The sequence below is a fragment of the Geotrypetes seraphini genome, chromosome 1 (assembly GCF_902459505.1).
Source record: "Geotrypetes seraphini chromosome 1, aGeoSer1.1, whole genome shotgun sequence".
In the NCBI taxonomy this organism is placed as follows: domain Eukaryota; kingdom Metazoa; phylum Chordata; class Amphibia; order Gymnophiona; family Dermophiidae; genus Geotrypetes; species Geotrypetes seraphini.
The window spans coordinates 270,915,878-271,159,670 of NC_047084.1; the positions used below are offsets into that span (position 1 = coordinate 270,915,878).

Consider the following 243,793-nt stretch of genomic DNA (forward strand, 5'->3'; position numbering starts at 1 on the left):
CTATTATCTGCTAGACATACCTAGGACTGACCCAGATTTTTGCATGTGGTGATTCCAGGTAAAGGTCTGAAAATTTACCCATGGGCATTGCAAGAGATGGACAAGGGGTGCCAGATTGAGGGGGGCACTATGTAACCGCAGTGGAAATAAATTTATTTATTTGTTCAGTTTTTTATACCGTTCCCCCCAGGGAGCTCAGAACGGTTTACATGAATTTATTTAGGTACTCAAAGCATTTTCCCCTGTCTGTCCCTGTCCTGGTGGGCGTACAATATGCCTGGGGCAATGGTGGGATTAAGTGACTTGCCTGGGGTTACAAGGCGCAGCATGGGATTGAACCCACAACCTCAGGGTGCTGAGGCTGAGCTTTAACCACTGTGCCACACTTATCAGAGAGGATGCTCTGATTGGCTGCATCATCATAGGAAGACCTCCCCTAGAAACTCAGGGCATAATTTAGTCAAGCAATGATCCCAAATTCACCCGTAAGTGATACAGGGATTCCTCCTTGCTCTCAAATAGCATCTAAATGGGAACTTGTGAAGAGTGGTGAATCTCTAATAAAAGGCATTGATTTTTTTTTCATTGTTTGGCTGCTGCCTCCTACAAAACATGACACATTCACTCATGTATACTGCCCACAATGTGTCCTGCATGTCAATGAATCTTATTTGAAGCATCTATAATCTCTATGAAAGGCAAAATTCTGGAATTGCAAAAATGAGAATATTTGGTTAATGATATTTCTTTGCCAGTCTATCAAAACAACTGGCTATTTCTGGGGATATTTTTGGAGGTTGCAGAAATTTATTTATGCTACCTAAAGGAGATAGCCAACATAAAGATTTTATTCACACCACCAAAATCAACTTTTGACTGTACATATACATGAAATTGTACAAAGCTATCTTTCCTGCCAATGCCTAGAATTTGAATGAACCCATTTTAAACTCCAATAAGAGTAATTTGGTCAACATCTACAGCCACATAGCTCCAAAAATAGGAACTTCTTTTCATGCATTTACAATTTCTAATTTCTTTACCTCAGAAGTGTACAAGTTCAATCCTCAAGGGCCTCAAACAAATCAGGTTTGCAAGCCATCCTATAGGGAAGAGAAAGGAAGTATGAAAACCTTCAGCTATTCTTTCTAAATCACCAAGGCTTCAAAACCAAATGAATAATCATGATAGGCACATGGTATCTCAGAGAAAGAAAGAGATAATGGTTACTGTGGATGGGCAGACTAGATGAGCCATTTGGCCTTTATCTGTCGTCATGTTGCTATGTTTCTAGGAGTGTTCTCCAGGCTCCATAGGTAAGGAATTTGTCTTTTGTTTCTCCTGTTTCATTATCTTCAGACGGAAAAACTCAACCTTCTGTAGCTTCTAAGTACAGGACTCCAGATTCTTTGAGTTTGTGGAGCTCCTTTCAGTTGTTTTACCTGCTTCATGTACTGTGATGTCTGTGTCTGACCCTATTCATCTCCCTAAAGTTAGAGGTAGGGGGTTGTTTTTTTGAGTGGCTCTGGACAAGGGAAATCATAGGACATTTTGCTTGCTAATATATGAGTGATAGTAACCAGAACTGAAGCAATGTTTGGTACCTTGGTAGATCAAGTTTCTGGGTTGTTTTTTGGGTTAAAAAAAAAAAATAAAGATAGTTGCAAAGCTACAAGACATGATAAACTATTTTCTATTATTGCAGCTCACTTGAAAAAGGATGAATATGAATTTTCTTTGATTCAAATAGTTAATGTTGCCATTGCTAAAGAGAACTTAGTTATCCACCAATAACCAGAAGTTAGTGATAATGTTGCTAGATCAAAACATTTGAGGTTTTTGAATTTTCCAGTTTTCAGGTTATCGTCTCCTCTGGAACTATTGCATACATATTTTCAAAATGTATTGAAAATGATTTATAATACAAATTTCAAAGTTGTATTATAGTCCATCTACTTCTCAAGTTATACATTCTAGTGATGGTGACTTGGATCTAATAGTTCCTGTGGATAGTATAGAGTTTTTTGCATTTCTGGAGACTCCCAATGATACATCACCTCCTCCCCTCGGTTCTGATGCTCCTGGACCCTTACCTACCTCTAGGACTTGCCCAAAGGTGATCCCTGGTAGTATAGTTGGGATGAGGCAGAAGCAGTTCTCAGTTTGAAATGATGGCGTCAATCCCTAGAGGTAGTACCACACTACTACTACTAGGAGTTAGTGCTGTCATTTTGAGCCTGTAGTAGGAGACCACTCCTGCTCCATCCCACTAGACTACCAGGGATCATATCTGGGTAAACCCCAGAGATGATTAGAGGTTCTGGGGGCTACAGGAGATAACAACCAGGAAGAGGGTAATCAGGGGAGATCAGAATGTGGATGGGGTGGGGAGGTGAAGTAAATAAAGGATCCCTTTATGCAAGTCTTGGCACTAGAATCCTCCCAAAGTGTTTTATGCATGTCTTGGCTACATATCAGTGCCCAGATAGACCAGGATTGTAAATGCTGATACCAAGACAAGGCCCAGCATTGAATATCCTAGACCAGTGGTTCTTAAACTTATCCTGGGGGACCCCCAACCAGTTAGGTTTTCAAGATATTCTTAATGAATATACATGAGGCAGATTTGCATATAATACAGGTGATAGGTATGCAAATATGCCTCATGCATATTCATTAGGGATAGCTTGAAAACCCAACTGGCTGGGGGTCTCCCAGAACAGGTTTAGAACCACAGTCCCATTCTAACATCAGCATTAAAAAATCCTTTATAGAATAATTGAAATATGCAAATGCTAAGTATGCTTTTTGTTTATGTTTAAAACCTCAACAAAAGAAGAACTTCAAAAATCAAGTAAACATAAGCAACCAGACCTTATGTTTCCCAAGGCATCACTTTTAATTAAATATTTACTCTTTTGAGATAAACAATTCTCTAATGGTCATTTGGTCAAGTGACATGTGCTGTGCAAACATTTAACCAATGAAGTGCATGAAGTGCATAAAGGGCCTGATTCTCCAAAGTGCGTCCCGATTTTAGGCAGCTGTAGGTGTCCTACAGCTGTCTAATCAGCCAATCGGGATGCACGTTTTTTAAACAAATGCTCCCCAGGCAGGCCGCCTATATTGAAGGTGAGGCCCGCAAGACACCTAAGCTCGCCTAAGGGCCTTAGGCGAACCTAGGCGGCCAAACATGTCTCCTTAGTAGAGGAAGAGACGCTTACAATGTAGGCCAACAAAATGCTGGTCTACATTGTAAGTAGACGTGGCCGCTATACTTATTGGGCAAGGGATCTCTCTGCTGCTATAAGTATGGCGGGCCGCGGCCGCCTGTCCAATTGCTGGCAGGAGGGTGCCCAAACCCTCCTGCCAGAAGATGCCCCCCTGACACTACCGACCGCCCCCCCCAACACTACCGATCGCTGGCAGGAGGGTGCCCAATCCCTCCTGCCGAAAGATGCACCCCTTCCGCACCCCCCCCCCCCCCGCGCTAACAGCCCTCAAACCTCCCCCCAACCAAACTAACCTTTCCTTGTTGGCCAGATGGGACTTGCCCGTCCAGCCGGCAGGCCCCTCTCATCGAAATGAGGCAGGCCCGCCCCTTCCCGGCCCATCCTTCCGAAGCCTAAGGCCTGATTGGCCCAGGCTCTAGAAGCCTGGACCAATCAGGCCTTAGGCATAGCGGGTCCGCCCATCCCCACTTAATCTAAGGTCTGATTGGCCCAGGCTCTAGGCGCCTGGGCCAATCAGGCCTTAGGCTTTGGAAGGATGGGCCGGGAAGGGGCGGGCCTGCCTCATTTCGACGAGAGGGGCCTGCCGGCTAGACGGGCAAGTCCCGTCTGGCCAACAAGGAAAGGTTAGTTTGGTTGGGGGGAGGTTTGAGGGCTGTTAGCGCGGGGGGGGGGGGGTGCGGAGGGGGTGCGTCTTCCGGCAGGAGGGATTGGGCACCCTCCTGCCAGCGATAGGTAGTGTCGGGGGGGGGGGGGCGGTCGGGCCTCGCTTTCAATATAGGCGGCCTGCCTGGGGAGCATTTTTTTAAAAAACATGCATTCCGATTGGCTGATTAGACAGCTGTAGGACGCCTACAGCTGCCTAAAATCGGGACGCACTTTGGAGAATCAGGGCCAAAAATGGAAAGCACTCATCATACTCGCCCGACGGCTGCCCAACCGTTTCACATTTTTCATCAGGGGCTGTGCTTCCATAAGCTATTGCACATAAATCTAGAAAATATATACAATCAATGATTACTTGACAGAAAACAAAGTGCAAAACCAAGCCAAACAGTACATTAATAGAAAATATTCTAAACCTCTAAGATTAATAAATACTTAAAAAATTTTTAAAGATTTTTAAAGATACATATTATTCATTACTCTAAAGATGGGAAATACTTGTATATGTCTATATACGCATTACTCATGATATACAGACAGAAAAGTGCTAATTGAAAACTGAACCTGTACCTAAAAATAGATACAGAGCCCTCTTTATCTCACATTATAAACCGGAGCAAACATAGCTCTGATTTATTGCTAAAATAACATACTGTTTGTAAATATTCACCACAAGTAAAACTCAATCAGAATAGATGACATTAGAAATCAAAACGTTCTCTCAGTGAAATGTACAATACCAATCGCAAACTGCACGAGTGTATCAAAATGGCATCGTCGTTTTAAACATTAAGTGATCCTGCCGCATTTGCTAATAAAACCCGATGGAAAACAAAAGTCACAATCGCTCAAATTATTCAAACATTGCCAACGTTGATATAAATTACTTTGTCAGGTAATGTTCGTATGCACCTCATAATTTGTGCTCGCACAGCATAATGTTGTGTCGGGCACCCTAAAGGCGGGGATTTTTAAACCCATAAACAAGTGTGCATGACAAATCAGCATACTTACAATGTGATGATGACATCACGTTGTCACGTCGGATCGAATTTCAATTAAACATAAATTTGTATAATTCAATATTACTGTTGGCAAAAAACACAAAACTTACCGCATAATGTGTCAATTGTGATAAAACCAGGCACATAATACAGTGCCCTTCAAGAAAAATTGCAACATCAATTGATCAAAATAATATGAACGAATGGTAGTGACATACACCGAGAGACCCAATCAATGTATACTAAACGGAAAAAGAAGAAGGAAGACAAAGGAAAAGAAAACAAAACAGAAGGGACAAAGAAGCTTCACAGAAGAAATTCAAAAAAAGGCTTTCCATTCTATATTAATGTTAAGTCCCCTGGGTTCCAACGACTTCAGTCGGTGGATCCAACGTTGTTCTCATTGCACTAAAAGTCTGTCTCTATTGCCTCCTCTTGGATTATCAATTTCAGAATCAATAACCATGTCTTTGGACACACTTGAGTGAACCACAGGTCCAACTTAAAACGCAGCAAGTTGGATGCTCCCATTGTGCAACATTGTCTTGATCATCAACATGACTTTTCATAATTAATATGCATGGTTATTGATTCTGAAATTGTCTTCCTTTGTCTTCCTTCTTCTTTTTCCTTTGTCTTCCTTCCTTCAAACCATGAACTGAATGACTATTGGCTTTTTCTCATGATCTTGTAAATACCAGAAATAGCCGGTCAGTAGTCTATCTCTCTCTACTTATTTTATCTATATTTTAAGACAATTTTATTAAAAAATATTCCAGCCCCAAAAACTCCTCTTCCCGAAACAACTCTTAATTGCTACCATTCTGCTAGAAGTCTTAAAAATTGACATGCTTATCTGGTGATGATAATTTAATTTATTATCAATGAAGACACCCAGAATTTTGGTGGAATGAACCTCTTCGATTGGGCAGTTGTCGATAAGAAGAACTGTGGATAAATGGAAACTTTCTTTCCACAGGAATAAGAGACGGTTGGTCTTTGATATGCTAAGGGAAAGCATGTTGTCTCTGAACCAATTATGAATGTTCGTTAGCTTTGCATTGATATCCTGAATCTCGTTCAAATTAGTAGGGTCAATCAGATGAATGAGCTGGATATCATCTGTGTAGGCGAAAGATGTAAAGCCTATTGATTGGCAAAGCGTCGAGAAAGGTAGATGTTAAACAACAAAGGTGAGAATATTGACCCTTGAGGAATGCCAAAAACATTGGAGTAGGATTCGATATAGAGTTATTGTAGGTCACAGTAGAGGTGCGATTTGTAAAGTAGGAATGAAACCAGTCTAGTACCTGTTTTTTTATCCCAATTGAAGATAGTCTGTTCAGGAGAAGTGCGTGGTTGACAGTATCAAAAGCTGCAGATAGATCCAAAGAGATTAGGATAATAGATTTATGATGATCTAAGAAGTACTGGATTGAGGTGGTCAGGCCTAAAAGGAATGTTCTGTGGAATGATGCTGTCGAAAGCCAGTTTGATTGGGGTGTAAAATATTGGTTTTTTCCATGAAATTTGATAGTTGATTGTAGACCACTTTTTCTGTCAATATGGTCAATTTGGCCAAAAATGGAAGGTTAACAATAGGACGGAAATTATTACAGTCTTGTAATGGTAATTTATGATTTTTTATTATTGGGTGAATGATAGATTGTTTCCAAGACATAGGTATGGCAGATGTATTTAGGCTTTGGATGACAAATTTAGAAATAAAGGGAACAAAACTATTGAAGAATTTTTAAAGAATGAACGGAGAAACTGAATCAGTATTTGACCCTGTGGGGTTGAGGGAATGAATGAGTCATTCTAGTTCATTGTCAGAAGGAATGGAGAAATTTGCAAAGGTGGAGTTGAGAGGGCTCGAGTCTTTGTCCTGAAAGCTATCATTGGTATGATCATGTTTTAACATTTTTGATCTAATAAGATAGATTTTATCCTGGAAAAAAATCAGCAAGCTGCTGAGCAGTGGGTGAGTCCTTGTGCGGTGTAGGACATTTTGGTATATTGCTCACAGTATTTAACTTGCTAATTTAAACATTAAAATATCTACTCCTCCCCTTTGAGATGCACAGTAACCTCACTCACTGTATCTTCATCTGTCAGTTAGATGTGGTTTATAGAATCAAATGTAGAGCCTATGCATGTAATTAACTTTTAGGTGAAGGTATTTATGCCAATGAAAACCAGGCCCAAATGCCGTTCCTAACTTGTGCATTGATTCTATAATAGTGTGCCTAACTTTTAAGAATACAAAACAAGGAAGTTGACCCAGTGATTTCACAGTAGAATAGTCAATCCAAAACAAAGAACACTGTGGAACTTTTTGATGTTCCTGGTATAGACTTTATTATAGATACAACTTGAGCATCCACAAGAGAAGCGAGTAGGACCCAACACGGTCCATGTTTCGACAACAATGTCTTCCTCAGGGGTCATTAAGAGTCCACTCAGAAACTTGTGGATAATCATAAAAACTGTGTTGCTGTAGCTCTGCATGAAAAATACCCCGCTTCTCTTGTGGATTATCAAGTTATATCTATAATAAAGTCTACACCAGGAACATCAAGTCTCCACAGTGTTCTTTGTTTTGGATTAATTTTTAAGAATGCCCAAGACCTGCTCATTCTTCTCCCTGTGCCCCCTTTTGAAATCCACGCACAATATTTTACATGTACCACTTTATAGTTTACACTTACCCCCTCCTTTAACAAAGCCGTGCTGTTTTTAGTGACCTACGGTGCATTCTGGAAAGCAATTAAAACCGTATTATTTGACAAATTCATCTCCTCAACAGAAGCCTCACCACTTACTAAGTCATACTTTCCCTCTGTCAATCTCAATGTAATATGCTGTCCTTTTATCTATTTCTTGTGTAATAAGTTGTACCCTCACTTCTTGCATTCTGTAATTCGTTGATTGTCCAGCCTTCTTCGATGTGAACCGCCTAGAAGTCTTTTGACTGTGGCGGTATAGAAGAATAGTTATTATAATATTATTATTATAAAGTCAGTGATCGTCTAATGATCGTCGTTAACCAGTTTTGACTAGTTTAGTGACAATCGCATTTGCCGACCCAATGCAGAAAACAGCTCACCGCTTAGTTTTATGCATGATTGCTCATTCTACATTCCAATCATGCAAATAAGCACATTAATATTGAAATGCCATGTAAACTAGCAGAGTGGTTGATGCTCTACCATGACTTCCTGATGCACAAAAAAAGTGATTGTTTTTAGCAATTCGAAAAAAGCGACTGGTCTTGCTTGACTAGTCGCTTACCTGTCCCACTGATACAAAGATATTTATAACATGCCAAATTTTTTTAAATGGGCACAGATGCTATGTGTGTGCTACACATGCACAATATCTGCCCCATTAAAAAAAAGACCCCCCAACATGCCGGTGATGGCCCTCTTGACATCCCCTGATAAACCAGCACTGGGGACCAACACCCCCCCCCCCCCCCAAACGCAGCCGCGAAAACAGAAGGAGAGTGCCCACTCCCTCCTGTTATTGCAATCTCCCCCCCCCCACACAAGAAAAAATTGGCAGGAGGAATGCCCACTTCCTTCTGTCAACAGAGGACCCCCCCCCCCCGCACCATCCACAAACCATCCCCTAACCTCCTTCCCAAAAGGCAGGAGGGATGCCCATTACTTCCTGACACCAGATGCTCCCCCAAACCTTTCCCACCCCCTCCCCAGTATCTTTGTCTGAAGAGAGCAGGAAGGAGGCTCAATCCCTCCAGCTCTGAGGCCTAACAATCCAAAATGGTGAGCCTTCCCCTCCGCGGTGCATCATATGATGCACAGGGAGGGGCTGAAGACCCTGATTGGCTCAGACACCTAAGGCCCTTCCCAAGGGGAGGGGCCTTTGGCGTATCAGCCAATCAGGGCCTTAGGCTCCTCCATAGACTCATTTGATCTTTGGTGCTAGAAAAGGATTTTAGGCATGCCATGGACCGCCAGAAGAACAAATAAATTCTAGAAGAGATTAAACTGGCTATGCCACTCGAAACCCAAATAATGAAGTTATGACTGACTTATTTTGGTCACACCATCAGAAGAGAGAGATCACTGGAGAAGAACATCATGTTTGGGAAGATGGAAGGAACCAGAAGAGGAGGGCAACCTGCAATCAGATGGCTGGAATGTTGAAAACAACCATGGGGATGACACTGGTTTTCTGGACTAGCACAAAACCGATTTCTTTTTAGATCTGCAATTCATCAAGTCACTAGCACTCAAGAATGAGTCAATGGCACCTAACAAGAAAGGAAAGGAAGGACAGGGGAGATATGATTCAGACGTTCAAATGCTGGAAAGGTATTAACATAGAACAAAATCTTTTCCAGAGAAAGGAAAATGGTAAAACCAGAGGCATAATTTGAGGTTGAGGGGAGGTAGACTCAAGAGTAATGTTAGGAAATTCTTCTTTATGGAGAGGGGTGGTTGATGCCTGGAATGCGCTCCCGGGGGAGGTGGTAGAGAGGAAAACTGTGAGAGTTCAAAAAAAGCATGGGAAGAAAACAGAGAATCTCTAATCAGAAAATAATGGTATATATTGAAGAACTAAGGCCAGTATTGGACAGACTTGCACGGTCTGTGTTACATATAAGGCCATTCAGTTGAGGATTGGCTGGGAGGGCTTTGATGGCTGGAATGGTTTAGACGGGCTGGAGTGAGCTTTGACAGAGATGGAACCTAAACACTGGAAATTGTAGGGAAACAATATTTTATATATGTGACTTGGAAACCACATAGTTGTATGCAGTATATAAATTTTTAAATAAATAAATGAATGAAATCATTAATTTATAGAGTATGTACAATTGGGCAGAATGGATGGACCATTCGAGTCTTTATCTGCTGTCATTTAATGGGCTAAGCTGCAAAAACAAAAAACAACCCCCAAAACAAAGCACATCACAAAGTTGATTATATACACATTTACTATTTTATTAATTTATTGGATAAACTCATTAAGAAAATTTTTTATTAAATATCAGAATATTTTACAAACATTGTAGTTAACTACAAAAGAATATCGGATAAAAATATCCATTTGTTTTTATTAGTTCAGTTACAGTAACTGTAAAACTTTAAAATATGCATATTTACATATATAAATAGATTATACAAACTAAGCAGAGATTATCCAGATGTGCACTTTACTTTCACTACATAAAGATACAAATCATTAAGAACTGGAAGGATGACTAAACAGAAAGCTTAAGGCTTATTATACTCATGTAAGATACTCCTTACAATGCTATGCTTATTGTTCAATTAAACCAGGGGTAGGGAACGTATTCCAGTTGGGTTTTCAGGATTTCCCCAATGAATATGCTTGAGACCTATTTGCATGCACTGCTTTCAATGCATATTCATTGGGGAAATCCTGAAAATCCAACTGGAATACGGCTCTCGAGGACTGGAGTTCCCTACCCCTGAATTAAACAGATCCTATTGCCATAGGGAATGGTCACATATAAAGCAGCAATTGCCAATATATACTGGGAGGAGTGCACGAAAGACCTCAAGGTTGTATTGAAAAATTATATATAGTGCAGTATATCCTTCCTCAGGAACCCTTCCATTGTCGGCTAAGTACAGTGTTGAGCAGTAGTGCTTGAAAAGTTTTGTTTTGAATTTGTGGCAGCTCTTTCTTTGAATTATTTTCAGAAGGGTTCCTGAGGCGGTGGTCCCTGAAACCAAGCCTGGTCGAACCTTAAATAATTTGAGGGAGTTTCAGAAAAAGATTTTTGCTCCCAGTGATGCTGCAGAAGCCCTAACGACGGGATTTGGACGCAAGATTTGATACAAGCTAAGTACAGTTCTCTCTGTAACTTTGTCCATTTGTTCCATTTCGTCAGGCTGAAAATATCGGGAGGAACGCAGTATTACTTCATTGTCACTACATATATTATCATATTACACTGGTATTTATTAATATTATTTGCACTATTAAGAACACAAAGTGTATTCCGATAATGGTGTGCAGCTAAATTGTGATCTTTTCCTCACCTCCGAAAAGCCTGGGTTCTGTAAAGCATTGAAGCCGTGGTTCTTTATTGTACCTGGCTTCTCAGAGCTTACCACCTAACACTGAGGATACACAGCACTATATATAATTTCTCTATACAACTTTGAGGTCTTTTATGCGCTCCTCCCAGAATACCAGGCATATTGGTAATTGCTCCTTTATATGTGACTTAAGTATCAACGGCAGCTTGTTGGGTTGCTTCTTCTGTTTAATTTTGACAGGTATAGAATGGGACAAGATAACTGGTCAAGTGAGACCTAGGAAATCGGGCACAATTCACATAGTAGTTGCCTCTCATATAGACATGGTTGCAGTATCTTGGGAGGAAAAGTTGACTTCAGCAAAAAATAAAATAAAAATGGAAATACTGTTAGACCAAAACCAAGAGCAAATGTATCCGCCCTGCAGAACCATATTGCTGCTTGCAACACCAACTAATATCAGTTTTAAGTTATTATTGGTTTGCAAAAATATATAATTATTTCCATCAGAGTTATAGTAAAGTCTTCATTGTAGCCATGGTCTCTGATATTAGTTCAAGAATCACAAGGAATACACCATGTCATGCTAATGCTCCCTCTTTTTTCTTTCATCAGAGGCAGCAGCACATGGGAATGTCAGAATTGTGATCACCTTTACATGCAGTAACAGTGTATGTCCCTTCTGTGTGCTAGGCTCCAAATCTGCCTGAAGCTGCTCGCAGACATGCTTGATGGTCTCCTATTAAACCTGTGCTTGGCTAAACGCTGGTTAACAGTTTTGTCCATGAACCTTGTTCTGGGCCTATATAAACGCTGCAACTGCCCTCTCCTTCTCCTATCTTGCCTCTGCCATGCCAGCAGGCAGGAAGGCAGAACAGAAATCCACACCACGCAAATCTTCTCCCTGCAGCCATACAGTGACACACAATCACAGATGCACACCCAGGACAAACAACACTGTAGAGCAGGGGTGTTAAAATCCCTCAGGAATTCCCCAATGAATATGTATGAGATCTATTAGCATACCATGAAAGCAGTGCATGCAAATAGATCTCATGCATATTCATTGGGGAAATCCTGAAAACCAGACTGGATTGCGGCCCTCGAGGACGGACTTTGACACCCCTGCTGTAGAGGCACATATCCACTCAAAATACTCACAAACCACAGTGGCACCAGATGCAAACAAACATACCTAACATACCTTGAACACTGGGATGGGTTTATCAGGTCAGGGAAGGGACTGGAGATAGGAGGAAGAGAGGGCAGGTGTGTAGAGAAGGATAGAGAATCACAGTAGAAATAGGTATCATTAGACAGGAATAGGACAGACAGGAGTGGGAGAGACAGATAAATAGTAATTTGAATATAGGATAGGGTTTGAGCACACACTAATATCATAAGAGTTGCAAGATAAACTGACTAGCACACCAATACAGTCTGTGTCCTAAAAGACAAGAGCATCCATATATTTATTTTATTTACTTGTCTTCACCAATAACTTCCAAAATATTTTCCAGAAACTATTCTTTGCAACAAAGAAATTGATAAATCTTACATTTCAACCAAGTAAGTTACGTAAGGGTTGTCATACTGGGACAGCCCAAAGGTCCATCAAGCCAAATTCCTATTTCCTACAGTAGCCAACCCAGGTCTCAAGTACCTAACTTCAAATCACTGTCCCTTTCTACAATTACTTTCCAAACCCAGTCACCAGTTTAACCCCCACAAAATATGCTTCTTCAGGGAAAAATTAATTTCACATTTAGTTAGCACTTCAATGGTCCCACAACCTTTAAAGATAGTAATAAGTGCACTACAACTCTCACAGTCTATAGTAATTTCAAGTTGCTGGAAAATTACTGCCTGATATTCAGTGGTTTTTAGCTGGCTGGGAATGGCTCCTGGCCAGCTAAATACCACCAATATTCAGCAGGAGAGAGCCAGCCATCACCTGCTGAATATCCAGGGCACTGGCTATGTCATGCAACATAGCCAGTCAGCAGCAATATTCATGACTGACGAAGTTTAGCGGCCAGATAGTCATGCCTAAATACTGGGTCTATCTTTGGCCATAATGACTTAATCAGCCATACAATTAATATCGGCTTGGTCGGCTATGTCTACAGCAGCTGACCTTAGACTGCAAATTCAATATTGGTGGCTGGATATGGCCCCGGCATTGAATTTCTGGGTTCACTGCTGACCATGTGGGATAGCTAGGCAGGCTCCTGTGGTCTGAACATTGATCCCCTAACTCTGCTGTACTGGGCTCATATGTTTCTCTGTCCCTTCTCCCCCTTTAATATTTGAAAGAGATTGATAAGGACAAATTAACATAAAATATAGGATGGGTGGTGATAGAAGGTTAGGGACCATATTTTTGGTTAGGTATTAAAAATTGTCAAATTATTTATTGTGCCCATTGATGTGGACTATGTATTTCATTTACTTTATTTCATCTGAAATACGTAATAATAATTTTAAAAAATATTCTAGATTGGTCATGAAAGAGTGCAGATATGAATCCTGTCGAGAACGTCTAAAACAGGGGTCTCAAAGTCCCTCCTTGAGGGCCGCAATCCAGTTGGGTTTTCAGGATTTCCTCAATGAATATGCATGAGATCTATGTGCAGGCACTGCTTTCAATGCATATTCATTGGGGAAATCCTGAAAACCCGACTGGATTGCGGCCCTCAAGGAGGGACTTTGAGACCCCTGGTCTAGAAGATCTTGAAGGATAAGATGCATGACTAAATGATCACAAACAAGTAGCAGTTAATAGAAGACTGATAGAAGAATGGTTCCACAACTAGAATCTCAAAAACTGTGCGAGGAATATGACTGAAGGCGTACCAGATAATATACATTCATATGATGGATGGACAAAGTATTGACTGATATCCAAATTTTAGAGAAGATTTGAGAAATGTTCTAATTGTAAAAGTTTCATTTTAATGTACTAAATATGTTTTTTTCTGTTACATTTTAACACTTTTCTATGTTTTCCAATGAAATATCAGTTATTTTGAATAAAAACAACTTACGTTATACTGTAAAATCCATAAAAAATTGGCCAGCACTTTTAATCAATCTGCCTGTGCTAAAAATGTGGCTTGCCATGCAATCCCAAAATTATCAGGACTCTCCAAACGGGGATCCTGTTCCAAGCTCCCCTCTCTGGTATTCACAGGAGGGGAGCTCACCGTCTTCCGATAGCTCCTCCTCCCGTGGGGAGCTGGCGGTCCAAGGAAGAGGGGGAGGTGCTCTAGCATCAGGGCTGAGCGAGATCTACAGTCCCGGGGAAACCACCTCCGTCTCGCCACCAAGTGCCTCCAACGGGGATGCCGATACGGATACTGCCTGCATCCAGCGAAGAAGTTCGTCGATACTGCCAACTCTAACAGGGTCGGGGCGCCGCAAGGCTACAGCGGTGCTTTGGCCCCTTCTTTTCAGCATTGGTAAAAGGAAAAAAATTTGTCGTAGAAAACAGGTAAAGCAAGCACTCGCTCGAAGATCTAAGCCAGGACGCTCAGCTAACCGTCCCTTCGGCCATCTTGGATCAGATCTTTCAGCTGATTGAATTCCCTGTTTTCCTCTCTTTATATTCCAATGATTTATATTAATGCTCGCTGTTAATACTTCTTGGATCTATGATTTGAGGACTTGAGCTGGAGTTAAGTTTTATTTTTATTTTTTATTGTGGTTATCTTAATTGAAATTTTGTGATCTTTTGTTCTTTAGATAACTCCATCTTTCTGTACAAGTGGATACTTGATATGTTTATGGAAAATATGATAAATAAATAAAATAAAAAAGAAAGAGATTGATAAGATACAGAGTATCTTCCCAGCACTTCTTTTGGCCATATCATTTGAGTCTTCGCCACATCTGCACTGCACATTCTGCAGAGAATAATTTTCTACACATTTTGTTAATATAGGTACAGTGGTGCCTCACACAACGAACTTAATTCGTTCCAGGAGCAAGTTTGTTATGCGAAAAGTTCGTTATGTGAAACGCGTTTTCCCATAACAATACATGTAAAAAAAAATAATTCGTTCTGTAGCATAAAATATGCTAAGATGACATAAAAAAAGATAAATTTATCTTGTTAGAGCTGTTAGCATGATATAGAGGGGATATATGTGAAGGGGAGGGGAGACAGGGGTTTTGTTGATCCTTGCTGTGTATTATAATCACCCCCCACATACTCCCCAGTACCTTTTTTAATTCCTCCCATCTTTCCCAGCCAGTGGCGTACAGGCCAGAAGCGCAGAGATCAGGAGCAATTCCTCTGCACGCCTGTGTGGGCCCATGCCGATCTCCGAATGGCTGCAGTTAGTTCTTGTGAGTCCCGCGAGAGCTGGCTGCAGTTAGTTCTTGTGAGTCCCGCGAGAGCTGACTGCAGCCATTCAGAGATCAGCGCAGGCCCAGGCAGTAGCACAGAAGGCTTGCTCTTGATCTCTGTCTGCGCTTCTGGCTGCTAGACCACCAGTTCGAGTGAGCGGGTGAGATTAAAGTTGCAGCAGTGGTGGCTTTTTTAAAAAAATATGTGGCGGCGGGGGGAGGTTTAAAAATATGCGGTGGCGGGGGGAGGTTTAAAAATATGCAGCAGCGGCGGCAGGGGGGTTTAAAATATGCAGCAGCGGCGGCAGGGGGTTTAAAAATATGCAGCAGCGGCGGCAGGGGGTTTAAAAATATGCAGCAGCGGCGGCAGGGGGGTTTAAAATATGCAGCAGCGGCGGCACAGGGAGCCAGGCGGAGAGAGGGCAGTTAAGCGATGCAGCTCGGGCGACTTCGTTGTGTGAAACGAAGTTCGTTGTGGGAAGCAAGACCTGAAGTTCGTTGTGCGCAGCGTTCGCTGTGCGAGGCATCCGTTATGCGAGGCACCACTGTATATCTTAATAAGTTACTGAAGAATTTGTAGGTCTTGTTTTCATACGTGTTGATATTATTTTGAAGAATGATTTGTATTGTTTTTGATCTATATATGTTTATTTAGAAACCGCTGTGACTCCAGGCGGTATATTGTTTTTAAATAAATAAAATCCTTAGACCTAAAATTTTGTGATAGCTTGCTGTATTCCACATTTCCTATGATTACCTCTGCTGTACCAGTCACACCTCCATTTCCAACCTACAATGCATTGTGTGACATGAACCCTATAATAGAGGCCAACTGAAATCCATCCTACAAATGTTCTTACATTTGCATTATCTATTAACAGTTTGATTAAATTAATGTTTACTGTAACTCAGATGGAAATCCATGTTCAGTCTTCTTTTCAAATCTAGTTGCTCCTGTCCATGCCAGTTCCAATATCAAGAAGTCTGTTGTGGGACCCACAAAGTCGGATGCCACTGGGGAGTGATTTGAGGGGGGGGGGTATGCTGTTGTGGGTTGCACTCAAGAAAGGGACTGCCACCAGTAAGTGGGCAGGGGGGGGATACATTTTGTTCCAGTTTCCTTTTTAGGTTTGGATTCTACCTAATTTAAGTGGTCACTTTTCGGTCGCAGATTCACTTTCAGTCAGGCTCTATCCTATAAATAACATATGTGTTTAAAAATTTAACCCGGTAGGAAGTACTGTAGGTGATCAAATTCTAGACCTGAGAGACAGCTGAATGGTAAAAGAGGAGACCATACCATGTTAACCCAGTGCTTGCTAAAGCCTCATTTGCCTATGATATACAGTGGAACCTCGGTTTGCGAGTAACCCGGTTTGCGAGAGTTTTGCAAGACGAGCAAAACACTCGGCAAACTTTTGACTCGCAAACCGAGCACTGCCCCGATAAACAAGCACTTACAGTCCAGGAAGCGCCACTTCGGGGGATTCCTCTTCCGTCTTCTGGCCAGCCTTCCATGTCGGGTGCCTTCCGCAGATTGGAGGACCTCTGTCTGGGCCTGCGCGGCCGGGTGCCGTCCAGCCTGCACGTTGCGTGTGATGCGCACAGCGTCAATCATCGGCGTTGTGCGTGTCGTGGGCGGCGTGCGGGTGGGGCGGCGCTCGGCTGCGTGGGGGCTCTCCAGCATGCAGGGGGCATCCGATGTGGAGGGCTGGCTGGCGGATGGAGGAGGCATCCCTTTGAAATGGCACTGTGGGGTTCTTCTTCGGATGGCGGATGGAGGAGACAGTGCTGCAGCACCCGGCACCCGACAGGTACAGACCCCGGATTCTGGAACGAATCTTCGGTGTTGCCACTCTTTTCTATGGGGAACTTTGCTTTGATAAACGAGCATTTTGGATAACGAGCATGCTCCTGGAACGGATTATGCTCGTAATCCAAGGTACCACTGAACTTCATTCATGTAAGTGCTAATGTCTTGCCACATTCAGTATGCACAGCATGCTGTTGTGAATGCACTTAAAAGTCTTAGAATGCACACTGTAATTTTGTGTATATATTCCTGAGGATTTTTTTTTTTTTTTAATTACAGCTTAAAAATAACTTTCACACAGTTGCCCTTTTTGCTGATGTTCATATCATCTTCCATGTTGCTTTTTAATTCAGTGCATAGTTGAACTGGTTTGCAAACTTTTCATGTTTCTTCTGGTCCACGCGGTTCATCGCACTCACTACTCGTTTCACGGCAGCTCTGCAAAGAAAGTAACAGTGGGCAGAATAAAGAGAGTGCAAGCTTATTTTACATACTCAGAGTAGTAAAGCTCAAATATTTACGATTATGTTAGCATATACAATGAGTGAGGTATGATTAATTAGTAATCAACCTTTCCGACACTGCATTGATGAGGCGTAACAAATTTGTTATGTTAATCAAATAAGCTGCTCCTCTACAAACAGTTTTGATCCAGAAAGGTTTTATTAACAGAAGTAAACAAATTAAAATCCCTCATGTTAATGGGTGTACACTCCACCTTCATTACATTGCCACTTATAGCAGACAAGCATCTTGAGTACAATTAGGGAAAATCTATAGCAAAAAATGAGATAATACTAGCATTTAAAGCTGAATACAGAGCCCGGTTACCATTTTGTTGCATCAAGGAATATTACAGATTGTGACGAAATTTTCAGTAAGTCAGAGTGCAAGAGTAGCCTAGAAGCTATTGCAGTGGCCTGGGAACTTGGGTTCAGTTCACATTGCAGTACCTTGTGGTTCTAAGCAAGTCACTTAGCTATAGAATGACCTGGGGACAGGTACCTGCAGGGCAGGGAAGGGGATAGAGCCTGCGGGATGGGCAGAACCACGAATTGGACGTGCCGCCCAAGCACGTGGAATCTCAGAAACCTCCTGTATTCCAGAAAGATCAGTATGTGGAAGTACGCTTCCAAAATCCAAGAAGACATGAACTCCCCGGGCGCCACTGCTGCCACAACTGAACGCAATGTTTCCATCCAGAAACGCAGAACTTGCAGTTATCTTGTCACATTCTATACCTGTAGGTCAAGAATAGGTCTCCACACTTCGGAGCCTCTCTTTGGCAAGATGAAGTATATCGAGTATCTCCCTGAGCCCACATCATCTTTTGGAACCAAGTATATTGCTGTAAGATCTAGCAATATGTGAACCGTGGCCCACATGCGTGGGCTCTTACCGGATTTCCCATCAGCGAAATCAGGAATAAATCTGACAAGGGTCGGAAAAAACTGCAGTTGGAGACCCTCTCTGAGCACCTTGAGGACTCATTGGTCCAAAGTCACCCACTGCCACTCTGGTCGGTAGGCCAAAAGTCGCTCCCCTCCTGCCCTGATCCAAAGGAGAGGTATCAGAATCCTGGCATCAGAATTGCTTCTAACAGGGGGTAGGTGTCATGCCGGACTTTCAAAGCGAGGTCTGGATGGGCACCGAATCATTAGCCTGTACTGATGAGGGCGCCGAAAGGGACGTAAATTCTGCAGTCCCGAACTCCATGCCAGACGAGGCTTAGAACCAGTCAGCACCCTTGGCTTGCGGTTCTGAACATTGGTCATGTCATGAGGTCATCCAGACCCTGGCCAAACAAGAGCAAACCTTTGCAAGGCAACCTGTTCAGTGTAGCCTTGGAGGAAAATCGCGGGACCACTGACTGATCCACAGTATTCACCGTGCTGACACTGAATAAGCTCCAAGCTTATTAAAAAAAACTTTCATCATGTCATAGAGGGCAACCGCCCACTAATCCACCCCAGAAACCAGGAGACTCGGTCCCAAAGGACAACCTCCTTGGGATCTTGGTGCAGTATGATGTAACACACACGGGCAACAAAGATGTTGGCTGCTGTATATCTCATTCCTGCCACTGCGGAAAAGAAAATGGCGCTTCAGTATGAAATCTACTCGCCTGTCCTGAAAATCCTTCAGGACAACCCCTTCAACTGAGGGTAAGGAAGTGCGCTTAGTGACCTGAGCTACAGCCAAAACTACTGTCAGCGTAGCCAGCGAGGTGAATTCCATGCCCATGGGAAACAAATGTGCCATGTTCCTAGCACCTGTAAGGCAGAGGTCTCAAACGCAAACCATTTGCAGGGACACATTTTAGATTTGTAGGTACTTGGAGGCCTCAGAAAAAAATAGTTAATGTCTTATTAAAGAAATGACAATTTTGCATGAGGTAAAACCCTTTATAGTTTATAAATATTTCCTTTTGACTAAGTCTTAGTAATAATATTGTAACTTATAGTTAGAGACATATGATCAAGAAACTGTTTTATTTTACTTTTGTGATTATGATAAATATACCGAGGGCCTCAAAATAGTACCTGGCAGGCTGCATGTGGACCCCGGGCTGCGAGTTTGAGACCACTGTTGTAAGGGGACCCTCTGGAGACTCCTAGCCAAATCTGGATTATCCAGAAAGGAAGTGGACAGTGGACGCTGATCACTCAGGAAGGAACATGCAGCCTGTTCCTGGTGGTCTGAAATCAGGTTCAGCAACCATAGAACTCAGAAACAAGGTCAGGCAAACGGCCAGACTTAAGCCTGCGCACAGCCAGGTCAGCACCAAGAACTGGGGACCCATCAGCAGGGGGATCCCGAAGATCCGCTAGTTAGCCACATCGGTTGACGTTTCAGAAAAAAAACAGCAACAGCAAAGGGACAGAAACCGAGGCAGAAGTGATGGCGGAGACTGCTCTTCTGCTCTCCAGTGTCTCTGAAAAACAACACAGAGACAGGCAGGAATCCAGAGGAAGGGGGAGGGGGGAGGAGCAGACCCCCATCTGCTGCACTGGATTTTGAGTGAAAGAAGCAGGCACAGCTGTTTTAACCAGAAAAGCCTGACACATACAAATTCAGGTGGGAAATAAATGTCGCCGGCAAGGGCCGCTCTGCGTGGCTCAGGTTTAGAGCACTTAGCAGAAGTATGAGACTGTCTCCTGGAACTGCGCTTGCGATTCTTCTCAGTGCCATTCGCACCCTTTTTGAGATGTACCGGACGTGCCAAACGCGTCTCTGGTAGAATAGGAGACAAGGGGCTTCTCCAGAAGAGGGAAGCACAGAATCCGTGCACGTCTCGCCCCCCCCCCTTTGTGGGCAGCGACGCACGCAATATACAACTGCGAAACCGCCAGCCATCTGCCACAAACGAGGCAAGAATTCATGCCATCATGGGGAGGTCATCTGAGAAGTTTGGAGCAAAAACAAAGCTCTTAAGCGCATAAAAAAATATACTTTTAAACAGTTTGAAGAAAATCCAAGATGGCCGCCCCGGGTGCCGATTTTGCCCTAAAACAGCCCGGGAAAAACACAAGGTAGCCAGGAAAACTGTGATTTTGCATTTGTAGATGTGAGGGGTGGGGGTGGGGGATTAGGGCATGCAAGGAAAATACCCCAAACCCACTTTTGGAGACGCCCCCAAATCGTCAATACAAACATGCATACAGTGTACTCACTGTGGCTGTGCTGCAATTAATAATAATAATAATAATAATTAATTTTCTATACCGCTAACACCCAAAAAGTTCTAGGTGGTTCACAGAATAAGAGGACTGGACATTCCAGTGATGATACAAAGCACACAGAAAAGCAGTACAATATTTCAATACTAAAAAATACAGTAAGAAACTATGACATAGTCATCAATCAAGTAACAAATATTTTGAACAAATATGTCTTAACCAATTTTCTAAAGGTGCAATAAGATGCAGATTGTTGAATCAGGTCATCTAACCATACTTGAACTTTACCTGCTTGATAAACCAAAGATCGATCAAAATATTTTTTTACAACGATAATTTTTAAGATTACAAAAAGTAAATAAACCAGTACGCCGAGTAGGCCTAGTCGAACAGTACCATTCAAAATGAGAGAACTGGCAGGCAAGCTAACAAGCAAGCATGGAGATTACCACAGGAAGCTTGGAAAATTGGATTTCAAACCTTTTGACTGCCTCACCTGTCCGGTTCACCCCAGTCAGTGACTACCCGTACCTCCAGAATAATTCAGGGAAGGTACACAGTCTGGTCCCGATCCCAGTCACACCTCCACGGAACCTTGCAGCCTGCACTCTACCCTATAGTGGACGAACCCGGGGTGAGTTAGCTCCTGATCCCGGAGCCCCAATATGTCCTGCAGGCTGTCCAGGGGGCTTACTGCAGTTTTACTAACAGATAACCCCCTAGAAGCAGACAATTTAAATATGAGTCTGCTATCTCCCACCAAAGGATGTCCCCATAGTGAATCCACAGCACAAGGGCAAGACCCGTGCAAAAACCAAATTAAAGTGACTAAAAATTGAAAATTAATCACGAGCAGAAGAGACAAGACTCTGCAGCTAGGCTGCAGGAAACTAGATTGGAAGTCCAGGGGAGTGTACAGGGATATGACCTCAGAGGGAGGAGCTGGAATTTTATTGTGAGTTCCCTGCAGTCAAGGGCTGAAAGAGTTACACAACCCTCTCGTGAAGCTTCCAGAGGTTATTGTACAAGAAGTAACATTAGGACAAAACAATGGACACCTAAAAACAGAAGTCACATAGAAAAAGCAATAAAGCCAAAAGAGAGGCACTCTGATAAAGTTACACTTCTCCCTCCGAATCCATGGTTTCAGCATCCGCGGATTCAGTTATTTGCGATTTTTTTTTGGGGGGGGGCCGAGTTAAATTTTTTGGGCTATTTTTAAGCCTTACCTGGTGGTCTAGCGGGTTTTCGGGACAGGAGCGATCTTCCTACGCTTCTGCCCCGTGTAGATCACTCATAGGAAATGGCTCCCGTAGTCTCTCCCCGCAGCCATGAGTGATTTGCACGAGGCAGGAGCGTAGGAAGATCGCTCTTTCCCCGAAAGCCCACTAGACCACCAGGTTTAGGTTCGGGATGGGAGGCGGAGGTGGGTCAGAGCCAGCCAAGAAGTTATTCGCGGTTTTTCACACTTCGCAGTCCGGCTCTGAACCTAACCCCCGTGGATACAGAGGGAGAAGTGTATACACAGTTCTGCTGCTTTAAATGTACTAATTATCAAAAGAAAAATTCAGCCGCTATCAGAATAAAACACTAGAAATATTATGGTTTGTTTTCCCAGACTGAAAAGTGACTTGGGGTTTGTGTTTCAGTTATAACTAAATTTGTTGGAGAAAAGTGAGTCTTTCTTATGACAACATGGCCTTGACACTTTCATGACTTGTAAGTTCCACATTAGCACTCCAGAGCAGCACGACAGTGCAAATGAAAGAAGATCCCACTTGGATGATCTGTGTGCATCCTCACTTAACTTTATTGGCAGAGTAGCCTTGCTTTATCACCTATACATCACAAGTAATTTGGGGCTGTTGCAAAAAGAGCCAAGGTTATCAGTGTGTTTAGTGGTTGCAAACCAGGAAACCTATTAAAACATGACAGGTTTGAATATTCCTTTCACATACATGCAATCATTAGCACAAACCAGAATAAATGAAAAAGGCAGTAAGACAATCTCTCCCCTGGTTTTATATTTTTAGACATTTAAACAACTTGGAAAAAAATCTGATTAGTTTGTCATAGCTGGCTGGCTGGCTTTTGTGAACTTTCAGAAATAGTTATATGGAACCCAATATTCAAACTGATTTGAATGGCCAAGAGTGGCTTCCTGGCCACATAAATCGCTTCTGTGGAGCTAATCAGGCATTTTCAGCATCAGTTAAAACAGCTGAAAATGCCTGGTTAGCACCCAAGCCCAAAACTGGCTATTTTGCAGGCGTTCCAGGGCATAAAATGCAGTCCTATCGTTACGCAGTTAAATAAATTTGCCCCCCACCAATATCAACTCCCCCTATGTTTTGCCAGCTCTATTTATCCAAAAATTCAATGTTGGAGCCCAGATATGGACAAACATTGAGTTTCTAGGTATAGTGCGTGCCAGTGGCAGTCAGCAAAACACTGATCGGCACTTGTTGAATATCAGGCCCATCTACTATAATAAAACCCTAAGCGCGCATGTGCACTCCTACTTGCGTGTTCCGTGATCAATAGGTCTCTGGCAGGTAGGAGTGCGCATGCGCGCTTAGGGTTCTGTTTTCCGTGCTGTTGTTCGGTCTGGCTTGCTCCCTGCTCGCCTTGCCGTAGTGTATTTTTAAGTTGAAAGACGTGGCGGTGGCTCCTCTCACGATCCCCACCTGCGTCGGAAGAACAATGCAAGTGGGGATCGTGAGAGGAGCCGCCGCCGTGTCTTTCAACTTAAAAATACACTATGGCAAGGCATGCAGGGAGCAGGCCATACCGAAACTTCAAAAATCCCAAGGCTTTACAAAGGTGAGCAAATCCACTGTCTGACAGAGGGCTCTGTTTTAAAGCTGTGGCTCTCATTGAACTGCCAGTTAGCCGGCTCTCTTGCCGGAGTTATTTTTCAGTTTACAGGTGCCACCGTGGCTCCTCTCACAAGCCGCACCTGCGTCGAAGTACACTTCCGATGCAGGCGGGGATCGTTAGAGGAGCCGCCGCAGCACCTTTAAACTTAAAAATAACTCCGGCAAGGGAGCCGGCCAGACCGCGGGAAGAAAAGGGGGGATGGAGAAATCCTGCTGCTGCACAGGGAAATGGAGGGGGAGGGAATGCTGCGTCTGCTGCACAAGGAAGTGGGGGGGGAGGAGGAAAAAAAATGCTGCTGCACAGGGAAATGGAGGGGGAGGGAATACTGCGGCTGCTGCACAGGGAAGTGGGGGAAGGGGAAAAAATGCTGCTGCACAGAGAAATGTAGGGGAAGGGAATGCTGCTTCGGCTTCTGCACAGGGAAGTGGGGGAGGGAAAAAATGCTGCTGCACAGGGAAATGGAGGGAGAGGGAATGCTACGGCTGCTGCACAGGGAAGTGGGGAGGGAGACAGAAAGATAGCGAACGTCACGCCAATTTTCAGAAAAGGATCGAGAGGAGAACCGGGCAACTACAGACCTGTGAGCCTTATGCCTGTCCCTGGAAAGATGGTTGAAGCACTGATCAAGGATAGCATAGTCCGGCACTTAGATACACACGACTTGCTGAAACCCAGTCAACATGGGTTCAGGAAAGGGAAATCATGTTTAACGAATTTACTTCAATTTTATGAGACCGTGAACAAGCAAATTGATAGTGGAATGCCGGTGGACATAATATATTTGGACTTCCAGAAAGCATTCGACAAAGTTCCACATGAAAGACTTCTCAGGAAACTACAAAGCCATGGAATTGAGAGAGATATACAAAGGTGGATAGGCAAATGGCTGGAAAACAGAAAGCAGAGAGTGGGCATAAATGGGAAGTACTCAGACTGGGAGGAAGTGACTAGTGGTGTGCTCCAGGGCTCGGTACTTGCGCCGATCCTATTTAATATTTATATCAATGACCTGGAAGACGGAATATCCAGTGAGATCATTAAGTTTGCAGACGACACAAAGCTATGCCAGGCAATCAGATCGCAGGAGGATAGCGAGAACATAAGAACATAAGAAGTTGCCTCCGCTGAGGCAGACCAGAGGTCCATCTTGCCCAGCGGTCCGCACCCACGGCAGCCCATCAGGCCTAATTGCCTGAACAGTGCCCCTGTCTAATTTTTCTACTGCCTCTAATCCTCTCCCTATAACTTACCTCTACTCCTATCCCTATAACTTACCTCTACTCCTATCCCTATAACTTACCTCTACTCCTATCTGTACCCCTCAATCCCTTTGTCCTCCAGGTACCTATCCAAACCTTCTTTGAAGCCCTGTAGCGTGCTCCTGCTTATCACATCCTCCTGTAGCGTGTTCCATGTATCCACCACCCTCTGGGTGAAAAAGAACTTCCTGGCGTTTGTTCTAAACCTTCCCCCTTTCAATTTCTCTGAGCGACTTGTATCAGTTAGAGAAATGGGCAGAGCAATGGCAGATGAAGTTCAACGTGGAGAAATGCAAAGTAATGCATTTAGGTAATAAGAATAAGGAACACGAGTATAGACTGTCAGGTGCAACTCTGGGTAAGAGCGAACAAGAAAAGGACCTGGGTGTACTGATAGATAGGACCCTGAAGCCATCGGCACAATGCGCGGCAGCGGCAAAGAAAGCAAACAGAATGTTAGGCATGATAAAGAAAGGAATCACGAGTAGATCGAAGAAAGTCATAATGCCGCTTTATAGAGCAATGGTCAGACCACACTTGGAATACTGTGTCCAACATTGGTCTCCCAACCTAAAGAAGGATATAAAACTGCTGGAGAGGGTGCAGAGACGAGCAACGAAGTTAATAAGAGGTATGGAGAACTTGGAATATGAGGAATGACTCAAGAAACTGGGACTGTTCTCCCTTGAGAAGAGGAGGCTGCGAGGGGACATGATCGAGACGTTCCATCGATAAAATAGAGCAGGAAAATAAATTATTTACATTGTCCAACGTGACACGGACAAGAGGACATGGTTTGAAGCTAAGGGGGGACAAGTCCAGGACAAATGACAGGAAGTTCTGCTTCACGCAGCGAGTGGTGGACGCCTGGAATGCTCTCCCAGAGGAGGTTATTGAGGAATCCACTGTGCTAGGATTCAAGGGCAAATTAGATGCACATCTCCTTACGAGAGGCATAGAGGGTTATGGGTGACTGGGACTACATCAGGTGTATACCTGACAGGGCCTCCGCGTGTGCGGATCGCCAGACTCGATGGACCATGGGTCTGATCCGGAGATGGCAGTTCTTATGTTCTTAAGTCAGTGGGAGGGAGAGAGACAGAAATAAAAAGACAGGGGTAGGGAAAGAGACAGAAAAAAAGACAGACAGACATATATTATAGACAGAGAGGGTAGGTTAGGAGGTGGGGTAGCACTTTACATCAAAGAGAACATCAAGACAACCAGGATCACGGATGTCAAGTATACTGGGGAATCCATCTGGGTAAACCTGGCCAGAGGCGGAGAAAAATGCCTATACCTTGGTGTGGTATACAGACCCCCAAGACAATCGGAGGACAAAGACACAGAATTAATTGAAGACATGGAGAATATCACCTTACGGGGGGACGTAGTTCTGTTAGGAGACTTCAACATGTCTGATGTAGACTGGAACACACTCTCAGCAACAACTTGTGATAGCAGAAGGATATTAACGTCCATGAAGGGAGTATGGCTCAAACAACTGGTACTAGAGACCACAAGGGCCCAGGCCATCCTGGACCTGGTACTTACGAACGGGGAAAGCGTCTCGGAGGTCTCGGTGGGAGAAACGCTAGCCACCAGTGACCATAACATGGTATGGTTTAACCTTAAGAAAGGCTTCCCTAGATCACAAACAAAAACAAGGGTACTCAATTTCCGGGGCACCGACTTCACACGCATGGGAGATTTCATCTATCAGACACTGCAGGTTCAAAAAGTGACTGATAATGTGGAAGCTATGTGGTCAACCTTGAAATCGATCCTTCATGAGGCAACTATCCGCTACATAAAATCGGTAACCAAACAACAAAGGAAAAAGAAACCCCAATGGTTCACAGATGAGGTCTCGTACCTAGTCAAGGAGAAAAAAAAAGCATTTCTCTCATACAAACGCACAGGGGAAAAAGAAGCTACCATTGAATACAGGACAAAGTCTGCAGCGGTCAAAACAGCAGTCAGGGAGGCCAAACTTCGAACGGAAGAAACTCTAGCGAAGAACATTAAGAAAGGGGACAAATCTTTCTTCAGATACATTAGCGACAGGAAAAAGAACGCAAACGGGATAGTACGCCTTAGAACGCCAAATGGGAATTATGCGGAAACAGATTCCGATAAAGCCAAAATACTGAATGATTACTTCTGTTCAGTCTTTACATGCGAGGCGCCGGGACAAGGGCCACAGCTGGAAGCAAAGCAAAGCATGGAAGACCCATTTCAGAATTTTGAGTTCACACCAGCTGATGTTTACAGAGAATTGTCAGGACTCAAGGTGAACAAAGCCATGGGACCGGACAATTTGCACCCAAGAGTGCTCAGAGAGCTATGCGATATTTTGGCGGAACCGTTAGCCGTACTCTTCAATCTCTCCCTGAGAACGGGGAGAGTCCCCCTAGACTGGAAAACTGCCAACGTTGTTCCTCTACACAAGAAGGGTTGCAGAGCAGAGGCTGCGAATTACAGACCAGTGAGCCTCACATCAATAGTGTGTAAACTCATGGAAACCCTACTTAAAGGCAAACTAGACACAATACTGGATGAGGGGAATCTGAGGGATCCCTGCCAACATGGATTCACTAGGGGCAGGTCATGCCAGTCCAATCTTATCAGCTTCTTTGACTGGGTGACAGGAAAGCTGGACTTGGGAGAGTCTCTGGACATAGTGTACTTGGATTTCAGTAAAGCCTTTGACAGTGTCCCACACCGTAGACTATTAAACAAGATGAAATCAATGGGGTTAGGTGAGAAACTAACTACATGGGTCAAGGAGTGGCTGAGTGGAAGACTTCAGAGGGTGGTGGTCAATGGCACCCTCTCTGAGACATCGGAAGTGACTAGCGGAGTGCCGCAGGGCTCAGTCCTGGGACCATCCCTTTTCAACATATTCATAAGGGACTTGACCCGAGGACTACAGGGTAAAGTAGCACTGTTTGCCGACGACGCCAAACTGTGTAATATAGTAGGTGAAAGCAATCTCAAAGATAGTATGATGCAGGATCTGATCACATTGGAAAACTGGTCCTCAACATGGCAGCTGGGCTTCAACGCTAAGAAGTGTAAAGTCATGCATCTCGGTAGCAGAACATACACCTTGAATGGAGAAACACTAGCTAAGACTTCAGAAGAACGGGACTTGGGAGTGATCATCAGCGCAGACATGAAGGCTGCCAAACAAGTAGAGAAGGCCTCATCCAAGGCAAGACAAATGATGGGATGTATCAATAGAAGCTTCGTCAGCCGCAAACCTGAAGTCATAATGCCACTCTACAGAACCATGGTGAGACCTCATCTGGAATACTGTGTGCAATTCTGGAGGCCACATTACCGGAAAGATGTGCTTCGAGCTGAGTCGGTCCAACGGATGGCCACTAGGAAGGTCGCTGGACTCAAGGGTCTCTCATACGAAGAAAGACTGGGCAAGCTGCAACTCTATACCCTAGAGGAGCGCAGGGAAAGGGGTGACATGATCGAGACATTCAAGTACGTCACAGGTCGTGTAGAGGTAGAAAACGATATATTCTTTCCCAAGGGACCCTCGGTCACAAGGGGGCACCCGCTCAAACTCAGAGGAGGGAAATTTAGAGGTGACATCAGGAAGTATTTCTTCACAGAAAGGGTGATAGATCACTGGAACAAACTTCCGGTGCAGGTGATCAAGGCCACCAGTGTGCTCGACTTTAAGAATAAATGGGACATCCACGTGGGATCCCTGCGACGGTCGAGTTAAGGAACTAAGTCATTAGCACTCAGACTTAATAGGGTGGGTAAATGGAGTGGGCAGACTTGATGGGCAGTGGCCCTTTTCTGCCGTCATCTTTCTATGTTTCTATAGCACCCGTTAATGTAACGGGCTTAAAGACTAGTATAATATAATATAATCCATGATATGACAAATATGAAGAATACTAGTATCACACAATCTGAATTGACATCATTGTGTAAAACAAGTTCAAAAAAGGTAGGTACATTGCATAGTGTGTTGGCATTTATCCAACTGGTTTTTCAAAGTCTCCCCTATTTACCATATTTTTCGGTCTATAAGATGCACCTGACCATAAGACGCACCTATGCGAATCGCGAGAACTGACAGCAGCCATTCAGGGAGCAGTGCGGGACCAGGCAGGAATGCAAAAAAATTGCTCTCTTCCTTATGTGACGCTCTGCAGCAAGAAGGAGGAGCACAGAAAGCTCCTGGTGAGACCGCGCTGGACCACCAGCATTTTAAAAAAGGTACCAGTGGGGGGAGGTGTTTAAAAAAAAATTGTATTCGCTCCATAAGAAGCACCCACTTTTTGGGGGGCAAAAGTGCATCTTATGGAGCGAAAAATATGGTAAATAACTTAGGTCACATATGCTTGGAGTATGTAAGAAAAGACCAGGCCACAGTGCAATTAAAAGGATTTAATTAAAGGCAAATGTCCAAGGACTATGAACTCCATTAGAAGTTCTCATGACATCTTAAACCAGGAAGTTAAGTCATCAATTTCCTTAGATCACCAAGATCTAGCACTCATTTTATGAAATCTTTCTTCTAATAGTACCATCCATGGTCCTTCCTTGTCTAGCTACTCTTGAGTTAGACAACATCACAACTGTATCTAAGTTTTTTAATCCTCTTTTCCCACAAATCAATGCTTAATTTCTCAAACAGTATTTCTTTCATTAAAAATTAAGCAAAACCTAAAATGTTAAACACGTAGGAACCCCTATTATTCAAAGTGCTTTCCCGCTCTGTTCTGAAAATGTAGCCTATATGTCCTCATGAGAAAACTTTGACAGTTACATGCCTTTAGCAACCAAGACAAAATCTTACTTGTTGAATACTTTCTTCTGCAGCCTTGTACGTGATGTATTAGTATGCTGTTTCAGGTCAGTTAGATTTGGGTACTTCTTTTTCTTCCCTTTGCCCTTCCCAGTAATCTTCGAGGATCCAAGATCTACTCCTGTGGCTGCTTCAATTTCTCTCATGAATTCAGTGTCTCGCCAATCTATTAAGAAAACAAACATTTAAGATTCAGGAAAATGGAAGGTGCTCATTTTCGAAGCACTTAGCCACCACGTTTCTACCTGCTTACAGAGTAGAAACTGAGTAGAAACACTTTAAAGCATCTCACCCTCTCGGAAACAGAAAATGTTCCTCGTCAGATACATTTCAGGTTTTTATGTGTTCTTTTAGAAATGCAGAGTGCCAAGTAAGAAAATAGTGCATAAAGGGTTGTCATGTATATCTGTGACCCTATTTAAATGCTCAAACAGAAACTTTTCTTTGCATCATATGGTCTTCTTGGTGTGTACACACAAATGCAGAGAGTTTTGAGGGTAAAAAAACCCACTAACAACAACAACAAAGATACAGAGCTACTGCAAACACATGTATGAAGATGCTGAAACAGGTCAGTTGAAAAATAGACAAGCACAAAGAAACCTAGGGGCTCATTTTCAAAACACAAAAGTATCCCAAATATTTGGCACAAAGCGGCAGATGATTTTTTTTTTTTTTTTTTCAAAAACATCTAAATCTCTATTTTTGAAGCTCATTTATTAGATGTCTAAATCTCAAGGGAGCATTTGAGGGGCATGTTTTGGGTGGTACTAGGACAGGATTATGATTTGGACATTTTTCTGCAATAATGTAATATTATTCAAGAATTCAAGAAAGTGTGGGAGAAGCATGTGGGATCTCTAAAGGAGAGGAGGATATAGTGGATGCTATGGATGGGCAGACTGGATGGGCCATTTGGCCTTTATGTGCCATCATTTTTCTATATTATAAAATATTCAAGGCAATAAAAGGACTTTTTGGCCAGATCTGTCTTAATAATGTCCCAAACCGACCACATGACCACTACAGGGATAAAGGCATGACCCCCCCTTAATCCCTCATTGATCACTGACTCCCTCCCTCCCAGCCTCCTAAGAGGTGAAAGAGCACAGTTACTTACTGTAACAGGTGTTATCCAGGGACACCAGGCAGATATTTTCAACAAACGGATGACATCAACCATGGAGCCCCGATGCGGACAGCTTCACAAGAAGACTTGCTTGAAGAACTTTTGGAAAGTTCGCGACTGCCGCACTGCACATGTGCGAGTGCCTTCCCGCCCGACGTAGGGTGCGCATCTCCTCAGCGTCTCCTCAGTTCAGATAGCTAGCTAAGAAGCCAACCAAGGGAGGTGGGTGGGTTGTGAGAATATTTGCCTGCTGTCTCTGGATAATACCTGATACGGTAAGTAACTGTGCTTTATCCCAGGACAAGCAGGCAGCATATTCTCAACATATGGGTGACCTCCAAGCTAACCAGAATGTGATGGGGGGGGGGGGGAGTGTTGGCAATTTAGGAGAATAAATTTTGTAATATTGCCTGGCCAAAGTGGCCCTCCCATCTGGAAAAAGAATTCAGACATTAATGAGAGGTGAATGTATGAACCGAGGACCAAGTGGCAGCTTTGCAGATTTCCTCAATAGGAGTAGATCTAAGGAAAGCTACAGATGCAGCCATGGCTCTAACTTTATGGGCTGTGACTCGAACCTCTAGATCAGTGGTCTCAAACTCAAACCCTTTGCAGGGCCACATTTTGGATTTGTAGGTACTTGGAGGGCTTCAGAAAAAAATAGTTAATGTCTTATTTAAAAAATGACAATTTTGCATGAGGTAAAACTCTTTATAGTTTATAAATCTTTCCTTTTGGCTAAGTCTTAATAATAATAATATTGTCATTATAGCTAAAGAGCCATATTATCTAGAAACTGTTTTATTTTACTTTAGTGATTATGATAAACATACTGAGGGCCTCAAAATAGTACCTGGCGGGCCGTATGTGGCCCCTGGGCCGCGAGTTTGAGACCACTACTCTAGATGCAGTCCAGCCTGAGCATAGCAGAAAGAGATGCAAGCAGCCAACCAGTTGGAGATGGTTCTCTTGGAAACTGGATGTCCTAACTTGTTTGGATCGAAGGAAACAAAAAGTTGAGGAGAAGATCGTTGTGGCTTAGTCCTTTGTAAGTAGAAAGCCAAAGCACGGTTGCAGTCCAAAGTATGAAGAGCTGTTTCTTCCGGGTGAGAATGAGGCTTTGGTAAAAACACTGGAAGTACAATGGATTGATTGAGATGAAATTCTGAAACAACTTTTGGTAAGAATTTAGGATGAGTATGGAGGACCACCTTGTCGTGATGGAATACTGTGAAAGGTGGGTCCGCTACTAAAGCTTGTAGCTCACTGACTCTGCAAGCAGACTTGAGAGCAATGAGGAAGACCACTTTCTAAGTGAGATATTTCAGATGAGCCAAAGATATTGGTTCAAATGGAGGCTTCATCAACGTAGCAAGAACCACATTGAGATCCCAAACCACTGGAGGCAGTTTGAGAGGTGGTTTGACATTGAAAAGTCCTTTCATAAATCTGGAAACCACAGGATGAGCAGATAAAGGTTCCCCCTCCAACGGCTGATGAAAAGCCGTAATTGCACTGAGATGGACTATAATTGATATTGATTTGAGGCCTGATTGAGATAAATGAAACAGGTAATCCAAAACTGAAGACAAGGAGACAGAGTGATGCTCCTTGTGATGAAGAGCACACCAAGCAGAAACCCTAGTCCATTTCTGGTTGTAACATTGCCTAGTGGTAGGCTTCCTGGAAGCCTCTAAAATGTCCTGGACAGATTGAGAGAACTGTAGGTTGGTAGTTACGTTGAAAGATAGCAAGCTGTCATGTGCAGAGACCGCAGGTTGGGATGAAGTAGAGAACCCTGATTCTGTGTAAGCAGAGATGGAAAAACTGGTAGAAGTAGTGGTTCCCTGCTGCTCAGTTGAAGTAGAAGCGAGAACCAAATATGTCTGGGCCACCGAGGAGTATCAAAATCATGGTGGCATGTTCGTGTATGAGTTTGACGAGTGTCTTGAGGATGAGAGGGAATGGAGGAAACACATACAGGAATTTGCGCGTCCATTCCAGGAGAAAAGCATCTGCCTCCAGTCGGTGAGGAGAGTAGATCCTGGAGCAAAACTGAGGTAGCTTGTTGTTGTGGGGAACCGCAAAGAGATCTATTTGAGGGGTTCTCCACTGAGAAAATATGTGATGGAACGGCGACAAATTGAGTGTCCATTCATGAGGTTGTAGAATGCGACTAAGTTTGTCCACCAGAGAAGTTTTTCTCTCCTTGAATGTAGACCGCTTTCAGCAAAGTGTTGTGAATTGCCCAATTCCAAACCTTTTGAGCTTCCTTGCAAAGGGGAAGGGATCCGGTTCCTCCCTGATTGTTGACATTGTACATGGCCACTTGATTGTACAAATGAGAACTACTTCATCTTGAAGATGTTGAAAAGCTTTGAGAGCATTGAAAATCGCTCTGAGTTCCAACAGATATATGTGACTCCAACAATCTGTACTGGACTAATGCCCTTGAGTATGGAGACCATCAAGATGAGCCCCCCCAAGCGTAGGATGAGGAATGTGTCATGAGTACCTTCTGATGAGGGGGCGTTTGAAACAGTAAACCTCTGGAAAGATTGGAAGAGAGCATCCACCAATGGAGAGACTGTCTCAATGAAGGAGTGACTGTAATGTGCTGAGAGAGTGGATCGGAAGCTTGCACCCACTGAGATGCCAGGGTCTACTGAGGAATTCTGAGTTGAAGTCTGGCAAAAGGAATCATATAAACTGTAAAGGCCATGTGACCTAGGAGAACCATCATGTGTCTCGCTGAAAGTGAAGTGAGGGATGACACCTTGAGACAAAGCTGTATGAGAGTATCCTGACACTGTTGATGAAGGAATGCTCTGAGTTGCACAGTGTCCAGTACAGCTCCAATGAACTGTAGGTTTTGAGAGGGCTGTAGCTGGGATTTTGGAAAGTTTATTTTGATCCCCAAATGTTGCAGGAACCAAATAGTCTGTTGGATCGCTACAATAAACACGGTCCCCAAAGTCATTTACATCAATACAAAAATCCAGTACAGATGTTTTGACTTGGCTCATATCATTGCCTCCTTTGTCAAATGCAACTTAATTATTTACTTCTGTATTATTTCTTCAGAAATAAAAACTAACAGACAGCATAGTTTCTTTTTTACTTATCGTTTTTTTAATGCAGGGAGGAGCCCGAGGCACCTCAGCCAATCAGTGCCTTAGGCCCATCCCCATGCATCAGATGATACGCCGGGGCGGGGCCTAAGGCCATGATTGCGTAGCGGTGGCCCAGGGAACAAGAGCAGGAGGACTTTACTCCTGCTCCTGAAGATCATTGTAGTAGCAGGAGGGTCCGGGCACCCCTCCTGCTCCCAAAGATGGGAGGATTGTCGAAGAAGCAGGAGGGACCGGGTAACCCTCCTGCTCCCAACTACTTTCAAGATACCGTGGGGGGGGGGGAGGGGCGGCCCAACCACCTGGGCCGACTAGGGGTGGGAGGACTGAGCATCCCTCCTGCTCCCAACTTTAACGTGGTTGGGCCGTTCATGTGTGGGTGGGCCATGCCGTGTTGGGCTGTGCGAGGGGGAGGGGGAATTAGTTGGTGGAAGGAGGAAGTTGGCATCCCTCCTACTATATGTGGTCACTAGGGGGGCCCTCGGTCTTTTTTTGACAGGTCTGCCTGTCTTTTCATTTTTTTTATGGGACAGATATTTTGCGTGTGTAACACACGCAAAATATCTGTGCCATGGAAAAAAATGAATAAAAAAAGACAGGCAGGCCTGTCAAAATACCTGCAGACCTGACGGTCTCAGTTACCTCAAAAACCTACTCTGACAGAATAACTTAGATACTAGGGAGAGTAGGCATCACCTGAATTAAGCAATCCTTTTAACCAAATGAGCCTCAGAGCTACAGGCACGGCCTAGAACGCCAGAACCTCTGTATTCAGCTACATAGCTGACCTGCTATAATCATCGGTTCCTCTTACAGCCAGCAGTTACCCAGGAAAAACTCCACCCATGGGAGAAAAAACCCTGGGTAAGTGCTGGCTGTAAGAGGAGCCGATGATTATAGCAGGTCAGCTGTGTAGCTGAATACAGAGGTTCTGGTGTTCTAGGCCATGCCTGTAGCTCTGAGGCTCGTTTGGTTAAAAGGATTGCTTAATTCAGGTGATGCCTACTCTCCCTAGTATCTGAGTTATTCTGTCAGAGTAGGTTTTTGATGTAGTTTATTTAGCTGACATAAATTACCTTGTGTGTTGTGCAGGTAACTCAGTTACTGACAGGTCTGCAGCAGTCGGGTTTGCTAATAGTAAAATCCGACTCAAAATAGCCAAGCAATTGTTAGTGAATCAATCGCTTGGCTATTTTGCATGGGGTTTTACTAATTTGCATGGGACGATTGGGATCGGATCACTACAGGCGTTAGGGAATAGTGCAGGATGGAAATCTGGTCGTAAAGGACTCGCAAACCGATTGGTACATGATCAGTTTGCTTCGTGAATCTAGCCCTAAGTCCCTATTCAAAGCATAAGGTATACAGTAGCATACTAAATGACAGCAGATGTCTCATCCAGTCTGCCCACAAGGCGGCCAGAGTTGTACCTGCCAGTCTATGCAGGTATTCCCCTCTATGTCCTGTTTAAAGCATGGTAGTCATTTAAATTTAGCTTTGCTCCATTCTCTTTCTATACAGTTATCCTCTGTGTTTATCCCATGTGGTTTTTGAATTGAGTCACTGTTTTTATTCCCAGCATCCATACCCTAAATAAAGTTGGAAGCAGGAGAGATACCCACTTACCCCCATTTCTAAGGCTGCCGTCTTGAAAATGGCCAAAAAACGGCACTGATGTAAATGTTAGTACTACGATTAAAATTTCTCCACCAGTCACATTAGAAAGTTACTAATGTTCCTCAGATTGCCACACCAATCAGCAGTGTGGTAGCATACAGCTTTACAGCCTTGGACTTCTATCATGGATTAGCGTTATGCTGTGTTCCGGATAAGTCTGTGATTCATGTCCCCGACCCTGAGGAAACATCTGAAACGCGTCGGTGGGGAATGAAACAGACCCGGTGCAAAAAAGATAAGTCATTCTTTACAGCACGTATTAGCTTTAATAAGTTATAAAAAAGTATCACTATATGAAAAATATAAAGCTCACACAAAGTTACAAAAAAATTGTTCGGGTGAGGATATGCTACCACACTGCTGATTGGTGTGGCAATCTGAGGAACGTTAGTAACTTTCTAATGTGACTGGTGGAGAAATTTTAATTGTAGTCTTGAAAATGGCAGCACCCTGCCCAGTGCAGTGCATCCTAGGACATACAAGACAAGGCCTAGCTGCCATATAAGGGGGAAACTAGACTGAGGGCGTGGGTCACTGAAGGGGGGTCAGATAACCTCCAGGGCCTTTTTATAGTGTTGGGGAGAGGGGGGTTTCAGGTGGGTCATTAGAACACTGGTGCTTTTTTTTTGAGGGGGGGAGGGGGGAAGCCTGAACATGGCAGAGTGGTTGGGTTGGTGGGAGAGAAGGTGTGCTGTTAGGCACCTCTCAACCAACCTGAGAGCTTTTTTATTGAGCATTCATGCAGGGTGCTTAATGACTGTATTTAAATGTGGTCTTCGCAGGGCCAACTCAAAGGACTGTGGTACCCTGAGCCAACTTTTGCACTGGCGTTTCCCCCCTCCCCCGATGATCTAGTAGCTCCACTGCTATCTCAAGTCTCCTTTCCTAATGCTGGTGATAAAGGGCACCAAAATCCTGAATCCCAATCCCGCATCTCTCCCTCCCCACCTCCAGAGGGGAGAGAAGAAGTGCAGGACTGGGATTTTTGAAATCCTTTATCACTGGTACCCTGGGCCGAAGCCTCACCTGGTTCACCTGCGTTGGGTCTGCACTGAAACCATTATTCAGAGCATACTAATGCCAGAGCTAATCAGATTTAGTGCTGAAGTTATTTTACATTTTAGTTTTAAATGTTGATTAGAGATTAGCATTTGTTGTTATTATTTATGTTATGTGCTGTGATGTTATGTACGTGATTTGTAACTCACCTTGGTAGCAGGCAGGAGATAAATTTTTAAAATAAATAAATATTTATTGGGATTCATTAACTACCTTGTTGAAGAGATTCATGTTAGGTTTTGAGCTTTGAGGCTTTGGATAGGTATCTTGAAATAGTAATTACAAAGAAACGCATGCAATTCCCATATTGGACATCAGAATTTCAAAAGGTTTAAATGTTTACTTTTTCTTCAATTTGTAGAAAAAAACAATGACAACTTCAGGAAATACAATATGATATGGGCAGGATTCATATACTGCTGAGACAGCAGCTGTTGCCCAGTTCAATACCAACTGTTTTCCTGAAATCCCCCACTTCTGAAGTGTTTATGGAAAAGAACACCAAGAGAGATATGAGAACACATTTAAGCATAGCAAACAAAAAGAGGCACTGGAGATGTCAGAACCAACTTACAGTCACAAATGGTTTACTGATGGTTTTGTACCAAAGTGCAATGAAGAACACTTAAAATGATAAACTCATATAGTCCCGACTAGGATCCAAGTTTCGGCGACTCCATCGCCTTCCTCAGGGGACAAATGAAAACTTGTAAAGCGCTGAAATCAGTGCGAGGAAACGCTACGGCGTCTCAGTCGCCGAAAGAAGCGCCAAAAGTGGCACCTTTTCTCTTTCCTAACACATTTAAGCATAAAATATGTCAATTACTTGGAAAGGGATGCTATGAGAGCAGCCCCTGGGACTGTTCAACACTGACACCTACTAGCTGCATATAAAGTTCATCATTCTAGAGATTAGGAAGGGACATTGCTGCTTGGCCACCTTCTGAAGGCTGTCATATTGCAATGTCTGGGCCAGGTGATTTAGCAGGGAATGCTTCCTCCTATGGAGCTGCAAATGAAGGCACAATGTTGAGGGATCTCAACCCTATCTTCAATTGAGCTGGAAAGCCCCAAAAAGCAAGAGAAAATAGCCAGATCCCGAAAGAAAAGCAACCACTACAAAACATGGCAGCAATACAGCCTTGTACAAACCATACTGGAATAAGCTATAAGAGGAATGTGTGCCTAGAGAAAAGTGAACAGAATAATACAGATTGATATATCTTCTGATCCAAATTAGCTTTCAGGCCTGCCACCCCCGAATAAAGAAAGAGCAGTCAGGTGAGAAAGCTGAAGGAAGAGAAGTGTACATAATACTGTGGAAAGAGGGGGACAAAAACATCACAAACACACGTAACTGATAAGACTACTTCACCGAGTTTATTTTTTTGAAGTGAAAAAATACGGAGCTGCACCATTCAGATAGAAGAACAATTAATCCAAGATTAAGGAAAACTGTCTGAACAGTTTATCTGCCAGTAATAAGAAGACGTCACAGTTTAGGAACCCAGTGAATGGTGCCATTGTTTAAACACAACGAAAAAAATGCTGGTATCCAGTAGAGATGAAATGAGCATTTGAGAAAAATGAAGGAGCAATTTAAAAGCCTTTGAGGAAAATCAATAGGATGCCAGGGAAGAGCAGCTTTTTGAGCACTGATGGTCCCCTAAAGCTCTTCATACATTGTTACTGAGTTTAGCAGCAGGGAAAAGAAAATTGCACAGTTTGCGAGGGTAGGTGGGAATCAATACCATAGTTAGTAAAGAAATGCTATTTCACAACTGACTGGCCAGAGGTCTGCATTCGCCAGCTTGTCCTTATACCTGTTTGTTAACAAGTCACTAAGGGCTGAAAAACCAGATACTCTTCAGGGTTGACACAAAAAATAGGCACTTAATTTGCTCCTGTGTGTGAACTATTGGAAAAGGAGGAACACTGCAGATTAGTGGGTCAGTGTAATCCCTCATGATTCATTGTCTCTGGGGCCATAAAGCCTCAAGCACCACTCTGCGGACATTTAGCTCAATTGCTATTTATTTTTTTCAGTCAGGAACAGATTATTCTTCAAATTATTACAAGTACTGTATAAAATCAGATAACTGAAGCGCTATGATCAATGTGCCCTGCTGACACTATCATGCAAAGCTTTTGCTTGCCCTGTACTAGTTACATTGGATTCTTAAAATATACTGGGGCTTCTAGAAAACACTCTTTTGAGAAAACAGGACAGAGCATGCTGACTGAAAGTTGCTCTTAAGTGACTAGAAAAATGTTACCATAAATTCACATTTGGTGAAGTATGCAAACAGAAAGACCAAATGCTAAAAATATAATACACAGATGACTGAATTTTGTCATTGCTCAGATCAGGGGTAGAGAACTCCGGTCCTTGAGAGCCGAATTCCAGTCGGGTTTTCAGGATTTCCCCAACGAATATGCATTGAAAGCAGTGCATGCAAATAGATCTCATGTATATTCATTGGGGAAATCCTGAAAACCCGACTGGAATACGGCTCTCGAGGACCGGAGTTCCCTACCCCTGGCTCAGATGCTGATCAAACCCCTACATAATTTCTACGTACATAATACAGTAACTGGTGTGTAGATATTTTATCACTGGATCCTTCTGAAAAAACATCTGTTTTTAAAAAGGGACCTTACAACTGGTCTAACATATCAATAGCATTATTGCTACCTAGATGACAGCAGTGGTACAAATATTTTCTTGTCTATTTTTTAAAAATTATTATTATGGCTATCTTACATGATTCCACAAATCTCGTTAATGTCACATCAGCTATTTATGACACTTTCATATGTTAGATTAAGTACTAGAGCTGAGTGGAATTTTGCTTTGCTTCAATCCAAATGGTGGAAGATCTCAAGAGGAATTTTCAGAAGACTAAAACTACCTAATTCTTCACAGAAACTGGATCAAAATTAGAAAGAAAAAAGTGGATTGTCTTAAGAAAAATAAGGTTATGCTAGCTTTAAATCATCATGCTGAGGGCTTTAAATTATAATAAAGCAGAAAAATCTAAAAGAATTATAGTATTTTAAAACTTGACTGGCTCAACAGAAATAACTACCGTAGTTGAAGTAAGTCTACACCCCTTTACATTTTCACATTTTGTAGCAAACAGTGTATCAGACTTGCCAAAGGCCCCAGTTGATTTCAATGAGAAACATCCCTACAACATGATGCTGCAATCATTACACCTCACAATAAGGTTGGTGTTTTCTGAGTGATATGCTGTGATGGGTTGGTGCTAAATGTACCACTTTGTATTTAGGACAAACAGCTCTATTTTAGTCAGATTGCAAAACCTTTTGCCAAATGGCGACAGTATTTTCTGAGTGTTCTTTTGCATACCTTATATACTCTAATATAAACCGAGATTTTGGGGCCAAAAAAATAGCCCAAAAATGAGGTTCTCGGTTTATATTCGAGCCTCCTTTGGATGATGGTGCTTTTTTTTCCTCCCCTCACGATGAGCAACAATGCTATTTCCCCCCCCCCCCCCCCCCGTCCAGATGCCTGGCACTGCTATCCTTCACCTCCCACCAATGACTGGCACTTCAATCTCCCTCCTCCTTGTTGACTGGCACTTCTATCTTTCCACAAACCTGCCCCAGACCAACATCACATTTACAGTCCCGATGCTTCGGAAGCCGATGCCGATGCTCTGTGCTGGGCTGAAGGGCCTTGAGTGTCTGCACATGCTCAAGGCCTGCTGGCTCCTGCCCTCTCTGGGAATCTCGAAGGAAGTCCAGCAAACCTTGCTCATGTACAGACGCTCAAGGCCCTTCACCAGCCCAGCACAGAGCGTCGGCTTCCAGAGCATCGGACTGTAAGTGTGATGTCTGTACAAAACTGTCAAAAAGAAAGTTGCCCAAATTTACCCCTCTTCACTTTTATAGCCTTTATCTTATCTTTGCTATCTGTAACCTCACTTTTGGTATCTTTTCACTCAGCGGATCACATTTGTCTAAATTTGAAATGTAAAATCAACATAAGTCTGTAAAACAAACCTTGTTCTTCTGCTTGTTTCTCAAATTTCTGTTTTTCTTCTCTAGCTTTATCCTCAGGGTTTGTGGGATTCCCAAGTTCATCTCGAGGAATTACCTTCCCATGGAAAGGACACTAGCAGGAATTAAAAAAAAAAAAAAAAAAAAAAAGGCATTTCAATTTGAATAGGCATCAAAAGACATATTCTTTTAATTTTAATACAATATGTTTTTAATTAAAATAGATAATCAGATAATTAAAAATTCCAAAGGCAATGAAAAAAAAATCTCACATACATATTGTAATACAGTCCACATCATGAGAGGTAAGGAGAACATAAATCCACAATAGAAATAATATAAAATGATAATACAATCCTAATTATTAGTGCCTCTTATCTATTCAACCTTTAATAAACCCACCCATCCCTTTGCTGAGAAGATTATATATTTTTTCCTCACGATAGAAGATTCTCCAATTAATTAGGTTCAAAGGAATATATTGGATCCTCCCCAAGCTCATGGAGCATCTCCCAGATTGGTTGTACCTAGAATGGAAAATTATATCCCCATGCGACTATCTCATGCATTAAGTATCAGAATACCTAGATATGCTAAGGACATTATAATATTGGACACATGGAAAACAATTAAATTTATTGATAAATTAACAGATATTCCTATAATGAAATATACTTTTCAGTTCTTATGGTTAAACGTCAAGATTCAAGTAGGTAGTGCTGGGATCTCCTGGAAGCATTGGATGCAGGCAGGCATTTGGACATTGAATGATGTTATATTAAATGGAAAACTGCTTGATTTTTCATGGCTGCAACAATCATTTGGCATTTTAAAGTCTCAACAGTATAGGTGGTTGCAGTTGAAGCAGGCTATTCAGAGTGGGTTCCCTTAATGGAAAACCTTAAAACACTTATTATAGCTTGCAGATCCTTTGCTACCAGACAGATTTAATAAGACATCAGGCCGCCCAGTGGTACAAATTAATTTCTGAATTTTTAAATTTTTAAATAAGAAGCCAAAAAATAGTCTTAAAGATAAAACAGAATATGTCTGTATCTCGTTGGCCACGAATTTGGACTTGGAGGTTGAAATGTACAGTATCAGCATCTATGAGACAAACATGGTTATTTTTATTACATAGGATATTTTGGACCCCAGTACGTTTACAAAAACTAGACAGTTCTAAGTCTAATAGATGCTGGCATTGTCATATTAATATAGGGACTCTGGATCATCTGTTATATTTTTGTCCATTGATACTTAATTTCTGGAGTTCAATTTGGGGACAAATAAATCTTATTCTTGAGTCATCTATTCCCTTAACTTATGAAGCCATAATTTGTGGTACGTTACTACACATTAAACCAGGGGTCTCAAAGTCCCTTTTTGAGGGCCGCAATCCAGTCGGATTTTCAGGATTTCCCCAATGAATATGCATGAGATCTATGTGCATGCACTGCTTTCAATGCATATTCATTGGGGAAATCCTGAAAACCCGACTGGATTGCGGCCCTCAAGAAGGGACTTTGTGGACCATAACATTCTACTACAAATCCTGGATACAATAGGTATCACAGATAAAGTATACACATGGTTTGAAGAATTCCTTAAATCAAGAACTTAGAGAGTAAAATCAGACAAACAAAAATCTGAACCTTGATCAAACCCCTGCGGAGTTCCCCAAGGATCCCCTCTATCCCTGACTCTCTTCAATCTCTATACAGCCTCCCTCAGCTCTCACCTGGACAAACAAGGCATAACCTCCTACAGCTATGCCGATGGCATTACCATTCTCATACCCTTTGATCAACCTGAACTCTCCATGACGAACACAATATTCCAAACACTAAAATCAATAACAACCTGGATGAAAGATCACAAACTGAAATTGAACCCAGATAAAACAAAATTCATCCTCCTAGAAAACAACAAAATACCAACCAAAACCAACATTGAAATCAACGCAATCAACTACAAACCACCCTAAAACTGCTAGGAATAACTATCGACAGATGCTGCACCATGCAACCGCAAATCAATAAAACAATACAAAAATCATTCTTAGTCATGAGAAACTTAAGACAAGTTCAGAAATTCTTCGAGAAAACTCAATTCCAGCTCATAGTTCAGTCCTTAATACTAGGTCTACTTGACTACTGTAATATCCTCTACCTCCCATGCCCTACAACCATAACAAAACAACTACAAACTATCCAAAACACAGCACTAAGACTCATCTACTCATTAAAGAAACATGATCACATTACAGAAGCATATCTCCAATCGCACTGGCTTCCGATCCCAGCAAGAATACAATTTAAATTCTACTGCCTACTATTTAAGACTTTATACGGAGACAGTCCAAACTACCTGAATAACCGCCTCATCTACAACACCGTAACCAGACATAGGAAAACTCACACTCCATTTTCATACCCCCCAATTAAGGAGGTCAAACGGAAAAAACTATATGATGGCCTCCTGGCCTCTCAAGCAGCCAAACTAGACAACCAAATTGCCAATCTACTGACGGCATCCCTCGACTACAAGACTTTTAGAAAAGAAATAAAGACCATACTCTTCAAGAAAACTCTGAAAAAAGAAATAATACTGCAAGTCTCAAACTCCACCTCTCACTAAAGCCAACTACCCCAAACAAATAACCTTACCCATTTCTTACTCTTTTTGAAAATGACCAATTTTTTTTTTGTAAGTTCTTGTTGTAATACATCTTGGATAATTTTGTAATCCGCCTTGAACTACAAGGTAATGGCGGAATAGAAATCCTTAATGTAATGTAATGTAATGTAATAACCACTTCAATAATGGGAGAAGAAACTAATGGATGGGGGCAGTTGGTCTTCCTCCCATAGTAGAGGAGGGGCCTGATTCTAAAGAGGAGACATTAGATAATCGAGTGTTCTTAGACGTTTATCCATCAGGCCTGTTATCTTTTGGGAAGAAGTTTGAACATAATATAACTTAGCTTTACGCTTTCCCATTGTAGATCAGACAATTCCTCCATAAACCACCTTGATCAATGACTAGATCCACCACCACTCACCCATCAGTAACTGTCAGAAGCACTGCAGTCTGCATGGCCTAGATACCTCTAAGCAACCATCCAGCATCTTATTGAGTTACTACCATAGCATCTGGCTGCTGTCTGTGCTGCCAGAAGGCAGTTATTCTAGATGTGAGCAGATGGTAATAATATGACTAAATTGTGTATAATCAAGGTAAATTTTATATAGATTTTCACACATAAAATGGCTTTAATGAAATTAGCCCAGGGTTATGTACACAAAAGTATATGCAATGCACAAGATGACATACACTTTTATATGTTTTGGGGTGGAGTCTGGATGGAGTACAGGTGGAGGCATAATTTATGCTTAATGTTTAAAAAATAAATGCCATTATTTAACACTTGTTGTCAAGTGGCTTCAGTCTAGCCACAATTTCTGCCATATTATATAGTAACACCAAAGCAGCTGTGGGACCTTATAAAATAGATTAAATACACACCTGCATGCCCCCCCAAAAAATCAAATGGACAACCTATTACAAAGTTACCCTCATATAATATAATTTATTGCTCCCAGGTTTGTCCTAAGAAAAATATGAACACAGGAAATTAAAAAGTAAAATAACTTGCCTGTAATATTTGTTCTCTGATAGCAGCTCACATTTGTCTTTGGAAAATGGTCAAGAGCTTTCTGCATGAAATTCTGAACGTGTGTGACAAAAATATCGAAATAACGGTTTACAAGCTACCACTCAGTTTATATTTGGTAAAAGACAGATGGTAGAGCATACAGTAATTCTTAAGAGGGGAAGGGAAAACCGATTCCAGCTACTGTCAGAAAACTTATCATAGTTTGCTTTCTCTACATACAAGCAATCTGAACAGAGTCCATGCATGAAACTGGCCTGCTGTTCCAGGTCTCCTTTAGTTTACACCTAATTCTTGCTCCAGCAGTAGTTCTCCTTAAGAACTAAACCTCAATTAGACATTCTACTAATCTATCTACCCCCACCTATAAACATTGATAATCTTCATATATTAGAAACTTTGTTATTCGATTTTGGTTCATCTTCTAATAACTCCTTGATTCTGGGGGACTTTAATATACATTTTGATGACCTAAACAATAATTACACTAAAGATATTTCTACTCTCCTTAAGCAAATTGATTTTTGTACACTTATTTCTCAACCTACACATCAATCAGGTCATACTATTGATATGGCCATTACATCAGCTGTCTCTACAGAAAATTTTTCAATAGGTTCTTCCTTATCAGTCCCATGGTCGGACCATCACTTAATTCCAATAACCTATTTTTCTCCTACCATTAAAAATTTGACTGTTAGTAAAATCATTAAATTTAGAGACTTCAATAAGCTATCGGTTGATCAACTTGCAGTCAACTTTCAATTTACTCCTTCAAACTCTAAATCTAGCAATTTAGATGATCACTTATCATTATGGAATGACACTATCCAACTTTTACTAGACAAAGTAGCTCCATTTCAAACTAAATATATTTCAGCTAGAAAATGCTCTAATCCTTGGTTTACTGCAGAACTTACATTAATTAAAAAACAAATGAGATCCCTTGAGCGCTGTTGGAGGAAAAACAAAAATCAATCCAATTTAGAAAAATTTAAAATCCACTCCAATATGTACAAGGAAAAAATAAATCAAGCTAAAAGGAAATATTATTCTGATCAAATTTTAAAATCTAGAAATGTTTCTACTCTATACAAAATTTTAAAAGCAGTTACTCCATCCTCTAAAAAACTGGACCATTCTTCCAGCCAATTACCAACAGCACAAGAACTTGCAACCTATTTTGTTGAAAAAGTCAAGAATATTAGAGAAAAGTTCAGGAAAAACGATGAGTCGCTGCCCGAACAAGTTGATACAGAGACTTCTTCACTGCTATCTGCAAAATGCACACAATTCCATCTTCCCTCTTTTGAAGAACTTAAATCCTTAATCAAAACAATTAACACTAAGGGTACGCAAAATGAGTCTATCCCACCGTTTATCCTTAAACAGCATTTTGATTTTTTCGGACCATTAATACTTTTTCTGATTAATGAAAGTCTACAGCACAGTATTATGCCATTGGTTTGGAAAACCTCCATTATCCACCCCATAGTTAAAGACCACAAAATAAGTAACGAAGAGAAGTCAAATTATAGGCCAATTGCAAATATCCCGTTTCTTGCAAAAACAACAGAGAAAATTGTTTTTAATCAAATATCAAACTTTATAGAACAAACAAATATTCTACACCCTAACCAAACAGGTTTCCGGCAACACCATTCCACCGAACATTCCCTGATAGGTATGACATCTTCAATACTCTACCATTTGGATCACCATTCTTCCGTTCTTCTGATTTCACTTGACCTTTCTGCAGCTTTTGACACAGTTGATCATAATCTTTTATTGAATAGATTACAATCCATAGGCATCTCTGAGCAGGTCCTTCTTTGGTTTAGATCCTACTTTGACAATCGTACCTCTATAGTTTCCTTTAATGATTCCACTTCTTCGAGTTTTTCCGTCTCCTATGACATTCCACAAGGTTCTATTCTGTCTCCTCTCCTGTTTAATATTTTTCTTTCCCCTCTTATGACTCTTTGTCAATCTATTGGCTTCTCAGTATTTGCTTATGCTGATGACATACAACTTTTACATCCTCTCGACCCTAACAGTCCATCAGAAATTGCTGCTATCAATGAGAAACTTAATCAGATTCATATATGGCTTGACAATAATAGATTGTCTTTAAACATTAATAAAACTAACACTTTACTTTTCCCCTGGAAAGATAATCATAAAATTGCGGTTCCCATTAATATCCAAGGGATTGCGCTCAAACAAATAAATAGGATTCGGATTTTAGGTGTCATCCTAGATGAAAATCTAACCTATCATGACCACGTCAGTCACGTGGTTAAGGCCACTTTTTATAGATTACGTCAAATACGATCTATCTCAAAATTCCTTTGTCCTAAATCTTTAAATATACTAATTCATTCAATGATTATCTCTAAAATTGACTATTGTAATGCTTTATTCAAGGGAATGGCTCAAAAAGAAATTAGAAGATTGCAGATTATCCAAAATGCTTCCATCAAATTAATTATGGGAGCCAAGAAGTTCGATCATGTCTCTCCATTACTCCAAAAGGCACATTGGCTCCCAGTTGCACACCGAATTTTATATAAATTATCCTTACTCACTTTTAAATCGTTACTATACAAAACCCCAGCTTTTATTTACAAAGTTTTAATTCCATATACTTCTTCTAAAATTTTAAGATCCAATGAACAGCTTTTATTAGTCATTCCCACTCTTAAAATCATAAATACTCGAAGACAATACATTTTTACTGTTACGGCACCACAGATATGGAATTCACTTCCACTTTATTTGAGAGAGGAGAAGAATCTGGATAAATTCAAGAGCCAACTTAAGAGCTTTCTTTTTAAAGATGCTTTCAATATCTAATTGAAATGCTAATTGCTCTTTTAATCTGCTCTCTATTTTACCTTTTTGTGTATTTTATTTCCAATAATTTTATGTTTTTCCCACTCCTTTTGCATTTTACCTTAATTGTTCTCTCTTTCCTATCATAAATTGTATTTCTTTCCCTTCTACCCCATTGTTTCCTTGTTATAGTTTTAATTACCTTGTTTTAATTTGTCTGTTTTTAATGATTTTTATATTGTTGTTTTTGTTTACCTCGTATTTTTTGTATATTTTAGAAATTTATGTTATTATTTGTATATCGCTTAGTAATTGTGATAGGCGATTAATCAAATAACTAATAAACTTGAAACTTGATTCACTGCAAGTCCTTAGTCTAGCTCCCACTCCAGCTCCTCCTATTTACAAGTTCAAGATCTAGACATCTTTCTATGTCTTTTGAATTATTTGCCCTCCAGAACGGTAACAGCTTGCTTCTCATAGGTCTTCCACTAAGCCATCTCTCTCCCCTTCAATCTGTTCAGAATGCTGCTGCATGCTTCTTATTCCACCAGGGTCGCTATGCTCACATTACCCCTCTCACATCATTTCACTGGCTCCCTGTCCATTCAACCTCCTCTTACTGACCTACAAGTGTATTCATTTTGCAGCTCCTCAGTATCTCTCCCGATACGCCGCCCCAGGAACCCCGTTCAGCAGGTAAGCCTCTCTCATCTGTGGCCTTCTCCTCTACTGCCAACTCCCTACTTCATCTCTTCTGCTTTGCTGCGCTGTATGCCAGGAAAAAAAACTGCTTGTCCCAGTTCATCAGGCTCCGTCCAGTATTCAAATCCATGCCGAGAGCCTACTTTTTAAAGCTGCGTTTAAGTCCTAACCCCAACCCACTTGTAAAGCACCTATATCTGTTTATCATTCCCTCTATAGTCCCCTACCCTATCTACCTCATCAATCCCTTTGCAATTCCCTACCTGAGCAGCATGCATAGATTCACCCTTTTTGTCCTGTTTGTCTGTCATAATGAGATTGTAAGCTCTTTTGAGCAGGAACTGTCTTTTGCGTGTTTTATGTACAGCACTGCAGAAATAATAAATAGTAGTCGTAGCAAATATATCCTCCTTCACTTTAAATTCTGAAGCTGTGGAGAATTCTTAACAGTTTTAGCTAAACAAACCTTCTCTTGTTTATAGATAACAACTATATACAGAGTCAGTTTTGAACTTGGCTAGTTTTACCACCTCTACCAGTAAGACACAAGTAAATGGCAAATATTTTGCTGAGGTCTTAAATACTAAGGTATAAAGAAATGTTATCCTCTTGTAAATCAGGTTAAACATTCTTCTTGCATTTTTATTGTCAAAACAAAGGCACTTTTGTTGGTGTGATAATATACATAGTGGCATAGTAAGTGGGGGCGGTCTGCTATGAGGGGTGCTGGCACCTCTATGCCCCAAATGTGAAAGGACAATGGAGTAGAGCTCCTTTAGAACCCTTGAGAAAGTCTTTATGTGGCAAAACGGGTCCCATCGGGGCAGGCTAGAGATTCTGCATATTAAAAGATAAGTGAAAATACTTTCTGTTTTGGCTATATTTCAAAGGTTTTATAAAACTGGAAAACATTAAGCGATAAGCTACATTATAATAAGGAGGTGATCATAAGGGCCAAAGCTTGAAATTATCACCCAGTATACTATGGAAATACACAGTCGGTGTTGATTTAAGTGGGTTTGAAGACCCTTTAGCCCTCCTCCTTTTACTGGATCCTGGGAAGTGGGGTGTTTTGCTACTGTGGATGTTTCCAATTTACCTCACTTCATCATCTTCTATATCTTTTTAGTACCTCTCTGCCCCCCCACTTTCACACGTTCGTGCTCCCTCCCCCAGTACCTCTTTAAATTGTCTCCACACGAGCAGCTTCTCAGGCCTGTTACTCACACCAGCCTGGCTCCCCTCTGAAATCATTCCTGGGTCATGGGGCCAGGAAGTGATGTCACAGGGAAAGCCAATATCGGCGCAAGCAGCAGGCAGGAGAAGTTGCTCAAGCTGGTGAAGATTTAAAGAGGTTTGGGGGAGGGAGGGCATGAGTGTGGCGTGGGGAGCGGGGAAAAAGCGGGGGTGCAGAGGAGAGCGTGGGGAGGGCACCACCATCCTGGGCGCCTCCTACCCTTGCACCATTGAATATACACAACTCAATATCCCCTTTTAACTGGATATTTTTGGCTTTTGCTTCATTACTACCCTTTTTGCTTGGCTCAGATTGCATCATATTTTCATACATACACACCTTAAATCTATCCTGCCTTTCACAAAGGCTCCCATTTGGCATTGGTGCACGGCACTTGTGCTTCACAGGCTCAAACTTGCCAGGGAATGTTATATACCGGGTTTTTAACATTGCTGCCATTTCTTTATTCTCCACTTCTTCCTCCAACTCATTGGGGGTCCAAAAACGATGCTGAGAACTAAACCTAGAAAAGTGAAAAATAATTAAGAACCACCATTTAGATATTTTGGGAAAAATCACAAAAGCAAATGCAGCAGAGTTTCTGAACATCTGTCACATAGTTATTCTGCTACAGTGAAAAGAAATTCAACACTATGCCAATGAGGGAGAAAATCCAGGCAAATCTAGGCAAATACAAACTTCTCCAAAATGAATATAGAACACCCTCCCCCCAAACTATGCAAACCAATAGTGCACCAGCACTCTATTAAATACAGCAAAATAGACCCGATGCCAGTGTTTTTCTCCTCTTAGTACAGAACGGTTTATGTTTGCTCGTTAAGCACCCCCTGCAAACTATGAAATCTTATGACATTTCCTTGTTTTAAAAAATTTCTGATTAAAATGACCACCAAATATTCAAAGGACCCTTTTTCTTCCAATGGATTTTACTAAAAAAGATTAGTGAAATAATGTACCTTGAATTCAAAATTTTAGTGTATGAAATTACTTGTCACATTACGTGTACAACTGTATTAAATAGTTTGGGAAGATGGCGATGAACAGCAGAAGTACATATTTACTCTCTCTATTTTGTCGTTTTAATCTGAACAATATTCATGTCACATTCCCCCCCTTTTACTAAACCGCGATAGTGGTTATTAGCACAGGGAGCCGCGCTGAATGCTTCACACTGCTCCCAGCGCTCAGACTTCCTATGAATGTCGGGAGCAGCACGGAGCATTCAGCGTGGCTCCCTGCGCTAATAACTTCTATCATGGTTTAGTAAAAGGGGGGGGGGGGGATTGTTGTGGATGCGATTTATGTTCAATTGACCATTTGTTTCAAGCTCCAGGTATGTCCAAAAATATATGCATTTATACGATTGCTTTGGGTGTACATTCAACAATTTAACATGTATTTAATTTAATAACCATATGTCAATTTTCTTGCGAACGTTGATAAATGTTTGATTTATTTATTTCAGATTTAATTTTAAATATAAACATTTTTATATATGTATTTTCAATTTATTTAATTCTAATTTGCATGTCATTTTTATATTCTGTATTTGTATTTATGTTTTTGATTTTGGTATTAACGTAGAACAAAATCTTTTCCAGAGAAATGAAAATGGTAACACCAGAGGACATAATTTGAGGTTGAGGGGTGGTAGATTCAAGAGCAATGTTACGAAATTCTATTTTAAGGAGAGGGTGGTGGATGCCTGGAATGTGCTCCTGAGAGAGGTGGTGGAGAGGAAAACGGTGATGGAGTTCAAAGAAGTGTGGGATGAACACAGAGGATCTAGAATCAGAAAATAATATTAAATATTGAACTAAGGCCAGAACTGGGCAGACTTGCATGGTCTGTGTCTGTATATGGCCGTTTGGAGGAGGATGGGCTGGAGAGGGCTTCAATGGCTGGGAGGGTGTAGATGGGGCTGGAGTAGGTTTTGATGGAGATTTCAGCAGTTGGAACCCAAGCACAGAACCAGGTAGAGCTTTGGATTCTTGCCCAGAAATAGCTAACAAGAAAAAATTTAAATTGAATCAGATTGGGCAGACTGGATGGACCATTCAGGTCTTTATCTGCCGTCATCTACTATGTTAGTTTCCCCTGAGGAAGGCATTCTTATATGCTGAAACTAGGATCCTCGTTGGGAAATTATACCTATACAATAAAACTTGTACTGTTGGTTTGGACATTAAGCGCATCTTTTCTTGTGCTTTGTACTTTTGTTAAGGCAAGTCTTCTCTCTCTTTCTTTTTTTTTTGAGCGTCCATCATGAAGCCATGAACTGGCTCCCCATATTGCAATGTGCAAAGTACAAGGCATACTTTCTCATTTTTCATGTCCTCTCTGGTGAGGGTCCATTTCTTTTGACAGATTTATCCAATCTGACTCAATGTTTACTCTTAAATTCCTTTGGGACCAACAAATTAGTTACCCATCTGCCTTTTCAGTACTTTAGTTCCAAACTCAAGAGGAAGTATATACCAAAGTAATTATTTTGCATTTTGGAAGAGGTCATTATGCAGGCTTTTGATGCCTTGAGGTCATAGCTGAGATTAGTATGTGTATGTTTAGTTTTGAGATGTATTTGTGTGCTTTCGTTTTGGATGATTTTTATTTTGTTTTTTTAAATTAGTTAGTACTTTATTCATTAATCTGAAAATTTCTTTTGTTAATTGAGAGTAGACTGGGCGCCTGAAAGTCTGGCGAACTGGGTTTGATTCCTACTGCAGCTCCTTGTGACCCTGGGCAAGACACCTTATCCTCCACTGCCCCAGGTACAAAATAAGTGCCTGTATATAATATATAAATTGCTTTGACTATAAAACCACAGAAAGGCAGTACACTTCTCCCTCGTTATTCGCGGGGGATACGGGCAGAGCCGGACCGCGAATGGTGAAAAACCGCAATTATCCGGCTCTGACCCACCCCCACCTCACTGCCGCCTTCCCGGCCTTACCTGGTGGTCTAGAGGGCTTTCGGGGCAGGAGCAATCTTCCTATGCTCCTGCCCCGTGCAGATCGCCATGAGGAAATGGCTGCTGTGAGTTCCCGTAGTCTCTCGAGACTACGATGGAAACTCCCTACAGCCATTTCCTCATGGCGATCTGAACGGGGCAGGAGCGTAGGAAGATCGCTCCTGCCCCGAAAGCCCGCTAGACCACCAGGTAAGGCCGGGAAGGCGGCAGGGAGGTAAAAAATATGTTTTTTTTAATTTTCCCCCTCCCCAGAAAAAAACACGATTATGTGAAATCGCGAGTGCAGAAATCGCGAATGGGGAGGGGGAAGTGTATACCAAACTCCATCCCCTTTCTTAAACTGTTTACATTTTATGTATACTTTAGCTGTACACTGCCTAGGATATTACTAAGGGCTCCTTTTACAAAGGTGCGGTAGCGTTTTTAGTGCAAGCACCAGATTAGCGTGCGCTACCTGAGAAATTACCGCCTGCTCAAGAGGTGATAGCGGCTAGCGCACGCTATTCCATGCGTTAAGGCCCTAACACACTTTTGTAAAAGGAGCCCTAAAATAAATATTCTAAATATTTAAAAATAAACAGATTCAAATGAGATGAGTAGTTTCAGTGTCCATCACTACATAATACAGATAACAAGTAGTCTGTAGCAAGTACCTTAGTACCTCCAGTACAATAAAAAAACATATACATCAAACTGCTTTTTTCACATATCAAACCAAAAAAATAAAAGTACAAATATGAAGCATAAAGACAGAGCAAGAGCATAGGGAAGAGACAGCGGGAACAGAGAGAAATAATGGGAGAGAGTATGAGCAGCAATACATGTAGAAAGAAAGAATAAGGTACACCATGATCTCAAAAACTAACAAGCCCAGTTGGAGTTTGCTAGCCAATCATTAATGTCTCAGAGAATTACAGAGCAATGAGAACTGTCTTTAGAGATTTGGCATGTCGAGTTCTGAACCCAATGAGGAATAAGTATCTTGGGTGGTGCTTCTCAACCCTCTCTCAAGTCATTTATAATAATAAAAATAAATCTCCTGCAGCTGATTGCTATTTGTGATGGGGCAGTTCTGCAGGTGAGGGGTAGATTTTTTTTCAGAGAGATTAAGATTTGTTTTACAAATTTGTAAACAGCAGCCTACGAGATATTTAATAACATGCTAGAGCCATCATCATGTTGACCCTCAGCATTTTAATGAATATCTCATTGAAAAAAATCTACCCCTCAACTGCAGAATTGCCCCATCACAAATCACAATCAGCTGCAAGAGATATTTTTTAAAATATTATTATAAATGCATTTTGTTTGCACTTTATTGGGTGTTAGGTTTACCAAGGTTCTCCAAACTCAGCTCTCACAACCTTCTCCAAATCTTAATAAATTTTTGGAACCCCCTACTACATCCAATTAATATGGAACAAGTGAGGGCCCACTCAACACAACAGTATAATTAAAAACTTCCAAAATCAAGGAAAGCCAAAAGCAGCAAGTAAATTTTCTGGTATTGGAGCTAAGATGTACAGATGGAAAGAGACAGAAAGATGGGTGGTTGATTTTCCACATTTTGGATGGCTGCAGACTGAGAAGGAAAGGCCATTTTTAATAACATGAAGTTGCCAATTGGCTTGCACATCAGTTATGTATGTTATATCTGTTTTTAAAGGAGACATTACTTTAAAAAAAAAAAAAAAGTAAAATATATCAAAAACAATTTTAAAGGGAGGAAGCCACAAAAACAGTAATACTTATCCTCCATATGCGCCGCTGACAGCAGGAGCTGCCACAGTCTTCCGCATCCCTGCTCTGAAGAGGCTCAATGTAGCTGTAATAGAAGTGAATGAGAGAACCAGGAGCACACATCCCTGTTCATCAGAGTGGGGATGCGGAAGCCTGTGCCTGCTCCTGCTGTTGGCGGTGCATGTGGAGGATCACTCAGTCAGGGTAGTACAGTTTTTTGAGGGTTCCTCTCCACAGTGTCCCTTTAATAAAGGTTTATTATTAGATACGTACATCTTCTATATTAGTGATTGCAAATTTGGGACCTGCTCGACCTTTTTTTTTGCTCATCAGCTAGCATTAGTGTTTGGGCAGCCCCAGACAATTTTTTTTTCCTTCCATTGCGGCCCAGGGAAGCCAAAAGGTTGGACTCCCATGGATTAGACAATGCAAATCCATCTAACACCTTTCTTTTATTGCCCGATATCAACAACTATGAAAAGCCAAACTAACTTGCTCTGAAGGCTACAAAGTAAAAGAGCTTTTTCAAAAGTGTTTTGGAATCCTGATCTGCATTTCAACATTAATTCTTCACATCAATTACCGCTTCTCTATAGTTATCTGACACAAATGTAATTTTACTTTTGTCTTGGACTTACCAAAAACAATCTAAGTATAGAGCTCTGTGGTCAATGGTACCTGAACCTCAATAGTCATTCTGTGCAATGCATGAGAAACAAAGCAAAGCAGTAAAGCTGGTGATCAATGTATGGACTTAACTTATTTGTTCCACTCCACTGGGCTGTAGCAGAACGTGCAATACTTGCATGTAAATACTTAGAGCATCCTACTGAAATGAGGTAAAGCTGCTGCTAGTCTCTACCGTATGCAGTATTACAAACATACCTCTCTGTCCATGACTTTCAACAAAATCAAAACTGACATTTTTCTCACTACTCTGGCCTCTCCGTGAGTGCTCACCTTTAGGCACTTGAAAGGTTGGTAGAAAAACTAGTCTTTCTGTTTATTCTACAGATTTGAAGTGTTCAATTACAGTTCTTTTAACAGTGAAGGAATGTAAATTAGAATCTTCTTCACAATTCAACAGAGTTACCTGCTTGCAAAGTGTACTTTGCATTAAAAGGAAAAAAACCCAAAAAAACCCCATCACAAATTATACAGTTTCTGAATTTCTGATATGAAGAAAGGTTACCATCGAAAGCTCATAAAAAAATGTATTAAGTTCAACCCATAAAAAAGATTATCTATCGTTTATCTCTAAACCTGAGTCATGAATGTTAAATCTGATTATCTCTAAACCTTAAGTCATTAATGTAAAATCTTCTGCTGTGAGCCACATTGATTCCATGTAAAAAATTGTGGGATACAAGTTGTTGTATTGTATTGTATCATCTTCTTTTCTTTGGTTTTATTTCTATCTGTTACCTTTAAAAATGAACTTAAATGGCTACCATACCACTTTAACAAAATCTCAAATGCCTTGTACTTATGAGCCGTTTCTGCTGGATCAATGTGGGCAGCTGTTGCTTAGTGGTTAAAGCAGCAAGCTACAAACCAAGGAAGCTAGGGTTCAGGTCTCACTTCTTCCATAAATACTCTTTGCGACCTTGGACAAATCACATCACCCTTAATTCTATTGACCCTAGGATAGATCTCTGAGGCACTTTCTTCTCAGTAAATTCCATTTGTCATCTTCCTCTGTAGCCTGCCAGTGAACTTATTTTGATCAAGTTTACCACTTTTGACCCATCCTCAAGCTGCTCAGTCTATTCATGAACCTCCTATGCAACACAATATCAAAGGTTTTGCAAAAATCTAAGTAGGCCACATCCAGCATATGTCCTTGATCTCATTCTTTGGTCACCCAGTTAAAAAAATCTATCAAATTTGTCTAATATACTCTACCTTTTGTGAAGCCATGCTGCCTTAATATTGCATTCCATTGGATTTTTTTTGAAGTTCACTATCCTTTCCCCAGTAGTGTCTCCATTATTTTTCCTACCAACGAGGTCAGATTTACATTCTTTAGTTTCTCACCTCTTCTCTGGTCTGGGTTCTGTGAAGAGAGGCCAATCCCACAGACCACCCATTGTTTCCAAGAATCTATTAAACAAATCCTAAGAGAATTTACCAATACGTCTCTGAACTCCATCAGCATCCTGGGATGTTATCTCATCAAGTCCTATGGCTTTGTTTTCTCTCAGCTTTGCAAGCTATTCATGAATACTTTCTTCCATGAATGGTGTGGTATCTATGCCATCCCCATATACATTTTTGTCAATTACCTGGGGACCTTCTTCAGGCTTTTCTTCTTTGAATATTGAGCAGAAACATTGAGTATCTCTACTTTTTCCTCATCACTTTCCACAAGAGTGACATTCATCGCCTGGGTTTTGTAATCCTGCTTTTTTTTCCCCAATAAGCCAGACAAATGTCATCAACTCACTTTACCTCTATTTTTACTTCTACCTATGCTTTTGCCATCCTTTCTTTAGCTCTTTCATCTTTAAGTGTTGTCCTTGTTTGTGTTCCTCCTTTTGTGACCTTCTATATTTTGAGAATGCTACCTTTTTTACCTCGATTCTTGTAGCCACTTTTTAAAGAACCACATCAGTTTTTTTCTCCTTGTTTTTATTTACCTTCCTTGGATAAATGATGGGTAGCCCTTTTCATAGTCCCTTTCACATTGTCCTACCTTTTGGGTACTTCCCCATTTTATTGAAGTCAGCACTTTTGAAATCCATAACTTTGAATTTGGTGTGTCTGGACTCCATCTTAGCTTTATATCAAATTACACTGTATGTGATCACTGCCACAAGGATGGGTGCCCATCATGACATTAGACAGACTTTTTCCATATGAAAATGCCAAAATCTAGCATCAACGCTTCCCCTGTAGGTTCCCATCACCATGTGTCAGAACAAGCCACTTGTAAGGCATTCAGTCATTTCAGATTTGCAGATGGGATACTCCAATCCACATCTGGTAGTGTCATAACTTGTTTCATTCCCACCTTTGAAATATCATTGCTGAGATCTGTCCAGTTCTATTTGAGTGGAGGTCTGTAGACTACATTTCGGTTGAAGAAAGTGCTATCTACTCTTTCCAACAAAATCTACAGGGATTTCTCTTCTCTCCATACCCCATGTACTGCAACTACTTTAATGTTGCTTTTGATAAAGGGCTACTCCTCTCTCTTTTTTGCCACCTCTCTCTCCGTTAAAGTTTAGACGAGTATGATAATGTCCTATTTATGGGACTCAGTTAACCATGTCTCTGCAGTGGCCACAATTCCATGTTCACTTCCACCATTAAGGCTTCAAGATGAGGAATTTTATTGCCTATAGGATAAGCATCTATGCCTTATTCATTTAAAAAAACAATCTGACTAGGGGTGCCAAAAGTTTGGAAAACAACTGTACATACTGGAACCAAAGAAAAGTAAAAAAACAGACCTAGATAAACTACCACCACAGCCCTGCCTAGAATGATTGCTGCACCCAGCACTCTTCCCTCCCTCCCTCCCCTGTTAGGCTCTGTACCCAGCAGCTTCCTGAATGGCTCCTGCAAATTCTCACGAGATTCGCTGCAGCCATTCAGGAAGCTGCTCAGCACCGAGCAGCAGCGCAGGAAGTGCGCTCCTGCTCGGTACAGCTGAACCACTAAAACTCGCAGCAGTGACCATTTCAGCAGTGCATGCTCCTGCCCGCTACAACTCTGGACTAGAGAGCTGCACGGGAACGGAGACGACAGGGATCCCGCGGGTTCCTTCAGGTCACGGAAATCCCATGGGGACGCCCCTCTTGGTCGTGGGGATCCCGGGGGGTTGGAGGCAGCTTGAGCCGAGTGGCTCATCTTCTTTTCCGGCCTTCCTGTAGCGTACAGCGCTCCCAGCACTCTGAGGCCACACTAGCCGACCCGGAAGTCTTCCCTCGACGTCAGAGCTAACGTCGGAGGAATGCTTCTCGTCAGCTATGTGCAGCGTGCAGGGCCCGCTGCCCTGTGATTGTGAAGAAGTGCTGCTCTGACTAATGTCAGGAGAGGTGGTGAGATGGTTCTGTCATGCACCTCGCATGCCACAGAGGAGTGGAAAGAAGGAAGCAGTGAGTCTTGCGGGAGGGGGGGCAGAACGGGAGGGAGCAAGCAAGCGGGCACGCATGCATTGTAATTAGGAGGAAGCAGTTGGGAGGTGAGAGGGGCCCAAATGCGGGACACAGGATGGAGTGCATTTTTGAACACAGAATGCAGAGAGGAGCAACATTAATGGAAAAAGGACAGATTGGCTGCTTGAGTTGGGTTGTTTTTTTTTTGTTGTTGGGTTTATTTTTTGGGGGGAGGGTGCGTGTTCCTGTACATTATACAACAAGGCAAGGAAGGAAGGGAGACTGTCTTCAGGCCTTTGCTTTTTATAGAAAGCTAGTTAGCTAGTTTTGACGTCTATAACCTTGTTGAATGGCATAAACTTGGAAGAGAGGACGGAAGAAGGTAGGGAAAGTGATGCTGAGGTGGGGGAGAGAATAGAAAAGGGAGAATTGGACGTGAGTGTGTCAGTTAGAGGGAAAGAGATGGTGTACCCAGGGAATGGAAGAAAGAGGGAGGGAGTGAGGTACAGATGAGAGGGAGAAATATTGTGGTGGAATGGACAGATTGAAATGGATGCAAGAGGGAGGAACATAATTACATAAGAAGTTGCCTCCGCTGAGGCAGACCATAGGTCCATCCTGCTCAGCGGTCCGCACCCGCGGTGGCCCATCAGGCCCATTGCCTGAGCAATGGTCTATACCTATCTATACCCCCCAATCCCTTTTTCTTCTAGGAATCTATCCAAACCTTCTTTGAAACTATTTAATGTTTTATTGTCTACAACAGCCTCTGGAAGCGCGTTCCATGTGTCCACCACCCTCTGAGTGAAAAAGAACTTCCTAGCGTTTGTTCTGAACCTGTCCCCCTTCAATTTCTCCCAATGCCCCCTTGTGCTTGTGGTGCCCCTTAATTTGAAAAATCTGTCCCTGTCTACTTTTTCTATGCCCTTCAGGATCTTGAAGGTTTCTATCATGTCTCCTCTAAGTCTTCGCTTTTCCAGGGAGAAAAGTCCCAACTGCTTCAATCTGTTGGTATATGGGAGATTTTCCATTCCCTTTATCAGTTTGGTTGCTCTTCTTTGTACTCCCTCAAGTACCGCCATGTCTTTCTTGAGGTACGGCGACCAGTACTGGACACAGTACTCCAGATGCGGCCGTACCATTGCACGATACAGCGGCATGATGACTTCCTTCGTCCTGGTCGTAATACCCTTCTTAATGATACCCAGCATTCTGTTTGCTTTCCTAGAGGCTGTGGCGCATTGCGCCGATGCCTTCAGTGTTGCGTCTACCATCACTCCCAGGTCTCTCTCCAGGTTACTAACCCCTAGTGGTGTTCCCCCCATTTTGTATGTGAACATCGGGTTCTTTTTCCCCACGTGCATGACCTTGCATTTCCCCACGTTGAAGCTCATCTGCCACTTTTCGGCCCACTTTTCCAGCTGCGTTAGATCCTTTTGGAGATCCTCGCAGTCTTCCTTGGTTTGAGCCCTGCTGTATAGTTTGGTGTCATCTGCAAATTTAATGACTTCACACTTAGTTCCCGCCTCTAGATCATTTATGTAGATATTGAACAAGAGCGGTACCAGCACCGACCCCTGCGGAACTCCGCTCGTGACCCCTTTCCAGTCTGAGTAGTGGCCCTTTACGCCAACCCTCTGCTTCCTGTTTGCCAGCCAGTTTTTGATCCATCGGTGGACCTCCCCTTGTACCCCGTGGTTCCATATCTTTTTAAGCAGTCTCTCGTGTGGCACCTTGTCGAAGGCTTTTTGGAAGTCAAGGTAAATGATGTCTATAGATTCCCCTTTATCCACCTGGCTGTTCACTCCCTCAAAGAAGTACAATAAGTTTGTGAGGCATGACCTACCCTTACAGAAGCCATGTTGACTCGGTTTTAGCTGCCCATTTTTTTCGATGTGTTCACAGATGCTGTCTTTAATCAGTGCCTCCATCATCTTTCCCGGGACTGAGGTCAGGCTCACCGGCCTGTAGTTTCCCGGGTCCCCCCTTGCGCCCTTCTTGAAGATGGGCGTGACATTTGCTATTTTCCAATCCTCCGGAGAGATCCCGGAGGATTGGAAAATAGCAAATGTCACGCCCATCTTCAAGAGGGCGCAAGGGGGGACCCGGGAAACTACAGGCCGGTGAGCCTGACCTCAGTCCCGGGAAAGATGATGGAGGCACTGATTAAAGACAGCATCTGTGAACACATCGAAAAAAATGGGCAGCTAAAACCGAGTCAACATGGCTTCTGTAAGGGTAGGTCATGCCTCACAAACTTATTGTACTTCTTTGAGGGAGTGAACAGCCAGGTGGATAAAGGGGAATCTATAGACATCATTTACCTTGACTTCCAAAAAGCCTTCGACAAGGTGCCACACGAGAGACTGCTTAAAAAGATATGGAACCACGGGGTACAAGGGGAGGTCCACCGATGGATCAAAAACTGGCTGGCAAACAGGAAGCAGAGGGTTGGCGTAAAGGGCCACTACTCAGACTGGAAAGGGGTCACGAGCGGAGTTCCGCAGGGGTCGGTGCTGGGACCGCTCTTGTTCAATATCTACATAAATGATCTAGAGGCGGGAACTAAGTGTGAAGTCATTAAATTTGCAGATGACACCAAACTATACAGCAGGGCTCAAACCAAGGAAGACTGCGAGGATCTCCAAAAGGATCTAACGCAGCTGGAAAAGTGGGCCAAAAAGTGGCAGATGAGCTTCAACGTGGGGAAATGCAAGGAATGTTGGACATGGTGGTGAAGCGAATGGAGGGAGAGATGTGGCATGATGCTGGAGAGGGGTGATAGAAGGAGAAATGTTGGGCATGAGCCTGGTGGGCAGGGGCGAAAGACGAGAAAGGGATAAATGCTGGACCATGGTAGGAGGAACCAATGGACAGCAACAGAAGAATTTACAGAAGATTGGAAAGCGGAAAAAGAAACTTTTTGGAAAAATAAGTCTCCAGACACCAAAGGTAAAAAAACAGAATTTATTAACTAAAATATGATAGCTTTGGGAAATGTATATAGTAGATGTCTTTGCATTGTGTTTAAAAGAAAAGGAAATGTATTTCCGGTTTTATTTCTACAGTATTGAAGTATTTGCTGATCCTTGCTGTGGCTGATGGGGATCCCCAAGCACCACCAGCAGAGAACCTCCTCTAGAGATGGCCAGAACTCCCCTCCACCAAGCACCTCAGTCGTTGGCAGCATCCTTGAGCCACTAAGGTGCCAGCATCTGTGACTCAGGGATGCTACTGCTTCCTGCCAAGCTTGGCAAAAGGGACCCCTGGCCAACTGCAAAGGAAGTCCTCAGCTGACAGCTTGGGGGGTTCTCATCAGCTGAGATTTTATATTTACATTAGAGGCTCTGGTAGAAACCCGTTTACAAAGTAAGTATTCTTCCCAATTAATATTTCCAAATTAATAAAGTGTCTTTGCTTATTTGTAAATGGGTCTCTACCAGAGCCTTTAATTCAGTAACATAATTAAATGAAATAACTATTTCTGAAGTTTATAGGGACGGGCGGGGATGGAGGGGATTCTTCGCGGGGTCGGGTGGGGACAGAGGGATTCTTCGCAGGGACGGGTGGGATTCCTCGCAGGGACGGGTGGGATTCCTGTCCCTGTGCAACTCTCTACTCTGGACCACCAGGGATTCCAGGTACGTGCATCATATGGAAGGCGTGGCAGCATTCAGGATATTGGTAGAGAGGAGGTACAATGGAAAGGGGACAGAGTACAGGAGCCTGATGACCCAGTGGAGGCCTGCAACAAGTCTGGGAGGGGGGTGCTGACCTGAATATAAACCAAGACCCCTAATTTTTTAGACTAAAAATCTCAGTTTATATTTGAGTATATACACCATGTTATCACTTTTGTTACTTTCCATTTGCTGGATATCACGAAATATGATATCAAAGTTAGAAAGCAGCTATCAAATCAAAACTCATCAAGAGCAGGTCAACAAGCACCATAAGTCTGCATAAACCTCAAATTAATAAATATATGTTAAATACGTATTGTAGAATGTAGTTAATAGCAGGGAAACATTCAGTCCATATATACAAAAGGTGCTGACATAACATAAACTATATGAAAAATCATAATAAAACGGAGAAAAATAAACCTCAATTGTGGGAGGTTGGGACTACACAAGTACCCAGCCCTCAACACATCATCACGGGTTTATAAAAAAACTCCGCATACATATAAATAAGTAGATAAATCACTCATTTCCATTCATACAGAGTCGTGTTTTTTTTCAAAAGCTTTTTTTAAAAATATAGTGACAGCTGTGAACACGAAATTCCATGTGTTATTTGTGTCAAACACTGAAGACCAGAATCCCAAACTTAACTAAATTAATAGTGAGGGCTACAGCTCAGTTTCACTTATGTAAGTAGTTTTTGGAGGCATGGAGCACAAAATCTTAATTAAGGAAGGAATACACTCATCTGAAGGTGTGAAATTTCAAAAGAGGCTTTCAACTCCTAATCCCGACAGAAAAGGCTTTCTGTTTCGCCTGGAAAGGGCTACTTCAGGGGATATATGCCATCTTCAAATGTCTCCTTGCTTCTTACAATCCAATGGTAGTGAAGCCGGCTCCTCTCAAAATGGTGCTGGGACTGTGAGACGCGCCCGGCTCGAATAAAAACTAAACGAACCGGGCGTCATGACATCATCACAAAACGTGATGCGTGATAGGCTAAACAACAGCATATAACAAAACCACTAAATGATCACAAATTGACAAGTTCAATGATAATATTCAATTTCAGAAAAAAGGTTGCCATTCGTGTACTGTATTTAGACCCAACGGTTCCAAAGTCTGTAATCTATTGATCTACTGTTGCTCCTTCTGCCACAACACTCTTCTGATATCTCCTCTTCTCTGGGTGAAAGGCAATTTCTCAATTACCCAACATTTCAAGTTTTCAAATTTATGACCACAATGGATGCAATGAGCAACTATGGGAGCTGTTAATTTACGGGTGTTAAAACAACTTTTATGTTCAGTTATTCTTACAGTTAAAGTCCGTGATGTTTGACCTATATATAATAGGTCGCATGGACATTGAATTGCATAAACAATATTTATAGATTGACATGAAGACAGGTGATGTAAAACATAGTTCTTACCGTCAGTAGGATTAATAAAATTAGAAACAGTAGCCATTATGTTGCAATTTGAGCAGTGGCCACATGGCCTGTGTCCATATATGGTGTTTAAATCTTCATCTGTGAATTTTTCTTTAGAAGTATGACATAACAGGTCACTCAGATTCTTATTTCTTGACTGGGAAAAAATAAATCGCTTGTTTTCAAAGCAAGAGAGAGTTTTCAGTAGTGGAAGATGTCTTTTATATTTCTTGATTATTTGCGATGACATATGAGTTTGTTTAATTACACATGGGATTATTGTTTCTTCTGATTGAGATTTCTTATAGTCTAACAACATTTCCCTAGGATTGTGTAAAGCTCGTTTTTTGGCTTTCTTCACTATAGTCTCTGGATAATCTCTTGACAACAATCTTTGTTCTAATATTTTTGCTTCTTGTACAAACTTTTCTTTGGTGTTACAAATGCGTCGGTATCTAAGAAACTGAGCAAAAGGAATGCTAGTTTTCAAATGAACCGGATGCATACTATCATATTTCAATAAAGTGTTTCTGTCTGTTTTTTTACGATGGATAGAGGTCTCGAACTTGCAATCTTTCTTCTGAATGAGAACATCTAAAAAACTAATACTTTCCTTACTGTATGACATGGTAAATTTGATGGATTGATGGCATTGATTTATTAATTCATTGAATTCTAAGAGTTGTTGCACTGTGCCTGTCCAGATGATGAAAATATCGTCAATGAATCACCACCATTTAAAAATATGTTGAAACTCCGGCAACGTGTAAATAAAAGATTCTTCAAACCATGACATGTAAAGATTGGCTATTGTGGGCGCAAATGAAGCACCCATCGCTATCCCTGAAAGTTGTTTAAAAAATTCACCATTAAAAATGAAATAATTGTTTTTCAACGCTATTGCACATAAGTTCTTTAAAAAGTTTGTGTGAGTATTATCATGGGATGTCAGAGAAGGGGGCGGGACCGCGGCAGAGGAAGCAGTGCAGGGCTCAGAGAAGGGGCGGGACCGCCGGCAGAGGAAGCAGCAGGGCTCACTGGCATCGCGAACCCACAGTAGGCTGCTTCTCCACCGCAAACGGTGCAGGGGGGCTGGGGGATGAATCAGACGTCGGGGTGGGGGATGCGAGCGGTCCTTCAGGGTGGGGGTGCGAGCGGTCCTTCAGGGTGGGAGCGCCAGCGGTCCTTCGGGGTGGGGCATCAGGCTTTCTGGGCTGGGGGATGAATCAGACGTCGGGGGGGGGGAACCAGCAATGTAAAAAACAAATTGTAAAACGCGCTCACGCATACAACGCGCATGGTTATGCTCGGTTTGTAAAATCCTGTATAACATGCGCGTTATATGCGTGAAAATACGGTACTCGTATTTCTCCCCATCTCAATCTATGGGAGGAAAAAATTTAGTGAATCTTCTCCCTTAATCCTACCACTGTAGTTCTACTGTTATTGAGATTTAATACAAAAAGAAAAAAATAAACAACAATATAAAAATATCTTACATGGAAAGCAAACTAAAATATATAAAATATATAAATATAAGAGTTAGGGAGCTTGCTAGTATTCAGCAAGCGTCAGCATTTATTTTAAACCCCAACCATCAGTGCCAAACGTATATCTGGATATTCAGTGCTGGGCCAAGTCCAGGTACTGGCATTGATTATCTAGATCAGTGTATTTCAAACTGTGTGCCTCCTGAGATTACAAGTGTGCTGCGGCACACTAAGGAGGAAGAGAGGCACCTGCCAGTTGACTTCCCTTTGCGACACAGTGCCAGCGCTACCCGATTCGCCAAAGGCCTGCATGTTTCTCCCATCTCTCTAGCATCCTTTAAAGCTAATTACAGCAGCCTGAAGAGGATCACCGGTAGGTAAAATTATTTTAATTTTCAATATAGTGATTGAAATGTGTCAGTTTTGAGAATTTATATCTGCTGTGTATATGAAAAATGAATGGAAAAAATTGCATTATAATTAGTAAAGGGGATGAGAACTGGGGCAGAGCTTGGGTGGGCCTAGGGAGGTCTATGTTTGGGGTACTCAGTTGATATTTGTTAGACTTAGGGGGTACTTAGCTTTAAGTAGTTGAGGAACACTGCTATAGGCAATCAGCTGATGCCAGTGTCTCTCCTTTTTGAAGCCCTCTTCCCTGCTGGTGCCCCCTACTGGCGTCTCAGAACCCATCTGGAGGGCCTCTGCACATGCAGACATTGACGTGATGATGTCACGCATATGCATGATGTCATCACGACGATGACCATGCACTTCTGGGTGCCTCAAGCCGTGGCCACTATCTTTAGTGTGCCCTGGCTCGAGAAAGTTTGAGAGACACTGATCTAGATATATGCAGCTGACTGGTACTTAACTGGATAAATGCCAATATTTAGATCTTAACTCTGTATAAATTAAACCTGACAAAGGACCAGTATTTATGCAGTTCCATTTGTTCAGTTAACCAGCTAAGGGTTGATATATCTGTACTTATCTGCCCATGGACTGCCCACACAAGAGCAGGTTCCAGCTCTGGCAGTTCGAGGGGATATCACCCAGATACTGCCACTTATTATTCCCTTGTGGACTGGTCAGCATGAGTTAGCTGGATAACAGCCTCACTTTGAATATTGACCTCTAGGTCTCTTGGCCATATTAAAAACTGCCATGCTCTATTCTCATAGCTACTGGGTTATGAGGAGCAGGAAATGAAAGGAAAGGATGCTCTGTTTCTGAGAGCTGTCAATCACAGTTATCGCCAACAGAAGAAATCAAATTTGCCTGAGTCGTGTGTGGCCATGAAGATAAACAAACCTCGGATCTCTTCTATACTGTTAGTTTTAGCATCCGCACTTTGGTTCTTCACCCTTCACAGCTGTAAATTAACTGAACTATGTAGTCATTATCCCTCCCTTTTCACAAGTTGCCCTATATTTTTCAAAACTTTATTTTTGTATCCTTCTTCCTCCTCCTCCATGCATCTTCCTTGTATGTAACCATGTCCTGAACTTCACTTCATGCATCTGACAAAACAGACTCTGGTCCTCAAAAGCTCATTCCACAAAAAACTGGTTAGTCAATAAGGTGCCACCTTCCTCTGACATCTGGAAGATGACAACTCTGCAATAAAGGAGATGGCATTCTCTTTTGTTTTCTTTCCTAAACAGATAAAAGTGGAGAGTAACTTACTTGAGGATTTTGCCCGAAGTTGGCTGGTCCTGTCCCCAGTAGTAGAGATCTATTCCAAATGGCATGACAGGAGCTTTTGCCCTGTCTTCTTCATGTTTTTTTTGCATATTAATACATTCTACTGATGCATCTGGCTCAGGACTTCCAAGCACACTGCAGACAGATTATTAAAAAAATCAATATAGAATAATCACAACAACTGCTCTTTCAGTTTCATTAACCTTTTGCATCAACATTCACAAACTATGAACTACACCGACTTCTATCACTTCATGGATTAAAACAGACAGAACAAAATGAAATGCTGGGTAGTTAATTTTGAAACCTATGCAATAACATGAGGTATTATTCCAGAAGTACAACCTAGTGGCTAAAAAGAGGAGAACGCCTCAGACCTGTGTATTACTCCAGTTTTGACATTGATTTCCATCTAAGTTCCACAGCAGGACTCTTAGTCATGAGCAGACATCTTGTGTAAACAGTGAAGCACCATAATAAATATGAGAAAAGGACTCTGGTACCATTAACTGTGCATAAATGTATAGTCCCTTCCAAGGTCCTAAGCAGTGAAGGTACACACAAGTGTCTGACCCATGAATCACGCCCACACAGATAAATAGTTGGCTAGAATGACACAGGTGTGTTATGTCCAAGGACTATAATGTAAATGAAACACGGCTTTAAGTGGTGGGATTTTGGCAATTCTGAATGAAAGCTGCTAGGTAGGATGGTGAAAATACTATTTACAAAAATGATTTGAGAGATTTGTCTTTATGCTGTAGACAATATATACAGTAGTAAACCTTAAAATTCTTATTGCGTGAGATTAAGGGAGGAGATACCCTTCAGAGAAGGAAATTTGTGTTGAAACAGGTCACTCTGAAGTTAAAATGACTGAAAATTGCTTTTATGACATGGGAACAGCCTTGGGCAGCACTATATGTAATTTTAAAATAATTCTACCATTGTCATCCAGGATCCAATGTAAAAATTATTACAATTACATTGGTTGCCCATTGAGTACAAAATCTTGACTGTAATACATCATGTACTCTGTGGGGAGGAGCCACGGTATCTGTCTCAGGCCTTGAGAAAATATATGCCAAACTGCGAATTGCATTCACAAATGGCAATAAGATTGTCCCTTGAACATGTTCATGATGTGTATTATAAAAAGACCTGGATGTCACAAACTCGGCAGCTGGCCCAAGACTATGGAATGCAATGAATGGGTCATTATGATTATGCTCCGACTTTGGATCATTTAAAAAAACTGTTGAAAACTTACCTATTTGTCAAAGCTTTTTATAAGTAAGGAGATGTTGGTAGTTCTCTCACAAAGACCAATTTAAAATGAAGCTTTGATGTATTATTTTAAAATTATTCTTATAAGTAGAATTTTGTATTTTATGTTATGTGAATTTGTAATCCGCCTAGTTGATAGGCGGAATAGAAATTTTAAAAGCAAGCTGTCAAGATAAACCTTTTCCAATATGAAATAATGAAAACTGTCTGGATGTACTATGTAATATATTTGGTGCTATCCTATTACAAACAAAAAAATGATCAAGAAAGGTAGCAGCCATGGTCTGTTTGGTGGCTCAGTGGTAGTACTCTGTTCTGTCAATGTCTAGGGATCCCAGTTTCATATTCAGGAAAGGTCTTCCATTTCCTGGGCCAACCAGGGCTGGGGATGCTACAGAGGTAGCATTCACAGCCCTTAAGGATGGGGGTAGGTGGGAGGAAGAGGAATCCCAGTTTTTAACACCACCTAGTGAGACCAGATTTAAAGCTAATGACTGTGGTTTCAAGAAGGAAGCCCTGGTACCTAGCCCCCCAGCCAAAGACAGCTGCTGGATAGTTCATGTTAAAGATTATGCAACAAAGTTGTTCCTCCAGGATAATCGGCTGCCTTGAAAAAGAAAAACTAGATCTTTTTTCAGATATCACCAGCAAAGAACATGTGCAATAACAGTGCCTAAGAACACCTGTGACATCAAGTGTTTGACAATCATGGATTGGCAAAAAAGTGCTAAATAACTAGTTCTAGAGCAGTTGATTACTTTTTAACAAAATTTATTTTTTTGCTTTAGATCAGGGGTACTTTTGGTATATCAAACCCCCAAATCATTCAAGTCTTTACAATTTGTCAATAAGTCTTTACAATTTGGTACTTTTCATTACTTAAGGATTCTAATATATATTTATGAATTATTCTTATACATAGATTAATCAATGAAAAAACCCAGACTTTTCAAAATACTGTATATTGTTGGGCATTGATGAGGTAGAGGTTATAGTTGGTTCAATCCATTGTATGGCTATATTATTGATTTGATTTTTAGATCATGATCATTATTAAGGGGAAAAAAACCACTGGTTTTTGAAGGATTATTGTTGGTACCATTATCAGATTATATATGTGTCCAATTTTTGGTTTTGTATAAAGTTTTAAAGAAAAAAAACGCAGGGAGCCCTTAAAAAAAGAAGAGGGGAAGAATAGATGTGGAATAATTTGGTAAAGTTATTAGTGAAGAAAAGAGAACAAGTTATGGAATTGGCCATGGAACATTTAACTAATTGGTGGCATGCCAAGGTAGTATGAATTCTGAATGCTATAGGCTTGTTACAACAGCATGGGTTTGTGTAAAAAACAGGGCATGTTTTACCCTTGATTTAGGGGAGTTAAAAAGGAAAATAAGGAAGTCAGAAAATATATGAGAAATAATCTCTCTATGAATAAGAGAAATTGCAGAAAGCTAGCTAACAGATACTGTACAGCGATAACAAAGGCAAAGACAAATTCTATTTCTTTAAGAATGTGGAAACAGTTTTGAGCTGTGAAACAGAACACTGGGTCTATAGGTAATAAATAAGTTGAGTCTGATGACTCCTGTCTGTTAAACTTTCGCATAATTCAAGGAAAAACAGGAATTCTTTCAGTCAGAATTGGAAAGGAGAGGCGAGGAGATGATATCTTTGGAGGGGAATAGAAGAAAATACCCATACATAAAGGACGTGCTTGATTTTCCCTCATTATGAGAGGATTTGGAGAAGATGATAAAGGGGCTCAAAACCAAATAGACCTTTGTTTGATTCCTGTAATCCTGGACTGGTAAAGGGATCTGAAAACAACAATGAAAGAGACCAGATGGTGCTCAATCCTTTTTATTATCAAACAGACTCGACACGATCATGTTTCGGCCCAAGAGGGCCTGCCTCAGGAGTCTAAGAAATGAGACGTATATTTAACATATACATTACAAATGTACAATTAAATCATGAAACCTCCACATAAAAAATATATAAATGAATAACATACAAATGATATGCAAATCAGAATAAATACATGAATATCAAAATACATTCATGAATATCTTATTAACGAAAACGTATTGTTAAGATTATATTATCCATACATAAAACTTATGAATGAAACTAACTTACAACTGAACAAGGAGACGTTCATAAATATAATAACATCCATATAAATGTTAATATTACAATTATAAAAATACATAATAAATAAAAATATAACAAGTAAACTTTAATAAAAACACATTCAAAACCACAAAATAGGATAAAAACACTTAAAATATTATAATTTCAAAAAAACATAAAAAACTAATCAAATATTTGAAAAGAAGCGTACCTTCGTGTTGACTGATAAAACCAAAGATGTGTCAATCCAAATGTCCAAGTATAGCAATGAAAACACTGATATAAAATGGGGGGGAAGAACCAAAAGAAGAAGGAGAAAAAACAAAACCAAGAAGAAAAAAAGAAAAAGAAAGAAAGAAAGAACAAAAGAAAGGAAAAAAGAAAAGATAAGGGGGGAATATAGATCATACATATCATAGAACATGAAACTCATTTACATTTTTCTATGCACAAATAGATGGTTCATTATACGTACTATAGAACATTTTTTTCAGGAGCGGCTAATTTGCTGATCAATTCTCATATCAATGCTTATGATTATTTTTAACACAACTGGTACATATTCAAATGCAGTGTTTCTTCCTCTCATAAAATATTTTATAATATTTTGATGGACTTACAAAGAATGAATTTAAATTATATGACATTTTTGTTTTACATGTATTGTAAACACAGATTTCCCCCTTATATTTTCTTCTTTCTTCCTTTTTCACTTCTTTTTATCTTCTCTTTTTTTTTTCTTCTCTGTTTCGTTTTTTCTCCTCCTTCTTTTGGTTCTTTGCCCCCCCCCTTTTATATTAGTTTTTTCAGTGTTTTCATTGCTATACTTGAACATTTATATTGACACATCTTAGACTCCTGAGACAGGCCCTCTTGGGCCTAAACACGATCGTATCAAGTCTGTTTGAAAATAAAAAGGAATGAATACCATCTGGTCTCCTTCGTTGTTGTTTTCGTGCCCCTCACTGTTGTGAAGGCAGTTTCTCCTGTTTGTCTTCTGGTAAAGGGACCCCTTTACTGTACAGTAAAGGTTGGATTCTATAAATGGTGCTGAAATTTGAACACTGGAAAGATTGACGCTAAACACGATTCTGTAAAAGGCATGCAGCCTTTACAGAATAGCACTTTGTGCCAATTTTCGGGCCTAAATCTGAGCACCTGAAACATGTGCCAATTTTCTCAAAACGCCCCTGACCCACTCATGCCCCTTCCATGGTTTGTGAACTATGTGATTTGGGCACCCATGGGTATGGAAATTTTATGCAGGCAAATGTGCATGCAAATCCAGATTATTGCCAATTAACCTCGATGATTGATTGTTAACATCAATTAATGAAAGAATAGGTTTTTATCTGGATAATCTTCTCTCTCTTAATTCACACAGGAGTTTAGATGTTAGGTGATCAATCCTTGCTCGCAAACTGTTTGCAGAAGGGTGTCAATCACATTTTTCAGCTCCTCCTCCTTCACCAGTGGAGTACAGTACCCTCTTCAATTTGTACTAAAGCAATCACTCTCCACTGTTAACAGAAGAAGGGGCATGGGGAACTTCCCTGAAAATATCATACATTTCTGTTCTGCTCTATAACTCATGAAAAGGAACAATAATTAGCATGAACATGCAACATAGATGTATCCATGAACTAATCTGCTGTGTACAACAATCATTAATCCATAGGGAGCTCCATGAACTAATCTGCTGTGTACAACAATCATTAACCCATAGGGAGCTCCATGCTCAACAAACTCGGTGCTTTATTAGTAATTTATTCATACATGTTCATCCAACTGACAGGAGAAGAACTCCAATTCCGGACGTTAGAGTTGTCCAAGGCAGAAAACAGGCAAATTGCAAAACTCACAGGGTGGGCTTTACAGATGCCCGTATGTATTAACAGAAAGATTATTATCCAGGTATGAACCTAATCTTTCATTCTGTTACATACACACAGGAGTCTGTATGTTAGGTAACTTACCAAAGCAGTATCAGCAGTCTAGGGTGGGACAGATGAGCTTGCCTGCAAAACTGAGGACCGATAAGCAACGTCCTCTCAAGCCGCTACGACCACTCTATAGAACCTTGTAAAGATATGTAGAGAAGACCAAGTAGCTGGCTCTACAAATCTCCTCGGGCAGATCAGGTGGAACTGCCTGGAATTCCAGCCATGAGGCCACAACACTTCTAGTCAAATGACCTTTGAGAGAAATGGGTAGCTGTTTGCCACAGCCAATATACATCAACAAAATTGCAATGTGAATCCATTTGGTGATATAAGCCTTGGATGCTGGTCTGCCTTTTCTGGACAAAGAGATGGTCAGAATGCCAAGAATCAATGATCCTTTCCAGGTAATGGAGTAAAACTCTTTGCACATCCAGTCTCTGCAATATCTTTTCTTGCTTAGTTGAACTTGTAGGCTGAAAGGTAGGAAAAACGAACCTCTTGGTTGACGTGGAAGGCAGACCCAAACCTTCAGTAGGAAGGAAAGTACCATAAGCAGTGAAAACCCCACCTCTATGATCCTGTGGAAAGCCTATCTACAGGAAAGAACTTGCAATTCCAAGATCCTTCTTGCTGAGACCATTGCCAAAAGAAATACCATCTTCATCGTGAGATCCAGAAAGGACGGCTCTAGAAGAGGCACATATGGAGGCTTAGAGAGGCCCCAACAATATTAAGATTCCAGGACAGAAAAGGCTGGCGCAACAGAAGCTGCAATCTGAGGGCCCCTTTCAAAAACTGGGTCACATCCAGATGAAATACCAGGATAGCTTTTCCCTTCGAGCTCAGAAGCACAAGAGGCCTGCCACCTGAACTTTGAGAGATGCCTTTTTCTAGTCTGGACTGCAGAAATGCCAGGATCACAGGACTTGTTGGCTTGAAAGGTTCTACCTGATCTTTGGCACACCAGAGCTGGAAAGCCTTCCAGGCCTTAGCATAAGCTGCAAACTTCAATGTTTTTTTTAACTTGGAGAGTTGAAATGACTATCTCCAAATAAGCCTTACTAGTTATGGCTGTGCGCTCAACAGCCAAGCTGTAAGACTAAAGTGCTCCAGGTTCTCCATGGAAATTGGTCCCTGAGGAGCCCTGGGTGCACTGGTATTGATGCATCTGTCTCATTGGAGACAAGCTAGATCTGCATACTAAGGTCAGTAAGGTGAATCTGGAGCTACCAGCATCACAAGTCCCAGGTGATTTGTGATTCACGGACCAAGGTGGAAACACATATAGGAGCCTCTCTTCCAGCCAGGGCTGGACTAATGCATTCAATCCTGCGCTTTTCGATTCATTTTTTCAGCTGTAGAAGCGATTCGTCTTTGTGTTCTTGGCTGAAGCCATCAAGTTCATTTGCTGGTCTTCCCCAACATTGGACAACGAGGTTGAACACTCTTTAGGACAGTGACCATTCCTCTGGGTCTAGAGCTGAGGAAGTAGGCCTATACGTTTTCCACTCCTGCTACATGTGCTGCAGAGAGCGCCAAGAGGAGCTTCCACTCACTTTAAAAATAGCTGGGCCTCCAGACTTTATGATGCAATTCTGGTGCCTCCCTATCTATTCAAATAAGCTAACGTGTAGCAATGTCCGAGAACACTCTGACTGCCTTTCCTTCCAAGTGCTTCTCCAACACCTCAACGCTAGATGAATGGCTCAAAGTACCCGATGACTTATGGACCACTTTCTCTGTGTGAGGGTCCATTGGCCCTGCACTAGATGACCACTGCAAAGGCCCCCCCCCCAGGCTGGCATCGGTTGTCACATCCATGAGGAGATCTGGATAAGTAGTCCCAGTGAAGTCACCAGCGCAAGCTTTTCCTTGCTTACCCTGTCCAGGGAAGCTGCAGCTGAAGGGAATGACATTGCGGGGACCACCTGGAGAGCAGGGAATCCTGGAGGGGGTGCATTTGTGCCCTTGCCAAGGGAACTACTTCTAGGGTGGCTGCCATCCAGCCCAGTACCTGGAAGTAATACTAATCTGTGGGATTTGGCATTTGCTTCCTTAGTTTCTGTTTGTGGGTCGGGAAGAAAGACACGGCCTATCACCATGTCAAAGCAGACTCCCAAATATTCCAAACACTGGGTTGGCTCTAGATGACTCTTTTTGAAGTTGACTATCCAGTCCAGATCTTGTAGGAGATCCACAGCTTGTCACACTGTCTGTTCACCCTCCAACCTTGATGGTGCTCTGATCAGCCAATTGTTTAGGTATGGGTGTAATTGTATGCCCATCCTGTGAAGGTGAGCTGCGACCACCACCATCTCCTTGGTGAATGTGTGTGGGGTTGTTGCCAACCTGAAAGGTAGAACTGCAAACTGGAAATTCCTTTCAAGGACATGGAATCTCAAATAGGATATGGCATCTCAAATATTCCTGCAGTCCAGGGAAATGGGAATATGAAGGTACACCTCCAACAGATCTAGGGAGGATAAAAATTCTCCCGGAGCCACTGCTGCATTGACTGACCAAACTGTCTCCATGTGAAAGCGTGATATTCTGAGCGCCGCATTCCTTAAGTTATGACTAATCAGATCCTTAGCGAAAGTGTTAAAACCAGAAGCCCTTAACATCTTAATTCACTCTTTAATTATCTCCAGGCAAGACTACTGTAACACATTGTATCAGGGCACAAAAAGAATTGAGATGATTACAAATTATACAAAATACAGCAATAAAAATTATCACCAATTAAAAAAAATATGATCATGTGATACCACTTCTGAAAAAAGCACATTGGTTACCAATCTCTTATAGAATCACTTTCAAAATTGTATTATGAACCTATAAAATCTGACCATCAAATACACCATTACTTCTTGACCGTCTCCTTATACCATATACTCCAGTTAGGACACTCAGATCAACAGATCAGCATCTTTTGACTATCCCCTCCTTAAAAGTCATAGGCACTAGGAGATCTACTATTTTTTCAGTCATAGCTCCTCAGCTCTGGAATAACTTACCAAATTATCTACATGGGGAAACCTCATTAGAAAAAATTGTAGATATAAACGTTGTAAATAGTTATAGTAGGGATTCATTCACACCAAAAAAATAATAACAAGTACAGGACAGTTGACAAAATCATAAATAAACGGAGAAAAATAAACCTCAATTGTGGGTCGCCGGGACTACACAAGTACCCTAAGCTCCCCACCTCATCACGGGTTTATAAAAAAACTCCGTACAATTATAGGTTACTTTCACACTTCAACATCTCTTTAGAGGAATAATATTCAAAAATTCTCAAAGGATTTGAATTTCAACGTCCATAAATTTTCTATAATTAGGTGAAACAGTCCCAAACTCACTATATTTATGGCAATTAGCTTCAGCTGTAGACAAATTCAAAACAGGATTTAATAGCGTGGCTGTAAAACCTGCATGATAGCATATATAAGAGAGTTAAACACTCATCTGAAGGTAGAATCTTCGTCCCGATAGAAAAGATCTTCTATTTCGCCTGAAAGCAGGCTACTTCAGGGGATCCGTTTAAACAAGGTTATCTCCACGCTCTCAGCTGCATAGCGGGAGGCCTGCTTCTCTCAAAATGGACCTCAGACCGAGATACGCGCCCGGCTCGTTCAAAAAACAAGACGGAGTTGGGCGTCATGACGTCATCGCTATAACGCGATGAGTGATAGGTCAAACATCAGCACTTCGGATAAAACACAAAATCCAGAAAAACAAACCGCATACTCACAAAAAAGGTTGCCATTCATGCTCAGAATTTAAACCTTGTGGTTCTATAGTATGTAGGCAACTTATCCATTGTTGTTCCTTTTGCCATAGAAGCTTTCTAATATCTCCTCGTCTCATTGATGGGATAACTTTCTCAAGAACCCAACATTTCAGACTTTCAAACTTGTGTTCCAAACTTAAACAGTGAGCCACTATTGGTGCTGTAATTTTACGTGTATTCAAACAGCTTTTATGCTCTGTTATTCTTATAGTTAAGTTACGTGATGCTTGGCCCACATAAAACAATTCACATGGGCATTGTATTATATATATCACATTGGCTGTTTGACAAGTAGAAGTCTGTCTAAGGGTATAATTTTTCCCATCAATTGGATTGATAAAATTAGAAATCGTGGCCATGATTTTACAATTCGTACAATGTCCACATGGGCTGTGTCCTAAAATAGATTCTATTCTCTCATTTTCAAATTTTTCTTTGGATGTATGACACAACCAATCACTTAAATTTCTATTTCTAGACTGAGGAAAAATAAATTTTTTGTTTTCAAAGCAAGGAAGTGTTTTGAGCAATGGAAGATGTCTTTTATATTTCTTAATAATCTGAGGAGATATGCAAGTTTGTTTAATAATGCAAGGGATTATATCAGATTTTTCTTTATTCTCATGAGATTTGTTATAATCCAATAAGATCTCTCTAGGATTATAAAAAGCTCTTTTCTTTGCTTTTTTAATTATAGACGTTGGATATTTTCTAGATATTAATCTTTGTTCCAGTACTTTTGCTTCTTGAAGAAAGTTTTCTTTACTATTACATATTCTCCTATATCTTAAGAACTGAGCAAAAGGGATGCTGGTTTTCAAATGTACAGGATGCATACTATCAAATCTCAATAATGTATTTCTGTCCGTTGTTTTTCGAAACACCGATGTTGTTAATCGAGTTCCATCCCATTGCACTAATACATCCAAAAAATTGATTTTGTTTTTACTAAATGACATAGTAAATTTAATAAACTCATGACACTGATTCAAAACTGAAACAAATTCTTGGAGTTGTAGTTGAGTCCCTATCCAGACCACAAACACGTCATCTATAAAACGCCACCATTTTAACACATATTGAAATCCTGTGAATTTGTAGATGAAAGTCTCTTCAAACCACGCCATATATAAATTAGCTATGGTAGGGGCAAAAGACGCACCCATAGCAATGCCCGAAAGTTGTTTAAAAAATTCCCCATTAAAGATGAAATAATTATTTTTCAAAGCTATGGTACACAATTCTTTCAGGAACTGTACAAAACCGTTCCCAGGATCATATTGAGTATTCCATAGATTGACCAGGACTTGAAGAGCTTCATCTTGAGGTATGCTGGTATATAACGAGCATACATCAAAAGTGACTAATGTGCAATCTTGCAAGGCGTCAGGTTCAATGTCGTTTAACATTTTAAGAAACTGTGTGGTGTCTTGGATATATGATCTAATGTCTTTCAGATGACTATTCAATTTTATATCAATGTATTTACTTGTCTTCTCCAGCAATGAATCACGAGCCGAAACTATCGGGCGTCCAGGGGGACGTTGTGTATCTTTGTGAATTTTGGGGAGTAGATAAAAAAATAGGAATTTTAAAATGTTGAGGTGTCAAAAACATAAATTCCTTCTTTGTTATGAAGCCTTGTTTTAGAGCTTCAGAACTAATTTGAGCGATTTTTTCAAAAATTTCTAATGAAGGATCACAATCCATTTTCAAATAAGTATCTCTTTTAGAGAGTTGGTTATTAGCTTCTGCTAGATATAACTCTAAACCCCATATCACTATTGCGCCCCCTTTATCGGCCCGCCTGATAATTATTGTGGGATCTTTTTTTGAATCAGTGTCATGAGTTTATTAAATTTACTATGTCATTTAGTAAAAACAAAATCAATTTTTTGGATGTATTAGTGCAATGGGATGGAACTCGATTAACAACATCGGTGTTTCGAAAAACAACGGACAGAAATACATTATTGAGATTTGATAGTATGCATCCTGTACATTTGAAAACCAGCATCCCTTTTGCTCAGTTCTTAAGATATAGGAGAATATGTAATAGTAAAGAAAACTTTCTTCAAGAAGCAAAAGTACTGGAACAAAGATTAATATCTAGAAAATATCCAACGTCTATAATTAAAAAAGCAAAGAAAAGAGCTTTTTATAATCCTAGAGAGATCTTATTGGATTATAACAAATCTCATGAGAATAAAGAAAAATCTGATATAATCCCTTGCATTATTAAACAAACTTGCATATCTCCTCAGATTATTAAGAAATATAAAAGACATCTTCCATTGCTCAAAACACTTCCTTGCTTTGAAAACAAAAAATTTATTTTTCCTCAGTCTAGAAATAGAAATTTAAGTGATTGGTTGTGTCATACATCCAAAGAAAAATTTGAAAATGAGAGAATAGAATCTATTTTAGGACACAGCCCATGTGGACATTGTACGAATTGTAAAATCATGGCCACGATTTCTAATTTTATCAATCCAATTGATGGGAAAAATTATACCCTTAGACAGACTTCTACTTGTCAAACAGCCAATGTGATATATATAATACAATGCCCATGTGAATTGTTTTATGTGGGCCAAGCATCACGTAACTTAACTATAAGAATAACAGAGCATAAAAGCTGTTTGAATACACGTAAAATTACAGCACCAATAGTGGCTCACTGTTTAAGTTTGGAACACAAGTTTGAAAGTCTGAAATGTTGGGTTCTTGAGAAAGTTATCCCATCAATGAGACGAGGAGATATTAGAAAGCTTCTATGGCAAAAGGAACAACAATGGATAAGTTGCCTACATACTATAGAACCACAAGGTTTAAATTCTGAGCATGAATGGCAACCTTTTTTGTGAGTATGCGGTTTGTTTTTCTGGATTTTGTGTTTTATCCGAAGTGCTGATGTTTGACCTATCACTCATCGCGTTATAGCGATGACGTCATGACGCCCGACTCCGTCTTGTTTTTTGAACGAGCCGGGCGCGTATCTCGGTCTGAGGTCCATTTTGAGAGAAGCAGGCCTCCCGCTATGCAGCTGAGAGCGTGGAGATAACCTTGTTTAAACGGATCCCCTGAAGTAGCCTGCTTTCAGGCGAAATAGAAGATCTTTTCTATCGGGACGAAGATTCTACCTTCAGATGAGTGTTTAACTCTCTTATATATGCTATCATGCAGGTTTTACAGCCACGCTATTAAATCCTGTTTTGAATTTGTCTACAGCTGAAGCTAATTGCCATAAATATAGTGAGTTTGGGACTGTTTCACCTAATTATAGAAAATTTATGGACGTTGAAATTCAAATCCTTTGAGAATTTTTGAATATTATTCCTCTAAAGAGATGTTGAAGTGTGAAAGTAACCTATAATTGTACGGAGTTTTTTTATAAACCCGTGATGAGGTGGGGAGCTTAGGGTACTTGTGTAGTCCCGGCGACCCACAATTGAGGTTTATTTTTCTCCGTTTATTTATGATTTTGTCAACTGTCCTGTACTTGTTATTATTTTTTTGGTGTGAATGAATCCCTACTATAACTATTTACAACGTTTATATCTACAATTTTTTCTTCCCGAAACCTCATTAGAAAAATTCAAAGGCTTTTAAAAAAGTTTCCTTTATAAGGATGCATTTGAGGCATAGACAAGACAACCGGTCTACGTTTAAAACCTATATCTTATATCTTAAACATTTAATTCTAATCAGTCCTTACTTATAGGACCTAATTTTCCGGCATATTACAACAAACAATGAAAAAATACTGAACAAACACTGACTGAGATAAGTAACTAACTGTCAATTGTTTTTCAAACCAAGGGAGCAATGTATCTCTGGTGACTTTAAACGATATATGATATTTTAAGATATGGTTTAAGTTATAAAAATTTAAAAAAGGAAAAAAAAGTAAGAATAATTAAAGCATTTGAAAATAAATATAAACTTCAGGTTTTTTGGCCAATGACTAGAGCATGGAGCAGAAAAAACTACGCTGACAGTTCAGTCTACGATAAGACTATGCGTAGGCTCCAATTCTGAGGCCTTTTCCTGATTAGAGAGGAGTTACTCTATGGAATAGAACACTGCAGATGCACCTCCTATATTGAGTGGAAATTATACATTATGTTATATTGATTCTCTTGGGCTTTGCCATGTCCACACAATTGTGTTTCAAACTTTTGCTGTTTGAGGTCTTTGGGGGGGATTTTCTCCCTACCACTCGGACCTCCTTTTGTTCCTCAGCCCTAGAGGACTTGGAGATTAAGCCCGAGGCTCCTGCCCCTCCCCTAAGTGCCCTGTGGTACACAGTACATGGACACTTTTCAGAAGACCATCCAATACAAATCTGGGGCACAGCCCTTAACAGCCCAAAACAGCCCATGGAGGCTCCACTGAAGTTCAAAAAACTCAGGAAAAGGTGTTTTGAAGGGAGACCCTAGCTCTGGCCTCAGAAACACTTAAAAATAACTCCCCTCCCCCATGAATTTCCCCACACAGGGAATAATAGGCTGTACTCACTGTGCTTTGCTGGTGACTGCCTGTGTCATCTTTGCTGCAGCTTCACTGAATGGGGAGGACTTTCTACCTCAAATCCTTATAGGAAACAGTCCACAACTGGAGATCTTCGGGCTGCCAATCGGATAAAAGCTGACTGAGGTTTTCTCCCCCACAGATATTCTCAGCACAATGGAGAAAGATTAAAATGCAGCTTGCTTCATGAAACCCAAATAAATTCACACAGGGACCCCACAGCCTGCGCTCAAGCCTCTGATAAATCAGAAGGCAAGCTGGCTTCCAGGGGAACAGACTCCGAGCCTTGCAGAAGCACAAAGCAGGCTTGCTCAACAGGCATACCTGGGGGGGGGTCGCCCTGCGAGCTGAAGCCTGCCTTTGCGGAGTCTGCATCCTCTCCCAGGCAGAGTAGCCCCCCAAATGCAGCCCTCTGGCACCAAAGTTTCCCAAAACAGAAGAAAAATACCCGAAAACAATAAAAACCAAACAAAGCAGATCAGAATACAACTTCTCAGTTCACTTACAGAAGGAAAAACTGAAGAAGGCACTATACTCCACTGGTGAAGGAGGAGGAGCTGAATGATGTGATCGACACCCTTCTGCAAACAGTTCACGAGCATGGATTGATCACCTAATGTACAGACTTCTGCATTTATACAACAGAATTGATGTTAACTGGCTCATTAAACAATTTGTGTGTACATCAAAATTTTGGCACCATATATAGAATCCAAGGGTAACTACACTAATAGTGCAGATGCAACTAACTGCAATGTACTAATTCAAGGTATAGCCCGTTTTGCTATTTGGGATCTAGCTAGGTACTTGGGACTTGGGTTGGCCGCTATTGGAAACAGGATACTGGGCTTGATGGACCTCCAGTCTATCCCAATATGGCTATTCTTATGTTCTATGCCTATTTCCCACCCTTATAACAGGCTATGCAGTTAACATGTGAATTAGCACATATTGTAATAAGGCACAGTAGTGATTACCATAGCTATGCACTATCCGTTTTAATGCATTAATTCAGATGTTAACTGAGTACCACACATTAGTACTTTATTTAAATAAGGCCCATTGTCTTTAAATGAGCAGCAATTTTTAATTCTCTGATGCAGCACAGCAAAAAGTTGATTATTGCTTAATTATCCTTTTAGCAGTTTACATCTATTGTTTCTGAACAAACAGAAAAAGATCTTTACAAAAGGCATTGTACCTGCCACTGATGGGAGATAACTTTGGCAACTTATGTTTGATTAATTTCCATGTTGCAGCAGCACAGGTTGGATCCAACTCTTCATCGTATGTTTTGGACCGTTTTGGGAGATTAGAGCCAGCAGGCTTTACAGTATCCAGCTTCTTTGTTGTCTGTGGTGATGCTAGAGGTTCTAGCCCTATAAATGAAAAGAGCATAAAAAAAATAAACATTCAGATATCAAAACTCCTAGCATTAGTAGAGAATTACATGGGAATAAAATTTGTCCGTTCCCATGGACAACCGCGGGAAACCATCCCATGTCATTCTTTAGTGTATCTCAACCTCAGTAGTTCTATACCGGCATTCTTCAATGCAAGGCTTGAGGGTTAGTGGCTGTGTCCATTCATACTCCGATTCTTCCCTCTCTCCTTAAAGAATGACACAGGGATGGTTTCCCATGGTTTCCCACGTCTAGGGTCCAACTGATTCTCTTCCCACCTTCTTGCTTTTAATATATCTAAAAAAGTTTTCACTGTGTGTTCTTGCTTCCAGAGCATTCTTCTTTTCAAGGTCTCTCTGCCTTCTTTATGAGCGCCTTGCATTTGACTAAGCATTCCTTGTGCTGTTTACAATTATTTTCAGTCGGATTCTTTTTCCACTTTCTGAAGGATTCTCTTTTAGCTCTAATAGCTTCCTTCATCTCATTTGTTAACCACACTGGCTGCATTTGGTTTTCCTTCCTCCTTTTTTAATACATGGAATATATCTAGTCTGGGCTTCCAGGATGATATTTTTAAATAACATCCACGCCTGATGTATATTTTTAAGTTTCTTTTTTACCATTCTTCCATGTTATCATAGTCTCCTTTTTTAAAGTTAAGTGCTGCAGTATTAGATTTCCTGTGCAAACTTATTCCAGGGGTTATATCAAACCTGATAATGTTATAACAACTGTTATCAAAAGCAGCCCCAGCATCATTACCTCCCACACCAATTCATGTGCTCCACTAAGAACTAGATCTAGAATTGTTTGTGTTGGTTCTTGAACTAGCTGCTCCATAAAGCAGTCCTTGATTTCAAGGAATTTTATCTCTCTAACACGACCTGATGTTACATTTATCCAGTCAATATTAGGATAGTTGAAATCACCCATTATTATTGTGTTACCCAGTTTGTTAGCCTCCATAATTTCTATAACATTTCAGCATCTATCCATTCATCCCGGTCATATGGACGGTAGTACACGCCTATCACTAACCTTTTCCCCCCTTACACATGGAATTTATACTCATAGGGATTCCAAGGTGTGTTTCTGTTCCTGTAGAATTTTCAGTTCATTCGATTCAGGGCCCTCCTTAATAAGAGATTACTTTGGTTGTCTACAGTTTTTACTTATAAGATATGAAAGTAATATATGGGTTATTTACCACAGGTAAAGATGGCTTGAGAGATTTGTGTCTGTGCCTTCCCCACCAATAATATTCTCTTAGCTATTCTATCCATACCAAATTTTTACAACACAATAGAGGCAGACGTATAAAAAAAATTATGAAGATGGGGTGTGTTTTTCCAGATTCATGCATATGCATGGAGTGTACTGCTGTGGACTTGTACATCCCAGAAAGTAAGTTCCTTTAACTCATACATTATCAAAATTTTTCATCATAAATAAGATACATTGATATATAGCCTACATCTGTGTGCACACAAATTTTATTGAAATTGTATCTATAATAAAAAAGTAGAATGACTGGAATACAATCTAAAATGCTTATCCCTGAAAGCAGTGTACAGTAAGTATGATAAAGGAACATGTGATTTTGTAATTTGATTTCAATAGTTCATTTCTAAATATTAAAATGGCACATTACATGGCATTCTTCTGTAGGTACATCTGAAAAGAATTATTTTTTTTTAAAAAGTCCAAACCTACTTTTTTTGTTGTTCAAAATGACCAAATGGCACCTATTTGCCTGAAGCAATAAAGCAGACAGTGCTGAAGAGATAAATCGATAGTAGGAAATAGAGAGGCTGGGGTTTCAGCTGAAAGTTAGGCTGCTGAATGCTGACATTATTGATTTTAGCCAGTTCAGCTGGCCTTGTAATTAAAATGTAAATTTGAGAAAGAGATTATGTCCTGACAGAAACGGTGGGATTAAGGGAAAGATAAAAACCCCTCGGTGAAAATTCTGAGAAAGAAATGGAAAGGAGATGAAGCACAGGTTTTTCACAGCTGCTAGATTTTAGTTTAAAATCTAAATACTTTAGCATCATCTACTTGTATGTTTAATTGAAAAAAAAAGAACATAAATAGAGAACATGAGCTGCCATTTTCTTTACATTTGAAAATCATGACTCTCAGCAGACACACTGAGATTAAGACAATGCTATAAAATGCCACCATTTCCAAGGTAAAGAAATTCAATAGGAAGTGTTGGGTTACCGCTACTGGCTACATATGGCTCAATAACTTACAAACTCAGAAGCAATGGCACAGATAAGTAATTAAAGTCTTGAGAGATAGGAGGTAAAACAGTGCATCAAGTCAGCTCACAACTGTGTAGTGAATATGAAAGTACAAGAAAGGAATGGCTTAGTGGTTAGAGCTACAGCCTCAGCTCTCTGAGGTTGTGGGTTCAAACCCTGCACTGTTCCTTGTGACCCTGGGCAAGTCACTCAATCCTCCATTGCCCCAGGTACATTAGATAGACTGTGAGCAGATAGAGAAAATGCTTGAATACCTGATTGTAAACTGCTTAGATAACTCCGATAGGCAATATATACCTGCAAATACCTAATTAATAAATAAATAAATTCTTCCAAGGGAAACTTGGGATTTATGGGTGACTACTGTTCTTATATTTTGATCACAGCAAACCAAATAATTCAAGTTGAAATTTAGGGCTCCTTTTACAAAGCCGCACTAGGGCCTTAACGCGTGGAATAGCGTGCGCTAAATTGCTGTGCGCGCTAGCTGCTACCGCCTCCTTTTGAGCAAGTGGTAGATTTTTGGCTAGCGCGCACTAATCCAGTGTGTGCGCTAAAACTACTAGCGCAGCTTTGTAAAAGCCCTTAGTATTTAGTTGCCAGGTACAATTTCTCCCCACCTATCAATATTACCTATAGATGAACTATTTAAATCTGGCTGCAGCTACTTTGGTAGTGCCCAGTTGCATAAGGATGGTGTGGGAGAAATAGATTTAAGATTACTGAAATGTTGATATATTTTAATTTAAATATTACTGGGCTTTATAAAACTTTTTTTTTTTTTTGCTGTTAAGCAATGTGGTTTTCTATATGTGTTTTTCAATTTTTTTAGTTACTGGCTATCAGTCAGTTTTATGGGTCATGGGTTGTTATTCTTGCATTTTACAACAGTTCACAAAAATTGTTAGTTTCTCATGATCTTGTGCCTACTACTTCCAGGAAAGGAGCTGTGCACACTCAAGTTTAGAGGGGTTTTGGATGGTATTTGACTACATTTAAATTTAACAACAACAAAAAAGAAAACACTTGACAAGGCTTATATTTAAGTAATTGCTCAATTACCCTATGTGAAGTGATCCATAACTAACGTACAAAACAATACCGCTCCCTTTGGTAACTCATTTTCTGTCAGCAGTAAATAGCATATTTTCTTTGACTTATTTAAAACACATGATCTAGATTTACTTTGTCTGAAGAAAACTTGGTTTTCTGATTTAGAAGGAATTAACATTAATCATGTCCTTCCACCAGATTAGCTAAGGGAGAGGGAGCAGTTTATATTGAATATAAGAAGGGCAATTCTATATTTGGGCACCTGGTAATTGCCTTTTCTATATAAAAAAATATATAGGCATCTACTTTCCTTCATAGAATGTTAGCCAAACAGCAAAAATACACTCATCTAAGTTAGGATATAAGCAGTTCAATCAGCCTAAGAGCTCATGTGAACCATAGTTACACACTTACTTAGACTTAGCTTGAAAGTACATTCACCTGTAAAATACACTTTTGTAAACTATGTGCATATTTACAGAACAACACTTAGGTGGAATTTTGGTGTTTACATGCATATATGCACACATGCATGCATATACACTATAACATTATGAATTACACATGCAATCAGCACTTAGCTTTTATTGCGTATGATATAGAGTTGCACAATAAGGCCCGGATTCTGTAACCGGCGCCGTTGTTGGCCGCCCCCTTAAAAGTGATCACCAATCTCATGTCAATCATGCAACAACGCCGTGTACAGAATCACACCTCCAGCAAAAGTAGGTGGCATAAATGTAAGCCAGGATTTTCCAGGCCTATATTTTCAGCACCTATACCTTTGAATCACGCCTCCCTCTCTCCAACGACCATCTCCCCATCTTGTGCTTCCCCTCTTTTGCTCCCTATCCTTTTATCCAGCATCTACCCACCTCTCTTTCCTCCCCTTCCATCCAATGTTTCTCTCTTTCCCCATCCTATCCAACATCTTCTCTACCCTTTTGCATTCAGTTGTCTTTATGCCCATATTTCCATCCATCTCCCCTTTCTCTCTCTACATTTCCATCTAGTATCTCATCTCCCCATCCTTACAGCATCTCCCCTTTCTCTCGTTCCTTCAATCCAGTCTCTCTTATTCTTTTCCACATCATTCCATCTAGCACTTCCCCTCCATCTCCCTACCCTTCCATCCAGCATCTCCCTTATTTCTCTCTCCTCTTCAGTCCAGTGTCTTCCCCCTCTCTCCTCATCCCTCTACCCATCTTCTCTCTCAACTTCTTTTTCCATTCAGCTTGGCCCCTCTAACTCCCCACATTTCCACTCATTTACTCTCTACACCATTCTTCCATGCAGAATCTCCTCTCATGTCTCCTCCTCCATTCCATTCAACATTTCCCACCTCTCTCTCCTCCCCTTCCATCTGTTATCTTTAATCTTCTTTCTACACTATCTTCCTTCACCAGTTTCTTGCCGCCACTACTAATTCTCTCAATGAGCAGTAGCAGCAGCAAAACAAGAAGAAACAGGTGTACAATAGTAGTCTTCAGTCAAGTGCTGTCAGCTCCACTGGTCCCTTGCCCTAGAACAGTAAGTTGACATTACAGAGAGCAGGGAACCGGCAGAGCCAATAGCACTTAAGACTACAGCTGCCACTGCTGCTCATCAAGAGATGGCAAAAGAATTTTCCTCTTTTGCAGGAATTTGGGTGATGATTTGACAAAGTAGGAGTCTCCCGCTGAATGTGGGAAACTTGGCAGGTCTGTTAATCAGTCTTCTCATTAAAAATTTGGAATCATTGGGGACAGCAAGGCCGCTACTGAAATTATTTTCTTCATTTTTGACATGTTAGGTTTCATGATGTTAGTTTTGCCTAGACAGGTGTCCATCCAGATTTCATTAAAATATTTCAGATGTGTCAACATGGAAAACTGATAATAACTAAGAGAGAAACTGTAGTTAATGGGGTGCTCTCTAGTCAAGGGACATGATCAGCTGAATGCCACAACAATTGATACTTCATCCAGTGTTCTTCAATATCTTTGTAAGTGACACTGAGAAAGGGTCACAAAGGAAGGTGTTTTATTTGCCAACAGCATAGATGCTCTTGAGGGAATAAATGAGTAATTTTTTTTAAAATGGGAATATTTTAAATATGTTGAAAGATATGGTTATTATGCTCTAATCCAAATAAATGCAAAATATGGAATATAGTTTGCATTCACTTGGATTAAACACAACAACCTAGCACCTTTTCATTGATAAAGAAACAGAAAACCAGGAAAGAGACCTAAGGGACATCAGCTCTGATGACCTCGTGGTTGCCAGTCAGTGTGTCAAAGCATATATGAAAACCAATACAACATTTGGGAAGTTATCACTTAGACTATTACTTCTCTACAGATCTCTGGTGACAACCTGCATCAGTTACTATGTTTTGACCTGGAGACTATGGACTCAATTCTATAAGTGGTGCCCAAATTTAGATGCCAATAAAAATTAGAACTATGTGCTATTCTATAAATGGCACTGAGCTGGGCACCATTATAGTATTTGGTACCAAGATCTGAGCTCAATTTTGGACACGAGAATTTACACTAACTGAAAACTGATGTAAATTTTCACTTCTAAATTAGGCACAGATTCTCCAAATTAACACACTGTTTGCAAATTCTAAGAATGCCCCAATCTGCTAATGCCTCTCCCATGACCACACCCCCTTTTCATATCCATGCATAAAATTTACATCCGGACCCTGGTAACTAAATATTCATGGGACAGTCATAAGGAATAAGTACCTTATGGAATAAGGACAGTCATTATGGAATAAGGACAGTCATTACAGAATAAGGACCTTAGTATCCACAGGTCCTTGTAGCATACTATATAATCTTCATAGAAATTAACATAAGAGCATGTACAATCAACTATTAAAAATTCTCTCTCTATAATGAAAAAATTAAGAACTATTAGAAAGTTTTTAAAACCTGAGGTCTTTAGTACAGTCACAAATATTATCAAGGTTTGACTATTGCAACCTTGTCCTAATAACCTGCTCTAAATCATTGATTCACCCTCAGAAATTAGTTCAAAATGCTGCTTTCAGACCAATTTTTGGCTTAGCTAAGTATGATGCACTTAAACCTTGTTACTTTGAATTGCACTGGCTCCCTATTGCTGCTAGAAATTAGTTTAAGCTTTGTGTTACTAATTTTAAGATATTTATTTTAAGATCTTTATTTGTGGGATTTAGAGATTTTATTACAAGAGCCGTTCACAAAATATAAGACTCAAAATCTTTTTCTGTCAAGATTTCCCATGATTGAGAACCTTAAATCGATCAGACAACTCTCTTCGTCAATTCAATGTCAGATGGTTGAGTTATGGAATCAATTGCATTTCTTTTTAAGATCATGTGGTCCCTATTTTCTGGTTAGAAAGCATTTGAAAACTTTTTTTTTTCAGAAATATGACTTTTAAATTGATTGTTAACATGATTGTGTTATCTAGCTTAAAATATTGTTGTAATTCCTGGATGATTTGATCTGGTTCTTGTTTGTATGTAATCCATCCTTTTCACCTGTTAAGATAGTACAAGAAGTTCTCCTGCGTGTTAGTTAAGTGTTTGTTTAAAACATCCTTTTCTTCTGAAGCAGAAAAGTTCCAATGAAACAAGGCTCTTGTTCAGAGAAGGAAAGCATAAAATAACAAAGGACTATTTGGCTTTGGCTCCGGGTTGGACTTTTATGAACAGCGAAGGAGTGTGCACTTTGCTGGGATCCCAGAGGAAGGAGCTGCTGTGTTTCCACATTTTTTGAGCTAAAGTCAAGAGTTTTTTTTCACTCTTTGAGTGGTGATTTATGTTTTTGTTTGCATTGCATTGAAAACTTTATAACATTGTTTTGCTCTGCCTCTGGCGGTGGCGCAGGTTTTTCTAAATGGGCATTTAGTTTATGAGGTGTTTTTTTTTTAATTGTGCCTTCCCCCATTGACTAGAGGAGCCTATGATTTACAAACCTTTGAGTCTTTGATAACTTAATGAGTCTGCAGCACTTTGGTGGTCAGCTTTTGTCTGAGTCTCGTATTATTAATTGTATTATCGTTCAGTTTCTTTTGACCGTGATGTCAAACTTTCTCATGCCAAGTTGGGTAGTACTGTAGAGTAATTACTGGTGGCTGAGTTACCAGTTAATTTACTGGTAAGATATGAAATTTGGTGGCAGGGAAAATTAAATGTGCACTATTTTAATTAATTAATTAATTATTTATTATTTTCCAATGCTCAATATGACTTCCTTTAAGGTTTAGACCCAGTGTTCCAGTAGCATTTAAGCCACCCTTGAAAAAAATTATGCAGATCCTCTTATTCCGAATAACTACTGGCCAGTATCAAACCTTCCATTTCTTTCAAAACTACCATACTTGAGAGAGTGGTATTTAACCAACTTCAAACTCATGTTGAATTTAATGCACAGAGACAGTAGTTCCCGCCTTAGGGCTCCTTATACAAAGCTGTGATAGCAATTCTGCCACAGCAAATGCACTGAAGCCCATAGGAACTGAATGTACTTTGTGCACTTGCCATGGGAGAATTGCTACTATAGGTTTGTAAAAGGGGCCCTTACTGAGCGAACTCCATAGTCACCTAGACCAGTGTTTCTCAACATCTTCAAGCCAAGTACCCCCTAAGTCTAACAAATACCAACCAAGTGCTCCAGCCCAAGCTCCGCCCTTGACCCCCACCCCATTATAATAGTACTTGTAATGCAATTTCTTCCATCCATTTTTCATGTACACACAATATAATCTTATTAATTCATAATGGTAACTACAAAATTAAAAAAAAAATCCACAAAGCACACTGTACGCAGAGAAAATGTTAATTATCCTTTATATTTGTTTTATTTTTCAAAGAAGTCAAGGCAGATGCCTTTAAAATATTCAATGTCACCTCAGTAACAACTATAGAAAAATAGACAGCAGATTATAAATTCTCAAAACTGACATTTCGATCACTAAATTGAAAATAAAATCATTTTTCCTACCTTTGTTGTCTGGTGAATTAATTAGTTTCTGGGAGGACTTTCTTCTGACTGTGTATTCCCTTCCCCCACCATCTCTCTCTGTTCTTCCATGAGTCCAACTTTTCTTCCTCTCTCCTCCACCCCTATTGGCAACATGTCTCCCTCTCTCTCCCTCCTCTAATATGATCTTGCTGTTCTTCCTCAGGGTCTCTCTCCCTCTGTCTCTTCTGTCTGCACCTACCATAGTCCAGTATCTGCCTCCTGTCTTTCCCCTTTGGTTCAGGCCTATCGCTCACTGTCTTTCTTCTGCTTACATCACCTCCCCCCCCCCCCCCGCTAGCATTTTTTCTCCTTTCTTCCAGGTCTTTCTCTGCCCCTCTCTCTCTCTCGTCCTTCCTCCCTCCCTGGTCCAGAATATTTCCACCACTCTGCAGTCTCTCTCTCACTTCTCTCTATATACCCCTAAGTCCAATATCTGCCTCCTCTCACTTCTGTTTCTTTGTTTCAGGTTTCTCCCGCTCTATCTTCCTTCTAACATTTTGAGTCCTCCCACCTTTAATCCGGGTCTTTCTGTCACTCACTCTGTCTTCCCCCTCTCCAGGGCCTGCCATCTCTCTCTCCTCGGTTCAGGGTGTTTCCCCTCTCTACCCCCTCTAGTCCAGCATCTGCCCTGTCTTCCCCTCCCTAAGTCCACTAAGTTCAAGTCTGCTTTCCAGCCCTCCTCGAGGTCCTTTTCTTTCTCTCTCCCTCCCGCCCGGTGTCCAGATCCAGGGTCCCTATGGCAATCCCAATCCCGCTGGGGCCCTCGCAATGGGCGGGGCCTTACCTCAGCTGCGTCCCACACCAAGCAAGAGAGGTAGTCTTCCACACTGTGACCGCCGCTTATCGAGGACCAATCTTTAAAGCTAATTACGGCAGCTGCAGAGCAAACCTAGTAGGCTGCCGTTGGTCTCCGCAGCACGTTAAGAACATAAGAATAGCCTTACTGGGTCAGACCAATGATCCATCAAGCCCAGTAGCCCGTTCCCATGGTGGCCAATCCAGGTCACTGGTACCTGGCCAAAACCCAGGGGCGAGACCGCAACAATAGGAATATGCTGTGGAGGCCGACAGCAGCCTGCTAGGTTCACTCTGCATGCTGCCATAATTAGCTTTAAAGATGACACAGTGAGACTAGGGCGGAATCCGGAGGACGCTGAGGGGGAAGTGCCCAGCTAAAAGACGCTAGGGAGAACACTGCTCTTCTTGGTTGGGCTGAAAACTTTTCAGCAGCACATCGTAGTTGCAAATGAAGGTTCATGGAGCACTAGCAAAGCTGAAAAGCATACAAGAGGAAACAGACTCACAAAGTTATCATAATGATTTTAGTCTGCAATTATTTATGAAAAACGATCAGTTGTATATTCTTCACAGCAATTACATGAAGTTCCATTTACCTGTATCAGATGTAGATAATACTACAGTACTTGTTTTTCAATGCATATTATTTTCATTTGCAAAATTCTACCTGTCCATTATTCTGAAATGTCCCTTCTGAAATTCTCTGTTTCTAAAAGTTATGAAATGGAGAGTAAAGTGCATTTCCTAACCACCTTACACAATTGTTAACCTTCTAAAGTCATCCCTCACTCACCACTACCTGCTTAAGTATTTCATATCAATTTGGGATGACAACATAGGAAGAAAGAAAACAGAATACACAGCACAAATGAATCAGAAAAGAGCAGATGATGCACTTTAGGTTCTAGATAGGAAAGTTATTTTTGCTTGAACACTGTAAAATTGTGTTAAAGTAAACCTAATCCTATTGATAGTTAAATTAGCAAACTAAGTTCCCTAAATTTAACCCTTTCAAACATCAATTTTGAGTAATTTAGATTTATATCCAGCTAGAATGCATACAGACTTAATTACAACGTGATTGCTAAGTCCACTTGCACAGAGATTAACAGTGCACCTGAATATAACTGGCTTTCAGCAAAGATTTGGAAGGAAAAGGCCAGCAAAATAAAAATCTAAAATGAGAGCCCTATTTACTAAGCACTCATATTTTTCCGTTGCCATAGCACCAAACGGGATAAAATTTTTAGTAACTAGGTCCCTCCAGTTACCCTGTTTCCTTCTGAAAGGTCAGATTAGTTTAAGCTTATTTACATTTTAGGTATTGCCTTTCCCCTCAGTAGCCAAACTGCCTAGCACGTCCACAACTCCTCTGATAATTCCCCTTTCTGCAGAAAATCCTTTGCACTGCAGAAAAGGATGCCTGGATTTTGGCAATGCACTCTGAGAAAGGAAAAGTAGTGAAAACACACAACCCGCACAGGCTGATCAGTAGGGGAGCTTGCAGCATGCAGCACTGCTCTCTGCCCCCACAGTGCCTGCAAAATCAACCGAATGAATACAGGGTAGCTCAATCATCCTTTCAGCGTGGGCTAAGCTATTTATTTAGCCTCTCTATGCTTGCAGCTTGCCCATCCTGCCATCCCTAGAGGTGGCCCGTGTGGAGTGCCAATGCATGGATTGTGTTGGTTGCTGCCACACCCCTCTAGCACTAGTTACGTGCACTCACCTTGTGCAGCTTCCACATGGCCCCTGGAATATTTACCCAACTCCAGACACTGGTAGCAGACGGGCATCTTGCACTGCACGCAGTACATGCTGTGGGTCTCCAGCTTGTGGTTCGTGCAGGTGGCGATCTTGCGGGGGCTCAGCCTGCAGCTCACCTAGCCCTGAGCGGGGGTCACCAGATGGTGCTTAGCCAGAGGCCCACGAGGCAGGCGGCAGGGTTCGCAGTAGAAGACATTGCACTGCTCACACATCACCGTTGCCTCTTTGGGGATCTTCTTGCACAGCTGGCACTTGAGCGCCGCTGCCTTGATTTGCTGGTAGCGGTAGCAAAGCCACGCAGCCTCTGCTTATCCAGGATCAGGCTGCAGTGGTATTGCGGGCAGGTGATGCATGAGTTGCGGGGCATGGGCAGCAGGGAGGCAGCTTGCAGGTGATGGAGCGGGTGCGGCAGGACCGGTAGGAAGACGCTGAGGGAGAAGCGTTTTAAAGGTGAGACACTGAGTAGGGGGGAATCCAGAGGACGCTGAGGGGAAAGCACGTCATTTGAGGAAGACAGCCGGGCACTCACCTAAATTAGCCGGGCAGAGCGCCCAGCTAAAAGACGCTAGGGAGAACTCTGTACTATATTACTTGCCTGATTCAGATAATATCTATCAAATAGGCAACCCCCCAAACTATTTAGCAGCACCTCATTGCCACCATGGGTGCTACTATAAGCTGTGCTACAAGGATTGATATTGCCACCTACTTATAAAATATTTACCTCAAACTACTAGACAAGTTAATTCAGTTGATGGATATTCAGTTATCCATCTACATGGATAATGTTCAGCTACTCATACCCATTACACCAGACTTAGCTACAGCCTTGAATAGACTGACTACCTATTTAACTACAATTAAAAAATGGGCTAACAACAACAAATTTTCTTGAATCCAAATAAGACCAAGCTCCTGCAGGTCCCTAACATAGTCAGTCACACAGCTGATATCAAAATCGATTTTGGGAGCTACAATACCATAAATCACAGGTCAGCTAGATTCAACACTTATGCTGATCCTCCAAATTCAAGTAACCTTTAAGGGCTGCCTCTCTTATCTCTCACAATTATGCAGTCTCTCCATTTATTAAGAAGTCTTGTTACAGGGGTTCACACCATGATAACATCAAGGCTGGATTACGGTAATAGACTTTGCACTGGTGTGACTACAAAACATTTGCACCAGCTCCAATTGATTTGGAATGTCACAGCACAACTGACAGAAGGTTTAAAGTGATGAGATTACATCATACCATTTGTGCAAAAATTTCATGGGCTACCAGTACAATAGAGGGCTAAATTTAAAACTCTATATCTGATCTTCAAGGCCTTTAAATAAGATACAACAAGAGTACTTAAAAAACCAACAACCACCCAACAGGATCTCCCTCCAAGGTCAATAAGGTCCATCCAAGAAATATCCCTAAACTCACCCTCTCTAAAGGAAATCGTGCAATGTTGATACCCGGCAATGAACATTTTCTGGAATAGCTCCTACACTCTAGAATGAACTCCTACAAAGACTTCATTTAAAACAAGACTCGCTCATCTTTGGAAGGCAGGTGAAAGTTTGGCTCTTCTCCCAAACCTTTAATGGAAGAAGCAACCATATCAATTTTGCAAAGTATGTGAACACACCGATACATCACCTCATCATTCCAAGACCCACAAACCTCATCTCAAAAATGCCTAAACACAGATTGTATAAAAGTATATGCTCTCATTTGGTACACCTACTTTTTACATATACCTATATATATATATCTCACTATTTTATAACAATTTCAGCATGTAAAACATACTTTATATGCAGAAAGGCCCCGATTCTATAAAAGATACCTAAAGTTAGGTACCTATATATAGCTGATCTAGGTGCCTAATTTAATTTTAATTGGCTTAAAATGGCATTGATAATTGAAATTTCCTCTAAAAAAAACAATTAAAAATGAATTAACCAGTAGAAACCTAACACTTCAAGTTAGGTGTCTGTACTGAAACGTCAACCAGCAAGTAGGCATGGTTAAGGGCAGATTCTAAGAGGATTTGGGGCATGGTTTGACTCAAGCACACTCATTTAGCCCAAGAAAACTCTGGCCTAAATGGCACTGTGTATAAGGATTCAATGACTAAGTTTGCTTAAGTGCTGCCAGACGCAATTCTACAGGTGCCTACAAGTTTATAGAATTAAGCCCAAAATTATTTATAAAATGACCCCATCTGTGTATTCTACTTTGTGCCTTAGTGTTTGAAAGAGTCAGAGGCATAGCATCAATAGTGCAGGGCGGTAAAAGCATATTATCAACCACCAATCAAGTGCTCTCTGTTAGATCTACATGAGATAATTCTGCTGGAACACCTCAAAATTCTTATTTTGTAACTGTATGGCAGCAGCAAATTTTCTAATGCACTACCAACTTAGGCAAGGAACTAGAGAATATCAGTATCAGATGGCTTTAAATATTAAAAAAGTCAAGCTCCAACCTATAGGAGTTAAATTAATGTTTTTTCTTTTGTTGGTATACAGAATTAAGTTTTTTCATCAAGGTGGGGGTAATTCAAACTGGATGATATTTGAATTGGCTGAGCTGAACTGTTCAACAACTTAGAATGCAAAAATGCATGTGTTTAATTGAACTATAAATTAGCAACATGGTATTAGATTTTATTTAAATAAATACACATACAAGTGATACAAAGAACAAAAATTAAATGCAATGTGATTATTGTAAAATTTATCACTGCGATAAAGTTTACCAGCCAATTAAGTTTCTGAAACAGGAAACATCTTTAATCAGTGTTTCTAAAACTACTGGGTCTCAAAATGTAATTACTTGTTTGTATTACTTATTTTTAAAGCTGACCTAATTACATTCTGAATATAATTACTCTCATAGTTATTTATTTTACAATACAGGAAAGTACACCTTACACATCTGGAAACATATAGGCTTAATAGCATTTCTACATTACTTGAAAATAGTTTCTGTTATTAACAAATACTCATAATTCTAAGACACTTAGCTGGTTCAATGTGATAAGTGACTTCTTATGATACACTTTGTACATCTTAGGACTGCAGCCTATTCATAACCCCATGAGCGTCTGCTAGTTTTTGTTTTTTACAACCCTTCTAAAATCTTTCCTTGCAAACTTTTTATTTTAAAACTTTTAAGGATGCTTATAGTATATATGATATATACCAGCTGAAAATTTTTTTTGTGTTCAGTATAACTCAGAAATCCAAACCAATAATATTGTGTAAGTCCCGTTATCAGAGGAAATAATATTGCAATCCAGTCATCACAATTCCACTGAAGATATTTCAATTATATAGCGCCATTAGAAGCGGCACTCCAGGTACACAAGATACCAAACTTATGGAGCTAAATGCCACTACAATTCTTCATCAGCTCATGAATTAATGCATGGAATATTATTGTTAACTAATGATCTTTACGTATTAAATATTTGACTAACTTATATGATAAATTCTTATCAGACTTATCTGTCAAGTCCTGGTAAAGCCTTTAACTTATGACAACAGGTAGAAAACACCAATGCCGACATGCATGTTTCGTATGCAAAATACTGCTTCAGGGCATGATAATACTATAACAAAGAGGGTTCAAGCTTACTCTTAGCCAATCAATTTATTCCATGTCCTTTATGACGTGGTGTGGGAGGAATATCCCCTTTAGATTACACACACTGAGGACAGCGTTGGTACTTACTTAAATCAATGAACTTTTAAGCATGGCGAGTACCAACGCTGTCCTCAGTGTATGTAATCTAAAGGGGATATTCCGCCCACACCACGTCATAAAGGACATGGAATAAATTGATTGGCTAAGAGTAAGCTTGAACCCTCTTTGTTATAGTATTACCGTGCCCTGTAGCAGCATTTTGCATGTTGGCATTGGTGTTTTCTACCTGTTGTCATAAATTAAAGGCTTTACCAGGACTTGACATATAAGTCTGATAAGAATTTATCATATAAGTTAGTCAAATATTTAATACGTAAAGATCATTTGTTCACAATAAGATTCCATGCATTAATTCAGGAGTCGATGAAGAAGAGTAGCGGCGTTTAGCTCCATAAGTTTGGTATCTTGTGTACCTGGAGTGCCGCTTCTGATGGCTCTATATAACTGAAATATCTTCAGAGGAATTGTGATGATTGGATTGCAATATTTTCTCATCTGATAAAGGGACTCGCACAATATTATTGGTTTGGATTTCTGAGTTGTTATATAGTATATATGAAACACACTATAAACACAATAGAAAACCATATTTGGACCAAGTACACCTGTTGCAAATTAGATGCTTCCTGCTAGATAAGAGCCACTATATATAGCAGTGGTCTCAAACTCAAACTCTTTGCAGGGCCACATTTTGGATTTGTAGGTACGTGGAGGGCCTCAGAAAAAATAGTTAATGTCTTATTAAAGAAATGACAATTTTGCATGAGGTAAAACTCTTTATAATTTATAAATCTTTCCTTTTGGCTAAGTCTTAATAATAATAATATTGTCATTTAATAGCTAAAGAGCCATATTATCTAGAAACTGTTTTATTTTACTTTTGTGATTATGATAAACATACTGAGGGCCTCAAAATAGTACCTGGCGGGCCGCATGTGGCCCCCGGGCCGCATGTTTGAGACCACTGATATATAGGAATCTGTTGTTTTCAAATCCAGTAAAGCAGATGAAGAATAACTTGCGATGCTTATTCACCAGAGGGAAAGGGATTACTGAGAAAACATGTGTTCACTACCAAAAAAGGAAAAATAAATGCACTGAGCTGCAGTGATGACTTTCAATAGTAAATCAAGCTTAACTTTTAATACAACAAATGTAAGAGTCTAAAAAAGGACAAAGTAGATCACTGGATAAAGAGTAGTACCAAAATAAGGTCCTTTTTGTTGTTGGTATCAATATACTCTGCATATTTCTTTATCACATAACTCATTGAGAATTATTCTAGAGTACTGGTGGAGAGAGAGAGAGCTTCTTGCTCCTCTGTGGGCATCAGGTGCAAGTGTAAATAAGGATTATACTAATGGGAGGTCATTAAAAGTCTGGTAGTGTTAATTTGGCATGACACCACTAATGGATTATATCTTCACACATCACTTAACTAATCACCTAAATTCTTTTAACAAATTTACATTTCATTTTACAGATCATGACTCAAATTAATCCACTAGTTTTTCAAACAACTCCATACCTTGAGTATTATGCACTTTATTAAAACCATAATTCAGTTTCCTGTATTTTTGCCACATTTGGTCAATACAAAATAATTCCACATATTTTTGGCCTAATTTATGTCATCAGAGCTGCTTCAAAAACAACAACTTTGAAATAGATACATATTTAAATAAAATAATCACGATACATTTTGTACATCATTTTTAAAAAACATTTTTAGAGATGTGCTTTTATTTTCTTTGGTGTTGTTTTTGTATAGTAATAACAACAACAACAAATTTATTTATAAACCGCAATACTTCATGGTTCAGTGCTGTTTACAATAAGAGGTAAGAACTGTAAAAACCTCAGCAAATTTACATCACAAAACAGTACATTATATATAAAATATAACATTAAGAAATTATTAACTTATCTAGATTATACATATTTTTCAAATAGATAAGTTAATGATCTTCTAAAGGCCTGGTAAGAAGAAAAATTTTAGATCAAACCACTAAATTTTTGTTCAAAAGTCCTGCCTGAAAGGACAGGGTTCTATTAAGAAATCTTTTGTATACACAACCTTTTATTGAGAGGGAAAAAAAATAAGGTTGTGTTTCATGAAGAACATCTGTTTTCTACTAGTTCAAAATTATCTAAAAGGTAACTTGGTATAAGATTATATAATGTTATATGACAAATACAGGCCAATTTAAAAATTATTCTTGCCTCTACCCGAAGACAATGCAACTTTCTATAGTATGGTGTTGCATGGTCTGATTTTTTTAGATTGAAAAATTAGATGCACAGCTGTATTTTGGATGATTTGCATCCTCCTAATGATTTTTTTATAAGAAACTAGATAAATGATGTTACAATAGTCTAAAGCAGTGGTTCCCAATCCTGTCCTGGAGGACCACCAGGCCAATCGGGTTTTCAGGCTAGCCCTAATGAATATGCATGCCTCTCACTTCCATTATATGCAAATCTCTCTCATGCATATTCATTAGGGCTAGCCTGAAAACCTGATTGGCCTGGCGGTCTTCCAGGACAGGGTTGGGAACCACTGGTCTAAAATACTCAGAACCAAGTACTGCACAATCAATCTAAAAGGCGAAATGTCAAAATAAGATTTAATCGTGCGAAGCTTCCATAGTGTGAAAAAAACTTTTCTTTACTAAAGTATCAAGTTCAGCATCGAACGCTAAGTTTCAGTCAAGATATACTCCTAAGATTTTACTAACTGGACTGATAGGATAATTATGGTAATTTCATTCAATGTTAAAGAATTTTCTTTAATCTTATTAGCTGGACTTTGTAGTTTTAATGCCATGGTGTGCTACATCAAACGATGTATTATTAACAGATCTCAAGATGATTAAAGTATTTTTAAAAAGTCTGTAAACACCATAAAATCTTTAAATTAAAATTTCAAACTATTTTAACTTTGCTGAAATGACATCTTCAGCATGTTTTAAGAAAAAAGACCTGATTTACAGTATATCTTCACTTTAAATATCTATTACTTTATTTTCTTCTACAGCACAGTGGCAAAATCAACAAAGATGGCAGCTGCAAGATCCAAATCCTGTACAGAGCCATTCCTCTTCTTATGTAGCATGCAATGTTACTAAGGAGATCTTTTATTTTTCCTGTTTCCATATGCTTTAACAGTGTTTCAACTTCTTCAAGCCTAGTACCTCCTAAGTCTAACACGGGGTAGGGAACTTCGGTCCTCGAGAGCCATATTCCAGTTGGGTTTTCAGGATTTCCCCAATGAATATGCATTGAAATCAGTGCATGCAAATAGATCTCATGCATATTCATTGGGGAAATCCTGAAAACCCGACTGGAATACAGCTCTCAAGGAATGGAGTTCCCTACCCCTGGTCTAACAAATATCAATCGAGTACCCCCACCCAAGCTCTGCCCCAGACCCCCACCCCCATAATAATAATAGTACTAATTGTAATGCAATTTCTTCCATCCATTTTTCATGTACACACAATTTAATCTTAATACATAATGGTAACCACAAAATTAGAAAAACACAAAGCACACTGTATGAAGACAAAATGTTAACTATCATTTATATTTGGGGGTTTTTGACAAAGAGGTCAAGGCAGGTGACTAAAATATGTAATGTCACCTCAGTAACAACTAAAGAAAAATAAGACAAATATAGTGCAAAATATAGACAGCAGATATAAATTCTCAAAATGGAAACATTTCGGTCACTAAATTGAAAATAAAATCATTTTTCTTACCTTTGTTGTCTGGTGATTTCATGAGTCTCTGGTTACACTTCCTTCTGACTGTATATCCAATATTTCTTTCTGCCTCCTGCATGCTTCATCTCCTTTGGACTAGAGGTCTGCACAGGAACAGGATTTACGGGACTCCCGCAGAGATCCCCCCAGGTCTACAGGACTCCCGCAGGGAACCCCCCCAGGCTCACGGGACTCCCACAGGGATCCCCCCCCAGGCTCACGGGACTCCTACAGGGATCCCCCCCAGGCTCATGGGACTTCCACAGGGATAGAACCGGGGCCAGAGGCCTGGAAAGAGAATTAGTAGAAGATAGACAAAAGCAGAAACTGGGACCAAGATGATGGAAAAACAAAATGTTCTACCAGCTACAGCAAGGGAGATGCTCATTTTGAGGGGGGCTAAGCTCAAAGTGGGAGGCCCAGCCCCCATCTCATGGTTATGCCACCAATTGTGTTTAGTACAAAATGAAGAACTTGCTGAGTTTGTTTTGGAGTTTCCAGTTCAGTTTTGGCACATTTTTCTTATGCAACCTGAAAAAGTGCTGTATTGTTTGATTCTTTATTCATTGCTGCATTAAAAACCATTTGTGGATCTTGGAAGGACCTCTCACAAGTTACCTATGCCAGATGGTGGAACCAGATTTGTTTACTCTACAGATAGGAGCTTTATATTGCCAAAATATCCAACTCTTATTTCTTTTAACAAGAAATGGTCGACCTTACATCACATGACCTAATGTCTATTCTAATTGTTTCTGGTGATGTATGCATCTCTTATTTCTATTCACTGTTATTTGTTTATATTGTATTTTATTGTTTGTTTAAATAAACTAAGACTTTCAATACTGTCAGAAGTAATTGTTGCTTTTTATGGGGACAGGTAACTTTTATGCGGGGATGGGCGAGGACAAAGGAGATTCCTCGATGGGTGGGGTCGGAAAAGATTCCTCACAAGGACAGGCGGGGACGGAGGGGATTCTTGTGGGGACAGACGGGGATGGAGGAGATTCTGACTGGGACGGGTAGGGATGGCCGGGATTTCTGTTCCCGTGCAATTCTCTACTCTTGATCTCATCCCCTTCCCCAGCCAACATCTCTCTCTGTCCCTCCATAAGTCCAACTTTTCTTCCTCTCTCATCCACCCCTATTGACAACATGTCTCTCTCTCTCTCACCGTCCATCTGTCTTGAGAGATCCAGGAATCTCTTCCACCCCCTCTACTGCCACATCCAACATTTCTCCCTGTCTCATCTCCTAGAGCATGTGCAGCATTTTCCACCACTGCTCACCAGCCCTATGCCCACTTCACCTTCTATCATCCCTCTCCAGCACCATGACACCTCTCTCCCTCCATCACTATGTCCAATATACCTCCACCTTGCATCCCCCCTTCAATATGTCCCCTCTGTTCCCTCTCCACCACCATATCCAAAATTTCTCCCGCTCATCCTTCACCTACCAGCTCCCCGTCACTGTATTTTAAAATCTTCGGACAGCCGGAGGTGCAACGAAGCCAGCCTCCCGCTGTCTGCCCCAGAAGTGTTCTTTCTGCAGTGTTCTGCTTAGTGTCACAGGGCTGCCCCCATGCCTAGTGAGGAAGCCTTGCTAGATAAGGGAAATGGGGTTAAATTCCTTGAAAGTATTCTTAAATCTGCTAAGCAGAGTCCTAAAGCAGCTCCTAGGAATACGTATAAGCCAAGCCTTCTAGCAATGAAACCTCCTAAAGCCCTGCCTAAAGCAGGCAGATCTGGTTTAGCTTTACCTAAGCCAGTTATAAGAAAACAAGTGGAAAGACTACATCTCCCATCAGGCATAGGGCCAGGGAAAGGAAAGGGCAGGGCTGGAATACAAGCCACTCCCAATCAGGCTCAAATTGGTTTAGGCCAGGTGAGAAGGGCTCCAAGAGCAGGTTACCCTAACACACCTGCAGGGAGGACTAATCAACTTCCTGCAGTGAAAGAAAAGGGAGTAGTTCTCTCAAAGCAGGGGAGCCAGCTCCAGAAGCAGTTGGAGAGCCAGCCTCAGAGTATACACCTGCTCCCGACCCAGCAGGCCAGAGCCAGTCAGCAGGACGCAAGCCACAGATTGCCAGCCCAGAGAATCAGGAAGCCACAGTCTACCTCCTGGCTACCAGCCCAGGCAGAGGTTGGTGAGATAGAAGCCACAGAGAACAGTGAGTGTGTTTGGGCTGATGAGGACCTTGCTTATAATATGGAGATAGAAGAAACAGAGTTGCCAAATACAGAAGGAATGGAAATAAGCTAGTCCTTTCCTGTTAAAGAGAGCTGGGATAAAATTTAGACTGTGTACTAGATTAAGAGAAGGCTGAGATTTTTGTTTGAAGAAAACTTTACAGTTGGGACAAGTTTTTTGTTCTCTTTTGAGTTAGTGGGTTTGGAACTGACAACTGTTTGTGTTTTTTAAATGGTACAATAATATACCAGGTGATACAAAACTGAAGAAGCCTGTTTGAAAGTTTGTTTTGATTTTTTATCAATAGGAGTATATCAGGAAACTGCACCTCTGTCATTGGACCTGTTCTTTTTATTATTCCAGTACCAAGCTACCAATAGGACCTCAAGTAACCGCTCGGCTGAGGTTTTGTATGCATTGGGTAAGACCACTTGCTGAGCCCAGCTTGGCTGCATCCAGTCACAGTAGGCAGAACGCTGAAGAAAGAACACTTCTGGGGCAGGCAGATGGCAGGAAGCTGGCTTCGTTGATCCTGCCTCCCGTTGTCTGCCTGCCCCGGAAATGTTCTTTCTGCAGCGTTCTGCTAGGCTGCAGAAATAACACTTCTGGGGCAGGCAGTAGACAGTGAAAGGTTGGCTTTGTTGCACCACTGACCGCCCAAAGCTTTTAAAATATATCGGAAGGGAGCTGGTAGGTGGGGAAATTGGGAACTGGGAAGAGGTCGGATCCAGCTGAGAGGAATGGGGGCTGGGGTTGGTTTGGCTTTGGAGTGGGGCAAGCAGGAAGGAGGGATTGAGTTTGGATGAATAAAATGGACATTACATAGAAACATAGAAACTTAGAAATAGACGGCAGATAAGGGCCATGGCCCTTCTAGTCTGCCCACCGCAATGACCCTTCCCCACCTAACTCAGTGATGAAATAAATTGAGTCTACCAGTTTTTTAGGACATTTCCACTTCTTTCTTTGTAGCATTAACTAGCCAGAATATTATGATTAGCAAGCACTAATTGGCTAACAGAGTTAACTCAGGAGCACTTAGTGTTAAACAGGAGGCACTAAGGGCCAGATTCTGTAAAGGACACATATTAGGTGTCGCTTGGCACCCTAATCAAAGCTGGCAAGCGATATCTAACTTTGGAATCCATGTGCAACTTTTTAAATTGGTGTGGTAATTGGCTGCGCCAATCAAAATAAAATAAAATTAACAATTAAGAGTTTGGCGCCTAGCAACACTTACAGTAAGTTGAGGCACCCTCTGATGCCTAACGACACCTATCTGAAAAGTAGGTATGGTTAGGGGTGGAGAATAGGCATGGTTGATTTAAATATCACTAGGTTTCAGAGTTAGGCGCTAGTAAATTATCGGCACCTATCTTCAAGACACCTAGGTACTGCTAGGAAGGATTCTAGAAACGATGCCTAGAAGTTGATTGACAACTGTGCTGAGTGGCACCACTAGATGCTGTTTATAGAATCTGGACCTATGTGCTCCTACATTAATTTTCTGTAGGTACTGCAGGCTGATAGTAACATTAGCACATAACTTGCAATTTTAAAAAAAAAAATTGTTTTAGTGATGCTTAGGAATAGCATATTTTCTCTTAACCAGCTGTTTATTCTATCTAACTTACGATTTATGTCATCTAGTTCGTTGTTATTAGAAGGATCAATAGGATGGATGATCTGAATATCATCTGCATAGGCTATAAAGCCTATTGTTGACACAGTGTCAATAAGGCCCTCGAACCATACCATGCAAGGATCTGTGCAGACCAGCAAACCAGTGATCAGGATTTGAGAGTGCAGAAGCTGAGTTAAAGCTGTCCCACAGAGTGCAAGGCCCCCATTAGTCCTTCTTGGGGTGGGAAGTTTAGTGGGTGTTGCATTGGCATCATCCAAAAATTTTTGCGCAGCATCGTGGCTACAGTTGAGAAACATCTTTCCAAACCTGAAGGTTAGCAGGATTTACAAGCGCAAACCAAATTCCTTTCTTATGAAGAGATGCACATATTGGAGCCATCTCTCGCCATAGAAGAGCTGTTGCGCTGGAATAATAATTAAATAGGAGTATATGGCGTCCCTCATATTCCAGCGCTTCCATTTTCCGATAGGCGTGCAAGATCCACTCTTTATTCCTCCAATTCAAACATTAGGCAATAACAGATCTGCTGTGTGTATCTCCCTCTCCTTGCGGGCCAATGTGATGAGTGCATTCACAGATAAAACCGGCGGACTCACCTGATAAGCCCAGTTGCTCAGGAAGCCAGGATAGGAAGAACCGGTATAAATCATTGTCCTTCACTGTTTACGGTAATCCCCCCACTCTCAGTTTTCTTGATCTTCCAGCCATTCTGTAAGGTGGAAAACCTGTTTCTGAAGAAGGCCAATCAGAGTGCGCACGTGATATGCATCGTCTTCCCACTCTGATATTCTGTGCTCTACTTCTGCGAGTCAAGTTTATCATTAATGCCCTCCACTGCGGATTGCAGTTTATTTAGCCAATCTTCCAATGCCATGGATACCATGCGGGACACCTCCTGTTACAAGGCGCTCATGGTTGCAAGTTCTGGAAGAGGGTCCTCTGCCATCTTGGTGATAGAAAGTTTTCCCTTTTCTAGAGTGGACTTTAGGGTTTTAGCAAGCATTTCCATCTCTCCATTCTGCAGAAAAGATGCCTCGGGATGCCTCTCGCAGTCATGTGCCCCTCGGATGCAAAATGTCCATGAATCAAGCAGAATTAACAGGGAAAACAAAGATTAATAGCCAAATGAAGAACATCTTACCAGGCAGCGTGCATCATGTGACCCCCCCCAAATCAAATCCTTTCCAAACTATAGTAGAAATATTTTTCTTCAAACAATGTTTTATAAGATTTTTCCCTCAAGCAGGGCAATTTTTATCTCAAAATCTTCCACTTCTTCATCCATCACCTCTCTTCCCTAGTTACATATAATAGCATTGTTATTGTCCAAACATCTGGCCTCCTTGGTCCATTTCATAGTTTTTCAGACCTTGTTACAAAAGCACCACCATTCCATTAGGATTTCTAGTTAATACTATACTTGTAGCCTGCCAGACAGACCTCCAGCTGTATAGTCTTCTAAATTTCTGATAAGACCAAGGTTTCATATTATTTAATCTGGCAGCCCCAACACTCCATAAACAATTGTTTGCATAGGGTATTTTAACACATGAAAAATACTTCAGTTCATGCTTCTATTATCATGTCACTTCTTTGCAACTATGGAACTTCTGAGATTATCCTATGCATCCTTAAAATTAAACATTTTAGTTTCCATCAGCTTTTCTGTGTGGACATTCCAGCATCCATTAACTTTTCCATGAAAAATGTTTCTTGTTATAGATCCTTGTTCTGTATTACTAATACCTTTCAGGTATCTGAATGTTTTGATATTCCCCTCCCCCCCCCCTCTCCGGCATATGTACAGAGAGGTTTCAGTATAGACCTCGGACTATTTTGGTATAGATCTTTTCTGGACTGCTTGCTATAGCTCAACAGTAAAAACAGAACATATCCACAGAAAAGAACCACTCCTGCTCATTGAATCTGCTTATCTGTACCTGCCTGCTGTTTTGCCACAGGTCTTAGTAGTTTTGTCATCACCATCATCATTCTGTTATTAAGGTCAATTCAAGAAAGGTTGCCTAACGTTAGGTGCCAAACTTAAGTATGCTAAGCGCAAATTCTATAAATGCAATTAAATATGTAATTGCCATTATATAATGCTAGTATATGCACCATTTAATCGCCAACATTTAGGTTGACCACTTAAGCCATATCTATGACAAGTATAAACACACTTGCCTAATACACTACCTTGCATGCATTGCTAATAGTATTCTATAAAGTGCACACTGGAATAGTCAAAATGCCCATGATCCCTCCTGCATGAATGCCCCCTGTGCAGTTATGCGCTAGACAATTTGTGCACATACTTTATGGAATAAAGTCATAACTCAGGCGTTTAGCTGCAAATTATTGGTAACTAGAGCTAATAAAGGCCAATGATCGTTACCAGTTTTTACATATTTTTGTTGTAATTTACTTAATGCAATGCATTACAGGAAATGACAATTAAAAATTATTATATATTACAATAAAAACGTCTCTTAAAATAAATATGTTCCATAAAACTTAATACAGCAACCACCAAAGTAATTCTTTTATTGCCCAAAATGCTCTTCAAGCACAGATAAAATAAGAGTCCACTGAGATCTAGTTCTCATCTAAACCTGCCATGCCCGCTCTGTAAGAAGTAAGAGACTTTCATGGTGTTATGAACACAATTTGCCTTCCCTCACATGCCATCTACAAGCACAGTGTATTTTAGCACCATGTAGTCAATGGCTGTCTTGGGACAAAGGCAATGAAAAGGTTCTTTACACTGGTCAGCAATTTTTCTGTCATCTCTGGTGTAATGGTTCATTTCACAAAATCTGTTTCCTTAAGGATCTTCATTTTGCTTTCCCACCCTTCAGTTTCATACGACCCCTTGTTCTTGAACGTATGAAAAAAGCTACCTTTGAGTGCTTTCTAAAACCTGTTGAATATATTTGATGTGTCTTATCTCCTCTTTACTTTCTTGTTTATAGGAAGTTCATTTTTAATTCCCTCAGTATTTATGTGGAGAGCAGTCTGTGCCCATTTTAATGGTCCTCCTTTGAAGTGCCTCTAAGCCAGTGGTCTCAAACTCAAACCCTTTGCAGGGCCACATTTTGGATTTGTAGGTACTTGGAAGGGTCTCAGAAAAAATAGTTAATGTCTTATTAAAGAAATTACAATTTTGCATGAGGTAAAACTCTTTATAGTTTATAAATCTTTCCTTTTGGCTAAGTCTTAATAATAATATCGTAATTTATAGCTAAAGAGACATATGATCAAGAAACTGTTTTATTTTACTTTTGTGATTATGATAAACACACTGAGGCACTCAAAATAGTACCTGGCGGACCGCGAGTTTGAGACCACTGCTCTAAGCACATGAGTAAAATTATTTCTGAAAAAAGCATGGAAGTATTGGCACATACTTTTTAAAGATAAATGCTAGACTCGCAACAAGCAAATGGAGTGCCAATTTGAAGGACATCATATCAGATTTATCCTAGGATTCTTCACCTTATACTAGGATGAGACATCACATACAAGAGGAAAGTTAACTGTTATATTACTGTATTTAAGATCCTATTTGTAGAAATATTACTACAGGTATATAGTAAACTGTACAAAATATGTCATATTACTAGCTGCAGCTGTTTACAATGCTCTATTTTTCTTTTCCTGAGAAAATTACTATTCACCTTTTTCCCTGGTACAGGGTCTGGCTTTGAGTGGTAGTCTAATATACCTGATTGAAATAAGCTTCTGGTCTCGGTTGTTTCTTCTCCTACAAAGTATGTGTTTATCTAGAGCAAATGGTTGCTCCTCTATCTATGTAATGACTTCCCAGCAGCAGTCAGAGAGATTACCCATGCCACTGATCACTTTATTACTTCATAATGGTTGTTTATTTACTATACTTAGGCAGTAATGTGAAGGGATCAGGCTTCTTACAGCTGAGCCAACTCACCATACTCCTTACGCAGGTGGTCTGGAATGTGTGGCTCAAAGCCTTCCTTCTCTGGAACCTCTACAAAATCGTCATCATCTTCCTCATCACTGGCTTTCATCTACCAGAATAACATACAAAGAACACAGAAAAAATAAAGATGCTAAAGAACACAATTGGAAGAAATCTTAATCTATGCAAGGGGCACTTTAAAGGCCTAGTTTTATAAAAGGATGCCTAGGTGAAAAGTTCAAAAGCACAGCTATTTTTAGCCTATTAATAAAGACAAGTTCAGCATCTGTGTATTTTTAAATTGGGTTCCACATCTGGCACCACACATAATGCACAAATTTACATCTGCTCTTAAGTTGGCCTCATATGTCCCCTGTGTCTGCCACACCTTTTTAATAATTTTCCTAGGTTTCTTCTTTTTTATCCCAACAATTTATTTCTGAGATGTTCATATCATACTTGTGCATTTTATAAAATACACAAATTGCAAATTCTCTGTTGCTTTGCCCAAACCAGGGTCAGCCCTGCCACTAGGCAGATTAAGCATCCATCTAGGGCAGCAGCAGTGTGGTGGTGGGGGAGGGGGGGGCAGTGCAACAGAAGTACTGCATTTCATCTCATCTCCCCTCTTTCTCTCCAGCCGCTGTCTTCCCGCTTCCTGAGGCAAAGGGGAAAAGTAGATTCCGCACTGGCACAGGCCCTTGAAGCACAGACCTGCACTCATGTACTATCATGCCTTGCCCCACCCCCTCTGAAAGGAAATCCTGTGTCAGGGTGAGGCAAGACAGCACTTGATGTAGACATGTGCATCAAAGGCTATACCAGGGAGATGGAATATGCTGGATTGTTGAAGGGCAGAGAGATGCTAAACTTAAGGGTGGGGTGGGGTGGAATAAGGACTTAAGCTGTCCTTGGGGTTAGAGGGAGGCACATGACTTAAAGCTCACCAAGGGCACTGGATACCCATGGACTGATTCTGGCCCAAACTACACCCCCAGAAATGCCTACGCAAACATCATATAGTGCCAATTAATATCAGTAATTGTTAATGGCTCATTCACTAATTAGTATGCATGCAGATCTGAGATCCACACCCAAATTTGGCAACCTTAACAGAATCCATGTTTTCTGTACCCATAATTTTTCACACATATGCAATTGTACATGTTTATAAAAGCCCTTTTCGTTCTTTAGAACATGATTTATACAATTAAAAGCTTTATACAAAATGCAAACATGTGGTATTTGTACGAGAATATATGGTATGAAGGAGGTAAGAGACCTTTGCATTTTGCATCCACACCCATCAAAACAATTTCTCCTCAAAAAATACATCTCAAAGATCTACAATAAATTAATGCAATAAGCTTCTTGATGATGTGTTTGCTCTCCAAAGTCTAATAATACTACTCTCTTTATAGGATATTCCCTATAAGTGAACATATAGGCAAAAAATGTTACTTAAATTTAATAACTGATTTAACAGCGGGATCTGGATAATCCCGGTTGCCACCCTTAACCACCCCACCCCCAAACCCAATGCTCTTCCAAAATTCAACACACACTCAGATATGGAAAAATAGTCGCAGCTCTATTTATTGATCAATAATAATAATTAAAAAACCCAACATAACATAACATTGCATATATTAAGCATCAATAAACAAATTAATCACAAAGTACCACCACCACCAAGATCCTCCTGAGCTACCAGGTCTACATTGCAAGATATTGCCCTCGACCCCATCACATACAGCAAGTCTGAGGGGGTAGCATGACCACATGCCCCTTTAACTGGGTCACCTGACCTTAAGGCACGACTCCCAGCCGGTCCACCACTGATGACCGGATGAGCCCTAGCACCCAGTAGCTCGGGAGACCTGCCCTCCCTAGCTACCATCTCCACCATACAGCAAGAGCAGGTGGGTGGGAAAAAGCCACCCTGGAGGACCCTAGAAAGAGCCGAGTCCTCCAAGGTCCCAGCTTTAAAACCTCGCCCCCGCATTGTCACTCCCTGCCTTCCTCCAATCCTCCCTGCCTAACCTCCTTACCGCTAGAAAAATCTTCTGCCCAATCCCCTTACCTATCACTCCACTCGCCCACTACCACCTTGTCTCCACGGGCGACACACGGGCCTCCCAGCCCCGTGTTACCCTACGCCTGTCGAGACAAGCTATCGGGCTACATTTTACAGACTAGTTATAAACATCACGAACATAAATTAATCCAGAAATTGTATAAATGCATAATTAAAAAACAATTTAATTCCCGCCATTGACTCTGTTCTAAATATGTCTTCCACAACTGCTCTGACACTCCTGCAAACTGCCCTACTGAGGATGTGCATAAGATATGGCAGTCAAATTTATTTATTTATTTAGCTTTCTATCCCGTCCTCCCGTGAGTTCAGAACAGGTTACAAAAGTACGTACACAGTAGATTACAGTAGACACAAAACAGTCAGTATATTAGACATTCAGGTACATTACAGTTTATGGACTTTCATGAGCATTACATAGGACGGCCATGGTAGTGTAGGCCAAGACAGGAAGTAGAGAAGTGTTAATAGCAGTCACAGGGGGTGTTTCTTGTTGATTGTAAAGCAGTGTCCATCAGAAGATGAGATTGTACAGGCAGTTCAGATGAAGAAGATTTTTACTGCTCTTTGTAAGCTTATCAACAAGTTCTGTGATCTGATCTGTGCAGGCAGTTGGTTCCATAGGTGTGGTACAAAATGGCTATAGGAGCGCTTACAAGGAGTTTCCATCCTGAGAGATCTCCCTGGGGGGTGCATAGCTGCCTTTCTGCTTTGGAGGGGAGGGGAGGGGGTTGGGGTATACTGCTGAAGTTTGGAGGTGATGTAGGCTGGTGTAGTGAGATGGAGTAGTTTGTGGGCTATTATCAGGGCCTTGAATGTGCAGCGTTTGATAATCGGAAGCCAGCGTTCTGCTTGGAGGGCTGGGGAGGTGGGGTCGCGGTAATTGAGGTTGCACAGGAGGCGGATTGCCAAGTTTTGAACCCTACTGGAGGCATTTGAGTTCCTTGGCAGTCACTCCATGGAGTTACAGTAGTCCATCTTAGAGAGTACATAGGCATAGAGAAGTTGAGCTAGGTCATGCTTGGAGATGTAGGGTTTGATTCTTTTCAGTTGACACAGGTAGTAGAAAGAGGTGGAAACCACCTGCGAGATGTGGGCAGAGAGGAATAGATGGCCATAGTTAAGCTCTGTAACTCGTTGCCAGAGGATGTGGTAAGAGTGGATAGCGTAGCTGGTTTTAAGAAAGGTTTGGACAAGTTCCTGGAGGAAATGTCCATAGTTTGTTATTGAGAAAGACATGGGGGAAGCCACTGCTTGCCCTGTATCGGTAGCATGGAATATGGTACTCCTTGGGTTTTGGCCAGGTACTAGTGACCTGGATTGGCCACCATGAGAATGGGCTACTGGGCTTAATGGACCATTGGTCTGACCCAGTAAGGCTATTCTTAGGTTCTTATCTAGTATTAACCCGAGGCTGCACACCTGGTCTTTCGCTGCTAGGAGTGTGGATTCCCATGATAGTGTTGGACAGGCTAAGCTAGTGTTTTTTTTTTCCTGATCCATAGGAGCTCTGTTTTGAAGGCATTCAGTTGTAATTTGTTGTCTGTCATCCAGCTTTTCATGGATCTCTGACGTGGCCTACTACCATTTTAGTGGTTAGATTCTGTCACTTATATCTTGGACTAGCTGATGCCCCGGCGTTGCACGGGTTTTAATTATAGCAATAACACTGTAAATGGATTCAAATAAAGATACTTTATAGTGGAGAATGAAATTATTTTTTTACAGCTTAATAAAAAGTACAATATTCAAATTATAATGTGAAATATTTGACAAAATGAATACAATACAACTAACGCAAAACATGATTATAAACAACATTTTTAGTTTCACCTCCAGGAGCAAGAACATATAAATTCTTGGGTGAACCCAGCCCTGAGCAAGCAACATAGAGTTGTGGGCCGCGAGACCCCCAGAACATATCACCCCAGGTAGTGAGGGATCTGCATACCAAGTTTCGTTCAAATCGGTCAAGCCGTTTTTGAATTACTGTGAGAAAGGCAGCTTTTTACATTTTTTCCATTGACATGAATGGGTAAAACCTGATTTTCTGTTTGTAGCTCCGCCCACGTGTGCAGGTGGGCCGCGAGACCCCCAGAACATATCACCCCAGGTAGTGAGGGATCTGCATACCAAGTTTCGTTCAAATCGGTCAAGCCGTTTTTGAATTACTGTGAGAATGGCAGCTTTTTCCATTTTTTCCATTGACATGAATGGGTGAAATCTGATTTTCTGTTTGAAGCTCCGCCCACGTGTGCAGGTGGGCCGCGAGACCCCCAGAACATATCACCCCAGGTAGTGAGGGATCTGCATACCAAGTTTCGTTCAAATCGGTCAAGCCATTTTTGCGTGATCGCAGCACATACACACATACATACATACATACATACCTCCGATTTTATATATATATAGAAGATAGATAGATTAGTGAACATAAGCCAGAAAATTAATTAAGGACCTCATTTACTAAGCTTTGGCAAGGTTTTAGTGTTACCCAGCAACATCGACCAAAATTTAACACATGGGTACCACAAAACCTCTGCATTAGCTGTTGAAGATGTCCCAGCATTCTGATATTCAGTTAAGATACATAACATTTCACTGCTGCACATTAACTGCAGAGCAGATAATGCAATGTATTTAGTGATGCTTCCTGGGGTAGTGTTAACCTCCACATTTGCTGTGTGAACTTCCACATTAAGCCCCGTCTCTGCCCATTCCATGCCAGATGTTCAGTGCAGTAATTATCGTGTGCTGTAAAGGCACTGTGTTAATTGATATCATGAAGTAATTCTCACATTAGGCAGCTTACACAGCATAATAAAAAGGCTCACAAGAGTGTTTACATCTTATTGCAACAGACTAGTAAATATATGCATAGGACTGTTGCATTGTCATCTAATGACTTGTCAAAAGCCAAAGTATACAAAAGAAACCTTTAAAAAAATTTTCAGAACCTAATGGACATTTTTCATTTATATTTTTCATTATATATTTATATGCATTATTTGATATACCATCATTTGAAACAAAAAATTACATCATGATAGTTTACAATATGTATAGTTAAAGCTGCAGTATCTCCTCCTCATAACAAACATATTTTTCAACAAATAGAACGCTGTGTGTAGAAAGAAAAATATTTCCACATCATATATAAACAGACTGGTAGTGATAAAAACAGAACTCCAATTAAATGTCAGAACTAGATGAATTCTGCAAACTGTATTTTTTGGTCAATCTATAGTATATTTTCCTAGGCATCCCTTTATGATCAGTTTACCGTATTTCTTAGTTTTTCAAATATTTGTCTGCCCTCCCCCATCCCCCAAGGAGATTCTGGCTTTTCTCAAGTTTCCCTTTAAGGTCATCATCTAAGCTTCATTCTTGTGCTTACAGACCTGCCAACCTTCCAGCCTGGGGTTCAGCACACTCAAGCGATGAGAACAGTAAATTCAGACACTAGCTTTTTCATGCTTTCCAGTCCAACAGAAGTTGAAAACTTAATTCAGAAAGGATTGATACTGTCTGCTTGTCCATCTGCCTGCCTGGAGGTAATACAACGATCTGAAAATTTAACAGAACAGGATAAAACTTGGTTTGAGGGAAAAAATTAATTTAAAAATCCCATTCAAAGTTCAAAAGCAGGTCAAAGTGGACTTGGGGCTCTAGAGAAATAAGCCCCTCTGCCCAAATTAGCCCATTGCATGTCTATGGGAGGAGGAGTTCCAGTTTCTATAGCACAGATACATAGTTACATTCATTGAAACATAGAATTTAGGGAATTTCTCCTTTCAAACTACCTGTTCCCAATCTCTCCTCCTCCAAATCCCCAAACAACTCCTACTCCCTAAAAAATACCCCTTGCAATGAGTGGATTTAAATAGTAGAGTAATGTGATCACATTTCTTCACACCTGTGATAAGTTTTATTGCTGTCTTTTGGAGACGCTGGAGATGTTGTAGGTCTTTCAATCAGATGCCCAGATATAGAGCATTACAGTAGTCCAGGATATTAATTATAAGAGAATACATCAATATATTAAGAACTGAACAGTCAGGGAATGGTCCAATCGAATAAATAATCTTTAGCTTGAAAAACAGCACTGTGTGAAGGGAGATTTGTTGTTGGAAAGTTAACTATAATTATGCCTAGCTCTAGCCTCCAAGACCAAAAGATTGGGAGATTTCTGTATAATCAGTGTTGCAAGATGCATCTTTTCCACATCACAGAACTTCAGAAATAATAATCATTCACCTATCTCTAAAAAACCATACCCATTCACTTTCCCAATCAAAAGAGAGTGAGCTATCGCTGGTTTTTGAAGCACACTACTATAATATTCCATAATTATTATCCACAATTCTGAAATTTTAATGGAATAGGATGAAATCTGGCATAAAGGGAAAACCAGTAAGATGACACAGTTTAAAAATGGGCCAAATCAGACCAAAAATAAGTCCCCTAAAAATAGTTCAATGCATTCTATTGGAGGACAAGTTCCAACTTCTGTAACATAGAAACTGGATGAACTGGAGCAGTTAAACAGGGCAAGGAAATTTAGAAGGAAGAACTTCCCAATATTTCAAATTAACTGCCCCTCCACATTGTACAACTAGCTCTCCCAACTGCCACACCATGTGGCAAACTTCTCCATCCCTCTACAACTGCCACCCCACCCCATATACTGCCTCCACACCCAAAAATATTCCCTCTGCCATGCCACCCCCAAACTATCCCCCTGCAAACTGCCTCACGTTAAAAAAAACCTACCTTAAAAACTATGCCAAACAACTACTCAGTCATCCCAAAATTTACTTCACTCTCAAAATGTACCCTACCTGAAATGACAAAGCACCCCATATATTATACCCTGCAACCCCAACCAAAAAAAAAACTAGCCCTCCACAAATATGCCTACATGCTACCCATCCCCTGCTACCCACTACTGCTGCAACCCCTGCCATACCAAGTCAGAAATGCCCCACCTCGCAATCTCACCCACAGACAATAAATGTACAGCACTCACACAACACAGAATAAGCAAAGTTCTCCGAGGATAGCAAGTATATATTCTTACAGATGGGTGACATCATCCACAGAACTCAGAACACGTACTGGGTTCCGTGGATGATATCACCCATCTGTCAGAATATTATACCTGCTTGTCATCGGAAAAAGTTATATACACAAAAACAGATGAACAAGTAACTCTATCCTTTTATTTCATTGAGCTCTCTGGGGAGGATGGGATATAAATCTAAATAAATAAATAATTCTACTGTGAAAATTACTTCAAGTATCAAAGTTTTCTTACTCTTTGTTATAAGGACAATTTTATAATGGGTGCCAAAGTTAGGTACCTGATTGCAGTATGCTGCTTGTGAATTCTGTAATGGCATCTGAGAAACAAGATTCCATTATAGAATTCTTGTGTAAATCAGCAACTGTGCATCTACTTTTAGGAATGCCCACTTAAGTGATGTCAATATAGAAATGACAACACCTAAAAGCAGAACTTTAGCACATATTTAGGAAGTTATGCACATAAATGTTGGATGTCCCCCTACCCTGCCTATGGGATGGCAGAATGGAAAAATCACATATGTTCTATAAGTTTCTAAGAGAGCTGGAAACCGCAGCGTATTCTTAACTAAGTGTCCCTTCAGAAATTGAACGTTTTAGCTTAAGCTTTTCAACTATCGCTTTAGAGACTAACTTAAGAAACTCCTCATTATATGTTTAGTTTTATAGAAGCTTTAATAGACTGTTTACCTCATTTACACCCTTCCCCCATTTTAAAAAAACCTTAGTGCAGTTTTTAGCAGCGGCCACAGTGATAACAGCTACAAGGCTCATAGCAATTCTATGAGTGTCAGAGCTGTTACCACTGTGGACGGCACAAAACAACGTGCTAAAGTTTTATAAAAAGTGGGGGGGGGGGGGGGGGAAGCGGTGTTAATGACTATTACTGTAGTACTAATGTGTTGGTTTTTTTAAAACATATATGCTTCTACAATGGTTGTATCTCTATTTTAAATTTCTTTGACTGAGCAAGATATTCCTTTTAAATGAGTATTACTGTATGATGACAAGCGATATGTATTCCTTTTATAGTTATATTTGATTTCTGCATATGAGCTAACAGACATATTGAGGATCCCAACAAGACATTGGTATATGTTAAATGTGTTTCTGCATGCCAACTATGCATTTCACATTGGTCACCTGACCTTATATTTGCACCCATCTTTCCCATTGGCATGATTATGTCTTATTGTTTATGGAAGTTTAAAACTATTTATGGTTGACACATTTGTTTATTTATATATGTATCTTTTATAGTGCAACATCATAACACTTTTAAACTGATCTGTTTCTTATTTTTTTAAAGTTTTTTTTAAGTTCATTTGATCCTTTTACACTTCTCCCTCCATATTCGCTGTGATAGGGGATTCACAGAACCGCAAATACTGAAAAATCGCAAATAACTTTTTTATATGTTATTTGCTGTTTTCCATTAAAAACCATTGTGAATATGGTGAAACCGTGAATAACGTGATGGGAGACCTGGCCTGTTTCTGAAGGAGAGGCAAAACACGGTGAACAAAGTGCTGGGAATCAGCGATTTTCTCTGTAAATGCTTGGAATCAGCAATTTCTCTATGCAAGCTGACGTAATTTGGGGGGAGGAGCCAGCAAGCTAAAAACCGCAAATAATTGAAACCGCGAATGCTGAAACTGCAAATACGGAGGGAGAAGTGTATGTTGTTTTTGAGTATTTTATGGTTTATAGTATTATGATTTTATATGTTGTTTTTAACATATTTATCTGCTGTATTTGATTATGTATGATATTACATTTATATGTTTATTTGATATGATATTTGTAGACTCTTGAAAAAGGCATGTGCTGCTGAAATAATGGCCGTGTTTAGTCCAGAGTACCGAATGATTAATGACCCAATAAAGATCTAGAAATTAAACAATTTCTTGGTTGGCGACATCTCTGCCTCACAACTCTTTTGTTTGGCTTTCTGCCCCATCGTAGAGGTTATGATTTGCCTTTATTTCTACAGTGTTAGATTAAGCCACTGGCTAGCTGAGACCACATGTTTAGGGAGTCCCCATAAGATGTGCTCAGGAGATTTGGATTGTTAACTGTCAAGGCACCAGAATCTTACATTTAATGTCCAAAAGGTAAAAAGGTAAATAAATAAACGTGTGGACATTTTTCTGAGTTTAAATTCTGTATCTGCAGTTTTCTAGCCCCCCAATGCCCTCAGGTACGTAAAATATGAAATACCTCTACAGCAGGGATTCTCAACCCAGTCCTCTGGACACACCTGGCCAGCCAGGTTTTCAGGATACTCACAATGAATGCGCACAAGATAAATTTGAATTCCAAAGAGATAGAGCATGCAAATCTATCTCATGTGTATTCATTGTGGGTATCCTGAAAACCTGGCTGGCTAGGTATGTCTAGAGGACTGGGTTGAGAACCCCTGCTCTATATGAATGGGAAAAAAGAGCAATGCTTGGAAAGCTGTGCATAATAATGCCAGTAGTATAGAAAAAAAAGTTCTGGATCTAGAGGCTGTGATGGAATATGATGTTCCAGATTTAGTGGCAGTCAGAGAAACTTGGTTCATAGAGAAACATGACTGAGATAAAGTTATTCTGGGCAATAATCAGGAAGGACAAAGGGTAGAGGGAGGCAGTATGGCATTATATATTAAAAGCAACAGAATTACTGGACTTCTGGATAAGAAAGGGGCAACGTGGGTTAATCTGGAAAGAGGGAATGGAAAAACCTAATTACACCCATGTGATATATAAGCCTCCTTTATGGGTAGATTTAATTGAACACCACAAAAAGCTTGACCACGTGGTCCAAAAGTATCACATACTAAATTATCCAAAACCCAATGGTAAAATAAATAGATTTGTAAGGTTTATTTTTGTTTTGTTTTTATCTATAGGGGAGAAAAAGCCTCAGAATACAGAGCAGTGTACCCAATTTGGGTTGTATCGTGAATAAATTCACTGGCTCCTGCTCACGTTACAGGCTAAAAACCCTTCAATTTATTTTATTTTAATTTAATTTATTCACTCTCTAAAACATCTATTGGATGGTTTTATAACAATGTACTGTATTCTTTTTTCTGCATGTATCCAGCAATTAACTCATATACCTTACAGACAATTCATATATAGAATCGGCAGATCTTGCTCTGAATATACTAATGTCCAGAATATATAGGAAGATAAAAAGTACTTATCTTGGGAAATCTCCGTCTCTTCTATCTCTCAAACTTCTCAATTTCAATTGGTACTGTACATCCCATAACTGTTAAGCCTGAATTGCTGTCCACTTTATTAGCTTTGTTTCATTAGACAGCCAACGGGCCTGCGTTTCGTGGGACTGAATCTAGCCCTGTTGCATCAGAGAGTTTTTGCAACGATATTTTGAAATGGCTGTACTAATTCTACATGCCGATGATAGGAACATCTTCAGAAGTGGAAAAACAGTGGCGGGAAAATAAAAGGAACTATTGCACATGCAATAAACGTTTTTGTTAGGAAATTAGTAGTTTTTGTTCTAAGAAGTAGTATTTAAAAGGTTAAGGGAAAAAAGGTTAGCTTTCATAAACTATAAGAGATCAGAGAAAGAGGAAGACGAGCAACAATATCTGGAAAACCTAAGGGATCCTTTTATCAAGCCGTGTTAGCAGGGTTAACGCGCGCGACGTTTCATCACGCGTTAACCCCCACACTGGCCTAAAAACTACCGCCTGCTCAAGGGAGGCGTTAGTGGCTAGCGCAGCCTGTGGTTTAGTGCACGGTATTACGGCTAGTGTGGCTTGATAAAAGGAGCCCTAAGTGAATCTGATAAAGTAGTCAGGAAGGCAAAGATGTAAATGGGAGAAAAACAACCGATTTAAAAAAAAAAAAAAAGTCTTGTCCTTCATTTTAGGATACTTTAATCCTTGCAGGAATTGCAAAAGTGGCATTGTGAGGCTCAAATGTAAAAAAGGAATGTGTAGAAGCTAATAAGGATAAAGCAAAACTGCTCAACAAATATTTCTGCTCGGTATTCAAAGATTAAAGGTCAGGAGTAGGACCACAGACGACAAACATATAGAAAAGGAACTGTGGTGGACCCTGAACAATTTTAAGACAAATTTGGTCTTCTTTTACTAAGCTGCAATAGAGGTTTTCTACTGCAGCCTGGGGAGCTAAGTGCTCTGTTGCTCATAGGAATTCTATGAGTGTTAGAGCAGTTAGCACTCTGGGCCATAGTAGAAACCTCTACCGTGGCTTAGTAAAAAGAGTTTGTTTGTAAGGAGCTAGCTCAGTTAAAAGAAGACAAAGCAATGGGACCAGATGAGATAAACCTAGGGGTACTGAGGGACATTCTGACAGTTCTGCTGTTTTAACTTTTCAATGCTTCTTCAAAGTCAAGAATAATCCTGACACAGTTCCACATAGGCAACTTATAAACCAGGGGTGTCCAACCTGCAGCCCAAGGGCCGCATGTGGCCCCGTGAAGTATTTTTTGCGGCCCCGGTTGAGGGCAAGGCAGTGTTTTCCTCTGCTGGCCTCAGGTGTTTACCGTCTTGCTGGCTCCCTCCTCTGTGTTGCTGCAGCATTTGCGCGTTTGTGCGGCCCCAGAAACATTTTTTTTGGCCAATGCGGCCCAGGGAAGCCAAAAGGTTGGACACCCCTGTTATAAACTAAGTGCCCTCGGTATGGGTACTGGAGTAATTGACTGGGTTACACACCTGTTAAATGGAAGACAACAAAGAAATGTGGTAAATGGAGTTTACTCTAAGGAAAGATGTTATCAGTTCTTGGCTGGATCTTTAACATTTTTTGTAAGTGATATTGCAGAAGGGCTGTCTTGGTTAACATTTGCTTCTTTGTGAATGATATCAAAATTTGCAATAGGTTAGATAACACTGATGGAGGGATTTACCAACACTTGAAATATGATCTAGAATTTAGCAGATAAGCTTTAATGCTAAAAAAAAAAAAAAAAAAAGAGGGTCATGCATCTGGACTGAAAAACCCAAGGGAGCTCTACTTCTGTGCCTGAAAAAAGAGCAGGAATTTAGAGAATGACCCGGTGACAGAATTCATCACCATCCCCATATCATTTTTTAAGGAGAGAAGGAAGAATCAGAGTATGAATGGACACAACCACTTACCTTCAAGTCTTGCATTAAAGAATGCTGGTGTAAAAGGACTGAGGTTGATATGGACACTAAAGAATGACTTGAATGGTTTCCCGCTGTTATCCAAGGGGACAAGAACAGTGATAAATTCTGTCACCGTATCATTCTCTACGATCATATTTGCTATCTTAAGGTAGACAAATGGGTAGAAAAGATGAAAGGAAAGTCCACTCTACAGGAAGAGGAATGACAAACAGAAAAAGAAGGTGATAAGTGTGACAAGACCCCATTTAAACTACCTTCATATGACTATAAACAGAATGGAGTCAATCCAGTGGACAGCTAATAATAATAAAGCATTTAGGGAAAGACTTAAAAAAATCTTAGCATTTAAACTTAGGAAGAAGGGTGGAAGAAGGGAGACCTGTCTGGTATAAATGCAAAGGAGGCATTTCTCTTTCAAATGAAATAAAGATTTGCAATGTGGGGACATAGGATGAAGGTGAGAGAGGACAAACTTGGAATAATACCATTATAAATAAAGAAAGTGAAAATACTTCTTTACATCCAAAATCACCTAAATAAATAACTTAAATCAACTCCAAACTCGATAAAATTAATTCTTGGCTACAGCAAAACAAATTGGCACTAAATATCTCAAAATCCAAGGGTGTACTATTCCCTACCTCATTAGAAGAAAATCTATGCCTACCCATTTGCATCAATTCAACACCAATTCTTTTAGATATTAAAATCAAACTTCTTGGAATCATCCTGGACAAAGATCTCACTTTTCACCAACAAATTAGTGCAGTTACTCAGAAATGTTTCTATAAACTCAAACTCATACACTCCATCTCTTCTCTCCTAGATCCCCCCTCTATCAATACTTTGATTCACTCTTTTGTAATTTCACACATTGAATACTGCAACACCCTATATCAGGGCATAACACAGAAAGAGATGCGTCACCTTCAAGTCCTGCAAAATACGGCAATTAAACTAATCTACTGAGCAAAGAAATTTGACCACGCCACCCCCTTTCTTTGTAAAGCACACTGGCTATCCATTACCACTGTCTATCCTATAAAATACTTCTAATTACATTCAAAACCAAACATTCCTACTCACCAGCTTTTATAGACTAACTTCTGATCCCTTATGCTCCCCTCAGGTCACTCAGCTCTAACAGTCAAAATCTATTTACTATCCCTTCAATACGCAAACTATTCTAGGATACCACCCATAAATCCATTTTCTCAGTTACAGCCCCTTCATTATAGAATGCTCTCCCACTGGATCCCCGCCTAGAAAACTCTCTGGAAAAATTCAAATCCAAACTTAAGACTTTTCTCTTTAAAGATACTTACAACCTCTGATCCACTTCCTTTCTAACAGATACCACATAGCTCCTAGATGAATTTCGCCAAAACGCTTCTGTTGAAGCGAGCCCTATCATTATGTATCTTCCTCCCCTACAGTTTCCACTCCTTTTTTTTCACTTACAGGTCATTGACCTGTGGGGCTGCCGCAGGAGCGGACTGCTGGGCATGATGGACCTATGGTCTGACTCGGCAAAGGCGATGCTTATGTTCTTATGTATTTATTAACTTACCATGTCCCTTCTCCCATCTCATCTCCAATATGTCAGTCCGTCTTGTTCCCTCCTTTTTTGGTTTTATTATGCCATTACTTTTATTTTAATACGAGTGTTTAAGCCAGTTACATTAACGGGTGCTAGAGTAGATGTGTCTGTCTGTCTTTCTTTCTTTGTCTCTGTCTCTCCTTTTCTGCTGTCTGTCTCTCTTTCTCCTTGGCTGCTTTCTACACTCAGGCACAACAATTGTCCCTTTCTATTGCCTCCCTCCTTCCTTCCCATGTCCTTATTGCCCCCAGTGCCTCCTTCCCATGTCCTTAGTGCCCCCAGGGCCTCCTTCCCATGTCCTTAGTGCCCCCAGTGCCTCCTTCCCATGTCCTTAGTGCCCCTTCCCATGTCCTTAGTGTCCCAGGGCCTCCTTCCTATGTCCTTAGTGCCCCCAGTGCCTCCTTCCCATGTCCTTAGTGCCCCTTCCCATGTCCTTAGTGTCCCAGTGCCTCCTTCCTATGTCCTTAGTGCCCCTTTCCATGTCCTTAGTGCCCCCAGTACTCCTTCCTATGTTCCCCCTCACTGCCTTCCAGCCTTTGTCCCACCCCCTTTCCCCGAAGCTAGCCAGCCTAGCTCCCCCTCCCTATCTGCCGCGCTAAAGCCAGCCAGCCTGCCTCCCTCCCTCCAGCACCGAAGCCTTCCCCCCCCGGTACCGGCCCCCGCTGCTGCTACCTACCATCTGGCCTACAGCCGCTTCAATCACCCCCCTCCCCCACGGTCTGCCACCGCTGCCGCCTGCCACAACTAAAGCAAAGGGAAAAGGGTCCGCTGCACACAAACCGCCGCAGGCTCCAGCTGAACACGTCGAACATTGCCACGGAGATACAGATCACAGAGGCAGGGATCACAAAGTTTTAAATGCGCATGCGCGCTTAGGTTTTTATTATGTTAGATTATGCTTTGTAAACCTTTTTTACTTTTTATATATTGAATCCAATGTAAACCGTTTAGGTATCAGTTTGATAAACGGTATATCAAAGAATAAAGAAACTTGGATGACGATGCATGAATGGCCTCCCAGTGGAGGTTGTGGAACTGAAGAACGTATCAGAATTCTAGAAGGCATGAAACAAGCACATAGAATCTTTAAGGGAGAAGAAGGGATAGTATACATGCCATCATTTTCTGTGTTTCTACAATTGTAGGTAGGATTCAGCCAAGGTAAAGGTAGTAGAAGCACAGAACTGGAAGAATGCTCTAGTCCCAGGAAAAAGAGGAAGCTTTTAAACAGTAAAAATAAAAATTCTGCATGTGATGGGCAATGGACAAGAAATGCCGCAACACATTTCTATGGGAGATGCAGTCCCTACAGTTGTAATATACAGACACACCAGCACCCAATTCACAAACAGGTATACTTATTCTCATTAATCCCTCTCCACCCAATACACACATACACTCTGGCATTTACATACAAAGATGTTGGAAAGAATTCCATAAGCTATGATTTGCATGCTTTCTCCATTTGTTTAATTTCTCTCTTTTCAGCTTAAATATCCCCTCTTTCATAGAACAAATACATTATTCTTGAAAGCATATCAAGGCAATATGTGCCATAAAGATGCATCCTGATTGCTATTCCTTTTAATGGCAGAGATTACTATGGAAGTAACCACCATTCTTTTTCCCCCACCCCGACAGTGCTATGATGGAGCATATCTGCAGCACAGCCAGAAATAAGATGCAAGCGCAGCAAGGGGAACTTTTTAAAGTCGACTTGTAGACATGTTTTTATTGCCCATCCCTCCCTTCAACCTCCTACTCTCTGCAAAATTAATTTTTGTAGTGAGGAGGAAATACTGCTTTAAGTGCAATGAAATCAACAAGCTGGTCTCGCTTTTCAATCACTGCCCTATACACATCTGCTTGCTATATTACAACTAATGCCACCTGGTCCTACACAAGCATTTCGGGATAGGAAATATTAAATACTCCTACATTATAGTATGAGCATAACCAGTTAGCAGTTAATTAGCCACATCTAAACAAGTAAAAAAACTCACTGCTTTGTGTCTCTAGAAGTAGGAAAGCCATATGACCCTTCTATAATCAAGCTCCTATTTAAAGCTGAAACATTCAAACTGCTATGTGGATTTAGTATATATATTTCTTTTACTTTTATGTTACATTAATACACACTAATATTAAAATTAAAATTCATTTTAAATCTAATTGCAACCCTTTTTCAAACTGTCTAAATTTTTATTAGTCAAAATATATTCAGGGATCACTTTCTAATAGTTTACATTCATTAATGAATTATTTCCACTTAAGATGGGCCCTGTAGCCAATAGAATGCATTTTAATGCTTGAGTACCTGATTTGTAACCCGTTCTGAGCTCCTTTGAGAGGACGGGCTAAAAAATTGAATAATTAAATAATTAACAAATGACCCCTTTATGTTTACATTTTAGGTGCTTTAAATGTTAATGAAAAGTCTTTAAAGCACATATATTTTATGTGCCAAAAAGAGAACTCTTCTCTAATGATGTCCACATAACATACAAAGCAACTAAATACCTAAAGTAACCTCTGATAACAGAGAAAGGCAGGTGCAACCACGGTCACTCACTCATGCAACCCTCACATGACAAAGCCTTCAGAACCCTCTAATCAGCCATGATGTGCTTGTCACGCTTTGGGCAATTTGGAGGGCTCTGCATTTCAATTTAGTTTCTCTTCCCAATGCAATCATGCTTCCTGATCAAACAGGGAAAATAGACTTTTTTTTTCACTTTCCTTTCTGCTGTAACCAAGACTCAGTCACATGCAAAATCTGACCTCATGTAGTCCAGGGTGGAAGCAAAACTGTAACTGTGGCAAGAGATCAAGCCACTACTACCAACAACTTATCTGAGTTTCTATGTACATTTATCAGACTGTAAAACCAGTAACATCCATTTCCAGAACGGCTCTACCTATTCAAAACATTCCATTCCATTGGGCCTTTCTAAAAATACAAAATAGACCTGACTTGGGGGCATCCAATAATGTAAAGTATTAAGATATTGTGGTTTAAGACTGTGCTGGTTGGTAAAACTTTTCTTTCAGAATCAAGAATCAAGACATTTTTTTTCCAGTGGTGGAGAGTGGCATCCATAACTCAAAAATAGCCACCTAATTGCACAGCTACCTACATAGTCTTAAAAACTAAGTCAAATGAATATCCTTGCAGGGAAATGGTATAATCAGATGCAAATTCATTTGTTTAGGTACATTCCAAGAGCTGTGCATTTAGGTACTATGGAAACCATTAATCATAGAAAACTGTAATTTTTGTTATCAGTCTAACACTAATCAAAAGGGAAACCTGTCACTACCGCTGACCTGTGAAACGTCCCAATTATACTCTTCGGAAATGACAGGAGCACTTAACTTCCTCACTGAGTAAATGACGACAATCAATCAAGTTTGAATAACAATGAGCCGCGGAGCTGAAAATTATTTTTTGTATAGATCTACCCAGGAATTTATGAAAGGTGAAAAGCAACCCAAGGTTTTAGGGGCATTATGCCTTTCAGCTACCGCAGTGCATATCAAACACTAAACAGAATTTATGAGTTTTAATTTTCTAAAAGCTAGATGTGGACTTGGTGCTACAATGCATAACATATAATGCCAGATTTTAAATATGGGGGTCATTTTCATAAAATATTATGCTTATTGTTTTCACCCTTGAACCTTATTGAGGATTTTTATAAAATTCAAATTTTGGAAGAATGCATCACTGCTTAACTTTATTATTTGCAGGAATTAGACCTTTTTAGATATGAGTTTGGTATGTGTAGTACTTTATAATAAACGCTTTTCTTACCTTAATCAAGTATTAGCTAGAAATATTCATTCTTAATAAATGTTGGTAATACATTAAATGCCTCGTTTACTAAGCTGCACTAAGTCTTTGCAGTTACTACACAGTAATTACCAAAATTAATACCTGGTAGCTTCAAAATCTCTGTTAAGAGTTTTTGGGCATTCCCAACATTTTGCCATGTAGTTAACGCAGAGAAAGCAAAGATACTTACCTGTAGCATTCGTTTTCCCCGAGGACAGAAAACATATATTCTCACATATGGGTGTCGGCATCCTCAGAACCCAGTACAGACACTACCAACCAAGTACACTGTCGCTTTAAATCTTTAGGCAGTGCCCATATCAAGCATGTGCTGATGCCTTCCCGTCTGTCTGCTTCCAGGACCACCAGTTCAGTAATAAAGCTAAAAAGTCAATTAGGGGAGGTGGGTGGGTTATGCTTGCTCTTCTCGGAGAACACCTATTACAGATACGTATCTTTGCTTTCTTCGAGGACAAGCAAACATAATATCCTCACATGTGAGACTCCCAAGCTGCCAAGATGACGACTCTGGAGAAGGATAATGGATATATAAATGCAGTAAAGATATGGATTGAGCAAGTAGCTGCTTTGCAGATGTTCTCAAATGCAGAGCAGAAATGAGCCACTGAAGCAGCCACAGCTAGGATATTGTGGACTGTTACCCGGCCCTGTAGCATCTGCCCAGTCTGAGTACACATGAAAGAGATACAGTCTGCTAGCCAGGTGAAGATGGTTCCCTTGGTAACAGGAATTCTGAGTCAGGTAGGGTCAAAATCCACAAAAAGATCATGTCTGCAGTCCAAAGTGTGAAGGCATCTCTCTAGGAGGCGTATGCAGTTTGGGAAAGGAAACAGGCAGAACTATGGACTGGATGAGGTGAAATTCTGAGTTGACTTTAGATAGGAATTCTGGATGTTTGAAGCACTACTCTGTCATTGCAGAATCTTGTGTAGGGAGGATCCAATACAAGAGCTTGAAGTTCACTCACACAGCATGCAGATGTGACAGCATTAAGGAAAACAATTTTCCAAGTGAGAAGTTGACCCACAACTCTACAACCTATTGACCACGACCACAGACTACAAAACCTTCAAGAAAGAAATAAAAACCTTTCTGTTCAAAAAACACATAAAACCGAACTAACACAATCAGGAATGTCCCAAGCATCACCTGCATCACCTGCAACTACTACATATGTACCTCCAATATCATGACAACTCAGATGTAATCCTTAGCAGCTCAAAAAAATGTACAAACTACTCCCTAAATACTTCTAATTTCCAGATAATCCATTTGTAATCCGCCTTGAACTGCAAGATAATGGCGGAATAGAAGTCCCTAATGTAATATAGGTTTGAGAAAACAACATGCAAGCAGCTCAAAGGGAGATTTTATGAGAGCAGATAGGATGATATTAAGATCCCACACAACATGTGGTAGGTATTTTCGTATGGAATAGGCCTTTCATGAAATGGGTTACTAAGGGGTGAATAGAGAGAAGTTTACTGTCCCAAGGGAGAGTGAAATGCACTGATGAACCAAGATATACTCTAACCAAATTGGTTTTTAGACCAGAGTTAGAGAATTGGAGAAGGTAGTCCAGTATGAGTGGCAGCGGATAAGTGACGGGTTCCAGAGAATGCAAAATACACCAAGTGTGGCGTAGTGGCTAAAGCTACAGCCTAAGCACCATGAGGTTTTCAGTTCAAACCCCACGCTGCTCCTTGTGACCCTGCGCAAGTCATTTAATCCTCCACTGCCCTAGGTACGTTAGATAGACTATAAGCACGCCAGGACAGAGAGAGAAAATGCTTGAGTACCTGATTTGTAAACCGTTCTGAGATCCTTTGGGAGGACAAGCTAAAAAAATCAAATAAATAAATAAACTGAAGCAGTAACAGGTCTGAGTGGAAGGTTTTCTATACACTTCAATGACCGCAGATACTGCAACTGAGAAGGAGGGAAGCATTTATTTGCTTGGTGAAAGAAACCACGCTGTTACTGATAAGGAGCGGGGTTGGGATGATGGAGGTATCTCTTGTTTTGTTAGGAATGAGTCCAACTTGTACGGTTTCTTGGTCAGGAGCTTTAGGAGTAGCAGAAACCAAACCTAGAGTGACTAATGCAGTGCTCGCGTATTATAGTGATTCAATCTCAGCGAAGTTTGAGTAGAATTTTCCTGATGAGAGGTATTGCAGGAAAAGCATAGAGGAATTTGTCTCCCCAATGAAAGCGGAAGGCATCTGATGCAATATGATTGGGGGTAGAGTCTAGAGTAGAATTTTGGAAGTTTGTTGTTGAGGTAGGGAGCAAAGAGATCTGTGTCTGCCATTCCACATTTGGAGAAAATCTGACATAAGATGCTTGTGCTGAGACATCATTCATGAGGCTAAAGAAGTCTGCTCAATTTGTCTGCCAAAACATTCTGCTTTCCCACTAAGTAAACTGCTCTGAGAAGTATGTCGGGACCAGTTGCCCAATTCCAAATCTCTATTGTTTCCATGCAGAAGGGGTGAGATCCCGTGCCCCATTGTTTCTTCAGGAGAACATGGAACTTGATTGTCTGCACCGACAAGGAGTGGAAGAATGGCCTAGTGCAGCTGCCTCAGCACCCCAAGGTTGTGAGTTTGATTCCCACTGCAGCTCCCTGTAACTCTGGCAAGTCACTTAACATGTTGTTGCCCCAGGTACAAATTAAGTACCTGTCTAAAATATGTAAACTATTTTGAATATGAAAACCACACAGAAAAAGTGGTATATCAACACCCCCTCCCCCTCTTTTACTTGTTGGAAGAGAAATGTTTTGAGTGTTGCCTACTGCTCACAGTTCAAGAAGATTGATATGGAGGGTTTGTGTGGTGAGACCATTCTCTGAGTGTGGAGGCTGTCTAGATAAGCACCCCATTCTAACATGAAAGCATCTGTGGTTAGAAGATTGTGATGGCGGTGGGGGAGTGGGGGGGGGGGGTGGAGAAAGCTGGAAGACCTCAAGTGAGATTGTGTGGAATCATCCACCATTGGAGAGAGTGACATATGTCTAATGTGACCTGAACTGTAGCAGACAAATGCCCCCCTGGCTTGAGAGCAGTGGGTCAACAGGTCCATTGTAGAACTAAGGTAAACACATGCCAAAGGAGTGATGTGCAACATGAACAATATATAATAATAATAATAACAGCTTATATACCGCAATACCGTGAAGTTCTATGCGGTTTACAAAAGATTAAGCAAAGGTACAAATTGACTGACTTCAAGAGGGGAAGAAGAAAGAGAAGTAATAAGACAGGAAATTCATTGTTGAGGAGAAAAATGATCAAAAGGACAGTAGGTTGCTATTGAGGGGAAAGAGATAAGTGGATCAGTTGTCAAGATGTTTTAGGAACAGGTGTGTTTTTAGACGTTTCCTAAATTCCTCATAAGTAGAGGGCGAAAGTAATTGTTCTAGGTCTTTACCCCATGATGCTGCTTGGTGTGAGAGAAGGAATTCGTGGTGTTTTTTCAGTTTGCAACCTCTCACGGGGGGGGGGGGGGGGGGAAACGAAGTTGGAATGTGAACTTCTCTTGTGTCTGTTGGCTGACACATATATATGACCGAGAAGGCATAACATCTGACATGCGGAAATGAGTCAGAGAGACAAGACTGTTTGACAGGTGAATGAGATCGCCCATACTCTGCTTTGGTAAAAAATGATGGTGTGGGCACTGCCTAAAGATTTAAAGTGACTTGGTAGTGTCCGTATTGGGTTCCATGCCTGTGTGTCCTCGAAAAAAAGTTGCTACCATATATTAACTGCTCTGCCTCATTAATGGTTACTATGTGGTAAAGACCTCCACATTAACTATAAAGAGCAGTCCCTGCCATTCTATATAAACTGTTTAACTCAGAAATTACCATGTGTAGCTAAGATACTTCATTAACTCTTAGCACAAGCCAACATTTGGTTATTCTCACATTAAAGAGCTAAAGCAGCTCTGCTACTCAACACCCTATAATCAAAACTGAAAATATTTTGTTATCCTAATTACAACCTTACTAGACCACATTCATAACAGCTAACGAACATTTCCAAATGAAAAATAGTACAGCCATTCCTTCATCTATCTACTCCACTTATAGCATCTAAGGAATTCACAAACACTGAAAAAATTTGCAGGCAGACCTTAGGAAATTGGAAGACTGTGCATCCAAATGGCAGATCAAATTTAATGTGGACAAATGTAAAGTGATACACAATGGGAAGAATAACCCTAATCGGTTACCAAATGGGGGTCAATGAGCGAGAGAAAAAGAGAGAAAGAAAGAGAAAAAGAAAAAGAGAGAGAAAGAAAAACAGAGAACGAAAGAAAAAGAGAGAGAAAGAAAAACAGAGAATGAAAGAGAAAGAGAAAAAGAAAAACAGAGAACGAAAGAGAAAGAGAAAAAGAGAAAGAAAAACAGAGAACGAAAGAAAAAGAGAAAGAGAGAAAAAAAAGAAAGAAAAAAACAGAAAGAAAGAGAGAAAAAGAAAGAAAGAGAAAGGGAGAGAAAAAAGAGAAAGGGAGAAAAAGAAAAAGAAAGAAAGAGAAGAGAGAAAGAAAGAAAGAAAGAGAAGAGAGAAAGAAAGCAAAAGGGAGAGAAAGAAAAAGAAAGAAAGAAAGCAAAAGGGAGAGAAAAAAAGAAAAAGAAAGAAAGAGAAAAAGAAGAGATGAGGGAATGGAAGAAGACAGAGATAAAAAGGAAAAATGAGAAGTGATCATTGGAAAGAGGGTTAAAAGAAGACAAACAGGAAAATCAAAAAAGAGAAACTGGATCAACATGACTAGAAAAATAAAATGTCCAGTAATTCGGAAATTAACTGAAATACATTCATTTTTGGAAGTGTGAATCATGGATGTGTCTGCATTTTTTCCCCAGTACGAAATGATTTTTTAATTTATTTCTCTTGTGTGGTGGTAAATGATCCCTTGGAGTCCTTAGCTCAATTTTTGTGCTCATATTTAATAATTTGTAATTCCTTGTTCTGTTTTTATTCAGTGTGTGTTCTGTATGTAACCAAGGTGTAGCATTCTGTCTGCATGTTGTCTGTGTAGAACTCTGTGGCAGTCCCGCTTGTTCTGTTTTACTGGTAGTAGGTATACTAGTGTTCTAGGGTCCAGTGTAATATTTGTAGTGCTGCCTAGGGTTGGTACTGTTTGAATCGTAAGAATTAGCGTTACTGTTGTATGGAAAGTTTGCTGTATGTTGAGTTAGGATTTTTTCATATTTTGAATTATTTCAGGATAAAGACAAAGAAATTTATGTTGCTATTCTCAGATGGCATGAGAATCAGAATATTTTTTGGAATGGCGACTTCCATGGAGAAATGTCCTAGTTTTGATTTGCATCTGTTGTTGAGAAGACACAGGGCTTTTGTGGATACAGAGCATGTTTATATTGAACTCATAAGAACTGCCTAACCATGTCAGACCAAAGGTCTGTAAGGGTCCTGTATACAATCTGTTTGAAATTCAGCCAGCACAGATGGCGTTAGTTTGTCTGCTGGTGGTGTTAAAACCGGAATTTCAATGCAAGATACTGTGCGGGCTTTAGCATTGAATTTCTGTTTGTTTTTAAAAGTTGGCTAGCGCATGCCAGGTTAAGTCAATATTCAGACTTAAGCGGCCATCGGCTAGCACATAAAGATAGGGCACTTTATGCACTAAACATGGTCGCTTAGTTCTAAATATTGGGAGCTAACCAAACCCCATCCCAACATAGCTGGCTTCCTCTTTGGCACTATCCAGTCATTCTCTGATCCACTGACTGGTTAAGTGCCACTTAAAATGACCGGAGATATACAAGCGAGTTAACCAGTCAGCAGCTGCTCCCATCTAGTTAACACATTTTGAATATCAACCAGAGTATACTCAAATATGTGAGCATTGTACGTCCGGTGTGTCCTAACTGAAAAAAAGGTTGAGTGCCACTGAAGCAACCAAATTTGTAGACCACAAAAAATTTTTCCAAGTTGTTAAACAGCAGGGATTGTAAAAATTCGCAGATGGGAGACTGGGCATCTAAATGACAAATTAAATGTAATGTGAATACATGCAAAGTGATTCATATAAGGTAAAATAATCCCAACTATGCTGTGACAGGGGATTAACAGACCCGCAAATATAGAAAAACCGCGAATAACTTTTTCATATGTTATTCGCGGTTTTCTATTAAAAACCATCGTGAATATGGTGAAACTGCGAATAACATGGTGGGCGACCTGGCCTGTTCCTGAAGGAGAGGCAAAACACGGTGAAGAAAGTGCTGGAAATCAGCGATTTTCTCTGTAAACGTTTGGAATCAGCGATTGCTCTATGCAAGCTGACGTAATTGGGGGGGGGGGGGGGGGAGAAGCCAGCAAGCTAAAAACCGTGAATAATCAAAACCGTGATTACGGAGGGAGAAGTGTATGTTGAAATTCTCAGCCCCATATGCTGCAGTAGCCAAAAAAAGAAAAGACACTGTCTGAAAAGGGATGCAAAACAAAACTGAGAATATCACTCAGTAGTGTACCTAGCATATTTGACACCCGAGGCCAATAATTTTTTAGCACCCCTTCCTCTATATAAAAAAGAAATTTTTAGTAATAATCCACAAATCACACAAGGGTGCACCTAGGAAAAGGCAGTATTTTAAACATTGCAGTGAGCACTAGATCAATACACCCATTGTAAAACTAAACAAGCCAGATTAGTAAGGCCCCTCTTTCACCTAAAAGGCCTTGTTTTGGGTGTTTGGGACTTGGGCAATTTTTTTTTTTGTTTGGGAATGTGTTTTAATGCTAGACATAGTGGTGGTCTAGCCCATTATACTGCTGAATGTAGAAGTAGGCCATTCTAAAAAAAAAAAAAAAAAACAAACAAACAACTAATTTTGGACAGTTTTTATTTTTGAGCATGGACATTTCCCTGCTGCTACCTTCAGTATTTAGGGGCTTAGGCCAAAAGGGGACTTAGATGTTTTTTTCATTATGCCCCTCTAAGCTTATAGACCACATCATCTCTATAAGAACAGAGCTCGACACGGTTTACAATAAAATTAATAAAACATAAAGGAAAGAAAGATATACAACGAAATTCAGAGAAGAGAGATGAGAGGTTTTACAGTTTTGAAAATAATCAAGTTTTCAGATATTTACAAAATATTTGAAAAGAGCCCAAATCCCACAACTGTAAAGGAAAATTATAAAATATATCAGTTATTTTGAAACATAAAGATTTCCCCAATTTACCAATGGAGGCAATGCCTTTCAGTGAGAGGAAAGATAATTTGAGTTTCTGTATAGTTCTGGTTGTGCCAGATCTTTTAGAACTCCATGATAAAGGGATTAGTGAAGGAAAAATGCTATACAAGATCTTAAATGTTGAACAGGCACATTTAAAGTGTACCTTGGAAATTATTGGAAGCCAATGAAGCTTTGACAAAAGGGGAGATACGTGCTCAAATTTACTTTTAGCAAAAATTAACTTGGCCGCAGTATTTTGGATCAACTGAAGTCTTTGAAGACTTTTTTGGATCAGAGTTAAATAAACTGAACTACAGTAGTCCAACTGCGAAAGAATGATCGATTGTACAAGAACAGCAAAATGTTGATGGAAACAAGATCTAACTTTTCTCAGCATGTGAAGGCTGAAGAGGCTTTTTTTTTTTTTTTTTTTAACCAGAGAATTGATATGTTCATTGAATGAAAGTGATGAATCTATAATAAATCCCAAAACTTTACTTGAGAAATAAATCTGCAAAGATGTTCCTGACAGCAATACGATAGATGAAGGAAGATGATCTAACTTTGGACCAAGCCATAACAGTTTTGTTTTGATCTCATTTAACTTCATTTGCACCAAAAGGGCCCAAGATTGAAGTTTCAATATGCATTCTATTATGTTTGCAGAAAAGTTGGAAATATTTGAATCTACTTCGAGAAGAACGAAGATGTCATCAGCGTAAGTATACAGAGATTCTAGAGGAGATAATTTGAAAAGTTTCAGAGTGGTCATGTAAATGTTGAAGAGAATGAAAGACAAAGGTGATCCCTGTGGTACTTCACATTAACGGCTTCCGGGGAAGATACATAGTGCTGTTCATGTTGACAACATATGAGCGAGATTGTAGAAATTTGGAAAACCAGTCTAGAACTGTAGAGTTGATACCTATCTCAGAAAGCTGATAGATCAGGATGTCGTGATGGACGATATCGAAAGTCACAGATAGATCAAATTGTAGCAGAATTGCAAACTTATTGCTCAAATGAAGTTGCTGAACCTTTGAAATTAATTACACCAATAAGGTTTCAGTACTGAAATTTGGCCTAAATCCGTGCTGACATGGTAGAAGAATGGAAAATCTCTCCAGATAGGAGGAGAGTTGGGCAGATATAATAGAGTCCAACATTTTAGTTAATAGGGGAATATTTGCTATAGGTTGATAACTTGACGGCGAAGATAGACTTAGGTCGGCTTTTTTTAGTAATGGAGTAAGAGCAATATGACCCATATCAATGGAGAATAGCCCTGATACTAAAGCAGAATTTATGAGCTTGGTGAAAAGTATAATAGCCTGAGTAGGAATTTTCTCATATAAATATGAGGGCAAAGGATCTAAGATACATTTGCAAGTTCTTAATTTATGGCACAATTGCAAGACCTGTGTCTCTGCTACAGGCTCGAAGGCTGTCCAAATTCTATCTGCGGGAGTCACAGATAAGACACCAAGGAATTGTAGGAAACCAGAGGTGAGAAAGAGTTTCTTATAACAGATACCTTTTTGTTAATGAATTTTGCTAAAGCTTCTGCTTCAGGAAAAGAAGAGTGTACTAAAGAACCATTGGAAGAGATTAGAGAGCACCAGAAATTGAACAAAGTACTGCTTTGGTTATTTGATCTGATAATTTTATTTGCATAAAAAATTTTTCTGCCTTTTTTTCAATACTGAGATATTCTCCCTCCATATCTGTCTTATCAGCTTGGGATTTGGAATTTTTTTCACTTTCGCTCTAACAGTCGGCATTTCTGCTTCAGTTAAGGAAGAGACCAAGGAGCCTTATGAGAATAGGAGACAGTCTTAGTTGACAGAGGAGCGAGAGAACCATAAATGGTTTCAGAGAGGTTTGCCCAATTATTCTTGTTGCCTTCTGTGTCATCAGATCTAGGTAGGGTAAGAAGAGAGCTGATTTAAGAAGTGGGACAAAAAAAGTTCACAAGTGATTTTCTTACGAAAATTAATAAGATTTTATAATTTGAGATTGATCACGAAAATGGGACATAAAGACAGGAGGACAGAATGCACCCAGAAAATGATCCGACCATGGAATTTGTTCCCATTGCACATCATCGATTAAAGTCTTTTAATTGGTGAGGTCTAAAAAGCTGATAATATCAAGCTGACCGAATCCCTACTGCGGGTTCAGTCTCTGGCAGTATTCAAGGCCCAGTTAAAAGCCCACCTCTTTGAGAGTGCTTTCAACTCCTAACTCCTCACCTCACCCATCCCCAACCCTATATGTCATGTCTGTCTGTCCAAGTTAGATTTAAGCTCTTCCCAGCAGGGACTGTCTATAAGTGTCAAAATGTACAGCACTGCGTAAACCTTTCAACACTATATAAGTGATAAGTAGTAGTAGTAGGCAGAACAAGATACTCATAATTAACATTAAGGTATGGCATTAGGGGCCTTAATACTACTGTTGTGGTGCACAACCACAAGCATGTGCTTAAAAGGGAATGCCATTTGGTACTCATTAAGAACACCAGAGGAGCATTTGATGGAATTTTGTGAGTACTTTTCTTTCTCCCCTTATTTATCATAGTCAAGAGGAAAACTAAGATCAAGAATACATATTGGGCTCTACAACCACTATGGTAGCTTTTCTGAGCACCTCTACCAGATCAGCTGAAAGGAATCAGCCCCCTTTGCCTAATGCACCTTTATATTATTTGACCTCTTCTCCAGTAGGGGCTTTCTTGATGTAGATTTTGTGTTAGCCACTCCTGTAAAGCCCTTATCAGGAAAAGGGTTGTGGTTCTTGTGCTAAAACTATTTTGTTTTGTATTGGATGATTCTGGATTAGAAAGTATTCCAGATCCTAAGGATACAATTTGGCAAGACATCGTCACAAAGACAAAATTCATGACAAAGCAAACAATGGGCCAGCTTTGTTATACCATATCAAAAGACTGTAACCAAGCTAGAGAATCAGCATATTTTTTTTTTATCCATCATCTTTAGAGAAACTGAAAAGGCTGAGAATTGAATATTACCAAGAGATACGATTCTAATTATTGAGAGCTTCTATACCGCTACTAATGACTGGGGAGTCAATTCAGAGTGGTCTACATGAGCCTCTGCAAAGGCGATACACTACATGAGCTTCTGTAAAGGTGTTATGATACATTAGCTTCTGTAGAGATGTTACCATAAGGAATTGTGAGGTGTTACAATGCATCTCTGTGGTGGTGTTAAGAGTTAATATCAACATGATTATGCCATAATCCTTCATCCTACTTATATGCACATATTTATACCGATCAGTTGTCCTATGTATGTAAACTATCTTGCTTAACATCCACTTAAGCACATTTATATTTTTGGAGTGCCCAACATTATGATTAATGCATGTTAAGTAAAATAGTTTATGCAATTAATTGATGGGTGGATATTTTTAACCAATGATCAACATTTACTCGCTAACATACAGCTATTAGCAGCTACTATTTTGATGCATAAGGCGTAATTACGGATATCTGAGGTCCTAAGCTCAATTTCCCAATCACTATCAAGGGTACCACGCTACAGTTGATCAGTGGCATTAAGATCCTAGGGGTTATTTTTGATCATAAACTAACCTATCACGACCACATTAGTAGTATTGTCAAATCAACTTTCTTCAGACTACGTCAAATTCGTTCAGTTTCGAAATTCTTATGTCCCAAGTCACTTAACACATTAATTCATTCGCTGGTAATCTCAAAAATTGATTATTGTAATGCTTTATTTAAGGGAATAGCCCAAAAAGAAACCAGACGTTTACAGGATTATCCAAAACGCTTCAATTAAACTCATAATGAAAGCTAAGAAATTTGACCATGTGACACCCTTCCTTAAGAAAGCGCATTGGCTTCCAGTTGCTCACCGCACAACATATAGCATAAGTCTGCTAACTCTCAAATCTCTTCTATATAAAACTCCCGCCTTCATTCATAGATTATTGATTCCCTACACTCCAACAAGATTACTTAGGTCAAATGACCAACATTATTAATTGTTACCTCTCTCAAAAACATTAACACACGGTGGCAATTCATCTTTTCTGTCACAGCCCCCCAAACATGGAATTCCCTCCCTATTCATTTAAGGGAAGAATGCAACCTAGACAGATTCAAGAACAAGTTAAAATGCTTTCTTTTTAAAGATGCATTTGACTGCTTGAAAGCTAGATTAGGAGCCTCAATTGGCTCAATTAGGAGCCTCCTATTTTCCAACTTATTTGAAGTCCACCACTCTCACCCTTCCTATTGTTTTTTCCCCTACTTGTCTTATTTACTATCAACAACTTATTTCTTTCCCCATTTCTTCCTTTTTTTAATGTTTTGTCAGGTTAGTCTTATTCATCTGTTTTGTTTCCCCCAGAAATTTGTAATTTTACTTTTTTTGTACATCGCTTAGAATTTTGAATAAGCGATTAATCAAATTTTTAATAAACTTGAAACTTTTAATAATAATAATAATAATCTTTCCACCACCATTCAAAAGCGTAGAGTGACTTTTATAACTCCACAATTGCATTTTAGTGTTTTGTAAAAACATAAGTTTGTGGGGGTCCCTTGAAATTGGTTATTAAGGATTCTTCTTAACACACATTATTGCCACAAGTGGGTTAGTAACCATCACCCTTATTGCCACAAAGTAACTTGAAGAAAGAGATTTAAATTTAGATTTAGACAAGGGAAAACTGAGCTAAGAATCTACGATATAGAGGAATAAAATGAAGGTGCTGTAAGGAGATTAAGATAGAAAGTTGTTATCTTAAGGACAGAGCATGGAAAGCAGAGAAGATTAATCTTAGAGAAAGGTCAGAAGGGAAACCAGATTAATATTTTCAGGAGTGGAGTAAATATGAATAGTTACAAACTAAAACATGCTGGAAGACGACGCCATAATAATATTATCACAATAGTAGGAAGAAGAAAAAAACACCAATTAATGCAATTAGCATGGGTGTATCCTGTAAACAAAATCCATATGCAGCTTAGGCTTACCCCTCCTCTTCAGCAATGATAAAGGCTGCTACCATAGACTACATCATTCTGTGCTAGGTCAGGCCGTAGTCTTCTGCAGCAGGCTCCTGCAGATTCCAGCCTTGAACTCCCAACCTCTTGCTGCAGATTCCCATGGTCCTTTAATGGGAACCAGCATAAGGGCTGTGGAGTTAGAGTCGGAGTAGTAGATTTGGAAGCAATTTTTGGCCTGTAGAGTCAGAGTTGGTGAAAATGCGCCAACTTCAACTCCTAATAGAGTTTAATTGTATGTCATGCAATACACATCCCGCTCCATTTTTGCGGGGGTTAGGGGCAAAGCCAGCCTGCGAATACCAAAAAATCACAAATAACTTTAGGGCTGACTCTAACCCACTCCCACTTCCTGGACCTTTTCACTGTACTTACTTTTTAAAGCCTGGTGGTCTAACGGTGAAGCAGAGCAGGAGTGATCTTCCTACGCTCCTGCCCCGTGCAGAACCGGGAACAAAAATGACTGCCGTGAGTTCCCGCGAGACATAAGTGTTGCTATATTGGGACAGACAAGACAGATCAGTCAAGCCCATTATCCTGTTTCCAAAAATGACCAATTCAGGTCACAGTACTTGGCAATATACCAAAAAAGTAAAACAGATTTTACACTGCTTATCCTAGAAAAAAACAAGAAATAGATTTTCCCAAGCTCGTCTTAATAATAGTTTATAGACTTATTTTAGGAAATTATCCAAACCTTTTTTTTTAAAACCTGCTGAGCTAGCTATTTTTGCCGCATTCTCTGGCAATGAATTCCAGAGTTTAATTATATGTAGAATAAAAATATATTTTCTCCGATTTGTTCTAAATTTACTACCTAGTAGCTTCATTGCGTGTCCCCTAGTCCTTGTATTTTTGGAAAAATAAACAAGCGATTCACACCTACCATTTCCAATCCATTCAGTATTTTATAGACTTTTTATCATATGTCCCCTGAACTGGCTCTTCTCCAAGCTGAAGATCCCTAGCCTCTTTAACCTTTCCTCATAGGGAAGTTGTCCCATCCCCTGTATCATTTTTGTTACCCTTCTCTGAACCTTTTTGAATTCTGCTAGATCTTTTTTGAGATGTGGTGACCAAAACTGCACACAATATTCAAGGTATGGTTGCACCATGAAGAGATACAAAGGCATTATAATCTCATTTTTGTTTTCCATTCCTTTCCTAATAATTCCTAACGTTTTATTTGCTTTCTTAGCCGCTGCTGCACACCGATGACACCTAGATCCTTTTCCTGGGCAGCAGGAAATCACATGGCTATAGTTTGGGTTCCTCTTTCCTACATGCATCACTTTACACTTGTTCACATTAAATGTCATCTGCCATTTGTATGCCTGGTCTCCCAGTATCATAAGGTCCTCTTGCAATTTTTCACAATCCTCTAAAAAAAATGAGCACAGAATTAAGGAAAACAAGACCACAAACAATTAAAAGCAAACTAAAAATAATTAAAACATGATAAATGCCAAACCAGGAACACAAAAAAAAGCACAAAGGGCCTTCAATTTCCAGGTAATTCTACTGATGAATTCCTATAATTATCCTTTGAAAATTATTAACAGCCTGATTTTCTAATGTTTTCTTCTTTTTGCAAAGAAAAGTTTTAGTAATTCAGTCCTAAACCTCTTCTCCCTGTATCTAATCTCATTGCTTTAGTTTCTTAAATTTGTGGGGGAAAAAAAAACAAAAACTTTTGCCCATACTGGCGGAAAAGAAACACTCAGGGCCTGTTTTACAAAGCTGTAACAGCCCCGAAGCCCATAGAAATTTAAAAGGCTTCGGGGCTGTTGCTGCGCGGCAGCCACTAGTGCGGCTTTGTAAAACAGGCCCACAGTCTGAGAATTGTTCTGGCACTACAAAAATCTGAACTACACACATATGTTCTGCTGTGCAAGTCAAAAAAACGTATGTGTGTAGCTTAGCTTTTTGCGGCACCAGATCAACTGTTAGTCTGTGTACATTTCTTTTCCACTAGTTTGGGCAATGTGTTATTGACTTCAGAATTTTGATCTTTTATATTGTACCACAAGATTTTCTGACTCCTGGCGCAGGCAGAGTTGCTAATACATGGCCCGTATAGGGCCCATCATTAAAGTATTTTATTTATTTATTTAAAAAAATTCTATATCATTTAAAACTAAACAGTTTACATAATTTACATAATTTTAAAACAAAAACATAAATAGAATTGCCCAGTATTTGAAGGCCCTTTATGCTTTTTTTGTGTTCTTTTAAAGTTTGTACTCTGAATTCTTCTTCTCTTCTACAAACTCCAAACCAGCCATTTTCCAAGTGGGAGTAAAATCAAGCAAATAGTTCATGGGACATATGAAGCAAATCAAAAGCTTCTTAGATCCTATTCTGCAATTAACAAATGGACTCGTGCAAATCATATCAAACCTTGCCGACACAAGAAAATTTAAGATTCAAAAATAAAATTAAAATAGATTGAGTGGAATTAAACGAATATGAACATTTAAAAATGGAAACATTAAGCAGATGCTGAAGCTAGAAATAAACTTATGAAACTCAGGATGATACCAAAATTTGCAATGAGTAGACACCCCTGATGGTGTGACTTAGAGAATGACATGGGGACAAATTTTTCCCTGTCCCCACAGCAACTCATTTTACTACTGTGTCCCAGCTAGTTCTTTTCCTGTCTCTGCCCCGTTCTTGCAAGCTCTGTCCTCATCTGCATAAGCCTCAAACACTTTAAAATCATAAGTATTTGAGGCTTGTGCGGTTAATGCAGAGCTTACAGGAATGGGGCAGGGACAGCAACAAAACTCACGGAGACGAGACGGGGAAATTGAGTTCCTGCGGGGATGGGGGACAAATTTGTCCTTGTGTCATTCTCTAGTGTGAATAACATGAGGAAGGACCTAGCGAAGCTTAAAGAATGGTCTGAAATTTGGCAACTAAAATGTAATGCAAAGAAATGCAAGGTCATCCATTTGGGCTGCAAAAACCTGAGGGAACAGTAACGTTTAGGGGGGTGAAGAAATTTTGTGCACGAAAGAGGAACAGGTGGTAGATGCGTGGAATAGTCTCCCAGTAGAAGTGATGGAGATAAAGACTGTGGGAGTTCAAGAAGGTGTGGGACAGACACGTGGGATCTCTTAAGGAGAGATGGAGATAGTAGATGCTATGGATGGGCAGACTGAATGGGTCATTTGGCCTTTATCTGTCATCATGTTTCTAGGAATAAGAGAAGGATTATTGGTCCATACAAATAATACAAGAAACTAAAGCAATGAGATTAGATATACAGAGAAAAGAGTTTTAGGACTGAATTACTAAACCTTTCCTTTGCAAAGAGAATAGAAAAAGCTATTAACAAATCAGGCTGTTAATAATTTGCAGTGGTTAATCACAGGAACCCATCAGATCCAATCTAACCACTGTACTGGCAGTGCTAAGAATGATTGCATTCCACAATGTAACATGTCAAACTCAACTGTTCCATGACTTTCAAATGGACTCGATTTTGATTCTTTTGTTATCTTGGCAGGTACATTTAGATTCATAACCTAGAAGGTCTATTTGCAATTCTATGCATGTTTTGAAATCATTAATAAATGGGTCTGGAGGATTACTTTGATGAAGTACTACATATTCATAAAAAAAGAAAAAAATACATTTATTTATAATGTGATTTTTATAGTTCTGTATTCTTCTCTCCATAAGACTCACTTCTTTTCACCCCCCTCCTACCAAAAAAAAGTGGATGGAAATGTCTGTGCATCTTATGGGATGAATATTGCATCATAGACCATGATGTGCAGTGCTCTCTCTAGCATCTTTTAGCCAAGCAAATCTTTAAAAACTACTTTATTTGCCAACCACTTTGGAAATCAGTCACATTAATATTTTCTGACTTATTATTTTTTTCTTTTTGTATTTTTTTATAGTTACGGTTAACCGAGTTGAGCTCCATTTTGGTTGAAGACTCGGTATACAAAGCTAAATTTTAGTTTATATTATTTGAAAGAGTAAATAACTGTGCCCTATTTTACCTTTTCCATCCCACTCATGATATATCAACTCCCAGCCCTCATCCCCAGAATAAAGAGCCCTAACCTATTTAGCATTTCCTCTCAGGGCAACAAGAGCAACTAAAAAGCTTAAACATGTAGGGAAAAAAACAACTCTGGTTCACATCCCAGTATTAAACACATCGATTTTTACATTTTGTTAAAAGGATTTAGAAAAATGACTCTCTGTAATCATAATTAAAGCAAGCAATGTGAAGCAATAGAATGAGTAAAATATACAATACAATCAGTTTATAGGATGGGATGTACTGCAGTTACTAATGATTTTAGCAAGAAATAAAAATAAAAACCCAGTTGAAAAAGCAGACATATCTACTTTACCAAAACACTGCTTGAAAACTAGAACTAGGACCATTAAATAAATTTTGAATAGTCTAATTAACTTGGCTTGTAATCTCAATTACTTTCCACCCAAGAAATCAGTTCTGTTCAGTTTTATGCGCCTTGCATCCCTTTTCTCAAAAAAAAAAAAAAAATGGTACAAGGCAGCCTTAGACAAGTGAACTCTAAACTTCATTTGTCTTTCAGCAAGCTTGATGGCCATGCATTTAAAAACCCATTCTGTCTTATAAACTAAAAATTAAATGTACTCAGCTGTGATGGTCGTCACTGCATCTGCTATTTATATGCTAATACCCTGACTGGAAGGTCTTGCAAATTATTCCGCCATGCCAATATCTCATGTGCATCTACTCACAGCCACCTAAATAATTTTTTTTTTTCTAGAGAACAGTGGATTTTGGCCAGCAGATTACAAAAGTACTATAGTGGAACCCATTTAAAGGGAAATCATTTAAATACATACTGCGTATATGAGTGGCACAAATGTGAATTATGTACAGTAATATGACAAAATCCTCCCAAGATGAATATTTTAATTTTACAGAATCAAAACACAAAGCAATCAGTAAGAAGCCAGAAATGCCTACATTACATATGGGAACCTTTAAAGAATATATTCCCAAGGGAAGAGCAACACAGAGACCCCCCAGATGCTGTGTATGGCTCTCAAAATCTGGGTGCATGCTCAATTTGTGCATGTAATTTGAGTAATGAGCCAATTAACACCAATAATTAGGGGCTAACAATTATTGTTGTTAATTGGCAACAATTTGTATTTATACAAACATCTTGCTCAGTGCTATTTTATAAAGATGAACACAGAAATCCTTTAGCGCACAACTGAAAAGTAGGTGCAGCCATGGGAGGAGCATGGGTAGATCAGGGCATTCACCAAAGATGCAAAAAGATTTACAGAATTAGGAGGATCCTTGCTTAATTTACAAATGAGGATTTACACCAGGTTTCAGTTAGTGTAAATCCTCACACCCAAAGTTGGGCATGGATCTCAGTGTTATGTGATATTCTACAAACAGCACCCAAATCAGAGTGCCATTTATAGAATAACTCGGTGCTCATTTTTTGGTGCCCAAATTTGGGCATCATTTACAGATCTGGTCCAGAATACTTTGGCTACTCTCAAATTTTCAGATGCATATACACAAGTGATCAATCTTGAATTATCAGGGAAACATGAACATACCCGTTATTTAGCTATACTTTAAAACTCTAAGTAGCATTGCTTTCAAAATAATGAATAGCTAGCAAATATAAAACAAAAAAAGAGAGATTATGTCCTTACCTTGATAATATCTTTTACAGTAGATTGGTGTGCCATTCTAGACAAGCGGATTATTTCCCCATGGCCGCAAGGCACCTGCAGAAGGAATCTACTCTGTATTTTTTCTGTGTCCCTCCTACCTCACTTGAGCTCTTCTGCCACCTGCAGTTGGTACCCAAGCATGCTAGAGCTCCAACTGATAAAGTGAAGCAAGAACAAACAAGGGACACCCCAACAATATATCTCTTCTGCTTTAACATACAAACTGTAACATGTACTGAACTAGCAACAGCCAAGAGAAGCATCAAAAGTCGAAAACACCGAATAAAGCAAGAAAGAGAGATCAGAACAGAAACACTCCTTCTGGCTCGCATGCAGAAGGGAAAAAACTGTAGATGGAAGTAGAGCTCACAGTGAAGTAGAAGGGACACAAAAAAATTACAGCTTGGATTCCTTCTGCAGATGGCTTGCGGTCATGGGGAGATAAAGCAGTTACTTACCGTAACAGGTGTTATCCAGGGACAGCAGGCAGATATTCTCAACATATGGGTGACATCAATCACGGAGCCCCGATGCAGACAGCTTCACAAGCAGACTTGAAGAACTTTTGGAAAGTTCGCGACTGCCGCAACGCGCATGCTCGAGTGCCTTCCTGCCCGATGTAGGGCACGTGTCTCCTCAGTGTCTCTTCAGTTCAGATAGCTAGCAAAGAAGCCAACCAGGGGAGGTGAGTAAGTTGTGAGAATATCTGCCTGCTGTCCCTTGATAACACCTGATACGGTAAATAACTGTGCTTTGTCCCAGGACAAGCAAGCAGCATATTCTCAACATATGGGTGACCTCCAAGCTAACCAGAATGGGATGGTGGGAGTGTTGGCAATTCAGGATAATAAATTTTGTAATACTGCTTGGCCAAAGTGGGCATCCCATCTGGAAAAAGAATCCCAACAATAATGAGGTGAATGTATGAACCGAGAACCAAGTGGCAGCTTTGCAGATTTCCTCAATAGGAGTAGATCTAAGGAAAGCTACAGATGCCGCCATGGCTCTAACTTTATGGGCTATGACTCGACCCTCTAATTGCAGTCCAGCCTGAGCATAGCAGAAAGAGATGCAAGCAGCCAACCAGTTGGAGATGGTTCTCTTGGAAACTGGATGTCTCAACTTGTTTGGATTGGAGACAAAAAGTTGAGGAGAAGATCTTTGTGGCTTAGTCCTTTGTAAGTAGAAAGCCAAAGCTCGCTTGAATCCAAAGTATGAAGAGCTGTTTCTCCAGGATGAGAATGAGGCTTTGAAAAAAAAAAATACTGGAAGTACAATGGATTGATTGAGATGAAATTCTGAGACAACTTTTGGTAAGAATTTAGGATGAGTACAGAGGACCACCTTGTTGTGATGGAATTCTGTGAAATGTGGGTCCGCTACTAAAGCTTGTAGCTCACTGACTCTGCGAGCAGACGTGAGAGCAATGAGGAAGACCACTTTCCAAGTGAGATATTTCAGATGAGCCAAAGATATTGGTTCAAATGGAGGCTTCGTTAAGTGTGCAAGAACCACATTGAGATCCCAAACCACTGGAGCCGTTTGAGAGGTGGATTGGCATTGAAAAGTCCTTTAAAGGTTTCCCCTCCAACGGCTGATGAAAAGCCTTAATTGCACTGAGATGGACTATAATTGATACTGATTTGAGGCCCGATTGAGATAAATGAAACAGGTAATCCAAAACTGAAGACAAGGAGGTAGACTGAGGCTCCTTGTGATGAAGAGCACACCAAGCAGAAAACCTAGTCCATTTCTGGTTGTAACACTGCCTAGTGGTAGGCTTTCTGGAAGCCTCTAAAATGTCTTGGACAGATTGAGAGAACTGTAGATTGGTAGTTATATTGAAAGGTACCAAGCTGTAAGGTGCAGAGACCGCAGGTTGGGATGAAGTAGAGAACCCTGACTCTGTGTAAGCAGACACGGAAAAACTGGTAGAAGCAGCGACTCCCTGCTGCTCAGTTGAAGTAGAAGGGAGAACCATGGTTGTCTGGGCCACCGAGGACATATCAGAATCATGGAGGCATGTTCGTGTTCGAGTTTGACGAGTGCCTTGAGAATTAAGAGGGAATGAAGGAAATGCATACAGAAATTTGTTCGTCCATTCCAGGAGAAAAGCATCTGCCTCCAGGCAGTGAGGAGAGTAGATCCTGGAGCAAAACTGAGGCAGCTTCTAGTTGTGGGGGAGACACAAATAGATCTATCTGAGAGGTTCCCCACTGAGAAAAAAATGTGATGGAGAGGCGATGAATTGAGTGCCCATTCATGCGATTGTAGAAGACGACTCAATTTATCCACCAGAAAGTTTTTCTCTCCCTGAATGTAGACCACTTTCAGAAATATGTTGCCCAATTCCAAATCTTCTGAGCTTCCTTGCAAAGAGGGAGGGATCCTGTTCCTCCCTATTTGTTGACATAGTACATGGCTATTTATTGACATGTACATGGCTACATGAATGAGGACTACTTGATTGTGAAGAAGATGTTGAAAAGCTTTGAGAGCATTGAAAATCGCTCTGAGTTCCAACAGATTTATGTGGCTCCGACAATCTGTGCTGGACCAATGCCCTTGAGTCTGAAGACCATTGAGATGAGCCCCCCAAGCGTAGATTGAGGAATCTGTCATGAGGACCTTCTGATGACGGGGTGTTTCAAACAGTAAACCTCTGGATAGATTGGAAGAGAGCATCCACCAGTGGAGAGACTGTCTCAACGAAGGAGTCACTGTAATGTACTGAGAAAGTGGATCAAAAGCCTCTGCCCACTGAGAGGCCAGAGTCCACCGAGGAATTCTGAGGTGAAGTCTGGCAAAATGAGTCACGTGAACTGTAGAGGCCATATGACCTAGGAGAACCATAATGTGTCTTGCTGAAAGTGAAGTGAGGGATGACATGTTGAGACAAAGTTGTATGAGAGTATCCCGATGTTGTTGAGGAATGAAAGCTCTGAGTTGTACCGTGACCAGTACAGCTGCAATGAACTTTAGGATTTGAGAGGGTTGTAGCTGGGATTTTGGAAAGTTTATTTCGAACCCCAAACTTTGGAGGAACCAAATAGTCCGTTGGGTCGCTATAATAACCCCCTGAGATGTGGAATTTTTGATGATCCAGTCGTCCAAGTACAGGAAAACCTAGAGACCATGGCTGCGCAGAGCTGCTGCCACCACTACTAGGCACTAGGTGAAAACTCTGGGAGATGAGGCCAGGCCAAAGGATAGCACTCTGTATTGATAGTGATGATTTCCCATCTGAAATCTGAGGACCTTGTGAGAGGCTGGGTGAATATGTGAGTATAAGCCTCTGAGATCCAGTGAGCATAACCAATTGTTGTGATCCAGAAGGGGATACAAAGATGCCAGTGACAGCATCCAGAATTTTTATTTGACAAGAAATTTGTTGAGAGCTCAGAGTTCAATATAGGTCGCAGATCTTCGGGACAAGGAAGTAACAGGAGTAAAACCCTGGGTTCTGCTGTTCCAGAGGAACTTCCTCGATGGCATGGAAATGAAGCAGAGCTTGAGCTTCCTGAAGAAGGGTAAGCTGCGATAAATTGGAAGGATACTCCCTTGGGGGGAAATCTGGTGGAACCTGAAGAAAGTGAAGAGAGAAACCCTCCCTGATTATTGTGAGGACCCAGAGGTCGGATGTAATGAGTTCCCATCGTTGATAAAAATGATGGAGATGACCTCTGATGGGAAGAGAAGAGGACAGAGGCAGAACGATTGAGGTTATGCTTTGCGTTAGGTGGTCAAAAAGGCTGAGTGGACTTGGGCACAGCAGAATCCTTTGCAATGAACCATCTTATAGTGAGATTCTAGCTTTGCTGACACAGCAGGAATTGAGTATGGTGTATTTGAAAGTTTGGGAAAGAATGCTATTCATGGGTAATTTTAAAGAATCCCTAGGAGGATTAGGCATACCCAGTTCTTCTAAATACTCCTTAAGAGTATTTTGAATCAGACTCTAAGGCAATGTTAAGCTCTTTACTCATTTGACATAGGAATTTAGTAAAGGACACAATCAGAAGAGGGTGACCCTGCTGAGGTGAAGGAGAACAAGACCCCCTCGAAATTCCTCTGACTGCAGAGAAAGAAGGTGAAGCCTCCCTGGAATATTGATAGCGAAGATCTGAATCCATAGGTAAAAATGTGGAGGATTGTCCACTCCTGGAATGAACGTTTCCTTTTTGATGAATAAGCTGGTGAAGAAAATCTTGCAGGAGACGTTGGAAGGAGTAGACCAGCAGCTGCAGTCATTGCGGAATCTTGCAGCAACTCCCTGCGTCTGCCAGCCCACCCCCTCCAACGCCACTTACATCTTCCAGAAGCAGAGGCAACAGAAGCAGTCATCATGGGACCTTGCTGGTTTGGAGGGAGAGAGGAGCATAGAAGGGAGGTGGAGGGAGAAAAAGGGGGTCAGGGTGGTATGGAAGGGTGGTAGAGGGAGAAAAAGGGGGCAGATGCTGATGGAAGTGGGGGGAAGGGAGAGGAGAGAGTGAAATGCCAGACCCTGGGGGTGTGGGAGAAGGAAGGGAAGAAGAGGAAAGAGATGCCAGACCATTGGAGGAGGGAAGGGAAGAAGATAGATGCTAGACTAATAGGGGTGAAGGGAGAGATGGAAGGGGAATACAAGGAGAGAAGATGCCATATAGAAGGGGCAGAGAGAGGGTAGACAGTGGATGAAAGGAAGAGAGTGACAAGACTATGAGGAAAGCAGAAACCAGAGAAGACAATGTAGAAAAAAATTATATTTATTTTTTTGCTTTAGGGGAGATGCATCGCTGTTTCTGTGGTGTTGCATTGTTTGCAGAGTCCAGCTTCTTGGTGGTTCAATTTAACCTTTGTCTATACGTTTTTCTATTTTACAAAACTGTAGAGCGTTTTTTTAGCACCAGCCATGGTGGTAATTGCTCAGAATTCTATGAGAGTCTGAGCTGTTACCACCATGGCTAAAAACCACATTGAGCTGGCATTAGCTCTAGCCGTGTAGTGCGGCAATTCTGCACGTGCTAAAAACACTATTGCAGCTTAGTAAAAGGAGCCCTTAATTTTCCCTACCACCAAATTTCCCCGTCCTGCCCCATCCGGCTACTTTTTCATGCCACCCGGCTGGAAAAAATTTCTGGGGAGAACACTGAGATGCCACAAAAAGTGACCAGGACACCACCTATAACATTTGCTACTTCACTTTTTGACTTCTGTACTGATGTAAAGAAACTTATTTTTTGTATCACTACTACTTTTACAAAATCTATCCTTCAGAGTTACACACAGACTAACGTTATATGGTGTAGAAATGCAAATTCCATTAAAAAAAATTAATACTTTGTGCAGTACAGATGTGATATTTTGAGACTGAAGAAGCAGATTATTGTGAACCCACAAACAAGAGGCAAAAGCAGAGAAAAGTAGACACATGACCTCCAGGATGCATGCAACAAAATAAAATAAGCTTTGCCTTGTCATGCATTCCTTCAGGTCATATGAGTGACAGTAGACAACGCAAAGTCAGTCACTATGAGCCAAACAAAAGGTACAGTTGCCTGAAACATCCATGAAAATATTCTTAACACAGTTAACAAGCTTTGGGCTGAACTGATGGTACAGCTGCCTTTGAAATCCATGAACATTTCCTTAACACATGAAACAGAAAGTTAACAAAATCTATTAGTGAACCTGTCGCTAAAATCATTTGTAGTACCTGAAGATTGAAGGATGGCCAATGTTCCACCGATTTTTAAAAAGTATTCCAGGGGAGATCCATGAAATTACAGACCTGTAAGCCTGACTTCAGTGCCGGGTAAAATAGTGGAAACAATCATAAAAAATAAAATTGAGAAACACATAGACAACATGATTTAATGGGACAGAGTCAGCATGGGTTCAAGTCAAGGGAGATTTTGCCTTACCAATTTCCTTGACTTCTTTGAAGGTGTGAATAAACATGTGGATAAAGGTGAACCGGTTGATATAGTGCATCTAGATTTTCAGAAAGCTTTTGACAAAGTTCCTCATGTGAAGCTTCTGATAAAATTAAAGAATCGTGATAGGGGGCAATGTTCAGTTGTGAATTAGGAATTGGTTATTGGATACAAAATAGAGGGTAGAGTTAGATGGCCATTTTACTCAATGGAGGAGGGTACAGGGATCTATACTGGGACTGGTGCTATACTTATTTATAAATGATCTGGAAACTGGAATGATGAGTGAGGTAGTTAAATTTGCAGCTGACATGAAACTATTCAAAGCTGTTAAAATGCATGCAGACTGTGAAAAATTGCAGGCAGACCTTAGGAAATTGGAAGACTAGGCATCCAAATGGCAGATGAAATTTAATATGGACAAATGCAAAGTGTTGCGCATTGAGAAGAATAACCCAAATCATAGCTATCAGATGCTAGTGTCCACCTTGGGGGTCAGTGCCCAAGAAAAAGATCTGCTTGGTGTATTAAATGTATGGCAATCCAAATTACTAGATGCTTTAATAGCTATCTCACTACACATGATCCTCTCGCATTGGAAATCTGCCCAATTATTAAACACTACCTTACATAATTATGAATGTAAAATTCACTTTCTTATCATTAAGAGATCTAAATCCAATAAAAAATGGTCTCCCTTAACGAATATATCCTCTTCATCCTTTTTTTTTTTTTTAATTAATCTTTATTCATTTTTAAAGCTCACAATAAGTGTAACATATAATACAATCATTTATACCTTAATAACACTTAATATATCATCAAATTCTAACTTGCATCAAATAATCCCCCTCCCTTATATCCAACAGTTATTCATAAGCAAAAGAAATCATAAAATATTCCCATCCCCCACCCCACCCTGGACATGTATGAACCAAAGGGAAAAAATAATATTTATTCTATACAGTAATTTCAATATTACCAGTATCTTCTCCATCCTTAAAATTTTTGAGGAAAGTTCCAATTGCTTAGTTATTGATTTACCATATTAAACTCAATTTTATTCAATACTAGTCTTTAAGCCCATTACATTAACAGGTGCTAGAATAGATGTGTGTCTGTCTTTCTTTCTTTCTCTCTCTCCCCCTTGGCCGCTGTCTGTCTATTTTTATTTGTTTCTCTCTCCTTAGACACTATCTGTTTTTCCATGGCTCCCTTCTATCTCCCCCCCGAGCAAAGCTGTCTGCCCCCCAGCACACCCCTCCCTCCAAAGCAAACCTCTTTCCCTCTCCCTGACTGTTTTTCCGTGGTCCCTTCTGTCCCTCTCCCTGACTGTTTTTCCGTGGCCCCTTTTTGTCTTCCCCCCCGAGCAAAGCTGTCTGTCCCCCAGCACACCCCTCCCTCCAAAGCAGCCCTCTTTCCCTCTCCCTGACTGTTTTTCCGTGGCCCCCTTCTGCCTTCGTCTTCCCCCCCCCCTGCTGAGCAAAGCTGTCTGCCCACCAGAACACCTCTCCAACAAAAGCAGCCCCCTTTCACCTGCAGCACCGGCACGACACCCTCCAGCCATTCCTCTCAGCTACCTGGAGTGAGTGCTTGGAGCGCGAGAGGGAGCGGGGCCTGGGCATGTTGGGCGTAGCAGGGGAGGCCCCGACTACACCAGCTGCAGCTTCTTCGGCGTCAGTGAAGGTTCCAGCCGCCGCCCGGAACATGTTCAGGTCACCAGCCCTGTGCAGGGGCAGCGCCTGACTCTCCATCAGTGTTTTGGGGACAGTCTTCAGCGGCTCGGAGCCCTTCTCCCGGCAGCTGCCACCAGCGCCACGAGAGGGACTGGGGCCTGGGCGGGTTGGGCGCGGCAGTGGAGGCCCCGACTGCCCCAGCTGCATCTTCTTCGGCGTCAGTGAGGAAGGAGAGGTTGGAGAGGGATTGGACTGGTGAGGAGCTTTGGGGGCTGCTGCTGTTCTTCTACTGTGTCGGGCCCTTCGCTTTTCCTGAGTGAGACATTCAATCGTTCTTAAACGCTGAGTTGCCATGTGTGACGTAGTAAGTGCGCATGCGCACTCTTGCCAGCACAGCATGACAGATCAGGGATCAGGGAAGCACGGGCCAAGAGTGCACGTGCGCGCTTAGCGTTTTATTATAGTAGATGATTGCTTTATAAATCACCTTACTAGATCTCGTTAAGAACCTGTTATCTAATTTTTGTTTTTTGGCTTCATATAACTGTTTTCTCTTACTCATTATACATAAGTGCTTGTTTCCCGTTGCACCTATGGACATGAATATGTTTGTATCATTTATACAGTATGAAATACTTATGTAATTGTTTCATATTGTTTTCTTTCCAAGAACTTCAGAAACTTAAAACATTAAGTAAAATGGTGCAAGCAAACTGACAGCAGAGTTTTTACACAGGTTGGTTCCATTTTAACCTAAATCAAGATTTAAAATGTAGTATGGACAAAGACTGAAAGTTAATTTAGTGTGACAGCTGCACTACAGACCTCAAATTAAACATTTTTCTAGCCTCTGTCTCCTTTTGGCACCATTACCCTCCCACTGGTTTTCTATTTCCTTCCCTTGTTTCTTCTAAGATTTTATGTCTGTTGTATTACTTTATATTCCACAAGAGAAAGGAAAAGAAAAACGCAACCCCATGCAAGGTCAAACAGAACAAAGAAACTTTGTATAATATTTATCAGGAAAGCAGTTTAAAAATAAATTAAATACACAAACGCAAGAGGCAAACACTGGTATTACTTTATATTGAAATTATTTCATATTGGGACAACTTTTTCCAGGAAAATACTGTGTGACAGACTCCTGATGCAGGCCATGTCCTGAAACACTGAAAGAATATCTGGTCCCATTCCTGTAGGCCTATGCACTCCCTGTTATTTCTATCCATTTTATTGGCAGTGGGATAGGAAAACCAATTTAGTATTAGAACCTATTAAGATTTGGGAAGCGGGATGTGACTACCCTCCCCCCAAACATATACAAACTACACCTAGTGCCATCTCTACAGTACACAGAAATATGGGGGGGGGGGGCAAGGCAATGCAACATTTCCATACATCACAACCCCATCACACACACAACCCCCCACCCCCCAGTGGAGGAGTAGCCTAATGGTTAGTACAGAGGCCTGAGAACCAGAAGGCAAGTCACTTAGGGGCAAATTCTATAAGAATTGGCCAAACGTTAGGCACTGATATAGGCACTGTTCAGCGAGATTCAAGCACAATTGGGTGCTGTTTAGTTAGTGAATCACGCTGAGCGGCATCTATTTGGGCACCTATTTTGGAGGCACCCATTAAATAGGCCAGCTCTAGGCACAACTAATGCCTATGCACAACTAATGCCTAGGCACAACTAACGCCCATGTGAGTACTTAAGCACGCTTAAGAGCAGGGATTCTGTAAGAAGGCACCTAACACGTAGCCACACCCACACCTAACATGCATAGCGCCTATTTTTTTGAAGGCCACCTAAATTTTTAGAGGCACCTTGTTACAGAATCGCACTTTCTTGATAGGCACCTATGTTTCAATCAGTGTTGATTAAAAAGCTTAATTGATCTTGTTATTCAATTTAGATAGGTGCCTATCTAGTTGGGCACCTCTGAAATAGGGCCCTGATTCTGCAAAGTGCGTCCCGATTTTAGGCAGCTGTAGGCATCTAATCAGCCAATCGGGATGCACGTTTTTTAAAAAAATGCTACCTAGGCAGGCCGCCTTTATTGAAGGTGCCTCCAGGAGCCTAGGGAGGCCCACAAGACCACCTAAGCTCGCCTAAGGGCCTTTGGCGAACCTAGGCGGCCCTACGTGTCTCCCTAGTAAAGGAAGAGACGCTTACAATGTAGGCCAGCAATGCTGGCCTACATTGTAAGTAGACGAGGCCACTATTACAGACCGGTGAGTCTCACATCCATAGTGAGTAAACTCATGGAAACACTAATTAAGCATAAATTAGATACAATCCTAGACGAGAAGAATCTACGGGATCCCCGCCAACATGGATTTACCAGAGGCAGGTCCTGCCAATCCAATCTGATTAGTTTCTTTGACTGGATAACAAGGAAACTGGATGTGGGTGAGTCCCTGGACGTCGTTTACTTGGACTTTAGTAAAGCTTTTGATAGCGTTCCGCACCGCAGACTATTGAACAAGATGAAATCAATGGGACTGGGAGAGACGTTAACTACATGGGTCGGTGATTGGCTAAACAGTAGACTTCAGAGAGTGGTGGTAAATGGTGCCCCTTCAAAAACGTCGGAGGTGATCAGTGGAGTGCCTCAGGGCTCGGTCTTGGGCCCGATCCTCTTCAACATATTTGTGGGAGATCTGACTCAGGGGCTTCAGGGTAAAATCACATTATTCGCCGATGACGCCAAACTATGCAACATAGTAAGTGAGAACACTTTACCAGACAGTATGACGCAGGACCTACTTCTATTGGAACATTGGTCCTCGACTTGGCAGCTAAACTTCAATGCTAGAAAATGTAAGGTCATGCACCTCGGCAGCAGGAATCCATGCAAAACTTACACACTAAATGGTGAAACCTTAGTTAGGACCAAGGCGGAACGTGATTTGGGGGTGATCATTAGCGAAGACATGAAGACTGCCAATCAAGTGGAGAAGGCTTCATCAAAGGCAAGACAAATGATGGGATGCATCCGAAGAAGTTTTATCAGCCGGAAGCCCGAAGTTATAATGCCATTGTACAGATCCATGGTGAGGCCTCATCTGGAGTATTGTGTACAATTCTGGAGGCCACATTACCAAAAGGATGTGCTGAGAGTTGAGTCGGTTCAAAGAATGGCCACCAAAATGGTCTCGGGACTCAAAGACCTCCCGTATGAAGAAAGGCTGAATAAATTGCAGCTATATTCACTTGAAGAACGTAGAGAGAGAGGAGACATGATAGAGACGTTTAAATATATCACCGGCCGTATTGAGGTGGAGGATGATATCTTCTTTTTTAAAGGCCCCTCTGCCACAAGAGGCCATCCGCTGAAAATCAGGGGTGGGAAATTTCATGGCGACACCAGGAAGTTCTTCTTCACCGAAAGGGTGGTCGATCGTTGGAATGAACTTCCACCTCAGGTGATTCAGGCCAGCAGCGTGAAGGATTTTAAAAGGAAATGGGATACACATGTGGGATCTCTAGGGGGGTAAATTCAAGGGGGTAGGGTTGTTGGAGTGGGCAGACTTGATGGGCTGTGGCCCTTTTCTGCCGTCATCTTCTACGTTTCTATGTTTCTATCTATACGTGGCAAGACATGGCAAGAGATCTCCCTGCCGCAATAAGTATAGCGTGGCAAGAAATCTCCCTGCCGCAATAAGTATAGCAGCCGCGGCCGCCTGTCCGATTACCGGCAGGAGGGTGCCCAACCCCTCCTGCCGGAAGATGCTCCCCCAACACTACCGATTGTCGGCAGGAAGGTGCCCAACCCCTCCTGCCGGAACACCGCCCGCCCCCCCCAACACAACCGATCGCCGGCAGGAGGGTGCCCAATCCCTCCTGCCGGAAGATGCCCCCCCAAATACTACCGATTGCCGGCAGGAGGGTGCCCAACCCCTCCTGCCGGAACACCGTGCCCCCCCCAACACAACCGATCGCAGGCAGGAAGGTGTCCAATCCGTCCTGCCGGAAGATGCCCCCCCGACACTACTGATCACCGGCAGGAGGGTGCCCAATCCCTCCTGCCGGAAGATGTCCCCCTCGACACTACCGATTGCCAGCAAGAGGGTGCCCAATCCCTCCTACCGGAGGACACCCCCCTCCAGACGCCCCCGCACTAACACCCCTCCCCCACGCTTACACCCACTAATGACCACCCCTAACCTCCCCCCCCAACTAACCTCCCCACCAAACTAACCTCTAATTGTTGGCCGGCCAGACAGGTCTTGCTACCGTCCAACCGGCAGGTCCGCCTCGTCGAAATGAGGCGGGCCTGCCCCTTCCCGGCCCATCCCGCGAAGCCTAAGGCCTGATTGGCCCAGGCTCTAGAAGCCTGGACCAATCAAGCCTTAGACATAGCAGGTCCGCCCATCCCCACTAAGCCTAAGGCCTGATTGGCCCAGGTGCCTAACTTTAGGCACTGGTTACAGAATTTGGGCCTTAACCCTCCATTGCCACAGGTATAAAATAAGTTTCAAGTTTATTTAAATTCTTTGTTTTACTCGCATACTCCAAATCCAATGCGATTTACATAAGTTAAAAGTTAGGTTAAAATAAAAGACAAACAAACATAACAATTAATAATTACAATAATACATTTAGGGAAATAATAATAACTTTATTTTTGTATATCGCTGTACCATAACAGTTCAGAGCGGTAAACAAGAGTAAGAGACTGTACATATACAGTGATGTTACAAATAAGTCAATCAGCATAGCTTAGCGAGTAGGGAGTGGTCAGGGAATCCGGAGGTATGTCGGAGATACACGGCAGGGTTACAATACGGGGGGGCGGGGGGGGGGAAGAGTCAGAGAATTTGTCAAAGAGATAGGATTTGATTGATTTCCTGAAAGTTTGGTAGGAGGGTGAGCTAGAGATGAAAGTTGTAAGACATTTATTCCATTTGCCTGCTTGGAATGCCAGGGATCTATCTAGGAACCTCTTGTAGACACAGCCCTTTAGGGACGGGAAGGTAAACAGGTGGGCATTACGAGTGCGGGTGAGGCCTTAATAGCTGCTTATAGGAGGCAGACAACACTTGGCTTAAATACAATTCTAAAAAAATAGAAAAAGTGGAAGGTCTAGTGCCACAAAAGGTTGGGGAACAAATAACTGCTTAATTTTTACTAGATCGTCTTCCTAGTCTATTGTAACTTAGAATGAATCCATTAGAAAGCATCCTTAAATAGCCAACTCTTTAGGAGACAAAAACTTGCTGAGTAATTTTTCTTCTCTTATATTGAGTGGGAGTGAATTCCAAATTTGAGGGACTGTAACAGAAAAGATCAAATCTCTCCTAGAATATATGGCTTGTCCTATAGATTACAACTGAAAGAAAAGTACTGTGCCAAACTCCAGCTAAAGAACTTTATGAACATCTCTCCTACTACAGCCAGATTCGATTGATGTACGCTGACCAGTGTCGAATAGCAGCAGCCAATTTGCAGTGTTTTTTAGAATAATTTTTCACCATATTTCACGTAGCACACATTTGCACTTGAAAATTATTGGAGAGAGTCCAGGTATGTTTGCACTATCTAACCCAGTGTGGGTATAAAAAGTGACAACTTTCGCTGTGATGGCTTAGCGATTAGTTGTGTTAACTGAAGACTCCTCCTTTATCTCACTATTTACTACACTCTTATTTTTGCTTTCATTTACACATTTTGACTCCTGCTATTTCCACTTTATCTGGGAAGGATCTTTTTGATTATATTATATTGTGACATTTTCTCATTGGGTTCACATTTTGTTGAAGTTCCTTCGATATTTACTTAAGCATTTGCAAACTGTGCAAAATGCAGGAATTAGACTCATAGGGAGTGGTAAACAGTATGATCTTTATCTCCAATTTATGAGCACTTCCATAGGTTACTGTGCATAGGCCACAGTATAAATTATTGGTCCTCATACACTGGCCTCTCTACAAGCATCAGTCACCTTATTTGGCTACGCTGATTAAAGTTTATCGCCAGTATTACTCTGTGATCCAGGGCTTCTTTGTTTTTACTCCCTCCACCATCTATGGCGGCACACCTTACCTCCAACGAGGGAGGGATCATTTTTTGTAAGGCCCTGGCTTTATGAAATATTCCCCCTGAAGGTCTGCAGTGAGAGTAACTTGAAACTTTTTAAGTTGAAATTGAAACATATTTTTGTCAGAAAGTTTTTGGAGAATTGCAATGAAGTGTGGCTTTCATCCAGCTTCTATCAGTGATGTTTATGTGGGTGTGACTTTTGCTATGGATGATTTATCTTTCCTATCATAATTGGCATTCTTAGCAAAAGATTTATTTTATATTTGGTTCTGATTGTATATCACTCTGATAATAATTGAAGGGTAGTACATTAAGTAGTAATTAAGGGTAGTACTGATCGGTTTGCGACCAGATTTCCCTCCTGCATTATTCACTAACCTCTCTGTCAACCATCCTCTGATCCACGCATGCAAATGAGGGCAACGACATGCAAAGTAGGCAGGGACGCGATTCACTAAGCAAAACCCTGCAACACCGACTGGGCTGGCAGATCACAAACAAGCGACTGCTGAGGACCAGTCGCTCAAGCCCTTTCCGGCTGCCCTGCCTTCTACCGCCTTGCTCTCTGCCCTGTCAGTCCCAATCTCCTGCTGCCCCGAATGTCTCCTGCAGCCTCGACTCTCCCGCTGCTCCAGATCGCATGCCTGCCCCGAACTGCCCTGATCTCCTGCCTGCCCCAAACGCCTCCTGCAGCCCTGACTCTCCCGCTGCCCCGGATCGCCTGTCTGCCCCGACTTTTCCACCCTTCCCCGCAGTGCAAGCCTGTGGTTTTAACCCGCGGGCTTAAGCGGATTAAAACTACGGGCTCCAAAAGTTTTTTGTTTTTTTTTTAAATCTCTGCTGGGCCCAGAGGTCCAGCGCATGCGCAGACCATCTACAGATGGTCTGCGCATGTGCTGGGATTGCTATAGAGCAGTAGTCTCAAACTCGGGGCCCAGGGAGCCACATGCGGCCCGCCAGGTACTATTTTGAGGCCCTCGGTATGTTTATTATAATCACAAAAGTAAAATAAAACAGTTTCTTGATCATATGTCTCTTTAGCTATAAATTACAATATTATTATTAAGATTTAGCCAAAAGGAAAGATTTATAAACTATAAAGAGTTTTACCTCATGCAAAATTGTCATTTCTTTAATAAGACATTAACTATTTTTTCTGCAGCCCTCTAAGTACCTACAAATCCAAAATGTGGCCCTGCAAAGGGTTTGAGTTTGAGACCACTGCTATAGAGCGATCCGGGCAGGCAGATGGAGGCGCTCCTCCAAACGCCCCCATCTGCATATTGTAGTTTCTAAAATTCATCGGGCACAATCGGATAGGTTCGTGAATCTAGCCATATGAGTTCTAATTCTCTTCTACCACTGACTCTCTGTGACCCTGAACAAACTACTACATATACTTCCCTGTGCCACCAATGCTGACTAAAAATAAGACATTTTCTTTATCTGGTTTCCTGATCCGCAAATTAAATCTTTAATTATTCAGTTTTCACAGCACAAATCCTCCATCACTGTTGGCGCTAATTAGAAGCCTCTCCTGAAAGACAAAGATTTGGCTGGGCAAGGAGCTGGAACTGCACTCAGACCTTTCATGAGACTTTCAGAAAACTAACAAACAAACTAACAATGCAGTCTGGAGAATTTTCATAGCCTCCACTTTCACTGGCTAAATGTCAAAGCAGCATTTCCTCTTTTGTGCATCTGAACTTTTTACACTAGTTACATGTACTGGAATAAATATTAAAGAATTTTTCTACCAATGATCTTGGTCAAAGAGCTAATCAACACTGTCTTACTTAACATGACTTGTCTTCTTGTACCAAGTCAAACATTCATTACAAGTTTTATCATTAAAAAAAAAAGAACCTCCAGCCATATAATATCTTACATGAAAGGACTCTTAAAAACTAAAACCCAGTACAACTTTTATAAGGTGCTCTATGATCATGGTAAATATTTACCTAAAGGCAAAAAAAATAAAAAACCCTCAGCATGCAGTATGCATGCCCTCTACTGGTCACTAAAGTTACTCTGAACACACAATACTTTGTTCATAGCATATTACACCTCATATCCGAGTAGCAGCTCATTTTACTGCATTTTCTGCATTTAGATGGCTGGTGACAGAAGCAAGTACTTTCAAATTTGCTTTAAGAAATGGTGGGTACATCTAATCTAATCATTTCTTCCAAACTTCCAGTGGCAGAATTGAAATGGTACCTGAAAGGCAAGTGAAACTCAAGGGTTGTTCTGAAGCTGCTGAATAATCTTCCTCTGGAAACAAGAAACAGGTATTGGTACATTTATTTTATGTGTATTTTAATTACTTGTTTATTGTTTTATAATGGTATGATTGTTTTACTTGTGATATCCTTCCTTTTTAATACTGGCATTCCTTTCTAGAAGATTGTAATTTTGTATGCCACTTTGACCTATTGCATTAAGTGGGGTATCAAATGAATAATAAACAAACATTTGATGTATTATTCAATGGTTCTCAACCCTCTCCTGGAGTCATACCTAGCCAGTCAGGATTTTAGGATTACCACAATGAATATGCATGGGACAAACCTGCATATAGGACCAGATTCTGTAATTGACGCCCAAAGTCATGTGCTGCTATGATATAAGCCAAGATAGCATTCAGTAAGAAACACACTTTATAGCTGTGTCTCTCAAACTGTGTGCCCCGAAGAGATTCCGGGTGTGCCATGAGAGATTCCAGACTTTTACTTTTTTTTTTTTTTTTTTAATTCCCTTCATAAGTATAAACTAGAATAGATGACATGTACGTCGCATAACCAAGAGTCTGTCAATGTTATGAGTGTCTGTGTGTGTAAGGATACAGCCAACCAGACAAATATCATTCTTTGATGTGATTAGTCCTTGGAAACTAAGGTCAAGTAATTTTAGTTTTATTTTTTACGCAGTAATTATCCTGACTTTAGACTTTGTTACAGTTTGGATCTTCTTATTTTTGTCAATGTGGATTTTCAGCTCTGACAAATTAAATTAAAAAAAAAGAGAAACTGCAGATGGCGTGTTTGCTTGTCAATTTTAGCAAAGCCTTTGACAGCGTTCCACAGAGACATCTAAAAAATAACTTGAGTACCCTCGGGATGGGTCCCAAAGTGACAGGCTGGGTCAAGAATTGGTTGGGTGGAAGGCAACAGAGGGTAGTGATCAATGAAGATTGCTCTGAGGAGAGATGTTACCAGTAGTGTGACTAAAGGTTCTGCTCTTGGGCCTGTTCTTTTTAACATTTTTATAAACAATATTGCTATAGGGCTATAGGGTAAGGTTTGCCTCTTTGTAGATGATACCAAAATCTGCAATAGAGTAGACACCCAGGATGGTGTGAACATCATGAAGAAAGACCTGGTGAAGCTTGAATGATCTGAAATTTGGCAGCTAAAATTTAATGCTAAGAAATGCAAGGTCATGCATCTGGGCTACAAAAACCCAAAGGAATGGTACAGTTTAGGGGGTAAAGAACTTATGTGTATGACAGAAGAGCAGGACTTGGGTATGATTTTGTGTGTTGATCTTAAGGTGGCCAAACTGGTTGAAAAGGTGACGGCGAAAGCTAGAAAGATGCTAGGGTGCATAGGGAGAGGTATGGCTAGTAGGAAAGAAAAGGAATTAATACCCCTGTATAAGACTTTGGTGAGACCTCATTTAGAATATTCTGTACAATTGTGGAGGCCGCACCTTCAAAAAGATATAAAAGGACTACTGAATGAATACTTCTGCTCAGTCTTCACCTGTGAGGCACCGGGACACGGTCCCCAGTTGAAGGCAACACAAAGCACAGAAGACCCGTTTCAGAATTTTGAGTTCACACCAGGTGAAGTTTACAGTGAACTGGCAAGACTCAAGGTGAACAAAGCCATGGGACCAGACAATTTGCACCCAAGAATGCTCAGAGAATTGAGCGATGTCCTGGCAAAACCGTTGGCTGAGCTATTCAATCTCTCCCTAAGTAAGGGGAAAGTTCCCCTGGACTGGAAATTAGCTAATGTCGTTCCTCTGCATAAAAAGGGTTGCAGGGCACAGGCTGCGAATTATAGACCGGTGAGTCTCACATCAATAGTGTGCAAACTCATGGAAACACTAATTAAAAGCAAATTGGACACGATCTTGAATGAAGGGAATCTTCGGGATCCCAGTCAGCATGGATTCACCAAGGGTAGGTCCTGCCAATCCAATCTCATCAGCTTCTTTGACTGGGTAACAAGAAAGTTGGGCTTGGGAGAGTCTTTGGACGTCGTGTACCTGGTCTTCAGGAAAGCTTTTGACAGTGTCCCACACCGCAGGCGGCTAAGCAAGATGGAATCGATGGGGTTAGGAGAGACACTAACTGCATGGGTCAATGATTGGCTGAGTGGCAGACTTCAGAGGGTGGTGGTTAATGGTACCCTCTCTAAAACATCGGAGGTGACCAATGGAGTGCCGCAGGGCTCGGTCCTGGGTCCACTCCTTTTCAACATATTCATAAGGGATCTGACTCAAGGGCTTCAAGGTAAAATAACACTATTCGCCGATGACGCTAAACTATGTAATATAGTAAGTGAATGCAGTTTACAGAATTATATGGCGCAGGACCTGCTTACATTGGAAAGTTGGTCCTCAACCTGGCAGCTAGGCTTCAATGCTAAGAAATGTAAGGTCATGCACCTCGGAATCGGAAATCCATGCAGGACGTACTTCTTGAACGGAGAAACTTTAACTAGGACTTCAGCAGAATGAGATTTAGGAGTAATCATCAGTGCAGACATGAAAACTACCAATCAAGTGGAGAAGGCTTCATCTAAGGCAAGGCAGATATTGGGTTGTATCAATAGAAGTTTCGTCAGCCGAAAGCCTGAAGTTATAATGCCGTTGTACAGGGCCATGGTGAGACCTCATCTGGAGTACTGTGTGCAGTTCTGGAGGCCTTTGCCCAGCTTCCATCCTTCCAGCCCTACAATCCCTCGTGCAGCAGAACCCTTGAGCACCCGCCGTCACCGAACCCCCACTGACCCTCCATCTTTCCCTCCCAACCGATCCCCACCAACCACAACCATAAATACCTTCCGGCAGAGCACTCACAAGCTGCTTCGCGGCCTTCTCGCTGGGGCCTTCTGTGTGCTGCATTACTGATGATGTCATCAGTACACAGAAGGCCCCAGCAAGAAGGCCCCAGCAAGAAACAGCCTGTGAGTGCTGCTGGCCCGAAGCTCCTTTGTCGGAAGGTATTTATGGTCACGGTCAGCGGGGATCGGATGGGAGGAAAGGATGGAGAGTCAGCGGGGGTTCGGCAGGGGCAAAGCACGGCTGCCTACGACTAGGGCTTATTTTCAGGGGTAGGGCTTATATTAAGACCTACTCCGAAAATCATGCTAGGGCTTATTTTCGGGGTAGGTCTTATTTTCGTGAAACATGATATATCCTTAGATTACTCCTTAGCCTTTTTTAGAGAAAGGGTGGTAGATGCTTGAAATTCCTGGAAGAGGTGGTAGAGACAGAGAATGGCAGTCCATAGCATACATAAAATCCTTCTCCAGCACCAACGCTCAAATGAGTCAATCTTCTTTCTGTCTCGTTTCCATAGTGTCCAGCTTTCACATCTGTAACTGACTGCTGAGAAAATGAGTGCGTGGACAAGTCTGATCTTTATTTGGAGTTTTACCGCATGCCTTTGAATACTTTGTTGAGAGTCTTCAGTGAAGAGCGCTATTCTGCAGAGTATTTTCTCCCTGCTAGTTGCTTCTTTGTTTACAAAAGAACCCAGGAGTTTGAAATCCTTTACAACTTCTATTCTATTACCTTCAAGCTCAAAATCTTCATCATTTTCTGTGTTCATGATCTTCGTCTTATGTTCCGCTCTAATCCAATGTTATGACTTTCAGCTTTGATTTTTCTCAGTAGATACAGCATGTCTTCTTTGTTGCTAGTGATGAGCATTGTATTATTTGCATAGCACAGGTAGTTTATTTTTCAGCCACCAACTTTGAAACCGACACGCTCTTCTTCCAAATTTGCTTTTCTGAAGATGGTTTCACTGAACAGATAAGGTGACAAGCTGCATCCTTACCTGATGCCATGTTTTATTAAAAACCAATCATGTTGCCATATTCAGTTCTCACTACAGCTTCTTGATTTTCATATAGGCTCTCTATCTGCTGAGTTATGTGTTTGGGAATTCCCATTTGCACTAGGAGTTCTTCATAGTTTATTGTGATCCACACAGTCAAAAGCTTTGCTGTACTCGATGAAGCAAAGGTATAGGGGGTTTTGGTATTCTTTGCTCTTCTCCAATATCCATCTAACATTGGCAATAATGTCTCTTGTCCCTCAACCTTTTCTAAAACCAGCCTGAACTTTGGGCAGTTCTTGCTCAACGTATGATTGGAGCCTTCAATGTATTATTTTCAGCAATATTTTGCTGGCGTGTAGAATTAATGCAATTGTTCTGTAGTTGTTACAGTCCTTGGCGTCACCTTTCTTCGGTATAGGTATTAAACAGTGATCTTCTGCAATCAGTTGGCCATGTATTTTCCTTCCAAATATGTTGGCACAGTCGAGCGAGGGCCATGAAAGCACCTTCAGAGCCTTTTATTAATTCAATTGGAATACCATCGATACCTGGTCACTTGTTTTTCAATACAGCTTTAATCACTGCTATGACTTTTAAAATATCTGGTTCTTCTTTGGCTTCAGTTTCCAGTTCAATTTCCCCAATGTTATCCTCATTACCTTATTTGTATAAATTTTCCGTATATTCTTTCCATCTCTTTTTAATGTTTTCTGTATCACTCAATATCATTCCATTGGCATCTTTAAGCATCCCCAGTTGACTAGGAATAAGCAGTGGACTTCCACAAATCCATTTTAATAACACTGGTCAACAACAAAAAAAAGTTTTTCTTTGCTACTGAGAACTTAAGAAGTGTTCTTAGTTAATTTAATGACACTGATTTCAGATCTGTAATTGAAATTCAGTTAGCACGTCAGGTCTCTGAGATACACGTTACTGATTTTTTTTAGACAGTTTGCCATATTGGCACAATATTGCGAGTATGAACTATGTCCCACCAAACTTGTGTTAAGGAGCTTACTCTGAAAACAAACATGAAGACAATAAGGAGACATGTTACAGCACATATTTACACCTCTCTTAACTCACTCAAAAGTGATGCCAGCATGTTTAGAAATGTTTGAAACACTTGCTTTTATGCTTACAGTGTAAATTTGTCTCTCTTTGCAAGAACCAACAATAGTCTCCCATCATACTGGGCTTGAACTTTCCCTAATATCTGCTTGTCATCACCTTGATGAAATCTTTCCCCATGCTCATCGTTGACATCAAGATTGGGTGGGAAGAAGTTGAGGTGAGAATTGTGACAAATCTAGCTCTCTTCCTAGTTTTGTCACAGGAGTATCTAGAAAGAGCAGTAAGAGCAGGAGCAGGAGAGCTGACCAGGTTGGCCCGGCCGATTGTGATAGCGCTGACCTCACTTGCACCAACAGTGATGAGACAGACACCGACTCCCAGGGAGAGTTCAGTCCAAGTACAGGTTACTCTCCCAAGCCTGCTATTAGAGCTCTAAGGAACTCAGAAGCTAGGGAACTACACCTCCCAGAATGCCAGAGAACTAGCAGGAAGTTGTCACGTAGGCAGACACAGCTGCAGAGAGAACTTTCTCACTTCCCCCTCTTCAGAGCAGGGAGGGGCAAATTAGAGCCGGTTAAAACAGGGCAGCTGAGACCCAGAAGGGGGGGGAGGAGCCAAGGGGGCTGCAACGTGAGCTTGAGAGGCAACACAATTCAGCTCCCCAAATGAATGCTGACGAGATGGTGGACATTTCAGAGGTGTCTGATCCCACCAGTGAGAGGCAGCTGGAAATCTGGGAGCCGATGGACATTGGTGTGCCAAGTATTCCCAGTGAGAGGTTGGAAGCAATGGACAAAAGCTAAAAGGTTGGAAGTGTTTTGCTAATTTGTGATTCTTACCTGTTCCATGAAAGTTGTGGGACTAAGTTTGCTGTGTGGTCAGAAGTGCTTAAACTTCCCAGAGCTAGGCTCTGAAGAAAGCTTCCACATAGTTTGGTGCCTTGAACTGCCTAAACATTTGCAAGCTATGCAGCATTGTTTTCCTCCTCTGCACACAGCAGAAGGCTAATTAGCAGTGATAAGTTTCTGCAGGGAATGTCAGTGACTGAGCAGCTCCGTGTGTGAGTTCCCTACCTGCAGGCAGCCTTTTGAAAGATTTCAAGTTGAATAGTTTACTTTCCCTTGGTTTGGAAAAGTTTTATTTTTTTCATGCAGCAAGTATTTTGTGTGCTTCTCCCTACTGCTTCTTCACAGGAAGAGAGCAGTGCTAAAACTATATTACCATTTAAGGCTGGTGAAGAGGACTAAGTTGCAAAGATTAAAGTCCAGCCATAATTCTGGTTTTGTGTTTTCCTTTATTGTTTCTGATTTTTGATAGAACATTCATTCTTATACTGGTTTGCCAGTGTGGCCAGGTTGGCCCTGTTTTTGCATCCTTTGTTTCTGAACAATTGTACTGAAAAATGCTATAACCTACTGATAACACCAGATCAGCCTGTCCTAGAGTCAGAAATAAAAGTATATCCTTATTTTGGACCTTCCGGAGTGTGTGTGATATTCCTTGCCTGTTTTCACTGAGGTCATTTGTCCTATGGTTTTTACCCTAGGCAGGTGACTATACAGCCTGAAGGATTCCCTAGTTGAAGGGAACACGCTGGGAGAAGTTACAGTTGCGGTGAACCCGGCTCGCTGTGGTGATCAGGCGCCCGTGGGTTGCGACAGAATGTAAGAAGTGCATTTTAAGTGACATTCTGGCACCCATTAGCTGATATGCCGTCAGCATGTTCTCCACAAGCTCAGCATAATTCTATGATCTGTGATTACCAAGAAAATTCTGAACAACCAGCACAAATGCTGTTAATCCAGAATAGCAGACAATACAGCACACATGAGGTGCCCAGGCTTTATCTCGGTCGCCAATTTTACAGCCAAAATAATGCTTTTATGCACTTTGAAGTCTGCTGGACAGATTCTTTCTGCTGATCTTGTGCAGTAAATTGTCCGCAGACATACAGAGCCATATAGAGTACATGTGTAAAATTTGTAGGTTATTTGGACCAGTTCTATATGCTTATAGAAAGATATTCAGCTGGCAGCGGTCAGTACTTTTTTTGGTCTGCCACCAGCTTTATGCCTGGATATTCAATGTCAAAGCCATGTCCAGCTACCAGCACAGAATATCTAGGCAAATGCAGCTGGAAAAAACACAGCAGGATAACTGCAATATACAGCACTTACAATGATCTATATAAATATAGGACTGTGATCGATGCAGACCTCATTATGCAGTTATCCTAGCCAGTTAAGTCCCTGAATCACCCATAAGTAGCTGGTTTCAGCTTAGGCATTAACCGGGGTATTTCCAGCCCTGGACAAATTGTTTAAATGGATAAGAGCCATTTCTGACCATTTAAATCACTTTGAATACCAACTCCAAATTTTATAAGAATCTTTTTCACTTTTATTAATGTGCGGTTATAAAATCAACCAAGATGTAGATACATACATTAAACTGTATATATTTATATAGATTACACTGCACTCATTTATATTCTCTACTCTGCACCTACAGTATGTTCCCCTTCTTCAGCAAACAACCGTCTCAAACTTGAAAGTATGGTACTCACCACTTTTCTCTCCCTCTGCTTGCATTCAATTTTCAGTGCCTCATGCTTTTTCAGAGCCATTTCTAGTTGCCTCTTCACGTCAATTGCATGTCTCAGACGATCGTCATTTACTCCTGCTTTAGTAAACAACTAGAGACCACAATTTAAAAAAAAAGGTAATTTATTTTAAATACAGTGATGTTTCAGATACATTTTGATATAATGTAAAGGATGAATGCATTATACAGACACAATTGGCCAATTTTTCCTTACATTTAAACATTTATTGAATGTATTGTGATATAAAAACTCAAGACCATGCACTTTTCAGTTTCCTCAACTTTCTGCACAGCATCTGGTTTATCAATTTTCTTTTCATTTAAGACATGTTAAGTACACAGATATACTGGACCTCAGTGTTCTGAAGAGAAAGACCAATGCTCCTTATAAATGTTAATTTAGTATAATCCATTTATACAAATCAATTAAAAAAAAACCTGTTAGGTGGAATTTTGCCAACAACGTGGAATTTGGTTTCTCTATCAGATAATATCAAATGGTAAATGGATAGCATTTCTAGCACTATAGCATAAATTTAATCTTCCGGTACTTTTGTTGAGTTCTGCTAAGACATTTGATTGTACATAACAGGTCATCCTTGAAAGAGCTACAGGAGTGGTGGTCTATGGAAGAGGTGCCATCCAAGAAAGTGATGCTCCCTCATGTTGGCTCAATATTACATAAATTTCTATATGTTAATAATTGTACACCTTTCCTAGGATTAAAAAAAATATGGGAACAAGAATTGGGTTGCCAGAGGGGAGAATTTCAGTGAGAAATTATGGACCTTAGATTTTAGGCCTCACACAGGTCATATTTTCTGCTTACCAGAGCGGCTGGACACCAGCTAAACAAGCAAAAGGTATTTCAGGTGCAAATAATTTTACCATATTTATATCCCACTTTAACCAAAGCGGGTTACAGATTTACATACATAATTAAGATCAATATACAGTAGTTTATCATCTTTTAAACTTCATACTTCAGATATAGATCTACAGCCATTTACCACAGTCTCAGTCCACAGGAATCTCATCTCTTTAAAAAGGCCTTAACAAAACAAAACAAAACTTGTCTTTAGCAAGTTTTTAAAATCAATGCTCTTTTGCACAAAATCTTAAATGTCCTGGAAGTTCAGGTGTTGAATATGTAGAAAACAGTTAGGAACTTTATTGCATATTATTTGTAAATGTAAATTTTTTCAGGAATAGTTTAGATATTTGGATATAGATCTTGGCGATTCTAAGTAATTCATGAACTCACATATAAGATTACTTAGAAGTCAATGGGCTTGTGTAACTTTTGTCAAAGAATGGACTACATTTATTTGTGGGTTTAAAAAAAAAAAAATATCAGTCGCTGTCAAATTTACAGTCACAAATTGAAATGATAGCTCATTTTTAACAGTGAACCACCATAGAATACTATATGTCTTCTTTGTAAATATAAAGGGGTAGTAATGGAAAACCCTGTATGTTGAAATTTTGTTCATCTGGAAAAGAAGTAGTCAAGATTACGAGGAAGAATTGGGGCATTCTACATCTGGCATTTCAAAGGGCAGATAGAGAAGTAGCTTTTTCCAGAGGTAAAAATCTGAACATTTTAAGCTTGACAGCTTACAGCTCAAAGAAGTAGTTTGTTTACCTTCTGGACATTACAAATGTAGTAGTTGTTAACATTTGCAACATCACTTTGCAAACCAAAGAATGGATTAATCCTATGGATGGGAGGAGAAGACTATTAAAAAGTTTCACTAATTTTAAGTCAGAATACATCATTTAGGTGATCATGGGCACTTGTTCAAAAAAATATACGTGTGTTTGACTTCAAAATGTTTAAAAATCAGAATTGTGAAACATGTGGAATTTAAAAACCAGGTTCAACATACCTTTGGTAGCCCGTTGTAAACAGAATATGGTAACCATAATTTTGATAATTTGAGATATTTGGTAACAGATGTGGAAACAGCAGGAGTTACGATGGATTTACAAACCGAGGCCCCTTTTTATCAAGCTGCGTTAGGGGTTTATTTTAATCGTGGGCCACTGTGGTAAATACTCCAAAGTTCATAGAATTCCTATGAGCATCAGACCTTTTACCACAGAGACCTAACGCAGCTTGATAAAAGGGGGACTGAATTCTTTAGAACTTAATAGACCGAACACCATTAATTGGAAAGTAATTTTGTAAGAAGATATACGGTTCTATCTGTATGTAATGACATATTTGTGAAAAATATGACAATCAGTTGTTTAAAGAGGATATTTTTATAAGAGAATGATTTGTTTGCAAAACAAATGTTACTAATCATAATGATTATATGTTATTTGAAGTGTGATGTATAAAAATAGTAAGGCGCAAATTTATATCATCATTTTATCAAATACATAGTATTTATTAGTTGTTAAAGAAAGATGTCATCAAATTGTCCTAGTACTTGATCTTTTTACCACATAAAAGTACTAACTAGAGAATGACATGGTGACTGTTAACCATGGGAAGGAGAAAAAAAAATGGTTGCCGCGGGTATGGGTACAAAGCCATTCATCGCCCCATGGAGCAGTGAATGGCCTTGTCCCCAAAGTTAAGTATTTTGTGCACATTGCCTCACATCACCCATCACGATTGTGCGGTCTAGCAGCCCCTTCCCTCCCTCCCGATCGCCACAGTCCGGGCATCTCCCTCCATTCCCCTCACCTTGGCTGGCGATTTTCATTGTTGTATCTCTGAGCAGCATGAGCATTTTCACAAGTTGGGCACGGCTGACTGAAACTTTTCCTCTGATGCAACTGGAAACAGGAAGTTGCATCAAAGGAAAAGTTTCAGAACAGCCGCACGCGACTTGAGAAAAGGCTTGGGACAGTGAAGGTGAGGGGAAGGAGGGAGAAAGATGCCTGGACCGCGGCAATTGGAAGGGAGGGGGCTGCTGGACAACACAAAGGGCGCTGAAGGGAAGTGGAGAGAGAGGGGCAGGGGAGAGAGGAACAGATGCTGAAGGGAAAGGAGAGAGAGAGAGGGGGGAACATGCTTGAAAGAAGTGGAGAAAGAGGGGGAGGAGCAGATGCTGCATGTTAGTGGGTAGGAGAGGGGAGAAGACACTGAAGGAAAGTGGGGAGGCGAGAGAGTGAAGAAGACACTGAAGGAAAGTGGGGAGGGGAGGTGGAGAGAGTGGAACAAACGCTGAAGGGAAGTGGGGAGCACATGATGGATTGGGGAGACATGTATCAGATTTGAGGGGGGAAGAAGGAGAGAGATGCTAAAAACCACCTGGGGGAGGGGAGGGAAGGGAAGAAGACAGAGATGCCAAACTATGGGGGGAGAAGATGGAAGAAGATGGGTGCCAGACCAATGGGGGTTGGGTGGCGGTGGAGGAAGAGATGGAAGGGAGAGGTGGGCAGTTTCTGGGAGAGGCATACAAACAGAGCAGATGCCATATGGAAGAGGCAGAGAGAAGACAGACAGTAGATGGAAGGAATAGAATGACGAGAAGATGAGGAAAGCAAAAACCAGAAAAGAAAGGTAGAAAAAAATTTCTATTTCATTTTCTTTTTTTTTGCTTTAGGATAAAGTAGTTTTGTAGTTGTGTTGATAAACATTTATAATCAAAGCCCTGCCAGTTGAAGATCTCTTCCTCTAGTTAGGCAGCCAGAACTTTGATTTATAAAAAGACAATTGTACAGAATATTATTTTTTTTTATACTCTAATAAAATAAGTTCAGTATAAAATTATTCGAGGCTTGTGTGGATGGGGCAGAGACGGGAACCAAGCTCGCGGGGATAGGACAAGGATGGGACAAATTTTTTCACCGTGTCATTCTCTAGTGCTAACACTATAAAAAATATAAGCTATAAAGCAGGAATGTCCATGTGCAGCCTGCAGATGAATGAAAAGCAACAAAAAGAGAATAATAACCTTGCAAAGGTCCACAGAAAAGCTATATGAAGCTAGAAAGAAAAGGTGACTCTTCGCTGGTAGTGATTCACCATAGGAATCTGATGGGAGCATCTCGTTATGAATATATTTTTCCCATTTTGAATAAGCTTAATTGGCTACCAATATGCTTTCGCATAAAATTAAAAATTTTGTCCAACAGGGGATCTATGACACCTTGCTGGACTATCTGTCAAAGTGTTTGACAATGTATAAGCTGACTAGATCATTAAGGTCTGAAAAATGTTTGTTTTTGGATACATGTAAAAGGAAGAGGTGAGATACACGAGTACAATGAAATCTTGTTTTTCCATTGCAGGCCCTGATTTATGGAACGCATTATCAGGAATTTTGCGATTTTCTGCAAACCTGCTACAGTTCAGAAAGCTACTGAAAACTCATTTCTTTGCACAAGCTTTTTATTGATATGTGAAAATAGTATCAATTTTGTGAGATGAATCCCTTAAGTTTTATGATTACTCCTGTTGTTCATATCATTATAGATAAGTTTTGTCCTTCATATATTTGTTCATTGTGAACTGCTTTGGAAAAAAGTGAATTCTAGATATTTTAAACATATAAAATAAATAAAACCCAACATGGATCCACATTTCAGAAAATGAAAAGCCTTCCTCAGGATACAATGTTGAATCAAAGCATAGACCTCTTTGATAACAATAACAAAAAAATATCGTATTCAATTATACATCATAGAAACCATCTATGATGGCGTTTCCAAAAAAGAGAAACATAGCCCACCTACTTAGCTAACATATGATTTTGAAGTACTGCAAAGTTATTTAGCTGATATTAAGTCACAATTTCAGAAGTTATTTGCAGGTTTTAATTAGTATAAATCACGCCTTGAGAGGCTAGAATTTGTGCAGCCCATACACATGATTTCTGATCATGCAACCTACTGTTGAATAAATGTGAAATGCTCCCACTTTAGAGAAATCCTGCCAGTATATGGCCATTCATTATTTTCCAACACATATCAAAATCTGACAGTGCAGCTGCTCCTATGTACTTGAATGAGTAGATGCGGAATACAGAGTATACCTCTGTGCTCACAAACACATTTTACTTTTTTTCCCCCTAGATAAAGCATTTATGTGAGAGTGTGTGGTGCAGTGGTTATAGCTATAGCCTTAGCACCCTGAGGTTGTGGGTTTGAATCCTGAGCTGCTCCTTGTGACCCTGGGCAAGTCACTTAATCCTCATTAACCCAGGTACATTAGATAGAGTGGGAGCCCACCGGGACAGTTAGGGAAAAATGCTTGAGTACCTGAATAATTTGTAATCCACATAGAATTATAGGATATGCGGAATATAAATTATTAAAAGAAAGAAAGATTTCACACTGATGAATTCTAGAAATTAAAATAAGCGCAGCCACCAATTCTACTCGCTGATCGATTAAAATGTGTGCTACTAAAACTTGCCTTATTCCTAGAAATCCTAACCCAAATAACACTTCTATGCAAGGGAAGCATTGCATTAAACAGCTGCAAGAAAAGAAAAAAAAAAAAAGCACATACTGGAAAAAAAGGATTTGGCAGGAGAAAAAACCCCCAGTATGCTTTCTCTTACCTGTATCCAGGACTGGACAGAAGGACAGAATTTATTCTTGATGAGTCTACAAATGTCTAGGAGATTAGTTACCACAGCACTGTTATCTTCATTCTCACATACATTCAGATCTATAAGAAAACACAAAGGCATTGCTTTTCTAGCAAAACGATAAAGCCAACAAACTGCTAGCACAGCATAATGCAGCAGTTACCAGAAGATTACTGGCTGCAAAATTGCATCTTGCTTCATAATTAGTATAATTTACAACATTTACACATGTTCTGCAACAAAGGTGAAAAGACAAATCACAGCAATATACCAGGGGGTGGTATTTGTTGCCAACCATAGATTCTTCTAAAACCATTAGACATTATGCAGCACCAAACACAGATTTCATGTTACAAGAACTACCTGCACTAGCATGTATGAGCAGGAACTCTGAATACTCTTATAGAAAACTAGTATTTTAGCCCGTTACATTAACGGGTGCTAGACTATATGTCTGTCTGTCTTTCTTTATTTCTGTCTCTCTCTCCCTCCCGCTGTCTTTGTTTCTGTCTGTCTCTCTCCCTGGCCCCCTTTGTCTATCTGTCTTTCTGTGTCTCTCCCTGCCCGTGTCTTTCTTCTTGTCTTCTTCCTCCCGCTGTCTGTCTTTCTTCCCCCCCCCCCCCACTTCCCTGTGCAGCAGCCACAGCAGCATTCCCTCCCCCTTCATGTCCCTGTGGAGCAGCATTTCCCCCTACAGCAGCATTTTGATCCCCTCCCACTTCCCTGTGCAGCAGCCACAGCAGCAGCATTCCCTCCCCCCACACACCACGTTTCCCCTCCCTCCCCTTCCAGCAGTCCCGGCAAACCTGCAGATTCCAGCAGCGTGTGTAGCACTCTACACACGCTGCTTCGGAGCCTTCTACTGCCCTGATTTACTCTGGCACGTCCCTGATGACATCATCAGACATGCGGCAGAGCAAATCAGGGCAGTAGAAGGCCCCGAAGCAGCGTGTTTATAGTGCTGCATACGCTGCTGGAATCTGCAGGTTTGTCGGGACCGCGAACAACGTAGCGGCTGGACTGTTTTGTTGGGCTTCCCTTCCTGCGAGGTGTCGCCGCAGCTCCTTTCGATCTCCACCAGCATTGAAGAGCAGGGAGTCCAGCGCTGAGTTCAAGTCCTGGAAGCACTAACTTCGAAGACCGTGAAAGAAAAGGACTCCTGCAGCACTTTGAAGTCCGTTAATGGCAAACGTAAAGAACGTAAAGACCGCGTCAGCCAAATTGAATTCAATGGGTGAGGGAAAAAGAAAATGCCTCTTTGGGAAGATGGCTGGGGACTCGCGCATGCGCACTCCTGCGACCACAGACCTACTGATCATGGAAGCACGCAGATAGGAGTGAACATGCGCGGCTAGCGTTTTATTATATAGGATGTTCTTAAAATGGCAATTATTTAGAAAAGAATGCACCACACAGACAGCTGAAACAATTAAATATGAATAAAACTGCACCACTACTCTGTTTCCTAAAGATTAAGGATGTCTTTATTTGTCCTCCTTTTTCTGAAGCCATATGGTAACCCTATTCAGGGGCGATCCAGGAAATTACAGACTGGTAAGCCTGATTTCAGTGCCGGGCAAAATAGTGGAAACAATTATAAAAAATAAGATTGTGAAACATAGACAAACGTGATTTAATGGGACAGTCAGCAAGAAAAATCTTGCTTCACCAATTTACTGGACTTCTTTGAAGGTGTGAATAAACATGTGGATAAAGGTGAGCAGATTGATAAGGGCCCTGATTCACTGTCAGCGATTGTCACTAAACGATCGCTGCTAATCAACCCGATTCACAAAATGGCCCACTGTGTGTTTTTCCCCTCGATCTCCTATTTTCCGATCCAGCCATGCAACTTTGTAAAATCCCATGCAAAATATCCAAGCAATTGATTCACTAACATTTGCTTGGCTATGTTGCATCAGGTTTTACAATCCTAAAACTTGACTGCTGTAGACCTGTCGGTAACTGTGTTACCAACTGGTCTGCCAGTTTTTTTGACAGGTCTGGCTGGTTGTTGTTTTTTTCCATGGCAGATATTTTACGTGTATTACACACGCAAAATATCTGTCCCATTAAAAAAAGATAAAAAAACAAAACAGGCAGATCTGTCATAAAACTGCTCCCCCCCCACCTTAAACACATCCCCCTGGCACGCGGCGACCCACAAATGGCAGGAGGGATGCCAACTCCCTCTTGCCATTGGCGCTCCCCCCCATCACGCTGAAAAATATGGAAGGGATGCCCACTCCCTCCTGCCATTGGCCCCTATCCCTTGCTGAACACCCTCCCCCGTGCCAAAATGGCAGGAGGGATGCCTCTACCCTCATACCTTTGGCGTTGGGAGCAGAAGGAACTGCAAACACCTCCTGCTCCTCTGCCCAGCCTGCTATGCCATTGGGCTTAGGCCCCGCCCCGGTGTATCATGTGATGTATGGGGAGGGGCCTAAGGCCCTGATTGGCTCAGATGCCTCATGCTCCTCCCATGGGAGGGACCTGAGGTGTCTGAGCCAATCAGGGACTTCCTTAGAGAGGAGCCTAAGGAAGTCCCTGATTGGCTCAGATGCCTCAGCACGACCAGGGTATCGCCTGCCAGGGATGTTCGGGGGAGATGCTGGGGATTGGCTGCAGGACGGATTGAATATCACTCCTGCCGGGGATGTTAGTGGGGGGGGGGGGAGGAAGTGGGCATCTCTCCTGCCAGCTGATTTGTAGTGGGGTTTGGGGGTTCTCTGCCATGGCCGCACTCAGATGATCGCGGCATGGAAATTCCCCATTTCCATCAGAACTTGGGTGCCGGTTACAGAATCGCAGCTTTGGGGAATCCCTGATGCTCAAGTGGTCTAGGCAAAGATAAGCGTCGGAGATTCCCAGGCTTACATTTCAGCCTCCTATCTTGGCGTGATTCACGGCTGGGTAGCCACTTTAGATCGTCTAAAGCCACTTCGGTGATTGGCTATGCCTAATTTGGCGTTCTGCACCCTAAAGAGGCTTCCTAGCCATGATTCCAGCAGCCATTTCAGCCGCCTTTTATTTAGGCGTCGGTAGGCGCTTCAACCTTGCTTTTTCTGACCATTGGCAGGGCCCTGGTTATAGAATTTCCCCCATACTGATTAATGCAATATTAGACTGAATGTTTGCTAGTATGGGATGCATGCAGTGGAGGGTTTTTTTGCCAATGAATGAAAGTGAGCCACACTGTTTTATGTTCCTTGTAGAGGTTCAACAGTGTTGTGCTCTTTACATCTGAAGCAACATTTCACCCGCTTCCCTCACCATGTATGGCTCTCTCCCCTTCCCCTGTGCCATCATATTTCCTTCTCCTCACCCCTCCCCTCCTCATGCCAGCAACTTCCCTTGCTCCCCTCCCCTGTACTCTTCCTAGTAATGCTTGCTTTATTGGGTCATGGTATTGGTAGTGATTCTCACATGCTGTCTGCCGCTAACCCAGAAGCCTCCCCTCTACCACAGAGAGATTTCCGGGTTAGCGGCAAGGCAGCGTGTGAGAATTGTTGCCAATACTATGACCTGATAGCTGACACCATCAAAGATTCTGTGCAGGAAAGGGGGAATTCTGCACAACTGTGCAATTCTGCGTAAATTCTACATTGTGTAGTCATGCAGATTTCCACCAGGAGTATAACATGCATCAAGCCCAAATCTAATTGCTCCTTTTGCAGTTTTTATTATGCTGAAAGGGTTTAGGAAAGAGTTTGAATTAGTCATGACAGAAACATAGAAACATAGAAGATGACGGCAGAAAAGGGCTACAGCCCATCAAGTCTGCCCACTCTGCTTACCCACCCCCTGTCTATGCCCTAATGACCCAATTTCCTTATCTTGACCCTCGTAGGGATCCCACATGGGTATCCCATTTATTCTTAAAGTCTGGCACGCTGTCTGCCTCGATCACCTGCACTGGAAGCTTGTTCCAATGATCAACCACTCTCTCTGTGAAGAAATACTTTCTGGTGTCGCCATGAAATTTTCCGCCCCTGAGTTTGAGCGGGTGCCCTCTTGTGGCCGAGGGTCCCTTGAGAAAGAAAATATCATCTTCCACTTCGACACGTCCCGTGAGGTACTTAAATATTTCGATCATGTCTCCCCTCTTCCTACGTTCCTCAAGAGTGTAGAGCTGCAATTTGTTCAGTCTCTCTTCGTACGAGAGACCCTTGAGCCCCGAGATCATCCTGGTGGCCGTCCGTTGAACCGATTCAATTCTGCGCACATCTTTACTGTAATGTGGCCTCCAGAATTGCACACAGTACTCCAGATGAGGTCTCACCATGGCCCTGTACAACGGCATTATGACTTCAGGCTTTCGGCTGACGAAACTTCTATTGATACAACCCAATATCTGCCTTGCCTTAGATGAAGCCTTCTCCACTTGATTGGCAGTTTTCATGTCTGCACTGATGATTACTCCTAAATCTCGTTCTGCTGAAGTCCTAGTTAAAGTTTCTCCGTTCAAGAAGTACGTCCTGCATGGATTTCCGCTTCCGAGGTGCATGACCTTACATTTCTTAGCATTGAAGCCTAGCTGCCAGGTTGAGGACCAACTTTCCAATGTAAGCAGGTCCTGCGCCATATAATTCTGTAAACTGCATTCACTTACTATATTACATAGTTTGGCGTCATCGGTGAATAGTGTTATTTTACCTTGAAGCCCTTGAGTCAGATCCCCTATGAATATGTTGAAATGGAGTGGACCCAGGACCGAGCCCTGCGGCACTCTACTGGTCACCTCCGATGTTTTAGAGAGGGTACCATTAACCACCACCCTCTGAAGTCTGCCACTCAGCCAATCATTGACCCATGCAGTTAGTGTCTCTCCTAACCCCATCGATTCCATCTTGCTTAGCAGCCTGCGGTGTGGGACACTGTCAAAAGCTTTCCTGAAGTCCAGGTACACGACGTCCAAAGACTCTCCCAAGTCCAACTTTCTTGTTACCCAGTCAAAGAAGCTGATGAGATTGGATTGGCAGGACCTACCCTTGGTGAATCCATGCTGACTGGGATCCCGAAGATTCCCTTCATTCAAGATCGTGTCCAATTTGCTTTTAATTAGTGTTTCCATGAGTTTGCACACTATTGATGTGAGACTCACCGGTCTATAATTCGCAGCCTCTGCCCTGCAACCCTTTTTATGCAGAGGAATGACATTAGCTAATTTCCAGTCCAGGGGAACTTTCCCCTTACTTAGGGAGAGATTGAATAGCTCAGCCAACGGTTTCGCCAGGACATCGCTCAATTCTCTGAGCATTCTTGGGTGCAAATTGTCTGGTCCCATGGCTTTGTTCACCTTGAGTCTTGCCAGTTCACTGTAAACTTCACCTGGTGTGAACTCAAAATTCTGAAACGGGTCTTCTGTGCTTTGTGTTGTCTTCAACTGGGGACCGTGTCCCGGTGCCTCACAGGTGAAGACTGAGCAGAAGTATTCATTCAGTAGTTCGGCTTTATCGGAATCTGCTTCCACGTAACTTCCGTCCGGTCTTCTAAGGCGTACTATCCTGACTGTGTTCCTTTTTCTGTCACTAATATACCTGAAGAAGGATTTGTCCCCCTTTTTAATGTTTTTTGCCAGAATTTCTTCCACTCGAAGTTTTGCCTCCCTAACTGCCATTTTGACCGCTGTAGACCTGGTTCTATATTCTACTTTTGCCTCTCTTTTCTCCGTGCGCTTGTAGGAGAGAAACGCTTTTTTCTTCTCCTTAATGAGGTGCGAGATCTCCGCGGTGAACCATTGGGGTTTATTGTTTCTTTGTCGTTTATTTACTGATTTTATGAAGCGGCTAGTTGCTTCATGTATGGTTGATTTCAGTGTTAACCACTTAGCTTCTACATCATCGGTCTCCGCTTGGTCCTGCAGCGTCTGATGGACGAAATCTCCCATGCGTGCGAAGTCTGTGCCCCGGAAATTGAGTACCTTTGTTTTCGTGTTTGATCTAGGGAAGCCTTTCCTAAGGTTGAACCATACTATATTGTGGTCGCTGGAGGCTAGCGTATCTCCTACTGAGACCTCTGAAACGCTTTCCCCGTTGGTGAGTACCAGGTCGAGGATCGCCTGGGCCCTAGTGGGCTCCGTTACCATTTGTTTGAGACGTGCTCCCTTTATGGAGGTTAAGAGCCTCCTGCTACTGCTGGTTGTTGCTACTAACACCCTGAGTTAACTGGTTTAGTTTAACATACAAAATGAGGAAGCAGGTCCTGTCTATCCGTGGTGAGAATGCTTATTTCTATTAGTTTGCAAAGAAATGCTCAGGAATATATCTACAACTGAACAACATCAGCTTGGCTGCTTTTAATCCTTTTAGGTAGAAAAAAAAAAAGTTTGTTTTGTGCCTTTCCCAACCTTATCTGCATCTCTTACATATAGAATATGATAACCTATAGTTGGAAAAAATATATAGATACACCCATCACATTCAGCTTTTATCTAGTTCATAAGGGAAACTACAATCAGAAAAAAGGACATTTTCCTCTCCTCCAGCAGCCTGAAGTCCACTGCTAAAGGGGTCCTGCTGGAGTTAGTGGTTACACAGTGTACAGCATATGCGTCGGAACAGGGGAGGCCACAGGGGCCCATGGCTTCCCCCAAAACTGCTGGTAGTAATAGGGCCAAAAGGGATCCTGGGGGCAGAGAAACACCAACTGAAGCAGCGGCCTCGGCACTCTCATGGGAGTGGCATTTTGCCACCATCCAGTGTACCTGCTGGTCAGTTCTCTGCCACATCCCTTCCCTGACATCTACTCCCCCAACCCCCCAATAAGTCTACCCTGAATGTCTGGGAACATTTTCTGGGCAGCAGAACCGATTCACAGTGTCACTCTGCCACCAGCTCCATCGTCTTCGCTGCACTGGAGAGAAGATGCCGGAGCCAGAGCCATCAGCAGAGCGACACTCTGAATCAGTTCCATCACACAGCAAGTGTTACAAAAAATTCAGGGTAGACTTACCCTGAGGGGGGGGGGGAGTTTGAGGAGTAGCTGGCGGGGAAGGTACGCAGCAGAGAGAACCAACCAACAGGTATGCTGATGGCAGCAAAATGCTGCTTCCATCAGAGTACTGCCTAGAAATAAAGCCCCTCCAGAAACATTTCAGATTCAGAGGAGGGGTAGAAATTAGAGAGGGAGTGATTATAGGTCTGGGGGAAGAGAGAGATGTTGGACTCAAATGAGGGAAGGAGGGAGAGATGTGAGACTCAGGAATGGGATAAGGGAAGGAAGGAAGGAGTGAGGGAGGGATGGAAAGATATCAGATTTGTGAGAGATAGGGAGAAATGGACTTGGGGGCAGTGGGGAGGTAGAAGGGGAACAATGAGAGATGGATCTGGAGGAGGACAGAGGGAGCTGGACATGGGGGAAGGCAAAGGGGGGTCATGGAGAGAAGGTAGTAGGAGGTGAAAGGGAGAGAGGACAAAATGAGGAGAGGGAGAGACGGATGTGGAGGGGAGAAAATGGAGAAAGGGAAAAAGATTCAGGGAAGGGGACAGAAGGGGGAGGGAAAGATGAACAACTCAAGGAGTGCAAAGGTGGACAGGGAAAGGCGGAGGAGATATAGACTAGGGGGCGAAGGAGAGAGGGAGAAGAGATGGAGAAATGTTGCACTTGTGGGAGGCAGAGATAAAGAAAGAGGAAGGAAACGAGGGTGTGGGACAGATGGAAAGGGATGCAAAAGGGAGGAATATTAGACATGGCGGTGGAGGGAATGGAAGAGATATGGCATGGTGCTGGAGTGGTGATAGAAGGAGAAATGGGCATGGGGCTGGTGGGCAGGGGCGAAAGATGCTGCACACAATCTGGGGGATACGAGGGGGAGAAATGTTGGATGTGGTAGTATGAGTTGTTGGAGAGATGCACCCTGGATCTCTCTCTCTCTCTTTCCCAACTCTCTTTGCAGCAAGAGAAGGAATGCGAGAAAGAGAGATGGTAGACAGCGAGAGAGGGGGATACATTGCATATGAGGGTGAAGGAGAGAAGAAGAAATGCTGTGCAGGGGCGGGGAGGAGAAAAAGAGCATGATTTGTGTAGTTTAATTTTGTGGTTACCATTATGGGTTGTTAATAAGATTATATTGTGTATATATGAAAAATGAATGGAAGAAATGGCATTTACAATTAGTACTATTATTATGGGAGCGGAGCTTTTAGTTCCCCAAAACAAAAAAGCATTCTTCTACCTATAGTATACAGAATTCTAATCTGAAGGGTACAGTGCATATTACCTGTGGAGATTTCAAGGTTAAGACTATATGTATGAGAACCAAGTCCATGCTTCCTAATAAAGGAATCATCTTCATTCGTATCATCTGCTTCACATTCCCTTTCTGAAAGTCCCTTGCCATCTTCTTCCTGATACTCTGAAGTGCTTGATATCCCACTTTCACCAGTTCTTTGGTTTAATGGTACAGGAGGCAGGTCCTTGCTACAACAAGGCTGTTCGTCATCAAAGGTGTCAGGTATGGGTGCTTGGAGGTCCATTTCCTTTTCAGCTTGGAAGGAACTAGCTTTGGCTTTATCTTCAGTCCTCTCCAATTCAGATTCAATTGCAACACCATTCACAGAAAAATCAAAAGGGTCTGGCATTAAAAGCTTGAAACAATTTTCCATCTCGGTTAGATTTGCTTGAATTTCTTCCAACATTTCTGTCCAAAAATAAAAATATCATATGATTTATTTTATATGTAACTTACCTGTCAAATATTCATAAAATAAAAAGTAAAGCAAAATTAAACTTCACCTCTTTATTTAGATTTAAGATCAAAGAAAGAAAAACATTCATAATTACTTTTTATGAATTTCATAATATTGTATGTACTTGGTGAAAGTCATTTTCATACATTACTAGAAACTTTCATTATGTTTCTGAATGTCAAATTGAGGACTACTGTAACAAAAGATTAAATATTTTTCTCTTTCCCTTAAAATTACAAAACATAGCTAGTCATTACTTTTTACATTCTTGCTCTCCTCCAAACCTAGTCCTGCAGATACATAATTCATACAGACAACAGGTATGGTGGCAACTATTCTAACTGCTTTGGAAGACAGAGACCAGATCTATTACAAATTTGCAAAATGTACAAATATATCATCAAATGGTAATAAATCTAAACAGGGGTCCACGCTCAACTTTCTCCAAATTGAACAAATTTTAAAGTTGATGTTTCCTAACATCTCAAACAAAACCATGCCATTTTTTTGGCTGAGCTCTATTAGTTTGAGATTTAAAGGCAGCTGAATGGAGGTCACCTTCAGAGGGCCATGCTCTGCATAATACAAAACAGTCACTTTGTTCAGGTGCTGCAGTCAAATAAAGCCTGTCAGGGGACTGAAATTTCTTGGATTAGTACAACCCTTGGTACTAAGTTCCCGTACAAAGTTTGGAACCTACCATGAGTTTGCTTCCCTTTTTATGGGTCAGCAAACTATGTGAAAATGTTACAATAAGAAATTTAAGCACAAACATACCAAGGGAGGGGGTGGTCCGCCCCAGGTGCAGGACCATAAGGGAGGGCTCCAGGGCCACTGCCTGGGCCCCCATAATCTGGGAACTAAACTGAAACTTAGCTTTGTATACCGGGTCTTCAGCCAGAAATGAGCTCGACTTCCCCTTTTGCAACAGCCTTCACAACTCACTGCTCTGGCTGGCGTTGGTCCCCTGACAGGTTTTGTTGGGCTGCAGCGCCTGGACAAAGTGGCTGTTTTGTGCTATGTGGAGCATGGCACTCTGAAGGTGACCTCCATTCAGCTACCTATAAGTCTCGAACCACTAGAGATCCAGTCAAAAAATTCTGCATGATTTGAGACAAGGATTTTAAGAAGTTATACTCTGTTTCATTTTCTTATTTAGAATTTAGGAGACACTTGAAAACCTGTTTTCCAAGTTTTTAGGCAATTAATTTTCATTTTATTTTTCTAATTGCTGTATTTCAGCTTAGGGCTCCTTTTATCAAGCCGCGCTAGCAGGGTTAGCGCGTCTGACATTTCATCACGCGCTAACCCCCGCGGCCAGCTAAAAAAACTAATGCCTGCTTAATACAAGATTTAGTGGCCAGCGCGGCAGGCGGTTTAACACGCGGTATTGTGTGTGTTAAACCCTTACCGCAGCTTGATAAAAGGACTCCCTTAGTCTTTTGTAAACTGCATAAAAAGCACAGTTACTTACCGTAACAGGTGTTATCCAGGGACAGCAGGCAGATATTCTTGACTGATGGGTGACGGCACCGACGGAGCCCTGGTACGGACAATTTTAGAGTGATTGCACTCTAAGAACTTTAGAAAGTTCTAGCTCGGCCGCACCGCGCACGCGCGAGTGCCCTCCCGCCCGACAGAGGCGCGCGGTCCCTCAGTAGTATAAGCCAGCTAAGAAGCCAACCCGGGGAGGTGGGTGGGACGCAAGAATATCTGCCTGCTGTCCCTGGATAACACCTGTTACGGTAAGTAACTGTGGCTTTATCCCAGACAAGCAGGCAGCATATTCTTGACTGATGGGTGACCTCCAAGCTAACAAAAAGAGGGATGGAGGGAAGGTTGGCCATTAGGAAAACAAATTTTGCAAAACAGATTGGCCGAAGTGTCCAATCCCGTCTGGAGAAAGCATCCAGACAATAATGAGATGTAAAAGTGTGAACTGAGGACCAAGTAGCAGCCTTGCAGATTTCCTCAATAGGAGTGGAACGGAGGAAAGCTACAGAAGCTGCCATTGCTCTGACTCTATGGGCCGTGACAGAACCTTCCAGTGTCAGTCCGGTCTGAGCATAACAGAATGAAAATGCACGCTGCCAGCCAATTAGACAACGTACGTTTAGAAACGGGACGTCCCAATTTATTTGGATCAAAGGACAGAAAAAGTTGGGGAACTGATCTGTGGGGTTTCGTACGCTCTAGATAGTAAGCCAGAGCCCTTTTACAATCCAAAGTATGTAAAGCTTGTTCTCCAGAATGAGAATGAGGTTTTGGAAAGAAAACAGGTAGAACAATGGATTGGTTGAGATGGAATTCAGAGACAACCTTAGGGAGAAACTTTGGATGTACGCAAAACCACCTTGTCATGGTGAAAAACCGTAAAAGGTGGATCTGCGACCAGTGCATGAAGCTCACTGACCCTCCTGGCAGAGGTAAGAGCAATAAGGAAAAGGACTTTCCAAGTGAGAAACTTGAAAGGAGAGGTAGCCAAAGGTTCAAATGGAGGCTTCATTAAGGCGGAAAGAACCACATTGAGATCCCAGATAACAGGAGGGGCTTTAAGAGGTGGTTTCACATTGAAAAGCCCTCGCATGAACCTGGATACCAGGGGATGAGCTGAGAGAAGTTTTCCATGGACTGGCTCATGAAAAGCTGCAATGGCACTGAGGTGGACTCTGATGGAAGAGGACTTAAGGCCAGAGTCAGACAAAGAAAGCAAATAATCCAACAAAGTCTCCACTGCCAGAGAAGTTGGATCAAGATGATGAAGAAGACACCAGGAGGAAAATCTCATCCACTTCTGATGGTAACATTGCAGAGTGGTTGGTTTCCTGGAGGCATTCAGAATGGAACGAACAGGCTGAGATAAAAGAGTATCATGAGATGTCAGCCCGAGAGATACCAAGCTGTCAGGTGGCAGAGACTGGAGGTTGGGATGTAGAAGGGTTTTCCTGCTGTTGCGTAAGCAGAGAAGGAAACAGAGGAAGAAGAAAAGGTTCCCTGGAACTGAGTTGAAGTAGAAGGGAGAACCAATGTTGCCTGGGCCACCTCGGAGCAATCAGAATCATTGTGGCTCGTTCCCTCTTGAGCTTGAATAAGGTTCTCAACATTAGAGGCAGAGGAGGGAAGGCGTACAGGAACAGATTCGACCAGTCTAGGAGAAAAGCATCCGCTGCCAGACGGTGAGGAGAGTAAAGTCTGGAGCAGAATAGGGGCAGCTGGTGATTGTGAGGAGCTGCAAAGAGGTCTATCTGAGGAGTGCCCCATTGAGTGAAGATAGACTGCAGAGTTACAGGATCGAGTGTCCACTCGTGAGGCTGGAGAATTCTGCTGAGTTTGTCCGCTAAAGAATTCTGTGCTCCCTGAATGTAGATAGCTTTCAGGAAGAGATGGTGATCTATGGCCCAATTCCAGATCTTTTGGGCTTCTTGGCATAAAAGGCGAGAGCCTGTCCCACCCTGTTTGTTGATGTAGTACATCGCAACCTGATTGTCTGTGCACAACAGAAGGACCTGAGGAAAGAGAAGATGTTGGAAGGCCTTGAGGGCATAAAACATCGCTCTGAGTTCCAGGAAATTGATTTGATGCTTCTTTTCCTGGGCTGTCCAAAGACCTTGAGTCTGGAACTCGTTCAAGTGAGCTCCCCATGCATAAAGAGAGGCGTCGGTGGTGATGACCAGTTGATGAGGGGGCTGATGGAATAGAAGACCTCTGGATAGATTTGAGGATACCAACCACCATTGAAGAGACTGACGAAGAGATGATGTCACAGATATGTGTCGTGAACAAGGATCCGTCGCTTGGGACCACTGAGTAGCAAGGGTCCATTGAGGAGTGCGCAGGTGAAGACGTGCGAGGGGCGTGACATGAACTGTAGATGCCATGTGCCCCAGGAGTACCATCATTTGCCTGGCTGAGATGGAAGGCAGCGAAAGCACCTGCTGACATAGAGACTGAAGGGTCTGAAGACGATTGGATGGTAGGAAAGCTCTCATGAGGAGTGTGTCCAGGATCGCTCCAATGAATTGAAGTCTCTGAGTGGGGGTGAGATGAGATTTGGGTAGATTGATCTCGAACCCCAGAATTCGTAGAAACAAGATGGTTTGGTTGGTGGCCAGTAGAACTGCTTGAGCGGATGTGGCCTTGATTAACCAGTCGTCCAGGTAAGGGAAGACCTGGAGGTGGTGAGAGCGTAGAAATGCCGCTACCACAATGAGACACTTGGTGAAGACCCTTGGAGAGGAGGCAAGGCCGAAGGGCAGCACCTTGTATTGGTAATGACAATGATTGATCATGAAACGGAGATACTGTCTTGAGGTTACATGGATCGGTATGTGAGTGTATGCCTCTTTGAGATCGAGGGAGCATAGCCAGTCGTTTTGATTGAGAAGAGGATAAAGGATGGCTAAAGAAAGCATCTTGAATTTTTCTTTTACCAGGTGTTTGTTGAGATCGCGGAGATCCAAAATTGGTCTGAGATCTCCTGTTTTTTTGGGGACTAGAAAATAACGGGAGTAGAATCCCTGCCCTTTTTGATCTTGAGGAACTTCTTCTATAGCGTTTAGAAGAAGGAGGGATTGAACTTCCTGAATGAGGAGGGCAGATTGAGGACTGTTCAAAGCAGACTCTTTTGGCAGGTTTTGGGATGGAAGAGTCTGAAAGTTGAGAGAGTAGCCGTGGCGGATGATGTTGAGGACCCATTGGTCCGAAGTGATAACTTCCCATCGGCTGAGGAACAGAGAAAGTCGACCTCCTATAGGTTGAGGCAGGAGAGCAGGAATAGGAATACTGGCTATACTGTGGAGAATGAAGTCAAAAGGGCTGTGACTTCTGCTGAGGAGGTGGTTTCACAGGTTGCTGCTGTGGCTGCTGTCTGGGAGGCTGACGTTGTTGCTGCCTTTGACGCCTGGGTTGCTGAGCAGTGGTAGGTAATGGCCGAGCTGTGAAGCGGCGTTGATAGGCCGACTGCTGCCTATATGGTTTTGGCGGAGGAGGCTTCTTTTTATTTTTAAGCAAGGTATCCCAGCGTGTCTCATGAGCAGAGAGCTTTTGTGTGGTTGAGTCCATGGATTCCCCAAAGAGCTCATCCCCTAGGCAAGGGGCGTTGGCTAACCGATCCTGATGATTAACATCAAGGTCGGATACCCGAAGCCAGGCCAGGCGACGCATAGCTACCGACATTGCTGTCGCTCTGGATGTAAGTTCAAAGGTGTCATATATGGATCTAACCATGAACTTACGTAATTGAAAAAGAGACGACAAGCAGGTATGAAAGGAGTGATGTTTTCGTGAAGGAAGGTACTTTTCGAAGGAAGCCATGGTGGTAAGGAGATGCTTCAAATAAAAAGAAAAATGAAAAGCATAATTGCTAGCTCTATTTGCTAACATAGCATTTTGGTAGAGCCTCTTACCAAATTTATCCATGGCTCTACCTTCTCTGCCAGGAGGTACCGATGCATATACACTGGCTCCTGAAGATTTTTTAAGGGTGGATTCGACAGTTAAGGATTCGTGTGGAAGTTGAGGTTTGTCGAACCCAGGAATGGGAATTACCTTATATAGAGAATCCAGTTTACGTGGGGCCCCTGGAACAGTTAAAGGAGTCTCTAAATTCTTATAGAAAGTCTCCCTCAAGATGTCATGAAGAGGGAGTTTCAAAAATTCCTTTGGAGGCTGGTCAAAATCAAGGGCATCCAAAAAAGCTTTGGACTTTTTGGATTCAGCCTCCAAAGGAATGGATAAGGAGTCACACATCTCTTTCAAAAAGCAGGAGAAAGAGGAAGTGACTTGTTTGGAGGATGGGTCAGGGACAGTTGAATCCTCCTCCTCTGAGGAACATTCGCCTTCAGAAAGAAAGGGTTCCTCTGAGTCTCCCCACAGATCAGGATCCCTGACATGGGGAGTATGGTCCCGAGACTCAGGTGTCGATGATTGTAAGTGTCGGGTTTTGTGTAACGACTTACCCGACCTCATCGATATCGAGTCAGGAGATGTTATCGGTCGCACCGGTGCCGAAGTCTGCACCGATTGATGGTGAGCTCTCGGCTCCGGTGCAAGAACTGGCATCGATACCGATGAGGTTAGTTGAAGCGGTACCGAAACAGTGGAAGCAGGTAACACAGGCTGTTCCACAATCGGTACCGGTAGCTCGGTGCGGACCGGCACCGGAAGGTTCGGAGCCAGGATAGCAGGAAGGAGCTGTTTCAATTGGTCCTTAATCTGCACCTGAAGGATGGCCGTGATGCGGTCATCAAGGGATGGCACCGGTACCGCCTTTTTCTTCTGCGGTACCTGCGGTGCCGTTCGACGCCCCGGAGATGAGGAGCCCGATGTCGAGGGACTCACCTCTATAGGGGCGGAACGCTTCCGCTGGCGTCTCACAGTCGGCAGGATTGGACTCACTGCACTCGAGACCGGAGGACGCTCCAGCGGGGAAGGCTTCTTAGCCGGCTTACCTGACTGGTGAGACGCCGGTACGGAATCACGCGGCGTCGAAGAAGAGGGTGCCGACTGAATCGGTGCCGAAGCTGGAGTCGATGGAACGGGGTCGGACATCTCGGCACCGAACAATAATCGCTGCTGGATCTGGCGATTTTTTAATGTCCGTTTTTTTAGAGTGGCACAGCGGGTGCAAGTAGAGGCCTGATGCTCAGGACCCAAACACTGTAAACACCAGTTGTGTGGGTCCGTGAGAGATATAGGCCGAGCACACCGCTGGCACTTTTTAAAACCCGGTTGAGGGGGCATGAAAGGAAAAACGGCTTCAGCCAAATCGAAGGCCGAGGCTTCGATGGTGGCAGAAGGCCCCGCCGGGGAAAGATTAAATTAAAGAAAAAATGAAGGATTTTTTTTTTTTTTTTTTTTTACAAAAAAGAAAAGAAATAAGATTAAAGAATCAAGAGTTTACGCGAGCGGGAAGGCAAAGAGAAAAAAATTTCAACAGCCATTGAAAACGCGTCTTCTTAGCTCCGCGGAAACTAAGAAACTGAGGGACCGCGCGCCTCTGTCGGGCGGGAGGGCACTCGCACGTGCGCGGTGCGGCCGAGCTAGAACTTTCTAAAGTTCTTAGAGTGCAATCACTCTAAAATTGTCCGTACCGGGGCTCCGTCGGTGCCGTCACCCATCAGTCAAGAATATGCTGCCTGCTTGTCCTGGGATAATCGATTTTATGTTATGTTATATGTTAATGAATGTCCACACAAAGTTTTATTCAATTTGGAGGATGTCAAGCATGGAAAACTTGCAAAATTGGTCCACTTGACATGGAATGACCCATGATGGAATCCCATCTCACAACTGTTATGCTGTCCCAAACAATACCAACTCCCTATCATTAGACCATATACTGACACTTATCTGGGCCTATGCTAGCATAGCTGTGGCCTACAAGATTTTACACAATTGGACTCTGACGCTAAACTTACCAACTTCAATACATATAAGCTTCTGGGATATTTACGACAGAAAACATGTTTGAGTAGTTTTAAGAAAATGTTGCAGAAATACCTCTCTTGTAAGATGAAATATGGGACTTGATTTATAGTTTTTTTTGATGCGAGGCGCTGGTAGCCTCTTTGTAATTTTAGGAGGCTTTACATTATATCATTATATTCTTTTTCATGTTCAATTTGTTGTACTGTATGTGATTCTGTTTGTGTATGTACCATACTTTATTGTGACCCGCCTTGGAAAAGGCGGGGTATAAATAAATAAATACAAATATAGACTTATTCTGTTTAATTAGATCTAGCAGGTAGCATCTCCACAGACTAGACTAAAAATTATACTGAACAGCTGCCAAAATTCAGGAAACCTTTCCTAATTTTTTATGACATCAGTGCTCCTGAAACGTCATTAACTTGATAACCAAGCTTTCCTGAATTCAGACACATTTTTCATCTCCACCACCTCCACTAGAAGGATAGTAAGATAGAAAAACTACAAATGAATAACTAATGGCAGTCAGTTGATGATACTGGAAGGCTAAGAAAACCTTGTGCTGCCTGCTGCTACATTATCAGGATGCTGCTCTAGTGATCATTGAGAATACACTAGATGGAACTAAATTAACCAGCGGGCTACCAGAGTTCACATAAAAGGCTTTGAAGAATTGATTCAGATGGTATTTGTAAAATCTCTTTTAGGTATTTCTTCAACATTTCAATATGTGATAACATAGGAGATTGTGGAAAATTCAACAACCTCAAGTTCAACCTACGCTCATAATCATCTAATCTCTTCAATTTTTGGTGGATATTCAAATTATCTTTAACCAAAGCCGATTGAGTAGATTGCACTTTCTCAAATGTTCCTTCCATATGTCAAACTCGAGCCTCAATATTAGAGACAAAGTCCCCAGATTGCTTTATCTGATTTTTTATCAATTCTGGAATCTGCAAAACATTATCTAACCATGAAGTCAGTTCAGCTTCCAACAAACTTACAGCATCCCACACCACCTCTAATGTGATCTTCTCAGGTTTCTTCTTCAACCTTAGGGCAGTTCCCATTCAGGCAGCTGGGTTTTCAGAGCTTCCAGAACCCACTCCAAGGGGAAAACTTTCCTCTGGGCTTCCTCCTTCCACTCCTACACAAACTGTCGTTTCTGGGTGTGTCATTAGTCCGATTAGGAGAGCAGTCAGCATCCCAGCATTAGAGGGAGTCCTGGCTACCACTTCGGAATCGGAGATTTCACTCCCCAACTGAAACTGCACTCCCCCGCAAGGCTGATAGGGAGACTCACATTGTTCGTGGCTTAGCGTGGTGTCAACGCTATGAGCAAATTCTTCCTCCACTGCTTGCTCCTGCTCCTGAAATTTTTGTTCCTTTGGCAGAAAGAATTCCTGCAGCGTACGTTGTCCCAAAGCTGGAGAGGAAGCCAACTTTGCTGATTACCCTTCCTCTTCACCATTGCTATAACAAGCGATATCACTACTCAGATGATGCTTCCTCCTGCACGACCCTAATTTTGAACTACATAACTCATGATTATGATGTAAATATACTACCATGAACTCACTACACCAGAAATCTATGCTAGGAGCAAAACCAGACTGTTTCCTGCACTGCATATTTATGCTTGTATTGAAACAGTTGCTGTTGTAGTATTCATGTTGCTTTGATTTTTATTGTAACCTGCCTTAAACTCCACTTCGGAGGATTTTGCTATGTTCTTTGTTGTCTTATATCTCTCAAATCAATAAAATTAATTCTTAGCTATATTTTCTCACCTATCCAGATTTGCTAGATCATATTTTAATTTTAAAAGTAAAACTGAACTATGACTTTGGTTCCTCTCTGCTAGTTCTTTATAGGAACACTAAAAAAATGTGCAGAAAACCTGATGGCATCAGCTATACATCAGTCTGCATCATTACCACATTATAATTGCTAAGTTTTAAATATATGCAATTTAATTAGCTAATTCATTTTTACTTTCACTTTGCAAAGTTAGCATATATCTTGTGAAAGAATGGAGACTTAGCTTAACATTGGAAATGGAAATATTTATTTGCCTCCTTACTATCCCCCCTTTTACAAAACCAAGCAAAAGGTTTTTAGCACTGGTCGGTGTGCTAAATGCTCTGCCGGTCATAGAGTTCCTATGAGCGTTGGAGCAGCGCAGAGCATTCAGTGTACGGGGTGTGGAGGGCGTATATTTTGACAACACATTGTCAGCTAGAATTACTAATGCATGCATCCATGTTAGCATGCACTATCACCACTAATGTGCTATTTTACCACGGGTCCCATTTTATGCAGTGGGACCTTGTCACTAATATCACATATAACAACACTGGCATAGTTAGTTAGTAGAATGATCATCACACCCCCCTCATTAAAAAAAACCAAAACAAAAAGAATATGCCATGTATGTTCATATTATAGATAGTTTGCAAGTTCTGATAATCTTTATTGATCGACATAAGAATTACCCTAACCCTTATTCTTCAAAAATAAAGAGAAAAAGTTTCTTGACTTTAAGATACAAATGTTCCCAGATTTGGCAAAAGATACACAAAGGCGTAGAAAAGAGTTTCTATTATTAAAACCTGGAGTTTTGGCTCTTGGGGGAACTTTTTATCTTCGCAATCCCTGCAAATGTATAGTACAATATAATTCTCAGAAATAATAATAATAATAACAGCTTATATACCGCAATACCGTGAAGTTCTATGCGGTTTACAAAGATTAAGCAAAGGTACAAATTGATTGACTTTAAGAGGGGAGGAAGAAATATGTTTTCTTTGAGCCAAACCAGCTGACGGCCTTTCTTTCTTTGTCCCCCCTGGAGAAGGGAAAGAAATGAGGGCTTTAAGATATTAGACGCCTGAATATCAGTTAACCACGTACTACGTATCTTTAGTTAATATTTCCTTGTTATTCCGTTTTTATTACATCATGGATCTTATAGTGGACTTGAGAGATTATGCAATATTTAGTTCTTATATAAAATTAGTGAGATTTTTTGTTTTCTTTTGCTATAATCACTTTCTGTACAAGTATATCTTGATTTGTTATTTGAAATTTATAAATAAATTTAAAAAAAAAAGAATTACCCTAACCCATGGAGGGCTGCATGAATGTTAGTAGTAATCCTAGCAGGCTGCAACATTACATAGTGTTGGAACCAGAAATGCAGAGCTCCATTGACCTTCTGTGAAAAGTAAAAAGTTAACTAAAAATGACAGAAACAAAATGCAACATTTATAAAATATTGTATTTAAAATTAACAAAACTCTGGTTTATGGAATTCTCTATGTACTGTATACTTCCCATGTTCTCGCAGGCCACATAAAATTCAATGGTAGGTTGCAGGTTGTCCACCCCTGTCCTAAAGAATGCACATGAATTTCTGAGACCACACAAGTCCCTTCTTCACACTGGCCTAAGGAACGTGTGTGGTCTCAAAAGCTCATGTACATCTTTGCATACTTCTTAAGTTATTGATATTATATTGGAATATCTGCAAAGAATCTAGGACCAAAACTACTACTAAAACTATTTCAAAATCTGCCTTATTTAATCCTTGCCTTTCATTTCTTCTTCAGCCTGTTTTGCTTTTTCCTTGTAAATATTCTCTAAACGTCTTTGCTTTTCCTCTTCTCTTTTCCTTTCTGCTAAAGTTCTGGCAGTCATATCTTGAAAGTCCACCTGAACAAAAAGTGAGAAAAGGACTTTAACAAAATATTAATATAGATCAAAATATTAATATAGATCAATGTCTAATAAACTGATATATTTTGCCCAGGTTTATATACATTAATAAAAAATAATCCTTAGACAGCAACACCTCCTTTGCTGCATCAAGACCACTTTCTCAGCTGACTGGGGTTTAAGAAAGGATTGGACAATTTCCTGCTGGAAAAGGGGATAGAGGAGTATAGATAGAGGATTACTGCACAGGTCCTGGACCTGTTGGGCCACCGCGTGAGCTGACTGCTGGACACGATGGACCTCAGGTCTGACCCAGTGGAGGCATTGCTTATGTTCTTACGTTCTTATTAATACATACTGGGCTTACCACTTTGGACTATCTGGTATACCTTGCAGAAATTAAATCTAGGTCAGTCACTTTTAGAAAAAATAAAAAAATAAAAAAAAACTTTGTTTCATAATGGTTAGAAATAGAGTGAAATATTTCCCATTGTCAATATCAACACTATAATAGGAGCAACCTAATAAAACAACACACTGTCAACGCAGCAGAACAGATACAACATTAAAAACATACTACTCTTCAAGACGCACAGTATTCAAAAACCTGAACAATGTGTAAAATTTTGGTTTTTATTCATAAAAATGACTGAGAAAACAGATGTGCTTTGAAAAGTTTTCTCAATCCCTTTGAAAAGGAGTGCCATAACTGAGGTCCCATGACCATAAAGATTAGGGGCTCCTTTTACTAAGCGCTGTGATAGTGCGTGCAGAATTTTAGCACTCGCTAAACCCGCGCTACACGGCTAGAACTAATGCCAGCTCAATGCTGGCATTAACGTCTAGCGCACGCGGCAATTCTGTGCGCACTAAAAGTGCTATCGCAGCTTAGTAAAAGAAGTCCTAAGTCCCTATAAATCTCCAATCTAATTTGCTTAAAATCTGGATCATCAAGGATTGCCTGATTACTTGAAGGGGACATGAACCTATAGGGCTGCAGCCAAAGTGGTGGTGGTTCATAAAGAAATTTGAAAATTAGCATTAAAATTTTAAAATAGCAACCAATGAAATTGCTTAAGAATTGGCCTGTGACTATACAAAGAACTTCCCGAGATTAAATGTGCAGCAGCATTTTGAGCTATTTGTAAAGCTCGTAATCTTTCATATGTAATGCTTAAAACTTAAGTTTACTAGAGGAAAATTCCCTTGGCAGAAACCCAAAGGCAACCAAAATTATTAATCTGGCCACCAGTTTTCACTATAGATGGCCATAACTAAAAAGTTCATTTCAGCAGCAATTCAGTGGCATCAGACAAAGAGATTAGGTTCTTACCTTGCTAATATCTTTTCTAATAGATAGGTGTGTGATTCTGGACGAGCGAGTTAAAGCCTAGTGCTCACGAGCCTTACAGAAGGAATCCACTCTGTTGCCCCCTACAGTTAGTTCCAAACCAGGCAAGCACTCTTTCTAGCAACCAAAAGAAAACCTAATAAGACCGCCGTCAAATGGTGAAACCAAGCACAGAAGGGGGAACACTGCAGAAAAGATGTACGTGAAGCAGGCTTTTACTCACTTAATAGAAGTATAATGGCATGTATCAGTAAATAATCCATATATGCTCTAAGTGAGTGGGGACTCAACATGGTCCGTGTTTCGATTGAAATATATTCCTCAGGGGTCCTAAGAATGTAAGCAAAAGTATGAACATTTAAGCAAATGATGGGTACACGAGGTATATGTGAGATTAAGGATGAAGATGGAATGCAAAGAGATAGGTGATGGCGATCGATGAATAAAAAGAGTTAGTGAGATGAAATAAATGTGAAGTGATATCTACACAACTTGTGATGCAACTGTGTACTTTGTCTTATGATCATGAGATATCTAGAACAGATGTGAAACAGGGGTACGGGGAAACTCTCCGAAGAGCATGTCTGTTCTGCTCTGAAACTGTAACAAATATGTTTATCCATTAAACAGTCAAAAACAGCAAAGCAATTGTGCCAAACAGAAACATTAATGGAGCTCAAATAATATCCCAAAAGTATCCTAGCAAGAGACTACTCTCTATACGCTTAAGATCTGACTGGCATCCAGCTTTCAGATTTGGATAAGAATATTCTGAGTGAGAGAGTAGGCAGGTGCAGAAAATAAATGACAGAACAGGGAGCCAGAATAACACACTTATCTATTAGAAAAGATATTAGCAAGGTAATAACCTAATCTCTTTTTTTTACTGCTACAGGTGTGCCATTCTGGACGAGCGGGGCGTACAACAGCAGTCTCAGAAATTTAAGGTGGGGCCACTGCACAGGCTCAACACTGAGGACCCAAAGGCTGAATCCTCCCTTGTCACCACATCCACTCTGTAAAACTTGGCAAATGTATGTAGAATGAACCAAATTGCCATCCTATAAATCTCCTTGGGGAAGACTACCCTAGCTTCAGTCCACGAAAAAGCCACACTTCTAGTCAAATGAGCCTTCACGGAAACAGGGGACTGTTTCCCACAAACAGTGTATGCTGATGAAATGGCTCTACTGATCCATCTGGAAATCGTGGCCTTAAAAGCCAGCACACTACACCTAGCTGAATTTGTCAGCACAAAAAGATGGTCAGATAGCCAGAACTCATTGGTGACCTTGAGATATTGGAGAAGCTCCCTCTTAACATCCAACTTCTTCAGAATCTGGTCCTTCTTGGAACCTGTGGACTGGAACGCTGGCAATCTGACTTCCTGATTGTCATGGAATGCCGAAACATCTTCAGTAGAAGGGAAAGAACAGTGCGCAAAGCAACTCCAGCTTCGTGAACTTAAGAAAAGACTCTCTACAAGAAAGAGCCTGTAACTCTAAGACCTATCTCGCTGAGGTAATGGCCACCAGAAAAATGTTTTGAGCATCAGGTCCATCAAGGACGCTTCCCTCCGCAGCTCATAAGGAGCTTGGACCCTGCAAAACCACGTTAAGATCCCAAGAAGGGAATGGAGGTTTCACCAGGGGCCTGATAACACACTGCTCCCTTTAGAAATCTGGTTATGTCCGAATGAGACACCAGCATAGAGCTGTGGTCTCAAGCCCTAAAATAAGAGTCCCACTACTTGGACTCTTTAAGAGATGCCTCCATAAGTCCTTTGCTTGAAGGAAGGCTAACATCACAGAGACTGGAGCAGAGAAGGGTTTTTCCTTTTCCTGGACGCACTAGCACTGGACAGTTTCCTAAGTCTTAACATAGGCAGAGACCATTGTCAGTTTCTTAGAACTGAATAGAGTAGCATTGACTACCTCCGAGTACCCCTTGCGTGCTAATACCTTGCGCTTAATAGCCATGCCATAACAGCAAAGCGATCCTGATCTTCTATGACCATTGGACCTTGAGAAAGAAGGTTGATTGCACTTGCAACCTGAGACCAGGACCGATCCAAAGACATAGTTAGATCTGCATACCATGGTCTGTGTGGCCAGTCTGGAGACATAAGAATGACCTTTCTCTGATGGCTTGCAATCCTGTGGATTCATCCAATCATGGGCCATGGAGGGAACACATTAAAAAAACTCACTCTGTGGCCATGGCTGAACCAGAGCGTCAAGATCCACGCTTCCAGGCTCAAATCTTCGACTGAAGAATCTGTCTGCCTTCTAATTTTGTGCAGTTGCTAAGAGGTCGAATGTTAGGCGACCCCAGCAACAAACAATGGTGTGGAAGGCTGATGCAGACAACGTCTACTCGCCCAGATCCAAAGTCTATCTGCTGAGGAAATCTGCTTGGACATTGCCCTCTCCCACTATGTGTGCTGCTGAGAGCACCTGAAGAGGAAGTTCTGTCCATCTGAATAAACAGGCTTTCAGACACAGATGGGTACTCTTGGTGCCTTCCTGGTGATTGACATAGGCCACTGCAGTAGCACTGTCTGAAAAGACTCAGACTGCCTGACTTTTCAGTCTTCTGCAGCTTCTCTAAAGCCTGCAGAATGGCTTGATGTTCCAACCTGTTGATCGACCACTTTCTCTGGGCTGTGGACCAGTAACCCTGATCCAGCCAATGGTTGCAGTGAGCTCCCCAGCCAAAGAGACTAGCACCTGTCCTCACAATTACCCAGGAAGCTATGAGAAGGGGTATGTCCCTGTTTAGTGACTGAGGGTGGAGCCACCAGTCCATATTGACCCAGGCTTCTGGTGTCCAGGGCAGGGACCTTTGTAGAGTTCACTCGATGAGACCAATGCAATAGCAACACATTGTAGAGAGGACGAATGTGAGCTTTCACCCAGGGAACTACATCTATTGTGGCCACCATGGAGCCTACTAATTGGACATGGTGTCACACTGAAGGAGATGGTTTGGTTAGAAAGCACGTTATTTAAGAGAAAATCTTCTGTCTGCATTCCAGAAGTAGCCAAGAGCTATGTTGTGATGACAAGACTAAGTAAGTTGAAGTGAGATTAACACAGAAAAAAAACACAAAACCATTTAGTTTGCAAATGAAAGATCCTGGCACCCTAGCTCAATTGATAAAGTTTCCAAGTGGGTTGGAAGAGTAAGAAGAGCCAGAGATTTATTAAAAAAAAAAAAAAAAAGAAACCACTTTAAGATAGCTGTTCTGGTTAATTGCTTAAAAAAAAAAAAAGAGCTCTAAAGTAGATAATGTCATGGTAACAAATTTTTCCGTCCTATCTCAGAGAGTTATTTTCCTGTCCCTGCCCCATTCCTGCAAGCTCTGTCCTCATCTGCACAAGCCTCAAACACTTTAAAATCATAAGCATTTGAGGCTTATACAGTTAAGGCAGAGCTTACAGTAATGGGACAGGGCAGTGACAAAACTCGTGGGGACAGGACGGGGAAATTGAGTTTACTGCGGAGACAGGGAAAAATTTGCCCCCGTGTCATTCTCTACTGTAAAGTCTAACAGCTTACCCTACTACTGCCTAAAGTGCACTGTTCAAATGCAATAGAGGATCAGACCAAGGAATTTAGCCAAAATTAGGCACTTCCTTTTGTGGAACCGAGTTACCATGGATCAGAAAGGGCAATGGATTATTGTCCAGGGAGAGATCTACCGAGAACAACTAAAGTTAGTGACCTCATATGCTCCCAGTATTTCAGATAAATGTTTTTATGATCAGATATTGAGAGCAATTATGGGCCTTTCAGGAGGGGAATGATATTTGGGGGAGATTTTAATAGTGTGGTAGATCCCTTCTTGGACAGTGATGTAGGCCACAAAGCTTCCTACCATATTTTTGGTGAAAGAATCATGCTTCTGAGGCCAGAAGCACTGTATCTTTAAAGCCACATTATAAAACTAGATTTTTTTCTGCTCCAGCAAAAGCTTATTTCTCTGCTCTGGCCACAAGATCACGTTTTTGTCCATATTTTTATTTCAGGGAGAGCTTTCCCAGACAGTAATTCCCCTTATCAACCTTTGAAAAGCACTATAACAATGTAGAACATCTCTGGTTCCTAGAGACATCTAAACATCTATTGTAAATAAGTTTTTCCATATTTTTCCCTATTTTCTGCATTTTTTTGATTGGCTAGAGAAACCACTGGATTACTTCTTAAGTAAAGCAATCTGCATTATCTTAGGTCTTCTGCAACCAAATCTTCAGGGTTTCTATCAGAACATCATAGAAACATAGAAGATGATGGCAGAAAAGGGCTACAGCCCATCAAGTCTGCCCACTCTGCTTACCCACCCCCTGTCTATGCCCTAATGACCCAATTTCCTTATCTTGACCCTCGTAGGGATCCCACATGGGTATCCCATTTATTCTTAAAGTCTGGCACGCTGTCTGCCTCGATCACCTGCACTGGAAGCTTCTTCCAATGATCAACCACTCTCTCTGTAAAGAAATACTTTCTGGTGTCGCCATGAAATTTTCCGCCCCTGAGTTTGAGCAGGTGCCCTCTTGTGGCCGAGGGTCCCTTGAGAAAGAAAATATCATCTTCCACTTCGACACGTCCCGTGAGGTACTTAAATGTTTCGATCATGTCTCCCCTCTCCCTACGTTCCTCAAGAGTGTAGAGCTGCAATTTGTTCAGTCTCTCTTCGTACGAGAGACCCTTGAGCCCCGAGATCATCCTGGTGACCGTCCGTTGAACCGATTCAATTCTGCGCACATCTTTACTGTAATGTGGCCTCCAGAATTGCACACAGTACTCCAGATGAGGTCTCACCATGGCCCTGTACAATGGCATTATGACTTCAGGCTTTCGGCTGATGAAACTTCTATTGATACAACCCAATATCTGCCTTGCCTTAGATGAAGCCTTCTCCACTTGATTGGCAGGTTTCATGTCTGCACTGATTATTACTCCTAAATCTCGTTCTGCTGAAGTCCTAGTTAAAGTTTCTCCATTCAAGAAGTACGTCCTGCATGGATTTCCACTTCCGAGGTGCATGACCTTACATTTCTTAGCATTGAAGCCTAGCTGTCAGGTTGAGGACCAACTTTCCAATGTAAGCAGCGCCATATAATTCTGTAAACTGCATTCACTTACTATATTACATAGTTTGGCGTCATCGGCGAATAGTGTTATTTTACCTTGAAGCCCTTGAGTCAGATCCCCTATGAATATGTTGAAAAGGAGTGGACCCAGGACCGAGCCCTGCGGCACTCCACTGGTCACCTCCGATGTTTTAGAAAGGGTACCATTAACCACCACCCTCTGAAGTCTGCCACTCAGCCAATCATTGACCCATGCAGTTAGTGTCTCTCCTAACCCCATCGATTCCATCTTGCTTAGCAGCCTGCGGTGTGGGACACTATCAAAAGCTTTACTTAAGTCCAGGTACACGACATCCAAAGACTCTCCCAAGTCCAACTTTCTTGTTACCCAGTCAAAGAAGCTGATGAGATTGGATTGGCAGGACCTACCCTTGGTGAATCCATGCTGACTGGGATCCCGAAGATTCCCTTCATTCAAGATCGTGTCCAATTTGCTTTTAATTAGTGTTTCCATGAGTTTGCACACTAATGATGTGAGACTCACCGGTCTATAATTCGCAGCCTCTGCCCTGCAACCCTTTTTATGCAGAGGAATGACATTAGCTAATTTCCAGTCCAGGGGAACTTTCCCCTTACTTAGGGAGAGATTGAATAGCTCAGCCAACGGTTTCGCCAGGACATCGCTCAATTCTCTGAGCACTCTTGGGTGCAAATTGTCTGGTCCCATGGCTTTGTTCACCTTGAGTCTTGCCAGTTCACTGTAAACTTCACCTGGTGTGAACTCAAAATTCTGAAACGGGTCTTCTGTGCTTTGTGTTGCCTTCAACTGCGGACCGTGTCCCGGTGCCTCTCAGGTGAAGACTGAGCAGAAGTATTCATTCAGTAGTTCGGCTTTATCGGAATCTGCTTCCACGTAACTTCCGTCCGGTCTTCTAAGGCGTACTATCCCGCCTGTGTTCCTTTTTCTGTCACTAATATACCTGAAGAAGGATTTGTCCCCCTTTTTAATGTTTTTTGCCAGAATTTCTTCCACTCGAAGTTTTGCCTCCCTAACTGCCATTTTGACCGCTGTAGACCTGGTCCTTTATTCTACTTTTGCCTCTCTTTTCTCCGTGCGCTTGTAGGAGAGAAACGCTTTTTTCTTCACCTTAATGAGGTGCGAGATCTCCGCGGTGAACCATTGGGGTTTATTGTTTCTTTGTCGTTTATTTACTGATTTTATGAAGCGGCTAGTTGCTTCATGTATGGTTGATTTCAGTGTTAACCACTTAGCTTCTACATCATCGGTCTCCGCTTGGTCCTGCAGCGTCTGATGGACGAAATCTCCCATGCGTGCGAAGTTTGTGCCCCGGAAATTGAGTACCTTTGTTTTCGTGTTTGATCTAGGGAAGCCTTTCCTAAGGTTGAACCATACTATGTTGTGGTCGCTGGAGGCTAGTGTATCTCCTACTGAGACCGCTGAGACGCTTTCCCCGTTGGTGAGTACCAGGTCGAGGATCGCCTGGGTCCTAGTGGGCTCCGTTACCATTTGTTTGAGACGTGCTCCCTTTATGGAGGTTAAGAGGCTCCTGCTACCGCTGGTTGTCGCTGAAAATGAGTTCCAGTCTGCATCAGGCATATTGAAGTCCCCTAGCAGTACAGCTTCTCCTCGTAGAGTGATATTCTCTATGTCTTCAATTAATTTTGTGTCCATATCTTCCAGTTGTCTTGGGGGTCTGTATACCACACCTAGATACAGGCATTTTTCTCTGCCTCTTGCCAGGTTTACCCAGAGGGACTCCCCGGTGTACTTGACATCTGTGATCCTGGTAGTTAATAAGAACATAAGAACATAAGCAGTGCCTCCGCCGGGTCAGACCATAGGTCCATCCTGCCCGGCAGTCCGCTCCCGCGGCGGCCCAAACAGGTCACGACCTGTCTGAATCACCAGAAGGGGCTCCCTTGCCACCTTGGTTTCTCATTGAAGTCCTATCTTCCCATCGTAGTCCTAACCCTCCGGTCTTGCACATGCACGACCTGTTGGGTTTCTATACTTATTACCTGGTTCTTTCTATACCTGTGTTACATCCCAGCACCTCTGATGTGAAAGTTGCGCATAGCTTTCAGATTAACACTGGTGCCTATGATCTACAGCCCTTGTGCCCCCAGGACAGGCACAGAGAAGAAAGGTCTTCCTTGTTCCTGCAATTCCTGTTGATTATGCCTACTGATCTGCTGTAATTACTCTCTAATTATCCTCTGATGCCAAACAGCTGTAGTTACCTTTATACTATGATTCCTGGTTTATGATGTATAATTGGCTGCATCTGTATGACAACACTGACTAGTAATAAACAAAATAAGTATTATTCACATTCTTGGAGTATCTAAATGGAAATGTTTGTTCACCGCATATGAAGAATGCAAATGAAGAATGCAAAAGAACCTTGACTGTGGTCCCAGCAATTGCTAGCAGTATAATGCAGACAGAGAAACTCAGGCTCATAAAAAGATAGTCAAAGACAACTGGTATGGAACCTGATTGTGTAGCAAGTTAAGACTATTAGACAGCTAGTGGGTTTTACATTCATTTGCAAGGGAGTACACACCCATTCCAGGCAGTGTCAATTAGGAAATACTTCCGTTAACAGACTGTCTTTTTCAGAAGGTGTTAGAAGCAGCGATAGTGATCTCAGATCATGCCCAGTCCTTACCTAGTGGCATTTTACTATATGGAAACCTTCTCATTGGTGTAGAATGCCAAGATGACTTGAGAAAGACCCAGACTTCCAGCAAATTTTGGTGTGCAAGTGGGAAGACTATACAAGCAACAACAGGCAACATATGGATAGAGCAGGTCCATTTAGGGAAACTGCCAAAACATGCAGGGAGAGATTACTGCATATTGCATATAAAATAGCAAAATATAAAAATTTGAATACAGACATTTTATGGAACTGCATAATGACAAATGAAAGGAATGACTGAGTATACTAAAGAACAATTTATGAACATTCAATGTACTTTGAATGAATTATTACATCAGCACTCATTATTGCCCATCCCTAGTCTAAGGCCAAATAGGAGTCCACTAGAAATTCAGTTTTTAATGCTGTTTCAACTACTTTCTGGAACTGTTTGCCCAAACATCTTCATACCCTATTTTTCATGCTGCATTAAAAACTTACTTGTTTGAGAAAGACCTGTCACGAAACCAATTTCCCTGATGGATGAGAGCAGAGGCCCAATGTTGGTGTGTCAGAGTTTGAGAGGATGTGTATTTTTGAATGACTGGTTCTTTCCTTTTATTATTGGAGTTCTATTTTTAATTTTTATTGTACTCCACCTTGACTTGTCTTTCAAAAAAATTAATAAATGATAAAACGATAGCACTCTGTGCTGTGTTATATGGGAAATATCAATTTTTCAGATTTGAAAATAAATCAGAAATCCAATTGGCATGTCTGGTGCGTGCAGTAAAAGACTCCCTTTTTATACCACTTATTCAAATAGAGCAGAACAATAGGTTTGTACAAATTTGGAAATTTAAGAACATAAAAATTGCCGCTGCTGGGTCAGACCAGTGGTCCATCGTGCCCAGCAGTCTGCTCCCGCGGCAGCCCTTAGGTCAAAGACCAGTGCCCTAATTGAGTCTAGCCTTACCTGCGTACGTTCTGGTTCAGCAGGAACTTGTCTAATTATGTCTTGAACCCCTGGAGGGCGTTTTCCCCTATAACAGACTCCGGAAGAGCGTTCCATATTTCTACTACTTTCTGGGTGAAGAAGAACTTCCTTACACTTGTACAGAATCTATCCCCTTTTAACTTTAGAGAGTGCCCCTCTCATTCTCTCTACCTTGGAGAGGGTGAACAACCTGTCTTTATCTACTAAGTCTATTCCCTTCATTATCTTGAACGTTTCAATCATGTCCCCTCTCAGTCTCCTCTTTTCAAGGGAGAAGAGGCCCAGTTTCTCTAATACATAATTATTAGACTGTGCCAGAGAATCTGTCATGAAAGGCACACTTTTTCATCTGTTGCGCTTGCCTCATTTATTGCAAGATGATTTAACCAAATTAAAAATCCTTAAAAGGGATGAAAATTGAGCTATAGGGCAGATAGCAGCATGGAAGACTCTAGGGTCAGATGGTCTACTGATTGAATGCTATAAAATTCTAGGCCATCACATTATCCCAGCACTGGCAGTAGTCTTTAGGGACCCTACTTCTGCTAGTGATTCTTTAATCACACTCATACCTAATACGAGGAGGGACCCTTTTGTTAGGTGGAGTTCCAGAGGCTGATTCCTTTGATAAATGTGGATGCAAAAATATGTGCTAAATTAATTACATATAGATTGAATAATCTAATATAATAAAACGGTAAGCCGCGCATGCGCACTTCCTAAGCGTGCGTCCGTTTTCCGTGAGCTGTAACACACATAGGAAGTGCACATGCGCGGCTTACAGTCTGGCCTCATGCGAGGCAAGACAAGTGGCATGCACGCTCTTCCCTGATCTCCACCGCTGCAGGCTGCTAGCACCCCCTGCCCTCCAACGGACTCTTCTCGGCCTTTGTAAGCGGTATAGGAAATGTATAGGCAGACCTACCGCTCTCCCAATTCCCCTTATCTCGGCGGCAGCAGCAACGGTGGCCCGGGCGGTTTTCGCAGCCCTCCATCACCCTATGCGGGAGGGGGCTCTTCCAGCTCCATGCCGCCGCCGGGACGGGGTTTCGGGAGCCCTGTCATGCCTCCATACGGACAGAGACCTAGGTAATTAGGCGGAACTGGTGGCCAGTCTCCCCGCTCTCAGGGTTTTCGAGGAGGCAGTGGTTGGGTCGGGAACCAGCTCCCGGGTCAGACGCCGACGCCGCACGGGTCAAGCCCGAGGTATACGTCCCCTTATTCTAAATCCCCCAGACTCCATCAGCAGCAGCACCGGCTCCAGCGGCGTAGGCAGCACTATAAACACGCTGCTTCGCACCCTTCTCTGCCGCGTCTCTGATGACATCATCGGAGACAGACGCGGCAGAGGAAATCGCCAGTAGAAGGCCGCGAAGCAGCGTGTTTATAGTGCTGCCTAAGCGGCTGGAGCCCCGAGGTTTGTCGGCGGTGGGAGGGTCAGGAGCAGGCCAGATCGACAACGGCAGTAAAAGAAGGGGGAGGGGCCGAACGGAGCAGGGAAGAAAAGGGAAAGGGGGAATGGGGGAAAATGCTGCTACTGCTTCTACACAGGAAAGGGGGGGATAGGAGGGAAATGCAGTTGCTGCTGTATAGGTAACTGGGATGGAAATGCTGCTGCACAGGGAAATGGGGAAAAATGACAGACAGACAGCGGGAGGGGGGGAGACAGAAAGAAAGAAAGACACAGGGGCAGGGAGAGGGACAGAAAGACAGACAGAGAAAGGGGGCCAGAGAGAGAGTCAGCGGGAGAGGGAAAGGGGGCTTCTTTGGGGGGAGGGGTGTGCTTGGGGCAAACAGCTTTGCTCTGGGGGGAAGACAGAAGGGGCCATGGAAAGACAGGGAGAGGGATATGGGGCTGCTTTGGGGGGAGGGGTGTGCTGGGGGGAGACAGAAGGGGCCATGGAGAGATAGGGAAAGGGGACAGACAGCTTTGCTCTGGGGGGAAGACAGAAGAGGGCCATGGAGAGACATTTGGGGGGGGGAGGTGGGTGCTGGGGGCACACAGCTTTGCTTGGGGGGGGGAGGGGGAGACAGAAGGATACAGACAGCGGCCAAGGAGAGAGAGATAAAGAAACACAGACAGACAGACACATCTATTCTAGCACCCGTTAATGTAACGGGCTTAAAGACTAGTGGATTCTATAAACTGGTGAGCAAGCCACAAGTTGCTTTGTTTCAGATAAAAATGCAATAGTGAATGTGCAAAGTGTGACAGCCTCAATTTACGAGACTCCATACCAGAAAAATAAAGGTGCTTTGATCATATTTGATATTGAAAAAGCTTTTGATTCAGTGTCTTGGAATTATTTGTGGTGCGTATTTGGATTGTTTTAAAAGACAGATTTTACAATGGATTCAAGCACTTTATAATAACCCTACTACACAAATCCTGACCTATGGAAAGTTATCTAAATTTTCATCTGGAGCATTGGACAAGGCTGCCCCCTCTAACCACTTTATTTTATGCACAGCATCTTTTGAAAGATACAGTGGTTCGGGTTTTGCAAATGGGTCTTTAAGAGTTTAAGACTTCTTTAGTTGCTGACATTTGTCAATAGCTTTCCAGAAACCTGATGATGTATTCCCTGTAGTTTTGGCTCACTTATATGGATTTAAGCAAGTTCAATGGATTACATCTAAATAAGGACAAATTTATGAAGTTGTGTATTACTGAGGATATGAAACATAATTGGCAAGGTCCTTTTCCTTTAAACTAGGCTTTAAAAAAATCACATTAAAAATTAAGTACTTGTGACCTCGATTGGCCACTGGTGAAAACAGGATACTAGGCTTGATGGACCTTTGGTCTGTCCCAGTATGGCAATGCTTATGTACATATTGCACAACTCTATAAATATCATAAAAATGAACTTCTGGAGTATGAGGATAGGGAAACTATGCATCTAAATGCAGCACTCCACAGAAAGTTTTGACAGTTGGATGAAATGAAGCACTAGCTAGGTAGGGGTGGGGCAGGGCAGTACTACACATTATAAAATGTTCTATTATTAATACATGCAACCTCTGTACAGTCAGTAAAAATCAGCCAGGTGATCAACTGACTTAAAAGGTCTTCGGAAGAACACTGTAATAGCAGTTGAGATTTAATGTGGACATGTGCCAAACATATTAAATTGGTCCACATATGGAAACAATAATCCCAACTAGAGGTATAAAGTGAATTAGGAGTCAGATTTTGAGTGTTACTGTGGAGAATACTTTGACATTTTCTGTACAGCGTGCCACAGCTGCCAAAAAAAGGAATTATTAAAAAAAAAAAAAAAAAAAAGAGAACAAAACTATGGTTATAATTATGCATCTGACTGGGTCTCTGGTACAACTGCAACTTAAATAAATGTGTATAGTTCTGGTTTTCTTATCCCATAAAAGGTATAGAGCAGTGGTTTCTAAAACGCAGTGCCCCCCCCCCCTTCCCACTGTGTCTGAAATGCTCTTCAAATCCTGTAAATGCATTAATTTCAATCTTGCTCACTTGATATAGTAACTGCAAACAAATCTCTTAAGTGTGTTACTCAGGAGTCATTTATAAAATTTGCTACTGTTGACAATCCAAAATAAAGTGAATTTTTAAAATATATCCTTGAAATGATGTATAATCAATATTAGTATTATTTTCTTAATGTTTAATACCCAGTCTGAACAAGCAGGCCAAGGAAGTGTAAGACTGAGATCTTTTGGTGGCCCTCAGAACTTTCTCATATTCACACTGTGGCCCCTTTATATGAAAAAGGTTGGTGACCACTGGTCTAGAACTATGAAAGGTTCAAAAAAGTACAAAATACATAATAAAGAATAGAATATCCACCTTATGAAGAAAAGACAACTGAGAGGGAATATGATAGAAGTTTATTAAACCATGAATAAGAGGGGGGGGGATATGAAATAGGGAAGAATGACTGTTCAACCTCTGAAACATTAAAACAAGACACTCCTTGAAACCAATCTTGTCATATCTAAGCTTGATTACTGTAATGCATTGTATAAGGGTATCTACCAAAAAGATATCCAATGACTACAATTGATACAAAAAAACAGCCAAAAAAATTATTACAAACAAAAAGAAATTCGACCATGTCACTCCACTACTAAAAACCACAACAAGGCAGAATAGTCAAAAGGTTCAGGAGGGAGCCACTCAGGGACCAACCTGAACACCCCACGTAATACAACATGACGATGGACAGGACAATACCCTATATTAGGTGCCCTCAGTATGAGCGAGCAGCGACGGGAGACAAGCTCCAACGCTTCACAAGTCAGGTAGAGGTAACATACCCCCACCCACACACCATCACAGGGCACCCGATGTGTGCAATAAATCAAAGGTGAAAAATATCACAAATCAAATAAATAAACTGCAGTGAAAACCAAGTGAAACCACAGAGTGGCCCCAGCCTGAACCTGGGGTGTTCAGGTTGGTCCCTGAGTGGCCCCCTCCTGAACCTTTTGACTATTCTGCCTTTTTGTGGTTTTTAGTTTAGGTTGTGGCAGTCCCTTTGGGAGTGTTTTTTGCGTGTAATTAGTCTTACTCCACTACTAAAAGCAGCTCACTGGTTGCCAATATCACACCGTATCATATGTAAAAAGCTATCCTTTCTTTCAAGGCTCAAACCACCAAAGAACTGGCCTTTATCCATAAACTTCTTATTCCATATGAACCTATAAGAACTTTTAAGATCCTCTTCTCAGTATCTACTTCATATATCATCTTTGAAAATTATTTGCACACGTCGGGCTACCTCGTTCGCAATTATGGTCCCTACAATATGGAATTCCTTACCTCTTCATATTAGGGCAGAAAACAACTTAGATAAAATCAAGGGAAATCTACAGACCTACCTTTTCCAAGATGCATTTGACTGTTAAATAGATTTGGTTTACAGCCAGAGTCATTTTTTAATCTTTGCTCCCTAGCTTCCCCATTGTGGTTTACCTTCTTTGTATTCTTTACTTTTAATTTGTATTTCTCCCCATTTTCCTATTGTTTCTAGTTGGTTATGCATTGTTTTGTGAGTATTTATTTTTTTTATTGTCTCCCCCTTTTTAATTATAAATTGCGTTTTATCAAAATTTTGATAAACTTGGAAACTTAGTGCATAATTAAACTCTAGCATTTATGGGAGGATGTCGTGAAGGTGACTAACTAGCAGGGTTCTAAAGAAATTTGGACAAGTTCCTGGAGGAAAAGCACAAAAAGATTATTAGCCAAGCAGGTTTGGAAGATGAACCTTTAACCCTTGAGAGAAGCTGTGGAAAATCCAGATACTTTGAATCTGCTGGGTATTAGAGACCCGGACAGACTACTGTTGGGACAGGATGCTGAGATTGCTGGAATTTGGTCTGACTCAGCGTGCTTTTTCTTATGTTCTTATAACTGTGAATGATCTGAAAGTAATTTTTCACTTTGTATTATTAATATGCTTTTCTTTGTCTCAACTCTTAATAGTTTAACTGGTTATTCACTACGCTTGTTTTCAATCTCTATGATGATTTTGCTTCTGTTTTTGAGTAACTTGGGATATATTTCAAATTCATTATGTAAAATTATTACACTAACAAAATTTATTCTTCTATATTGTGAACTGAATCTCTCTCCAAGCTGTCTTTTTTTTTTTTTGTCTCCCAGAAGTTTCTGTCCCACTAAATACCCAATTCAATTGAACGCATCTCTAAGAGGAGGAGATAGTAGATGGCATGGTTATTTATTTATTTCGATTTCTATCCCATTCTCCCAAACGAGCTCCGAATGGGTTACAGGTTAACATACATAAGGAGAAATTAGGTTCTTACATGCTAATTTTCTTTCCGTTAGCCTGTAGACCGGTATACGTAGTTCCTTTATGGATGGGTATTATACCTCACTGCTACCAGCAGGTGGAGTCTGAGATCAAACTTGTATATCAATATAGCTTCCCCTCTACTAATCCAGTCTACCGAATAGCCAAGAAGAACCTAGGAAAATTCTTAACTGAAAACAGTAAAAGACACTCCAAACAGAGGAGTGTAAAAACAATAAACATCTTTAAACAACTGTTGGAACATGTGTAGAATTGTAGTCTGGAAAATAAAACATCCCCACAGCTCACCAGCTAAGCTAGCTGAGCCATCGCCGCTGTTCTTAATTCTCCCCGGCCCTAGAAAAATACTAGAACCTGCAGAAAAATTCAAAATCTGCATGCAAGCAAAAACCCGCAATCACCACACCAAGACAGATAGGGTGGGGAACTATACCAGTCTACAAGCTAACAGAAAGAAAATTTGCAGGTAAGAACCTAATTTCTTCTTCTGTATCGCCTGGTAGACCGGTATAGTTCCTTTACAGATGGGACATACCAAAGCAGTACCCATCAAGGGTGGGACTCCCGAAGGGCCGACACTAGAACACGTCCACCGAATACCACGTCCCAACGCGTTTGAACATCCACACGGTAGTGTCTGACAAATGAATGCAGAGAAGACCAAACTGCAGCCTTGCAAATAGCCAATGGAGGCACTAGTGAAGACTCAGTCCAAGAAACCGCCTGATCCCTAGTGGAATGAGCCTTGAGAAATTCTGGAACAAGCTTCTGCTTCAGAAGATAAGTGGAAGCAAGTCTCCTTGACCCAGCAAGCAATAGTAGCCTTAGAAGCGCCATCCCCCCCGACGAGGACCCGCTAGAAGGACAAAGAGGTTATTTGATTTCCTGATCTCCTGGGTCCTCTGCACATAAGAATGAAGGACCCGACTGACATCCAACTTGCACAACTGTCTTTACTGAGAAGAGCCCACCCGACTACCCAACACCGGGAGGACTACAGATTGATTGACATGAAAAGGAGAAACTACTTTTGGCAGAAAAGAAGGAACAGGCCTCAAGACAACCCGCTCCCTAGAAAACTCCAAGAAGGGAGTCCTACAAGAGAAAGCCTGCAGCTCAGAAACCCGTATAGCTGAAATAATGGCCACCAAGAAGACTGCCTTAAGAGTAAGGTCCTTCAAAGAGCAGTCGCCCAACAGTTCTAAAGGAGGGCGCACTAGAACCAGATTCAGATCCCAAGAAGGATCAGAAGGACACACTGGAGGCCTGAGTAACTTGGCCGCCCGCAAGAAGCAAATCACATTAGGAATGGCAGTCAAACGCTGACTTTCACTAACCCCCCGAAAGGCTGACAAGGCCGCAAGCTGAACCCGGAGAGAAGACCAAGTCAGTCCCCTATCCAGGCCATCCTGCAAGAACTCTAAGATGTTAAGCAGGGAAGCACGAAAAGAGACCACTCCACGTGCATCACACCACTCCTCAAACAGACGCCAAACCTTCACATAAGCCCCAGAGGTGGAAAGCCTCTGGGACCCCAAGAGAGTTGAGATCACTTTATCTGAATACCCCTTCTTACCTAGGCGACCCCTTTCAAGAGCCAAGCCGTAAGACAAAAGGGACCCGGATTGAACATTGGAACGTGACCCTGAGTTAGAAGGTCGCCCAAGAGAAGCAGAGGAAGAGGGTCCGCCACCAGATGCCTCACCAGATCCGAGTACCACGGTCATCGAGGCCAATCCAGAGCCACCAGAACCATGAGGCCCAGATGGCGAATTATGCGGAGAAGAACTCTAACCACTAATGGCCATGGAGGGAACACATACAACAGCCCCTCCGTTGGCCATGGTTGAACCAGAGCATCCAGGCCCTCGGCCTGACCATCTCTGTGACAACTGAAGAAGCGGGGATTTTGGCGTTGACACTTGTGGCCATCAGGTCCATGAGGGGCTGACTCAAAGACTGCACTATCAACTGAAAGGTCACTGGGCTGAAACACCACTTTCTGGGATCTAGCACGTGACGACTTAGGAAGTCCGCTCGAACATACTCCACTTCGTCTATTTGGGATGCTGATATTTGTTTAAGGTGCGACTCTGCCCAGACCATGAGCAGAGTCACTTCCTGTGCCAAAGAGCTCCTGGTACCCACGTGATGATTGACATAGGCCACCGCCGTGGCATTGTCTGACAGAACCCTGACTGACTTGCTTGTCAGAAAGGACTGGAAGTCTAGCAACGCCAGACGGATGGCTCTGGCCTCCAAGACATTGATCCAAGAAGCCTCCTCCGTGGACCAGGTGCCCTGAGCTGAGTGGCCTAGACACTGAGCTCCCCAACCGAGAGAACTGGCATACAAAAGCAGCACCATCCACTGCAGCTGGCCTAGACTCACCCCTTGAACAAGATGGGGGGTCTGGAGCCACCAACGAAGACTGCCTCCAGCTAAGCCCGGAAACGGAACAGGGTAATCCAGACTGTGCCTCTGAGGCAACCTCCTCCGAAGAAGAGCATACTGAAGAGGACGCATGTGGGCCCGCGACCACCTCACTACATCAAGGGAACCGCCATCAACCCCAAGACTTGGAAGAAATCCTGTGCCCGAGGACACCGTGACACCATAAGCAGGCGAATCTGAGAATGCAATTTGCTTACCTGGGCCTCTGGAAGGAAGAAAGGAGGTGTCGAAGATGCCCCTAGATATTCCAGGCGCTGAGATGGAGACAACCGGCTCTTGGTAGGGTTGACTACCCATCCCAGCGACTGCAGAATCTCCACCACTCGAGCCATGACCCAAGTGCTCTCCTGGAATGACTTGGCTCGAATCAATCAGTCATCCAGGTAGGGACGCCGCCGACGCCGCAATAACCACCATCACCTTGGTGAACGTCCATGGAGCCATGGCCAGATCAAAAGGAAGAGCACAGAACAATGTTGCCCCAAAATTGCAAAGCGCAGGAAGCGATGATGGGAGGCCCGAATAGGAATGTGCAAGTAGGCCTCTGTCAGATCTAGAGGTCAGAAACTCCCCCAGCTGAACCGCCAGAATCACAGACCACAGAGTTTCCAAGCAGAAGGAAGGCACGTGAAGAGCCCTGTTGACCCCCTTCAAATCCAGGATGGGTCGAAAAGTCCCTTCTTTCTTTGGCACCACAAAGTAAATCGAGTACCAACCTGTGCCTCACTCCTGCGAGGGAACTGGAACCACCGCACAGAGATCCAATAATCTTTGAAGGGTCTGAAGAAAGGCCTTGTTGCTTCCATGCCACATGCAAGGGAGAAAGTGAGAAAATGGTCTGGCAAGGACCGGGCAAACTCCAGAGCGTAGCCATCCCGGATCACTTCCGGAACTCACTGATCGGATGTGATGTCTGCCCACTTTGGATAAAAGTCTCTTAGCCGGGTGCCCACTGGAACCAATATGGCGACGGCAAGGAGTCATTAGGCAGGGCGGGTGGCAGGGGACCCGGTGAGGGCACTACCTGCACGAAAGGAATGCATGCACTGAAGAATCTGCCTCTAAAGAGCCCAGAAGATGGAAAAGAGACAGCCCCTCTACCAGGGTGAAAGTGGCAGAAATCACTCCCACGAGCAGTGCCACCATGAGCCAGCGGCCTAGGCCTATCCTCAGGCAAATGAGGCACTTTGGAATCAGGGAGAGTCTGAACCAACCTATCCAGGTCCTCACCAAACAAGAAAGATCCTTTAAAAGGAAACTGTCAACTTAGCTTTGGACGTCGAATCCGCCAAACAAGTGTGAAGCCACAAGGTACGGCGTGCTGCCACTCCAAAGGCCAAAGACTTGGCAGAAGCTCTCAAGAGGTCATACATGGCATCCAAGAGATAAGAAGCACCCAATTCAATTTTAGCAACTTCTTGCTTCAGCAAGTTCCAATTCTCAATTTACTGTTCTATTTAAATTTTCTTGCATTTGCTTTAAGCTGATATCAGGAGAGTCTCCAATTTACCTGTCTCATCATTTTCAGTTATAGACCATAAAGGAATACAAGAAGTTCTTATTTATTTGCCTATCCTAAGCCAAATGGTGTCAGATATAAGACCTTTTTTGATAAGACGTTAGCATTTCAGGCAGGTAAATTACAATCCTGGCTTGGTGAATATTCATCAAGCCATATCTTACTGTTCTTTTCGAAAATTAGTTAAGTCTTCTTTGTTTGACAAATTTATTACTTAGTTGGACATTTTTAAGGTTGGACATTTTAAGATTGCAATTAATTTTAACTTTTTATAGTGATTTTATTTTTATACTATGAATGTATTTAACTGATTTATGCTATGAATGTATTTCACTGATTGTTCAGTTTCTTATGGTGTAAACTGCCTAGAACTCTTGGTAATGGCGGTATAAAAGAATAAATTTATTATTATTATTATTACATGCTGGGCTCAACGAAAACACACCCGAGCAACTAGCCCGCCACACATCGCCACCTGGACCGACAGAGCTCTCACATCAAAACTGTTTAAGGAGGGACTCCAACTTACGCTCCTTCGGGTCTTTCAAGGTCGCACCGCCCTCAACAGGCACGGTATGCCTCTTAGAAAAGGCCGAGACCACCGTATCCACTATGAGTGACTTCAAAGTGTCCCTATCCCCTTCAGGAATGGAATACAGGCGGGCCATGGAGTGCGCAAAACGAAAAGGGGCTTCCGGCACCTGCCACCGTGCGAGCATAATATCTCGAATATCCTGATGGATAGGAAAAGAGTGGAAGCAGAGCGGATCCCCTTAAGCAAGTGGTTCACCGTATGTGGGGGCTCTGATGCGGTGTCCTCAAAGTGCAAAACTGAAGAGACCTGAAGAATTAACTCATGAAGCTCTTCCCGCTGAAAAATGCACACCACAGATGCATCTTCACCCGCTGGGGAGGTGCTCAAACCCCACGCTAGCAGAATCCGGCCTCCCAAGAAGGTCCTGGAAATCTCCCCAGGGGTCCAGGTCCTCATCAATTTCATCATGCTCCTCTGGGTAAAAATCCTCATCCCCAGAGACCCTCAGGCGTTTGGATGAGAGGAGTAGAGGGGGGCAAAACCACCGCTGTGTGGGGCCGCACCACAGAAGACATAGAGGGTAAAAAAAAAAAAAAAAAAAAAGACCCCTGGAGTGGACACGGAACCTCCTGCTGCCAGCACATAAGCTTTACAAAGTGCCAACATAAATTCAGAGGGAAAGACCCCCGGCGACCTCAAGGGACTCCCTGCCATACCTTGCCCCTGTATTTCCAGAATAGGTGGAAGATCACCTGAGGTAACTGAAATGAAGGAGGAGGTTCCTGCCAAAATTGGACCTGAAACCGCCAATATCGGAGCAATATCGGAGCTCCTGCGGCCTGCCACGTCTGAAAAGCCTGGGACTTTCCTGACGCTGATGCCGAGGAACCGACCAGCGCAAAAAGGGAATCCCCAGCCATTCCAGTGGCAAGGGAATCCTTTTCTCCCTGACCGTCGGTGACTGGGAAATCCTCCGCGTTGGCGTCGGGGGAAGCCCAGGCTTCCCCGCGATCCGAAGTTGACTTGCGAAGTATGTGCCCTGGCTGCCGGCATCCGCTGCCTACGAGGCTACCCCACCGCTCCGGCCTGCACAACACTTGTACAGGCCGGCCACGAGTACCTCGCATCTGGAGCACAACGAGCACTTTTTCCCTTTAAAAGTGCTCATTGTGCTGAAAACCACCCTAGCTGCAAGAAAAGTGCCGGTTAATTGAGAAAATATAGTTAAAAAGCAGTTTTAAAAGGGAAATTAGCCCTTTAGACCGGCACACCTCAGGATTTGTGACTTTTTTTTTTACAGAACAGACTCCATGGCTCTCAAAGCTGGAGGGCTGACCAACCAGGGGGCCAGGCCGCCGGCTAAGGCACCTCTACAAAAATATGGGGAAGTGGAGGAAGGTGGGAGGAGTGATCCAGCATGAGATCTGTCGGGTTTAACACCCCCGAGATTGGATGGATCCCAAAACAGGACTCGTCCATGCTCTATCCAGCACAAAAAGGGGAACCAGGAGTCCAAAAACAAAGTTCCAACAGTTCTAAGAGGGGAGCCAAAATTAGCCTTACCACATGCTACCGGAGACTGAGGAAGACAAGTAGAAGAAAGCTATACTGATATACAAGTTTGATCTCAGTCTCCACCTGCTGGTAGCAGTGAGGTATAATACCCATCCGTAAAGGAACTATACTGGTCTACAAGGCGATACAGAATATATAGTTAATGGGTTAGGCAGACTAGATAGAAAAATGAAGGAAGATAAGACCATATGGCATATGTCTCTACCTTCTTTCAAAAGTACCCAGAGAAGTTCCCCATTTTGTCCTCATACTCCCATCTAGCCCAGACACTGCAGTAACAGCAGTTGACCAGTGGGCAATGACCATGGCTCCACACAAAGTACACCCCCCTTGAGCTAGTATATACATACTGCCCCTGGGAAGTCTCCCTTTTGCCCAGGGTATTGGTGTATGATGGCCAAATGGAATATAATACGACAGCTGACTATAGAACCATAACTCCAAGTAATTTCACTAAATTTTCCAGAAAAAAAAAAAAATTATAAAAAGACATGGTCAAGAAAATAAAGAAAAATAAAGGCAAATGTAACATTTCTGTTGCTTACTCCAATGAATTGCAGTTATGTAAATTACAAAAACCTCACTGATAGTGATTTATAAATTTAAAAGCAGTACCCCCAGTCCTAGATAAATGAAACCTATAGAGTACCTTCTTGTTCTGTTTTAAGAAATGGTATCCTAGTGAAAGTTTCTTGTAGGCGTCACCATATTTCTCGTGCCACTCTTGCACAGATTTGATAGCCAGCTTCTTCAGTTTCTGTGCGACTTCCTTGGGTGGTGGAAGAGGCTGATCATAGTCCGTCTCCACTGTGAGTTCCAAGAACTCTTGGAAATTAGAAATAAGCAATGTCCGAAACTGATGCGAGCGTGTGAAAAGTTCAACCACAACTTGGAAGGCCGAAAAGCGTATTTCTGCATGGTCTTCATTCAGCTGAGTCATAAGCAGATGGTAAACATGGCCGATATGTTCATCTGAAGCCCTTTGAAAAAAGTGTTTTAAGACAATGTGTTTAAATCCCAAAAAGTTGCTTATCAACGGTCAAGTTTGTTTGCTTCTAAAATATCTATTTCTAGACATCACATAACAAAGGGGAACTTTTACTGAAGTGCATTAAGCAGTTATTCACGAATTAATGCACATTAACTGCTACCGCACTTGTGAGCTACTTCTGCAGTGGGTTAGCAGTTACCACATGCTAATTTATGCATTAAATGCATTTTCTGTTCGGGGGTGAAAACTAGGTGGGGCATGGGTAAAGAATAGGCATGGATAACCTACTGCTTTTAACATGCGGTACATAGCGCAGGTTCACTTAGCATGTCCTCAATAGGAGGTACTAAGAGGGAAATTCTATAAAAGGCGCCTAGGTTAGAGTATATTGGCTTCAATTATGTGCTTTAATAAGCTCATAAATGAAAAAAAAAAAAATTAATTGGGTGATGGGCGCCTATCTTCTTAGGTGCAATTCTACATAAGATAGGCACATCTCTTATGGCGCCTAACTCCAAAGTAGGCGTGTTTAGGGGCTGAGAAGGATTTAGGCACCATTAGGCATGATTCTCTAAAGCAGTGGTCCCCAACCCTGTCTGGAGGACCACCAGGCCAATCGGGTTTTCTGGCTAGCCCTAATGAATATGCATGGAGCACATTGCATGCCTGTCACTTCCATTATATGTAAATTTCTCTCATACATATTCATTAAGGCTATCCAGAAAACCCGATTGGCCTGGTGGTCCTCCAGGACAGGGTTGAGGACCACTGCTCTAAAGTACTTACGTGCCTATAATGTACGCTTTTTTTTATTTATAAATTTAAAAGTTTACAATATCAAAAGATACCAAGGATAAAGGTTACACTCTCAACGATGCCAACGATGCCAACGATGACATGAATTCATTTCCAGAATGCAAACTTCTCTGCCTTGGTCTTTACCCTTAACAGGGAGATCAACGAGAACACCATCTACATACCTGTCTGCTTCACCTTCTCTCCCAGAGCCATGAAGTCACTTTTGATACACTTGGAGAGGTATCTAGTAGTAACCTTAGTGCCAACATGGAAAGCACAGTTACTTACCGTAACAGGTATTATCCAGGGACAGCAGGCAAATATTCTCACATATGGGTGACATCATCAGCAGAGCCCTGATGCGGAAGCTCGCAAGCAGACTTGCTTGAAGAATGACTTCCTACCCAGCGTACTGTGCGTCTCCTCAGTTCAGATAGCTAGCAGAGAAGCCAACCAAGGGAGGTGGGTGGGTTGTGAGAATAGCTGCCTGTGCTTTATCCCAGGACAAGCAGGCAGCCTATTCTCACATATGGGTGACCTCCAAACTAACCAAAATGGGATGGTGAGAGTGTTAGCAATTTAAGAGAATAGATTTTGTAATACTGTTTGGCAAAACTGGCCATCCTGTCTGGAGAAAGTATCCAGACAATAGTGAGAAGTGAAAGTATGAACCAAGGACTAAGTAGCAGCCTTGCAAATTTCCTCAATAGATGTAGATCTGAGGAAAGCTACTGAATCTGCCATTGCTCTAACTTTATGGGCTATGACTCTACTGTGTAGGGGTAATCCAGCATGGGCATAGCAGAATGAGATACAAGCAGCCACCCAGTTGGAGATGGTACGCTTAGAGATAGGATGTCCCAACTTATTGGGATTGAAGGAGACAAAAAGTTGAGGAGCAGTTCTGTGTGGTTTGGTGCGTTCCAATAGAAGGCCAAAGCACGTTTACAGTCCAGAGTATGAAGAGCTATTTCTCCAGGATGAGAATAAGGCTTTGGAAAGAAGACTGGAAGAACAATGGATTGGTTGAGATGAAATTCCGAGACAACTTTAGGGAGGAATTTAGGATGAGTGCGAAGGACCACCTTGTCATGATGAAATACCGTGAAAGGTGGATCAGCAACTAAAGCTTGCACCTCACTGACTCGTCAGGCAGAAGTGAGGGCAATGAGAAACACCACTTTCCAAGTGAGATACTTCAGATGAGCCTTGTCAATTGGTTCAAATGGAGGCTTCATCAGTTAAGCAAGGACAACATTGAAGTCCCAAACCACAGGAGGTGGTTTGAGAGGAGGTTTGACATTGAAAAGTCCTTTCATGAATCTGGAAACCACCGGATGAGCAGAGAAGGATTTCCTTTCGATAGGCTGATGAAAAGCTGCAATTGCACTGAGATGGACTCAGATCGATGTAGACTTGATGCCAGAAGTCGATAAGTGCAAAAGATAATCCAAAACAGAAGATAAGGAGGAATGTTGGGGCTCCTTATCATGAGAAAAGCACCATGTAGAAAATCTAGTCCATTTTTGGTGATAGCATTGTCTAGTGGTAGGTTTCCTAGAAGCCTCCAAAATGTCTCTGACAGGTTGAGAAAACTGCAGAGGAGTCAAGTTGAGAGGTACCAAGCTGTCAGGTGTAGAGACTGCAGGTTGGGATAAAGCAGAGATCCCTGGCTCTATGAAAGCAGAAATGGAAAAACTGGTAGAAGGTATGGCTGAGTTGAAGTAGAAGGGAGTACCAAGGTTGTCTTGGCCACCGAGGAGCAATCAGAATCATGATGGCATGATCGTTCTTTAACTTGACCAGAGTCTTGAGAATGAGAGGGAATGGAGGGAATGCAAAGAGGAAGAGATTCGTCCATTCCAGGTGAAAAGCATCTGCCTCGAGGCGATGAGGAGAGTATATCCTGGAGCAGAACTGAGGCAGTTTGTAGTTCTGGGGAGCTGCAAAGAGGTTTATCTGAGGTGTTCCCCACTGTGAAAAAATGTGACGAAGAGGTGAGGAATGGAGTGTCCATTCGTGAGGTTGCAGAAGACGACTCAAGTTGTCCGCCAAGCAATTTTTCAGCCCTTGGATATAGACAGCTTTGAGGAAGGTGTTGTGGCAGATTGCCTAGTTCCAAACCTTCAGAGCTTCTTGACAAAGGAAGGCAGATTCTGTCCCTCCCTGTTTGTTGATATAATACATGGTGACTTGGTTGTCTGTCCGAATGATGACTACCTGGTCGTGAAGAAGATGTTGGAAAGCATTGAGAGCCTTGAGGATCGCTCTGAGTTCCAATAGATTGATACGACACCGATGATCCGTACTGGTCAAGTGGCCTTGGGTACGGAGACCATCGAGATGAGCGCCCCAAGCGTAGATTGAATAATCTGTTCTGAGGACCTTCTGATGGGGGGGGGGGCGTTTGAAAAAGCAAGACTCTGGAGTGTCGAGAAAGTGGGTCGCAAACCTGCATCCATTGAGATGCCAGGATCCACTGAGGAATTCTGAGGTGAAGTCTGGCAAAAGGAGTCACGTGTACTGTGGAGGCCACGTGACCCAGAAATACCATCATGTGTCTCGCTGAGATGGAAGAGCGGCAACACACTGTATGACAGAGTTGAAGAAGAGCTTCCAGACGTTGTGGAAGGAATGCTCTGATTTGGATAGTATCCAGAACAGCTCCGATGAATTATAGATTCTGTGAGGGCTGAAGATGGGATTTGGAAAAGTTGATTTCAAATCCCAAACTTTGTAGGAACCAGGTAGTCCGTTGGGTCACTACAATAACCCCCTGAGATGTTGAATCTTTGATGAGCCAGTCATCGAGGTAGGAAAATACCTGAAGACTATGATTCCTTAGAGCTGCTGCTATCACAACCAGGCACTTGGTGAACACTCTGGGAGAGGAAGCTAGGCCGAAGGGCAGCAGTCTGTATTGATAATGCAGATTCCCCAACCGAAATATGAGGTATTGACGGGAGGCCAGATGAATGGGAATGTGAGTATATGCCTCCTTGAGATCCAGAGAGCATAACCAGTCGTTCTGCTCGAGAAGGGGATAAAGAGATGCCAGGGACAACATTCTAAATTTTTCTTTGACCAAAAATTTGATGAGAGCCCTGAGGTCCAGAATGGGCTGCAGATCGCCTGTCTTCTTTGGAACAAGGAAGTAACGGGAGTAAAAACCCCTGTTCTGCTGGTCCAGAGGAAATGGTTGGATGGCATGGAGACGAAGCAGAGCTTGAGCTTCCTGAAGAAGAAGGGCGGTCTGGGAAGGATTGGAAGGATACTCTCTTGGAGAAAGCTCTGGTGGAACCTGAGTGAAATGAAGACAGTATCCTTCCCTGATGATGGTCAGTACCCAGAGGTCGGATGTAATTGACATCCATCGATGGTAAAAAAGATGGAGACGACCTCCTATAGGGGGAAAAGGCAGAGTCAGAACGGTGGAGGTTATGCTCTGTTTTAAACAGTCAAAAAGGCTGAGTAGCCTTAGGTGCAGCAGAAGGTTGAGGTTTTTGTTGCTTCTGAGGCTGCTGTTTTTTAAGAGGCGGGCGATTGTAAGGAGCCATCCTCGGAGCAAAACGCCATTGATAGATAGGAGCAGGGCGTGTAGGTTTGGCAGAAGCTGGCTTTGGCTTAGGTCTGACAATAGAAGCAAATGATTTTTCATGTTCAGACAATTTTTTTTGGTGGTTGCCTTGATAGATTCATCAAAGAGATCATTGCCTGCACAAGGAATATTAGCTAACCGATCCTGAAGATTAGGACCATGTCAATGGTACGAAGCCAGACAAGGCGATGCCTGGCTACAGAGCAAGCAGCTGCCCGGGCAGACAACTCGAAGGCATCATAAGATGCCTGGAGGAGATGTAATCGGAGTTGTGATAAAGAAGCAAGGACTTCTTGAAATTCAAAGTGCTTTTGAGTATCCAAATAAGTCAAGAATTTTGGTAATAGAGAAATGAGGAACTCAAAATAAGTAATAAAATGAAAATTATAATTGAGGACTTTAGAGGACATCATGGCATTTTGATAGATGCGACGTCTGAATTTGTCCATAGTTTTCCCTTCCCTTCCAGGAGGAACGGTGGCATACACCTTGGAAGGATGGGACCTCTTCAAGGAGGACTCGACTAGCAGGGACTGATGAGATAACTGCGAGTTGTCAAACCCTTTGCGATGTACAGTTTTATATCTAGAGTCCAATTTGCCTGGAACAGCCAGTATGGTATAAGGGGTCTCCAGGCATCGACCAAAAGTCTGAGACAAAAGCTTGTGAAGAGGAAGCTTAAGTGACTCTGCCGGAGGTTGAGGGAGATGCATGACTTCGAGGTACTCCTTAGAGTATTTGGAACCAGCATCTAATTGAAGATCCAAGTCAACAGCCATCTGACGAAGAAAAGATGAGAAAGATAGCTGATCCGCCAATGCTTTGCCTCGAGAAGGACTCGAGGACGTCGAGGCATCCTGGGTTGAAGATGAAGCTTCGGCAGGATTCTGCTCCTTGCTTCACGTGCTTAGATACCAGACCAGACACTCGCAGAGACTCTGCTCCCTGAAAAGAGTGTGTAAGCTCAGATTGAGGCAAAGGAAGTGGCTCAACCTCCCGGGAGTCTGCTGAATGCCCAGGCTGGATCAGAGGAAGAAGCTTCGGTCCCATATTAGTAAGGAACTGAATGAATTGCTTCTCCAACATGGTCTGGAAAGAAGCCGGCAAGGATGGATCCGTGTCTGAATCCGGCCCACCTCCTTTGGCTGGAGGTTCCACCGAGGCAGTGTAAATGTGCTTCGATTTAGAAGTCTTAGGTACTTTAAGCACCACCGCTGGAACTTTCTGCTAAGCTATCTGACCTGAGGAAACAGGGGAAGATATAGCAGGTGTTGTCGAAGAGACAGCCGCTGCAAGCAAAGAAGGTTTGATGAGGCTCAAGGTGGAAGCAGTAGAAGCAGGAGGCGTCTCAGTCGAAGGTGAGGCCGAGGGTGCCTTCGGTGTCGAGGGATCGGAGGAAGAATCCATCCCAAACAGCTTCTCCACCAAAAGATAATGACATTTAAGGGCTCGAGGTTGAAGAGTAGCACAGCGTTCGCACGACTTCGGGTGATGTTCCAGCCTAAGGCACTTGAGGCACCGACGGTGTGGGTCCGTAAGGGAAATCGCACGCTGGCACTGACTACACTTCTTGAAGCCCATGACAGGCCGGGACATAGAAGGAAAAATAGCTGCCACAAGATCGAAGCCCTTGGGCTGCGGCTGAGCGGCCTGCCCCGGCAGACGGACGGAAGATTGAAATTTTTTTATTTTTTTTAAACTAGAAATAAAGCAAGAACAGCAATCCGTGAAGAAAAAAAATACAAACTGCAGTTCATAGAAAGTACGAAGTAATGAAGTTAAACGCAAAGACGGACTTCTCGGCTCCGCGGTAAACTGAGAACTGAGGAGACGCACCCTACGCTGGATGGGAAGGCAGTCGCGCATGCGCAGTGCGGTCAACTCGAAACTTCGAGTTTTCTTCAAGTATGTCTGCTTGTGAGCTTCCGCATCCGGGCTCCACTTGTGACATCACCCATATGTGAGAATAGACTGCCTGCTTGTCCTGGGATAAGAGCAGCATTGGATAATAGTCATTAGGCTCAGCAAGCTCTCAGTAACATCTTACATTTTGGCACCAGGCAGACAGTACAACTCCCAGGACATCATGTCTGGCCTGAAGATAGATGCCTCTGTACCCCTCAGAAGGGAATCACCAGCAACCACTACCTTTTGCCTCCTAGTGGTATGTAGCTAGTTTTAAGAAGGATTTGGACAATTTCCTGGAGGAAAAATCCATAGTCTGTTATTGAGAAAAACATGGGACAAGTCACTGCTTACTCTGGATCGGTAGCATGGAATGTTGCTACTCTGGGTTTTGGCCAGGTACTAGAGGCCTAGATTGGCTACCATGAGAACGGGCTACTGGGTTTGATGGACCATTGGTCTGACCCAGTAAGGCTATTCTTATGTTCTTATGGGTTGCAGCTGAGCAGTTATTATGTGGCCTTAGATGCCCTACAGAACTACTCAGTAGATTTTAAGAAGGGAAACAAAACAAGAATAATCCAAATCATAGTTATTGGATGCCAAGGACCATCTTGGGAGTCAGCTCTAAAGAAAAGGATCTGGGTGTCATCGTAGATAATACGCTGAAGCCTTCTGCACATTGTATGGCAGCGGCCAAGAAGGCAAACAGGATGTTAGAATGTTATAATACTTCTGTATCGCTCAATGGTGTGACCTCACCTTGAGTACTGCATTCAGTTCTGGTCTCCTCATCTCAAAAAAATATAGCGGTACTAAGTTCAAAGAAGAGCAACCAAGATGATAAAGGGGATGGAATGCCTCTCGTATGAGGAAAGACTAAAAAGGTTAGGGCTCTTCAACTTGAAAAACAGACAGCTAAGGGGAGTTATGATTGAAATCTATAAAATCCTGAGTGGAGTAGAACGGGTACAAATGGATTGATTTTTTACTGCATCAAGATTTACAAAGACTATGGGACACTCGATGCAGTTACAGAGTAATATTTTTAAAACTAATAATAGGAAATATTTTTTCACTCAGAGAATAGTTAAGCTCTGGAACGCGTTGCCAGAGGATATAGTAAGAGCAGTTAATATAGCTGGTTTTAAAAAAGGTTTGGACAAATTCCTGGAGGAAAATTCCTTAGTCTGTTGTTGAGACAGATATGGGACAGTAGCATGTAATGCTGCTACTATTTGGGTTTTTGCCAGGTATTTATGACTTGGATTGGCCTCCACAAAGACAGGATACTGGACTAGATGGACCATTGGTCTGACCCAGTAAGGCTATTTTTATGTTAATGTGTATGGAATATAAGAGAAAATAAGAGTAACTAATGTATGTACATAAAGAGCTCCTGTTCATACCTGCAGATTTTCTTTAGTTCTTTTATTTTTTCTGAATTTAGCTCAGACTCTCCTGAGGTAGTGAGTTGCTCCACCAATTCAGAAAGCTTTTGATCCATTTCTAGAAACAAGACAAACACTGCTAAATTGAATATTTTGAAATATTTAAATCATACAACGGAACAAGCATTGATTCAATCCTCACAACAAACATTTTCATCAAAAATGTATTCATCTGCTCAGGCAAATAAAATTAATGATGCACATTTAGAAAAGATTGCAAAAAATCCTGCCAACCCCTTCTACAGAGAGCTTTAGTGCTGCCTGTTACATCAGATCATATCAACTACGAGACTCAATTCCATTTTCTATGCACATAGATATTCTAGATTTGGTAGAGGAATACATAGAGCATGTTAGCAGATGCAATAGGGTAAGGAGCCATAAAGCACTTGTCCACACAGATGGCTCATTACATCATTTAGGGACTCCTTAAGCTGCAGTAAGCCCTAGCACATGCTCATGCTAAGGTAAAAGGCTAAAGTATACATGCACACAGTGGCATAGTGAGGGTGAAGAATGACCCCCCCCCCCCCCAATGATCTCTCCTGCTGCGCACACACTCCCCTTTGCCCGTACCTCTAACTGTTCACTGTTGTAACAACTTCAACATGCTCCTTGCAACCACGGCGGCATTCCCTCTGACATTACTTCTTATGCACGGCACCCGGAAGTGACGTCAGCAGGAGAGCTAATGCGGTCGCGAGGACCACATTGAAGTTGTTGCTCGCTGCGGTGAATAACTAGAAGTATGGGGGAAGGGGGGTGCATGCATGGCAAGGGGGTGGAGAGGAGGAGGGGGGCCGGCACCCCCACCAACATGGTGAACAGCCCCCCTCGCCCCCTCCCTTCCTTACTACGCCACTACCTGCACACCATGCAATCAAAAATTTTCCTTAATTTCTCTCTGAGAAAGCATGTCTAGGAGCAAAGAGTGAGCATGATTGCCTTGATTTGCACTATCATATTACCACATATAAGGTCACACTAAGGCCACTTTCTACCACAGCTTTCTAAAAAGACTTCTTAAAAAGCTCTCAAAAGCTTATGCAGACTGCCATCCTAGGAAATCAAGAAAAATAGTGCTGCAACACATTTAGAAAATTGATGAATAAAGGAAGGATAAAAGCAACAATTTAACATGGTAGAAATCACAAGCAAGTGTATGGCTGAAAAGGGGAAAAATGTATCACTTCCCTTCACATAGATACAAACAAAAGTAATCAGCTCAATTTTCAAAGTCTACGGTTAACAAATACTGTATAACTAAACCCCGGTCATAGTGTTTAAATAAATATGATTATTCAGAGTACATACATACAGTAGCAGAAATATTCAGCTGCAAACTAGCAGTGAAAGTAAATGCACAGGAACAGAGCAGCTGAATAACACTAAAGATAGCGGCAAAAAGACAGGCTGACTATTTAATAATAATAATAATAATAACTTTATTTTTGTATACCGCAATACCACAAAACAGTTCAGAGCGGTTTACAGGTTAAGAGACTGTACATTTACAGCGAAGTTACAGCATATCAGAAAACAGTTCAGATCAATTTATGCAATGCAGGTGCAGAGAATAATTAACAATTATTTGGTATAAACCAGTGAACAATTACAAAATGATCCAATAATTGTTGCATGGGGGGTGCAACCGGGGAGGGTAAGGGTAAGGGGGGGAGGCGAGGTTGGGATTATTAGTTTGGTAGGGGGGCGGGGGTTAGAGGAATTTATCAAAGAGGTATGTTTTGAGAGATTTCCAGATAGTGGATTTATTCAGGCATTGGTCACTAGTATTCCTACCCATAAAAGTGCCTAATTGGCAGGTCCGATGGCAAAGCAAATCTACCACACTTACATAATTTACCGTTCCCAACCTGAGACCTTTTTATAACTCAGAAAAGCAAACACAGCAACACACCGAGAACGCCCACCAGATTAAAATTAATTTTAAAAGAGGCTCTCCCAGAGACCTTCCTAGCATACTATACCCACCATCACCCAAAGCAGAGAAAATAAATATCATGAAAACCCTTCCTACATTTTTCCTGCACTATAGAGAAATACACAGCAAGTCATCAAATTTAGTTAAACAAGTGCCAGGCCAAAGGAACCGCAGACGTCTAAAAGTCTAATCTAGAGTAACTACTACCGTGCCGCGTTCCTGTCCCTTTTAAGGTACTGCTCACTGTAAGAAGCGAGCACAAATAGACGTGCCGCTGGTAGCACCTATAAAGCATACCAAGTCACACGCAATTACCTGCCCTCACAGGCAGAGCATCCCTCATCCTATGCAGTCGGGAACAGGGTCCGGTCCGGTCCGGTCCCCTGTGATCTGCCATCTCTACCTTACGATTCCCACATCCCACCTTCAAACTCACGCCTGAAATCACCCACCGATTTCCTTCTCTGACACCCCGCCCCCTCTGACGCAACTTCTTTCCTTCAGCCGCCTTCCGCCAAGGCAAAAAAACAAACAAACAGGAAATGGCGTCGGGAGTGAGCTGTAAACTGGAGCAGGGAAGCTACGGACGTATTCAAAGATAAGGTGGAACGCTCCCATCTCAAGCCGCAATTTGATACAGGTTTTGCGTATGTTCAACAAAAGGCATCAGGAACCTGCGAAATGCCTCCTGCAATGCACTCGAGTTTACACACGCATACATGGACTTGTACATATACTGTAAATAGCATTCTTTTACTGCCTTGGAATGGGAGTAAAAGTTGGATCCTCCGGATCCCCCAGATCCTCTCAGTACTACCTTAAAAATGGCGTTCCATATTGACTACTGCTACGTTCAGTATGTGGCCAGTCCCACGCTGATGTGCTCTGTCCTCCTCTGCTGGGTTCCACCCAAACAGAAAGTGCTGGATCATGTTGCCCTTTTGGTGGGAATGAGTGCTGGATCCCTCCTTTCTGGTGAAGCCCTTATGGTGGGATTAGGTGGTGCTAGAATCAAGTGAATCCAGACCTTCATAAGGCATTGGCTAGTAGATCCAGGCAGATGCAACCCTTCTGGTGAAGCACTTTCAGTGCGATATTGGGAGGTGGATCTAGCCTTTTTGGTGGAAATTGATGATGGATCTAGCCCATCTACTAAAAACTGAGTGTTGCATCTGGGTGGATCCAGCCCATTTTTGGGGATTGGATACTGGGTCTAGCCCTTTGGAGAGGAATGAGTGCTAGATCCAGGTGAATCTAGCCCTTCTAGTGGGATTGTGCATTTCCATCCCTTTGGATAAGAATGAGTCCTGGATTAGGATCGATCCAGCCCTGCTTCAATTAGATAGTGGAAATCTCCTTCCTCTCCTCCCTTCCCACCATTGTCTCAATAGCATCTGTTTATCCTCTGCTCCCACCCCTCATTTTTTAAAGTCTTTTTTTCTCTTTAGAGAGGCTTATACCATTATCCAGCTGCTGCCTGCTCGCTCTCAACTTCTTCCCCATATGCAGCAGCTTCTTCTGTCCCTCTCTCAGCAGCAGTAAGCTCAATTGCAAATAGATAAGTATGGCACACTACTGTTTTGACTGCTGATGATTTCAGTATAAGTCCCAGCAGTGATCTTTTCAATCACTGACACCTGCTCTTCCAGTTTGAGTGCTTGATCTCTGGCCTAGCTGTATTGCATATCTGATTATTATTGTATCTATGGTGTTATTCCCTTTTGGCTTGGTTGCTGATTGTACCTCTCGTGATTGGTTCCTACAATAAAAATATATTCAAAAAAAAAAAAAAGAAAGAGAACCGCACATCAGAAAGACCGAAGTCACCGCATACCAAAAGTAGCAGTCAAAACAGAACAGCAATCTCTTTTTAAGGTAGCGCTTTGAGAATCCAAATAATCTACCCAGAATATGGGCAAGAAATTTCTATGCCCTATGAACCTGCCTCTATTGACAGAAATTTTCATTTAGCCCTACTCTCTGTTTTCTTTTAACAAGTCTTCAGTCCACAATAGAACTGCCTCCTCACCCTTGGCTTTTTAAATTTTCTTTAGAGTCTTTCATGAGGGACTTTGTCAAAAGCTTTCTGAAAATCTTGATACATGACATCAGCCAGCTCACCTTTATCCCATTGTTTATTCACACCTTCAAAGAAATGAAGCAACCTTGTGAGGCAGATTGCCCTTTACTGAATCCATATTGACACCGTTCCATTAAACCCTGTTTATGTGTTTGGTAATTTTATTCTTTATAATGGTTTCCTTCATTTTGCTCAGCTTACCGGTCTGTAATTTCCCAGCCCATTCTACAACCTTTAAAAATAAAAATTGGCATTATATTGACCACCTTCCAATCTTCAGGTACCATGGATGAAATTAATGTCAAACTACATGTCACCATAGATCAACCCTTAACGGTATTATGCTCCACCCTCAAGCCTACTATTTACTCTGGACAAGAGGGCAGGCTCGCTAGTAGAACATAATACCGTAGGGCAGGGGTGTCCAACTTGCGGCCCCGGTCAAGGACGATGCAGTGTTTTCCTCTGCTGCCCCCGGGTGTTTACCGTCTTGCCGGCTCCCTCCTCTATCTTGCTGTAGTGTTTGCGCATTTGTGCAGCCCCAGAAACATTTTTTTCGGCCAATACGGCCCAGGGAAGCCAAAAGGTTGGACACTCCTTCCGTAGGGTAAGAGATTTAAACGTTTATTATAAAATGCTGCTATAACAATAAATTGGGGCAGGGTATAGTGATTTTGTATTTGTTGTGCTTAGGGGAAAGACTCAATACAGCCAGGGAGATGAAACAGGTTGGCAAAGTCCCGAGCTGACCAGACTTCAACATTAAGTGCTTGATTTCTGGGATTTTTAAATATAATTAAAAAGAAAAAGTATTTATACAAATATGAAAAAAGATAAACAACTAATCACATTAATCACAGCTTCAATCCTATATAATAAAAGGCTAACTCGCGCATGCGCATTACTATTTGCGTGTTCCGTGCGCTGTAGGTCTGTGGCCTAAGGAGTGCGCATGCGCGCTAATACGTCACCAGCCTATCGCCTCCACAAGCCGGACCGCAGCCAGACGACGTTCTCCGTTTCTCCTGCCGCCGCCGCCGATCTCCGTTTCCGCCCACCCCCTTCTTTTCCAGCGGGCCCGAATGGCGATTCCAGCAGCGTGTTCATCAGTCTCCACACGCTGCTTCGGGCCCTTCTACTGCCCTGATTTGCTCTGCCGCGTCTCTGATGATGTCATCAGGGACGTGCCAGAGTAAATCAGGGCAGTAGAAGGGCCCGAAGCAGCGTGTGGAGACTGATGCAAGCGCTGCTGGAATCACCACCTTTGTAGTCCGGCCCGCGGGAAGGGAAAGGGGGGGGGGTAGAGGAAACGCTAATGCTGCTGCACAGGGAACTGGTGGGGGGGGGGGGGAGGGAAATGGAGGGGAAGGGAATGCTGCTTTGGACGGACAGACAGACAGAGAGAGGAAGGGAAACACAAAGAAAATAAGAAATACACAGGGGCAGGTGCTCAGGGAATTGGTGTGGGGGGAGGGAAATGGAGGGGGATGGAATGCTGCTTTGGACAGACAGAGAGAGGAAGGGAAACACAAAGAAAATAAGAAAGACACAGGGGCAGGTGCACAGGGATCTGTTGTGGGGGGAGGGAAATGGAGGGGGATGGAATGCTGCTTTGGACAGACAGACAGAGGGAGGAAGGGAGACAGAAAGGAAAGAAGAAAGACACAGAGTCAGGGAGATACACAGAAAGACAGACAGGCAAAGGAGGCCAGGGACAGAGACAGACAGAAAGGACAGCGGGAGCCGCGTCAGGAGGGGTGCGGGATGCGGCAGTGGGAACTTTTCCAATGGGTGCAACTGGGCAGCTGTCGGGAACCTTTGATCAGGGGCAGAGCAAGGTAAGAGTATCATAGGGATAAGAAGGAGGAGGGAGGATAAAAAAGGAAGGGATGCCTACTGCTGGACAGGGGGAGAAGGAAAGAGATGCTGATGGACAGGGGAGGTGAAGAAAAAGGAACGGAGGACTAATGTTGGACAGAGGGAGAAGGAAAGAGGTGCTGCTGGACAGGGGGGAGGTAAAACAAAGGGAGAAGGGCTGCTGCTGCATAAGGAGAGCAGTGAAGGGGTGGTGGTGGACACAGTGGAGGTAAAAGGAAGGGAAAATGGACAGGGGGAGCAGGCAAGGGGTGGTGATGGACAGCCAAGGAAAAATAAAGGCAGAAAGAAAGAAAGCGGCTAAGGAGAGAGAGAGAAAAAAAGACAGACACACACATATGTTCTAGCACCCGTTAATGTAACGGGCTTAAAGACTAGTATATAAATAATTTGTAATAAATAATTATGTGAAAAACTCAGACCCTGAACCCGTGAACCCTCATACCATCCATACTACAATTAATATCCAATAATTTTTTATTGAACATTAATTGTATGGATGGTATGAGGGGACAGTGGAAACGATGATGGTCCCCTATTGAACCTCATTTGATGTGATCACCAATTCACGGGTTCAGGGTCTGAGTTTTTCACATATTTATTACAAATTATATATTGAAGCTGTGATTAATGTGATTATTTAATACGATTCTATCACAGAAGAACATTGAATTTTTTTCCGTTCTTATTATCAAGAAAAGATAAACAACAACAAAAAAAAGGATCAATGACGATTTGAGCAGTTTTTCTAAAAAAATTATGAAGGATTACTGCGTTTGACTCTGAGGATCCTAAATGGAGAGAAATTAATGCTGAAACTGTTTAAATTAAATAAGATTAAACATAGATATAGAAATATGCAATTATATTCCTAAATCAGCACACCTTGGTAAAAGGACCATCAGAAGCATTAATATCAGGGACAAGAGTCCAAAGATCTTATAATGCCTTTCATGTCTCATAAATCCATATTTTTAAATTAACACTGAATGATCCTCTTTATCATCTAGAAACATGTCTTTTAAGGCATTGGAACTTCCAAAATACTCAGATTATTTTTGGGGAAAAAAATTCCCTTTTAGAAAAAATTTATATAAACCTTATCTTCATCATCTGCATTACCAGGAGCTAGTATAAATGATTATGCACTTTCACAGCCTGCACACCCTCCCTTTGAACATTTACATCAGGAAAACGTTCCCAAGCAAAGTGCTGTGAAATACAAATGTAAATAAATTAAACCATCACAAGTCAAACTTATTCAGCAAATTTTCATTGACCTAGATTTCACTGATGACAGTAAGAAACCATTTCTGATAATATTGATCTCCTTGCAGGAAACCCAAGATTGGTTTTAGTTCAGTTAATTTTCAAGCCTATCATGAGTCACCTTAAATGCATTACTTTCCCCTAGGCTTGGAACTTATCAGTGTGTTAATTCTGAATGTGGAACTAAAGAACATAGTTAGCAAGAATAAATATTAAAGACAAATTTTATAGAAATTTCAGCTTGAAAAATATCCAATGATCATGGAAGTACTATTTTGATAAGTTTCAAGAGGCAGTGCATGTGTCACTAATGAGAGGCACATCGGACAGTGTTCACCTGATGGCTAGTCATAGAGCATCATCCCCCTAGCACAGGGGTGTCCAATGTCGGTCCTCGAGGGCCGCAATCCAGTCGGGTTTTCAGGATTTCCCCAATGAATATGCATGAGATCTATTAGCATACAATGAAAGCAGTGCATGCAAATAGACCTCATGTATATTCATTGGGGAAATCCTGAAAATCCGACTGGACTGCGGCCCTCGAGGACTGACATTGGACACCCCTGCCCTAGCATAACTGGAATTTCAACCTACTGTCAGCCAAAAGAAAGTCACAACAAGTGTTAGCTCAGCTTTTCTCTAGCTATGTTGTGTAAAATGGATAAAATTCCTATCCTTACCTGAAGCTTGTCTATTTCCAATTTAGGTTTCAAGAAAGTATGTTTGATCAACTGAATATATTGCAAAACTGTTTCTCTATATATTTAGTGAATGGGAGCAGTGATTTGTTGTTTCATTAAGAGGCAGATACTTATGTTTACTTAATATAACACCTTTCGCAAAGAGCCAGCAAAACACTACTTATTTCTATAGTACTACTAGACATACGTAGTGCTGTACACAAACACATAAGAGAGTCCCTGATTGATAGACTTTACAGTCTAATTGAGACTGACAAACAGGATAAATAAGGTGTTATGGAGTTCCATTTATTATAGGAATGAATGAAACAATATGGATACTGAACAAATAAGTAAGGGGTTAAGAGTTAAAAACAAGATCCATGAACCATTAAATTTCAAAATTATTGTACTAGGACAACAAGGTCTCACACAATCCCTAATAGAGTCTAACGCTCGCTTGCTAAATATTCTACTGTTTCTGGCTATCCAAAACATCTTGCACTGCTGGAAGAATTTATCCAAGGTAGAATTTATAGTATGGTGGAACACAGTTTGCATTACTTAGAAATTTGAAAGTGTAATAGCAGAAAAACATCATTTCACTAGATCATTCCTTAAAACTGCAGAAGGAATCCACTCTGGATTTTCACTCTGCCTCTGCTGTACTTCACAGAGTTCTCTAAGCTCCACCTACAATTAGTACCCAAGCACTGAGAGTCACCTAATACACGTGAAGTAGAGGCACCTGTAGCAACAGGCTTAAACAAACTGTTCTGTTCCAAGAATTAACTCAACAGTAATGTTAACCGCCAACACAGGTGTGTAATCTAGGCAAAGGCAATATAGGGCTAGATTCACAAAGCAAACCAATCATGTACGAGAGAAAAATATGAAAAATACGAGAGGAAATGCAATTCTGGACTTAATTCTAAATGGACTACGATGACTGGCACAACATGTAGAAGTAGAAGGGACGCTGGGAAGCAGTGATCACAATATGATCCGCTTCGACCTGGATGCAGGTGAGAAACATCGGTCCAAAACGACGGCCATGGCGCTAAACTTCCAAAAAGGGAATTACGAAGGGATGAGACTCATGGTGGGGAAGATTAAGAAAAGGAGCTCAGAAACTACTCCCCAATAAATTGAAACATATATACAAAGTCTTCCCAGCCCCCATGGGCTGACAAGCATCCAAGAATCAGCTCAGAGAAGCAAACAGACTGAAAACAGTAAACAGGCACAGGATGGACATGGCAGGAGTCAAGAATGTCTCACCTATCTATCCAATAAAATGGCCATTCACTTGTAATTCGGGGAGACTTTTTGGCTGTCATCTTACCAAGTTAGTAGGAGGCCAAAAAAGCTCCCAAAGCCTTGAATATTTACACTTTTGTGTTAGATTTCTTTTCCTTGATCTCCTCCGAGATAGAAAAAAAAAAAAGAGCTGAGGGTATGTAGCCTGTCCACATAGTTATTTAGACCAAACAGTTTGGTGTCCTGCTCCGGATCTATCTCCGAGGACGTCAACGAATTCTGCAGGTTTTTTTTTCTGAAGCAGCGTGATAAGGAATGGCTGCAGGAGATATGAGAAGCTGAAGTTTGTTTAAGGCTATATTAAGAAAAGCCAAGGGGATAGTGTGGCTTTGACCGAGTGGGGTAATGTTAGAGAGATTTACAAGGAATTCTCGTGCCCATCTCTTGATGGCATTCAGTGATTTATGGAGCAAGGTTTCTCCTAGACGGCAGCATGTCTATGGAGAACTGTTAACAGTCTGAGTGCTAACAAGACATGGCTAGAAGGATTTATGCTTTATGTGCTGGACTGTTTTGCAAAAGCACTGTGATTAGAAAAAAAAGAGAAATTGAGGTTTCTGTTTAATAAGAAGGTACGTACCAAGGATCTAAGGCTTTTCGCTTATACCGTTGTCAGTACTAGCAGCTCTTTTTGTGTATATAACGGTGCAACCGAAGAAAATATATAAAGGAATGTGGCAGATTAATGCACTGTAGGGAATGTTATGGGACGCATCCAGGATAGAGATTTGCATGGGAACGGGGATGACAAGAATCCTGGGGGTTCCTCCTTTGGGGCACAGGGATCCCGTGGGGACCCCCGCATGGTCTCGGGGACCCAGTGGGGTTGGAGACAGCTCGAGCCAAGGGGCTCAAATATCTTGGTGCACACACCTCCTTTTCCTGTCCTCCATCTGGCTCCTCTATGCAGTGCGCAGCGCTCTCAGCATGCCACCTGTAGCTGACCCGGAAGTCTTCCCCTGACATCAGAGCTGACGTCGGAGGGAAGGTTTCACATCAGCCACGTGCAGGGCCCACTGCCCTGCGAAGAAGTGCGTCTGGAAAGCAGGAAGGTACAGTCTTGAGGGAGCAAGCGAGCGGGTACATGTTAGGACATGGGAGGGGCCCAAATGTGGGATACAGAAGGGAGGGAGGGAGTGCATTTTTGGGCACAGGAGAGAGGGGACATGAACTTGGGAGAGAGGATGGAGGAAGGGACAGAAAGAGATGCTAAGGTGGGGGAGGGAATAGAAAGGGAGAATTGGGCATGTGTAATTGAGAGGGAAAGAGAGATGGTGTACACGGGGAATGGAAGAAAATTTTTGGTCATAGGGGAGTGAGGTACAGATCATAGAAAAGAGAAAGATGAGAGGGAGAAATGTGGTGGAAAGGGAACAGTGGGACAGACTGAAAGGGATGCAAGAGGGAGGAATGTTGGACATAGAACATAAGAATTGCCACTGCTAAATCAGACCAGTGGTCCATCATGCCCAGCAGTCTGCTCACACGGCAGCCCTCTGGTCTAAGACCAGCATCCTAACTGAGACTAGCCCTACCAGCGCACGTTCTTGTTCAGCAGAAACTTGTCTAACTTTGCCTTGAATCCTTGGAGGGTGTTTTCCCCTATAACAGCCTCTGGAAGAGCGTTCCAGCTTTCCACCACTCTCTGGGTGAAGCACAACTTCCTTTTGTAAGGAATCTATCCCCTTTATCTCCCTACCTTGGAGAGGGTGAACAACCTGTCCTTATCTACTAAGTCTATCCCCTTCAGTACCTTGAATGTTTCGATCATGATCCCTCTCAATCTCCTCTGTTTGAGGGAGAAGAGGCCCAGTTTCTCTAATCTTTCGCTGTACGGCAGCTCCTCCAGCCCCTTAACCATCTTAGTCGCTCTTCTCTGGACCCTTTTGAGTAGTACCATGTCTTTCTTCATGTTTGGTGACCAGTGCTGGACGCAGTACTCCAGGTGAAGGCGTACCATGGCCCGGTACAGCGGCATGATAACCTTCTCTGATCTGTTCGTGATCCCCTTCTTTATCATTCCTAGCATTCTGTTTGCCCTTTTTGCTGCCACCGCACATTGTGTGGATGGCTTCATCGACTTGTCGATCAGAACTCCCAAGTCCTTTTCCTGGGAGGTCTCTCCAAGTACCGTCCCGGACATCCTGTATTCGTGCATGAGATTTTTGTTACTGACATGCATCACTTTACACTTATCCACGTTGAACCTCATCTGCCATGTCGATGCCCATTCCTCGAGCTTGATTATGTCACATTGCAGATCTTCGCAATCCCCCTGCGTCTTTACTACTCTAAATAACTTCGTATCATCCACAAATTTAATCACCTCGCTCGTCGTACCTATGTCCAGATCATCTATAAAGATGTTAAAGAGCATGGGTCCAAGCACCGAGCCCTGCGGCACCCCACTGGTGATGCTCTTCCAGTCCGAGTATTGTCCATTTACCCCCACTCTCTGTTTCCTATGCTCCAGCCAGTTTTTAATCCATGTGAGTATTTCACCCTCAATTCCATGGCTTCCGAAGTAGTCGTTCATGTGGAACCTTGTTGAACGCCTTCTGAAAATCCAGATATACAATGTCGACCGGATCGCCCTTGTCTATCTGTCTGTTTACTCCCTCAAAGAAATGCAGCAAGTTCGTCAAACATGATCTGCCTTTGCTATAACCGTGCTGACTGGTCCTCATCAGCCCGTGTCCGTCAAGGTGATCAATGATGCTGTCCTTTATCAGTGGCTCTACCATCTTTCCCGGTATTGAGGTCTGACTCACCGGTCTGTAGTTCCCCGGATCTCCCCTCGAACCTTTCTTGAAGATCGGTGTAACATTTGCCACCTTCCAGTCTTCTGGAATCTTTCCTGATTTGATCGACAGATTGGCTATTAGTTGAAGCAGTTCAGCTATGGTCCCTTTCAGTTCCTTGATGACCCTCAGATGGATGCCATCCGATCCCGGGGATTTATCGCTCTTAAGCTTATCAATCTGCCTACATACCTCCTCTAGACTGACTGTCAATCCTGTCAGCTTTCCGTCTTCGTTTCCAGCATATAGCCTGATGCGTTCCGGTATGCTGTGTACATCTTCTTCGGTAAATACAGATGCAAAAAACGTGTTCAGCTTGTCAGCGATTGCTTTGTCCTCCTTTAGCGCTCCCTTTATTCCATGGTCATCCAATGGTCCCACCACTTCCTTTGCGGGTCGTTTCCCCTTAATATATCGAAATAACGGCTTGAAGTTCTTCGCCTCCTTGGCTATTTTTTCCTCGTAGTCTCTTTTGGCCCCTTTTACTGCCTTATGGCAGCTGCGTTGATGTTGTTTGTGCTTGTTCCAGTTTTCATCCGTTTTTGACCTTTTCCATTCCTTAAATGAAGTTTTCTTGTCTCTGATCGCTTCCTTTACCTCTACAGTGAACCACGCTGGTTCTTTGTTCTTTTTCCTCTTGGATCCCTTGTTGATATGCGGTATATATAGATTTTGCGCCTCGGTGATTGTGTCCTTAAAAAGGGACCAAGCTTGCTCTAGCGTTTTTACAGTGCTTATCATCTTCTTAATCTTCTTCCCTACCATGAGTCTCGTCCCTTCGTAATTCCCTTTTCGGAAGTTCAGTGCCGTGGCTGTCGTTTTGGACCAATATTTCTTCCCTGCGTCCAGATCAAAGCGGATCATATTGTGATCGCTGCTTCCCAGCAACCCTTCTACTTCTACATCTTGTGCTGGTCCTTGCAGGCCATTTAGAATTAAGTCCAGAATTGCATTTCCTCTAGTATTTTCCTTGACAAGTTGTTCTAGGAAGCAATCGCCTACAGCATCCAAGAACTTGGTCTCTCTAATACAGCCAGAGGTGCCTAGGTTCAAGTCTATTACCGGATAGTTGAAGTCACCCATGATAACTGTGTTGCCTCCCTTGCAGTTGCATTTAATCTCGTCTGTCATTTCTCCATCAATTTCTTTGGACTGCCCTGGGGGTCGATAGTAGATGCCGATCTTCGTTTCCAGGCCATTTGCCTGGAATTTTGACCCATAGAGACTCTAACTTATCTGTCAGTTGTGGCGTGTTCTCTCCAGCAGATTCAATTTCCTCTTTGACGTATATGGCAACGCCCCCACCTTTTTGAGCCACTCTGTCTCTGTGGTATAGTTTGTATCCCGGTAGCACAGTGTCCCAGACTTTTTCCTCAGTCCACCATGTTTCCGTGATGCCTATGATGGAGGGAATGGAGGGAGAGATGTGGCATGGTGCTGGAGAGGGGTGATAGAAGGAGAAATGTTGGGCAGGGGGGCTGGTGGGCAGGGATGAAAAATGCTGCACATGGTCCGAGGGATGAGAGAGGGATAAATGTTGGACCATGGTAGGAGGAACCAATGGACAGCAACAGAAGAATTAGTAGAAGACGGGAAAGAGGAAAAAAGAAACTGGGACCAACTTGATGAAAAAATAAGTCTCCAGCTGGCAAAAGTAAAAAAGGAATTTACTGACTAAAATATGTTAGCTTTGGGAAATATATATAGCAGATGTCTTTGCATTGTGTTCAAAAGAAAAAGAAAATGCATTTTTGGTTTTATTTCTACAGTGTTGAAGTACATGCTGACCCTTGCTGTGACTGGTGGGGGATCCCCAAGCACTGCCAGCAGAGAACCTCCTCCAGAGATGACCAGAACTCCCCTCCACCAAGCACAGCAGTTGCTGGCAGCATCCCTGAGCCAATGAGGTGCCAGCATCTGTGACTCAGGGATACTACTGCTGCCTGCCATAGCTGGTTGGTCCTCAACTGCTGAGTATTTATATTTACATTAGAGGCTCTGGCAGAAACCCGTTTACAAAGTATGTATTCTTCCCAATTAATATTTCCAAATTAATAAAGTGTCTTTGCTTATTTGTAAATGGGTCTCTACCAGAACCTTTAAATCAGTAGCATAATTAAATGAAATAACTACTGAAGTTTATAGGGATGGATTCAATTACTTGTGGGGACAGGCAGAGATGGATCTGACTCCAGCAGGGACAGGCTTGATTTCTGTCCCTGTGCAACTCTAGTCAGTCCAGGATTAAAATTCCATGGTAATGACAATATTTTTGAGTACTAATCTTAAATTGTTACATTTTTCTTTCTTATCACATAACTTTTATAAATAATCAAAAACATAGGCTGAAGGATGCACTGACTTAAAATATTTTCCACCTAATAAGAACTAACATATTTATCACTTTTAGAGTTAGGGGAAATCGTGTGACTGTTACCATGTGATTGTAGCCTACAGAACTATATATTGTCTAGCATATGTTAAAGTTTTTGTAAAATAGATGTTTGCACCAAACATAGCATAAGTTCATTTTGAGATTCTTCGCCCCTTGGATGTAGACAGCTTTGAGGAAGGTGTTGTGGCGGATTGCCCAATCCCACACCTTCAGAGCTTCTTAAGAACATAAGAACTGCCATCTCTGGATCAGACCCATGGTCCATCGAGTCCGGCGATCCGCACACGCGGAGGCCCAGTCAGGTATACACCTGATGTAGCTTTAGTCACCCATATCCCTCTATGCCTCTCGTAAGGAGATGTGCATCTAATTTGCTTTGAATCCTAGCACAGTGGATTCCTTAATAACCTCCTTTGGGAGAGCATTCCAGGCGTCTACCACTCGCTGTGTAAAGCAGAACTTCCTGACATTTGTCCTGGACTTATCCCCCCTTAGCTTCAAACCATGTCCTCTTGTCCGTGTCGCGTTGGACAATGTAAATAATTTATTTTCCTGCTCTATTTTATCGATGCCTTTCAGCATTTTGAACGTCTCGATCATGTCCCCTCGCAGCCTCCTCTTCTCAAGGGAGAACAGTCCCAGTTTCTTGAGTCGTTCCTCATATTCCAAGTTCTCCATACCTCTTATTAGCTTCGTTGCTCGTCTCTGCACCCTCTCCAGCAGTTTTATATCCTTCTTTAGGTTGGGAGACCAATGTTGGACACAGTATTCCAAGTGTGGTCTGATCATTGCTCTATAAAGCGGCATTATGACTTTCTCCAATCTACTCGTGATTCCTTTCTTTATCATGCCTAACATTCTGTTTGCTTTCTTTGCCGCTGCCGCACATTGTGCCGACGGCTTCAGGGTCCTATCTATCAGTACACCCAGGTCCTTTTCTTGTTCGCTCTTACCCAGAGTTGCGCCTGACATTCTATACTCGTGTTCCTTATTCCTACTACCTAAATGCATTACTTTGCATTTCTTCACATTGAACTTCATCTGCCATTGCTCTGCCCATTTCTCTAACTGATACAAGTCGCTCTGGAGTTCCTCGTTATCCTCCTGCGATCTGATTGCCCGGCATAGCTTTGTGTCGTCTGCAAACTTAATGATCTCACTGGATATTCCTTCTTCCAGGTCATTGATGTAAATATTAAATAGGATCGGCCCAAGAACCGAGCCCTGGGGCACACCACTAGTCACTTTCTCCCAGTCTGAGAACTTCCCATTTATGCCCACTCTCTGCTTTCTGTTTTCCAGCCATTTGCCTATCCACCTGTGTATATCTCCCTCTATTCCATGGCTTTGTAGTTTCTTGAGAAGTCTTTCATGTGGAACTTTGTCGAATGCTTTCTGGAAGTCCAAATATATTATGTCCACCGGCATTCCACTATCAATTTGCTTATTCACGGTCTCAAAAAATTGAAGTAAATTCGTTAAACATGATTTCCTTTTCCTGAACCCATGTTGACTGGGTTTCATCAAGTCGTGTGTATCTAGGTGCCGGACTATGCTATCCTTGATCAGTGCTTTAATCATCTTTCCAGGGACAGACGTAAGGCTCACAAGTCTGTAGTTGCCCGGTTCCCCTCTCGATCCTTTTTTGAAAATTGGCGTGACGTTCGCTATCTTCCAGTCATCTGGTATCTGTCCAGTTCTGATTGTCAGATTGGCAAGTTTTTGCAATAGCTCTCCGATTTCAACCTTCAATTCCTTTAAAACTCTCGGGTGAATTCCATCCGGTCCAGGGGATTTGTCACTTTTAAGTTTGTCGATCTGGTAGTATATCTGGTCCAACTCCACTTCAACTGTGGTGAGGTTGTCTTCTATTACTCCACTAAACACTTTCACTGCTTCTGGTATTTTTGCGGTATCCTCCTCCGTAAAGACGGACGCAAAGAAGGAATTTAGTTTGTCTGCAATTTGTTTATCTTCCTTGATGTACCCTTTTCTTCCCTGGTCGTCCAGGGGTCCCACCGCCTCTTTTGTGGGTTTTTTCCCTTTCACGTATCTAAAGAAGGGTTTGAAGTTTTTGGCCTCTTGCGCTATTTTTTCCTCATAGTCCTTTTTGGCATCCCTCACCGCCTTGTGACATTTCTTCTGATCATCTTTATGTTTTTTCCATGCTTCGGTTGTTTTCATGTGTTTCCATTTTTTGAAAGAGTCCTTCTTTTCTTTTATGGCTTCCCTCACCTGTCTGGTAAGCCATGCCGGTTCTCCCTTACCTTTTGTTCTCCCCTCTTTGGAGATCCTCAGAATGTGGAGATTTTGTGCTTCTGTGATAGTATTTTTCAGCAGGGACCATGCCTGGTCTACCGTTTCAAGTTTGTCCACCTTTTTCTTGAGTCGTTGTTTCACCATGGCTCTCATGTGATCGTATTTGCCCTTTTTAAAGTTTAAGGTTTTGGTTAAGGTTTTGGCACGTTTTCTATTCCCGATGTCAAGCTTAAAACTGATCACATTGTGATCGCTCGTCCCCAGTGGTACCGTAACTTCTACTTCTTTTGTCGGACCCGTGAGGCCATTTAGTACCAAGTCCAGGGTGGTGTTGCCTCTTGTCGGTTCTTTTACCATTTGTTCCAGGAAGCAATCCCCTAGCGCCTCCAGGAACTTGGCCTCCTTGCCGCAGTTGGAGGTTCCTAGTTTCCAGTCTATCCTCGGGAAATTGAAGTCTCCCAATATTATTACATTGCCCGTCTTGCATTCTTGTTTGATTTCCTCTATCATTTCTGAGTCAGTTTCCTCCGCCTGTCCTGGGGGACGATAGTAAAGGCCAATTTTTGTGTCTGCGCTGTTTTGGCCAAGAATCTTGATCCAGAGGGACTCTAGCTTCTCTTTTGTTTCCGTCGTAGCCACTTCAACAGATTCTACTCCTTCCTGAACATATAGGGCAATACCTCCACCTTTCTGCCCTACTCGATCTCTTCTATATAGTTTGTATCCCTGTAGTACTGTGTCCCATTTGCTTTCTTCATTCCACCATGTTTCTGTTATGCAAATGATTTCCAACTTATCATGTCTTGCTATTGTCTCTAGTTCCCCCATTTTGTTTCCTAGACTTCTAGCATTCGTATATATACATTTGAGTTCTCTTCGTGTTACCTTTTTGGACTTCCTACTCTTTACTGTCTCTACTGTTTCTTTCACGGTTTCCTTAACCGCTCCAGTGTTGTCTCCCTTGTTTGCTGTACGGTCATCCCCTCCTGTGTCTGAGTTGTCCCTTCCTGCCTTGTCTTCCTTATTTGCTGTGAGGTCGTCCCCTCCTGTGTATGAGTAGTAGCCCATGGTTTCTTCATTGGGGCATCCTGTCGTCCGTGCCATCGACTGGTGGTCGACTGTCGGCTTTCCTCTATTTGTTAGTTTAAAGCCTTCTCGATGGCCTTCTTCATGTTGCCTGCCAATACTCTTGCTCCTTCCTTGTTGAGGTGTAGTCCATCCTTTCTGTAGTACTTGCTTTTTCCCCAGAACGCCGTCCAGTTGCGCACAAAGTCAAAGCCTTCTTCTTCGCACCATCGTCTCATCCAGGCGTTAATAGCTTGCAATTCCCCTTGTCTCTTTCCATCCGCTCTTGGTACTGGGAGGATCTCTGAGAAGGCCACCTTCACCTCCCTGATCTTCAGCTGTCTTCCAAGTGAGCGGAGCTGGCCCTTCATCTCTTCCCTGTCATACTTCCGTCCGCTCACATCATTTGTTCCCACGTGGATGAGCACAGCAGTATCCTCTCCCCCTGCGCTGTCTATGATCCTGGAGATCCTGTTGGCCACATCCTTCACTCTTGCTCCAGACAGACAGGTGACTATTCTGTCCTCTCTTCCTCCTGCGGTGTGGCTGTCCATGTGACGTATAATGGAGTCACCTACGATGATCCCCATCTTCTTTATTCGGGGGTTTTTCGGGGGTCGTAAGTCCACATCTATGGTATAAGGCCAGTCTTCTTCCTCCAGTGCTACTCTTGAAATAGTTTTCGGCTCTTCAGATGGGAGGACGTCTTCCTGTGTTCTCTCCCTTTCTCCTGGTGTGTGGATGTCTCCTACCTCATCTTCGGTTTTTTCTGTGTTTGCATGGATGTCTTCTCTCCTCTCTTCCAGGCCTTCTGTCTGGGTATCCTGGGTACAGCTTTTCAGCCCTGGGATCTCTACGTGTTGCTGGTGGGCTTCCTCGATGAATCTTTCTAGTTCCACGATCCCTTCGCTGGTATCGGGCTCCCTTAGCAACTTCTCCTGCATGCAGTTTTCCTCCTTCCTGGCAAGGAGTTCTTCGAGTTCCATCACAGTTCCCTCCAGCAGCCGAACTTGCAGTTTCAGGCTGTCCAGCTCCTCGCATCGGCTGCAAATGTATGCCCTAGTCCCCGAGGGGAGGTAGTCATACATGTTGCAGCCGGTGCAGAAGACTGGAAAGCTCATCTTCTGGCTTCCGTGGGCGCTCATGTCTTGTTCTCCTTCTCAATTGTGTGTGTCCTGCCCTCTTGATAGCAGTCCTCCTGTTGATTGTTGGTCTTGGTTGTGTTGGTACTGTTGAGCTGTTTGAGAGTGTTTGTCTTGGTATGTGCTGTGTGGCTAGGTAATAGTAAACAAAAGAACAATAACCGGAATGTAACTTACGTATTTGGGCTCCCTGTTAGTCGGCCCAGCTTCCTGGCTCCTTCTGCAGGCTCCTTTGCAAAGGCGCTCTTGCTAAGGCGAGCGCCTTTACTGCTCGCCTTCGCTGCACGCCGAACGGCTGTGCGCCGTTGACTCTCCTCCTGTTAAGGGGGAGTCCGGCGCTCTGGTGGTGACGCTGGCGGTGACGCATTGGGGGTGGGCGGAGCTCCCTCACGCTCCCCCACGCTACCGCTCGCTGCCTGCCGCTGTCTCCTGCTTCTTCTTCACTCCGGCTTCTCCTCTCTCCCTCCCGCCGCTGTCTTCGCCGGGCCTGCTTCCTCCTGCACCGGCCGAAGATAGAATGTGTAGCGCCGCGCTCTCCTCCTGTTAAGGGGGAGTCCGGCGCTCTGGTGGTGACGCTGGCGGTGATGCGTTGGGGGTGGGCGGAGCTCCCTCACGCTACCGCTCGCTGCCTGCCGCTGTCTCCTGCTTCTTCTTCACTCCGGCTTCTCCTCTCTCCCTCCCGCCGCTGTCTTCGCCGAGCCTGCTTCCTCCTGCACCGGCCGAAGATAGATTCTTGACAAAGGGAGGCAGATCCCGTCCCCCCCCCCTGTTTGTTGACATAATACATGGCGACTTGGATATCCGTCCGAATGAGGACTACCTGGTCGTGAAGAAGATGTTGAAAAGCGTTGAGAGCCTTGAAGATTGCTCTGAGTTCCAACAGATTGATGTGACATTGACGATCCGTACTGGTCCAGTGGCCTTGTGTACGGAGACCATCGAGGTGAGTGCCCCAAGCATAGGTTGAAGAATCTGTCGTGAGGACCTTCTGATGAGGGGGGCCTTTGAAAAAGCAAGCCTCTGGAGAGATTAGAAGAGAGCATCCGCCAATTGAGAGACTGCTTCAAAAGAGTGACTTATGTGTTGAGAAAGTGGGTTGCAAACCTGCGTCCATTGAGAAGTCAGGGTCCACTGAGGAATTCTGAGGTGAAGTCTGGCAAAAGGAGTCATGTGTACTGTGGAGGCCATGTGACCTAGTAGTACCATCATGTGTCTCGCTGAGATGGAAGAGCGGGAAGACACTGTATAACTGAGTTGAAGGAGAGCTTCCAGACGTTGTTGTGGAAGGAATGCTCCGAGTTGGATAGTATCCAGAACATCTCTGATGAATTGTAGATTCTGTAAGGGTTGAAGTTGGGATTTGGGAAAGTTGATTTCGAATCCCAGACTTTGTAGGAACCACATAGTCCGTTGGGTCGCTACAATAACCTCCTGATATGTGGAATCTTTGATGAGCCAGTCGTCTAGGTACGGAAATACCTGAAGTCCATGGTTCCTTAGAGCTGCTGCTACCACTATGAGGCACTTGGTGAACACTCTGGGGGAGGAAGCGAGGCCAAAGGGTAGCACTGTATTGATAATGTAGATTCCCCACCCGAAATCTGAGATATTGATGGGAGGCCGGATGAATGGAAATATGAGTGTAGGCCTCCTTGAGATCCAGAGAGCATAACCAGTCGTTCTGCTCGAGAAGGGGATAAAGAGATGACCGTGACAACATTCAAAATTTTTCTTTGACCAAAAATTTGTTGAGAGCCCTGAGATCCAGAATGGGCCGCAGATCGCCCGTCTTCTTCGGAACAAAGAAGTAACGGGAGTAAAACCCCCTGTTCTGCTGTTCCTAAAGAACTGGTTCCATGGCATGGAGACAAAGCAGAGCTTGAGCTTCCTGAAGAAGAAGAGGGGTCTGGGATGGACTGGAAGGATACTCTCTTGGAGGAAGCTCTGGTGGATCCTGAGTGAAATGAAGAAAGTATCCTTCCCTGATGATGGACAGCACCCAGAGATCGGAT

At 41.9% G+C, this 243,793-nt stretch overlaps 1 protein-coding gene across 8 annotated transcripts; it reads right to left on the reverse strand.

Moving 5' to 3' along the window:
* Positions 1 to 16,942: 16,942 nt before the first annotated feature.
* Positions 16,943 to 225,735, reverse strand: UVSSA (UV stimulated scaffold protein A). 8 transcript variants are annotated; one of them, XM_033951291.1, is made up of 14 exons: positions 225,713 to 225,735; positions 222,912 to 223,011; positions 214,860 to 215,190; positions 192,075 to 192,195; positions 180,579 to 180,998; positions 172,328 to 172,437; positions 166,765 to 166,893; positions 107,636 to 107,735; positions 81,289 to 81,466; positions 66,375 to 66,527; positions 49,584 to 49,767; positions 40,795 to 40,906; positions 29,758 to 29,932; positions 16,943 to 17,542 (listed from the first exon to the last, which is right to left on the reverse strand). In XM_033951291.1, the coding sequence occupies exons 2-14, from the start codon at positions 223,007 to 223,009 to the stop codon at positions 17,449 to 17,451; spliced, it is 2,205 nt and encodes a 734-aa protein (XP_033807182.1). In that variant the 5' UTR covers positions 223,010 to 223,011; positions 225,713 to 225,735; the 3' UTR covers positions 16,943 to 17,448. The 8 variants fall into 8 exon arrangements, with proteins under 8 accessions (XP_033807182.1, XP_033807125.1, XP_033807150.1 ...); XM_033951234.1 differs by lacking the exon at positions 225,713 to 225,735 and adding an exon at positions 225,348 to 225,478; XM_033951259.1 differs by lacking the exon at positions 225,713 to 225,735 and adding an exon at positions 225,332 to 225,354.
* Between the last annotated feature and the right edge of the window lie 18,058 nt (positions 225,736 to 243,793).

Bases quoted from the DNA above. Each gene is read 5' to 3' on its own strand.
- UVSSA (XM_033951241.1), bottom strand. From the start codon at position 225,292: ATGGCAGATCACAGGGGACCGGACCGGACCGGACCCTGTTCCCGACTG. The intron at 107,736-166,764 runs GTGAGTACCATA...TTATTCTGGTAG, and splicing joins AGCAGAGGGAGAGAAAAGTG to ATGAAAGCCAGTGATGAGGA. The intron at 17,543-29,757 runs GTAAGATTTTGT...CTTTCTTTGCAG, and splicing joins CAGAAGAAAGTATTCAACAA to AGCTGCCGTGAAACGAGTAG.